This window comes from Aulonocara stuartgranti, assembly GCF_965226115.1.
Source record: "Aulonocara stuartgranti genome assembly, chromosome: 16".
Taxonomy (NCBI): domain Eukaryota; kingdom Metazoa; phylum Chordata; class Actinopteri; order Cichliformes; family Cichlidae; genus Aulonocara; species Aulonocara stuartgranti.
The window spans coordinates 9,807,273-10,046,806 of record NC_138952.1 but is presented as its reverse complement, the minus strand read 5'-3'; the positions used below and the strand labels follow the sequence as shown (position 1 = coordinate 10,046,806).

The window sequence follows — 239,534 nt, the reverse complement described above, 5'->3', positions numbered from 1 at the left end:
CTCATCATTAATATGGGAAGGCCACATGATAGATCAAAGCATGGTTCAGTGGAGCATCCCTGGGCCAGAGCCGGCCTTGAATCGTACATCACGCCATCCCTGTGGGGACTTTACGAGGGTCCGGGGAGAAAGGACGATCTCGAGGCTGTCATATTTGTTTTACTTCTTTTGATAATGGCTCCCTTTTAAAAGATGACACGAAGGAATTTCTCATTAAAATGTTGCTGTGATTTTAACTGTGATGACATCCTCTAATGCAGATAAAACAGGATTGTCACAGAGTGGTTCTGACAATCTGTTTCGTGCTTGTGTTGGTTCAGTTTGGGTCAGGCTTTAGTCTGTTATTAGAATACTATAAGAAACGACTCTTGGAAGTCGCAGCAGAAATACAAATAAGAGGCAAAAGTGAGCTGATGCAGCTAAATGGTTTCCAAGGACCTTGTTCAGAGCATGAATAAGACATTTCAACACTGCTCAGCTGTTGGCTGTGTGAACGCAAACATTAGTGTAAAATGTTAATTTTCATTTGCCAGTATAGATATGCAAAATACATTTAGGAAAGATCAAAGAAACAAAAGGGATGATGCAACCAATTAAAAACCGTAGATTTATTATATATTTGGCAGTTGACACTATGAAAGAATTTGTTTTCACATTCAAAGACCACCTTTGCAAAAAAAAGAAAATTATACACTTTAAAGACCCCTAGGTTACCTGAGCACAAGGTGTCTTTGTTTTTGTTTGGCCATGCTGTGTTTTGTCCTGCAGGAGCTGACTGGAGGGTAATTGGCTGGTTGAGATACATTTTGGCCCAGTGTGCTAACTGATAAATGCTCCATCCTCCCTGCGGTCTGTCTCAGAATCTGACTAGCTGTGCTACGGCACGCTCCTTGGGTTTTTTTCTTTCACTTCCCACATATACCGCAACCTATTCCTACATGCTTTACACTACCGACTTGCTGATAAATGCAAGTTATTGTAGGTTAATCGTGTTTTCATACATACCGTCAAGTTTTCTCAATCGCCACCTGGTATTGTTTCCTCATTCCTTGTCACAGTCTACGAGGCAGGCTGTGACAAAATATAAACACCTTTCATACCTGCTAATTGTACGTGCGCACGTGTGTGTGTGTGCGTGCGTGTGTGTGTGTGTGTGTGAGAGAGAGAGAGAGAGAGAGAGAGAGAGACAGAGAGAGAGAGATAACGTCGTAAACAGATGCACTCAAAGGCTTAGACTGATAATATAAAAAAGGCACTTGTGTGTGCCGGGATAAGGTTTCCTAGAAAATGCTACCTATTTAATATCAGTAAATAATTTAATGTGAAACAGTTGTGCAGGCAGATTAATGAGTGACCCACAGTCAGAGGGGCTAAAAGAAGGTTAACTATAGTCTCTTATTTTATACTAATGTGAAAGGTACATACTAATTTAAGTCAAGCTTTCAATCATTTAGAAACTATTCCTTGTTATTATGGAGTCTCCTCTGACAGACAGTTATCCTGAGTGAACAAAGTCTCATTTATGAGGCTGTTTAACTTTGTTGGTACCATATTGTTTGCTATGGTCCAATAAGCACAGCTAAATATATATATATATACAGTGAAATGCCTAATGGAGTTTCCATGACAATGTACTTTTCCTCAAACTACCTTTGAAATCTATTGCAGAAGTCATCCAGGACTTCCTCTCATTGACCAGCAGGACTTAATGTTTTGTTAAAGTCCAGTGAGCCATATCCCTCAGGTTGCTTTTCACCTACAATCATGGGGACAGTTTCTTTCAGCTCAGAGAGACATAGCTCAACTCCTACAGGTAGCAGCTGACATGACTATTAGTCTTTCTTCTGGTACTTGCAGGTGTCAGACTCGCCAGTGCTCACTTGTCAGTGCTGCTCTGTGTGCTGTCTGAGGTGATTCATCTTCTTGCCAGCATCATTAACTTCCTTGTGAAAGGACTGGCAGAAGGAGACTCAAAGCAGGGCTCCAAAGAGTTTATGTGCCTTGTCAGGAGCTACTTTCCCTCCTTTGTAATCAGATTGAAACTTCTTTCCCTTCTATATAGTTTTTTCGTAATTATTCTTTTTAATTGTTTTTCTTCGTTTTCGCTTTCTCAGATTGGAAGACAGCGTCCTGAAAGTCCTTCATTCAAATGTATAAATGCAATATTTGGATGACTGAAATTCTCAGAAATGAATTATCTCATCTTGACACCATTCAATAAAAGAGCAAATGCTTGAGTTGTGATTACAAAGTTAAAGAACAAAGAGAAAAATGTGGTCATATTATTAATGCAGGCACATTTATCATGAGCCAAAACAAACAAATGGACAATGGCATAAAAGCACCCTCGGCACTATTCTATTTTGTTATTTTCCCATTAAACTAATGAGTTTCTGTTGTTTGCCATTAATTGCTTCATTTCATTTCTTCTGCAGATATTTATTTCTGCAATAGCATATATTCACTGACTGTTTGCTTTATTTAGGCTCCTAAATGAAACAAGTTAATTAGTGATCGAAATACAAAGACCTGTCAAATTAACCCTTTTTTTCCAGTACATTACACTTCTGAATTAAACCAAAATGAATTCTTACAAGGTTGGCGCAAGATATCACCATATAGGTCACAGTTGAAAAAATGATATGTCTGGGCTTGATGAGGCTCTCAAAACGAATGTTTAAAGATGTCATCATGTGCTCCTGTGAATGAGAGCAATGGCCTGCAGCATCAATAATATATTCAAAGCATATCTCCTGCTTTATTAAATGTAGCAGAACACTCAGGAGTTTATGAGAATTACTGAACCTGAATAAAAATGATATTACTCATGTAGAAATGGTATCGATGGGTGCACAGTTTATTTCTATTGCTTGTTTTTTCTGTCCTTGCTTCTAAAAACATCTCTTAAACATTTTTCTTTAAGTTAACAGCAAATTAGACGGTTAGCTCTCCCAGAGTGTTTTCTTCTGGAAGAAAATAAGCAGAAGATCACCCCATGACCTTTTCTCCCAAACAAACCTCTTTTTCAGCTGCTCGATAACAAGTTATTATCCAATATGGATTCTAAAAGCTGGTGAAAAGTGGCAGAGGGTCTGTACAGGGGAATTATTAAGCTGGAGTATGGACTCTTAAGGAGTGCTATAGAGTGTCCTTCAACCTCCAAGTGTTTTATTGTGAAACCACACAGCTTCAAATTCAGCTTAGGTCTCGTCTTCTGTGCTTATTATTTAAAAAAAAAGGGAAATATTTCGCTGGTCTGCTTCTGAAGCTAGCTGAGAGGTGATGTAGATCAAAATTCTGAAAATGTATTACTGTCAAACACTCATTTCGTTTTTATCAGCGCTGCCAATGCCTTTATTTGTGTCATTGGAATTTAATAACAAAGGGGAATGTACCTGCCTTCTTTTAATCTGATGGAAATACTGGTTGTTGCAGAAATAAATACACTTGGCTTTAATGGAGCTGTCACCCCTAATAGCTGTAAGTACATTCTGTGTATAAAGGTATTACACAGTACCGTGTGCCTGGTGCAGAGGATGATGGGGTAATGTCCCCTATAAGCACTGCAGAGCAGCAACACTCCCAAGATGATTCGCACTCTTTTTTCAATAATGCAGCTTATAGAGAATGCACAAGCCATTTGTTTGGGATCATTGTTTGCTCTATATGTGTTGCAGACAATTGAGCCAGCAAACCTCCTCCTCAGATTTACAGTGTTTGTTAATAGGGTTATAGAAAGGGAGCAAAGGGAGAGAGAGACGGGGAGCGTGCTAATAGGAAAAACACCAAATACAGGGGGAGTTTCATCTCTTGTGTCTCCACTTGATTAGTTTAACAGCTCCTTTGATCTTTTGCTGTGATTGAAGTGTTTAAGTGGAACATGGGGGGCAATGGCAGAGCCAGAGAGCAGGCGCCAAGTAATGCGCCACCAAATGCCTATGAGGCACAACATCTTAATGTCAGGGGGAAATTAAAACACTTTTCCATTACCAAGGCCCTTGAATCTTAATTCATTTGTCCACACACAATATAAAGTAGGTGACAAGGTCAGTAAATACTCATTGAATAAGATGTGAATGTTGACCTTTGAGCGCAGGTAGAAATGAGAATAATTTCAATATATATATATGAGAGGGAGAGTTCACCTGCAGTTTAAAAGCAAATGGACTAACCCTGTGCACTGAGCAGCAGGGTCCACATTGATCGCTGCAGCATTCAGCAACTTTGCACGAGTGACTTTTTAACTTTTGAAATTACAACCTCAGATTTTATAAATTGTGCAAATATCAGTGACATCACACTTGGGTTTATCAATCTGGAGGCTCACATTTAATGCCAAATTATTAGGCCTTTTTCAGTTAAATGCATTTTAAACCAACGCTGTGTCTAAGTATGGCCCACTGTATGTTTACAGGCTCACCATGGACATCTCTAAAATGAATTGCATGGACGGTTAATTTAAACAGTATCATTTATCTCCTGGTCAGTACCTTGCTACTGTATTTTGAAGGCACGAGTCCCTGCGTTTCTGTTCTATGGCTTGCATTTGTTTTCTATGTTAAGTGGCTGTGGTCCTTCAGACACTTTACTGGTTATTCTGCTTTGCAATATGGTGTATGCCAAGGCCAGCCAGCTGGGTTGACATAGTAATCTTTCAGTTTGGCTTGTAATACCATAGATGATGCTAACAAAATATGTGTTTTTTATTGCTAGCTTTTTCCTTTTTTTAATGGTCCTTGTAGTGGTTATTTTCTCAAAGTTAAACCAATCACTGAGTGTCAGCCAGCAGTTTTTCAGAACCAACTCAGAAGCATCTGGAGTAAGTACTCTTTTCACCCCGGAAACAGCCCTGAAAGAAGTCCTTCAGGGGTGCTTCCTGTGATGGGAACATAAGCACAGGTGCAGGCAGTCTTAAAACAGATAGCTCCTGCAGTGGACAGTAGACAGGATTTTTTTTATGCCCTTCACATGTTGGAATGCTTATTAACTAAATGTGTGTAAGTTTTGTCTGTTAAAATAAAAATATTCCTGACAAACATTTGGCTCTAGTAGTAAGTCCTACTATTATAGGAAGAAAATAATATGTAAATATGATTAGATATATTGTTGTATGTGTCGCTGCTTATACACTGGGAGAGTTAAACAGAGGTTTTTGCTGATTAGTGTGCTCCACTTTTAAAGCTGCAAAGGAAAGGGATTTTAGGAGGACAACGAACCAGTAATTGTAATGCTGTCACAGAAAACAGTTTTGGCTGGGGTTAGTGGAGTGTAAACTGCCCCTAAATCCAATCCAAAGAGCACACCACAGCTGGCACTCTAACTCTAAGGGCCCACTTTGGAAAAGTGGGGAAATATTATGCTCTGACGTTCAAGGCTGCGCTCCAATATTTTTACATAACAATATTGCAGTGGCTATGTCAAACCAGTGAAATACCAGAACAAGTATTGCTGAGGACAGCTTATTTAATGAATTCAATCAAAACCAGTTATGTCATTACATATTTGTCTAGCAGCCAGCGATCAGCCATCATCTCCTATAAAACCCTGTCACCGTCTGGAGCTTTAAAAGTCATAAGCTTGAGGTATCTCCGGGACACACTTCACAACACAAACAATTTGGTACCTGTAATGTTATGTCAATACCACTGGACACAAGACAGATGTTGTTATTATTTTGTCATTTCAACTTTTTTGCACCAGTTGGAGAATGTCAGAGATCCCGCTGCCCTGCGCCACAATGTCAACTAATGACCGGACATTCAGAAAAGAGCAGCAAATTTGTTACCACTGACAGAAAGCAGTGATGGATTTGAGAGTGAACATCCACAGCTCGCCGCAGACAGTCTTAAAGGTGTAGTGACACTGTGAGCACAAAGCATTACTGCTGATATAAACGCAAGAAGAAAACTGGAAATGAAATGAATTTTTATTCATGTTAAACTTTACCTAATTGTAATAAAAATATTATACTGCACTGTTTACTGATATTTCCTCAGTCTATTGTGGTTCAATTAAAGGGGTAAAAGCAAAAGTTACTCTTTTATTATTTTGTAATGTTGTGAAACTTTGTCCTTGTCCTGTTGACTCACAGATAGTACGAAGACAGCAAACATTGTATTCCCTGAATGAATGGATGCAGTTTGATTTTGTCTCCTGGCTACTTACTGCATGGCTTTCAGCTTTTGCTCCTAAGCAGACCTCATACTGTACAGTTTCAAAGTTTCCAATCACATAATTAATAATGCTTCTCTTATTATTATCTGTCGTAGGTTATATTAGACAAATGTCCTCATAATATTATTAAGAGGAATTATGTTTCTTATAGTGCGTGATTCACACAGAGCATTAAAAGAAACTATTATTTATTGGCTTAAAATATATATATGAACTTTAGCGGTGTAAGAATTTATAAATAATGATAAAACTTAAAAAAAAGTAAAATGAGTAAAATTAAAAGTGGCTACATTTGTTGTTCTTTTAGTTTAATGCTAACCTCAATCTAAAGCATTTGGTAAAACAGACCTCATGTAGTAAAGTGATATTTGTCTCAAAGGAGCTTTTTAGGATTAAAGCAAATACACATCCATTAAACTCTGGAATAGTGTGAGAACCATGGTTAAAATTGCACTTTCACGCTCCAGTACAGATGCATAATATTAGATGCCAGGATGTTGTATATGAACCGAGAACATGTTAGATTTTATGGGGAGCAGACTCAGTTGTAATTCATTGTAACTATTTGAATATTAATGTGTTCTCCCTTTTGTGTTGGTTTGACATTGATACTGAAGATAGAGGCATATATGGAGCATGCTACAGACTTTGCCATTTACATTTGACATACCTCATGTTTTTTATCTGAAGAAACTCACATCACTTAATACAAAAATACAAGAAGAGGAAAATACATATTAATGATACGTGGTCTTAGGTTCATAATACATCTATAAAAGTACTTTTGGTGAACATACTTGGGCCCCTCTCTTGGACATCTAGATGAAATCATCTCAGCTCCATACTGTATATGGCATAACAGTGCCAACCTCTGACTTTTGAGGTTTTTGTTGTTGTTGTTTTTCACATTTTGAAGTTCTCATTAAGCACATTGTCTGCATTAGCGCAAGCATCAACTCAGGAGAGATAATCCACTGATTCTTGTTAGAAGTCCAATCACTCCAATTACATGTGCTCCAAAGTGACTTTTCCCAGTCATCCGGCCAGGGATTTCTTTAGCCATCAATTAGAAACGTCGCTTCTAATCTGAGCCGGCTTCCCAGACACTGGTCATTTCCCATTAGAGTCATTTTCCCCAGGATCCCATGGAGCGATAGACATCTCCGCAGCTCAATAGAGGAGACGTGGAGGAGACCATAATTAAAGAGGTGGCATTTACTCTCAGTCAGGCCCTCTCAGAGATCTGAATCTGCAATTACCTTCCAGAAAATAGCATTGTCAGGACAGGACCCACGTTAATAATGGCCCCCATCTCTGGGGCAGGGTACAGAATGCAATCATTTCCACTGAAGCCGCGCTTTGATTGTTTATCGCTTTACCCAGGGTTATCAGCCACTCTACTGTAGCGAATGTACACAGAAGGAAATAATCCTGTGGGCCACAAGAAGGGCTATTCAAGTATTTTGCTGAGTGGTGACAGGACTCATAAAGGGTAACTTTACCACCATACTCATAAAGGTTGTACTATCATGGATAGTATTAGCCATCCAGCTGTCTCGCTAAGTCTCACTATCTGTGAACATGCATCACCCCCTCTATTTTCACCCACACTTTCTGTCTCATTCACACATGCTGCAAGTGCATAGGCTCCCTCTACCAGTCCGTGCCTGACTTTCCAGATACTTTGTCAAGTGCATAAGGACCATTTGCACAGAAGGCAATTAAAAGCTTTACTGGTTTCTGCAGGCAGAAGGGTAGTTTGGGGGCCCCAGTCTACACATGAGCCAGCACCTTATTAGAGGGGGCTGGCTTTGTGCAGCAAAATGGCTCCAGTAATTTATACCAAATAGACTGCAGGTAGGGTATGAGAGCCAAGAGGAACGCATCTGCATTAATCAATATGAAATTATCCTGGACGTAATTTGTGGAGGGCAGCCATGCACCTGCCTAGAAATGTGATTGGGGAAGCCTGCAGACAAATAAGTGACTAAACACTGCTGAAAATCTTGTGGCTAGAACAAGAAAAGAGATCCAAATTTCAGTCCAATTGTCTGTCAATTCCCAAGAAAAGAGAAAACTGAAGAGTAAAACTAATGAATGTATAACCCGTTTGAAAACAATGGGTTTTTGAAGAATGCTGGATGCTTCCGACAGTAAGTCTTAAAGCTTTATAAGAGTTTAATAACACCTGTAGAATATTTGATGTAAACCTCCAAGCTCACTAAATGTGACTTCTAGATGATGAGCATCCCCGAACAAATGCAAATACAGGGGAGATGATTGTCAAGGGTTGTAAGGAAATAAATCTATTAGCATGGTTCCAGAGATAAGCGCGTCCTTAAAATGACCATATGCAAAGGTAGTGATAATGAGGATGTCCAGCGGATTTTCACATTTGCATATCTTCTAATCAATCCACTTCCCATCTGCTGCTTCGTGTAAAGGCCAAGATCACTGTGTCAAGATTTTTGATTCAATCTTTTGTTTACTCGATTTCTGTTTTTTAAGTAAGTCAGGCAGCTAACTTAGTGCGCCTGCACCTTTCTTTGTCCTTAACGTACTTGTGGTTTTTTCTGATATGCTTCTCCATGACAGTTTCCCAATGTCATTAGTGTCAGTAAATAGAGGAAAAGCTGAGAACAATCTGGAGCTGGTCTAGCCCGTCTTTGGCAGCTGGTGACCTTCCTGGTCTGTATGCTCCATGACTCTCCAGCCTCGTTTTTTTTTTTTGTTTTTCAGTTTGCAGACAGCCCGACTCTCTTTATCACTCTCCAGGATCAGCAATTGCTCACCGACAGTCTCTCAGTAATGCATCCATGCTGGGTATCTCTTCAGAGCACAGCTATGTGCTTTGCAAATGCAACATACAAGGAGTGAATACAAGTGAGAGAAAGCTGGGGGAGGGGTGGGGCAGAGATGGTTGGAGGGAGTTCGTAGCATTTCAAGTACCAGCCTGAAGAGGAGTATTTTAAGCTTTACAGGAAGGCAAGATTTTAAAAAATTGCCTTCTTTTAATTGTTATCAGAGAAGCATATCAGCATATTTCCCTGATATGCTGTTTCCTGTGGACTGTACAGTATTAGGTTTGCAGGCATCCTAGATTGCTGCACCACCATGATGCTAGCATTTTAGTAACAATGATAGATGATCAAAAAAATTCAGGTCCTTTCACTAAAATTAAAAGCTCAGAAGCAAAGAAGAATTAAAGATAATCTCCTAGACAGTTGTGCATAAGCTCTTATACTGGACATGATAATACAAACTACGGTATAACCTCGAGAAACAAGATCTATATTTTCATATAACAACACAACAGGATGTGTTGAATTTCACTATTTTTCATTGACTCGAATAAGGCTTACCAATTATGCAGAGTGAAATACTGAAAACGTTTAGAGCCCTTCCTGTGATGCATGGTTCATAAGCATAGTACCACAGGCTTAATTGGTTGAATTCCTCTCTTGGCAGACAAGGAACTGTACCCCCAAGCATAGATAAAAGGCTTCTAAACTCTCTTTTGTGGAGCGAAGAGATGAAAGGGCAAAGAAGACAGGAGCTTGTCAGAAAGAAGCCGGTTCCAGCAGCCTGTTAGTGTGTAGGTGTAGCAGACCAGAAGAGCGACAGGTTATCATCAGCTCCCTGCTTGAGGAATGAGACGCCTCGTCATCAAATCATGATGTCTTATTTCCCCCTCGACTCTCGCACCCAGTCATCTTCACTTCTGACATGACAGACGGCAGTGTTGTTTACAAATATGAGATGCTCACTGTACAGAGGTGCCTGCTCAAATTTAACTGCCTCATTTTGTCACGGTTACTGTAGCTCCAAATCTGAAGTGGAAAAAAAGAAAAATTTCCCTATGAAAGCCTATGACCTTTTCCTTATGTTGCTTAGTAGTTAGAAAATAAATGATAGATACTAAACTCTAAATAAACTTTTTCACATGATGTTTTCCACATTCGGGGATATTAAAATAGTTTGCATTGCTTGAGATGCTTAAATAAAAGGTTGCTTTACGTTTACATGATCCTAAAATACTATGGACTGTACAGCCAAGGCAAGCTAGGATCAACATTTACAAAGAAGAGAGAGAGAAGGAGAAGAAAAGTATAAAATGCTCTCAGCTGACCTAACCCATTACCTGCTTCCGCCTATCTAAGGAGAAATTCTGCTGTTTTTAGTCTTTTAGTCTTACCTCTTTTCTTCCTTTTTTTTCATCCCACTTAAAATTGGGTAACTTGAGGCCACCAACAGTGTTCCTCTGATATTGTAAAACTGAGGCTGAGGCTGAACATTATTGTCATTCCATTTAAAACGAGTACACTACGCTGCCAAAATGTGTTCCAATTCTCATGATCAATTTCTGGGACTCCTTCATATGTTTTTATCTTGCTATATTAAGACATATTGAATATAAACCTTATCTGCACATTATTTTTTATTACATTATGTTATCTAAAGGATTTAAAATGTTAATTGAGAATTTTTTTATTATTTTTATTTTCAAATGTTACCATTTAGATCTGTTAGTTAACCATCGTTCCACTTTCCTACCAAAGCTACCGCCTTTTGAGTGTTTCTGGAGCTAAAGTGTGGCAAAACTAAGCTTTCAATTTGCACTACTTCATCCATGCCCTGTATAAGAATGGCTAATCAGATGAAATTGTGTTCCTCTATTTGAGAAGCGCTCGCACACGCGCACATGCACAAACAAGCAAACACGCTCAACTAGTGCTATACAAAATCAGCTTGTCAAGTTGGACGTTAGATTTTTTTCTCCCTAATCAAGTGTAAAGATGAAAGAATGTGGCTGAAAAGTGTTAATATCACATCTAATAACTGTAATACTTTTTCATGAATGTCTTAGTTCATTTGATAATCAAACTAGAATAAAAAAGATGCATTTTGGTTAAATTAGTGCCTCATTTCCATATCAAGCGGGGCTATTAATAACATGGAGCCAGTGTGCAATTTCTCTCAGTGCTCCATGGGAAATGAGCTATGAAGAATAGCAATAATTGTCAATGGACATCTTTGCAACAAAGCATCTGCTTCATGCAACATAATCAGCCCTGTCAAAATTCTGAAAGGCCTCAAACACTGAGACAGAAAACATGGAAAGCACTTAATTAAGAAGAACGAAAATGGAAACAAGTGTAATTTAATCTTGTTTGGAGTTTCATTACACTCACACTCTTGCACTCCCCTCACAGTTAATTTTCTGCCAACTCTGGTGTTAGACTCCAGTGTTATAACGCTACAGATACTTGGCTCATCAAAATTTTTGTAAATGGGGTTTTGAATCTACTAAAAAAAAATCATTTTCTTTTATGAATAATTCTTTGCTGAAAAATAAATCCTACTATCTCTCAACTAAACAACTCAGGTATCAAATGTTACCAACCTAATAAAACCAAAAACAGGTTTTCAGAGCTATTAGTAATGCTTTAATAATCATAATTAAGTAACTGTAAATAGTTAATTAAACTTTAGTTAACTGTTACTTCATTGCTAACAAATATTGAGATGGCCAGATGTAACGTTTTCTAATCATTGTGGATAATATCATTTGTGGTACAGTGTTACAAGTTTCTGTAATATAAAATGATAAGTGTATTGTATAATTTCAATTCATAGCTTACAGCCGATAAGAACTGTACCATGCTGTATGCATACTTCATATTGTATCTACACTATTATTTTTTTCATGATTAAAGATCCTATCTACACTTCCAGAGTGGCATATATCGCCAGTTTGTCAAATATGCTGGAGTCTCAGAATTTCATACAAACTGACCAAAACCTGCCACAAAAAGAAAGAAAGAAAGAAAGAAAGAAAGAAAGAAGGAAAGAAAGAAAGAAAGAAAGAAAGAAAGAAAGAAAGAAACCCTTATCACTGTCTCCAGATTTGAATTTAATCACCACCTGCCTACTGAACTTAAAGGTATTAAAAACATCAGATGCAACCTTACAATAACCATGCAGATAATGTTCATAAATCCTTGTTTTATTATAAACCACTTATTAGTATCAAATTAGTTCATTCTTCATTCTTTTACAGTAATCAAATGCTGCAACAGAGGTCTGTGAACCCTTGCCAGAAATTCTGCTTTAATTACTTATTAAATGTAGTCTAGTCTTCATCTTGTTGACAGTTATAGACAAATACAGTCTAACACACACAAAGCATGCTTGTACTTTCATACTTCTGTTGAGCACACTCAGTAATCATTTGCATTCCAGGCTGGAAATAGTAAGCGAACTTGCGTGCTAATGAATTCTTCGGATGTTACTGTACTTAGTCGGGTGTGATCTTAAAGAATGTTGGATGTCAAATTTTCACTATAGAGATCCCGTCCTACAGTTTGAGGAATTTAAGGATTGTTACTTTTCTTCCTACGAGTGGTTGCCCTTTAAACGTTATATTAAGAGCACAACATATGCAAGGACTGCTTTGTTACCTCTGGCCCTGGAGGTCTTGTGATCATCGGGTGAACAAATAATGTCAAACTGTATCAAGATTATTTACATAAGGCTTTCAAGGAAGCAGTGTCTTACATGAAACCCAAAGCACACAGGAGGCAAAATGGCTCACATGAACAGAAGTTAGCTAATTAATCTAGAGAATAAAGTTTTTTGCAATTCACATCCAAGTGTTCAATAACGACATCAAAGTGCGGCATCTGTGTTATTAACTTAGGCTATGTTTGTGTATGATTGCTACTTATATGAAGATCATACCCATTTTATGAGCGACCAATTTAAAAGTCCTGGCTTTGTATAGCAGATGAATTTAATGCTCAGCTTCAACAAAAATGCACAAGTTAGATAAGTTGAGCATAAAGTAAAATGGTTTTGTGTGTTTCAGTTTTTCAGATCTCAGTCAAATTTACAAATTTACACACAGACAGACGACATGCTGCAGGATTTAATGAATGTTATATATTAACTGAATGTATGGTGACCTTCAGTCACAGAGCGAGTTCTACATTTATTAGAAATATATTTAAAATTAATGCTTGCAGGGATGGATTACTAAAATCTACAGTCTATGCTGCGGAGACATCCTTGTGACATTGCGTTGAGCATTCAGTGCAGTGTTACTGAGATTAAAAGAGCTATGTGTACCGTTGGTGGGAAAAAATGGATTACAGTGGCTCAAGCTTATAATGAATGAAGATACTAAGAAATGTGTGCATGGATTAAACAGGCAGCCCATGTATGAAATCTGCTGCAGGCTACTACAAGACACAAGTGTCAACTTGGACTTCAACTGCCTTACTATTATTCATTTTACAAAAAAAGATTAGAACATTTTTATGGTGGATGCCAGGACTCTATTAGTCATTGTGACATCATCAGTTTCTTTTTAATTTGCCACAAACAATAAGACTGAGCAGGAATTAAATGCCACAGTAGAAAAAATTCAGACTGGAATTCATAATTAATTACATGGAGTTGTAGTACACAAACAATACAGAAATGAGTGTTTAGCGGCTAAAAGCATCACAGAGTTGGTCTCCTTCAACTGTCATGCAGAATGTTACAGCTGGAAGATATTAATATACCACATGCATTTCAGTGTCGTAAATATGGGCAATAGATGTGATATCCCACCTACATAAAATTTTGATGCACTTGGAAATTAAATATGGGACATCTTTGGCAAAAATTATGTTCTTGGGGTACGAGAAGACAAATTTTCCACCTTACATATTTTTCATGAAATAATCCATCAGTTCTCTGTCAGCCAGTAAGATTATTTTAAGAAGGTGACTTGAGGTTATACAGTAAACAAAGTAAAGGAGAGTGTAAAGAATTGCTGGATTATTTCACTGAGCTAGGATTAGATGATTATTCCATGTTCAATTTTTTTATTTTAATCTAGCCTTTAATCAACCTACAGTTTTGAAGCTCAGAACTTTTTTGGGTTGTTAATAATAATTCTAGTCCTCTCAAAAATAATTTTACATATACGCTACAACACCATTAAGAAGTTTGGAAGTATCAGTCCCTTAGACACCAACATCAAATGCTTTTCTAATATCAGAATTTTGGGCCAAAATTCATTGATTAACCACAATGGAAACAATTTCCAACAAGACAAAAGCATAAATTTCTCTAATGACAGCATATTTCAAGTTATGTGACAAAGTAAGTGCATTTAGGCATGTAAGTATATATATATATATATATATATATATATATATATATATATATATATATATATATATAAGTTCATATCCACAAAAATGTGACATTTTGTATTTTTTCTTCTAATTTCACTCAAATCAAAAAAGGAAACTAAAACCTAATCAAGTTATGTGGCCGTGGGCAAAGCTATCCAGGAGCAACAGGTGTAACCTGTCGTATTTAAACCTCTGTCAAGTTGATGCTAGAGAAGTGGGTGGTGTCAACCTCCCAAGATCTTAAGCCCTTAAGGAATATGTAGTGAATACTTGAAAGTCTGGCAGATGATTTAAGATCTCCAAATTAATTGAATTGATCCTGTAAGCAAAATGATCTACAGGTCACATATTTGTTTAATTTTTACCTGACACAAGCCACTCCAGCTACTTGAGCTCAAGAGGAGAAAAGGAAAGGAAAAGAAGTCTCAAAGAAACTCAAAAGTCAGTGAAGTGAGTTTTTTTTTTCCATATGAAAAAGTAAGTAATTTCTAACTTGGGATAAATAAATTATTCTGTAGTCTTTTTTTTTTTTAGTATAATGACTATAAAACAAAATACAAAACATCCTCACAGAATATTTGTTTAGCAGAAGGTGGAAGAGTTGAAAACTACTACACAAGTAAGTTTCTCAAGGTCTAATGATCTGTTTGATCAACTACTAGATTTCACTTTCCATCCAATGATTATTTGAATTTTTATTACATAGATTAAAATCAAATTAGAAGAAACGCTGGATTCTCGGGCTTTTCTACAATCTCCATTGTTCAGTATTATGACTATTTCCAAAGCAGTCTGGAAAAAAAGTATGTGACTAATGTCAAAATCAATTTTTCTCTCGCCGCCATGTTCTGATAAGGTCACTGGGACTCATCTTGGCACTGTAGCCCTTTTTTCTCCTGCTCATAAGTTCTGTCTATATCAGTCTCCATCACTCAAAGCACTGAATACTTGTCAGTAATAATATCAGTGATAACTTGAATTTTTTTTTAATTAGAAAAGTACTTGAGATTGGCAGTAGAGGACTGCTACAGTCATTGTTCAAGGGTACATTATTGCAGAGGCCTATTCATACATGATCAATACAGCAGATATGACAGAGATTAAACAGAGATTCATCTCAACGAGCCAAGAATATGATCGATATTACTTATTTTCTTTATTTAAACAAGCAAAAATACTGAAAACAACCTAATTTACAATTTACATGATATATCTTTTGCAGAATGTCTATAGAATAGGAATCATCCTGTTCTAACTTTGAGTCAGAGCGCACAACGGCTTTGGAGCTAGCATTAGCAGGTGGATAGTACCTTGGGTGAGTTTCAACAAATGCCATACATAAACTACTAAGCGACACATAGAAAATATGAAAAGCAATCTGAAGAAATAAGCTTTTATTTATTTATTTACTTGTAAATGAAAATTTTAATGCACCAAGTGTATGTACTGTGCACCATACACACTAATGAAAAGCCGGGGCTGTTACAAGTCTAACAGACTAATACAATGAAATGATTATTCTTGAGCCGTCCTATTCTTGAATTGTTAGATTATGTTGCCTGTGGTCACGTTCAGTAAAGCCTGTTTCCCTGCCCTTAAATTAAACTGATTTAAATGCTCGATAAGCATCGCCTCTTCAGCTGTGATCTTATCATCCATCCCTTCCACTTCAAAATGGGTCAGTGTATCATCGCTGTGATATTAAAGGCATTTGATGTGGGCTGCAAAATGTGACATTTCACTGCTGTGTTTACAGTATATTTGACTAAAACCCAACCGGCTCAGATATTTGGGTGTTTTTGTCATTATATGGTGCAAACATTCAAAAACTGTAACATATTTACTTGTGAATCGAGACTAGTGCAAGAAGGCCACTTATTGCTCATTCTGTACAATAGTGTCCATCCATCTGAAAGGGAATTAGTTATCACGGGCCTGCAGGGAGCCTTAACAGAGTTTTGTTTCAGAGAATGGCATACCAGAAGCTGCTTTGTGTTTGCTAAATGAGCAACATCAGAAGTAGAAAGAAGAAACAATGAGAAGACGCAGTGGGAAGTTTCATCTGTAGTGTAAATACATTAGATTTCTTTATTTGAATGGGTTTTTCCCCCCAGTTTTTTCTCCAGCCTGTGATGTTATAGCCTAACACACACGTTGTTTGCAGGTGGTCTCGTGTTTCATGTGATTTAATACATTAATTCTCCTCCTTCGGAATACAGTTCTTAAAGAAAAAAAATCCGACATGGACCTAACTTATACCATGAATCTGAATACATCCCTGTGTAAAATCAGTAAAATGCTGAAATAAAAACTTCCACATCAGTGTGGTAGTTAGTACAGTATTATACAGAAATCTGTTTACTCTCACGACAGAAGTAAAAGTGATTACACATGTTATTTCTCCTTAAGACTAACCATATGAACAGCCAGCCTTTTTAATTTTAGTTTGTGATGCTCATTTTGCACATTTTTGATAACTGACTGACAGTGTTGGGGAGTAACGGAATACATGTATTTAAAATACAAAATATGAGTAACTCTATTCCGTTACAGTTACCGTTTAAAAGGTGGTATTTAGAATACAGTTACTTTGTTGAAATAAATGGATTACACAGAGGTATTTTCCTGTTTCATATTGTGGCGGGTCAGGACTGTTTGGGTTTTGTTTGACAGCTACGTTCTGTTGTTCCAGGCTGCAGGTTACGGTTGGTTACAGGGTGACGCCCTCACTCTGCAATAGTGTGTTTCATGCGGGAGAGAGCGCCTTGTTGTTGTTGTTGTTGTTGTTGTGCTAAGCTAATAGGCAGAATGCTACAGGGGTAGCTCTAAAGAATGTAGCATCATGGTCAGTGTAGTCTGTGCTGCAGGGAGAATGGACTACACGTGTCGATCGTGGATCAAGAGTTGGGAGTTGCCTTGTTATCGGAAGGTTGCTGGTTTGAGCCCTGGCTTGGACAGTCTCGGTCGTTGTGTCCTTGTGCAAGACACTTCACCCGTTGTCTACTGGTGGAGGTCAGAGGGCCCGGTGGCGCCAGTCAATGGCGTGTCCAGCGGGGTGGCCTGGGGGGGCACAGGCCACCCCCCAAACCAGACTGGCCACCCCAGGTGCCACCCCAAAGGCAAAACAATAAAATTCAATCAAATATCAAATGTCCGATTATGTTTTCACGGTGACGCTCAGATATCCGAGTGTAAGTGAATGCAGCATCGCTTCTGCGCTATGCGCATCACGTTAGCAAAGGTAGGAGAGCCAAGCGCGAAAGATGGCCAAGATGGCACTGCAGGAAACAATTTTTCGGTGAAAGAAAATGAGGACAGAATAAATGTCCCGGTAAGTAATATCAAGTTTGTTGAGTTTAGTAAACTTCGGTGAAATTAGAATACCAAGGAAAAAAATAACACTTAAAGAATTATTGCAGCTGTGGAATATTTCAGACAGTATGCTACTGAGGGCAGCTAACATAAGAGTTATGCGTTATAAGATATAATCTAAGTCGTAACATTGCTGTATGGAGCTGCAGATTTGGTTGCAGGTTAACATAGCTGGACTGGCCATCGGGCATACCGGGCATATCCCCAGTGACTTATTTTTTATTTTTTTTGTAATGGCATGAACAATGAGAGGTGGTGGATTGGCCAGATGCAGGTCGATGTGTAGAAATAACTCCGTTGTTTGGTGGTGGCTATGACGGGGCTTCCACAGAGGCAACAGGTGGATGACGGAAGGGGAGGCAGGAGGAGAGACCCGAAGCAGCCACCAGTCCGAGTGTCAGGTGAACTGAACTTCAGGTAAGAAGTTATGACCTGCAGTCTATCTGGGTCATATATAAACCAAGTTTAGGTGGAGTTTATTTTCATGTTGCTGACTTTTTACTGTCAGTTGCAATAACTCATACTGCGTTCTAGCCAGTTTGACGGAGTTTTTATACAGCTGGGTGGGTGCTATGATGTTACTGATAGTGAACTTTATTTTATTCATAAGGTTAGTAGAGTTGCCAACGGCTCCTTAAAAAAATGGAATGGTCCCTCATTCAGAGAAAATATTACGCGTTTCGTATTGAGCTGAGAAGAGACGCAGTTTGTCCCGGACTTTAGCTAGAATGGAAAAAAGACACAAAGCTGGATTTATTCTGTCGTTACGCTGCACAGCTGCCTCTTCTTCTCTCATTCTCTCCCCCTGCCTCTCCTGTTGCTACTTCAATCATGAAACTGATCAATGATCAGCTGATCGGCTTTTCTCTCTTGTTTGTTTATCGCCCACTTTGTGCCAGAAAGAGGAAACCAGCAGATGTTGCGCTAAACAACAGCAGCACGTTTAAGCTTGATCAGCTGTTGTTAGAATGTATTTAATATTAATTTCTAGTATCAGCTGATGTTTGCTGGAGCCACAGCTGTAAAGCTGCTGGTCATGATGTCTGTTTAGATATGTGGTGAGAGGGAAACATGAAGATGAAACCAGGAGATGTCCTTACTGAACCATCAGAGCTGAACAGGTGATGGAGAAACAGGTTTACCTTTTAGGTGACATGAATGAGTTGAAGGGAAGTTATGAACTGTTTCTGAGAGACAAATAACACCAGGATCCTTTTTTATGTAGCAGACAGCTGGTAACTGTGCAGGGGCGGGTCTAGCAAAGTTTTGCCAGGGGGCCAGGTAGGGCATTAACAGGGAAAGGTGGGCACAAAGAAATACTTTTCTTTCTTATTCTCATTTAAAATACCTAGTTTTTATTAAATAATTATCTAAATCTTACAACCAAAGTTTTTATCTGACGTAAAATGTATAGAAATCATACATATACCAACAAGACTGTACATCACTGTCACAACAGGGTTTGTTTTCAGTCAAAGTCTTTATGGCTTTACTACCTGGTGGGTCGGTCTGTAGTAAAAATGCCCAATTTTTTTGTCCCAGTCCAGGCCCTGCAGGTTAATACTGGCAGTGTCACCATGCCAGCTGACTGTATTTTATCATCAGCCAGTGTTGTTCTTTATCAATATTACCAAAGTTTACGATAAGGCAGCATAGAAAGTATTTACTTGCTTTCAGGTTTCATTCAAATGTTAGTCTTTTCAGTTGTTTCCCCACTTTTTTCCTGTTTCAAAATCAAACACCAGTTTGTGAGAAGATTATCTTCTTTTTTTAACAGGCAGATAAAGTTTTGCATTGGCATTGGCTAATTTGTCAATTGTTTGCTACAAATGTTCGTATTTTAATATTCAAAAATGTTTTTGCCCAAAACATATGTGCACTATATGTCAGTAAAAATACTATGCAAATATTGTTGTCCTTGACTGCTGAGTAAACACTGACAAAGCACTGATTGTATCTCTTGTACTTTATCAACGCAGTATCTAAAAACTTTGCACCGTAGTGGTTAAAATCTCATTCTAATAAGAGTTAAAAGTGCATTTGGTTATTAGGTTTATAGGATTATTGAATTATGGTTAAGGGTTGGTAGAATTTTTTTTTAAAACATTATCTGCCAATTAAATCTGCCACCCTTCTCCAAATCTGTGCCCCTACCTGGCCCCCCCAACAAAAATTTTCTAGACACGCCACTGGCGCCAGTGTCCGGCAGCCTCGCCTCTGTCAGTGCGCCCCAGGGTGGCTGTGGCTACAATGTAGCTTGCCATCACCAGTGTGTGAATGGATGGCTGGTTGTGTCAAGCGCTTTGGGGTCCTTAGGGACTAGTAAAGCGCTATCCGGTTGTTCAGTGATGACGCGACGAATCCTACTTCCGGGTCTAAAGTAGTCTGCGTTTAATATGGCTTTTGTGTTGTTAACATGTTTAATGTTATGTATTTTCTTCTATTTGATCTCAAAAAGCTCCTAAAACAGTCAGTGATCCCTGTTGACCTCCCTCGGCTTTTATTACCGCTAATCATTTATTTAAGCTCAGTTTTTAAAACCTTAGGATGTAACTACAGCCCAGCCCATGCAGCAGCCCATGAATGACTAACCTCGTATTGTGGATGGATTATCTCAGTTGTTCTCCTGGCTGAAGTTTGGTCCTTTTACAGCATCCTGCCATGCGATTACATTTGTTCCTGACCACCGAGAACACTCACGTTAACTTTTATCGAGTGGAAAAAAAGTTAGCTTGTTTATATTATGCTAACATAGCTGTGTCGCTAGCGGTCACGTAGCACATCATTATATACCAGCTAGCCCAACTTCAGTAACCCTACAAACTTCACTGCTTTTTAGTTTTCTGTCTTCATTTATGCTGGAAGTGATAACAGAGCTGTACGTTCCAAAACCCCGCACTCAGGACATGCTATATTGTATTTAGATAGAAGCTAGCGAGCTAACTCCCTGCTAACTTCTAACTCCATTAAATGTCATAAATTCCGTTTTCATGGATGCCTGGATGTTAAACTCAATTGTTACACCTGGTAGAGCAGAACGCTGATCATTTTATTAAAGATGAAAGACTTAGACAGTTTTTCAACTCTCAGTAATGCCATAGTGATGGTTTGATATATGGACCTGCAGCGGAGTTTAGGTCCAGACACGGCTAGTGACGTCCGACTGAACAATCGGTCATTTACCATGTGTCCGTGAGCGCGAGGAGGGAGTTGTCACCCTGCAGAAACAGGAGCTGGAAGCATGTAAATATAATAATAACCACTGCAGCCAAAAAGAGTGCCTGACAAGCCCAGTTGTAAGTAAGCTATTAATACTCGACTGTACACTGTGTTCGTGTTTTCCTCTAAAACAATAAGCTCCGTTGGAGCAGCCTTTCAACTGCTAGCAAAGTTGACCCAGACAACAAAGTAAAGCTAGTTTTCAGCTACAAACCGGACATATTAGCCAGAGGTCCCTTTACTACGGTTCGGAGCCGCAGACCTTCAGTAACAGTAATCACACAGCAATAGTACATTTATGTAGTTGTAAAAAGCATGATAATATATTAAGTAATCCAAAGTATTCAGAATACATTACTTTCATTGAGTAACGTAACGGAATACGTTACAAAACAATACATTTTGGCGCATGTAATCTGTAGTGGAATACATTTTAAAAGTAACCTTCCCAACACTGCTGGCTGAGCATTATGCTGCTGAACTTTAGCTGACACATCATTAGAATAGTAGCTTGGGGGTATAAGAGAAACCATATTACTTGCAGGGCCATACTTCTTGTATTGCTCTTGGTCAGGACCATTACCACCTGGGAAGGACCACTACAGTGCTGATTGAATAGTGATAGCAATCTCATTAAGAGCTGGCGTTATCAATGCAAGTTAAAATATCAGCTAAGTTTCTTCTTAGCTTCTTCAGACTGGATCTCATGAGATCTAAAGCTAAGAAGAAACTTTCCAACACAGAGTCACAGAGGTGCTTTTAAAGGGGAAAAGAGAGAGATAGGGGGGGGGGGGGGGGGGGGGGGTGTTTAAGTTTAAACTACTCATTTATTTGTACTGCAATGTACTTAATTTTGTTGTAAGGCAATGTGTATATTCTCACCAGCAAAAATGAAATAACCCTAAAAAGATGTGAGAACCTGTAGGTAAATGTATAAATATATGAGTGCACAATCCTTTCCCAAAGTTACCAAGTCAAGTCAATTGATTCATGTAAAAAAAAATTTAAACAACACTTGCTGGCTAATAGGGTTTTACAGGCACACACACTTGTAATCCAGGTCTCAAGAACCCAATTACAAACATGGAACTTACAAGTTACTTGATCTAAAATAAGTATTATAAGTCCACGTGGATGCTGATGAGGTACTATACTATCCAGTGTCTCAAAATGGCAAAGATTCACACTTATGTGTGTGTGTATTTGTGTATGTTTGTAATCCTATTGCCTGAATAGCCTAATCAATAGGTCTATCTAGTCTCCAGAGTAACCACTGCTATTTTCAGTTTTTAAGATCAAAGTTTAGCTGAAAGGGGAACATTATTATTATTATTATTATTATTAGCAGTAGTAGTAGTATTATTATTAGTATTATTATAGTTGAGATGGAGGAAGACATGATCAGTTTGTGGACATTATCCAAATTTCGCGCCTGCGCAGTAGCTATATTTTCTAGCCATTCAAGCTACCCCAGCCAGCTAGACAAATGTAAGCTAGCAGAGATATAAATTAGACAAAGAAACCTTGTAAAGAGACTGAATGAAAAAGAGTTCAAAGTGACGGACCGTGAAAGGAGCAGGTGTAATACAAAGCTTTATGCGTTATTCGATATATGTGGGAGTATGAAATTGAGAGGTACGCAGTCACCACGTCTTTTTAAACTTTTTTGCCAGCAGCCAGTGTAGAGATTAGCTAGCTAGCCGCTAGTTAGCCGATGTTGTTTTCCCACCAGCAGGCTGAACCAAAGCGCTTCGTTAGGTAGCATCCTGTCTCAGCGAAGGCCCTTTTGTTTCACGCCGGCTAATGCGGGGTCTAAACAACACGGCACGGAATCAACTTGAGGTATCTTTAGTTATTTTGTGTCGCAGATGAGAAGTAATACAACTGATCTAAGTGTGCTGGGAAACATGCGAACAGATTTATTGCTAACATGTTGTGTGCTAGCTGATGACTATTCGCCGTATTTGCGGTCTGCTAAAGTGAAGTTAAGCTTGCTAATGAAAAGGTTAGCTACATACATATTGAACATAAAATCGATAAATATCTAAAATATGATGCTTCCCCTTTTATTACTGTTCTTATTTGAGCAAGTTTGTTGTTAAATGACGACATATGGTGAAGCGGCGTAAATGATGGTCTGGAAATTTGTATTGATACTTTAGCTAACATTGAGCTGTTGCTTTATTTGCTATTTATTTTTTTAATGTTTTTCATACTAACTTACTGTTAGTCACACTTGTTTACATCTGGAAAACCGTATTGGGTAATGTAAGTTGTGAGGCTCAATACAACTCCTGCGGTGTAACTTTTAGCTAATGCAATCCAGCTAGTTGAATGTTAGTCCGCATAGCATCATCTGTGTTGTGTTACAGGCGAGGTAGCACAACTCCAGCTAATGTGTTGGCCAAAGAAAGTTGCAGGTGAATCTTAAGTTTAACACACAGACCTATCAGCCGAGCAGCCACCTAAAGGATGTGGCGAGCGATAAATTGTCCTAAATTATCGTTAACGTTTAGCAAAATACTACAAACCTAAATTACTCATCCGGATAACCAGTATGTTGTCGTGAGTGCTGCACTCAGTTTTTAATAACGTGGCATTCACGACTGATTTTTATTTATTTATTTAAGCAATCACTTTCCTGTGGTTCAATTTGACTTTTTGGGGGGGATAAATGTGACGGGTTTGTTATGAGCATTTTCTTCATTTCTAGATGCTTCTGTAGCATGGGGGCTCTGCAGTTACTACTAGATAGGTTGAACAGCTCTATATTCAAGGCCTAATATTTGTTTCCTTTTTTTTTCTAGTATGTAACATCAGGATAAGGTCATGAAGGATCCAGTGATAACCTAAAAACATCCATCTGTGTACATTTCAACCATTCAAGAGGTGATTATAAGGAGTTGGTTCTTGCTCTTTAGGGCACTAGGCTCAGATGTGTGCAGACTTGATTGTGTAGATTCAGTTTGACTACTCAAAGCACTGATACAAGGCTTTATACTGGAAACCGCACATACACATTAGCATGAGTGAGCGCTATAGCTTGCAAATTATATCACAATATTTCTAGGAAATTTGCCATAGCGATAATTCTGACATTACAGAGAAGGTAAAAAAATACTGAAAGATGTTTAAATGATGCTTGCAGGCAGCAGCATTTATAAGTGCAAGTAAATGATGAGCATTTTCCATTCTGCTTTTCCAGTGAGCTACTGTCACTGATGACATACTTCCTAATTTAAAACAATGCAGCGTTTATAGTGCAATAGTAGTGACAGTATGATTTAGCTGTAAGCAAACAAGTTGCTCGGTAGTGTTTTTCCTGAAAATTTTAACAATAACTACAGTGACATAAACTCATAGCTGTACAATACTGTACAGAATAAAGGAGAAAATCTTCCACCTAGGATGTTGCATCTTGGGTCCAGCTTTTATTTATTTCTTTATTACATGGTTCCACCATGTAAGCGCGTCAGTGATTTCCATCCACCGTTTGCCCTTGCTGTCATATGGAGCACACGCAGAAAGTCTTCCTGTGATGCTTGGTGGAGTCATTTGTTTTCTTTTGAGTCGGAAATCGTCAGCGCCTGCTGTCTCGTCCTTCTTAGCCTGGTTGTACTTGCAGTGTGGTTTTTTTTTTTTTTGGTTTTTTTTGTTTGTTTTTTTTGTTTTTTTTTATCTCAGAAGGTAAAATATGTTTGCTATTTCCACCTGTAGCAGGAACAGTTTTCTTGGAAATTTTTAAAAGTTCTGTTCTTATTTGGAAATTGTGGAAGTAGCTCCATTTTTTAGGTACCAAAGTAACAGAGTAGGGAGTGTAAATGTATAGCATTGATATAGCAATCATATCACGATATATTTTTATAGAGACATAGAAAGAAGTCTCATCGGAGTCTACAATAATCCAAAACAGTTTCAGTCATACTGTGTCTACAGCAAATTCACTGACCGCTGGTTTTTATTTAACGAAATGTTTTCTTTAGGTGATAAAACTACATAATGTATGATCGTGTGCTATGGTTAAGCAAAGTCATAACACACACAGAGGAGTACAAGAACATTTTTAGGTAAAACATTTATGCATTTAAGATTAAGTTTACATTATTAGTATAATGTATTATAAAACATGGAAATGGCGACATCAGCTTGCCCTTTGACACTGGATATTGTCTCAGAATTGGAACACTTTTGGGCTCAAATTAAATATTGGAAATTAAAGAAATTTTACTTAATTTTTTTATGTAGCACATGGTAGGAGGGAGGTACAAAAGATGATTAATGCTAGGGATGTTTGCCAATTGTCTAAAAACATGACCAGTTTCATCATTTTTAATAGAAATTTACTCCAAGAAAGTGTGATAAGGATCACAGGGCTTTAGAGACTTTTGAACTTACTGCAAGAAAATATGAACTTAAATGATCTTACGTTAGGAGAAAAATAAAAATAAAACTGTGTGATCCAGCTCTGATAAATATGAGCAGTTATATGTAGGTTTTGGTATATTGCTGTCATAAACATGCACTGAATAAGTGAAATAAAAATGGCATTTGTATCTTGCCATTGTTATAAAAATAGTATGGAGCACTTGATTTTTTTTTAAAATTTTATTTTATTTTTTTCAGAAATTTGTGGAGAGGCATGTCTTGTAGGTGTCCAAACATTAGACATACAGTTCGGACGAACTATAAATCCTGCTTCAATTCCTGTTCTGAACAGCCAACATTGTTTTGACCCTTTTTTTGCCAGCCACAACTGCTGAAAGATAACCTTTTGATTTATTTAGTTATGTAATATTGGCTGTTTTCATTGAAGCTTTTCTTTTTTTTCTTGCTGTAATCATATTTGTAATAAATCACGCTGACTATAGCTTTACTCAAACTTTGGAGATGTGCTTTTAGGGTGACTGGCTGTCAAGTTATGGTACTTTTTACATAAAGGAAAAGTACAGAGAATACAGTTAACTGTACATGAGGATGGTTTCATTTTCATTTTGTTTACTCATGTTTCAAATGTGTTTCCAGGCTGATTCATGAAAGCTAAACTTTATGCTGTTTAATTCTCGAGAAATACTCGTTGTTTATTGTTTTCTTGTAATGTTAGTGCTTTAAGGACGCAAGTGAGTGGTACCACAGAGCCAGCGATGTCACGGGTTCCCACTCCTCCTCCTCCTGGGGAGATGTCAAGTGGACCTGTGGCAGAGAGCTGGTGTTACACACAGGTATGGTCACAACAGTACTCTTTTTGTTCTTTTCTGCACCTATTAATGATAGAACTATTTTTATTTTTTATATAATTGTATTTAAAGTGGCAATCTCATACACATGTAATTACTGGTAGTAATGAAAAATAAAGGTAAATATAATACTACAGGTCACCAAATTCTGGGGGCAATAAAGAAAAATATTGACTCCCCCCCCCTTCCTAAATGCTGCACATAGCTGAGTCTGAATAGCAGGGCTGTAGCCTGACACCTGCAGCTCCTCATCTAACTGGCTACACCCACTTTTTGCATTTGATAATAAAAGTCAATTCATCTCTTGCACACAGTGTGAAGCTGTAGCAGTAAGAACGGCTTATTTTACATTTGGGGTAACTTAATACAGCGTTTTACTCCCAAGTATGTTGTCAGAGACACAGTATTTCTAATATTATAAACATATGCATATAAATATTTTGGTACTTTAATAAGCAAATTGCAGAGTAAATCATTATCAGGTTATCTCATTATAAATAGGCAGTGACCCTACAGGCATTAGAAAAATGAAAGCTTCTTGGTTGCCACTTTAAATGCAGATTTTTTTTTAATGTTAGTTTTAAAATCATATTTTCCTGTATTTTATTCTCCTAAGAATATTATTACTGAGGTCGGGGGTGGCACAGCTGTTAAATATCAACAGTAATCCAGCATACAAAAGATTACACCATACAACAGCAGCTAAATTGAATTTGGTCTTCATTAATGTTACAATTTTACATCTTTTGGGATTTTTTTTTCTCTCTCCCCATAGTGACACTTTCCAAGTGATCAGAATTTACTGTGGGAGTATGTTAAGTTTCACATTAGGGGTCTGATGGGTCTGTATGTGTCTTATTCTTGTTCAAGGTCAAAGTTGTGAAGTTTTCCTACATGTGGACCATAAACAACTTTAGCTTTTGCAGAGAGGAAATGGGAGAAGTGTTGAAGAGCTCAACTTTCTCTTCTGGTCCTAATGACAAAATGAAATGGTTAGTACTCAAGATAAACCTTTTACTGCTGCTAGATGTTTGTTGTTTTTTCTTCTTCCCTTTAGTTTCTGTGGCCATGAAAATCACTGATGTGTTGAATAGCTTTTAGAGTTTTGGAAATGTAAACATGGTTTAGCTTTTTACTATTTATATCAAATTTTTTGCCTGATTGAGTTCCTAGAATTTTCTAGAACAAACCAGCATGTCAATAAAAAGTATATTTGTTTTCAGTATGTGAACTCTGCACATAGGTGATAATTACACACAGCTGCTCAGAAACATGAAAATTGCGCCTAAGGGCGCGTCGCAGTACTGTTTTAAGTTTGTATGATAACTGACGTGCAGTGTTATCTGTTCGCTTGGCAGGTGTCTGCGAGTCAATCCAAAGGGACTTGATGATGAAAGCAAAGATTATTTGTCATTGTATTTACTTCTTGTTAGCTGTCCAAAAAGTGAAGTCAGAGCAAAGTTCAAATTTTCTTTGTTGAATGCTAAACGAGAGGAGACAAAAGCAATGGGTGAGTGCAGGATTTTGAGTGTTTTTTGGGTTCCTTTTCATTCCCTACTTGTAAAAGCTATAACAAGACTGCAATTTTGTTTTTTTTTCCTCTTGGTTGCAGAAAGCCAAAGAGCATATAGATTTGTCCAAGGCAAAGACTGGGGCTTCAAAAAATTTATACGGAGAGATTTCCTCCTTGATGAAGCCAATGGACTTTTACCAGATGACAAGCTCACCCTGTTCTGTGAGGTAATCTTTCCTTTTATTCTTCAAATTAAAGTGCTACCATTTTGTCTTTTTTGGTCATTATATTTAGCAACATTACAAATGACATGAACCACAATTTCTCTACTCGATTGCAGTCAAAAGTTCTATCGATTGTAAAAATTGTAAGCGATTAAATTCATATTGGGTTCTTTCCACTAACATTTGGCTAGTGGAAAGAACCTGGTTGTCTTCTCTTTTTTTTTTTCTCTTTTTTTTTTTGTACCAGTTGTTGTGTTATATATGGCTTTATAAAGTATTCATTTGTTATGTTAAATTTTAAATGAAGTCTTCAACATTAGACCACTCTTATATGAACTTAATTACACCCATGTTGCGACCTTTTAATGGATTAGAGCTCTTGACATGACCACATTACACCTGAGTGCATGCTGTGGTGCAACTTATTGTTAGGATTTGCTTCAAATGACATTGAACTGTTGGCAAAAGAAATGCTTCCCCCATCACACATCATTTGTGTTGGATCTTGTTTTCTGAAATAATTGAATTTGGTGTGTCAAGAAGAATGAACATCTACTGAAATCTTCTTTCAAGGGACAAGTTAAGTGAGGTGGCAGTGAATTTTCATGTACGTGCAATTGAGTTAGTATTGCTAGGATTACAATTTGCCAGCCGGCGTTTCCAGAAGGATTAAACAGTTTCAGAGAAATTGCCACTTTGATAAATAAATTGCATTCAAATTAAAGACAAACTGTCTCTTCCCATCAATTAGGGATGTCAGCAAAGTTAATTAATTTTGGATTTAAGTGGTTGTATGTTTTCAAGCATTTTGCCATCCTAATTGTAGGTTCCCTAGTCTGGATAATACACACTAAAAAAGAAAGAAATCAAACACATATTGGCTGCTAAATGTTTGCTACATATTTGCTGCTGGATTTGTTAGCATGTTTTGACTTGATACAACAGCTTTAGTTTGTTTGTTTTTTGTTTTTTGTTTTTCTCTCTGCTATACAGGTTAGTGTTGTCCAGGATTCTGTTAACATTTCAGGCCAGTCTAACATGAACATGCTGAAGGTACCAGAGTGTCAGCTGTCTGATGACCTCGGGAACCTGTGGGAGTGTTCACGCTTCACAGACTGCAGCCTCTATGTGGGAGGGCAGGAGTTCAAAGCCCACAAATCCATCCTTGCAGGTAAGACCTCCCTGGCCTCCACAACTTAAGTTTGTAACAACTCAGAGAAAAGCCCTCAAAATGGGCCAAGACAGACACATCTGTGCCGCCTCTGAACAGCTTCTGTGGAGAGCTATAAGTACCTCGAAAGACTACGAGCAGTCTGTGTTCATGGCTTGATTTGTAGCGGCCTACTTCTGCAGTGGGTGCTAATCCACACCACTACCCCTGCTTGGCCCTGCTTGACCCAGATGACTGTAAGATTCAGGAGATTGAGAGGCTGGCTCTGCTCCCTAGTTCATCTTCATTAGACATGGTGGAAGCCTCAGTGCTCAAAGAGGAAGTGCTAACAAAGTGGCAGCAATATAAATTTTGCAGCATTTTATTTTAATAGTATAGATATTTGTGGACTTTTTACATCTGTCTTCTAAGATCTTAGTAATTTATGTGCTGTTTCCTTATGTGACATTGATGCTTATATGCCTGGATGAATTAAGACATTTTTATTTGCTTTGCTAATGTGCTCAATATTGTTGACGAGTCATTGGTAAATGTCAAAAGTGTATATTTTTTAATATATATTTTTATGCATTTTTTTTTTTTTTTTTTTTTTGCAGCGAGGTCACCAGTTTTTAATGCTATGTTTGAACATGAAATGGAGGAGAGTAAAAAGGTAGGAGTAAAACTTTAATTGTCACATCCTCAGCAAATCCTTTCAGTACTGTTATTGCTTTTGTGTATATATACATACTAGGTTCTGTGCACTAAAGAAAGCCGTCTAAATTTGCAGAACCGTGTTGACATCAGTGATGTGGATCCTGATGTCTTTAAGGAAATGATGGGCTTCATCTATACAGGCAAAGCGCCAAATTTGGAGAAAATGGCAGACAATTTGCTGGCAGCTGCAGATAAAGTAAGTGCCCAGTGAGATTATGCTTTTATTTGACCAGACATCTACTGCCAGTTTCTCTTGTAAAAGTAGAAAATTAACCTTATAGTCTTATGGTCTTGCTTTGCATTGTATTCAGTTACTAACTCACTAGTAACTTAAAGAGTGAAACTGTAAAGCTGAAATGGTAATTGTATGCAGTATTGTCATGGACAGTAGTGTACCTTGTGAGCGTTTGAAGCCTCCAGCTGTTCAGTGAATGGAATATGCAACACTATATGTAAGTCAATGAGGCTTAAGGGCTAATGCGGTCAGTTCTGTAATTATGTAGCTGTTAGCCGTCGTAGTCTGTATTTTTTACCTTTATTTATTTATGGGGGGGATGTGCTCATCCACAGTGTGTGCTTCCAAACACATACTTGTAGGCAGCTTTTCAAACTTTAAAGGGCTGATTTAACTAAGGTTGCTGATATGGTGATGTGGTTTCTCTTCTGTGTTGAGACTGATTTGTCTAATATTTTCGTCTAGGGCTGTTATTGTGTAGCTGGAAAAGGATAAACTGTTAGAAGAATCAAAACTGTACTGAGTGAGCTTTCTGTCATTCCCGTAAACATCCGTTCTCAACATGTTTAATGGTTCCTTTATTGTAATCACCTCTAATGGTAAAGCATCTCCAAGTATGAGGACATAGAGTTTTTGCACACTTGTACTGTAAACACAACACAAATTTCTTCATTCTCCCTTACATAACTCATAAGTTTAAACTGGATGTAAACTGCAACTCTACTGGTCGACAGAGGCATAGAACTGCAAGGTAGTGCTTTTAGTTTTCTTTAAAATGCTTATTAGAGAGCCTTCTGCTTCAGCATTTTGGATCCTCGTCATTTTTTCTCCATTTCTATTAGGATTGCTGAGTCATCCATTCCAGTAAATGATTGCATCCGTAGCCTTAATGTGCATTTGCACTAACTGTGATAAAACCGTAAGTCACCGGCATTTATTTAACGTGTAGACTATAATCGCTGCTCTCTGTGTTCCCCCCCTCGTTCCATCACCTCCACCCCAGTATGCTCTTGAGCGTTTAAAGGTTATGTGTGAAGAGGCCTTGTGCAACAGCCTTTCAGTGGAGAATGTGGCCGACACCCTCATCCTGGCTGACTTGCACAGTGCCGAGCAGCTCAAAGCACAAGCCATAGATTTTATCAACAGGCAAGTATCGCAAAAAAGAAAAAAAAAACTCCAGTGATAAATTCCTGCTGCCATTTCTGTTTACCAGCCCTGAATGCTTACCTTTTTATCTCCTTGCCATAGGTGCAGTGTCCTGAGACAGCTGGGCTGTAAAGATGGAAAGAACTGGAATAGCAAGTATGTAATTAGCTGATATATGTGACACAAGATTAATACCACACTCTTATCTCTTTCCCCAACCAGATGCATTAGAATTCATTGTTTTAGCCCAGGTAGACAGAGTGCTATTTGCCTTTTCAGTTTGAAGCTCCATATCTTTGTATCCAAGTTATTAATAGACTCATTCCTGGATAAACCCTGGAAATGGAATATTTGTAGAATTTTAAAAAGAATGCAGGTGGTTGCCGTGGGAAGATTTTTTTTTCTTACTTCTCTTCCAGATGATGTAGTGCAGTGTTACAGGACACCTTGAAATATTAAGCTTATTTCTCTCTGTTGTATTCACAGCGCGACGCATTCCACCGCTCTATTAATTTTAGTTTATGCATGTGTGCGGAAAGCACTAATGGCCCTTTTTCAAGTTTAGCATACAACTCACAAATCAAATCCCACTTATTTGCTTTGTCATTACAATCTCATTTATGTTTATTGGTTTTTAATGTGCAGATTATCATGTCTGAGTATCTGACTTCATTTTTGCATGTGCTTACAGTCATGCTACAGATATAATGGAGACTGCAGGCTGGAAGTCAATGATCCAGTCCCATCCTCACTTGGTAGCCGAAGCCTTTCGTGCCCTGGCTTCAGCACAGTGCCCACCCTTCGGTCTTCCCAGGAAGCGCCTAAAACAGTCTTGACTGCCCGACTGTGTCCCAGGACTTTACTGGAGGTGTGAAGCATGGGTTTACAAAAAAGAAGGACTAGCAAGGATACCACTCTTTATTTCCACCAAAACTGAACACACTTGAATAAAGAAGAGTGGGGCTTTCTGGCCAGGGATGTGGGGGAGGCTGGCACGTGGAAGACTGACATCAATTGACTGGGGGGAGGAAAAAAAAATTGGTTCACTCGGTGTTGCTTGCTTGCTTTGCTGCCCGAACTGAATTCTGTTCAGACTGGGTAGCAAGTCAAGCTCTCTGCTACAGTTTTATTTTTCCTGTAATTTTCAAAATGGCCTTAATATATCTGCCATTGCTCTGGAGCTGCTCTGGAGTACTTTGTCTATTTTACTCTGTGCCTGCCTTGTCACAAAGACCAGGCCTCCTCCAGGTTGCACTAGTTCCCATGAATAGTCATTTTGATATGGAGTTCTATAGGAACGTAACAAAGGTTTAACTAAATGGGAAATATTATATATTTGTAATGTTTAGCCCGTTTTGTGACTAGACATTAAAAAGCATGAACACTTTCAGTGCAAGGTCAGTTCTTTACACTTTTTAAAAGATGTGTATGCCCCATATTGATGGCACCATTTCTATGTAAATGACAGTTGAACCATCTTCAAAAGACCAATGTACAAGAAAGTGTGTCCTATTGCGTATTTGTGGGGGGAAATAGTGATCTGCCATTATGAAGACAGTGTCGATCCTTGTGAAACATGTAAGACAAAAGTGTCTGTACTTTGGCCCTAATATATTAAAACATTGGAAGTATATGGACATATTTACTCAGTCTCCCATTTGAATGACTTTTTCCAGATCATACGTCTGTGAACTGTTATAGATTCAATTTTGAGAATTTGTTTCTTTAGTATTGCCAACATGCAAATATTATATATTCTCAATATATTGTGGTTAACTAAAAGTGGAGAGACTAATGCATGGTCATGTTATTGTCAAAAGAAAGTGTCCAAGTACCAATTTTGTTTTAACCATTTTTTTTTCTGCAATTATCTGACATATTTGTGCAGAATAAAATTAATTGAGTATGTGCAAAATCTTCCTCTAACATGCTTGGATATCTGTAGGATGCTGAGCATCACTTCTACTGGCAATGTTGTTCTGTGTTTGAATGAGGGGTTGTCATTTTTTATTCGGTCCGTCTTGTATGTTGTGGCGTGACAGACACTTCAGAGGATTTTGTAAATTACGAGTAGCATCATTTTTACATGATATTACTCATCATTCAGCGTCATGTTGAGATGTTGAAATGTTGGAAGCAAAAAAAAAGAAAAAAACAAAAAGATGAAGTTGTTGTCTGCAAGAATGCCTGCATTAACCCATTAAAACATTTTCCAGCAGTCTGAAGTGGCCTAGGGTTTTTTTTTTTTGTTTGTTTGTTTTTTTTTAATATGTTTTTAACTGGAGAATGTTGAGCTCATGAAGAGATTTCAGTCTAAGGAAGGATGGTTATTATCCACACCGTTTCTTTTAATGGTTGTACTAATGGGTGCAGGTATCAGGCTGGGGTGATTTTCTTTTTGAGGGGTTCTCGTTTGGGAAAAAAATAATAATTAGACAACAACACCACTGTGATAATCAAAAGAAAATGTGCTTTAACTGCATTAGCATAGTGCCATGTTAAATGTTGAACCTTTGTTCAGCACATAAAAGACGTGCTCCCCCCCCCCTATTTTATGTGTGAATGCTTGGCACAAGCCCTAATTAAAGTGAATGTGAGGCCGCTCTTTTCTGCTGGAAGAGAAGTCTTCATCAGCAGCTCGCTGATCCTCATCCGCCCCTCTCAGCACAGATCCCAGGAAAAGACCTGATACCATCTCTGCTTTAGGACGCCTCTCCAACCTTTTATCTTCCTCCTTCGCGTTCCTCTACTAACTTTAAAGCTTGAAAGAGAGAGATGCCTGCAGTGTCAAAATTGAATTTTTCCCTTATATTGATTGTCGGAAATAAGCGTTGAATGCTGAGAAGTGAAACGTATGTTAACATTCCTTGTAGTTTTCCAGGGGATTTGGGTGCATGCAGCAGGAAAGCGTAGTGTGACTTGATGCCTATAAGGAGTAGGTGCCTCACCCTGATCAGATAAGAGTAATGGAAGCGAATGAAAAGACCCCTGTCCCTGATGGCCACGGCAAAATGGATGTGCTCCCTGAGGTGTACCTCTGGTATCATCCACGCCTGTGGACACAGATTTATTGCCCATTAAAAAGCTACCCTGAAATGTACCTCTTAAAATTGTGTGTTTATCCTGTTGAGAAGTCCTTTCAGGAATGAAACGAGACAACTACGAGCACCAACAGACTAGACCTGACTCTGTGTGACAGCATGCTTTGAGCCAAGTTCAAATAAGGTTTAATGCCATAAAAACCTAAATTGATCTTTACAGTTACATTTTAACAAAATCTGAAATCAAATATTCCAAAATGAAAAGTGTAATTACACTATACACAGAAGAGCTTTTACTCCTATTTTACAAGGGAAACTATTGAAACAATTTTGAGCAAGCAGAAATCAAACTGGGTACAATCTGCAGTTGCAAAAAATGAAATCAAAGCAATCTAACCATCAGCTGAAATATGACATTTATCTACATGATATTTCTTAACAAACACCAAAAAATAAGGTACAGTATACTTGATAGAGTTCTCTGGAAAAATTAGGATAATCTGACATCATATACTTTGAAACCATAATCAATAAACACGTTTAGTTTTACACATTAACACACAGCATTTGCACAAAGGAGCAGAACCAAAACATCAACATAGATCAACTCCGAGTTAAGTTCCTTATCGTACACCTCACCTCATGTATAAGGTGATGGAATCATTTACAGCTGAAGTGGAAAGACATGAGATACATCCAATAAAATGACGCTAACAGAAATGTATTCTTTGTCTTTAGTGGCACATGCCCTAACCTAAAAACCCTGGGTATCTCCAGATAACAAAACTCATGCCGTTTAAAATCCGAATGGTTTTTAACAAAAGCTTTAAAAAAAAATTTGAGTGATTTCTGAGTCGAACACATTACACCATGTACTACAAGACTGAATGTTATCCACTTTTACACAAAGTCAGCCAACTTAAGCCTGCTGTACTATTGGGAAATGTCTTATATTTCAAATTTAGTCCCTCTTCTCATTAAAATTGCAGATGGATTTTGTACTTTTGCCTTTACCCCCACCTTTTTGTTTCTCCACTCTTGGTAAATGAAATTTCCCAGGCTAATTAAAGCCTATTAAAGACAGGTAATGTCAGGGCTGGTGGCAGAACCATGACAAAGTGCTGATAATTGTCTGCCAGACTCACTAAATCCACCTGTCCTGCAATTATTGCTTCCCCCTCCCCACCTCTCCTGACACATTAATCCACTGTGGGGCTCACTAGGCAGGCTGATGCCTCAAAGTGCATCCTGCAAACACAGATGTTGGATCTCAGACTAGTTTAGCATACACATGCCTTATGATAATTGTAGCAGAAAACCAACACATTTTAAGGCGCAAACAAGGCTGCAGCCATGTTAAGCTAGGATATGTGCCTACATACAGTTTGTTAGTAATGTATGATCATGCTCTAAAGTTTCTTATGCATTAGATTAGTTGGATGGACTTATTTTGTCATGAGCACTTTAGGAATTGGTTTGAATCAGTCAAGTCACTTGCTTTTAGTCCCCACAAAAGAACGATAACAGATCAGTTTTAAGACCATATTAATTATTCATTCCTTAATGAAATAATTCCATTGATCAAAATAATTTGAAGTAATAGAGACTGTCCTGTCTGTGTTCTGTTAACAGGTATAAATGGATGTTAGCGCCACTTCAAAGGCAATGATCATTTTGACTAATCATTCTTAATGCAGTGATCTTCCAAATGGGATTTCTTTTTTTCATTTTATGCCCTGTTGAATAGCTTTATTAATGTTTAGGTATTGTAATTGTTAACATTATTTAAAGTCCTGTCATATTTTGTCACATTACTATTTAAACAAGGTTCGAAAATTGTTTGAAAATGTTGGCAGGAGTGCAGCTCTTCCAGAAGCCAGCTACACGCTTCCAACTCAGCAGGGCTCCATGCCTATAGTCTAGCCTTGAAGGAAACATCTGGACAACATACTAATTATACCCGTGGTTTACAGAGAACATGTGCTGTTGTGATGTGGTGGATTCTTCCAGGGTTGGTAACTACCTTTTGAATCCCAAGCCAACCCCTAAAGCCAAGTCCCTGTACACCTAACTATCTGAAGTGTTAAACTTGTGTATTTGTGTAGTATATACAAAAGTTTCACCAAATCCCTCCAGTGTGCGTCCCTTCATAAGTCGCACTTCCTGCAACATGTCTCAGGTATTTAGGTATTTTGGGATAAGGAGTTTAGAGCTTGACATTTACATTATTTGAAGATAAAACAAAAGGCTGATGCAGACTAACAACTACTAGGTCACCCTGTTGAGGAGTAAGGTGTGTCACTGTGGTAGTTGTAGTCAGGGCATACCTTCTGGACCAGTTTATAGTCTACACTGTAAAAGGCTATATAGATGCATATGACTTTGAAGGGTTTTGAGCATAACCATGACACATGGCTCTGCGTCTGCTCCTGATAGCACACCTTGGATGGATCAAAGCTGCACAAGGCAGTCTTCTTGTTGCGATCCGTCTTCTCATATTCAATGCGACAGTTGAAAGATTTGGTGTCTTTGGTCTCCAGTGTGGACTGCTGGGCGATCTCAAACTCCACCACCTTGGAAGGTGGCACCAGGCTCACCGACACATTCCCCAGACCTGTGGAGTTGTGGCGGAAGTAAACGCTAAAGGTGCCGTTCCCATGGTCCACAATCTTTCCTGTGATCAGCAAGTTGAGTTTGACAGTCTTGATATTGGAGTGGAAGTCTCCCCAACCAAACATCTTTTTGAATTTGCCAGTCTTGACGATGGGTCTGCGTTTAGTTCTGGCCTGTGCGCCCTGAACATCTGTCTGGTTAGATAACCAGTCCCAAAAGTCCTCCATGCTGTGTAAATATGTCATTTCCCTTATGTTACTCTTGAACTCGGGGGAGCCCCTGGCAAACAAACGCAGGGGGTTGAGGATCCGTGGACTGGCCCCGGTGGGAGATATCTTCTGTTCATTATCGCTGTCCCTCCACTCAATGAGTTCTGTGACTCCTCCATGCACTTTCCTGCACGAGACCTTGATAGGAAACAGAACAGAGATAGATAGAAAAAACAATTAACCAACGTGAAAACCTTTGTGAAATGCATTTTCATTCATTCAAATTCATTGCTTGTTAACGTGACGTGTATAAGAAAGTTTTGACAAAACTCTGTGCAGTCATGTGAAAAGGGTAGATAGCAGCCAAGTGCTGCTAATAATAACTGATCGTTAGCAAGTGTGATCACCTCTATAAATACATTTTAGCAGTTTGTTGGTCTGGAGCATTCAGGTGTATCATAACACAATGCCACGATCTTCCCAGGAGTGCCAAATTCACCCCAAGGCCATCAAAACAGCCACAGCATCAGCTAAAGGTTGGTCCACTGTTTATGTTCACTTCTTAAGAGAACTGCATAAATGAATGCTCACAAAGCTCAATGAACTGAAGCAACACTGTAAATAAGAGTGGACCCACAATGCTGGGAGAGACTGATAAAGTTACACAGAAAACAATTACTTCAAGTTATTGTCCCTAAAGATGCTCATGAATCATGGGGTGTACTTAGTTTTTCTGATATGTTCTTTTTAAGATGGCAGTAGTGTTTTTATACACTTTCATTTAAAAGTGGCAGCCTCAAAGCCAGAAAGTTCTGGGTTTTAACTTCCTGTTCAGCTCAGGGACTTTCTTTGTGGAATTTGACTGTTCTCCTTGTGCTTGCATAGGTTTTTTCTGTGTGCTCTGGTTTCCTCAAAAAAATTTATGCATGCTAGGTTAATTTGTGATTCTAAATTGCCCATAGGTGGGAATTTGACTGAGAATGGTTGTGTGTCTTTTGGTCTTATCCCTGTGATGGACTGATAGCCTGTCCAAGGTGTTCTACCTGTCACTCACTGTCAGCTAAGAGGCTTCCTCTACTACCCTAGTTGGTTAAGGGTTTAAGAAAATGGATTGATGGGTGTTCTTTAAAAACTTTCTATTTGGTAATTCTACATAGATGAATTCACATTCATTATACTTTGCTACTCTGCTTTGCATTTGTCTGTTTCACTGACATGTAGCAGAGCAGAGAAAGAGAAAGGTACATACACAAATAATGAAAAAAGCACAGAAAAGCAGCAAAGCTGCGGCTGTAGAGAGCTAAAATGATAGCGTGCATATAGACAACATGAGCCTATGAATAACTAATATGGTTAATGTTAGATAAACCGTACGCACGATTGCCAGTTCTGAAGAGCAACTTCCACCTCACAAGTTAACAGTAATAGGTTCTTGGGTTTGGTATGTATGAAGTTTCTGTGTTTTTGAGAATTGCCATTGGTATAAAGCAGATGGTAAAAACATTTACCCATAGAGTAAATATAAATAAATAATATTCACAAGGCGTCACCACAGAAGGTAGCTCCACATGTTTCATTTGGCAGATTTTTACACCTCCAAAAGGTTTGGGGCTCTTCCTGGAATCGGTTGCCAGCTAAAACTACTGCTCTAGGGGCAGTATGGACAATTTTCACATTCATCTTCTAGCATATCCTAAAATCCTTTGTTATAGATATTTATGAAATGATTCATTATGGGTTCATTAATAAAGAAAAGGGAAACAAACAGATATTCACAAATGAAATAAAGATTAAATACAGAAAATTCAACAGCAGCATCTCGTAGTATTGTAAACTCAGTAATAGAATACTGAAGATTATTACAGGTCTGTGCAAGAAGCTAAATAGCATTCACTGGACATCACTTAACAACAACCAAATAAATAAATAAATAGAAAATAATCATTAATATAAATATAGCATTAAAAAGTGCATGCACATGCAAATAAATAGCATGTAATACACTACTGCTAGATAGCAGGGGCACCACAGAAGGGAGGAAACAAGAAGTTTGTATTAAACTGAACACATGATGCACTGATGAACTCAAGCAGATTCTGATATTTAGAGTGCACAGATATTCCCATGGACTTCAGGGAAAGGTGAATCTAAACTTTAGCTCGCATCCACCTATAAACACTCTTCCACGGTAGTGTCATGAAGTACGTACGTATAAAGTGTATACGTATATAAAGTATAGTGCTAAGTGCTAATCCAGACGCAGCAATGAACCGTGATCCCTCCTTGTACCTCAAAGCCGTTTAGCTTTAGGAACGATTCCTGGTCCACTTCAGATAAAGCTTTAATAATTCACAGCAATAAGCTTAGCTAGTTTTATTAGTAATTAGTAGTGCTGGGTTTTCCCCGGGCCCAGTTATAGGGATCACTGAGAGAAGCAGATGTTGAAAGTACAGAGCAGCGGCTGCTTGAATTCTCACAGAGATGCTGCATACTATTTCCAGACTAATTATATTTTTGCTGTAAGCTGAACGGAGGCATATGTGTATAAAGCTAACAAACTAGGTCTGTCTAGCACAATTTGTTTTGTCACATATACCCAAACCTTTCCATCTGAAATGTAACAGGGCTACATTCACCTTAAGCTGTGCTGCTGTGTCTTATAATTACAGCTTTGCTTTACTGTGCTGCTTATGTCCGAGACTGCGGTAACACTTTAATGCCTAAAGCGGAAGGTAATGGCTCGCCTATCTGGATATGTAATGTGAAATCAATGGGTCTCCCACGGACAGTGAGCCCGGCCCATTTATCACCTCTCACAATGCTTAATTAAGACAGTTGCTCCCTGTAAACATGGATGAATGAGGCAACACTGTAATAATGCCCCTATGTGTAGTTCATCACATCCAAAGTCATTTAATCAACCAATTCCAGTGGCGTTATTCCCCACTGATACAGCCACTTAGTAATACCTTATGTGAGCTCAGCTGTTAATTTGATTTGACTCTTATAACATCACAACAGCAGATGATGCTAAGCATAAAATCTGCAGGCTCTCAATAGGAACATTTTTCCTCTGCTGTGAACAAGGAAGATTCGGCACTTGTCTTCCCGCCAGCTCAAACTGTTATATCTTTAACACGTTGGGTGTCATGCTGCGCGGCTTCAGAGGTGAAACCAAATTGTCTTTCTGCGTAAATCTCAGGTGTGCTTTGTATAGGATGATTATAATGGAAAAGAGAGAGGAGTTTAAGTATGATGAGCAACTGGGGAAATTGCTGTGACAACAAGGGGATCAGCAGAGGGATATCTAATACTTAAATGCCCCAAGAGAGATGAAGCACTAGGAACTTGAAAGCTGGCACTGACACATAGGCTTTGGTTTCTTTCTCTCTCGCTGCCTCCCTGCACAACCACAGCACCAACACACACTCGAGCACACCTTGTTCATTTAGGCAGCAGCGATGTCTCTTAAAACCGACTAAAGGATTCTGAGGTTTTGTACAAAAAAAAGGGGAAAAAAAGGCAAGGTCTGATGAAGGAGAATCTACAAAAGCTTAATTAAGATTTCTTAATCTGTGCTGCCGTGCTAGAGGCGTTTCAGGGCAACTTGAAACAAGACATTATTATGATAATAACTGTAGACTTATAGAGCTGAAAACACCAGACCTCATTTCAACAGCACAAGGCGCAGTGACTCGTGGCAAACATTACGGATATCTGCTAGTGTGGTTTAGCTTCTTCCTTTTCCTGCATGTCCTACATTAAAACACAAAGACATGCGTGAACTTCAGACACCCCGGCACAGATATCGCGCTTTTACACCACAGCAGTCAGTGTTCTATCTGCCCTATAAAGGACTATGTTTAGTGATACAGCATTAAAGATAAAGGCCTATGCACCAAACAGTTTCCTGGTAATTTTAATGTACATCCACCAAGATGAGCAAAAACAGTAAGGTATCACACAAGGTGCTAATAGCTGATATTTCCAGTTCACTATCAAATGTCATGCATAAAACACACGGTTCCTCTCTGAAAGAGCACCTTAATCACTCTCATTAGCTGAGCTAAGCCTTCTTTTTTAATAGACACTCCATCTTTAACGTTATAGTGACTAGAATTCTAAATTCAAATAAATAAAACACATTTGGACTGGTAAAAAATGTATATGTATATACATATATAATGTCAGGAGTAAAATGTTTATGCTTGTATATGTTTGCATTCAAAACAGCTTTTTTTTAGGAAATTATGGGGCCATATATAGTTTACAACCCACAATTAAATTTAAACGGTAAAAGACTGTTTAAGTAATGCATTCTTATACATAAAAAAGAATCAGCTACTTAGAGATCTATCAGTATTATCTACTTTATTCTATTTTGTTTTGAAAATGCTTAAATATCTCCAAAGAATACAGAAAAATACATTTTTAACTGAAAAACATTGCACATCCTGACTAAACATTTTTTTGTAACCGACTTTTAAGGACTCGTATTTTTGTCACAGGCTTACATTAAACTGTTAATATTGGCTGACAAGTGGCGATCACATTTTTCATATGTGCGCATTAATTTCCTGCATAAATGAACGGAAAAAAGGTTTTCAAAAATTAATCTTCAACCACATCCTCAAAGTACACACCCTAGTGTAGCTGTTGAAGACAGAGTGGAAAATACACATTTGTGCCTAAGTCAGAGTTGGGTGAATAGTCTATGAACCTCCAGCTTTTACGCTGCTTTGCATGCAGGACTACCTGTTTTTACTGTGTGTAAAAGTGCATTGTTATTATTACAGACATGAACATCTGTGGCTTTTATTTTTCACCTGTCATTTCTACACCTCGGGGGCCTTTTCTTACAGAACCATGCATAAATAGGCAATTCAATCTAATGTTGTGGCAATCAGTACAATCAAGAGCTTTTCATGAAACTTACATCCTGACAGTAGCTTGAGCAGCAGCGAACCACACAGCGAGTCAGGATGAATCAGCCTCGACATTCATCTGTAACGAGCATTATGGAGCTGGCTGCCTGCTTGTCCCGTGGGTAGACATATCTTTTAGAGGCTTGACATAAAGGTAATTGCCATAGTGACCAGAACTAGCCTCTAGAAAGTTATTAAGAAACCAGTGACATCTGGCTTCTGGATCATCTAAAGAGATGCCGTTAAAATGCATTTGGAGAGAGAAGCTGGTGGCAGTGTGTTTGGTTGTGATGGGTTCTGGTCCACGGGCAGGTCTACAGCTTTTGTACTTTGATGGTGACCAAATCTTTCACAGCCTTTCACAACTGACAATGTGGCCAACTCATGATCTGAAGTCTGCTTTTCTGTTTCTGTTTTGGTTTTTAAATCACATTTTTGCTCAGGAAATGAAGTTGATACAGAGGCAAGCTAAACTAATCTGTTTTTGGGTTTTCCATAGCTGATTTTTTTTTTCCCAGTGCATAAGGCTGAGATATGCGTCTGGGGAAAATTGGTTTCAGGCATCTTTCTCACAATAAACAAAATGGGCAATTAACCTGCTCATCAGTGCAAACCGAGCAGTTCCAATGATGCACTCGACTGTTCTTCATGGATTTATCTGTGCAAATTGACCTCACTTTGGTGGTGAAATTCATTTCTCTGTTAATTTTCTGTGTCTGAAGCTTCATTAACTTGATGCGCTTCCACATAGTAAAAATCTGGACACCCCACAAAAATTGCACCGCCTTCGCCACTGCCTTTCGTAATACTTACCCAGCTCTATTGCGACGAAACACCTGTCATATTAGGAGCTGCTCAGCCAGTGCTGCTAGCATTAGACCAAAAAAAAAATGTAGCAGAGCTGGATGGACTGCAGACTCTTGCTTTCAAACATTCAACATGACAAGTAGCATCTTTCAGATTAAAACTATTCTCAGCCTGCAATCGTCTGCGCAAAGTCCTTCCTTAGCCATCTTCCTCCTGATGTTACAGGGCATATCATTTGTAATGATTTACACCCAGAGCCGGTTCCATGAGAGGAGGCCCTGGAGGCGCTAAAGCAGCCCACAGAGAGAGTCTACATTCTGCTGAAGAATAGATTGGTGCTCAGATCGCTGGGACAGCCTCACGCTCCAAACCCATCACTTTTAATCAGAGGCCGTCCGGGGAATCACATGGCAGGTGCTTCAGCACTGTGGTGGATCGTAACAGCAAATCGACACACCGGGGGCAGCTTACCAATCACAGGAGGCTACAGTTAGTGAGTGAGTGTGCATGTAGCATATCTGCTACCCCCCAGTATAATCCTTTAGGCCATTACCACCTGACCTCTGTGAAAATGAGACAGACTACAGCCTCTAGTGTCATGACATTCCTGCAAAAGATGTTATAGATCTCAATTTTAATTCATCTTCAGCGTACACAGCTCACATTATTTGTGGTGAAAATATATTGGTACAATTGGTGCCGAGTAGAAATTCAGTGCATTTCTTTAGTGGTTACATTTCTGTGTAGTATATGATTTTCATACTGACTGTAAAGACACTCCTTTAACCACTGCCGTGTATTTACAGAAGGCCAGTCTGTGGCTGTCTACACATTCTGTACAAGTGTTGACGATGAGGAGAGGGCAGGAAGACAAGCTCAAAAAGACGTGATGCTGATGTTTTCATTTCTATAATCCCAGCTGTATCGCTAGCTCTGTATCTACACACTCATCGCTTCTCCTTCTTACTGTTGACAGATTTGCCCGAAACATAGAGGATCATCGCATCGCTATCATAATATGTAACAAGTCCGCTGGCGCTATCAGGATATTCGGTGGATGGGCGAAGAGGCATATCTATGAGTAAAATAAAATCCAACTTTGGTGCTTGAGCACAGAGATAATAATAAGTATGAATATTGGATTTCTTGCTTCGCACGAAATATGTATTGAAACCTTGTTGATTTAATTGCAAGAAAAAAATCCGATGTGTGTGACTTTGCAGATTGTTATGGTGCGTTTCTCCATGTTGGCTTGAAGCAAAGAGAAAAGGCAAACGCAGGCACCCAGCCACATAGAAATCCTTGTTAGTTTTAGGTTGGATCTTTTCTAGCCGTGCAATATTTAATGGAGCGTAACTAAAGCCTAAAATTTGAGAGGCATGTGAAAAGAGAAAAATTGTTACAAATTGAGAGCTTTGTGTGCAAAAAGCAGCAGAAAGAAACATAATATATCTGATTGCTTTTCCCAAAAGTTGGATGCATATTTTCATCTATTAAAAATATTACACTTAGTTTTCAGGCTCGCCCCTCCGCCCACCTTTTTTAGGAAGTTAGGAAGAATTGCAGCTGTTGCTTAGACCTTCTGTTGTGTGTTACATCACTGAATATTAACTACTTGAAGCCATTTTTCAGAAATTATCTATGAAGACAGCAGAGGATGAGGGTTAATGTCTTAGAGCCGACATCAGCGAGCATTCATCTCAGTGAGAGACACTCTTATTTCCACTACTTGCAATGCTGTTGATCTAAAGCTGACCATGACCCTAAACCTCTTTTGATGAAAAAAAGAAAGGGTAATATGTCTCAAAAGAGAGCAACTCCAACACCTGCCCACATTCATCTTCAAAAAAAATTCCAAGTATGCCGAATTTAAAGCAGTAGAGTTTGTCTCCAGTCAAGTCCTATTTTGCTTTCACACAAATACAGTGCAACAAATCTGGCCTTGTTGAGTTATTATAGCATCTAAAGCATATTGAACCCAAATTTATTATTTGTGCCTGTTTGCATGCACACGTTGTGGCAAAACATTATCTGACAGCTCATGATGTCACTCGGGGCTGCTTGCAACCTATGATTAGCATAAATTATAGCACGTAATATAACCCTCCTTTGGCTAGCATAAATCATACGATGTGAGCCATTAGTCATGTTAATAGTGTCAGCGTTGTTCTTGTCTGGCTCGATCACACAATCCTCTCTTTTTCCTCTGCATCTGAAATGACAATGACCGAAACGTCGCCTCGCCTCAACTCTTTTGGACATTTACTATTGCCACCTATTGCCCTGCAGGAGACAATGTACCAGGCAGTCCAAATAATACACAATTGCTTCTCCCGCCGTGTCGTTGTGGAAACATGCTTCAGCGACTCCTGTTAAACTGAACAAATTACAGGAAATTACACCACCGTTAGCTCGGGCCTGTTATACTTTGATTGCGATGAGAGGCAGAGCCTGTCCTGTTAGAGCCTGCCATGCCAAGAGACGCATTATGTCTGCTCACTTGTCTGACCTTTTGCTTGCAGCCACTGTAAAGCCGTATTTAAGGCTATGAATTATCTGTTATCTGTCAATGCATTTGACAAGAGAAATCACAAAATATCTGTTCAATATAATGCAGGGCGTGTCATTCATGTGGGGGGGGAAAGGTCATCTTGCTATGAAGTGTATTTCATGTGTAAGTCAGTTTCAGTAAGAGTTCATTTAACTTCCTACCAGATCCAATATATTTGTTTTCTTTGGGTAAAATTGTTCTTAAGACTTCTTTATTTAAAAAATTACATTTTTGGGAGGAGCCTGTGTGTGTGTGTGCATGTGGGGGGGGGGGGGGGGGGGGGGCATCACAACCTTCAAATCTTCAAATTAACTTAAAACTGGATTGAGCAAAAAATGCTTTAAAATACTTAAAATATGACATTTGATTACCTTTTACAGATGTTTGCAGCTGTAAAAATGTGGAAACCCACATGATAAGTTTAGGATGAAATAGACGTTTACATGCAGTGACTTTAGCAGAATAATAACACATAAACTTTGACTCTGTAGTTCAAAAGACAATGAAAATCATCATCATCTTGCTATAAAATACTCAGTATCAATTAAAATGCATTCTGACAGTTTGTTAATTAACTGCATGAGACACGGGGGTGAAAATGGGATGTTAGTGAGCATGGCTCGGTGTGGAAACTTTGAATTCAGCGATGATGTCAGGTGTTTCCAAAGTGTTAACAAAGATCCCACCAAGAGAGAAGAGAGAGAGAGTGACGGGAGGCTCTGGGAAGAGAGCCTCCAGGTAATCTGGATACTAGTGTTATCTCGCCACCTGCCACATATGACAGCTGCAAAGCCCTGAACACTTCACTTTTAGGCAGACGTTACCTTTCAACGCATCATCAGTTTCATAATCCCCTTACATGGTCAGAGCGCCAACTTCTGTGCTGGCTCCTGACACCTGCCACGCACCTCCGTATGCCTGATAGCTGATAGGGATTGAGAAGGATAATACCACAAAGCACATTGGACTCAGTGTAATTACCATTCTCTTGACTGGTTTTAACACCTTATACTTCGTACGACAATGGTAGCTGTGCTTGTAAAACTGCTCAGCTTAAGGAGGCATGGCGTGTTGTTGTTAAATTAATACTTCAAAGTTCTACTTTTAGGTTTTTTTCTGCTTTCATCTCAGGAAGACGTAATCTAAATGTTTCTCTCTCTGAGCTCCTTTTCTGTGAGCGTGCGACAACCCCAGTTTTACATTTTCTCCTCTTCAAATCCGCGCCGTGAATGATAGGAGTGTTTTATTCCAAAATGTTTTTGCTTGATTTGCTCAAAAGCACGTCCGCTAAATTTGACAGAGCAAAATGTTTCTGTTCTCCGAGCAGATTGCGCCGTGGCTGATTTCACAGAAACAGGGCTCTTTGAAGAAGAAACAAGAGTTGGAAAGACGTTGCTTCCTTTTTCCTCTGAGTAGCTGTGAAGGCAGGTACTTCACAAGAAATATACAAAGACAGAGGGGAGCTGACAGTGCTTTGTTATGGCTGAAAATGACATGCTTAAAAAGAAAAGGGGGCTCAAAGCTTGGAGGCAGAGGAGGAAATGCAAAACTGAGAATAATCAGAAGGGAGATTTATTGTACTTATTCTATAGCTGTCACACTTTTCCTTTAACAGAAAGGCAATACAGTTTTAATTAAAGAGGTCAATCATTTCTCAGAGCTTTGACATGAAATGTGATTGCCTTCTCCAAGAACCACACAGACGGTAATTAACAACTTCTTATGTCAGAGTTTTCAGGAAATTTGAAAATATTTAAAGAAGAAACATCGCCTGTTAAGTCACGATTTCGTGTGATTGCAGTGTGGTAGCTGGTAGACGTAGTGTTAATGTAAATATTTGACTAATTAAAAGAAAAAGTGGCACCGTGGCATCATACTCCATCCCCTCTCTGGATGCGGGCAAAATTTCTTCTTCTCTCCATAAACTGATTGCGACATTTAGTTTTGTTGCAGCACGGCAGTAAAGAGCAATACAGACAACAGTCTTCAAAACACTGGCGCTGTGCATCAGTGAGTGCTGGATGCTTCTGACACTGCAGAGAGGTAATGACAATGCTATAAGGTAGCAGAGCCTCTAGATCTAACACCGCCTCGGGCTGCACATCGCCCATAAAAATTCATAGCTGTGGACCAAGATCAGGAAACTCAACATCATATTAAACATAATGTTTCCTGCACCACTAGAGAGGCTCTGCACTTCATCCTAAACAGTTCACATCCCACGAGCAGCAGGAAAATAGCCGTGCAGCTTATAATTGTTTGACTAAAGTCTTTAATGGGCCATACCGTGGCGTGATTAGGCTTATTGTCAAAGCAAAGGGCAATTGTGTCATAGCTATCAATCATTTGGAGCTTCTTTCTCTTCATTTCAAGACCTTTATCATGGATTTATTGCCGGTACAAACACAATTATGACTGATGATTGGGAAAGGAGCAGGCTGTGGGGCTCAATACAGTCAGAAGAACCTGTAGTGGCTGCGAGCTACATTTGAGGGATTTCATTCGGAGAAGCGACAACCTTTTCTTCAGAGGTCTGAGACAACATACAAGTTGAGGACTGAAAATGCCACGGACAGTATTGTTTATGAGGGATTATCTAGTCAGGCCTCCTGGCTAGAAAGATTGTGACCCCAATATGAGCACAGATACAGATCAGCTCCATGTAAGCTCCAAAATGATTCCTGGAAGGCAGCGCATGCATACAAGGCCCCTTCACTCTGTCAATCCAATGTTTAATCACTTCCACAGAAATTTCTACTGGTCTGCCAGACGTGTTCTCTCATATTTTTTTTTCTCTCTCCACCCAATTTCTCTGGTGGGGTTTTGAAGACTTAAGTTCCACTCTTTTTTTTCTCCCTTTCTTACAAGGCAAATCCTGGGAGAGGTTGATGTGAAGACCAGGCAGAGCAGGGATGTGAAGAATATAAACACATTTTTTTTTTTTTATTGTCCAGAGGGAAAGGGAGGTGCAGGGGGTTGGGCGGTGGGGTCTGTAAAAGAGACGAGGACCTTATCACAGCCCAGCAGCTCTGTAATTCGCCGCCATGATAAAGTGGCAGCGCGGAAAACCTTACAAGGCTGGCACAATCCAAAGACGGATTAGGTTTTTCTGACATAAGCTTCCTGAAAAACTAATCAATCAGCCCATGCAGTATTATCAGAAGCGTGAGATTAAAGAGCTGCTCCTAATCCCCCCACTGTACATTTTATTACACTTCCCAGTGTTAGTTGCCTTTAAATATACAATAAATAAATAATAAAACCAAACCTAATTGAGCATGGGGAAGGGGAAAAGGGTTAAAGAGCCCTTAGAGATGGATTTTATGTAGAATTTGTGTTTTGTTATGAAGACAGGGATAAAACTGTTGTCCTTGCCAGAACCCTTTCTGCCTTTGAATAGAGCATCACTGTCTCACTCTACCACTGCAGAGAGGGGGGGGGGGGGACACAACTAGGGGGAAAATCCTCTGGCAGAATTTTACAGCAATATCTGTGTCTAAAATATCTGATTGTTTGTAACAAAGACTTTTTTAAATATTCGCCTGACCAAATAAGTAAACACATGTTTTTAAATAAATTATTAACTGTAGAAAATTAAGGCTAAATCCTTTGGGAAATGACTCGTAATCCCTTAAATCACTGCACATCAAAGTTGCAGGGATGAACTCCAAGCCTGGCGTGATCTGGAGTACAAGACGCATTCAGCTTACTAGTAACCAGCTAAGCTTCGTCTCGCTAGTGCGTCACACCCATCTTTTAAGACGTTCTTGTCTTCCGCGCTCAGTTCAACCCTGGGTGGTGTTTTCGGTAACGGAAAAGGCAGCAATACATCTAACGCTGCGACTGATCCTCTTGGCATGGGCCATATAGATGCTGTGTTGTGACATAATATTGCCAGAGGAGCTCTCACCCTGGCAAAAAGACATAAAGGCGTAATAGACTTTGTCAACGTCTCCTAACACTTAATCCCAAGCAGAGTTGAAAACCCCACTTTCCCTGCGTGCAGTCTCTGGTATAGACGTAGGGCAGGACGGGCTGAGATGGCAGAGAGCATGGCTCTCAAATATGTTTCATCTTCATCTACATTGTTCTGCTGTCATTGCACAGAGGATAACTGCAGCAGATGTCAGGGGGAAGAATGGATTCTCCCAGGATGGCTTTGACCCTCTTATTTGTCCCTGGGGCATGGCACAGATGCTGGGTCCAGGGTTACATTTTCACCGTTTGATTCATGTTCTAAGCGCTTTTTAATTGAATGTGCATGTGACGAGCGATGGGAAAAAAAGTGTGATTTTATCTGGGGGTCTTTGAGGATTTGGACCACTTTTTCAAACTCTGGATTTTTACTTAAAACAAGAAGCTTAAAAATTTCATATAGAGGGGTTTAAGTGTCCTGCGTGCAATCCTCTATCACAGAATGCTTCTCGGGTTCAAAATCTGGCCTTGCGCTGATGGGCGTTATCCTTGTGCATCTTTTCAGTGGTTCATACACTAACAAAAAAGAAATCTTATTCATACATCATGATATATTGCAGCACTTATTCCATTCCTTTGCTGAGGGTCAGATATTTGGGATTTTTTTGAACCTAAGAAGGTAGGGTAATATTGATAACGGCCACTACATCCCCAGTCAGACATTGGTGAATCTGTTGGGAGGGAAGCTACTGAGGCATACAAAGAGAGCCTCTCCAGGGAGGCAGTCTGTCTCTCTCTGGAGGCACAGCTCCCAGAAGGCACAGGGCTGATTACAACCGCAGCCAAAGCAGACAGCACTTTGCTGCTGCAGCTGCACAGTTGAAGGCTATCTTTAAAGAGGTCCTCTTTGAGGATGGCACAGATGTGAAGAACTTCTTCGATCCCATGGCATTTTCGGTGCAAGTTTGATCATGGCAAGAATCCATAAAGCAAGGATGAAAACGCTAATACCCTCGCTGTATTCAACTATCTATAGGGGACAACATCACGATATGATGGGGGTGGGGAAAGGGCAGGAAAGGCCTTTATACTCCCCAAAAGCTCATGAACTTTCTTCCGAGTGCTTGCTGCATTAAAACCTGAACTAGACTACAGAAAGATTACGTCTAGAAGCTTAACACAATCATTCTCTGGTAAATCCTAAATAATTTTCTTTGGATTAACAGGGACATCACCGTTATCATCAAGCTTTTAAAATCCCTGGGTTTTTCAATTTCCATCTATTGTTCTCAGTTGTCTTGAAAGGGGAAAAAGTAATAATAAAAAAAGAACTCTGGCCCCAATTTGAGAGCAAAGACACTTAAAACAGGTTAGGGGTTCAACACAGACGTCTAATGATTCCAGTGATCACCAAAGGTGCACCTGAAGGGATGAAGAGGCAGGTTGCACTTTCAGATGAGCTGTGATTGAGAGAAGCAACACACCCAAGGACATAATACTGAATATAAACACTGAAAGAAAAGAATATTTAAACTTTGCAAACCAGCACAAAAATTAATAGCATATTTTATAAAATATCTTCAGTAGATTTTTTTTTTACCTCGGTAATTCTGTGTCTCTATTTAGAATATTACCTAATTGTTAATTCTAACCTATTACCTTTTGCAACACTCTGCTTGTAATGTAAAATTTCCATAGCTGAGAAAGCTGATGGTCTTACAAAAAGCCACAATATCAAATAGAAATAATAAACTCAGATGCTTTTATGGTAATTAACTGCATATTGTAGAATACATGATGCGCATTAAAGCAAAGCTGGAGTCTTTCCAGGATTACTAAATGCATTATGTTTGCATTATGTTATTCATTGTGTTTGTTTTTACCATATTTTTCAGTGGCTACAGAAAAGAAAGAAATGATGCCATTTCTAAGGGTATTAAATTATTTACTATTTTATGGATTTAAAAAAAAACACATGAAAAGTATTTCACTGAATAGTGTGCGAGCCCTGATAACATAAAACAATTAAGCTTATCCCTGTAAGACTGAATGAGGAGTTCTGCTCGGCAAATGAATTTGCGCCTGATGACTGTGCCAAATAAAATTTCATGCCAGGAAATTATTCAGTTTGGCACAATGTGGAGATAGACAAGTCTTGCACAGCTGCGTGATAAGGATCCACATAAAAGACAGGCCAACAAAACAAATATAAGCAAAAGAAGTTTAAACCATTACCTAGAGTGAAGAAATAATTATCTCGTAAGAGTCCTACAGCATAATAAAAATGCTTCATCTCTACTTTTTCGCAGTCGGAGACACGCTTCTGCATAATTAGCCTCTTTTCATTCACTCATCTCACTCCTCACCTGGTGCAGGAGGAAAAACAACAAGAATGTTTGCAGAGGACTCATCTTCAACGACTTGTCGACTTATTCAAGATGAGCGGGGATTAAATCCTCTCTGGAAGATTTGGAGAGGTGAAGACGCTCATGGCACTGAAACATCGCTATGATCACCTGCAAGAAAGAGAGGGGGGGGGGGGGGGAGAGAAAAGTGGAAATATTTACGTCGTTAAATCATTTAAAAGGTCTCTTTTTAATTTGGAAATACATCAAAGATGGAGGCAGTGAATTATTCAAGAAATATACTAAACTTTTCCTTACCGTTTCGTAAAGGCAATACCTCACTTATTTCGGTAAGGCGGCTGGGATCATCCTCTCTCAGTCCACGTTCAGCAAAGAGACCTAAAATCCTCTCAAAACGTCTCTCAGGATGTCGAGGTACTTTCCCCCGAGCAGCTGGGACTCTTTGGCTCGTCTGTAGTAGTGAAGCGCCTACATTAAGCAGTTCAGATGTAACAACGCTCCTCTAAGTTTAGAATCCAGGCAAAGCGAAATAAACTGTGGACTATATTTTCCCTTACTCAATCCGGAGCAATGTTGGTCTTAAGTTGTCAGTATGCGCAGTAAAACACAGCCAAGCGTGCCCGTATCCCAGTGCCAGGACTGCAGTCAGACAGACAATAGTCAGCTCGCTGTCTTCGCTTTTAGGCTCTGCTTGATTTCAGTGCGCAAAATCCTCTTCTGCGCGTCTGGAGACTCCAAGGTTGGCGCGCATCCGTTCAGAGACTCAGACCTAAAGATGTACCTTAGAAGTCTTACTCTCTCCATCTAAGAGACAAGTAAAAGCTTGATGTCACCGTTGTCCGGTTTTGTTCATCATAGCGCGCACGTGTTTAACCCCTTAACGTTTAGATGCTTCATCGCAGAGAACAGTTATGCCGTGATTTTCGTTGGAAGTTTTGTGTGATGACTCGAATGCGTACATGTCCAGTTATATAAGAGTGCATGCAAGCCGTGTTTAGCAGAATGTATAGAAAAGCCTTTAAAATCGTTGCATGTATTAAACCCATCTTGCAAACGCAAGATGTGTGGACATTCCTGTTTGCATCGTGCAGCTAAAAGCACAGCAACCAGAGACACTTATTCTTCTGGAAACTCAGCTGATGCTGCAATCCTGACCACAAAGTGCAGGCAACAAAAGGTCAACCGCTGTGCAAGTACAGAGGGGTGATAAATGAAAACACACAACAAAAAGTTTCTTAGGCGTTGAGCCATCACATGATGCCAAAACATCTTTGGCACTGAATGTGCACATCTCCAAAAACTCCAGTGGAGGGATGAAACAACCTTTTTCTAAAAGATGTTTTAAAGATGGCGGTGGAGTGGAAAGGAGCGTTAGGTGTGTTTCGATCGGTCGATTTTAAAGTCCACAGCTTACACATTGCAGATCATTTTCATATCAATCTAACCGCTTGTTGACCCTCATCTGGAAGAGACCACTCTCACCAGAGTAGAGATCTTTCATTAGAGAATAAAAAGGTAATCGCTCATGATAACTTTGTATTGATTAACAGTGATTTTCTGTAAAAGCACAAATGGAACCAGACCGCAGAGCAAAATCCTTCAACTGTTAAATAGAGCTGCGGAGTGTCCTCCTCACTGCTGGGGCCCCGTGGCTGTGCAAGCAGATTTTCTACAGTGACTAGTATTGGTTTAGCGATTCTTTTGAATTTGGCGCCATCATGTGGTTAAAGCGAAAAATGTCGCTTTACAGAAAAGGCTGCAGCAGCAGAGTAGAGGTGAAATTAGTTTGTACTAAAAGCATCAGTTTGTATCTTTTCATTTCAACTAGCGAATATTTGAATTTATTAAAATTTCTATGTAAACATGAATGCGTGACAATTATTTTGGCAAGAGAAGGTTTGTGCTTGAGAAGTTAAAGTCCAAATATGAAGGTGAAAGAATGAAACCCAGTAAGAGCAGATCAGCACAATATGTTGCTGAGTAAGCCATCAAGGCAGTATCAGATCAGTGTGATTGTATCCCCTTATATTACTTTCTTTTCTATCCCACAAACAGACTTTATGCATGCATACACACTCACACTATGTTTTAGTCGTGCTATAGGCTAAATCTTATTTAGCCGTATACAAATGAGCTGGATTTTTGTCAAGAAAAATTCTTACATTAAAATGAAACATGTACTTCTAAATTGTACACTGAATACCTGGTGTCAGGTGTATTACAAATAATTAAATCATAGAGTTAAGTGACCTCTTCATATGACAACACATCCTTTTACTGGCTCTCATTGAAGGGAGAAACTGAAAGAGATAAACCAAAGGAAAACAATTAAGAACAGTGATTTAATACTGTTCCTATATCAAACTTTGCACTTTAGAGCCACCAGCATTTGATTTGAAATGTTTCAATACAGGCAATCCTCTCTTTTTCAGGAAAACAGTGTAAACAGTGCCCCCTCAATCTTTACTTCACATGTACCACAAATACTTTTAATGGTGTGCTGGCTGCGCACGTGCAGGTTTAACTGCCATGAGGTGGATCAAATGTCACTCTCCTGAACATTAAACTCATATCAGTTTTCCTGCTACCTTTCATAACACCTGGATTTCAGCCATCGGGACTCTAAAACTTCTAAAAGTTCCCTCATAAGAATTTGTAACTAATTAAGTCTTTCACTCAGTGGCAATGTTGCAACCACACTGTCTAATCAACAAGGGTGTAAAGCAGGTCAATATGTTTGAGTCAATGTTAAAAAGTTATCAACAAAATGATAACACACGAAAGGGCAAGCTTATACTTTAAATTCTGAGGTTAGTAAGGGAATCGTTTTGAACAGACACCTGTTTATATTAGTAGCATTCACCTGTTAAATGAACATTTCCAGAGCTTTCAGCTTCCAGGCTCCTCCTCTGTGGAACCTGCTCCCAGTTTAGATTCAGGAGACAGACTCCCTCTCTAAGTTTGAGACCAGGCTTAAACGCTCCTTTTTAAGTTTATTGTCAGGGCTGGTGACCCTAAATCCTCCCTTAGTTATGCTGCAATGGGTCTAGGCTGAGTGTTTCTTCTTCACTCACATTGTTTCATTCACTATGTGTTTGTACACCACTCTGCATTTAATCATTAGTTATTATTAATCTCTGGCTCTCTTCCACAACGTGTCTTTGTCCTAATCAGAGGATGGTGCTTTGGTAAAGAGGCAGCAAACCAACAGAAAACTTCAACTTGGAGGGTGTTTCAATGATTTGGCACCATGCCATCTAGGTGAACAGCAGAATCAACTTCACAGTTTTGTCAGTCAGCATGATATCAGCACAGCCTTTTTGTTTTTTCAGTTTGTTTGTTTGTTGATTGTTATGCATGTGTCTTATTTGCTAAAATGCCACATGGCATAATGTGGTCAAGGTCAGGAACTATAATATAGTCCCGTTTGTATGATGTTTTATTACACTGTCACAATTGTTTATTGTTTTATGATTGTTTATCTGTGAGCACGGAGAGTGTGTTGCGTGCCGAGGCTTTCTTGTCGCAATAGCATCTAGCCTTTTTAGATTTTCAAAAACAACAACCCTTTCACACATTAAACAGACTTTACTCTGCCGGCTCCTCAGTATAGCCATTGTATTTCCAATTATATAAAAGTACTCAGGTTACTGCTCAGTAAATCCACACATGCAAGGAAATGGATGTCATGTGTCTTGCATCCTGGATGCTCTATGCAGGTTCTATACTCACATAAAAAGTATTTCCAGTAGTGAAAATACATCTGGCACAGACAATGTCCCCTTTTTTTTGCTACTAGTGAGAAAGTGAATCTTTCCAACTTTGGTTCTTTTGTGAAAATGTCTCTGTCAGTCCATTCCCAGTGTCAAAGGGCCGGTGTTCTGTATCAGGGTGACAATTCCTCACCCTGTTTTCAGAAAACAAAAAGTCTTTGGATAAGAGAAAATATGTGAGACCACAGTGGCAGACTTCCCAACAGTTTACAAAAATATTCTAGTTCCAGTTACAATAGGGCTGGTAATTAATAGTCATTCAAGTTCAAGGAAGGTGAGGAGAGTAGTCACGCCTCAAGAGTCCTTTACAAGTATAAATATCTGCTCTTCAAGTGTCAGTAATCTTGAAACTGCCAGGTTTCTGCATTTTGTCTTCTAACCACGTCTGAAGGCTAAAACATATTTTTTCTTTAGAGCCACAGAGGACTATGGAATGAAAAGCCTGCTGTCTAAGTTTCAGTAGAGATAACAGATAATGCCACAAAAATGTCATTTTATGAAAAACTGAAGATTTGTCTGCCAATGATGAGAGTTGATTTTTGTTTTTTGTTGCTTTTTTCTTGCACAGTAATTTTACACTTCACTTCAGTGGCTGCTAACTTGTAATTGTTTCAGCATGTCCTATTGCAAAAGAGTTGAAATGCAGTTCATGTGAAAGGTCAATGACATCATTATTCAGACTTTAGGACAATAAGGCTTGTTCACTATAGTGTAAGTCAAACATTCCCACTGTTAAGTTGGCTGTTGTGCAGAGAAAATGTCTAAAGTGTTTTGACTGTCGATGGATGGATGGATGGATGGATAGGGTGCCATTGTTGTTTTTACTGAATCTACAATCCTGATTAGTTAGTTACTTACAGAAATTTATTTTTTAAGACAAAGCGATGTTTACACAAAGGTAAAATTCCACATAACTGTTCTAGTATGTGTGGGTTTACGTGCCACCACTCTCACTTGTAGGTTATAGGTAAACTGGAATAAAGGGCAGGCTCTCATTATATAGATAGTTTTCTGTTATTTAAAGAACATAAAGCACACACAAAGCAAATAAGGACCTTTGCCCTTATTGATAATCAGTATATGCTTTGCCACCATGACTTGCAACTCCTACTGACTGCTAGAGTTTGACATTTAACCCATTAGTGTTCAACAGTGAAATTTCATGGATTAATTTAAAGTGACTAAAACGCTTGCTCGGCTGAACAAATACGTAGAGGCTAGACTGAAGTAGTTTTTTTTACAACATCCTTTTTGTTACTTATCATTAAAACAAACACAGGTGCAAACAGACACATGCATGCATGCAAACAGTCAGGAACAAAGTATTGTTCAGTTTTTCTTGTTCACTCAGGAATAAAGTAAACCAGGCTTTATGGACCACAAAGAACACAACCACAATTATTTGATGTCTTATTATAGCTGGATAATCATGGGAGCCTGCACCTCTTGTAACTAACAACTAAAATGAGATACAATACAAAAAAGGCTGCAAATCGAACTGCAGTTATATCACGAGCAAGGATTTCACTGGATTTAACAGATTTGGATTTAAGGCGTGCAATGAAATGAATACCACATATAGTCTTGTATTTTTATCAGTCAAACACAAATACATGATTTTGTCACATAGTGCAGCCACATGTTGTGTCAGTACCCACTGGAAATTTTGTGTTTAAACCCCTAACAAGAAAACAAAAACACACAGAAACAGTTTTCAGTCATTTAGGATCGAACAAACAATAATCATTTTTAAAAAGCCTTCAGACTAAATGACTGCAACTTAAGACTTCTCCAAACAGGGTGCCTACATTCTGGATTGGAACTTGTTTCTACTGAAGAAATTATTTATTTAAAGATGGTCAACAATGTGGCCAGTAGGGAACCCCTCCAACCCACTAAGACCTCCTCCCTTTCCCTTTAACCCCTTCTTTTTTATGTAATAACAAAATCACTGCACTGAAAGTTATAAAAGTATGTGTGTAACCCTGAATCGATTCATAATTTCCTTGTGAAAACTGCAGACACAGCGAGCCACAGCACATTCCAGGACATGGGAATTTGTTGCTGTGACTTTATTCCAGATATTGTACTCTTGTTCTCTATAAATCTTACCGCTCTAACAAATATTTAGCACTATGGTTATTCAAATCAGCCTCAAGCAAGTTGTAACCAAAGGTAAAATTCCTTACATATGTTGTTTCTTTGATAATATCAAACCCCTCCAAGAAGAAGGGTGTTGGTGTCCTATTACACTTGGCTTCGCACGCCATCAGTCTCATTACAATGGCTCAAGGTTTGCGTGTCTGGAGGAGAGAGAAAAAAAGAACTCCCTTTAGCCCACATGTGCCGGGGGGTTTTTTTTTTCAGGGGGAGGGGAGAAGGAACATCCAAAGTAAATAAAGATGACTCCGCTCAAACTGGCAGGCATTACATGCAGTGTGTGACTTTCTGATCTTACTAGAGTTTGGCGGTGGATACGATTATAATTGCTGTTAAATCACCTGCCATACAGGTTAGCATGATAAATGTGTTGAGTGTAAGCGGGCTTCACAGGACACAAAAGAATGATTAACAGGAGATGGAACTGTGCATGCTAGACTTCCCCCACTTCCCTCCCATAGGAATCCCTTCCCCGCCTGTCTTCCTGTTGTGTAATAGGCCAAGCCCAAATGCAGCCTGAACTTCCTGCAGAATTTAAGCACACACACACCCCCTCCACTTGCCCAAATACATAAAGCCTCCACTACGTCTCACACCAAACCAGCTTGCAGTACAGAGAGGAGGCAATGAGCAATGGGGTGTGGTTTCCTACTCTGGGGCTGCTGGCCATGCTATGCTGCTTCAGCATGGGGCCGGTTCAAGGGGGGAAGGTGCTGGTTGTGCCTGTGGATGGAAGCCACTGGCTCAGCATGAAGATATTGGTGAAGGAACTCATCCGCAGGGGCCATGAAGTCGTAGTGCTGGTGCCAGAAAGCAGCCTGTTGATCCAAGGCTCAGAGAGCTTCAGGACAGAGATTTACAAAGTGCCTTACACCAAAGCTGAACTGGATGGATCTTTCAACATCTTCCAGAATGAAGTCTTCCTCAAACCCGCAGAATTTGAAGATTTGATAGTGAATTTGAGGCGACTGGTCAACTTTACTTCACTCCAGGTGAAAGGTTGTGAGAGTTTGCTGGACAATAAGCCTTTGATGAATCGACTGAGGGAGCAGGGTTTTGATCTTGTGCTTACAGACCCCTTCCTTCCTTGCGGGTCTGTCCTGGCTCATATGTTTTCCATTCCAGCTGTTTATTTCCTTCGTGGGCTTCCATGTGAGCTGGATATGAAGGCTAACAAGTGTCCTTCTCCTCCTTCCTATGTTCCAGTGTTTTTCTCTGGAAATAGAAACTCGATGACTTTCCCAGAGAGAGTAAAAAACTTTGTAATGTATGGTGTGCAGTCCTACATTTGCACAATACTCTATCCTCACTTTGATGATCTAGTCAGCAGGTATATAGGAGAGATTTCAACTTATCAAGAACTTGTCAGCCACGGGGCTATCTGGCTTCTCAGATATGACTTTACCTTTGAATGGCCCAGACCTCTCATGCCAAACATGGTGTTAATTGGAGGGATCAACTGTGCAAAGAGGGCTCCCCTGCCAGCGGTGAGTATGTGAATATATGAACGCAAGTGTAAACAAGCACATGTCACGTCTGGATGTAATCAAGCCAAATCACATATGCTCAGAGCTTACTGAAAAGCAGAGAATCAGCAGTCATTAGTTTTATATGGAAGAGGAGGTCAGAAACTTTTCTAACAACAACTAACATGAACTGCTTAGTGAAGTGATCATTCACATTAATGCTTGCTAAAGGGTTCTGGGACTACAAGAGATCTGTTAGTTTCAGAAATAGAGATGCAAATTATTTTTGACAGTTTTACCAAGAAATGAGTTATGATACTAAGGCACAACTGGTTTTTCTGCTCTTCTGGAAAACAAAGAAAATAAATGCAGATTCCCGAACAGTGGCCAGAATAGTCTAGGAAGAGAAGTGAGAGGCAGTGTTATGTCAACAGAGATCAAAAGCTGTACAGAACCAAACGGTTTGTTTATACACAAACAAGGAGGCTACAATACACAAACTGGTAATCAAATGAATTCTTTTTAGTATATTTTAAAATAATGCATAAAAGCTGTTGGAAAAATGTCTTTGTTTTAGATTTTTTGTCTGTTTTTTTCCTCCCCTCTCTGCAGGACTTGGAAGACTTTGTGAATGGTTCAGGAGATGACGGCTTCATTGTGTTTAGCATGGGTTCAGTGGTGTCCACCATGCCTGAAGAGAAAGCAAAGCACTTCTTAGACGCTTTTCGAAAAATACCTCAAAGGGTAATGATAACCTGAGTAGCTCACTGTACATCAATGGAATCGATTCACTTTTTTATACTTCTGTTTAGGATAAAGCTGGTTAATACACAAGATTCAGCCACACGAGCCACACAAACATTTACACAATACCCAGAGATTTTCACACTGTGCAATGAGGCCAAATGTCTAATCGGATTAAAGTGCAGGACTTTGTCCTCTGCCTTGCCTTGCTCTAAACATACAAAACCCTCCATTTATTACTTATGTACTCTGCACAATGAACAGAGATGGTTTTATTTGTGTTTCAGGTTGTGTGGAGATACACTGGTGCACTACCTGATGATATACCCAAGAATGTCAGAGTTATGAAGTGGTTACCTCAAAATGATCTCCTAGGTATGCATAGTTAAGTGAGAAAATTATGGTGTGCTGCTGTAATATCACACCTTACAAGCTAAAAACATATGACACTGAGATGAAATTATCTACATGTGATTCATGGTTGATTTGACCTGTAACCGAGTTTGTGTCTGTGCTCCCTAGCCCATGCCAAGGCTAAAGTCTTCATCACTCATGGAGGCTCCCATGGTATCTATGAAGGTATCTGTAATGGTGTGCCCATGTTGATGTTTCCACTTTTTGGAGACCAGGGAGACAACGTGAATCGCTTGTTGGACCGTGGCGCTGCTTTGAAACTCAGTATATACGACGTGACAACTGAACAGCTACTGGGTGCGCTAAAGAAACTTATCTATGACAAAAGGTGAGGAAACTGGTTATTGAATTGAAATGCACTGAAGAATGCAAAAAAAAATGGTGTTGAAATACTGTGATTAACATATTTATTGGACCCACATCATAAAAACAAGACTAAAATGACTAAATTTATATTTTTTATCGAGTTGGCACACTGGAAATTAATCAAGCATAACCTTCGACCACTAAAACTACTTTTCCTGTTAAGGAACGCAAGTTAATAACTTTAAACCTACATGGACGTGCTTGGTGAATCAGTAACTGGAAAACATTAAACCTTTAACAAAATATTACCTGTCCTCAGGTACAAAGCAAAGATGATGGAGCTTTCAGCGATACACCTAGACCGTCCCACTGAGCCTGTGGACCTAGCTGCGTTTTGGACCGAGTTTGTCATGAGACACAAAGGAGCTTCGCATCTCAGAGTGGGCGCTCATGATTTGAACTGGTTCCAGTACCACAGCTTGGATGTGCTGTCGTTTTTCGCCGTCATTCTCATAACAGTTGTGTGGATGACAGTGAAATGCTGCCGATTTTGTATCCGCAAGTGTTGCAGGAAAGGAACTGCAAAAAGAAAATGTGAATAGCGTTTATATTCATTTGCATTCTTTAATTTTTACATATTCAGTGACAAAGCTAATGGTTGAAACACTGCACTGAACTTTCAGCTGGATGTACTGTACGAGTGTTTTATGTGTGAAATCTCAGCCAAAGTGCTATTACCAGTGTTGGGTAAGTTACTTTAAAATAGTAACTTAGTTACATTACTAGTTACTGCTATCAAAAGTAACTCAGTTATTTCAAGTTACTTGTTACTTTCAAAGTAACTAGTTACTAGGGAAAGTAACTTTGCTTTTACTCAGAATTCTCTTGTTAATGTGTTGCTTCCGTAACTGGATACCCAGCAAGAGTGCCAGTCTTCTAGCTTGCTTACTTGCCACAAGTGCACTGTGCCACCTACCAATAGAAAGGAAAAAAATAATGTGTATATTTCCACGAGAGAAATCCCACGCCTGGACCGTCGTTGACCGCCGCCATGATTCTAGCCTACGTCACAGCGTCATGTGCGCTTTTTACATCCAACACGAAAACTGCAGTCGTGGTGCTTTCGATTGTACTATGAACTCGGAAATTCTGCCTTCTGAATAGGAAGATGTAGGTAACACCAGACTGCAGATGAGCTGCATACAGGGCTGGACTGGGACAAAAAATCGGCCCGGGCGTTTTGACTGACCGGCCCGCCATTATTGGAAAAATCATAAAGCCTTTGAATGAAAACAAACGCTGTTGTGACAGTGATGTACACTGTTTTGATCTATCAATCGTTTGTTGTAAGATTCAGATAATTATTTTTTAAAAGCTAGACATTTTAAATGAGAATAAGAAAGAAAAGTATTTCTTTGTGCCCCCCTTTCCCTGTTAATGCCCTACCTGGACCCCTGGCAACACTTTGCTAGATCCACACCTGCACAGTTACCAGCTGTCAGCTACATAAAAAAGGATCCTGGTGTTATTTGTCTCTCAGAAACAGTTCATAACTTCCCTTCAACTTATTCATGTCACCTAAAAGGTAAACCTGTTTCTCCATCACCTGTTCAGCTCTGATGATTCAGTAAGGACATCTCCTGGTTTCATCTTCATGTTTCCCTCTCACCACATATCCAAAACCGATATCATGACCAGCAGCTTTTACAGCTGTGGCTCCTGCAAACATCAGCTGATACTAGAAATTAATATTAGATAAATTCTAACAACAGCTGATCAAGCTTAAACGTGCTGCTGTTGTTTAGCGCGACATCCACTGGTTTCTTCTTTCTGGCACGAAGTGGGCGATAAACAAACAAGAGAGAAAAGCCGATCAGCTGATCATTGATCAGTTTCATGATTGAAGTAGAAACGGGAGAGGGAGGGGGAGAGAATGAGAGAAGAGGCAGCTGTGCAGCGTAAAGACACAGAATAACTCCAGCTTTGTGTGTTTTTCATGCTAGCTGAAGTACGGGGCAAACTGTTCCTTTTCACCTCAATACCAAACGAAAATATTACGAAACGCTCTCTGAATATGGAACAATTCGGGATGGTTGGCAACTCTAATAACTAACCTTATGAACAAAATAAAGTTTAACATCAGTAACATCATAGCACCCACCCAGCATGCTAGCTAGTACGCAGCTTAATGTAACTGACTGTAAAAAGTCAGCACAACGAAAATAAACTCCACCTAAACTTGGTTTATATCTGACCCAGATAGACTGCAGGTCACAACTTCTTACCTGAAGTTCAGTTCACCTGACACTCGGACACTCCTCCTGCCTCCCCTTTCCTTCATCCACCTGCTGGCCTCCACCACTTGCTAATATTACTGAATCTGTGGAAGCTCCGCGATAGCCTCCACACGAAGTAACAAATAACGAGCCTATCTAAATCCCAGTAACGTGTTCCTGATTTTGGCATAATAACTAGTTACCGTGCTCGTTACCACAATAATAACGTAGTTACTGTAACGCATTACTTAATAACGCGTTAGTCCCAACACTGGTTATTACTGACTTTAAGAAGTGAAATATAATGATGAATGACATAATTCCAGGCAAATAAATGATGCTTTTAAACAACTTATGTGTGGATTTAATTGTAATATTTCTGAAAATTTGAGAATGTTGTACATGGAACAATACTTTGAAGACTGAGGGACCCTTCATCAGTCATCAGTCATTCATCGGGATTGTTGAGTGATTGGATTACTAGTGCACTAAATGGCTGAAATTCTGTTCCTTGTTAGTAAGCAGAATCCCAACAACTAACAAGACAACATTTCTAGTGTTATTTACACTATGTATTTGTTAACTGGCATCTCTCCCAGAGAAATAACTCATATAAAAACTGAACTTATCCACTTGTTTAACAGAACAGCTGACTGAAAGAGCCTTTTTTACTCTCCATATCAACATCTTGTAAGATTATTTCAAAAATAAACCATAAAACCTGGAGTTTTTACCTTTGAAAGGCAAACATATACTTTAGTTTTCAAGAATGTACCAAAGAGGCTGTGGCCACAAGTGGTCGCTGAGTGTTGCTCACTGTTAGGTGCAAAACAGTGTGACAGTAACCTCATCTTTAAACCACGATAATGAGAGTGCCCGCTGTTTTCACTCTGACTCCATCTCTTTGATTATAACTCAGGAGCCAAAAGATGTGTTAAGAATGCAACACTGGCTCTACAGCGCAGTCCTGCCAAGAAGTTTTCAGGTGTGTGAACGAGGAAGAGAATGTAAAACCTTAGAAACTAATTGTTAGGTATTTTAGTACCATGGGAGCATTTACTGGATATTGTTTTATAGTGACATTATACAGGAAAACTCTGTCATTCAATAAGGCCCCTTTGTTTTAGTTATTTTTCTCTTTGACCCAAGAATTGATGTGTGAGAATCACAGGCTGGTACAAGGTTGAAATACCACAGAGATCACTCCCTCAGCTACATTAGTTTCTAAATCTCTTAGGAGACGCCTGTTGAAGGCCAGATGGTTTGTTTCAGAATTCACTAATGAAAGAACTCTTTATTTCGTGCCTTGAAAATATGTCGCTGAGATAATCATAATTGTAGCTGAACTGATAAACTATACAAAGGGTGCTTCTTCACCCAAGGTGATCTTGGTCTGTACTGGTTTAAACTGAGAATCTGCTGACTCATGAATTTTTCCCTCTATATAAACTGTTGTACTTGAGAATAAAGTTGAGTCGATTTGGGAAGACAACCTGAAGCAGTCTCTGTTTTCTTGTTCTCCCAAGCTGCTCCCGAGCTGCTCGTACTAACACGCTGAATGGCATGCTTGAATGTTACTTGAGAATATATTTGACTGTGTTACAGATTAAGGGACAATCTCTGTTGATAGGTGAAGGTACAATCTCTGCTGATAGACGCCCACGCCTCGGAGGAAGCCGATCCACGGATTAGGCCCTGGAAGCCGTTTCCTTCACTAATCATGACACAAATATCAATAATAATGAGGACATTCAGGCTTGTTGGGACATGTGCTTTTGACAAGTCAAATTATTCAGTTTCTGTTTATCTGAGAAAAAATGTATGGCTTTACCACCTGTGTAATTGGTGTATGACTTAATTTCTTTACTTGTACAGACAAATCTGAATGAACACAGAGCGATGTAGTTTAGTAAGTGAAACTAGTATTTTAGTAATTCCCCTGTGATTAACTGGAATTTCAATGTGATTATATTTACCTACATGTATTTAAAGGTGGGTAGACTAGAATAAAGGTTGTAACAAGTCAGTTTTTTTGACAGGAAACAAAGAAACTATACTAGAAATTTAAAAAATGTTTTAAAAGAATATTCAAAATTCAACTGGTGTGTAACTAATTTTAAACACAGCATAAGGTTTTCTTTTACATAACCTAAGGACTAATTTTAAGTATTGCATAAATTCAGGTATTTTACAGGAAAGGAAACAGATGATCAAATGATGCTGTAATTTTAAGCAGTGCATTATTTCATGTTAATTTGGAAGAAAAACAAACTATATTTTCCCATCTTGCATTTTGAGTAAGCTGCACTTTTTGTTGTATCAGGTCCTGCATGTGCAACAAAGTTTTTAACACCCTGACACCAAAGTTTCCGTTGTGGCACTTGGAAGCCTGACGGCAAAAACAGTTAAGGGGCTTTGCAAGCCAAACTTTTCAGCTTTTGCTTCAGTGCCATCATGATCTACTGCATCACATGCATCTTTCTACAAGTCTCCCTCACAGGTAAGATAAGGTCATTTTTGAAAGACAAGTGAATAAAGCATATTCCTTTACTTTATATAATTATAAGGTCATGAGCAAGAAATGGGCATGATTTTGATATAATCAGTATATTGATTCTGCATTCTTTTCTTATGTAAGGGGCTGCTGAGAGCAGTATAATTGGTGGCAGAGAAGCAAAGCCCCATTCCAGACCTTACATGGCATCACTCCAGTATCAAGAACACCATTCATGTGGTGGGATGTTAATCCGAGAGGACTTTGTTCATTGCATTCATGGCTTCTCAATCATATGCAAACATTTGAGGTCAGTTTTCCCCTGTGAAACCAGTCATCTGCATAGAACGTCTGAAAAAGATCCCCTTAATCTCAACTTAATCTCAACTTAATTCATATATTTAAAAGATACTTCCATTTAGCAAAATAATTATAACACTGTGATACGCGTACATACCAAGAACGAAACAAATGTGTTCTAAGAAGACTAGCAGATACACATTCATTTGAACAGGCAGGGTATTTGGGTTTATGCAGTTCTGGGAAAAAGAGTAGCACTTCAGGCACAAATCAAAGGTGTTTAATCAGGTCTGACAGTTTCATGTATGGAACGCGAAAGTGAAAACAACACAAGGATCCTAACAAATGTGTGCTTTTTACTATGTTTTAGTTTATACTACCACTAGATGTTGCCAAAGTCACCAATTTTTAAACGTATACCAATGGGCCACAAACTGTGGAGTGGCCTCCTCTGGTGGAGCAAAGAGCTACTGCTGGGATGTTCGTTACCAATACATTCATTGAGTTATATTAGGAAATTAATGAAAAACTGCAGTAAATATATTTTAGAATTGAAAGCATCAATTTGATTAAAGAGCTCCCAAACACTGTGGATTAACCAGTTTATAGAAACATAAACCTTACACTTTGTGGTGGTCTAATGAAAGTAGTAAACTAGTTAAAGAGCATATTTTTAAATCTGCAACATCTGTCTCTCAGTCACTGCATGGTCCAACCACACTCTCTTATGCTGGTTGGTTAGGCCTCTTTTCTGGCCAATGTGGACAAGTACACTGTGTGCTTGGCTGAATACTCTGCTGTTCTCTGTACTGTATTGTAGAGGTTTCCTGTGGATATGTTTTGTACTCAGGATCAGATCTGTTTCAGTTCTCAAGAAAACTGAGACACTGTTTAGACAAGTGAGTGTTGCTCACAAATCAACACTTACCTCATCCTTAAACTATGAGGTGAGAGTGCCCACTGGTTTCACTCTAACTCCGCCCTTTTGATTATGAGTCAGAAGGTGTGTTAAAAAGCAAACCTGGATCTACAGTCAGTGACATTTACACTTGTAGGACCATGTGCTGTTAAAAAGATAAACAGTTCTGTTTCTGTTTTGTTTGTTTTTTTCAGGAAAACCTTTGTGGCTAACTGGTGCATGGCTTTTTACCCATACAGACAAATCTGTATTTATACATACAGCTATTTAGTTTAAAAAATAAAACTAATGTTTTAAGTAGTGCTCTTAGTTTTCGGTTTATCCAACTTACTCTTTGCAAATATTAGTTTGAATGAAATGTTATCAGTGTCAGCGTTTTCATTGCCTATCATCTTTGTTATTGTGGTGATCACACAGCAACTATAATCACATTTCACTCTGTGGTAGCCTCTGCTTGCTGCGATCATGTGGCTTTTGCTAGGTTGGTTAGCCCATCTGACTGCTTTCTATATATTGGGATCATGTAAAACCCCTTAACCGCTGTAGTATTATATCCTGTTCTTCAGGAAGCAGCTTGAAAGTGTAAACAAAGTTTCTGTATTTTACAGCATGTGCAGTAAAAAAAACAAGTGTAGATCGAGCCGTGCTAGATTTCCCACTAATTCCCTGATGTTACAACAAGTAATATTTGGCATAATGTCTAATTAAATGTGAGTTATTGGCTTTGTTAGATCATTTTGAACTCGTGTATTTAAAATAAAACATAGGTGTTTTGTACTAGAGCAAGAGTGTTTTGAAGCTTTTACGAGTTAATGAAATGAGGACGGGCTGCCAGAGGGGATCATCTGCTGTGATTATTAAATTTATGTTTCTGTGAAATTTGTCAGTGACACCCTCAATTATGATGAGAGATTGAACACATCTGAGAGAACATAGAGAGTAAATCAAACATCAAAATTTGTTCAGCTGCACAGATTCAAAGGCAAAATGAGAACGTAAACTTCTAACCTTTTGTTGTGTAAGGCAATGAATGTACTGTTCAACTACGTTTACAGCATTTAGTCAACAAGTTCATGTCCTTATAGAGAATGCTGTAAAGACACCCACCAAACTGGGCTTTAAATAATAAGTTATTATTAAATAATAAGTTCAGAAAAACATGTGCACTGTATGTGCACATGTGATGAAACAAAAGAAAAAGAAAGAAAGAAAAAAGGAAGTAATGTGTGTATAGGGTTCATAGTGAGAGGTGTGAATATCTTTGTACACACCGTGGTTACTATGACGATAATACACGCTTTCCATTTCACGATTTACCACCAACCTTCACCATCTTCCTTTAAAATAAATGTGATCGACAGAAAAAAAAGGAACTTTCATCAGAGCAAAAATTGGAATTATCCTCTCATAGAGGTGTGTGATTTTTAGAGAGGACAACCACAAAACGTAGGATTTTGAATTGAATTAATCTGAATTGCATAAAACCACATGAAGGTGCAAACACACATACAGTATAGAAAAACAAAGCATTGACAATTTAACAACGTTTGATGCTATCTTGCTTGAGAAGATGGCTACAGACGATCTTTTTTTAATATGTTTTTTCACAGTTGTGTTTCACATGTAAAGCAGTGAGCAGGGTGTGATAGCAACTCCTGCCCGTGCAACAACGTTTTTGACACCTGCCCACAGCGTTTCCGTTGTGGCAGTTGGAAGGCAGACAGCAAAAAGGGTTAGGGGGGCTTTGAAAGCCAAACTTTTCAGCTTTTGCTTCAGTGCCATCATGATCTGCTGCATCATATTCATCTTTCTACAAGTCTCCCTCACAGGTAAGATTTTTGGAAGAGATATAATTAAAGCATCTCACTTTTCCTTTTTAAGGTCATAAACAAGAAATGGGCATGACTTTGATATAATCAGTGTATTGATTTTACCTTCTTTTCTCTTGTGAGGGGCTGCTGAGAGCGGTATAGTTGGTGGCAGGGAGGCAAAACCGCATTCCAGACCTTACATGGCATCAATCCAGTATCAAGCCCAACATTCATGTGGTGGGATACTAATCCGGGAGGACTTTGTTCTAACGGCAGCACACTGCAAGTGAGTGCAGGGGCATTTCTTTTGTTTTGGGTTTCTTTGTAAATCAAGAACTAAAGAAAAAAAGTCCTAAAAATTGGTATTTATGTAACAATTACCCCCCAAAAAGTTAAGGATTTTATCTATTCAAAATATATCACTACTGAGTTATGTTATAAACACAGTTTAACACACATGTTGTAGGTCTCCACTAAGATCCAGCGGCACATCACTTTCAGACTCACCTATCTATTCAGCAACACATTGTGTCCTATGACACAGGCATTTTAACCCCAGAAAATAAAAACCACACACACACAGATGTCGGTCTAACTATTTCATAATACTGCAAAGATGATTTCTCAGCCCAAATTTGTAGAGTCGTGAGCTTTGTAAGACAAATGGATGCAAACTACACTGATCAAATATCCACCACAGCATAACAGTCAAGAACTCGGGTTTTTCCTTGAATTTGTCACCTGTTCAGTATTTAAGCATATTGTAACCTGGCTGAAGAAAATTTGCTGTTATGAGTGTTTCATGGCTGTACTTTATAAACCTTTATTTTTATGTATAATCAGTGTAACTGTATGAGATTTCAGGACATAAAAATGTTAGCTTTTTTCAGATATGACAACAGCGGTCCTTGCACAGTGGTGCTTGGAGCACATGACATTAGCAAGAAAGAGAAAAGTCAACAACGCATCAAAGTGGCCAAGTACTACCGTCATCCAAAATTCAACGGGAAATACGATTATGACATCATGTTGCTTAAGGTAAAGCTAATAGGCCATCAAATTTCATTTTAAAGCATTTTTGTGCAGTGTACCTATTCACAGTTAAAGCTTTGTTATGCAATTTCACACTTGTGCTAGGTAGCAGGTGTGAGTGTGTGTTAATTGCTGACCTTTATATATAGAAGAAACTCCCCTTTCAATAACACGTTGATGTCTTTCACAGTTAGAAAAGAATGCCACACTGAATAAGTATGTGAAGACCACCGGACTACCTAAGAAGAATGGGAAAATACCTGCCAATATTAAATGTTATGTGGCTGGCTGGGGTCGGACTGGAAAAAATAGGCCCACCTCAAATGTTCTAAAGGAAGCCACAGAGAAGATGCAATTCAGCAATGAGTGCAAAAGTATTTGGCAAGCATATTTTAATTCTAATCAAATGATATGCACCAAGTTTACCAAGAAGGATGGAGGAGTTTGCCAGGTAATCAAATGTTAAAGGCAACCAGTACACCATTATTAATATTCAGAAAAACTAGTTTTTGTTTTTTATTCATAACAAGAAAAATGCAATGTTTTCAAAGACGACTTAATCAAGTCTCTCTGCTCTTTTTTTTTATAGGGCGATTCTGGTGGACCACTTATTTGCAACAAGATGTCTCAAGGTTTAACAGCTTTTACTTTGGCAGATGATTGTAATAATCCAAAATATCCTCATGTCTACACTAAAATTAATTTCTTCATTCCCTGGATCAAGGAAAAAATGAAAGAATAGAGGAATGTTGCATGAGCCACTAGTGAGTGGAGAAGTGGGCTTTTTTCATTTACTGATTAAACAATTTGGTTGAATGGTCTTTGTATTAAAAAGGAATTCAAAAGTTGAAATGTGTATGTTAAGCATTTGGATAAACACACCTGATTACACGCAGATATTGTGTAATAAACTTTAAACTGTACCTTTTCATTTTCTGAACTTTTCTTTATTTGCCTTTTCAATTTTGATTTCTAACTTTTAGGAACTTTTTATTTACTTTCATTACTTAATGTTTAAGCCAATGGAGCATGAGGCTATAGTCCAGTGAAAACCTTTGAAGCTGAACAGTTTTCCTTCTGTGAAACTAGTCTTCAACACAGAAGTTCTAAAACGTTGCCCTTAAACATTCTGTTCCTCTGTTTGATTCTGTTACATGTATTACATGTTTAAAAGATCATTTTTATTTAGCAAAGGTAAGACAAAAAATAAAGACTAAGAAAAACTAACTGGACTTGGATCTCTTTGTCACATAATTATTTCTCTATTACCTATTACAGAACAGACATGTGCATACCTAAAACATTAGAAATTTGTTCTACGAAGACTAGTTTTAGTCTGTTTCACACCATGTTTTACAGCACTTGATGTGTCTGCAGCAAAGTACCTTGGGTTCATGCAGTTCTGGGAAAACAAATTACCGCCACAGCCACAAACCAGGCATAAACCAAGGGTGTTTTGTTAACAATCTCACGTGGAATGTGAAAGTGAAAGAATGGATGTTGTGAACATGTGCTGTATGACATGTTTTAGTCTACCACGAGGTGTCACCAAAGTCAGTGTCTGTTTTAAATCATACCAGTGAACCAAAGACTGTGAAGGGGGCTCCTAGTTTGGACAACCAGGAAAAAAGCTGTGCATCAATCCATCCATGGAATGTCATTTATCTCAATCTGGGTGGTGGAGGCACGAGTCTAAGCAGAGGCACCCAGCCCTCCCTCTCCCTCCACCTCTCCTTGGGGAACACCAGTATGTTCTCAAGCCAGCTGAGATATGTAAAGCTTCCAGTATGTCCATCAGAGTGTGCATGTTACATATAAAGTGCTTGTATGAATGTGTGTGAGTTGTCTTTGTGTGTCACTGGTTTTGTTTAGTTTGCACTCTTAGCTTCTTCAAATGCACAGGAAGCACGGCAGCATATAAATTTAAAGTCACATATTTAGGGGTTTTTTTTCTGAGTGTCTGACACTGTGCCCACTGTGTGTGCAGATGATGGTTGAAGCTGAAGTGATTTACCTGCTCAGCTTTTAGAAGAAAAAAAAAAACACAGAAGCAGAATTTGCCCTTTCCAAGAACCACCACTAAACACCTGAACTTCCAGGCAAGTTTGTGCAATTGTATCATGAGTGTTCATACAGGAAGCTGCACAAACGCACTACAGTCGCTGAGGGAGAGAGAGAGAGCGATGTGTCATTAACACTGATTTCAATATCAATTTATTTATTCATTGCCAAATCACAACAATAGTCACCACAAGGCACTGCAGCCCTCTGCTTACTCAGAGAGAGGTTTAAATCAGAGCTAGAATAAGTGACAGTATGGGCTAGATGTACTAACACATTGCAAACTTTGTGAAACAAAAAAACACAAAAAAGTAATGTCAGTATTTACTAAAAATCAACAAAACTCAAAATGAATCAACAAAATGTCTTCAACATACCGTGGCTTCAGTTGCAAGAATTGCTCAGTCCATGTAATGGAGTTCACAGCTCTGACAGTGTGTGAGATATAGATCACAAAAACGCATACGTGCATATGTTGTGCCCTCAAACTGGAGATGAATGAAGATACTTACATGCAGCTCTCGACTTCTGTATAGAGTGTCAGCTACAATAGACACAACCAAACCCGTATTCTCTCTGCAATGATAAACTCTGTCTCAGAACCACAGTTTCCAAACAAAGTTACTGTTATTTTCTGCATTAGCTGATGAGAAGACTTCAGGCAGTGCACAACATGAACTGTGACATAAGATAAATACATCTAATTAACTCACATATTTTAGCTGACACTGCCTTTCCACAGTAATTAAATAATACTTTAGTTCTGTATGTCTTTCAGTAGTTAACTTAAATATACAGACAGTGGCAGAAAAAACATCATTCAACATGGTGGGACAGTATTAAAAGCTAGCTTACACAGCTGAAACAGTCCACCATTCACCTCTTCCCTTACAATGAACAATGATGATGGAGTAAAAAAGTTTGTAGAGTTTTGTGCATGGCAGTTACCTTAAACAGGGGAAATAGTGAGGGGAGATGAATGACTACATTCCTGTGTACTGTAGTCCCAACCAAAGACAGTACCAATGGATCTAAACACAGTCAACCCAGGCACAATTCTCACCACTCCCTTTTCATTCCTACTGCATATTCCATACAGCAACACATTCAAAACAACAATTAAGTCAATCAAAAAATATAAGGAATAAAAATGTACAACCCTGAAAGGAATCAAATTTCGGATCCACCACACGCCAAACATTCCCCCACGAAATCAGCAAACCCATTTTTTTTCAATCACACATTTCCCATCATCAAAACATGATGTCCAATTGTTACTTCTTACAGTCCTACATTGGACTCTGTCAGTTACTGAAGTTTGTCTCCATTATAATGATTCTCTGCTAGACTGCCACTGTAGGCCTATATTTAACGTACACGTTCCATATTAATTTACTTCATTTTCTGTTTACAATTACAATGCTGCACCTGTCCTGCTAGAAAATTATCTTAAATTACCATCTCTTATTTTTTGACTGTGCTTGAAATTGCATTGCCTTTGGCAGACTGAGTATGTCATATTGAATTGACTGCATCTGTGTTTAGAAAACCAACGACCGAACTAACCACACCTGTAAGCAGTAATTTGTGGATTTTGCTCCCATTTTTGCCTCAATTAATAACTCTTGCAGAAAAAATTCAAAAACGTTTAACACTAGAATGCTAAAATAATCGAATCAGGCCCCAAAACTACAGAAAAACACACACCGGTACCAGAATTTAATGATATCTAAAGATTCAAAGCGTTGCATTTTTAGAATAATGAAACCAAAACTGAGCATCCCAGTATCGATCAAGGCCCGTCTGCAGTGTACTCTAAACCTGATTGTGCTGATGGTGGTGGAGGCTTTGCTACAGGTGGTACCGGACTCCTCATCAGTGTTTATTCACTCATAGCTGGATGTTTGATCTCTTTTATTTAACATTAAGCTGTGTTTTTTTCTTCTTTTGGGTGGTTTGTGCAGCTGTGGCTTAATGCTGCTTCTGTTTCTTAATGTGAATATATAGTGTGAGTGAAGATGAGACTAAAATGACTTTAAGCTTTTAAAACTCAACTAAATATATTTTTAAATTATGTTTTTAAAGCAGCTACAGGTACTCTGATTGCAATCTGATTACACTGCACATTAAGCCTGATTGCTGACATATTGTTGCTGACATACTCAAATCAGTCTCCGTGGGTTGACCGACAACCTGATCCACCAAAAGGTATCATAGGCTCTACTATAAACTGTGTCTGGATTGGAGTCTGCTTGCACAGAACCAGAAGTGTATTGCTATGTGTTTAATTAGCGCATCCATCACGCACACACATGGCCGTGCACGTTTGAGGTGTGATTTCCGCCTCTCTTTAACTTTGATGCCATCTCTCTCCTTCACCTGCTCTCTGGTGAATGTTGCGTATATGGGGTAAGACTGTCAATCTAATGCACTTGATCTTTCTGAGTCCCACTAATAGCAGCCTCTTTGAAAGAGACTTGCATACAACCAATCTGCGAAAAAAAGAAACCGCGCAAAAGTGATCTGTGATGTTGCAGAGCTGTCACTCGCTCCCTCACAGTCTCTCACTGTGTGCTTATTTCTGAGCCGCTAATCCACTCAAGTCAGGTAATCATTAAGATGTACTGACTGCATCTTTGCATGGAAATCAGTGCACCGTTAATAGATCAACAAAATAATTTTCCACTTGCATGGGTGCAATTTTGCAAATGCATCGTAACACTGACATCTCGGCCTAATCTGGCCCTTGATATCATGATGACAGCTTTGATCGCTTGTTATTACGTTTCTTGCAGGAAATACTCTAACAGTAGAAACTGAATTTCAACCAGTTCAACTAACTGAATATTTTATTTCCTCTCCTAATTTTCCAGCTCATCCTACCCAGATCGGTTTATAACGTCACAATATTTTGAATCATCATCTGTGTACATCCTCCCAAAACTATACTGAAATATTTAAAATCTATAAAAAAACAAGACATTTGCCTTTACTGATAAAGCTTTACATTCTTTAAAGACTTGGAAAGCTGCCCTGCATTCTTTGAGTTATACGTGAAATTGCTCTGAAACGTCTCTGTTGTGGCTGTAAGAGATCCATCATCTGTGAGTAAAAGTGGGATTGGCTCATATTAGAAATGATTAAACTGGGAGACATTAAAGCAAATCTAAGGATATGTATCCACTAACGGTAGAAATAACAAAACCCTCTCTTTAAAGAAAAAAGGTTTGTAACATTTAATTGAGACATTTAAATTTTACTAAATACTCATTAAAACAACGTAATGTTCATAAACTGCTACAAAAACAGTTTTTATTTAATACACTGTATTCAGGGCAGATCCACCTTGGGGTCTGATGCTATCTGGGTAACTAATATCTCGATCCATCAGTAAACTGCGTGTGATCTATTTCTTCAAATTTTGAACTTTAGTTTCCGTGTCCTACATTTTATTCCTGTTTTGTTACAGCTAAATAATTTAGATGTAAACATCAAATGTAAAATTTAGATTTCAGCCTATGTATTTACATTCTGCCCGACACCGATTGTGAAAAATGAAGGGGCCCTGCAGTGAAATGTAGAGTTGATCCTCCGAGTGTGCGCCTGTAGACTCAGCCTATAACCACCTGTTGAAGGTAACATGCTAACATATGGAGCACCACAAGAGCCACGTGCATCAAGTAAGGACTTTTTTTGCTTAAATAATGAATTGTACAATAAGTTATGCATTTGTAAATTCATTTACAGATTCATTTATTTATTATTTTACTTATTCAAACGTTAATAAAGTTATTTATTATTTAATAATTGAATTTAAAATAAAAACACTATTTTTCGGTGTGTGTGGCTCTGTGGTCCTCCATAGATGAGGTCTTTATTTCAGAAACATGAGTTCCTGCTATGTCTTCTATTTAGTGTTTTCCCTTTATTTAGCTACATCATCAACTACAACAGCTGCAGGATCAGGAGTGCTGTCTTCCAATGGTGCAGGTTCATTGGCGCTCAGTTGTTGTAGGCTTTGTCCTGAACAGTCTCTCCCTGCAAGAAAAATGATTCATGTATTAACTTTCAACAGAGCAGCTGTGTACGGCATATGTGTGGATCTTTTTCCAATGGATCTCAACAGCGTAAAGGGTTGACACAGAGCAGAGACATCTGTGCCTGTGCTTAATTTCGTGTTCTGAGTTCCAATGGAGGAAAAGTGGTCTTCATGAAGTTATAGTTTGAGGTTATTTTACACCCTGAAATGTTTCTCTCTCACAAACTTTGTGTTGTAGCTTTCATTGGTAACTGCTTCAGAAGGTGAGCTAAAATTAAGAGATTGATACTAATTTTCCACAGCGGTTTAAACCTGGTGCATTCTCTCAAAGAGGTTGCAAATTAAAGGAAGAAAAAAGCAAAATAAGTATGTACTCAGTTGTCCAGTTGTTGCTGCCAGTCACTAGTGTCAAATCGGTTGCAAAGAAATATACGGTGCCACACAAAAAAAATCCTTGTGATTGCATGAAAAACACCAACTTGTCTGCAAGCATTGCAAATGTGTTTTTTTTTACTTTAAATGGAAACTGTCAGTTTCCAGTTTGTGTCAAACGTTACACACTTTCATTAAAACTCGAAGAGTATTTGGGTAGTATTTGCAGATAAGTGGACGTCTTTCTTGCAAACTACAGGCAAGTGCAGCAACCTTATGGTGTAGCACTCTCTTTTTCATAGCAAATGCAAGCAACCACTCACCAGCCAATCAAGTAATAACACATTTTTACCCAGCAACCAGAGTTTGCTAAGGGGTCAGAGTCACTTTGTCATTTTCTAATGATGTATATAGTCATACATTTTACTCAGTACTGCTGTTACTGATCCTCCGCACAGTATTTGATGTAACCAATTTTTAAACATTTAATTACATAATTAATAATTACAAAGGAAAAGGAGCAAAATTCAAAAGTTTACAGACTTTTCCTTTTTCGGCAGCCAATGGTGGCTCCTGCTCCGAGTATTACTGCAAGTATTACCGGTACTCCAAGAACAGCTCCCAAAGGCAGACTCCAGCCTTCATCTGTAAATCAGGAACAAGACACAGTTACAACAGTCAGTTGTGTTACTTTACCTACAACTTCAACACAAAAGTAATCCTTAGTGCAAAAATCATCTAAATCTAAACAGCACTGTAAACTGAACTTTAGGTTAACTGCTCATGGGAATCTGTATGAATGAAACACAGAAAGCTTCCACGAACTGATGGGAATTGATGTGCATCTTGAATTCTCTTGCATGAAAATGGTAACGTTGTAAGCTACTGTAATTCAAATCAGGATTGTTGGGGGCCACACTTTTTTCAAAAAGTTACTTTAAGAACTTCTCTGGTTTGAAGAGATTAGTGTTAATATAATTATGAATTCATTCACTCAAATTGTATCTATAAAAGATTTGCTACTACTAAGTCTGCAATGGAGAATTAGGTTATTTTCTAGGCTTGTCAAGGCTTTTGGCTCGATGACATGAAATTACAGGGAAACAGACCTACAATTGATGTTATTCTGGGATGAGATGTATGTAATTCCGGCAGTTTCAAATTTCACAGTGCGTTTTTAAATTTACAGCAAAATTACATATATATATATAAAAAAATTTTTGTCTGTGTTTAAGATGAACTGTGACTTAAGACTTAGAGTTCTGCCTCAGGAGTTGAACCTCAAGTTATTCTATGTTTTTGTCATTGTTGGTTGATTAATAAACACAGTGGTTTACATATCTATTTCAAACCTATGGATATGGATTCTGAATTTATTTGAAAAGTCAACTTCAGGCTGAAAAGCAAAAATGATCCTTGGAGTACCTGTAATTACGTCTTTAATTACACTCAATGTCTCCTTTGAAGTCGGGTTGTAAACGCTGCATGTAACTTTCTGTGATCCTCTGATGTTGGCAGTACTGGTAACTCTGTAGGTGCCGTCATCTTCCTTGTAGATCTCAAGGGTCTGGACATCAGGTGGTTCAAGTGTACGTTCATGTCCCTCGTGGTCCACGGAGATCCATGATAGCTCTGGTTCAGGAAAGCCCCCCTTTGTTGCACACATAGCCATCATATCTATGGTGTTGACCACGATATTTGGCATCTCAAAACGAGCTGGAAATGAGTCAGAGATTTTTCACATGTATAAATGTTAGAATTTTCATACAAATTTTAAGAAATCAGAGATCATTATTGTACAAATTAACAAAAACATAAACTAGTCACTAGTTTTATCCCTCAATCATCACTCAACTCAGTGAATAAATACATGCAGCACTCGAAATGATCATCACGAGCCACCTGTTTTATTATTCTTAAGATATGTGCCTGAACACTGCCTGAAGGGTTTCATCTTTTCAATCCCATTGGACATACAGTTTGCATTTCACATATTTAACAAATACTGATATTTGCATCCATGTTAATTAAGGTGAACTATACCTGCTACATGAACAGTGGTTTGGCAGAGCGTCCTGCTTTCTGGTATGTAAGCAACTTCGATGCTGAGCTGATCGTCTTTCAGCATCAGCGGATTGATGACAAGGGAGAAGTTGCCAGAGGCCAGTTGATCGCGGAAAATTGCAGTCCTGTTTTTAAATGACTCACTTTGGTGTTGAAATTCCTCTTGTCCTTTTGAAAAAACATGAAGAACGCTGGAATTACTTTGCCAGTATATGGAGGTTTGCTCAGGAATGAACTTTTCGCTGAGGTTGTGATGGCACTGAAGGACCAGCGGTGCCCCTCTGGTTCCATTTGTTTCTGATGAAACTGGCACCAAGAACCAGAACAGCAGACCTGCAGGGAAACAGAGAAACATCCAGCTAAAAAAAAAAAAATCAACATTCCAGACAGTAGAGCTCTGAATCTCGTAAAATACTTTCTGACCTGTGGAACGTAGTACTTTATTGTACTTTATACAGTAAATTGAGACTAAAAGAAGTCCATTTAGATTCACTCAATTCAGACGTCATAACCTGAAGACTTGTTTAAGCCTAACTAATCAGCTGGTAAAATGGAAAAAAAATGCAAGTTATAATGCAATAAAAGTTACGTCCAAATGGGACTGGTGGACTGGAGCTGCTCCGTTTACTGCTCGGTATGTAAGTACAAGTATTTTAAAATTAGTCTTAAAATACATCAGGAGCCTGTGTAAAGAGTTCAAAATAGGAGATAAGTTCGGCGTGTAGAGCAAGGGTTCCCCACAGAGAGCCTGCACGAAGCCGTTTTTTTCTTGGACTCAGGCAGGGCAAGGTAATCTGCCAGTAGCCCTTGGTCAAATCCAACATCAAGAAAAAGTGAGCAGTGCCTAACTGGTCAGGGAGCTTGTTGACCCAGGGCATGGAATAAGTGTCAAACTGTGAAACTTGATTCACCTTAGGGGAGTCAACACAAAACTATATAGAGCCATCTTTCTTCACAAAAAGAACTATGGGGCTACACCACGTTGCTTTACTCCCATTTTTAGCATTTCAGCCAATTCCCTCTGAACAATTTGCCACTTATGCTCAAGTAACCAATAGGGTGTGTATCAAAATAGTGCTCATAAGACTATCATTATACTCGCAGATATCGGAGTCATTATTTGGTCATGAGACTAGTATAGCTGAGCAGGGTGGAGAACAAATCTGCAAAACACCGCTACTCTGCTACTCTGCTCTCTGGGGCTGTGTGAGATGGTTGCCACAATGGCGGGAGGCAGGAATCGTGGAATTATGCACCGCCAGCCCCAACTCATCTCTCACCGTCACCAGGCTCACCAGAGAAGCGGTTTCAGCCTCTCTTCATGCTTTTAAGAGTTTGAGGTGATATATTTGTGTGGCTCCTCCCCTGTCTGACAGTATGATGTTATAGTCAACGCCACCACGTGACCACAACGAGACCTTACCAATTGGCAAGTAACTTTGAGCTAAAAGAAAGGAATAATACAAGCACTTTGTGGCGATCCCAACTGCATTTATCCTCGTGAATGAACTTATGAATCATGGGCTTTTAAGTCTTGTTCAGTGTCTACCACCCGTCAGTCTGAGGGTGGTAGACACTGGTCCAAACAGATTTAATGCCCAATAATTCATACAGCTCCTTTAGTGTGCAAGACATGAACCATGTACCCTGGTCAGTCAGTATATCTTTCAGGATGAAGAATGGGAGATGACCTGAAACAGTGCTTGTGCAACACTCTTTGCAGAAACGGTGCGCAGCCTCACTGCTTTGGGATATCAGATTACGTGATCCACCAGAACTAATACAAAGCGATATCTTTGTGAGGACTCTGGTAAAATGGCCTGATGAGGTCAACACCAAAGACTTTAAATGGGACCTACATTAATGGTAATAGGCACAAAGAAGCTTTTTCAATCACAGGCTGGTTAACCAGCTGGTAGCGGAGTGGGCCTACTTGTATACCCACTCTATGAACGGTTTGAGCACGATGTGGTTGAGCAGCCGAGCCTCACCCTACGCAGCTGCCAACTGTGCAGTTTTCCAGCTCCCCTGCTCTGCCCTTCAGCCAGTTTATTTTAAGCTTTAATTCAACCAGATTATTCTTTTCCTCAGTAGGAAAACAGCTCCAGTGAGCTAAACTGCACAATACCTTAGACTTCACACAATGGAGCTAACTGCTAGACCACGTCACCTTTTGTTTTTTTAACCCTCCACATGCACACACAGTTAGATGCATAGAGCAACCTTCAGGTTCAGGATCTCACTTCCAAGGCAACACTTCAACTTTTAGGCTGACAAACGACAGCCACTATTTTGTTGGCTTACGTGGTCATCAGACAAAAAGAGTTCTCCCACGACACTCGAACTACTTTCACGTCTCACGCAACATTTTTATCGCTGAATGTAACAACTAACAAGACAGCTGATGAGATTAGTAAATAATGATATTATAAACTGGATTAATAGAAAGAGCAGATTTCATAAGCACAAAGGTCACCATGCTAAAAGAAGTACATATATGCACACTTTGCTTCACATACATTTTTGCAGTGTCTTGAAGGCATATAACAAATTTTCAGACATACCAAACAAGATAAGATAAGATAAGATAAGATAGAACTTTATTAATCCCTCGGGTGGGTTCCTCTGGGAAATTCGACTACGTGGAGAAACAACTCATTTCCATTTATAGTAAAAGGAACGTCCTTTTGTCAGCAGCAGGATGATATGTACAGAATGACGAAACAGGAAGGAAGCGTTTGAGCATGTGCAAATGTAGTTTCAACTACATAAGGGAAAAAAATGTTAAAAAACAGAAAAACATTTTCTTTTATTAATTAATTACTTATTAATTAATTTTATTTTTTGGCTCTCATTCTCGTTATGACTGAAGGATACTGTAAATGATACCTGTATGTGTTAATAATGTAGATGATTTTCTCCATACTGCTCCACAGGTCACTCAAAATAAAATATTAAAGCAGATAAATCAAAACATGCTTCAATTCTGGGCTCATGTCTTATTTTGACTTTTTTGTTTCACTGACAGTAGCCTGAAAAGCAGACAATAAATACCTGAATTAAAAAATAAATAAATAAATGCTCTTATGATTAACACAGTATAAAGAATAAAAGTATCCCAATTAGATGAATATTATATATTTTTTATATATGGTTTATAGATAGAAAAAATTAAGGTTTTAGGAAGAGAATCAAGCTCACTTCTTATGGAGAAAAAAAATGAAACTATGTGGTTCAAATGACCAACATAAATGCAATAAAAATATTTTTAAAGGATACCCAGGACCAGAATGACCCCCCCCCACCCCCACCCCCCTACCTGATGATTGGAGTTTGAAGCCGAAAAAATTAGATGAAATATTCCTTGAAGACCCTGACAAGAGAATAGATAGCTCCCGTGCAGACTTCTGAATATGTGTGAATATGTTTCTTTCTGTAAGAAAGAATCAGACCCACACTGCGTAAACAACCGCAGCCCTCGCTGTCTGAAAGGCAGAGCCGCAGACTGCGCAAGAGGGGCGTCTGCAGCTTCGTGATGTAAATCTGGACCCAATCCAAAGTGCATTAATACTCTGCAGCATTTAGGTCTACATTACAGAATACAAAACGTTAGTCTTGTGTCTTCTGCTTGTTATTTAGCTTCACTTCCTTTTGAGTTATGTTACATCGCTTTTGTACCCACTGCTACCTTTCGCCTCATTATCTTCAAAGCCTAAATTGTCTGACAAAGCCTGTCCCGTGAGGATTTTATGCTGAGAAGACTGAAATTTGGCTCACATTATGCACCACTATGTAGTGCAACTTGGTCCCTCAATAGCAAACAAATCAGGACCTACTTACTGTAGCTTGCAGTGGCAGATATCATGTAGTCCAGGGCTGGAAAAGTACAAAAACCTAGCCTAGCACCCAGTCTATCTAAGGTGGAGCTGTGGCTCTATATGCTCATTCATGAATTGAAAAGGAAGCTCATAAATGATTAAAAACAAAAAGCTTTACAAGAATGCTTCATTTAACAGACCCACTGCTCTGCATTTGGATAGACTGTTGTGTTGTGACATTGTTTGTGTTTCTGTTCTCTAAACTGTGTAATACTTCTTCAATTCAAAGTAAAACATAACCAGTGGGTCACATCAGGGGGACAGCAATCAAAACTTTAATCAGTTCCCCAATTTATTTTATTTTTTTTACTGTTTAAAAAGAGTTTGGTGGTTTTTCTGAGTAAAAGCCTCTACACACAAGAAACATAAAATCTGTGCAAATATATCGTCCACTAAAAATATTTTATGACTCACCTATTCTTGATGCAACCCAACACGAAATTACGTAGGAGGAATTTGCAACGTTAATTTTTTGAAGTTAAGCTAAATTTTTCCAGTGTTTCGGTTGCATGCAAACACATCTAACCAATCACATCATTGTCTGGTGGTGACACAGTCAAAGTGTTGAACATGGTGTTACATTTGATTGTTGTTGTGTCACAATCGGCTCTTGAAATTATTTCTCTGCCTCCTCAAGTATGGTCTCATTTCTCTGCTAACAAGAGTTCAACTGGCCCCACTGACATCCAGAAATATGCGCAAAAGCAATCGCAATAAAGCTTCAGCTCCTGGATCCCAACATGAAGTTCTGCATGCTGCTCCTTTCTCTTGAGAATGAGAGGAACAAAGAATTTCTGTTTGTTCCTTTTTTGGTTTAGTAAAATCAGGACTAGCTCATCATTGCTTGATGTCAACTCCTTTTTTTCATAGTGTGTTATTTGAGGATGAATTTTCTGCAAACACGTTCAGTGTGTATTTAGGTTACACAGCATGTTTGGATCCGTAAAATTCGGAATTACGTGACATTTTTATGAAACGCTTCTGGTGTGTAAAGCCTTAGCAGGACAAAAACAGCTGTTTAGTAAATTCTGAAATTAGCTGCATTCTGCTTACATTATTAGAAAACTACTTAAATCAAGCTGTCTGACTGGTTCTTAATTACTTCTGAGATATCATCAGTTACAAAGTTTTCCTTTTTGATGACTATGCCTGAGGAAACAAAGAGGAAAAAATTGAACTGCTTTCACTTCAACAAACTGAGTCTGCTTTATGTCCCAGACAGAAAGTCAGCAAGAATACATCTGTGGCAGAAAACAAAAACAAAAAAGGATCCATGGACCACAAACCTACTGTGCTTCACCAATATTTCTGGTAACTAACAACTGCAGCCAGCAGACAGTTGCAAAAAGGAGAATATATGTGCTGACGGTGATTCGTTCTTGTAATACAGGCTTGAGAAATAAAGTTTACATTTTGGCATCATCATAAAGCAACACTGCTGACTTTCTTTGCTTTGCTGCCATGGTTTCTGGCTGCAAAACAAAGACAACTGAAGTACAAGTGCATTGTGGGTAAAATATAAAGGCTCCTATCCCCCTAAATACTCTGATGGCTGCTCAGAAACAATCAATTTAACACAAGGATCTTGCCGCGATTGCTAACCTGCCAATGTGCTTCCAAGGCCCTAATATGACCTAAAATAGTATTATATAACATACTATATATTAATATTAGTAGTTTCCATAACAGTAGTATACTATTTCACTTTGATTTTTATCATGATTAGTTATGATGATGGTGCAGGATGAAGATGTTCATATCTGACTGAAACACAAACAACAAACCAAAAACATCCCGTGAAGCTGACACTGACGCGTGGTTGTAAGCCAATCAAGTGCCAGCAGCTAAATCCATTTCGTCATATAGACATGATCAAAACAACCTGCTGATGTTCAAACTGAGCATTAGAATGGGGAGAAAAGGTGATTTATGTTAATTTTATGAACATGTCATGGTTGTTGCCAGGCAGAAACTGACAATCTACTATCATTTTCCAACACAAACATCTCTTGGGTTGTAAGAGAGCAAATATTCAATGAGTGGCAACAGTAACTCAAATGACCAACCACGATTACAACCAAGGGAATGCAGAAGAGTATGTCCAAATGCAAATGCAGAATCTTGATGCTGATGGGATACAGCAGCAGGCGATAAAGCCAGGTGACACTCCTGTCAGCTAAGAACGGGAAACTGAGAGTACAGTTCACACAGGTTCAGTAAAACTAAACAACAGATGACTGGAAAAACAATATCTGGTCTGATGAGTTTCAATTTGTGCTGCAACATTCAGATGGTCAAGTCAGACTTTGATGTAGACAACATAAAAACGCAGACCCATTCTGCCTTTATCAGCGGTTCCTGCTAGTGGTGGACTAGTAATGGGGTGGGGAATATTTTCTTGGCACACCTTCAGCCCATTAGCACCAAATGAGCTTTAAACACTCCGCCTACCCTGAGTATTGTTGCTGATCATGTCCATCCCTTTCCATGGCTGCCCCAAACAAGATAACACCGCGAGTTAACGAACAAAAGATTCACATCATGGATGCAGTGCACACATTTGGTGCAATTGTGTGATGCTATCATGTATAATATCATATGAACTGAAATCTTTGACGAATATTTCCAGTATTTTGTTTAATGAAGAATTAAATTCTTAATGAAAAATGAGGTTCACACCGGACCTAGCAAGGTGTACCTAATAAAGTGGGCAGTGTGTGTACGGTGATTGAAGATACAAAAACAATGGAAACCAAAGATACTACCACAGAAAGCAGTGTAAATTAAACTGCCTGTATCAGATCAACAAGAAGATTACTGAACACAGAGCAAGCGAACAGACTGAGAAGAAGGCAAAAAATGATCAAAGTGAAGATCAAAGGAGCTAAACGTAAGAGAGACAAAACAACTTCAAAATCAATGAAGAAAAAAAGAGCAAATAGAGCAACAGGAAGTTGTGTGATTTTTTTTGATGCAACAGTTTTTCTATTTTGTCTAACCATGAGATATCCATTTGAGAATCTTACCTTTCGGCCCCTGTTGGTTTTCACACACACTGTTTCTATGTTAGGCGGGCAATGGAAAAACTGTCAGGTATCATGGTTGGATCTGTAAACACACGTGAGTCATGTTCTTCCTTTTCTATCATATTAAACTGATTTCATATCTGCATCTAATGGCAGGTGGTTCTCAATATTAAGGAAGTCATCTGAACGTCTTTGTCTGACAGAGAGTGGAAGCTTGTCGTGCAGAGCTGAACAGAGAATATCAGCTCACTCTTCTGTTTTATTTTCTAGCTCTCGATGTCGGAAAGGCTCAGATTATTGAGTCTCCTTAGAGTACACTTGGTTTAATATTCTGCTTTAATACTCTGACACGTTACCCAACTCTCACTTCCTCTTCAATGGCAACCAAAGCACGTAGGTTTTATGTAGTCACAGGGCACTGATAATGCAGATATTAGCTGCTCTCCGCAGCCGAGCTTTACTTCGGTATTATGAAGACTTTATTACTAGTCATTCTGGGGGGAAAGGCCCGATGAAGACTGTCGAGTCAAAAGAAGGCATCTTGTTAGTCTCCATTGCACATGACCTCATTTTTAGTGTCCGTGCTCACTAACACGTGTTTTACTCGCTGCTCTTTGACAAAAGGCTCACAAAAATGTTGATCCTATTTGTACTTTTTTTCAGTCTCACGATCGGTAAGCTATCACCTTTTTATAAGACCATTTTCATTCAAAGCTGTGTGCGTGTTTGTGTACATGATGGAACTGTACCGTTTGGCTTATCTGAGAAGAAATTCATTTTAAAGATAAGAGTACTTGGTATTAGACTGTCACAGGATTTGAGGAAGTAGCAATCATTAACAGTTGTCTATTTTATTTTATTTTTTCCAGTTTCAGTGGGTAATGCAACACTGGTGTATGTTAACACCACTATCACCGACTCAGCAGTCCTCGAATGTAGTATACAAAATAAAAATATCACGGACTGGAGTAATGTTCGTTTTTATTGGCAAGATAACAGGGATTTTGTGTTGTATTCCTATAATGAAGGAAGAAAGATGGCTGAGCATGTAAATGACTACTATAAACACAGAGTCACAGCCTTCCCTCAGGACATAATTAGAGGAAATATCAGCATCATAATCAAAAACCTGACTCTTGAAGATAACGAAAGGACTTTCTGGGCTTTTGCGGCAGTCTTGGACGGCAGCGTGATGAAGAAATACCACCTGGAACACACACAGATCTGCCAAGTAACTTTACAGATCGGTGGTAAGAAAGGTTTTCAGTCTTTTTCACAAAAATAAGAAAGAGAAGTTATATTGTCATATAAATAAGCACCTACAGTCAGTGGAGATGACATTGATTTTATGCTATTGTGGTTAATGTAGAATGTGTAGTTTCCTCCTTTCAGGCACTGCCAACAGTGACAATGCTAATATTTGCATTTAGTGATTGTAATGATTATTTATCGGTAATCAAGTGACAGCTAGGTTCAAATCATTTTGGACAAAGACACAGTTTGTGTATTTTTGCTCTGTGCACAACCACAGTGGGTTTTAAATCAAACAGTCAAGATGTGCTTGAAGTGCACAAGCTATTCAGGAATTATACATATTCACCTCATCCAGTCGAAGGACTGATGAGGTTATGCCATTCTGAAGAATCTGGCATGAAGAATCGCTACTCCTGTTAGAGTAATATTCACTTTCTTTATTCAAAAAATTTTAGAAAGATGGAAATGGTCTTCTGTCCCCTTCTCTCCTCAGTTCCTTATCAGAATCCCAGGCTAGATGTTAATATGAAAACAATGACTGCAGTGTGCACTACCCAAGGAGGATTTCCTGCCCCTGAGATACAATGGGTCCTCCTCTATACCAGCTCTCATCAATCAGTAGAGTCGAGGAACATCCAAACTACAACGATGCAGAATTATCACGACCGCCTTTACAGCTCCCGCAGCACTCTACTAATCCCTGCAGGTCCTCACGAGGCCGTGAGCTGTCTCATCCACAACCCGACTTTGAACACGACAAAGAGGGCCACCGACACTTTCAGCAAAGGTATGTTTGGCGCCATCCAGTGGACTGAGAAAAGTTAAACTGGAGATAGAGGGGATCTCACTAATTTCACATGTAATCTACATGCCAGTACAGTCACTCGAGGTTGCACAACATAATATTTGTGGTAGTGGTTTTTATTTTATAGAATTTAATAAAATGGACAGTAAAAACCATATATCAATTTTTTTAGCGGTCAGATATTTTGTATTTTCCAACTCTGATCACTTTTTCTGTTTAATAATTAAATGCAAAAGAATTTGATGAATGAAAGAATGAATAATTATCACATCAATGTCAAAACACTTTTCTTCCAGTGGAAGTAGCGGAGGTGCTTTGAAGCCAGAACTATGAGTCCACTTGTTGTAGCTCATTATTCTCTTCCAGTGTTAAAGCTTGGCCATCTTTCAACTTGCATGACAATGACTGTTCATTTAAAAGTATTTGAGGTGTATCAAAAAGAATAATTTTAATTCAAAAGGCTATATTTTTTGCATCCCAAACGTATAAATGTGTCCCCCTTCACAGACACAGAAAACCTGTCCCCTTGATGTTACACCCTGTGTAACGCCCATTTTAATCTATTTGGTGCTGAAAACAAATTACAAACAAACTATTAAGAGAGGAGGGAGTTTGCAGCTGTTATGAAGCTGAGCGGTTTCATAATCACCACTTTTGTTTTTGCAAACTAGACATGGTGAGCTCATATGCAGAAAGCTGTTAGCCACAAATAAGAACAAAAACAGCAGTTATTTCAACATCTCTGTCATCAGGATGTGAAACAGTAGGACCTCAAAACACTGAGTAACCTTTAAAGTTTCTGAGCTCTACTATGTAGCTGTCATGGCAAGAATACTTATCATGATAAAATAAATGCATTTGTAGTTGCTGTTTGCCCAAAATTATAACTCATAATCAAAACAACGCTGGTATGAATCAGTCCAGAAAAATTACTAGCGCAAATCAAAGCATCTAAAGCGCATTTTTAACAAGTTTGAATTATTAAATTATTAAAATTTGGAAACCACAAAAGGGTCCTCCAATATTCACTCACAAATTCAGGATATCAACCATTTTCTGCAGTTTTGCATTATCAGTGTTGCTTTTTGTCATATTTATTTTGTATTCTTTTTGTATCTGTTCACTTCATCTCCGGTCTCAGACTGAAGTAGAACAACAATGATCTGTTCTCGTGCAGAGGAAATGTCAAATTACGTGTCAAACGCCCTCCCCACAGCTCAGAGCTTGAAGCAGAAAGTCACATTCAGTTTGAGACAGATTTCATCTTCAATTTACGAGCAGTCCCACCGACTGAGACTCATTTACTCAGTCCTGTAATACTGACTTAAACTCTCATGTGACAGTTTTACCTCCTGTAGTTTATTCCTGGAAAAAGAGGCTTTTAAAGCTGATGTGGCTATTTCTGTTCTGACTCAGGTCACGAACATTTTAAAACCAGTATAGAGGTATGTGCAGCGATAAGAATCAGTCTAAGGCACAGGTGTCAAAAGATCTAGTCCCCAGGCATGAATTGGCCTGGCAAAGGTTCCAAAACTGTCCTGCAGAATGGCTTTGGAAAATGTGAAGGAAGGGAAAAAAATTTAACTGTAGTTTTATAGGTTTTACAGTTTTCCCTGCAGATAAAGACCCCCTCACAGCCATTCAAGTACTTAACAAGTAGTTATATGACAGAAAGGTTCCTGTTTTTCATTGTCTTCTGTAGAAATTTCAGTTAAGTTAATAAAAATTCCATGTTTTATAAATACAGGAAAGTATAGGAGGTGAACTACCAGAATTTTCTCTGTAATTTACACATTTATCATGTAGAAAGACTGAGATGTGCTGTTGAAATTGCAAGGTTTTATCTTATATTAGGCTCCCACTCTCACGTGACTTAAAACCAATAGAAAAATATTTGAACTTTTTTTTTGTCCATTCAACGCTGCCAGGTTGCCCCTCAGACTGACCAGGAGCTCAGTGATACCCTGGTCCAAATCTGGGAAGCAATCCCCCAGGATATACAGTAAACCATCATCCAGTTATGAGCATGCCCTGATGTTGTCAAGCAAGCACGTTGGCCACGCCCACACAAGCTACTAATTGCCATTTTGAGTTGCTGTAATTAAATTTAAGGAAAATGTAAATATAGCACTTTTCTACTCTTCTGAGCACTCAAAGCGCTTTATACAACTTGTGCATTCACCCATGCACACTTTTTAAGTGCTTTCTTCCTAACATTCATATTCCAATGGATGCATCGGAGAGCAATTTGGGGTTAGTATCTTGCCCAATATTTGGCATGCAGACTAGCCAGGAATCGAACCACCAACCTTCCGATCTGCTCTACCGCCTGAGCTACAGTCACCCCAATCAAGCCTGTCGTATAATTTTGTTTTCACGCTGGTTTTTGTGGTGTTCTTAAATTCAGCCCTCTGTAGGTACCCAGTCACATCAGTAAAGAATGTGTGTTTTCAAAGTGTTCCTAATTTTTACAGCAGTGCAGAATAGCTTACATGTTGGTGTGTCTCTGTCTGCAGGTGCTGGAGTGACGAGCTCCCCTGAATGTCTGATATCTGCTGCTGTGTTTCTTCTAACAGCTCTACACTGGCTGTGATTCACAGCAAAGGTTTTTTCTCTTTAGGATCTATCATGTTAAACAGGTGATGTTTTAGGCTATTTACAGCATTTTCGATACAGAAACATAGATGAAGGACATTCCCACATCTTTGCATATGTAACAGCCTAAAGGAAACAACTACTGTGCTTTATTGCTTTTCCAATTTTCATACAAGACTTACAGCTACATTAATCTGTCTGTTTCAGCCACCTGACATAGACTGATCCACCCATCCATGTTCTGCTGTTGGTACCAGGGTCTGGTTTTGGTAATGGACTACTCCAGAGGAGTGATTTTACCTCATGCTGAAAATACTTCGTGCCATGGAGACACTTCTACTATCCATAATTCAAACTTACTAGTTTAATTCTTTTGCATGTTTCACCCTACCTTTGCATCATTATAATCTCCTCCTGGCTGTCTCTTCAGCAGTAAGTAGAGAAAAAGAAGGGCAATCACAGGGCAAACCACTGTGGCAATTTTTAAATGTTAATACTCTTTGTAATTTATTTTTCTTGACTTACTTGTTTTGTACTTCATTTGGTAGTGAAAGGTGTTCAGAGTTGGTTGGTTGGTGCTAGTGTGGGTTTCATAGAGTCCTCCTGTGTGCCAACAATCTTTTTTTATACTTTAGTCTTATTATTTATTCTTTTAGTCTATTGAAAGACAGTTAAAAGGAAATTATATTTCTAGTAAAATCAGGAAAGTGCTTTCCAGAAAGTTTGTTTTAAAACTCAGAAGAAGTTCCAGACAGTGTTAAAGTGGGATTGCCAGGTGGGAAATGACTCATTCAACATTTAGTCAAAAAATTATGTGTACTGTGAATTACAGTTGTCTTTCTGGACAGGCTGAGAACTGTGCTCTAGCTACATTTAGCTAAGAAGATGTTACGAGGGCTATTGGGGCCGCTTTCCAACCCCCAGCCTGCATGACACCAGTAAAGAAATACAGAATAACAGTAATATCGAATACATTAGCTTACCTTTAAACTGACGACTGAAACCTTTGAAACCAACTGTGAGCATCTGCTTCGTATCAGTCCAACATCCATCACTGTGAACTTTGATTTGCTGAAAGACACTTGACAACAAATTAAACAAACAAATCAATAAACATAAACATAGATTATGAACCTCAAATGTTCTGGAAATAAACATTTATAAAACACATCTACAGTCATTTGTCCCTTTTTTAATACCAATCCTTGTTATAAAACAAACACAAGCATATCAGTGGATAGTTTGACACAGAAATATAGCAAAGGTTAATCTCACACATACACTGTATGTGTTTCCTATGATTAAAGTATATCCCGTATGTGTGGTATATATTCTGGGGACATGCATTTCTGTGCCAGCCACCAAGCCAGTGTTTAGCTTAGCTAACTGTACGGTGCACCAGTTAGCACTGAAAACTGAAAGAAAGCTTAAAAAGATTTCCAAACTTCAGTTAGCATGTTTAGAAAATACAAGCAACACAGTTCCCCACATAATAGTTCATAGTACAGCTGTACAAATTCTCTCTTCATACCTGAAAAGAGGATAAATGAGAGAAAATGGTGGGATAGCTTTCCTTTCAACATCTTCAGTATGGTGGCAAGAGCTCCCCCTAAAGACCTCTACAGGCATAACTAATCAATCACAAACACCATTTCTCAAAATGGGCAAAAGTAGATCATTGTGCCAGGTTGTATCCCAGCAAACAAGGAAATTTTCCCAAAACATTTAATGTACCACTCGAGGTGACAATCTGCAGCCCTGGCGTAGGAGTGTCAGGGAAATTCGTTTTTAGTAAAAATAACAGTTCAGAGGATGATGTTCTGCAACCCTCAGTTTAACTTTAGGCCATCCTCAGTGGAGGCTGCTCCCCTTTTCCCTCTCACAGCAGCAGCGCCCACTGTCACTGCTCCTATGGGAAGTTTTAACTGGGAGTACTACAAGTTTACCAAGACTACTATTAGACACTCACACCTTAAAACGTGGTTTCACAAGTCTCTGAATGCTGTACAAGCAGTTTCCAATGTCTTATCAACAATTTCTTAGCTTTATTTACCCACCCTCTATTGCAGTGGCAACAGACATGGCTTCCCAGCAGAAGCAACTTGTCAACAGTGATCCCATCGTCACTGTCCACTTCCATACGTCTAATTATTAATAATATCACAAAGCATTTGAGATTGATAATAGAAATTATTAAAAGTGACTGTCTCTATGTGCTATCTCTGTGACAGACTGGTGACCTGTCCAGGGTGTACCCCACCTTTCGCCCTATGTTACCTGGGATAGGCTCCAACCCTCCCACAACCCTGAGAAATCTAAAAGTCAAGTTTAAGAGAATCAACATGTAGATATTTTCTTTTCATTGAAGATTTGTATATTTTAGAGAACTGAATAATATTATTAATCATGATAATTGCTGCAGAGGTAAAGAGATGTTTTTATTACTCTTACAGGAGACAATTCTTACAGAACCAAAAGTTTTGTTTGAGTGGAAATTGGAGTTAAAGGAATTAAACAAACATAAAATCCTGAAGTATGAAAATCTACGCAAATAAAGAAACAAACACACATGCGCGTTTGTGAAGCCACCGTGTGTCCACCAGATGTCGCCAGAGGTTGTGTTATGTGTTGCACACCGTCGGGGATTTTTGTTTTTTTCAGCATTGCCATGCGACAGACTTCCAAGTGCCAACATCATCCCTGCATCTACTGCGCCTGCGCACGACGATCCCATTCTTGTCCTGCAGGCAGCATTCCGGGTGGAGAGAGTGAGAGAAAGAGAGGCGGACACAGGAGAGATTTAAGGCCGAAGTGAGGATATTTACCCGGGGAGACACGGGCTGGCTGTGAGGACGAGCTGCGGAGGTTATGGTGAGTAGAAGAAAGGGTGATGAAGCTGCTCCGTTTCGGCTCCTGCTCAGGTTTTCTCTTTGTGCCGCCCCGGCTGTGGACTGACGTTTCATTGAAAGGTTGCTAGGAGGGCTAGCTGCAGCTTTTATTCCTATACACACCCCTGTCTGGCTCTCAGACCGAGGCCGGCCTGCTGTTTTATGGGGGGGAAGAAGGAAAAAGAGGTTCACGGTTAGCTGGGGCGGAGGAACACGGGCTCGGGGAAGGGGCGGGGGAGCGGGCTTTGGCTGGGAGCTGTCAGGGCTGCAAGGCTAGCAGGGGCTCAGCTAACGTTTGCACAAAAGCAAAGCTGTGTGTGTGTGTGTGTGTGTGTGTGTGTGTGTGTGTGTGAGAGAGTGAGTGAGTGTGTGTGTGTGTGTGTGAGTGAGAGTGAAATGAGTGGCCTGTTAAAAGTGGTAAATAGTCATGTTAGCATTGAAACAGTAAACAGGTGCGAAGACAGACGAATGAGCTTGTTCTATTGAATGGATGGATTATTAATAACAGCCCCCACCTGACCCCCTCATTGTCAGCAGTTTTTATAAAAAATAACTTTGGTGTATTTGTATAATTCTACCTTAATACTGTGACAAATCTATCCAAATTAAAAGGCTTTTAATTATTTTTCCAGCATTTCTGAGCCCCCATAATTTCATAGGTACAGGAGATACTCAGAATAAACATTTGTACCTCCTTCAAGTGTCAAAATCAAATTTTTTCATCAGTATGATTCCTTCTGATTCCTTCAGCGGGATCTCTGTGATATCCAGGAACAGTAACGAACATTGGTAACCTGGATGTTTGATCTGTTTACTGATAGTTCAGTGGAGGAAATTCCCCCAAAAAGTGTGAGCTGGGGGTCTTACAATCACCAAGTAAAACTAGGTGTTTTCTTCTCACTGCCCATTGTTTTGAGCAGCACTAGATATGTTCTAATTTAAAAACTTGACATAACGATGATGAGTTAGATTTTAATCTCACTTATAAAAACAAATAATAAGGAAAAATATTTTTTTGCTTTCATTTTCACTCTGAGGCTCTTGTTTTTTCTTGTGTTGTAACTCAAGCCTACCTTTTTCTTTTACAGCGGTGCATTTCGGCCCTTCCCTGAAAGCTCAAACTCACTTGCTGTTTAGTTCTGCTCGAGCTAAGATGAAGCTGAGAGCCACTTTCTTTAGATGAACCTGTAGAGTGACTGTCTGCAGCTGCCTTTGTCTCTCAGGCCTCGGTTATGGCTAACGTGTTGGTCATCGCTCAGCTGAACTGTGATGCCGATGCAGCTCCTCATTTATACTTGTGCTTGAGGCACGCTCATCACACTGCTGTCTGCTTCTTAAAACTAGTCTGCTGCAGTAGTTGGCAAATTGATTTAACACATTATTTACGTTTTAATACCACAGCTCACTTTCATTATTTGGCTCTGAGATGTTACAGTGCCACCTGTCAAAATCTGCAGCTCACCTGTGTGTGTGTGTGTGTGTGTGTGTGTGTGTGTGACATAACGTTGTAAATAGACAAGGATGAAAGTGAGCAGATGACAGCCATGCTAACCTACACGTTTCAGTACTCGAATGCAGGAAGGAAAACTGGTTGTAAATCAGCAGGGTCAAATGTCATATAGCCATGTGACCAGAGCGATGAGTAACGGTGTCCTTCGCTGGCAGTGAGGTCGCTAACCTGCAGGAAAAGAGGGGCTTTTGTGTCAGCTTATCACTTCCCAGTGTGGTCAAATTGAGTGCTCACAGCAGGCCGGGATGACCCTCAGGTCAACTGATCATCTGTAACTGCCTGCAGCACACAGGCAGAGGTGAGAGTTTGGAAATGATGGCGTTCCAGTATCTTTTTTTTTAAATCCATGCTTTGTGGAAAAAACAGACCATGGACTCAAACTGACAGGCCAATTTTAGCTGGTAGTGCTGAGCTGCACACACACGTACATATGCTTACACACAGCCTGATTGTCTCATCCTGTCATTTGTTTTAGCTATTTTATCTTCACTTTAAAAGCTGTGAAACAGGCAGATAACCTGCTCTGTGTCCCCACACTGTTTACCGCTGGTCCAATAAACAGAAAGTACTCAACATATTTACGGCACCGTGACGGTCATAGTCCAGCGAGTCTGGCTCGTATCTCTATTCTTGAGGACATGCAGGTTAAATTTTCACCTGATAGAGGCTATGCAGGAATTCCTTCAAGTTTTATAAAGAGGAGGAGTGGTGTGATAGAGCCGATTGGGAGTGTAGCTCCTGTGTTTGTGTTTTAATGATGGGGGCAGATGTGTGGTTGAGAGCAGATTAGTGTAAGGTACACGCAGGTGACTGATTCAAAATTTTATATATATATATATATATATATATATATATATATATATATATATATATATATATATATATATATATATATATATATATATCAATTTATGAATAAATATGTTAAAAGCATTATTGCTTTATTTTTTTACCTCCACGCGTGTATGGAGGGTTAAAAACACTACAGAGGATGTAATGCACTTTTCTCCTGCGTATCTAAGGCCTCACTAAATCGGCTCCAAGCGGTTCAAAATGCTGCAGCAAGGCTTTTAACCCACAGCAATAAATTTTCCCATATCACTCCTATACTAAAATCCCTGCATTGGCTTCCGGTTGAGTATAGATATAAGTTTAAAATCCTCACCTTTACGTTTATGTCTCTACAAGGTGAGGCCCCCATCTATATCTCGGAGCTTCTCCAGCCCTATTCTCCAAAGCGGACTCTTAGATCCACTGATAGCGGTCGTCTATCTATTCCACGGACTCGTCTGAAAACAAAGGGGGATCACGCTTTTCAAACCCTGGCTCCAATACTGTGGAACGGTTTACCCTCCTCACTACGCACCATCGACACGGTGGCCTCTTTTAAAAAACAGCTTAAAACTCATCTGTTTAGACAGGCATTTGGGTAATGTTAATGCGTAATATGTTGTTTTATTTTATATTTATATTGTACTATTGCTTGTTTGATATGCTTTTATACTTCCTTTATGTTGCTATATTGTTTGTTTGACATGTCTTCTTGTGAAGCACTTTGTAACAGCGTTTTTGTCTTAAAAAGTGCTATATAAATAAATTTTACTTACTTACTTACTTACATTTGAAGTAAAAATACTGTTTGGCATTCACTGGGAAGTATTTGGTTGTTACCACCCGGCCTTTGAGGCATAGCATAAAATGGAGGGTGACAACAAAATAAATGTCCCTGTAAAGCCAAGTTAGGAGTATATTCATGGCAGAGAAATACTGCTGGCTGCATGAAGCCGGAACTGTTACTTTGAAACCAGCTAAGCCACAAGATATGATCCTTCACGTGGGAATCCATCCACTGGCTGTTAGAGGCAGCAAGCTACAAGGGGAAGGTCATTATCTTAATAATCTGGTCTTATTTTGGAAAAGCTAAACATTGTGTGCTTACAGTGTTTTGTTTTTTTGCAGTGGGAGATGTTTCTTTTTTTGTTGTTGGACAAATATGTAAATAAATATGTGATCAATAATGGCCTGAAATAACCTTCCTTCGTTCTGTGTTTCCTTGCTCTTGCAGGGCAGCCCCGTTCAGTTTTGGGGACAGGTCATGGAGCTCTAAGCTAGCACTCTCCATCCATCTCCATCTGCTGCCAGAAGCGCCGTTTCCAGCCTGCTGCTGTGGTTTGGCTCCGACTCCTCTAAGAGAAGAAGAGGGAGGAGTAAACTTCCCCCAGCTGCTGTGCAGACACACACATGCTGCATTGCTGCCATTCCCCAAGCCCTACTCCATCTATCCCGGGGGCACAGCCATTAGCTTGCTAGCAGGCTAGCACTTGGCACAGAAAGGCGGCCTGTCCCGAGGGACCAAACACAAGCAGACTGTACTGTGGCCTCCTCCTTTTGTCCTCACTTTTCAGGTCATACCCACCAAGTGGAACTCCTTTTGTCCAGCTGTCACTCCCACTGCTCTGAGCAGTGGAGGATTGCTAGCGATCAGTCAATCAAACAGCCGGGCAGACTGAGGAAGCCAGAGGGCGTGTTTACCAGACAGCAGAATGATGGAGCCTAGCATGGAAAACTGTCTGGCCCTGGTCCTGCAGAAGGACATGGGCCGAAGGCTGCAGGTTGGCCAGGAGATCATTGATTACATTCTGGACAAGGAAAAGTCCCATGACTTGGAGCAGGACCAGACAGCGCTGGACAAGATGGTCGATGGCATCGCCAGCTCCTGGGTCAACTCCAGCAACTTCAAGGTAAACTAGACTGATGTTTCAGGATGTGTCTGATGTGTCTTCCAGACACCCCTCAGAGGATCAAGTAGCTTTGTAATTCCTCACAGGTGGCGTGGTTTATTGGTGTAGTAGTGGTTAGTGTTACGGCCCTAGCAAGAAGCCTGTCTGCTTGTTCTTCATGCATGTCTGTAGATTTTCTTGCTGGGTTTCCTGCTTCTGTCTGAAGATACTTATGTGTAGATAATGGGAGATTCTCAGTTGGCTGTAGGTGTGGATATAAGTGCAAGAGGTCTTCCTTTTTTCTTTTTTAGCCCAAGATGGAAAATCTGTGAAGAGTGTGGATAGATGGATGGAATGAATTAATTCCCATTCGTTTTTTGTTTCAAGACCTTTTCACACTTAAAAGTCCAACCAGAATATAGGGTAATATATTTGTTTTTAATTCCTCTAAATCATTCTCATCTTTGTTGTTTATTTCACTTTAAATAGGAGCAGAAATTCTAAAAATGAGCTCCATGTTTTATTCAGTAAGTCATGAAACCAAGAAGAGAGACCATGATCTCTCCAGCCAAGTGTTTACTGAGCTCAGAGATCAGGTGTGCTGAAGATGAGAAGTTTTCTCATATATTTCAATACAATAAGAATTTTATCTTCATTTTCACCCCCTGCTGGTCATTAGAAAGAGAGAAGATTTGGTTTAGCAGAAGCTACATCCCTCTTTAATAAGCAGTCTGTGGGATTAAAGTGAAAAGTGTGAGGACCTGTGAACGTGCCTGCAGACAGACGTTTATCACAGCACTCATGTTTCTCTGCAAAAGAGCTTTTTTCCCCACAATTAACAGCCCATTTTCCACCCACTCAAACGCTCCTCCTAGAGCCTGTTGTGTTTAACAGCGTGCTCAAGGTGTTTTTATTAGGAAATGTCTGCCATAGCTCACAATCAAAGCTGCTCATGTTTGAGATGAAGCAACTTTATGGTTTTATGTAAAAGCTGAGTCATGTAGAAGAAGAAGAAGAAGAAAGTGTGTACATTATTGTACTTTATTGAGCCCCGTGGGGAAATTGCTCTCTGCATTTAACCCATTCACTCAGTGAAGCAGTGGGCAGCCATTGGGCGCCCGGGGAGCAGTGTGTAGGGACGGTACCTTGCTCAGGGGTACCTCAGGGTAGCTGTTAAGGGGAATCGAACCCCCGACCTTCCGATCATGGGGCAACCACTCTACCTACTGAGCTATCCCTGCCCTAGGGCCGAATGATAACAGTTTACCTTCCATGAATAACAGATTCCAATCAAAACTATTCCTTTTGTGTAGGAGGTGCACTTCCTTGTTATTGTGAACTCATAGAATGAGCTTTTGTAGTTTGTTTGAGCAGGAATTTTCAGTATTCATCACTGCAGCGCTGCAAGGCAAACTGTTCCTCAGACTAGCATTATTGTTTCCCTTGCCCTGTAGTTGGATGGCATTCTTCTCTGATTGATTGGACTTTATTCTGGGAGTTCAATCCAGGGCACAGTTTTATCTGACCTGAAAAGCGATTCCATCAGCAGCTCATTCCGTGCCCAAACACTGATTGCTTTTCTCTGCCGTGGCTGTAAGAAGACATTGTTTACCAAAGCTCGGGTTTCACGTTGCGATATGCTGCTTTGGCTCTCTGCAGGCCTGAAAATGTCAGAGATATGTGCCTGAACAAAGCCAAGCCTGCCCTCGATGCCCTACATACTGCAGCTCTGCGAGGATGGGGAAGGACTTCACTTGTATTGCTTTTTCTGCAGTCTCATTGGTCCAGCGGAGCCTGATGGTGGTTTTTGTGTGCTTCAAATGACCACATCTGGCACTGCGATGGTTGTGCTGGGAGATGTCTGGTGCATGCCTGAGAGAAAGAGTTTGCAGTTTGGGGTTAGGAGTGTTTAATTCGCTGGTTGTAGCTCAGATGGAGGGGCAGATATGAGGAGGCTGCTGCCAAACTAAATTTTTTTGTCCTGTCATGGGTCCAATTTCAGTGTTTCTCATTGCATACTCTGTACTTGAGCAAGCTGCACATGTATTGTGTGATTTGTTTTCATTTTGTCATTAACATTTTACTATTATTTGCACTTGGTTCAAGTTGCTTTTATTGAAAGATGTGCTGAAGGGCAAAATAAGACTCGCAAAACCAAAAGTCAGCACAGTAATGGTTTTTATCTCAATTATCTTGTTTTAATAATTACAGACACCCAAAATTATAACTGAAGTTAAAAGCTGGTTAATTGCACAGCCCTGATTGAGTGTCTCACACTGACTTTTGGTCCATGTTGGGCTGCAGCTGGTGATGGTGGTGCTAGTTCTATTCTGGAAATCCTCTGTTAGCTGGAGGATAACTCTATCCAGAGACTGCAGCAGGTGGAGAACCAGGACTACCAGCTGCAGAGCAACATGGAGGAGATGGAGTCTGTTTGAGGGAGGCGGAGCTCTGTTATTTATTGTCACAAAGCATATAGAGTAGATGTGCTGTGGCCACATTCAGAATCTAATTCTGCAGTAAACACTGTGAAGCTCCTCAGGAGGCACATAACTTTGCCTGAGAAGTGTATTATGGATAACATTTAGTTGTTGACTTCCAATTTAACTGCACACAGTTCAGGTAGCTGCCTCACATTTAGCAGAGGGAAATGGTTTTCTTGTGTTAATCAGCCACGTTAACTGCTGATACATCATATCCCCTGCAGGGGAATAGAAGCTGTATATTAACTTCAAAGTGAAGTGTCATTCAGCTACATCCTCTCTGCTAATCGCCTGTCCCGTCTTTGATGATGTCAGCTGGTGGGTTTTCACTTCAGACACAAACAAAAGCCGACGACTTTTCTGTCCAGTCTCGTTTCTATGCATTTGTTTGTGTCTTTGTAAAACTGTGATTTAGTTTCAACTAAAGGCTGAAAGCCTGAAGCATCTTCACCACAAAACACCCACCTGTGTTTGCTTTATGCTGAGGAAGAACTAATAGGAGCTTCTATACGAGGACATAAAGGCAGATCCTGCTCTCAGAAACTGACAAAACATAAGCTTAGACACATTTCACCAACACTTAAAGCTAAGCTGACTGAAACCCCAGAGCAGGGGAGGCAGGGGAGCCATGTGATGGTGCAGACACAACATAAATGGCTGTATCCGTGGATCATCTAAACCACAAGGGAATTTACTTTGGGGAAAAGGAACAAAGTAAATTTTCTGCTTATTTTTTGTACTTACACAAACTTGAGAAATGGCAAAAATGAGAAAAACGTAAAAAATGTCATTGGTGCCTCACTGCCGGCCTGTAAGACAAAGCTGCACAAGAGCTGATCCTGCAAAAGTGTCTCCTGCACGGTTGAGCAGCATCACAGGTGACACCAGGCTGTCGGAGCGATGACTTCGAGCCTCATCAACCCAGAAACCGTCACTGCCGTCAGCGTCAGTCCCACTCCCACCTCTGCATGGCAGAACGGAGAGCGAGGCACAGGAACGGAGGCATGATGGACGGTTACAAACAGGACACCAGCTCGTCTCCTTGAAGCAGGAAGTGTGAAAAAGGAATGGTGGGTGGAGGCTGTAGCGCAAATCCCATCCTTATTTATGGTTTGTTTTCCCCACAGTTTTATGTTTCTGCTTGTGGCACAAAATCCATCAACAGTAAAAGTGCAGAAAATTCATCCTAATGCACAACCTAGACAGGCGGTGGACTTGAATTCATAAATGACATTAATTTGCCTCTTTTTTTTATTATAATTTACTAATTTGGTTTTCATCGGAATTCTATTCAAAAATGATTGCAGTCCCCTGAAAAAATATCTTTGAAGCATGATAGCTGCTTGAAGTTTTCCAAAAATCATGGTTTTTGTTTGTATTTTTGTTTTTGATATTGTTTTTGTTTTGTTTTGCTTTGTTTTTGTTTTTTTAAGAGCCAGGTGCACTTCCTTTATCGCACAAGGCAGTGGAAACGAAAACAAACACACCGTAAATGTGAAAGAAATAAACTGACGTGCTGATTGATCACAGGGGAACTCTGAGGATTAGTCTGAATCTTCAGGTGACTGTGACACAGCCACCACATTAAGCATAAATCTATCCGGAGCATGAGGACAGGCCTCCTTGTGATGTCATATCTCTGCCTCCACGCTTCTGTTGAGATGATTCGGCAGCTGAAACCACAGCTGGAAGGATCCTGTTGACCTGGCACACCCGGACACAAAGAAAAGACACACACACGCACACAAGTAGGATATTTTCTTCAGAAGGTGTCTGTCATCTGCCAGCATGACTGTTCTTGTTTGAAATTGCAAGTGCATGAATCACAAAGTCACTCAAAGAGTCAGAAAGGCCTGATGTTCATGCATCCTGCACATCACAGTCTGTTATATCCAACAAGAATATACTGGATAGGCTGTCAGATAAGATATGATAAATACTGTACAGGCTGAAAGTCCCCCCGTGAGATTAGGATAAGGAGCGCACACTAGTCCTCTGTCTGTGAACTTGTTCGAGTCTTTTGTTTGGTTTGAAAAACAGAGCAGAGTTGCTTTAGAAACAGTTTAATTTTGCTCTAAGAATATTTGTTGAGCCGCCTCGTGCTGTATGCTGTTGGTGACTTTAGCACAGACAGAGAGAGACACTGAACTATAAATCTCTGGGAGAATTCAGCTGCAGCAAAGATGATGGAAAAAGTGAAACTTGCAGGACCAAAAAAGCTGTTTAAAATCTTGTGTTTTGTGCAAATACAGGAAACTTTTAAAGAAGAATTTATTCGATTGCCTGATGATTCTGAGCATGCATCGAGCCGATCGGGATCCCTAGCCTTAAGTTACTTTTTGCTAAATGTGTGCAGTATATTGGAATTAAGGCATTTTGAAACCAGGGAAAACCAGCTTTGGCCCAGCTAGACCTTTAATCATAATGTTGATGATCACGCAAGCTGAAAATTCAGCACTTCCTTTGTGTTTCCAGTAATGCATTTTGGTCTTCTGATGATTTACCTGTTTGTCTGAAGAGTCTCTTTCAACACTTTTGCTTTTCAAATTAAGGTGTTTCCAAATAATGATGAGCCATAATAAGAATTCAGGATCAAAATTCAGTCTGAAAATTAAGATTAATTATAACTAAACTGCAAAACTTGAGAGATAAGTTGTTAATGTAAAAATCTGTTCAAAGGACTGTATCAGGCTGTATCACATGCAGAGTCATGTGATTCAGCCTCAACGTGCATCTTATCCTGACAGTTAATCCTGCAGAAGTCATATAAAAGATATTCTTATCTACTTTGTAATTTTGCAAGAAATAACAATTTAACTCTAAATGACCTTTTGTGGATCAGCTTCAGTATCATCAGGGAGCGGATCTTGTTTAATTCCACAACACATTCTGGGAATTGATTAGAAATCTCTGTTATATTCCCGACTAATATCCTGCCCCTCCACACGGAGTGTTTTCCCCTGACCTTGACCTCACAGCTAACCCGTATCTCATGTTTACTGTCTAAACAAAAGATAAGCGCAGAATAAAAGCACACCAAGTGAGTGAAAGCTGACATTTAGTTAAGACGACTATAAAAGACTGTAAAGCTCTTTCTTGAAACAGCTGCCTGGTATCAGAGGCATCCCCACCAAACCTCCATTTATGGCAAATGAATCCATCACCCTCTCCCCCTTCTACCCCTCTCTCTTTCTCTAACTAAATAGTTTCCACATTAGCTGCTAAGTGATCGGGACACTGCCTGTGTTCAGCTGACATCATGAGTAAAAGCCACAGGATCACAGGAAAACCTGATCTGTGGTTTCAAGAGGACACATTCTCTTCTCTTTGGTTGTTATTGTTGTTGTGTTGTTTAAACAGAGTCAAAGCAAATGCATTTTACTTCCTCGTGATCGAATAATGGAGGTAGGATCAAAGCAGCACTGACAGGGAAGATGATTTGATGTATGACGTGTATTGTATTTGCTGCGTCGTGAGAAGAAAGGATTTAATTGTTATTTAAAACAGAAACTTGGAGCTTTGTGTTTTCCGAGGAACAAAAATTATTTAAATCAAAGAAGTGTTCCTCTTAAAATACCTTTTTCTTGTGTCACAAAGTACTTGGCAAATGAAACATTTGAACAAGTTCAAGGAAGAAAGTTCTTTAATAATTACTTTGTGAGAGCGCTGGGCTGGGTGATTAAATAAACTAGAATTTCAGGTATGCGTTTGGCTTCCAGAAAAAAACAAGATAATTTGGATTAAAAACAAATACTCTTTTGCATTTGTTTTGCTGTTCTTTTTCTCCAAAAATCAGATCCCTCCCAAATACTGTGAACACTTACGTTCCTGTGCATGAACTTACTCGATCAATAACACATCTCTATGACATCGTTATTTGTGTTTCTGTTTGAATGACAGCAAAGAGTTCACTCACTCACTTTTTGTACACACACCAACGCACTTTTGGATTCGTGGCTAAATCTCTTTATGGAAAACTGACCAGGATTATTGAGTGTGTTTTCCGGGAAAACTTTCTGACTGAACCGGTTTCAGCTCTGCGGAGAACTTTGGATCCTTCGTTAAATGTTAATCTCAGTTTAATTTGTCAAGATGTGTGCAGAGAGAGCTCAGAGGGGGAAACTGCAACGCAAAAAAGAGACAAAAATGAAGGAAAACAAAACAAAATCCTACATTTCTTAAGTGTGAAAGCAAAGGGCAGGTGTTCCTTTATAAGAGCTTTCTGAAATAGCCTTTTCATATTTTCATTGATGTTTCTCTGTGGTAAACAGACTTTACCACCATTAAGTACTGTTACAGTGTCACGCTGACCCGTCTTAAATTTTGAGGCTTAACCCAATTACGGCCACACCACCACTGCAGCAAACATCACATAAAGGACTAATTCTGTCGTTAATCCCAGACTTAAACCGTGTCCTCAGGAACGCTGAACAGAAGACTGACGGGCAACACAACACAGCTTTTATTAATAAAAAGAATAATAATAATAATAAAGGGACCGCAGTTTGAAAAAGTAAGAAATCAGGTATTTAAACTCAAAAAACATCAGCAGGGTAACTGTGAATAACAAAATGATTCTAATAAATCCATGTACAGAATCCACATAATTGTCCCTTTACCTTGATGAACCCTAATAACCCAAACCAGGAATATTCACCATTAATGCCGTCAGGATTAAGGTTACCATTCAACGGTATTAAAGCTGAATCCAGTGCGGTATCCGCTTAATAAACCCAAATCCTTCAGACTGTGTGGAGTTTGGCTTAGAAGCTCTCCAGGTTTTTGTTTGGACAATTCTGAGTAAAAAGAGTTTATCTTCATATGATTTTTTTTTTTTTTTTTTTTTTTTTTTTTAGATATTTTCCATAAACTACAGAAGGGACAAAACAAAGTTAATGACAACAAGTGCTTAGAGCACCAGTTGAACCCCTCTCCGACATCCTGAGCCTATCCGGTCTTTAAGTGATGATGTGATGAATCCTGCTTCCGGGCCCAAAGTACTCTGCATTTAATAAGGCTGTTGTGTTTTTAACATGTTTTAATGCTTTGTATCTTGTTCTATTTAATCTCAACAAGCCGCTAAAAACAGTCAGTGATCCCTGACGGCTTCTCTCGGTTTTAATTACCACCTTCCTGTCCTTTAGTAGATTATAGAGGCTTTTTTTCTGTAAAAGTTTTGGTAATTTTGTAATTTCATGGATGACATGAATTTTTCTAATGATGCTTAAATGTTAAACAGATTAGCTACTGTGAATAAATAGGCTTATTCTAATGGGGTCAGGTGTCAGGCTAGTAGATGGAGGGATGGACCTAATGTTCTGAAGCACTAAGCATCCTTTTCATGTGTTCGTTACTCATCAGTTTAGTTATCATGTCTGCAGTCCTGTTTTTAGCCCTGTGAAACCCGCCTCCCCTCTTATCTAAACGAATCGCAGTGTTGGAGACGTTCCTTTTGTTCACCACTGTACCGTCCCCAGCAGCAGCTGTAAATGCCCTTCTCCTGGTTCCCACCCCTCTGCCAGTAAAACTCTGTCCTGTGGGGGGGAACCCTCTGTAGCCCAGACGTAATCTGCTCTCTTCTTTAATCTGCTCAGCTTGAGGATTTTTTTCCCCCTTTTTTCTCACATAAGCCAACAAGCCATGTGTGATTCAATCCCCCAGTTTGTGAAAGACAGTCTGATTTCACCCTGCTGCTGTCTTGCTGAATCCTCCCCGATGTAAATTGAATTTGAAATTTTGTCCAGTAAACAATTAGTTGGCAGTTGATGAGCACGACAGTCTGGCAGATAGACATAGAAGAGACTACTGAGTCAGCTCAGCCTGGTTTGGTTTGCCTTTGTCATTATAACATACACAGAGTCTTATCAGCAGCACAGCAGCCTGAGGATTCATCCGTCAGAGTTCGTCCCTGCCAGTGTGTTTAAGTTGCTCAGTTGTATTGTTGTTAGGACTGCCACAAACAATTATTTTGATAGTCGACTAGTCCTTCATTTCATTATTTTTGTGATTAGTCGACTAATCAGATCATGCATCCATTGAACGTAAAACATACATCTTATTGCACCAGCATGCATCTCCTCTTATATAACTATCATTAGCACATACCTTTCTTCAAGCTGTAAGCTAACTAAAAATAAAGACAAGATGATAGTTTATTAAACTTTTAATGAAATTTGCGGATTGTCTCAGTGGAGTTTAATAAACTCAGCCGTCTGCTCCTTGCTATCTAAAATACAACAAGACATTGGAGTAAATTCTACCATCTCACACTTCTGTTTAATCAGTTTTCTGTTTGACATTTATTCAGCCAGTTGAAAACTATAACTTAATCTCAGCCAAACTGATTTACTCTGGAACAAATAAAATACTGAAAAAAGCCAAACAAGAAATTTTTTAATTTATCTAAGTGACTACTAGATCATGTTTGTCGGCCGTATTTAGAGCAGTCTACGAATTTGGACAGCCTTCGCCGCGTCGCTGTAACGTAATCGGCCTACAAGTGCGGCCTCCGAAGGCCCATGAATTTGGACACAGCTGGAGACTGCTTCTTCTTCTTTGGCGTTTAATAGCAGCTGGCATCCTTGTAGATGCATTGCTGCCATCTTCTGTTTCACTCCGTTATTACACTCTTAAATCCTAGTACTTATTCCTGCGTCTTTTGGGATCTTACAAAGCTTCAAACGATGCGTCGACTATTAAATTAGTCATCGACGATTTTGATAGTCGATGGAATCGTGACTAGTCGACTAATCGTGGCAGCCCTACTCGGCACAGCACGCCTCAACTCGTTTTCTACCAGGTACCAGTTACCTTTTTCTAGTACCTACTTTGCAGCTGTTCCAAACGATCTGAGGTGATCTGAGCCACCAACTGGTGTCACTCATCACTCGATGAGTCATGAAAGTGCCTGCCATTTTTGAAAGCCAGCAATGGGGAAACTGGCTACACAAAAGACAGCACAGTGGCCACGAGTCTGACAAATAGCCATACACAGCAGCAGGTATACCATCGTCTCAAGTCCTCCTTTGTTGTGACATTTGCGTCGCATGCAAATGATTTTGGCTGTGTTTGGCTGTGTTGCTATAACGACTCCATGTGCCCAAGTGGTACTTAATTGAAATGGAAAAAAACAAAAACCAAGTTGAGCCAAGTAGGTACTAGAGGAAAAGGCTTATTATCTGACTACAGCTCTGAACCTGAACTGTGGTCAACTGTGGCTTGAGTAGCAACATTCAGGCCCTTAAGGCTGCCTCCTCCCACGCTCCACCTTCACATGTTATTTCATAAAGCGGCCAGCGGGTGTGGACTGTGATGTTGTGCCTGCAGTTTGCTGTCCATTGTAACGTTGTGACTCTAGTGTTGCAGTGCAGCACGTGGCAGAAAATATCTCAGCCTCTGCTTCAGGACTTGCATCATGATCAGTGCAGCAGTCAGTCAGAGGAGACGCCCTTCAGTAAGGTGAAAGTCAGCTCTTTGATCTGTGTATTACCTGCTAGACTGGGCTGAAGTATTTGGAAGTGGAACAACATACCAGAGCTTGATCTGTGAGTTTGAAAGTTCATCAGGCAAAGCATCACCTTAAAGAAAACTTGAGCAGCACAGATCTGCTGTACAGTCCTGAGTCGTCTCAACGCAGCGTCTGATTGCCCAGCAGCATTTTCAGAGGGTGTTTCTGAGTTCTTCATGCACTGAAACATTTTTGGAACCAGCATAAAAAAGTCTGAATAAATTAACGAACACTGCCTCATTGCCTTTAGTATATGCTAATAAAATGTGCTTCAGTGTAAACTTATCCCCACCAGAGGCTCATTTAGAGTCATAAAACGCTGAACTCTATCACGGAACTCCTTTTTTTGACAATTTTTCCTAACTGAACCCACGAAACCGTAGGTGAGGGCCTGTGTCCACAAAGGTTGATTGATTAGTTAACTCAATTTCGAGGTTAACTTCTACGCTAATGTAACTCACTGTTAATGTTGGGAAGGTGAAGAGGGGTACTGAAACACTGAGAGCATCTGTGGTACTTGGAAAGAATCCAGATATTTGTTGAATTGATGTAAAAGCAGTAATTTGTGCTACATGTAAATACAAAGTTTCGGCTGCTGTGCTGCTTTCAACGGCCTAGTTTTAACAGTGTTTGCTTCCTTCGATCTGCTCGACTCTGTCCAACATCTGTATCTGGTTATCAGTTAGGCCATTTGTTCTGCTGAGTCAGCCTAGCCTAGGAAGGAAGCCACAGACTAATGTGCTTCGTCATGCTGTGATATGGACAGAAAACCCAGAAAAACCTCTACAGCTGAGGGAGAGGAAAGCCAGAGAAATGCTTTTAATGAAATGATGCATCAAATCTTAAATAAAGTCATTGTATGGTCAAGTTATGTCAGCTTGCCACCCTGTTTTTCTGTGTTATGATGACGTTGCACACATTTTACAGGATTGCAGAGCAGGTCAGCTTAATAACAGACTTTTAATGTCACTGAAATTTTTCCCTCAGTAGGTCATCAAATTTTCACTGTGGATCTTTTCCTACTTTCTCTAGTGTTTAACTGTTTGGACCATACTGTTGTGATGTGAGGACCATAGGGGTGCTTGTAATAATCTTGCTCGATGCTGTCAGACATCAGGAAACGGATGAGGAGGGTTATTTTGAGGGGTTATACACAGCCCAGGCAGTGGCAGACGCCACCTTCTGGCAGGATTTGAGATGTCTGTATAGATCTGGTCCCGCTTTATGATGTCGTCTATGTGCTACTGTTAAGCTAGTCGCTAAAGGTGTTGTTTGCTCGTAGTCTGAATTCTAAGTTAAAACTTTTTTCTCAAATTTTTGGGAACATTTTTTTTCCAACCAAACTTTTAATGCAGCCACTGTTTTTTTGTTTTTTTTTTAAGTTTTTGATGGTATTTTACCTATAGTGCCCTTCTTTGTACCTACCTTCGGCTGGCCTCAGTCCAGAGAGCAGCAGAAATGTAGAGATATACCATGCTAGGTCACGTGAAGATTGAAGCAGTCGAGTTCACCTTCAGGTGAGTGGATCACTCAGATTAGCATTTGTTGCCTCGGGTAATTCCCTGGAAACCTGCATGTACCAAATACACTCGCTTACAGCAAACATTGTTTCTTATTTTTCTTAAATTTCCTGCACAGTGATCTACCTGTCGATGGACTAACGTGGAGAAGCAGCACCATCATCAGCTGCTTTGGCTCCAGAAGAAGAAATGTCGCACTCTGAGAGAACAATAAAGTGGAATACACATAATCAGTTTAACTGAATTATTCATTAGTAACATTTCTCTGCTCTCCTTGTCTCTGAATGCGGTTCAATAATACATGGAGCTATATTTGGGGCTTGGCAGTCCTGTTAAAGTCAATGTCATAGTACTGCCATGGATATAATCTGCATTTACATTAATATAAAAGTACTGCACTGCTGTGAAGGTGATTTGGTTTGTGCTGAATGATTAATATGAACAACACACATCTGCTCTGTTGGATTTCACTGTTGTGCATCTTCTTTATATTCATGTAACAGAATCCATGATGTTCATATGAGTGCTCAGGTGAATGCTCTCACCATCCATAATAAGACTGCTTGTTCATAATGTTGCTAAACACCGTTCTTTAAGACTCTATGAATAATGACCTGAAGATATAAGTATTGATTGTGTTTATCACCAATATTGGTAAATTTCTATGTTACAGCAGCCAAAACTTCTAAGAAAATATCTTCAGTAAAGTAGAATAAATGTGTAACTCATTAAGGTAAAATTCAAAACTACAACTACACGTTAAATGAGCTGAGAAAGTAAAAAGCTAAATAAAATACATACAATAAAGTGGATTCATAAGGTAAAATATTTAATATCTATGTCTTTAGTAGAGCACACAAAAGAAATAAAATCATTATGAATAAGTAACTGCAGCCTGCGAATAAGCACCATAACACTGGAGAACGAAAACAATTACACTTTTTGAAGATTAAAAAAAAAAAAAATGTTGTGTTTAATTTATGGATGTGCCGATCCAAACTTTCAGTTCCAGTGCAAGAGCTCCAATTAATAAACTTTAATGTAGTTCCATCTGATGATTGTATTAAATGTAGACAGATGTGTGCAGATGCTGTTGGCCTGTTGTCCCTCTGTTTCCACAGTGGGCCTTTGTGGTTGTAATTTAACTTTGATCAGTCCAAACTGCAGCCCCGTGTTGTTGTGTGCCTGCAGCCCCACGGCGACACACTGAGTCAGCTCTTTGAGTTTGTTCGTCCTGACAGTTCGCTGCCTCTGCTGGTAGAGTGATGTCCTCCTCTGTCCTGCCTGGCAGGTGTCACAGCATTTTATGGATGACACTAACTTTGTGTTAGAGGTTTAAATATTTCATTTCAGGCCCAGAATACACAGCAAAGTGCAACCAAAACTAATCTGTTATTTATCCAGTTTGTAGATTTATTCAGCTATTATGTAAATGTGAAATTAGCAGTTTCATATTAAAGCATTTCTTTTATTTTCTGTCATATATATCTGCTGTTTCCTAACTCATATGTCATAGGGGTCATAGAGAGGGGATCACCCTTTTTGTGGTCATCTCTCATCCACCCACTTGCTACATAGGATAGACTGAGGCCAAGTATCAGATAAAGAAGGATTATTGTGAACTGCGAATTATGCAAAGCTACTCTTGTGGAGTCCAAGAATCGAAATTGATCTCGTCTCTAAACAAGTTGGAGTTAGCAGGAAAAATATCTCCGCCCACACCCAACCAAGTTAGTGTGTCTGTCTGCTCGTATTCCAGCCCTTCAAGGAGGAAATTGAACTCCTTTTCACACAGCCTTCCATCAAGTGTCGTTAAAACTAGCGCAGTAAATGAGCTAGAAACGTTTTGATGCTGATTAACGCCGTGTGCCAGGACATCAGCTCATTTTCCACCTGATGAGTTTTCTTCTGTTTGGCCTCCAGCTCGCTCCTCTCTTTCTTCTGAGAAACAGCGCCGAGCTGCAGCTCCACTGTTTGTTTATTCCTGATATCACATGCAGCCAATCGGAGAGCCGTGATTGGCTGAGGTGTGTGTCAAACTGGGTTTCTTTTTTGGAGTCTGGTGTGCTTAGGCAAAACTCCGCTCTGTCTCTACTCGTGTTTGACGTCTGTTTTGGTATTTGACTATGTGTGTATTAAACACGTTTAAAAGAGTATAGCACAAGTAGATTGTGTGAAATTTTCAAACACTCCATTGTCCAAACACTTTAAAACTAGAAAAACTTGCAATGGAGTAACTTTGTACTAACAGACGGTCCAAGAAGGCTAAGCTCCAGTTTTAGTGAGTGAAATTAAAGGATTTTATTTTTTTATTTTATTTAATTAAGGTTAGCTTATAAATTCTAATTCTAAGAGATAAAATATGTGCCTTATCTGTGTGTGTTTAGTCCCATCCTTCTTTCAATTTACTTCCTGCTGTATTTTGGATGTTGTTTTTATTGCCCTTTTTCCTTCAAAGTTGGTTATTAAAATCTCGAGATCTGTTTTCTATGTATGGATGAATAGAGCCAGTCATTAGTGGAGGAATTATGTTATATTGAACAGTGTTGTGGAGCCTTCAGGGGCTGCAGCATTCAGTAAACATTTATTGTAACAACACCATCAAAATTATTTAACCTAACGTTAGCAGTGAATTTGCAGTCTGTGAAATGTTGGCTTCAAAAACAAGGACACAGGTGCTCAACCTTGCTTTTATAAAGGAATCTATGCAGGACATAACCAGCTGTCAGAGACAGATCTCACAATGTAAGAGACAGCATCGCATGTGAGTTGCATTCTTTGGTGCAAATAAATTAGATGATTCTTATTTGCAAAGCTTCACCAATCTAGCAGAGAGCGTTTGCAGTGCAAATCGAGCAACAATTGTTTGGCGACAGGTTGCCTCCCACCTAGCAACATGTGCAATCAAACCCTCTGGACAACCAGTTTTTCACTAAAACTACTTGCAGTTGTTCACCAAATGCAAGACAATTCAGTGCAATCACTGGCAAACCAATGTTTTTCCTATTTGCAAAGAAGTTGCTGTTTTATTTTTACTTTAATGTGTCTAATCTATAACCTTGAGTTTTGTCTGCGGCTGATTTTTAGCATTTACAAATGATAAAACTGTTTTCAATTTTCATTTGATTGCTATTATACTTAAATAAGGTTCAGGCATTTTGGCCTTATAACCCCATTAAAGAAATAAAGGACACAGATTTCTGTTCTCAGTGTCTATTACATAAATTTGCTGATCATGATTTAAGGAGATTTAAACAGACGTGATCATTTGTAACAAAAAGCTCTGACACTTCTTTGGAGGCCAAACACTATTACTGCTGTTTCTGTTGTTATTTTCCCCTGTAATTAGTGGCTCCACTCTTTCACGTAAAGCATAAAGCATGTTTGAACTTGAGCGAAGCATGTATTAGTGTCAGTGGCAGTATGTCCGGAGGAGGATGCTCCCATTTCAGTGTTTTCACTGCAGCAATTCGAGTATGAAGCGCCATCTCAGGAGGAAGTGAACCGTGAAAGAGCGTTGTGTCTGTGCGTCTTTAAATGTGCTCTGTATTACAAGTGCTGTTGGCTCTCGGCTGTAATAAGAGTTTACTGCACAGCTCCATCATCCAGTTGCCACCCTGCCCGGAGTCCTGAGCTCTGCTGAGTGCTGCTGAGTCACTGCTGGCTAATCACCGCAAACTCCAAATGGTGGCATAGCATCACAATTAATCACTCCCACTCTGTTACTGTATCTGGTGCATGTTGGAAATTGTTTAGATGAGTCTGGCCCCGCCTGTATGAGCCTGTGGTTGAACTGGGACACTCCCAGTCTGCATGTGTGGAATAATATGCAGGCGACCTATTGTCCTCATTTCCATCTAAATATTTTTTATTCTTGGAGTCCTCTAGAGCAGCTTTGCATGATTTTTGAACTTTGCATAGTTCAAAATGATTATTCATGTGGGTGGGGCTTTTCCCCAGTGACATCATACAGATCCAAGAGTAGAAAAAAATTCACGGTCCTTTATGACTTCAATGAAAACAGTCTCTAGAATATCCTATTTTATTCAGTGAGACCTGAAACTAGCGACTGAGTCAGGAAGGTGTTTCCTAAGATCAGAAATGTTAGCAGTGAATTTCCAAACTTTTGCAACAAAGAAATTGCCCCCTGTTGGACATTAGGAGGAATGCAGGTTTAAAGCTTAATCTTAATCTGGGGGCAGGGATAGCTTAGTAGGTAGAGTGGTGGCCGGGGTCGGGGATTCAAATCCACTGAACAGCTACCCTGAGGTACCCCTGAGCAAGGTACCGTCCCTACACACTGCTCCCCGGGCGCCCAGTGGCTGCCCACTGCTTCACTAAGTATACATTATTATTATTGTTATTATTATTTTAAGCCTATTCGCTACTTCCATCTTTTATATCACAGACTGTCATTACTAATTAAACCCTCTGTTAAACAGTTAGTAACTATAAACTCTGAAGAGGTCAAATAGCAGCTTTTATTAAAGCTGCATTTTATTTTAGAAAAGACTCTTCTTCTTTTCTGACTCTAACAAACCAAAATCTTCTTCTTTGGTCTTGGTGCGACTGGTGTTTATTTTGCAGTGTCCTAAAGGTAGAGCTGAGGTCTATCAGACGCTAACCACGGGACAGGCAGTGACGCGGGCTGAGGTGCTCATGAGTCCCTTTTGCCACAGGCGAATTACTAAAAGCAGCAGCAGCAACAACTGAGCGCACTCAAAGAAACACACTGGCAACAGTTGAGACTCTGTGAAAGCCATTAAAAGGTGAAACAGCCATGTTTAAACCCACTTCTGGTGGGTCCACAGTTCATCATGATTTCAGCATTCTTGGATTTTTCCATTCTCTTTGACTTTATGTAAACTTGTGCATTTAAATATGACTTCCTCATATTACAATATTTCCACTTGAGGCTCCAGCAGTGAGTCAGTCCCCACAGACTGACATTTTAAAATGCCCAACTTTACTGCAGAAATAAACATGCTTACAGCTTAATACAAAAACCAGGTTTGGTCTCTGTAGCTGATACCCTCCTTTATAACAACTCATCATCCAGATGGAGGCTTTGATATTGATGCGTATTAATAAAACTATTTTAATGCTGCATAACAATAAAGGTCTCTTGAATCAAACAGAATTTTATTTGTTGTGTTGTTCCTTGATAGCTCGATGCATTATCTGCCTTGTGGAGGGCAGCCGGTTATTAATGGATCAGCTGAACCAGCAAATAGACTATTTGTTAAAATGCACTTAATAACAATTTACAATTGAATTAATTTCAGCATACAGAGCATCAAATCATCTCCTTTCAAACTGTTGGAGAGATTATATTATTATATCATTATGAAATCAGACGGAATTAGAAGAGATGCATATCTGCCAGAGGAGTAAACTTGTGCAATAGCTGTAACGAGAAATATAGACAGAGTAGTTCAAAGTTAATGTAATTTAATTTGTTAATTCTGGTTGATTCAGTCTTCACTCTCATGTCTTGATTTTTATGGGCTTTTTTTTTTTTTTTTTGGTTGTATTGTTTTTTTGCAATCCATCAATTTTCTTCCGCTTATGTAGTGCCTGGAGCCTATCCCAGCTACCATAGGATGATAGGTGGGGTACACCCTGGACAGGTGTCCTGTCTGTCATACAGAAAACAGGGTGTTGTTTTTGAAAAACTTTAAATAATGACTGATTTAAATTGAGCACCATCTTCCCTGTGCAGCTTGCCTGTTCCCTGCAAACCTCAACAGAGAGGCTATTTGCATGCCGGGAATCAGAACTTCTCATTCTGCGCTGTGTTTGCATGCAGCACTGTCTGTCGTTGTTCTTCAGCCTGCAGCACAGATACAGCTTTGATAAACAAACTATCAAAAGGACTCAAATGTTAATGCTCATCAGCAGCTTAAAAATGAAGCCATAAATGTCAGCTGCGCTCATCTCTGACCTGCAGCTGCATCCAGAAAACAGACCTGTAAGCTACAGTTAGAGTTTAAGCTGAAAGGTAGACCAAGTAAAGACAAAAGTTCTTGATTTATGGCACTGTGAGAGACATGAGAATGTGGTGATTACAGAGCAGGAGGCTGGGAGGGAGGGACAGGTATGCTGTATATAATTACAAAGCTGGAAAATGATCTGGCTTTCCGTGTGTGAGGGACACGGCTCATTTTTGAGGAGTTTGATCGATGTCTGAGTTTTGCTTGTCTTTACAGGTTGCTGCATGTGTGTGTGTGTGTGTGTGTGTCCGTGTGTAGTGTTTCCACTGGTAATGAGATGGCGAGTTGAGAGAAATTCTTGATTTAATTTAAAGGCTTCTCCACATCAGAGTGGCCAGTTGTGGGTTGCCGGGTTTTTCCAGCCACTCGGATGACGATGAAGAGGCACTCGTGTTCCTCTGAACGAGGCTTGATGCTAGTGGGTTAGTTTGATCACAGCCTGATCCAAGAGTCCTTTCTGAACTTTTTCTTTTACATGATCAGGAAACAAACTGACTGGACTTCTAAAGTTTACTGCCCCTCGCTAGTTTTCTAACCTAAATATGCATCCCGTGTTTTGTTTTACTTTACTTACCACATTTCCACATGATTTATTTACTATAATAATTTTTTTCCGCATTTTTATCATGTACAAAACCACCCAGCCCGCCAGATGTATCAGACAGCACATGGATTGAGTATCCAGACCTTAGTGATCAATAAAATCTTCATACTCACGGGTTGCCCCTGAAATCATGTAAACATTGGGAGATTTGCTGTCTTTGCTTCATGAAGCAGCATCTCAGTGAATGGAAAGCTAAACCAACACGTGCATGTTGACAGAGTAAATATCGAGCGAGGCTGAAGCTGCTTTCAGTGACGGCAGGGTGCATATTTGAGCTGAGGTAAACACGCGTCACGGTCTGACCACTAACTGCCACAAATGCTTCAAGTCTGAACCTTCATTGTGAGCTCAGATTTTGAAAGAAGCCACTCGTCTTGCAGCTGTGTGAACTGAGCTGACATTCAGCTCCAGCTGGGTAGCTTTACTGCTCAGAGACCTTTGCCTGTGCTGAAAATCTTTAGAAACTCAGTTGTTTTTTTTGTTTGTTTTTTTTAAGTGGCCTACAGGGGTGGGCGATATAGATGATGATGATGATCTTCTGAAACTATGTGCCAGCAGCACTATAGCGACACAGTATTATAAAAGTATAAAATAACTGATTAACACTTTAACTGAACAATAACTAAATTAGTTGAACCTTGTAATCCTTTCAATGGTTGCACAATATTGTCATAGAATAAAGCTGGAACATATTTTCTACCTGGGATCTTGTATGCTGGATTGAGCTTTTTAACCAGATGTTTAAAGTCCTGCTTTTTCTCCCTGTGACCGAATCATTAATTTCCATCCACCATTTGCTTTGGAGTCATATGGAGTGTCACTAGCGAGTACTCCAGCGACGCGCGGAGGGTTGCTCATCATCATCTCCTCCTTTGTAGCCCGGCTGTACTCAGCTGTGCGTTTTTGTCTCAAGTGGTAAAACACATTTATTGTTTCCACCTCTAGCAGTTGTTATGCACACTAGGGAATGTAAATGGATGTCGCTGCTATGGTAACAATATTACGATATGACACTTTCCTATCACATAAAAATGTATGTGGTTATTATGACAGACCAAGTGTTATGGCACAGCCCTTGTTGCCTTTAAGATTATTGAATTTCAGATCAATTCCATTTCAATTTAGTGCAGTTCAGCTTCATTTGTCATTCAATCTCACAACAGTCACTTCAACGTGCTTTATACTATAAGGTAAAAGAGAGAAAACCCCAACAACCTGACAACCAGGTATGACCACACCCTTGGCGACTCTGGGAAAGAAAAACATTCTTTTTACAGGAAGAAAAACCTGTGGTACAATCTCAGGAAGGGAAAATAGTCTGGTGCTACATAGGGTTAGGCATAGAGACAAAAAACATATTTTTGTATCCAGCTGTAAGCATGTTTATTTGTAATGTAAAGTCTGTGAGAACTGCTGGAGCACCTGGTGGACGTTAGAGGAACTGCAGCTTGTAGTGCTTGTGATGACATCATTCTGTTTAGGGTTGCTGTTTTGTTATGTGGAGTATTACTTTGGTTAGGGTTTGAAAGTTATTGGTTATTTATCGCATGGTTTATGTTGCTTATTGTAATTTTTCTGCTGGTCTTTAGTTTTTTCTTTTCTTTTCTTACCTGTTAGTGAGGTGGTTGTTTCTTTCTTTGTGATATTAATAAAGTTTAGCCTGTGCAAATCCCTGTTATCCCGCACTGTTGTGCAATAGTGTGACCTGGACTGTGCGTGAAAAGTAGGCCACAGTTTTGTGCCCTTGATGCATGGACACATTTTTTTAAAACTGCTGCTTTTACATTGTAAATTAGGAAAAATCAGCTCTTTTCTTTTACTGTCAGACTAAATAAATTAAATCCACAAACTCAAAACATATTAAAACTCAACATGAGGGGACGTGCAACGCTGATGCCCTGCGCCAGTTTCAGCTATCTTATTTTACAGTGTCAGCATGTAAAAATTATGCTGTCCCCATGCAGCTGTGCTGCTGTTGCCTTTGGTGGTTTCTTAGAAAACAGTAAACCAAGTGGCCCAGCCTTGTGCTTTAAGGGGGTCGGATTACTTTACGTTACTTTACGTTTCTAGTTTTCTCACTGTGTGACCTTATTTTTCACCCCAACAGAGTTTCTTTTAACTGTGTTTTAAGGTTAGCAAAGGGACACTCAGATGAGAATTTTTCTTACAGTGTGGACATTTGCTGACACACTGTCAGGATTGAAATGCAGCAGATAAGAGGAGGGGAAGAAACTAGAGCCGAGCATGTCGGATTGGAGGATTTGGGAATTTGGAAGGGATGATGTCTGAGAGATTTGGGTCCAGAGCCTTCAGGGTGGGGGTGAAATAGAGATATACATGCGTGCGTGTGTGTGTGTGTGTGTGTGTGTGTGTGTGTGTATGTTTTGGGGGCTCTGGATGTGGGTGGCAGCAGAAAGAGAGTTAGCCATCTGTCTGCAAAGAGGCGGAGCCTGTCTGTCCTGGACTGGACCACGTTCTTCTTTGGCGTTCCTTGTGTAATTCAATTTTCCAGAAAAGACTCTTTACCTCCAGCTATGACTCCAAGAAAGAGCTCAAGTGAACCTGTTTTGCGTTCCTGTGCAGGGTTTCTCTCTTCGTGTGGGGCCTGTCGTCAGTCTAATTACCGTCATTCTCTCCAGCTGCAGAACAAAGAGTCTGATCTGAGGATTAGAGCTGCAGATAACCAGGACTTCTGCCTGCAGCAGGGGAGAGGCATCCATTGGAGACACTGAGGAAAATATAAAGGGAAGAGCACTTTGTAGTTCGGTGGTTTTAAGGGTAGGATTCCTGCAGGTCTTTAAAACAGCCCTAAATTAAAGACAATTAAATTAAGGTGTTAAAATTCTCTTATGTTCCCAGTAAATTTGCTGGTAGAAAAATCACAACAGCAGTTGGCTCTAAGCACTTTATTATGTAAGGTAAAGACCCTGCAATAATACAAGAAAACAGACAAAACCCCAACAATCAAATTACCCCTTATGAGCAACCGGTTTGACGACAATGGCAAGGAGAAACTCCCTTTATAAAGGAAGAAACCTCCAGCCAAACCAGGCTCATGGAGGTGTGGAAATCTGCCGTCCAGTTGGGGGTGAATGAGGTTGTTCAGTTAGTGGAGGTCCCCGCCCCCTCTGCAACACCTCTCACTCATGGTTGGGATTATGTTATAAAATGTAACTTACATTTGAATTAAAATAGAGGAAATACAAAAAATTTAATAGAGGCCATTCCGGTAGAAGAGGGAAAGACCATCTCGGAACTGAGGAGTATATACTTCACCATCTTACAGTGACGGGATTGCAGCCATTTCCCAGCTTTCTGTAAATGGTGCGCATAGCCACTGATGAAGGTTCATTACAATTTGCATATTAATGATCAAGAAACTAATTGTTAGTCAGTGGTGCTGGTTATGCAAATGTACTGTTTATACTGTTGAGGAAACCTGCAGTCAGCTGAAACTGTAAAAGTAAACTGGATGAGTGAAGAAACATTTGTCCCAGTGAAACAGTAACATCCAGAGGAACAGAATCAATTCTCCAGGGTTAATGTGTGGATCACAAGCCTTTTCTTCATATTTATAAAATTAAACAGCACTTTTTATGCAGTTTCATTAAAATAATTCATCTGTACTGACATGCTGAGACAAAAAAAGGTTCTCTGTACAGATTAAACTTCATCCTGAGATGAATAATATTGAAGTTTCCCCAGTAGGATCTTTGCTCCCAGCAGATTGCAGCAGCCATTGTTGCTTTGCTGTTTTACTCGTTGTTTTATTATTGTTGCACACAGTAATTGGGTTTCCAAAAAGTGCACCAAACCCTGGACATTCGCCAGGCGATGCGTGTGTGTTGTTGTTGTTACGGTGTCAGCTGGACTGCTCTCACTAAGCGTTCCTTGAGCAGTTCTCTCACCCCATGACAAGGAAAGTTGCAAGAGGCAGGGCCTGTGTTACAGGTCAGTGTTGTGAGTGTGTACCCTGAGTCATGGTGCACACAGTTTGTTGTTTTAACCTCACCCCTTTTCACACTCAGGCCTGTGTCGAGTGTTTCTTTGTTGATAAATTCCTCATTCTGATTTCATTTTTTCTATTAAATGTAAAAGAAATATTTACATGTAATTGTATATGTTTAAGATTTCTGTGATGATTTTTGTTTTTGTTTTATTTTTTACATTAAATTGTATTTAATGTGTGCATTTCATTTTGTCTCCACCAGGTGGCGCTGCTCGGCCTGGACCTCTTATCTGCCTTAGTGACAAGGTTACAGGAGCGATTTAGAGCCCAGGTGGGAACAGGTAAGACTCAAATTTCAATCTTTGATGCGAATTTAATGTTTTATTTAATGTTGGATTTTTAAAGTGGTAATCTGATCGAGTTGAAGTGAAGTCAGAGCTTTTCTCTATATTATTTCAAATGCTTGAATTAAAAAAAAAAAAAACCCTGACCAGTGAAACTCAGTCTATTCATTTGTCATTATCTTTATAAATTAAAGTTAGTTTGCATTATCTAATTAAAAATTGTTAAGTTTACTTTCAGTTTTTAGTTTTTATGTATTTTAATGTTAATATTGCATACTGATTGATATTGAGGGAAGTTGACTCTCAGTGTCTCTCATTATTTGCCCCAGTCCCCTCAGGATGAATCTTCATCCACATTTAAACACATCGACAAATATCAAACAAAACATATTTTGTATTTTTGTATTTTGTATTTTATTTTTTTCAGGCTCTTTGAAACATGTCGAGTAACACAAAAGTACAAAGTTGCAAAAGCGAGTGAGAATTAAAGAATTTGAAGAAAAGCTATCTGGAGCATGTACAAACTGATATTAATCTTTAATAGGGCTGTCAAAATTGAGAGCAAACAAAACTGCTGTATAATGCCCTCTGCTATCTTAGTTTAATTGGTCACATGACTGCATCACATGACTAAAATGTGTCATCGTTTTTGAAAAGGCTCACTGTCCGCACTGGGACGCGAAAACTGCATTTTCAAATGTATTTGCTTTGGAGGGCGTTTTCAAAACGCTGCGTTTTCCTTGACCAAAAACGCCGTCTCAGTGTGGACAGAAGGCCAAAGCCTCCGCTTTCCAGAAAAAGAAAAAGATGCGTTTTCAAACGAAAACGTATTAGTGTGGACATGACCTAAGTTTCTCAGTGCATCCTCCCCTGAATTTAAATGTGTGAAAAATCAAAAGCTTTTGTTTCAGAGTTTCAAACTACTGTTCTCACCTCTTCTCACCAAGTTTCTGTTGAGTGCTGTTGATCACTTCATCTGCTCTTACTTTGCATGAGAATAACTTGACAAAACGTCCTGTACAACTGAGCCATTTCACCATCGTTAAGTACCAATAAATAACTCATATTTTATTTTCTCACTCAGTTCTGCCCAGCCTTATTGATCGATTGGGAGATGCCAAAGATCAGGTGCGAGAAACAGACCAAACGTTGCTGCTAAAGATCATGGAACAAACCGCCAATCCGCAGGTAACACGCTCACTTTTTCTAAGACAGTTCAGGCGGTCATGCATTAGCTCAAATTCAGATGGATGTCGGCTTTAGTTCTCACTTGTTTACTCTGTGGTGAGCTTGGGGGTCTCACTGGGTGTGAAAGTCTGCTGCCACACCCGTCTGCACCCGCAGACTTCCTGCAGTGGAAGCTGGGGGCTGGCAGGTGGCCGGCAGGATGCCAGTGATTGACCTTGTTAGACAGGTGTTACACCCAGGGTCTCCAGCACAGACAGCATAAAAGAAAGAAGTTACCATGGTGACATCCACCACTGGTTGTCCAAGTCCTGCTCTGAAGCTTCAAATTGATCATCTGGGTGAACTGCATCAATAGAGCCAGCTATAAACCTGAGGACGCAGCACACTCATTGACTAACGACTTATCAATCACATGTCGTTAGCCAATGAACATAACATTGATAATCCTCCCTTTTAACATTTAAACCAGGCACAATTAAGATATACATAAATGGGAAAGTGTTTACTGAGGTCAGGGCAATCTACCCGTAGACTCCTCTATAAACAGATGATTTTTTTGCAGCCACAGCTGTTGGCCCCTTGTAGTCAAAAGCTTGAAAAAGTCCTGTTTCATTGTGTACATGATGTTGTGTATTTTTGCAGTACGTGTGGGACCGAATGCTGGGAGGCTTCAAGCATAAAAACAACCGGACCAGAGAAGGAGTGTGCCTTTGTCTCATCGCCACGCTGAACACGTGAGTTTCCCTCCTTCGCTCGTTCTGCTCGAGCAGGCCGATTGGGCTGTCACGTGACCTCATTTTTAAAAATCTGTGTCCTCCCGTCTCCTCGTTTTTTTCCCGCTGCTCATTACTCTGATCTGTTTGTCTTACAGATATGGAGCCCAAGGCCTGACTCTCAATAAAATTGTTCCTCATATATGTAACCTCCTGGGGGACCCCACTAGTCAGGTAAAGCCTACCATGACATCTCTCTTCTTTTCGTTTTTTCTTTTTAGAAGATTTTGTGTAATTTATGACCAAAACATTGAAGAGACACCAGGTGAAGTTTAAATTAAGCCAGCCGGCACCACCTTGTACCACCAGGTGGTGCAGTGAGTTAACTAGGGATGTCATATAGAGTACCTGATTAAATGCTGCCATCTGGAGGTGAAAGTTGTAATTTTTTTCACCCCATTGGTTTGTCTGATGACATCATTTTATTCATGGTGACTCTGCTGTGGAACATCTGAATAGAAACGTCTGTTTGTTTGACTCCTCTCTGATGTTGTTGTGTGATGCTGGTCACCAGGTCCGTGATGGAGCCATGAGCTCCCTGGTGGAGATCTACAGACATGTGGGTGAGAGGGTGAGGCTGGATCTCAGCAAGAAGGGCCTGCCACAGTCACGGTAAGAGAACAGGCCGCTGCCGTTTAACAATTTTTCTCTTTGATAGCCTTCATTGATTAACGGTAGAGCGATGGTTAATGAACAGAGAGCCCTTTATTAGTTCCCTGTTCCAACCACAGCTTGATTTTCACGCGCTGTTTGGTTCAAGTGGGTAAAATGTAAAAGTCATTAAACATTTTATAGCAACCCTACTTTCAAGAGTCTCTTTTTAATTAGAATTATATAAAATTTTATTTAGCCTTTTTCACATATTGAGTTTCTACAGATTTGGCTGATGTACTGCAGGAATTTCCCATTTTTAATGCTAAATAAATTAGATGATTTTTCTTTATATTACCACGGTTTTAAATTGCTATCGAATTATCCATATATAAGGATTATACCTTCCTAAAACATGATTCTGCAGCTCATCGGAGCACCTGTGAACCTGTGATTTAGCATCAGAAATCAGCACAGAGTGTAAAATAAATGGTTGTTTAAACATAAAATATATATTCTGTTATGATTCATTATTTATGAAGTTGGCTGCAGATTTAAAGTTGAGCTGAACTGCAGTAGAGCTGCTGTGCGTGCACTTTTTGGTCTAAATCCACACTGCAGAGGTTACTTTCTGGCTCATGACTGAACACCCCAGATGATTTATTTTTTCCTAAATCGGATTTATGGTCATCGCTCTTGTAATCAGCCATGAACAAGCTCTTTGAAACGGCGCCAGAATTTTGTAGCTCGGGCTCAAAACGTGATTTCACGTTTAATATCAGATACCAGCGAACATTCAGATGCGGCATCTTCTTTGTTCCCTTTGTGTCCTCTTCGTTCCTCCTTCACACTGGGCCATATGTCTCTGCACCCCTCCATCACCCCTCTCGCTCGCTCTCTCTCTGGCCCCGTTGCCTGTTAGTCATCTGTGTGGTGGTTTCGGTCTATTTTGGTCCCTGCAGCAGAAAGCCGAGGGAGGGCTTCTCACCTCGGAGGTGATGGATAGTGCAGTAAACAGGTCTTTAGTTACTTTCTGCTGCCCATCTGCTTTGTTTTATGTGCCATCTGCATAATTATCTTCACATTCTTGTCTTTCTCTCTGTCCCTCTGTTACAGCTTGAATGTAATCTTCAGCAAATTCGATGAAGTCCAAAGATCCGGGAACATGATCTCATCTTCTGGTTCAGGTGAGTGCTCCTCCCTTTGCTTCAGGCTTCTTTCTGCTGGTATGCAGAGCACATTAGAGGCTGGCTGATGTGGAAATTCAAATCACATCTCTGTAGTTTTAGGCTGGATAAATTATATGTACCTCAGTGTCTTCTATCAAAAAGCAACAGGTGGGACGTCTCAAACACATTTATTAAAGATTGTAGTTTTTCCCCGTTGTCTGACTGGCTGACTCCCGCTTGGTCGGTCAGGCTGACCAAACAGCTGGTCTCTGAGGGCCTGTTGTCCTGAAAGTGAATCTGCAAAGGTTCCGATTTCCTGCACCTTTGTTTTTGAGTCAGCTGCAAAATCAGCTGAAACTTGCAGAGCTGGTTTCAGTGAACCTGGTGGCTGCAGAGGTTTTAGCTGAATATTACTGCGCTATATAAATACAGGCCATTTTACTGCTCCTGTTTTTTTGACCAGAGACTGTGACTTCCTCTGAGGTGTTAGGCTTCATCTGTGTTGTAGTTTATACATTTGTTGTTGTAGTTGTTGTTTTTGGTGGGCGTTTTGTATCAGACTGCTTCTCACAAGGACATATGAACTCATGGTTCAGTGAGTGTGTCCTTAGAGCTGCCCTCTTTGTAATCTGTTCAGGGGATGTCTGAGATTTTTAGCTACAAATACATGGGTTAAGGTTTCTCAGTTGCAGCCCTGGAGCATAAACAATTCTCTTTCTGGTGGTTTAAGTCGTTTTTGTTTCGAGGGGATGGGACAGCTTGGTGTGTCTGTCATATGGTGCAGGGTGAAATTTAGGAGTTATTTGACAGCAGAGCTTGAAGACAACATCTTCCTTGTGGCAGATTTTTCTCTCCTGTGTCATCACTCTCTTTTTCTGGCGTGTCAGCTTCTGAGTCTACCCTCCATGTTGAATGTGTACATGAATGTGGAGAAAGGAGGAGGGTGGGGGAGGGTTTCAGGCCCAATGGACAGCCTGGGGCGAGAGTCAGAGATTTCAGTTGTCCCTCTGTGGAACTAAAAAAAGACTAGCAGACTCTGTTAATATATCAGAAACACAAAAAAATAAAACTGCAGTTGGGTGGATGTTAGAAATTCTTCGCATTTGGAGCTGCTGACTCTGTCTAATTGCAGCTAACGCCGCATTTACAGCAAGAACAGCTGATCCGAGGAGACCACGGTGAGACGGGGATCAGTGTTTCAAAACAGTCTCCACCTCCCGTCTCAGCTGCCGCTCTGAGTTTCTTTGAGTGTCATGTGAAGTTTAACTTTCAGTAAGACTTGATCAATCATGATGAGGCACGATTTTCTGTCAGATTTAAGCTGTATTCACCAGCCTGCTGAGTCACAGTCGCAATGTTAAGATGATGACACAGCATTTCAGTCGGCACTGAAGTTCTTTCATCTCTTTCCTGCTATTTTTATCGGTTATTTTTGCACCATATTTTCATCTTCTTTGTTCTGTTTATTCGACTCCTTAAATTGATCTGTATAAAATCCATCAAAGTGGAGAAAAAAATCCCACCTGACACCCCCCCCCCCCCCCTAAGTTAATCCTTGTTTTTTACTTATAGCCAGTCCAGAAAAAATGTTCTCATCAGTCAGTTTCTTTGTAATCTCCTTTAATTTCAGACACTGAGGATAAATAATATTGCTCAGCTCCGTAGGACATATGAAGCAACTCCTGAGCGTGAGTCCTAATAATAAATAAAGGTGGACACTTTAGCCAGTGTTCATGTTGCTGTGTGAAAGTTAACTTGGAGGACTGAGAGGAGCATGTACACATGACTCATTTCAGCGCTTATTAGATATTGAGCCTTTATATCCATCACGATCAGCTGCTTGGCTCGACTCGTCTCTTTCACAGCTCAACTGAAATTGACTCTGTGACTTGTTTTAATTGAAATCTGTCAGTCTTAGAGAGAGGGGAATGTCTGGTGTTAATGTGGATGGGCAGTGAGTGCCGTGACAGCAAAATAAGAATAGAATAGAATAGAATAGAATAATCCTTTAATTGTCCCACAAGGGGAAATTTGGTTGTAACAGCAGCTAGAAGACACATATACAACAAACAGGACACAGAACAGAAACATACACAGTTTTTCTTACATATTTACATCAAGGACAATGGTTACTATAATAAGCTCTAAGCATTGAGGAAATGGGTTGTTATACTGCACTGAGTTATTATAGGCCTTTTTATTTTTATTTTGTTTTACATTTTTTTCTTGTACTTCAGTTGTAATTGTGTTAAACTGTAGTTTGAAGCGCAACTTTGATGTTTCATTGAGTTTATATTGTTTGAAAATGCTCAGTTAATGTTATTATGCAATGAGCACATTTGTCAGGGGCTAAATTTAACAGTCATTTAGAGTTTCAACGAACACATACATGGATGCCTGAGGATGGTAGTGTGACCAAACTGAGAGAGAGTATAGATGTTTCATCTATATATTTAAAAAAAATATACAGTGGAACCCCGACTTACGAAATTAATTAGTTCCCGAGGGTCTTTCTTAAGTCGAAATTTTTAGTAAGTCGAAGCACCCATTGCGCCTTTTGAGTCGTTCAAGTGGAACAACGAAGCGCAAATACGAAAGCCAAGGGGGTTGTCACATGATTCGGAAGGCATTGTGGGCGTTCTGGGCATTCTGGGCTCAGCCAATCAGAGCCAGTGGATTTCGTTACACGGGCATCGTAACACGGGCAGAGATATTGCCGTTAAGTGCCTTCGTAACTTGAATTTTTCGTTAAATGGGGTCTTCGTAAGTCAGGTTTTTTTTTTTTAAAGTATAGTTTTAAATTTTATTTTGATTAACCTAACAGTTTCATTAAACTTTAAGTTTTGACTTTAGTTGTAGTTCACTTTCATAATAACTCAGGCACTGCAAAGGTTTTTTGTGCTTTTGTACCAAAACTAAGCAAAAAGCTAAGAGCGAACACTGAACTGAAGATGTGCACACATGAAACTGAAATGAGAAAGAATTACAGTAAATGTCTTTAGTTTTATTTATTTTTTTGTAAGGTTGGTCAAATTTGTTTACACAACTGGCCCGATGAAGCATTGCTGCATCTGATTATTGAGTCTGGTATTTCTACATGACTGTGAGTAAAAAAAACCCGCATAAAGCTTTCTGTTGAATTTTGGTTCTATTCTATTCTGCTCTGTCCCCAAATCTTCCCCCTGAAAACCCTTCACATTACAGTAATTATGATTCAGTCTAAAACTGAAAGTAATTACACTGATTAAATAACACAGTAAAAATGAAAGTGAACTAAGAGAAAAAATATTCCTAAATTAATAAAAGTGGAAAACTGTAATAAATCCAGTTGGGGTTTTTTCTTCTTTTTTGCAAAGGGCAGAAGTTTAAACTGTTCCAAAGTTAACTGAAGGACAAGAGATTGAAAAAAGCAGCTTTGAATTCATGTCTAAAGGATGCGTAGTGTTGGAGGGATGTCAGCTAAAGCTCAACTATGTATTATCACTTTTTACCACAAGAGGAAGCAGTGAGTCAGTGCACCTTTTATTTAACCGTTGTGGTCGGCATCCGGGGGAAAAGACAAAGCCTCGGAAGGAATAGGGAGTAGGACTTAAAAGAAATGTCAGAAATTAAATTAAGGGCAGCACACATCCCAAAACATCTCAATACTCCCACTGGTAAAATGCTGCCCCCTGGTGGTAATAGATATAGTTGCAGAGGGTAATTACGAAACGTAGCTTTACCTCTCACAAAATTGAGCTATTTCAGCAACTAAAGTGCTATATGTTACACAAGTATCGTGTTTTTACAGCTCTCTTGGTGTATCCCATCCATTTAGTGTTTCATTTATCTGTTACAGATCAGCTAAAATGACTAATTTTATGATTAAAAATATCTCAAAAGTGCAAAAATATACAATTGCTCACTCTCTAGATGGTTGACTACAGACAGATGGAAAGAGACAGGCTGTTTTTTCAGGGAAGGAGACAAGGGAGGAGGGAGCAGAGTGAGAGACTGTGGAGGGATAAATCGACAAGAGCGAGGGAGGGAGCAAAACAAAGCAGCCATTTCTGTGGCAGTACTGTGAGGTAAACAGAGAGAGAGGTGGCAGAGACTTCGGTTAGAGCTGACCGATCGGTGGAGCGATCAGCTGTGGATCTGCATTCCTGTTCTGCTCAGCAGCTTTGCACCATGACAGCTGGAGAAGGTAAGACTGGAAATGCGAGGAGCTCTCAGACCACACGCTTTGAAACACCCAAAATATTATCATCGTCTCTTTTGCTCTGTGTTTGAGTTTTTATCTTTTTATGTAATCTTTTTTTTTCTGCTGCAAACTGAGCTCTGAGCCACTTCTGTACTTTTTTGATAGCTCTGGCAATCGAGGAGGGAGTCTCCGGTTGTTTCTGCAGCAGCGTGGCGTTATAATTATAAGTGTGACTGCTGTGACGAAGCTTCAGCAGCTTTCAGCGGTCACACTGTGATTTCTCCATGCAGTGCACATGGTAGTGTCACATTTTTTGCCTCTTGTTTGGAGAATGCCTGCTGGTGCCTGAAGCCACGAGGGACAATTTGATTTTCCTTATCCTGGAAATGGTTACACATTTCTCTATATCATTTAGATAATTTGTTACATAATCCCTTCAATTATATATTTTTGTGCGTATAATTTTTGATAAGCACACCTTCGGTTTATGGTAGGAGTATACAAGGACAAAAAAATCTTGCTTCTGCTGACGTTTCGTTATAAAAGCAGCCAGCCCCGACATGAATTTTGTTTTGCAGTTTTACATCAGCGGTTCAGTCACTGGCAGAGCAGCAGGCAGCAGCAGCTCTTTTAAGAACCAAAGTGGAACTAAAGTTATTGCAGCACTTGAATTGTATGAAGAAAGCAGGTCATCCTCACAGTGGGAGTGGTGCGTTTTTAAATAGGCGGATGCTCCAAGAAACCTGATGAAGTGGGCGAAACAGGCTTTAGGAAACATGAAGTCAGAGATTTATTTTGCTGCAGTATTTTCCACTACTGATACAGCACATGTAGAAATAAACAAGAGTCCTTTCCACTCGCTTAGTTTCTATAAATATGTTGCGCGTGTGATATGTTGGTGAATTTCTGATTAAGCAGGAACCAAATAAACATTCTGCAGGTCAACGTAAAATCAGAAACAGACCGTCAGCGCTCCTCTGACAGGAGAGATGACATCGTGTGGGGCGGTGTGAGGGCGATCCTGGTCGTGTTCCAGACCTGCTGCGATCGCTTCATGCTTCATTTCTGCTGTTGTGCTCGGCTTTCACACGGCCACAGGGGTGAGGCGAAGGTAATCTCGAGCTGCTCAGGGGTGATTTTACCTGGAAGCAGAGTAGTATGGGCCACAAAAATTAGCCAAATAAATCCAGTGCAGTTTGTTTCAAAGCTTCATTAATGCTAGCAAGCCAAATGTTGACTTTAAGACCAGCTGCAAAAAAAGGAGCGGTTCTGTGACTAATATTTAGGTTTTCATAACAGTGTGTGGGAGTAGTCTGTTTATTGTTTTGGTTCCATTTTCTTTACATTTCCTTTCTTATGTATGATATACATTTCATGCATATAAAATGTTTTATTTTCTATAAACTACAGAGAGGAGAAAGAACTACTGAAACACAAAGGCTCACTTATGCACAGATATTAAACCTCCAAGCATCTGTGTGTTTGCTCTCAACACAAAATAAGCTGTAAGTTTGCTAATAAAAGCTGCATTTAAAACTTTAAATTGTCCCGTATCATAAATACAGCTCCATCTTTGTAACAAGCCAAATCTATTTAAAATCACTCGTAAAATCAGTGAGTTCTGACGATTTCTAATCATGTATAAACTGTTTGGAGGTCTGGTTTACCGTGGTGCATCGTTCAGATGGATAGCTTGTGTGGATATCTCGGATGTGAGCTAGAAGTTTGTATTATTTCTCCAGATCTGCGCACACTGAGGCTTCAGATCCAGGCTGTATTTATAACCACAGAGGAGAGCTGTGGGTGGGTGGGTGGGACGCCATGTCAGCTGCTCACTTCTCAGTTTCTTGAACACAATCACAGTGTTTTTGTGACTGGCTGAATTCCCAAGGCATTTTGTGTGTGTGTGTGTGTGTGTGTGTGTTTGTGTGTGTGTGTGTGTGTGTGTGTGTGTGTGTGTGTGTGTGTGTGTGTGTGTAAGTGAGCTCTCACAAGCCCCTTTCTGTGCTCTGCTGCTCTTACATAAACCCTGCAGACTCTGCAGGTTTTTGTTTCCCTCAGTGTTCAGCTGTGATGAGCAGATCTGCATCCTCAGCCTCATCATGACAGCCAGTTTAAGCATCTATTTCTTGACTGGAAAATAAACAAAATATGTTAATTCAGGTTGTAAGAGTCACAGAGTTTCTTCACTCATGTGACATCATGTCGGGGACTGTCTGTAAAATGAGAAATGACATGATTCTCTGAGCTGTGAAACCTGATTTCAAGTATAACTCCAGTGTGTGAACGAGGAGAAAGGAGAGCGCTTCATTCTAAGGAAGCTCTTTGATCGTGACATACACAGTGAAAGTGGTGCTTTGCAGAGAGCTTAACAAGCTCATTAATGTGTGTGTGTGGGTGTGTGCATGCTGTGTATTTGCTGCCATTGGCTGCTTTACTGTGTGGAGGAGGATTTGGCTTTAAAGCACCAAAGAAGTACCTTTTCTTTAAATGTCTTTGATTCGAAGAGGCCATACTGATAAAAATAGAAGGTTCAAACATACATTTTGCATGTCGACAGCTGGGAGCAAATGAGTTCACTCTTCATTGCCAACTGAGTTTATTAGCAAAATGTACAAATTTCCAGCTGTTTGCAAAAACTAGATCACAGCAGGACAGTTAAATGTTACAAGAGACGTCAACATCATCTGTTTTTAATGTTTTCGGTTGCAAAATCATTCAGCACCCCCCCTGCCAGAGGGAATTCACTGTCAGTTCACACATTTATAAATGACTGTGCAGACTTTTATAACTCCTCTGTAAATAAACTTTCACCAGAGTTTCAGCGTCTGTTGATTAAGGCCTACATTTATTATACATCTGATTATATATCAGCAAAATGACAAAGCAACTCATCACAAAGTTAAGAGATAGCTATCAAACAAGAGCCACACATACCAGTGTGTTTGCTATAGTTAGACCACTGCTGACCCAAAAGAACCAGACAACTATTCTCAGAACTATCTGAATGAAAGATGCCTTCTATTTTAGCTGAATGAGGTATTTAAACCCCTCTTGTGTAATTTTAATATTACGCACAAATAAATAATTTTGTAATAATTGTTCATCAGTACACAGCTGATGCGAGCGAGACTGTGTAAGGGGGTGGGGGTGGGGGGGGGGGTGTTGGAGGACTTTATATAAAACAAAGGGAGATGCACAGAAATGAAGAGATGAGTATAAACCTCTTGAATGATGCTTTTGTCTTACTGTTGCTCTCTGCCAAGTGAATCGTGCAGACAGCCCTTCTAGTCCTGTGATTCTGGGGTTTAAACAGCGTCTTTGATGGGCACAATAAGAGGCCGGTACAGCAGTGGCCCCTCTGCTCGGGAAACAGACTCTGCTGCACTCACAATCTGTGCAAATAGTTTGTGAACAGGCTCATTTGGGGGAGCACAGACCTGAATGTGAAGCAAATCCCAAACAGTAACAAGCAAACACTGTCACTGGAAACACTGAGAGAATGTTAATTAATGCTAAATAGAAATCTATGGGAGACTTCAATATTAGCAAATTCAAAGTATAACTTCCATTTCAACCCTTGTTTTTGGAATAAAGTCAACAAACCTTTTAAGGAGTTTCTTGCAATGCCAGTAATTGCTGTCCTCTGAGAAGGATTTTAATCTCAGAGAATGTATTTGTTAGAAAAATCCAATGTAATCTGTTTGCAGGATTCAGCTGTAGATGCAGTTTGCTCTCATTTGGTGATTCTTTTTCTGTTACTCTTAAAAATAGATATTCATTTTCTATTATCTATTTTCTTCTGCTTGTCCAAATTTGGGTTACCAAGTCAGCAGGATAAGCTGGTATTCCAGGCGAATAGTGCATTTAAGTGGTAATTCTGTCTGAGTGTCAGAGTCAAACATCAAAGGTACCCATTAGGGCTGGGCCATATCATACCGTTCACAGTAATACCGGTATAATGTTAGGCAATGATAAGAAAATGAAATATCGTGATAGAATATGGGTCAAACGCGCATGCGCAGTGCCTTTGTTTTCATACGCACATGGCAGAAAAAGCATGGCGGCGACGGAGAACGAGAAGGGCGAAAGCGGATCGTTGAATGAAGGGATGAACCAGAATTGGTTTGTAAAAATGGTGCAACTTCAGTGGTGTGGAACTGGTTTGGCTTTCGTCAAATACACACCAAAGTACAATTTTTGGTAGAGCATGCAAGCGGACCATCGTTATTACCGTGTTTTTCGGAAAATAAGTCGCTCTTAAAATCCTTTTATTTTCTGAAAAATTGACAGTGCGCCTTATGTATGAATTCTGGTTGTGCTTACTGACCTCAAACTTTTTATGTCTTACACAGCGCTCAAAAATCTGTAAAAAAATGTTTTAGCACGACTTTGATAAGCTACAAAGCCGCACCGCTTGATGGATTGTCAAAGCATTACGGCTACCGTAGTCAGGAGCCTCGCCGAGTGATACGTACTGTTCTTCAACATAGTATTACCGTATTGTGTGTGTATAACCTCTTTTTAAGTTTTGTAGATATATTACACATGGTTATAGTTCAGGATATGTCGGCCAGTTTCCACTGGAAATGCCTTTTGGTTAAACTGGCAGCAAGGAATTTGCATAGAAAACAGCTGTTTGTTTAAGTGAAAATACATTGATGGGTTTTTTGTTTGTTTTTGTTTTTTTTGCACTAATAAAGTTGTGGAGTTGTAAAGTATTTTGTCTCACGTCAGTTATATCGTCAGTTATATCATTATCACAAATTTTCAAATATATATCGTGATAAATATTTTTGGCCATATTGCCCTGCCCTAGTACCCATCGGTGGTCATGGATGTCCATAAAACATATGACCAAATTTGCTTCTGCACATTAAACTGTAGTGCTGGTAGTCCGAATCAGGTCATGAAACCTGCTCCGTTTCTGCTGATTCTACCTGCCAGTCATCATTTAAGTATTTGCTCATTGATTGTGTGAGGTCGCCGCCATGTGCAGATGTTTGAGAGCCAATCCTGTGTCATGTGTCAAAGCCCAAGGTGCTGAGCAGCTTCCTACAGGTGCACACTTACTGGAATGACGTGGTTCAGGCTCTGACCTGGTTTATCTGCCTGAACAACTTCACCTAGCTCTGGCTTCTTGTTAGTCTGACTCTCTGTTGGCCTCTCTTTCCTCATTTGGCTACATGTCTGTATGTAATGTATGGATTTAGCTTCTTAATCCTGCTTTCTCATTTAAAAAAAAAAAACGTGATAATGCAAAAAATGAAGTTAAGTGCTATCAAAAGCAAATCAGAAACCCGAGGAAAAAGTTATTAGGGAAACAAAGACTGCACAAAGTGAGTCTTAACACTGGGACAGACAGTGAGGTGGATCTTTTTCTCATCACCACAGTGGATTATAAAAGTAGGTGTTCGTTGCTCATTGGACTTGTGATCGATAATTCTCTTTGTGCTTTTTGTCTACCCTGAAAGCAGGGTGACACCAGGGGAAACAGTTTTAGTGAAACAGAGACAGACATGTGTAGCCACAGGCTCACTGAAGTAATGAGACCACTGTGTCAGACTGCCCACACCATCCTGTTGGACAGGAAGTGATAAAAAATGACAGATTTTCATTAAATAGCGCCAAAAAAAAAAAAAACTGAACACCACAAAAGGAGTGTATGTGAGTGGCCTTTTTGGGTGTGTTTTTTTTTTTTTGGGGGGGGGGGGGTTGTTTTTTTTTTTTGCTGGCAGTATTTAAAAAATAAAGAGAAATAAATCAGCTGTTAATGTGAACCAAAACAATTAATTTAATGCTGATAATTGTCTTAATTTACTTCAGTATTTATTCACCTTAAAAAAGGGGGGGGTCAAATGTTTTAGGATTTTTTTTTTTCCTGTAATTATAATTTCATTTACTAATTATTTTTATTTAGATTATCGTCTTATGTTCATTTTTTACCTCAAATTAATTTATTCCGTGTTTATTTTTATAATTCTTAATCTGGTTTTGTTTTATATTTCCATAACTTTTCTTTCAGTCATACAAAGACAAGAACAAACAGATTTATAGGTGAGCTGATCACATGTTGATTGTTGTCAGCTAAGAAATTCACAGGGACGTGAGCTCCTTCCTGCTCGGTGGTTCTAAGAAGCTCAGTTTTCTGTTCGAAATTTGACGGATCAAATCCCGTCTGTAACAAACGGGTATGAACAGAAGTCATGAGGTCTAAAATAAAATGGGACACTGTGCAAATCTCAGGAGATGGTAAACATCAGATTTCATCAGCACATAATTTGCAGGCAGAAGGTGATTTTTTTTTTTAAATAAAAAATAAAAAATCCTCCTCTGTTGTTTTAGGAAAACATAGGAAGTCTTTATTATGATATAACACTGATCACCAGTCAGCTGTCTTATATAACACCAGCTAAACTGCTGCAGTGAGTGATGGAGACACCGCCTTGGGCCTCATGAAGATCCCTGATGGACTCTTCTGGGCTCCCTTAGGGGGTACCAAGGGACAAAAAGGTGAAGAAGAAAACCGAGCGAGCTGGTGGGATAGCAAGAGGCCCTCCCTCTGTCCTCGATTTAGAGAATTTTCCTGAGCTAAACTTTCAGTTAATCCCCCGTTCCCCTGAGCTTTTCTTCTGTTTGTATAAAAAGATCCTCGCTGTTATATAAATCTGGGCTTCATGCAGATTACTATTGCCAGCTCTGACAGCTCCACTGTACACTGCACCCACAGTGTATCCTGACACCTAGTGGACAGAAAAGGCAGCACACCTCTCAGTCCTCAAACAACAGGATTTGCACCTTTATTTTCAGAGGGGGTTAAACAACACTAACGAGTTAATACAGTGAAATAAGAAATAAAAACTGAAATGAGAATATGTGTCTACAAAATTAAAAAAAAAAAAAAATGCAGTTAATTTGGTTAAAACACACCCATTCAGAAGGAGGTGATGTAATCGCGTTGTTACTCGCGCTGGATGTGGGGTATACCAAGTGTCCCTTTTCTTATGTGGGAGTGCACAGCATTTTTTATCCCATTGAGAAAATATCCCCTATTTTAATTATCAACATTCAACAGTCCACACTGCAGTGTTTAGCTTTTATCCAAAGAAACTGTATCACTGTGGGTCGTAGAGTGGACATTATAAGACTAGAAAATTAGAAAGATGCACTCATTACAGTTCTTCCTTTCAGGCTTATTGCATTTAGTGAGTTCAGATAAAATGCAGTATTCCTCTCCTTGACATGATTACTGCCAAACCTGCAGAATTCAAATGTGTCTGTTTTTAAGTTCTGCAAAGCAAAATTCCCGACCTGTCCCACACAAACCTGCTCTCTGTCCCTGCTTTCATTTCTTCTCTTACCCACGCTGGAAACTAACTGATACTTAAGTGAATTTAAGATGAAATAAAAACGTAATATGGATGCAGATCTTGGTCCCCTTTTAAAGTCACATGATTAGTATTTTTGCTGTTTCTCCCCTGCAGATAAACTGTTGTTGTTTTCTCATGAAATGTATTTCTCACGTGTGTGGTTGCGTCTTTGCTTTGCTGTGATGATAAAACACAGTGTTAAACCTGCTTTACTTTCACAGCTACAGCAGATACTTTTGATACATTTCCAGAGTACTTGTAACCAGTGTTGTGTTTTATCACAGTTGTGTAAAGATCGATGAGAAACTGAACAAACAGTTTTAGTCTGACAAAAAAACCCAAAACATTAAACTGCTGACGTCTCTCACGACCTCCGCCTGTTACAAGTGATGAAACCTTTACAGGAAGATGGAGGTGATGTCCAGAGGCTTGTGGGCTGATTGCTGCTGTCACCACTCACTTACCTTCAGATGCTCTAATGACCCGCCTCAGGCTGTGGCACACACTCTTCTGTGTGTGTGTGTGTGTGTGTGTGTGTGTGTGTGTGTGTGTGTGTGTGTGTGAGAGAGAGAGAACTGCTCATCTCATGTTGCATGCCGCTTTAATTGCTCCCTGGATAAATCACACACACAATCCAGCCGTTGTGTCAGCGTTGCTGGCAGCAGCTGCTCTGACAGCTGTGATCAATACTCTCATCTGTGTGGTCGGGCGCTGTGCTTTCTGCTTAGGTGTGCGAGCTGTTAGCCTTTACGAAGAGGCGAGGGGGCGAGTGTTTAGGTGATTGGCTATTGGTTTTGCTGGCCTACGGATGACGTCTGATAACTGATTACTTCCTTTAACATGGAAAAAAAATAGATGCGCTGATGAGCAGCTTGGCCACTTAATCAGACTTTCTAACAGTGGTGTGATGGATTGCAAGGATCATACCTAAAAGAGCTGTTCTAGAAACAAAAATAAATCCAAACAGATGAAAGGAGTCAGTTAGGGTGGTTCAGGCAACTGATTAGGGGGCTTTTGTCTCATGGTCTCAAGGAAAGAAAGTCCATATGGGGCCATATTTACTAACAACCCTTTTGATATTAAATTGGCCTAAAAGGTGTGTACACAGGTGTCTTTGTAGTGTCCAACATTTTGGAAAGAAAATAATGAATTTAATCACAAAGTTTAAATTCATGAATGTCTACAGCAGACACTTTACTGCAGATTTAATACGTTATGTTATGTTGTGTCTGATATGGCTGTATTGGCCTCTCTTGGGTGTGTTAATGTTATTTGGAGCAAGTGGGGCATAAGTTATCAGAGTAAGTGTATAATTGTCACGTGTAGGTCGTTGCAAAGCTCAGAGCTTTGAGCCACAGCATCACACTTTGAATCTTCCCTGTGGGTCTGCAGCCCCACGTGTTTCTGGGCCTCAATAATACAAAACGGAACTCAACCTGCAGCATTTGTGGGACGGAGAATCCCAATATCAGGTGCACGTGGGGGTGCGTCTTTTTTTTTTACAGGCAGCAAAGTAAGGGTTTACAGTAAGCTAATGGCTTTTCATTGTTTGAGAGGTTTAGCCACATAGAGATCGATCGATAGAGAATAGAGAGCGAATAGCATCTGCACGTCTTTTCTCAGCACCCACCGAGCTTCTTTGGTTGCACCTCGTGTGTGGATTGTACTGGTTATTTTACTCTAAAGTGCACACTTCCATGGACCCAGGATCACATCTTGGCTCTTTGAGATGTTGTGTTCATCATCTGTGTTCTGGGTGACGTGTCAGTTCAACTTCCAGCTCACATTGTGTTGTTTTTTTGTTTTGTTTTTCAGTCAAGTATAAAGCGGCTGGGATGAGAATTGGCTGAGCTAAGTCACAGAGCTAAGGCTGTGTTTCTCAGGGGTCTTGATCATGAGTGGGTTGAGAGTCGAGTAAGCAATTGAGAGACGGTCTGCAGTGATGAGGATGCTGTGCTGGTCTATTGTGGTGAAGAGAGAGCAGAGGGCCACAGAGAAGCTATTGATTTACTGGTGATCTACATTCCGACCCTCACCTATGGACGCGAGGTGTGGGCAGTGACAAAGGATGAGATCACCGATACAAGCAGTAGAAAGGAGCTTCCTCTGGAGAGTGTCTCTTAGAGAGGGTGAAGAACGTGGGCATACAGGAGGGGTTTGTCCTCCACATCAAAAAGCGAGGTGCTTTGGGCTACTGGCCAGGATGCCTCCAACCTCCCAGGGAAAGAAATATCTATCGGCTGGCTTATGAACACTTCAGACGAGCTGGAGGACGAGGCTGGATAAAGAAGGTCTGAGCATCTCTGATTCCCCCGAGACCTGCATTTCGATAAGCAACAGATAAAGCTTCATCATTATTGACTTCTTTTTGAGAAACTGCATTTAAACACGACAGTGTGGTCATTGTACAGGAACTGTGCTCAGTAAATACAAAATGCTTCATAACCTCAGACCCCTCCCTGTTTTTAGAGCCTTTAGTCCAACAGCATCAGCAGTGATGTTACTGTGACACATACACACACACACACACCTCAGGGAGAGGGCTGGTTTGTCTGGGAGTGTGCCGGAGCCACACACAATCCATTCGACAGAGATGCCTGAAGAAAGCGAGAGTGTGTGTTAGAGGCTGCTGCCGAGACATGCTGAGGAAGCTGATGTGCAAGAAAATCTGCCCTCGTAAGAACGATGCATTTATCTGTCCTCATTTTCATCCTCGCCGCGCTCGTCTCGCCCTGCACAGCTTCCTGTCTGTCTGTTATTGCTCTGCTCTCTCTGGCTCTGTGCGTCTCATGTCTGCCAACCTGTTGCCTTTTTGTCCCTGTCATGTTTTGTATTTCTTGGTCATGATGATGATTTTCATGCAGGGAGCAGCTTGTGCGGATGAAGCTTCTATTTTATGTATCAGTTTATTATACGTGGCTCCACAAATAAAAGACAAGGCACAAACCTGATTCCTAAACAGCAAGTTAATGTCTCTAAATGTCCTCAGACAGCGGTCATGATCATGGCTGCAAACACCGCCTTTATCTCCGTGCCTCAGCTGGCGGATATCACCACCGGCTAATCCCTCGTGTGAGTGGTCACGTTGGGCAGGTGACGCCGGGGGCCATGTGTGCACTGCTGCCAAACCAGATTAGAGTCAGATGGATGGAATGATTAAAACGTGCACAGATACATACACCACCTGACAGATTGCCCGTGTTGCACTCTCCCCCCTGAGAGGTTATCCAACGCAGCAATGACTCAGGGCTGTTTAACACTTAAGAGAATGATTTCAGCCTCTGAACGATGACTGAACGGTGCTTTATTGATCCTTACGGGAAATAATTCTCACAGTCAGCCAGCCTATATTGAAAGCCTAAGTCACCTACACCCTTTCTCATTTCTTCTTCTTCTTTTTTGCAGATAAGAACTTTGAGGATGAGGACTCTGTGGACGGAGGCCGGTCCTCCTCCTCCTCCTCCAAAGCACCACCCAGTGGCAGGAGGACTGCAGTGAGCTCTGTCAGAAGACCCAGCTCAGCCACCACGCCAAAGCCCACGGGTGAGGGAGAGGTTCAAGCTCAGCTCAGTGCTGGGAATAAATAATCTGCCGCTGAAAGTCACTATTTGTTCTGATTTAATGAACAGTTATTCACATTTTAGTTTAACCCTGGGTCATAACAGTTTACCCTCAGGCAGCCGAGCTCTGTTGGCTGGCGATTCGTTATGTTTTAGAAAGAAATCTTTGTTTGACGGCAGTTTTTCGTTTGTCATAGATGTGCTTGCATTGAGAGCAGGTTGTTAATGACTGAACCAAGGCTTCTGTTCTTTGGTCAAATTCGTAGTTTAAAAGATGCTGTTGAATACCATTTAAAATGCCTTATGTATATTTTTCAAAGGTAAAGAAGCTGCTGCTGGTGCTGTTGATGAAGAGGATTTCATTAAAGCCTTTGAAGACGTGCCCTCGGTCCAGGTGAGCTGGCCACATTCTCCATATGAAACCTTGCTTTAGTATGATGGTAGTTAGATTTCCCAGAGGGTGTGGCTTTAGGAGTGTTAGAGGTAATTGGTCCACACCTGTGTGATGGTCCAAAATACTTGGTCCATCTCATGATGATAGCACAGGTTGCTATCATCATGTGGTTGGGATTCTTGGCTTTATTGAAAATACCTGAACAGCTGAATCATGAAGTGCCTTAAAACTACTTCCACATGACTTAAAGGCGTTCATGATTTCTGGATGTCATGTCAGATTGACTTTAATGAATCCACGATGTTTCATCTCACACCACCTGGATGTTTAATCAAAACAGACAGCATTTAAAAAACTGATATAATTCTAGCTTTATTGCTCTTGGCTGCACTGAGACAAAAGGGTGGGGTAGGAAGGCAGTTAATGCTAGCTAATTGGTTATCTGGTTATCTAGAGTAATCAGATTATTGCTTTAAAAATGTTTCAAAAGGCTCCAACAGCACAAACACCTTGCAGAGCTCCAGTTCAGGGACTCCAATTAACTGAGGTAAAGCCTCACAGGCAGTTAGCAGCTACAGCCACGCCCCCGACAATGCAAACTTTAAGCCTTGATTAAAACATTGCACCAAAACAGTCTTTGTATCAGTCTGTAAACATGTTTATTTCTGCTGTAAAGTTGGACATTTTAATAACGTGGGGACTGATTCACTGCCTGAGCCTCTAGTGGACATTAGAGGAACTGCACAGTCTGGTGATTTGGGGTCAGTCACTTTGGTGCACCATATTGAAATAAGTCCTGCTAATATTGTGGCTTCCCTTCCTGTCCCGTTGTGCACAGATCTACTCTAACAGAGAGCTCGAGGACCAGCTGACCAAGATCAGAGAAGTGCTGTCTGATGACAAACATGACTGGGAGCACCGAGTGGTTGCGGTGAGATTCTGGAAGCACATGTGTCCTCTTTAAAACACACACACACTTACATATAAAGATGATAGGTAATATATATTTGATCATGACATTTTTTTTCTCTTTTCTCATTCCTCTGTAGCTGAAGAAGGTCCGTTCCCTCATGTTGGCGGGGGCCACTGATTATGAAGGTTTCCCTCAGCAGCTTCGACTTCTTGAGGCTTCCTTCAAGCTGTCAGCTAAAGACCTGCGCTCCCAGGTGGTCCGAGAGGCCTGCATCACGCTGGGGTAAGACAAGAAGACTTTACTGACTGAGATTTTAGAAGCCTTGCAACACCCTTAACCACCTGCAACATCAACATATGTCTGGGAACAATTTTATAGAATAATTTAACATTTAAAAAAACAGATGATGAACAGATGAAATGACATGTATTCAGACAAATAAGTGAGATTTCAACAACATCTCAGTTTTTCCACATAAATCGAGTCTGTTGTTGTTATAATATGCACATGAAGATTTATTTCATGCTGTGTAAACCCATCCAGTGGGCTGACTCAGACCCTTTGGCAAGCTGGCACCTATGTAAATTGTCAACTGGCCATTCGGTATAAGTACCTGCTGTAATCAGTCACCTGCAAATTGTTTTCTGAAACGTTCACCACCAGGAAGCAGAATTATACCAGTGAGTGAGCTGCTGTTTTTCTTTTTCTTTTCCCATTTCTTTCAGAGACCTCCTTTTTGAATTCTTCTTATTATTTCCCTGGTTGACTCACTGCAGCTGTTGTTTCTTCAAATTCTGTTAAAGCTGTAGTTAATTGAAGACTTTTTAAAAACAGTATTAATAATATGTACCTTAAAAAATTAAACATAGTTGTCCTTAAACCCTGGATGGCAAGAAAAAGAACTCTAAGTAAATGACAGAAAAACTGAATTAGCTTTTTTTCTTTCTCTTCTTTGAGTTGATTGGTTTTCCTGTCATAGCAGATTTTTTAAATGATCTTTTTATAATCTAAATGTGTAACAATTAATTTATTTTAATAATAAAATAATAAGTTAAATAAAATGAAAGCCTGAGGGTAATTAACAATGCTTTTATGCGTGAACATCCCTGGTTTAAGAGCGGGAGGAGACCCAGTCCCAGCTTCAGGAATCATATGTGCTCTGAGTGTCAGCCCCAGGCCCAAACAAACAAGGTTGTGTCAGGAAGTGCATCCAGCAACACAAACATCTCCCAAGTTAAACATGCGACTCCATCTGCATTGGCGACTGCATCTGAATGAGCATCTGAAAGGGTTTTTCAAAAACTTTATAAACAATTAATGCTTATTAATTTTTACAGTGTTTATTGTTATTTATGCTTTTGTATTTATTCGAGTCTTGTTTTATTGTTGTAAAACTGGTGTTTTGATCTGTTTGCCTCGATTGGAAAACACTTTGAGTTTGTAAACATGATTTGACTTTCTGGTATAACGCTGCCACCTTGTGGTAAATGATAAATGGTAAATGGCCTGTATTTGTATAGCGCTTTACTTAGTCCCTATGGACCCCAAAGTGCTTTACACTACATTCAGTCATCCACCCATTCACACACTGGTGATGGCAAGCTACATTGTAGCCACAGCTGCCCTGGGGCGCACTGACAGAGGCGAGGCTGCCGGACACTGGCGCCACCGGTAATGACCACCAGTAGGCAACGGGTGAAGTGTCTTGCCCAAGGACACAACGACCGAGACTGTCCGAGCTGGGGCTCGAACCGGCAAGCTTCCGATTACAAGACGAGCTGCCAACTCTTGAGTCACGATCGCCTCAGTGGTGACAGCTTTTATTAATGTTTGCAGAGGGGTTTTTACAAAAAACCTTAAGATCAGAATCTTTCTGCATGAGACACTGCTTAGATTTCTCTGCCTGGCTGGGCTCAATTGGTCTGATTATGTTTATGACCGCCCTGTCAGTATACCTGATAGTGAAGTGCATAGTCTAATCTTCAGATAGTTTTTTTTTTCAGCTGTGAAACTGTCAGTATGACAAAACAAGAGGTTTAAGTGTCTAATTGAAACCTTTGCCTATAAAGGCTCACTTTTAGTTCATCTTTACTGAATATTTTGTCATCAGGGTGTGACCAGATGAGCAGAGTACATGTCAGGATGATTCATTAAATCACAAGTGATTGCATTTCATGTCATTTTCATGGGTTTCTCTCTGGATTAGGGCTCCGTAATGAGAGTCATTCAGTTTTTACTCATTGATCAACGTGCTTCTAATGGCTTTGATTAGCAGCGCTGACATTAACATGGATCCGTAACTGATGAGGTTATACAGTGAAAAGCTTAAGCTAATGAAAACCAGTCTTGCAGCATCACTCTGGACTTACAAACATCCATCATCCCGAGTTTAATCCGGCCCTGATGAGGTGGAACAGAGCAGAGAGGCACTGAAAGAGCAGGAGGCTGATGAATAGATGAGACCTACATGTATCCTATCATCCCTCTTAATGCCAACACAACGCAGACGTTTCCCATCATCCCTCACTCACTTCTCTGTATTTCTGCCAATCTGTCAGTTTGTCTTTGAAAGCTTTTTGCATTGTAACCATTTCTTTCTTTCTGCCAGATATTTGTCATCGATTCTCGGTAACAAGTTTGACCACGCGGCCGAGAGCGTCATGCCAACCCTGCTGAATCTCGTGCCCAACAGTGCCAAAGTCATGGCCACGTCCGGGATGGCCGTCATCCGTCTCATCCTCAGGGTGAGTGATCTCAGAGCATTACTGCATGCAAATAACTGATCCTCGCAGAGCTGTCAGAAGAAATAATCCCTCCTGACATTTTCTTCTCTCCCAGCACACACATTACCCACGGCTCATCCCCATCATCACCAGTAACTGCACCTCCAAATCAGTCGCAGTCAGACGGTAAGAATGCCTTTCAAAATAAAACACACCAGCTGCAAGTTAAAAATAAAAGACAAGAATTTCAGTTTTCTTATTTGTTTTCCAATAAACTTGATTTTCATTTAGGGAAAAATAAATCAAGATTAAAAAGAAAGAAAAATTTAGGAAAAAAAGAGAAAATGTAAAAACTCAAGAACGGGGAGTAATCAGATAAAAACAAAATAGATATCAAAAAGCCACTTTACGTATGTGTGTGTAAATATACAAACACATATACACATCCAAACTGTGAGCTGGTTTCACTGAAGAGGAGCCTGAAAGCTGAAGGCTCTGCCTCCTATCCTACTTTTAAATGCTCTAGGAACCACAAGTAAGCCAGCAGTCTGAGGGCGAAGTGCTTTAAAAGAAAAAGAAAAGAGTTGCTTGCTAGTAGGCTAGTACTTAAATTGTTAATGTTAAAATGTATAATAATATGTCAATAGTAAAATTTCATTATATATCTTTTCTTTTAACTTTTAGTCATTAAAATGAATTTACTTTCAGAGGCATTAATATATATATATATATATATATATATATATATATATATATATATATTTATTTATTAGGGGTGCAACGATACACAAAATTCACGGTTCGGTTCGATACTTTGGTGTCACGGTTCGATATTTTTTCGATACAAAAAAATGTTCATGCATTTTTAATTTGTCATTTATTAAAATTATAAATATATATTTTAACTCAAAAGTACAGTTTTTAAATTTAACCCTAACCCTTGTGCGTGTTTTTTATTTTGACAGCGAATGCGCACCTGCGGACCACTTATGTGCAGCCCTGGTTATTTAGCTCGTCATATTGCAGCCACAGAAATTCTTTTGTCCATGAAACCATAAAGCTGCACTTTCTTTTTGCCTTATAGTCTGATTTGTCATAACTTCTCCGTTTTGTGGTAAGCTTTTCTTTGGCTGTCACTTCTTCACCCTGACCTGTCTTATTTGGCTCAGCAGAACTAAAATATATATCTGTCTGTGAAGGTTCTCAGTCATCCAGGTCATCGTAGTCAAATATAAATCCTGCTGCTTTTACACACTCACTCACATAAGCTCAGCGATTCTCTGCGCGATCAACCTCTCACATGTTTAAGCTTGCTGCGGGAGATTTCACTTGTCATGTTTGCATAGTAAGCTAACGATTAATAAGACGATGTCAGAGGAATTGGTGCACAAATTATCATCACTCACAGATCAGTGCTGTCGCTCTCTATACACAGTTCACAGGATTGCAAAGTGAAAGCAAAAAAACAAGCGCAAATTCAAACGCGATTTCAATATGTCACATATTGACAGTGGCTCACCGATGCCAATGACATAATTACCCAGCTACATTTCTGAAAGAATGCAAAAGCATTGACATATATTTTTCCTACAATAGCCCGACGGGCAGGGCAGAGATAGATTTTGGTAGCCCGACTGAAAAAATCGCCAGCTCCGGGACGTCGGGCTAGCGATATTGCGAGCCCTGTATCTGATTGAGGAATCACTCATCTTTGGAAAAGAGAGTTTATTACAGAGAAATGGCTCTTTCCAAAATAAAAGCTATACTATACGCTTCTTCTGGGCTATATTCTCAGCAGCATAAGGAGAATCATGTGCTAACAGCTGTCTAAATGACTCGGCTAAAGTTAGTAGCATGCTTGTTGTTTTTGTCTTTGCACTAGGATGATGTCGGCGTAAATGTGCAGTCATATTCGTTGTGTTCCCACTAGTGCTTTCAGGTTAATCTCGTTGAAATGACCTTAACGCCACAACACGGCAAATCTCCGTTAACGAGCTACCGCCGATCGCTCTGTGCATGGGGCTAGACGGCCAACACGTTAACGAGCTAACTGTGCTAGCACACTAGTTCACACCAATGTAATTGAGCATTGCATGGCACATCCAACATACTGTTTTACTTTAGTCCATGACTCGCTTACCTTCAGGGTCATACGTCACATGAAAACCAAAATAATTCCAAACGCCAGAACTGAATGAGGGTGGGGGAGGTGCCCTGCGCTCTTCCTTCTGACGATGCTGTCTGTGTTGAGCGCTCAGTGGATCTGCGCTCGACAGTGCAGCCTAGGCGGAGTAGTCGAACACAGATTCACTGAGCGCTCAACACAGACAGCATCGTCAGAAGGAAAATTGATAAAAGAAATTACAAATGTTGTATTGTTCGATACATATGCGTACCGAACCGAAAGCACTGTATCGAACGGTTCAATATCGATACGAATATCGTTGCACCCCTAATATGTATGTATATGTATGTGTGTGTGTGTGTATATATATATATATATATATATATATATATATATATACACACACACACACACACACACACACACACACACACACACACACACACACACACACACACACACACATAATGCAGTCATTAATGCCGCTGGGTTTTTTTTAGATAATTTTTGAGGGCATGAGAGTTCATGTTTAAGTCGGAGCTTCAGCCACAGAAAGGTTATTGTTTACTTTAAATCCAGTGAAATGAATAATGAATGAATAAATACTCTGAATTACTTTGCAGTTATACATTTTACTCCTCAGCCCTAAAGGGCTGTCGGGGTATTGTTGTTACCCCTCCGGGTGGGTGGCATGGACACCTAACTTTGTGAATGTATTAACTCGAGAACGGGGTGATGTAGAATTTACAAATAAATACCATAGGTGCATTTACTAAAAATGTCAGACAGGTTCGAATCTCAGTGACCAAAGGTGTAAAAAAGTATAAGGTGTAAAAGGTTAAAGACGTATTCATATAAACTTTAATTTCTTTCCAGACGCTGTTACGAGTTTCTCGACCTCATGCTGCAGGAGTGGCACACCAATACACTGGAAAGGTGAGCTAGTCTGCTGTTTCCTCCTGGAAGCATACTATATAGGAGAGTGTGTTTGTGTGTGTGTGTGTGCGTGCATGCATTCTGCTGAGGCGCAGACGTGCATGCAGCTTCTTCTTCTACTCTCTCATGATGACATTTAGGTTGTTGAGCATTTGCAGTTAGCTGAGCTGGCTCGCTGAGCCACTGATGAGGCCCGTTAAATTGATGACTCCTGAGCGAGCCATCATCATCATCATCATCAAGGGGCCCGCTTGCCCTATATGTAACCATGGCAACCGCAGCGGGGACTTTAAAAAGCGAGTGAAAAGCCCCACGGGTGGCTACATTCCCTGTGGATCAGCAGAGGATTCAAACTCTAGGAGAGAGGAGAGGAACGAGGAACTCCCCTGAGAGCTGTTTGTGCTCCACATCATCAGTACTGCTCGTTTCTGTCTTAACCGTTTCTCCTTGCAATGTTTCCTTACTATCCCAGGCACGTGGCAGTTCTCACTGAGACCATCAAGAAAGGAATCCACGATGCTGACTCTGAAGCCAGATCCATCGCTAGAAAGTAAGTGTCCTGTCTTAAAATTCAATGAGAAAGTTTAGTTTGTTTTTTTGTTTTTCACTACACTGCCTCTTCTCTTTTTTTCCACCCTGTAGGTGCTACTGGGGCTTTCACGGCCACTACAGCCGGGAGGCAGAACATCTTTTCCAGGCGCTGGAGGCCACCTATCAGAAGGCCCTCCAGTCTCACCTGAAGAGCTCAGACAGCATCGTGTCTCTGCCCCAGTCAGACCGGTCCTCGTCGTCTTCGCAGGAGAGTCTGAAGTAAGAACCGCGCTGCTCTTTGGCTCCTACTCTCCTCCTCCTGCTGGAAGCACTCGTGTCCCTGCATCCTCAAAGCTTGAGCACACATATTGGATTTCACTGAGTGATATGAAACCACTAATGCATCTGCTGTTTTGAATATGGTGATAAAGATGTTGGTAATTACTGTCAGATGTGCAGCGGGTGGGTGAATCAATCGCCATCATTAATCCCGTTTGTAGACTCCCTGTGGAGCGCACTTGGGTAATGACCTCATGCTCGGCCCATCAGACCTGCAGCTGCAGTGGTCTCCAGTCTGAACTCATTTGTCCTTTGGGGTTATCCCAGTTTAGATGCTGATGAGTCAAAGCTTTTACTAGAACCTGAATTTGATAGCGCCAAAGTGGAGTCCACGCATTTTAATTTTATAAATCATGAGTCTTGGGTTGTGATACACATAAATTCTAAAAAGTGTCTTTTTTTCTTCCCCCAGCCGGCCACTGTCTGTGAAGAGCGTGATTGGAGGAAGCATGACGAGAAGTAAGTATCTTTTTATTTGATTCGTCAGCGTGGAAAGGATATAAAGTTTGTATAAAGGCTTCAGACAAATCGAAAGCTTCACAAAAAGCACAGATTCCTGAGGTCACAGGTTAAAGAGCTGGAATTATTTATTGATTCAATATTTTGAGTGGTGAACAAGCAGTATTCTGCAGCGGAAATCCACGTCTTCAGCTTTACTCTCTCTCTCTATGGTAACAAAGGAGTGGTTGGTGAAGCAGCAGTAAATAAACTTCTCTTAACCTTTAAACTCATCAATCAGGTGCTCTGATAAAAGGACTCTGATTGGAGGATTGAGGTGTATCCAGCGAGCAGGATTTCTGCATCAGAGACGAAGGTCCTCCAGAAATCAACCTTTTTGTAGCGGCTGAATATTAAATACTTTGACTGCAGTCTGAATGCATCTGTTTTTAGTCACAAATATAAATAAAGCACTCACAATGATGTCTTGCAGCAACGATTTCCTTCAAAATGAAAGCAGGCCAATGATAACTTAAAAAACGTTCTATTATTGAGGTGAAAAGACCACTGAAGTAGACAAGCCAGCAGTTGGCCATTCAACCTGCCCAACCTGTTTACTGGCCGTGGCCCATTGGAGCATTGGTTATGATGAACCCTGGCTCTTAACAGATTTATTTTTAGATCAGTGAGACTGATCATCTTTGGGTTTCAGTAGTGATGCATACACTGAACATTTCCATTTTGAGTCGCATGCACTGTGTCACTTCACGTTATCATTTCCCCTGGACCAAGCTGATTAAGAACTCCTGAGATTTAAAATCGGGGAGCTTGATGGTGGAGAGATGATGGGGTGTTAGAGGATCAATACAAGATGCCTCAGACTGAAAGATTGCACAAGTTGAGAGAAAAACATCTAAATTACGGAGCTGTGTTAAGTGTGTTAAATTCACCTCAATTTATGGTGGAAGTCACGTTGCAGCAGTAAAATAAACAGTTGAAAACTGTCACCACAAGGTGGCAGTATTTCAGCAGAAGGGTTTATTGTAGATGCCCACCCCAACCAACATTACATTTACATTGTTCTGCCTTGAAAGTCGACTTATAGTCTGGTTTTTTATGTTTCTGTACTGATTAGTAACTGTCTGTTCTGTCCTCCTCTACTACATAACCAGCTTAAATTAAAATTAAAGTTATTTAGGTGCAACGTGCATGTAGTGCTGTAAAAACATATGCGTGCAGAATCTGGCAGTTGGCATGGAGTGGAAATTAAACCTAAAGAAAGCAAGAAGAACATTTAGTTCACAGTTGGTTGCAGAGTGTTTTACAACAGCTAGTACAGAGCTTTTTGCACAAGAATTAAAACGGATTTAAAAGGAGTACAAGAATTCAACTAAGATGTCAGAATCTGGCTTTTAAACTCAGTTTAAGTGCTTTCGAAGTTCAGCCATGCTTCCATCTGAGTGTAGAAAATGGATCCTGAAACTGGAAAATGTAAAAGCATCATAAGGTAGCCATGATACAGTAACATCTCTGTGTTGCCACAGGTAAGCTTGTGGGATCCAGGGTGCCGTCCACTCCAGGATCCCTCCAACGCTCCCGCAGTGACATCGACGTAAACGCCGCCTCCAGCGCCAAGTCTCGTCTGTCCACTGTTCCCGCCTCCTCGCCGTTCAGCTCTGCAGCTGCTCTTCCACCAGGGTCCTACGCCTCTTTAGGTAACTGATCACTCTCCTCCTTCTAACCCGCTCAAACCAAAAAGGAAGACCACTTTCTGGTATTCAGCACATGTTGCTCACACTCTTATTTCTCAAAATGAAACATTTCGCTCTCCGTAAACGTGCACGAGGACAGATAGCTCCCCAGTAACAAACCATAGGATTCACCCAGTGAACAAACAACACAGAGTAAACAGAGGAAGTCTTGCAGATCCTTCGTTTAAGTTTGCAGAGTGAAGGAGTCTTATCAGTACACAGTGCCTTTCATTATTTTATTCAATATCGTACAATCGAGATGCATTGATTACAATTAGGTCTGGTTTTTCATTACAGGAGTTCAGTTTCATCATATGATTATTTTTGTCATGTGTTACAGAGCTTCACCACATTTCAGAAGCCTCTGTCTTTGAACATAGATTTCTTGTACTAATAAAAATGATCTGCCTCGTATCACTCACTCTGACTCTATAATTACACATTGAAAAACCACTAGATATTTTATAAAAAATCCTGAACTACAGTCATTTTTAAATTTAATGTACAGTTAATGCCATTCCCCTGACCGGTACTTAGATTTCTGGACAGATGAGCAGCAAGGCTATAGGTTTTTCTGAGGGTGATCAATCAGTTCATCTCTATTTTACAGTTAGAAGGGTTAAATGAGGAGAACACTGTTTTCCCTAGAAGAAGGTGACCCCTCTGACCCCATAATTTCCACCCGCCGTTGGGTGAATATGACACTAGTCGCATTTCCTGGGCGCCATGATGTTTAGAAGAGCAGCTCAAGTAGCTGAGGGGCAAACTGAGCCTCTTCCATGTTACAGTAAGAACTACTAAAGCAGCAGTTTAGCAAAAGTCCCAAATAAACAGATTAGTCTCCTGTCATCTTGAGCTATTGAAGCATTTCTCCTGTAATCAGTGGCTTTTATGGAGCTGCCCGGGAATATTAATAACTGCTGATGTTGCCATTAGACTGTTCTGTCAACAGGAACTGTTTAAGTCCTCCACTGACACTTTACACAAATTGATTGGTTGAGGCTGAGTGGCCCCCTGCTGTGATGGCCGCCTGTTTAAGCTAATGCGAGAAGTTTAAGCCACTCCCTCCCAATAGATGAGATATTTTGTGTAATCTTTTCCCCATGCACAAACTTCTCTCCCTGCTTTGTTCTCCTCCAATGAGTCCCTATGGCTCCATAATGACCCTAACTAATTACGATGAGGCCCCTTGCTCACCCACTCATGCCTGTTGCTGCTTCAATTGCTACTAATGACTTCCTCTGTGCCTCTCCTCCCACTCTTTGCTGCACCGCCTTTCTTAAATGCCCCATAGATGGCACTCCTGGTAAAAGTGATGGTAAGAACTGTGTGTATGAGTGTTTCTCTTTTGTCAGATGTCACAATGTTTACATTTCCTCTTCATCTGTGCTCTCTTTTCCTCTCTTTATCCCTTCTAAGTAGTCTTTCTAGTTTTGTGGACCTCTGCATGGACTGTCTGCATGGATTTCCTCCTTCTGACTGTAACCCTAACAAACGGGTCACTGCATGAAAAATCAATCAGCGGCTACCACCTGACTCCCTCACATTTTTCTACAATAACTTCACCACGCTAAATTTTACCTCCATACTTTGAATATTCTCAGCGTTACAGACCATCAGAGTACATAAGTAAAGTTGGAGCTTACTCATGTGGAAAATCTTATATTTGTGAAGTTATGAGGAATCAAAAATGCACTTTGAGGGTCAGTAACTGAGAAAATAGTCATAGTATGAAGGCTTCACTCAATATACTGAAGTTAATGTACAAAAAAAAAAATCTGTTGATTTTGAGGCTTCAGGTCTTTTCTGATGTGGTTGATTTTCTTTTTTTATGGAATGACCCAAATGTATCCATCAGCTGTCTAATTTGAACAGCAGTTGAATCCACTGTTACTGTATCATACTCTACAGAAAAGGTTCTCATGGTGTGCTGCAGGGTGGCATGCACTAAATGGGTCCACAGTTTGATTTCCTGTCACGGTGTTGCTACCTCCAGTGCCACTCATAGGTTTGGGGTCTCTTTGAAGTGTCCTCGTGTTGTTTAACGCTAATGAAAAAAGACACAAACTAAAAACTAACTTAGATTCTGATGACTTCAAAAAATAGATCACAGGAAAAAAACACATCGAATGAAAGGATGGAAGGAAAAGGAGGGAAGTAAAAGCAACCTTCAGGCAGTAAACTGAAAGACAGACCAAGGACAAACGTCCACAGTAATGGGAATAAGACACAAGGCACACATCTGATCACGCTTGAACTTTTCAGGTAACTTTATCAAGACGCATCTGCAGACTGTATACAAGTGTAACACAGACACAAACTGGTGCTCAATAATATCCAGATAAAGTCCTAGAATTTTCATATGTCTTGTTTTAGTCAGACACTTCCATTTAAAAAAATCAGGCACACCCCTAATAATGCAAACATTAAGCCTTAATACAGTTTAAGCAGGCACGTTTTTTAAAAAGGTGTCATTAAAGGGAACTGCAGTTTAATTCTAATACTAGCGGACCTAGTTTTCGAGTTAAGGAAACGCATTATCAACAGGCAGTAGCTTCAGCTAGTCAGTCAGTGTTACACCCATTTAAATTGTGTCAGAGCTGTAATGATAAAAACCAAAACGTGGCTGTAAACAACGGCTGCTCTGTAATGTCGTGCCAAGTGTGAGACGTAATGAGAGCTGCAGTCAGCCTCTGCAGCCCTCGCTCTGCAGGTAGGAGAGCGAGTGAAGTTCTGTTACTGAGCCTGCAGCCGCAGGTGGACGTGCACTGATGCTCACTGTACCAGCAGCGGTCTAGTACAATGCCTGAAACTGTGTAATAAAGAAGCTCAGCCTTCTTCCATGGATCAAGAAATGCAAACTGTGAGAGGAAGGAACAGTCAGAAAAATCCAATCCACTCTGTGATTTTCCACAGAAAACCTGAGTGGTGTCATTAGTGTAGATGAGTTTGAATGGCCGATCAGATAAGGTTTTTTATGATCTGCTGTAAGTCTCGATGAATATATGAAGAGATAACGCACACAGTCTAATCACTTCCTATACGCCTCAAGGGGATTTATTTTTAGCATGTTGTATAATCCCTGTTATCATTGTCGCCAGTTTTCAAGTGCTATTCTTGACGTGTTGCATAAGAGCACACTTTAGATGTTCTTGCTGAGTTGGCTTTTGCCCATAACTTATCGTACAATCGTTCAGTGAACCTGCAGACTGGGCGGTTGCCGCTGTCTTCACTTTTATTGCACCTCGCACTTTATAACAGGGCTGTAGAGGTGAGAGGATGAAAACCTTTATCGCAGAAATACATTTGTATCAAAAGCAAAAAGATCTGCAGAAAATAAAACGTTAGGATAGAAAGATATTTTAGCTTTTCTTCCACAAATGCCCTGCAGGATGGATTTTCAGTTACCCTTTTAGCTTTCAGCAATGCAAATAATTTTTGTTGCATATAAGTTTGAATGTTTGTTTTGTCCCCAATTCCCAAGACCGTAGAGAGCATGTGGGAAAATCCAAAGGTGGCAGTTAGGGTTACTTATCATTGCTGAGGACTTAGACCTGAGAAGGTTATGATAATTAAAGCCGAACTGATTGTAACCTTTTTGCCTCCAGTTTATCAGTTCTTCTTGGTTGGAATTATGAAGGTTTATGATGTTGTCTAAAAGTGCAGAATGCATTTTAATTATTGTGTAGAATATGTGATGTAACAAGGTGTACATGTTTAAAATATCAGAGTACTCTTTACAGTTATACAATCTTCTTCAGCCACAGAGCAGCTCTGAAAGATGTTCAGTGTTTGTTTATCTTTAAGTCTCGGTCAAAAAGTCTGAAGATATTTCTTGTGGTTTCTGTTAGGGTAAAAAGGAAGTGGTTAGCTTTGCTTGCATAAGTTAATCCGAGACTTCATGTCAGGTAGGGATTTTCAGCCTTGAGCCTAGCTTAGTGTTTTGGTCAAGGGGTGGATCTGACTGAGACACTCCATGCTGGGACAAGAGGAACATGTCAATCACAAGGTAGTCCTGCCTTAAAACATCTCATACTTTAAGGTCCTTTTTGACTCTAATGGGACAATAATTTCCAAAATGAACATCAGGTTTGATTCATTAAGACTTGAAATCAAAGACCGAGACCATAAACAACCATAGAAGAGAATCCATGTTCAATGGACTCTAGAAACTTGAGAAAATACAACACGCACATTAAATTAAAACACCAGTTATTGATTACCATACTCTGTCAAAGCTGCTTTGTAGCTCGGTTGGCCTGCCTGGACAGATGACAGTGACAGCACTTCTTACCATGAATAAAGGAAGCTTATTGTAATTACACAGAATTGTTTTGAATCCAAACTCTAGAACTGAAAAGTAATGCAAGGAATTACTAAACAGGCAAAGCAAATAACCTTTGACGATCACCACAATACACTCCAGTGACATGCGGCCATGCACTAAACTGCTGAACACGTCATTTCCAAACCCAAGACACCCTTTTTCAGAGCAAAAATCAAAGCAACATAGATACCCTACAATATTATAGAAATAAACCCAATAATCCATTGATTTCCTATGAGAACCACGAGGCAACTCTAAGACAGCAGGTAGACATTCAGCAGAATGAGGCTCATGGATGATGACTATCTACTGATTGGGTGGGCGAGGGAACTTAGAGATCTTTCTTATTTCCCTTCTTTACATATGAACACAGAGTTTACCTTAAAAAAAATTACTTTTTAAGTTAATTTTTAATGAAACATTGGAATTATCTCAATGTATGGTCTTTAAAAAGTCCTTTTCTGAATAGCACGAGTTACAGATTCAGGAATGCCTTTCCTGTCTGGCGGGTCACAAGAAACACTGAGAACTATTTGTGAACACTAACAAAGCCAGGTGTGTCTGTTTCCCCTTCATGTTTTCAGAGCAGCTCTGTCTCCTCATCCAGGTCTGCTTCATTCTGTTTCCTCAAACTTCTTCTTCTCCAGCGTCTCTGTCCAGGGCTGGGTTGAACCGCAGTCACTCCCATCTATTAAACCTTCTACCCCCCCTCTTGCTCTTTCTCCCTTTTTCTTTTCATCCAGGTCGCGTTCGCACAAGGAGACAGAGCTCGGGCAGCGTTGGCGGAGCCAGCTCTTCTTCAGTGGTGGACAGCAGGGGGCGAAGTCGGGCCAAAGTGGTCTCACAGTCCCAGCGTATGTATAGACACCTCATGCACGTGCTTAAATAGCGATGTTAGAGTGAAATGTGAGCGTGAAGCTGTTTAACCAGCTTTTGCACATCCGGCTTTACAAAGCTGCAAAGCCTGCGCTGAACGTTCATTGTTGTGTGCTGCTTTAACATCCCCTCGACATGTGTTTCTTCTGTGCAGTCTTGTGTTTTTGTTTATGTGTGCCTCCATACATGCACGCTTTGTTGCTTTTGTGTGTGTTGTGTTATCTTTGTACGTTGCTTAGATCTGTGAGCTCACAGCTAACATGTCCACAGCCACCCAGAGTGCATGCTGGGAACAAATCAATGAACATAACCCCTTCTGTCTCATTCTGACTGATCTCGATCTCCACCCTGTCCTGCCTATCGCTTCCATCACCCAGGATCAAGATCAGCCAATCCCATCAGTGGTAAGGCCTCAGCTTCAACCAATCACAAGACAGATGCCTCACCTTTCATACCTGACTTATAGCATTGCGTTAAATCTTCATTGTATCCTCACTGTTTAGTCAGTAACATCAGTCAACCACCGTCTTTGCCCATCATAGTCTAAAACTGCACCAATTTAATTTTAGCGACTGGATGGATGGTTGGTTGGATAGATAGACTTTATTGAGCCCACAAGGAAAATGATTGTGTTACAGCATTAGCCAGATAACGAATAAAATAGTACAGTCTATACAACATTAATAAACAACATAGTTAATTGCATATTAAAGGCCTTATACTTTAAGAGACAATGCAAAAATGGTATATATACAACAGTGATTTAAAAAAACAAACAAATTTAAATTGAAGTTAGGTGAAGAAAAGTAAAACTCATCTGGTGCAAGAGAGTAGTGCAAATTGCATTAATAATTGATACATTATAAATCTAAGAAACAGCTGCAAGACAGTAAATTTGATAGGTTAAATTGGTAAATTTTGGTAAATAAGCATTACCCACAATGCACTTTTCTCCAGTGAATGATCAGAAAACGACCATACTTGTGTCATCTCCTCTATGTCGCAGACATTAAACTGCTGCAGTTTATTCAAACTATGACATTTCAAATACGAATGCAAACGGTGACATCGCCAACGACAGCAGTGATTCAACGCAGTTCTATAAATGAAGTCCACTCTAAAGCTTTGCACGTAGTCTCGTTGTGTCACCCTACAGTATCTGCATGTTTCTCACACTTTCCAGCTATTAGTAATTTTGTGAGGTTTTGTTGGGGTTATTTTTCCACTGTGGAAGGCATTGTCTGTTCCCATTTACTTTGAACAAGTGTCCTCCTTCCTTCACCCCACATGTCCAAGCTGTAGATTTTGTTTTTGATTGTTTAACCTTCAAGTGACCAAGTTACATGTTTCTGTGTGCCACATGTTTCCTTCCTACATGGTTTCTGTGAGGAAAGCTGTGTGAATTTTTTTAAATTCATTAATTTGTTGGTAATTATTTTATAGTTAGGCTTTTCATTTTCAGATATTTTTAGTGTTTCTCTAGAAAATCTGTGAAATCTTTCACATCTAAAAAACAAAAAAAACCCAGACATGTGGTAGTAACAAACTAACAGCCTGATATTTCTGTAATTGTGCACATTTACTAAGCATTATCTACAGCAGTGTTTCCCCACGTTTTGGAGCCACAGCATATATTTTACATTAGAAAAATCACATCGCACCACCAAACAAAAATGTCACAAAAAGCATATATTAAGATATCTCAGAGAGGAGAGTTTCACTGGTCTGGCCCACAGATTTTCAATGTTGATGCCACCATGTAAAACTGGTGGGCCACATAACCGTGGAGTTTAGCGTCCCTGTTTTAGATGGCCTGTCATGTAACAAACAAAACAGTGAATGGGTGGGACAGACAGACAGATCCATTACAAGAATAAAATAAAAGCAAAGAAAGAAAGTCTAAAATCTGATGGTCCCACTTGGCCGTTTTAGTGGCTACCACAGCTCGGTCACTTGATGGTTTACGACTGTAATTTACCTGTCTTTGAAGCTCTGTGTTGTCACTGTGATTCACCTTTAAAGATGGGATGGGTTTGTGCCTAAAATAGAAGAACACATCATAATCTGTCAGATTTATGGGCTGCAGTGTCCTTACAGGACTATCTCAGCCACTTTTTTCCTGTTTGTCCTTTTTAATTTTTTATTTTTTTGTCCTAACAGCCGGTAGTCGCTCCAGCTCTCCGGGTAAGCTACTCAGTCACAGCAGCTACGGACGGATCCCTCGAGCCACGGCATCAGCCTCCACCACTCCGGCAGACAAGCGCAGCAGGATCCCTCGCAGCCAGGGCTGCAGCCGGGAAACCAGCCCCAGCCGATTAGGCCTTGGTAAGGACCTGACTCTGGAGCGGCACACTCACTGCATTTACTATCTGTATACGACAATAACATAGAATTAAACTTAAAGCACCTTCAGAAACAGGAAAAGTTCACAGAAAGTGCCTTCTAGTTAAGGCAAACAGTAAAAGTGTACAAAAATATGGAATATAAAACATCAATTATGATGGCATTTAGAACAATTAAAAGTCAAATGTGATAGCAATGCAATAAAAAGCACAGCAAAAATTAACAAACCTGCATAAATAACAGTAAAAATGTAAATTAGACCCCAGTTATGATAAAAGTAGAATAAACAAATAAGAGAATCTACACATTAGAGAGAATGCTGTATGAAAAAGTGACAGTGGACATAAACAACGGGGAGTCTGTGCACTGAGACATACTGATGCACGTCTCCACCAGGCATTGCAAACTGAGGGAATCCACGTTTCAGTAAATAATAATAATTAATTACTGTTATACTATTCATTTAGTTAGCATTTTTAAAATGCCGAGGCAGAGTTCTATATAGAATTCAATAAAAGAGCTCACCATCAGTAATAACGATACAATAAGGATAAACAGCTATTTAAAATGAGGCATAAAGCTTCCATCAAAACATAGAACAATCAGAATAATATGACCTGTAAGTATGAATAAAATAAATAAAAAATATAAGTGAGGAAGAAAGTGGTAGAGGAGAAATAAAAACATATGAAAAATATGTTTAAAAAAAGTCTTAAGGAGAGATTTAAGGGTAGATGTTCAGTCACAGGCACGTTGAAACTGGAACTAATGCCTGAAAAACGTGTTAATGATGCGCGGCTTGTTTATAAAACCCTGAATATAAAGATTCTTATTAATTGAATTCTTACAAGTGATGATTTTTGAAATGGCTCCTGAAGCCAGCAGCAGTCTGTATTTATTCCATTAAACACACTTTAGTCCTGACTTGTTTCTGCAGTTTTCTGATATTTGATGCATAAATAGGAATTGTAATTGTGCAGGGAATGAATTGCTTATTTAGTGTCACTATTAATATGACATAACTGTGCAGAAGAAAAACAAGAAGCTGGCCCAGATCTCACAGTGTTCCTTTGACTGGCTGCACGGCATTGACCCCTCAGGTGTGCTGATCACCATGTGTCACAGGAACACATGTACAGATAGCTGAAACTGGACTTTCCTATCTTTCTGATAAAAACATTAAGTCCTGTTTGTTTTGTGTGCTGTACATTTCCATGAGCGAGTTTATTACGCAGATCATAAATCAGTAATACAGTAAATTGCGATATGATTCCCGCCCTTAAATATTTACTCCTCACAGGTATATTCTGACCTACGATATCTCACAACAGGGCCAAAAAAATTTTTTTTTGTTTTTTATTGAAATTGTTTGGTTTGAACTTGTATTTGTTAAACTTTTGAGAAAAATTACAAAAGATGCTGCAGCCTGTGTGCAGATTACTTGGTGGTGTTAACAAACGACCTCCTCTGTAAAAGAAAGATGGAAACCAAAACTGAGAGCACCACTACAAAACAAACCCAAAGAAATCTGTTTCTCAGTTATGTTGGCAGCCACGTGCACTTCTGGACTTCTGCACTTTTTTTGGGGGGGTGTTTTTTTTAGATAACTCTGTACAAGTTCTGTTTTTAATCCAGGTCCGATGGTTTCCTCTGAATATTCCTTCTCAGACGTTAGTTAAAGTTTACAGTCTGACCTTGGGAGACAAATTCAACCCAAAGAATATTTGGGGATGCAAGCATGCTCCTGGTCTCACATTTCACCTGCTGTCTTTTGGTCTGGAGACTGTGGATGAAAATCCAGAATAAAAATCTAAAATCTGATCAGTCCTACCCGCAGACACAGCGCTCATCACCAGAAACATGTTCTCTGTGAAGTTTAGGTCACTTTAAAACGTCAGTTCTTGACTGAGCAGTGCAAGTGTTCAGAACAGAAATCTAAAGATAGCAGAGATGCTGTTAGTATTGTGGACGTTCCCAAGAAGATGATCTTTAATGATCTTGCTGTTTTATTTTTATTGATTTCGTGGTCCAGTACCTTAAGAATTCCTGTGCACCACACCTCTCCTCTCTGGCTGCCCTGCTATAGGGCCAGGCGCAGTCATGACTTTTCAGACTTACAGGTCCAAACTCTTATTGGTCTTTTTTTCATGAAGCTCTTCAACCCTCGATCGGTTGCTTGTTACCTGATGAAAGACTATAAGTCAAAAACTGTTTGGTTTTTCTGATAAATTTGGTTTCTTGTCAAGTGTTTCTTTGTGTTTGTTTATAGATTTGATTTGAGATGGGAAAGAGGTCTTTATTTTCTTCACTTGCTCATTTGTATTTTTTCTTCTTTACAAATCCTGCTGTTTTGATCTGTTTCTCACAAGTTAACAGTTTGAAGCCTGAGCTCGTGTTTGGATCTAATCTTTCCTGGCCATGTGCTGTATCACTGACTCTCACTCACCCCTACTGCTGTTTGTCATTTTCTTTACTCTCACCATTTTCCTTCTGTATCTGCTTTTTTTTTTTTTATCTCTCGTAGTCTCTCTGTATTAGCCGACTCAATGACAGAGGTCAGGAGTTTGACTCTATTGATTGGTTTATGAATCAGTTGATTTTCTGTGCTATCCTTTACACTGTTCTGCCAAAACTCATAAACATGGGCTGCGCAGAAATCTCCTGTCTCCAATGACCATACACATTGTTGTAATCTCTTCATGGAAAACCAGAGTTACTCACTTATTGTTCAACCACTTAAAACAGTTTATATTGTTGGCTATTACATGCTCCAGGACCCTCATCCGAGGCTTCATGCTTCCAGTATTCTTCTCTCTCTGTCTTCCTCTCTCCGAGCCTCATTCCCACCTTTTCTCCTATGGATGCACACTGACACTCCCACCTAACTTGTTGTCCTAACAGCCAGCCTGTGTGGTAAACCTCTTCTTCCTGCTGCTCTCCCCTACCGCACGCTAGCCCGGAGCCGCATTCCCCGTCCCAGCATGAGTCAAGGTTGCAGTCGCGACACCAGTCGTGAGAGCAGCCGTGACACCAGCCCCGCTCGGGGCTTCACTCCTCTGGGTGAGTATCTCCGAGCTCACGGCTGTCTGGACTCTCTCCTAGTGAGCTTACCAACTGAACAAAATGTACCTGATGCTTAAACGAGCTTCCTGCTCCAGTCTTCTGTCTGGTCTCTGTGTTCTCTGTAGCATCTGAAATCTCTGCATGCCTTCCTCTGTGCATGAACTGTGTCTGCTCTGTTTTTCCTCTTCTTAATTTAATTGTTTTCCTATATAAGAGATTTACCTCAGTGTTTCTGTGCTGGGCTTTTTTTAAGAGGGATTCCTGTAATTGAAATAGTTGTAAGTGAAATCATGTGCAGATGAAGGGCTTTTTAATCTCTCTGCAGAATTTTTGAAATCGTAAGCATAAACAAAGTAGTAAAAATTACTTCTCGGAGCAGCAGTAACCAATCGTTGTCTAGACCCTCCTCCAGTTCTTCCTGGATAAGGACAGCAAGATTTTCCTAATCCAAACTAAAGACATATCTCTCTAGCACATCCTGGGTCTTCTTTGCAGGAGCAGCAGATCTACTCTGATCTTCTCCAGAATGACTGACCTTGTCATCCTATTCTTAAGGCCACCAGTACACCCACTACATTGGTCACATTGCACACAACCAGTGACGTAACCACACAGCCACATGTATCCTTGCTGTTACGGCACAGGTCGCTGCTGCATTATTCTCCTGAACAATCAGTTTTTTCCACAAACTTCATTTTTTCAAACTTAATCTCTGAACTTCTGTAGTGATACATCATTAAAACAGTCATGAACACTAACATGTTCGTAGACTCGTGTCTTCAACCCAGCTGCAGTGGCACAATGCGTAGGATTACAGAAATCGAGGCGTGACGTCAAGTTTGTTGTAAAGAGGCATTCACCAGATGGTGGTAAAATGGTGCACAGAGGGCTCAGCCACCATATGAAGCTCATTCTCAACACTTGTATGCATGATCTTATTCACTGAGTTATTACCCCTAATTCACGGTCACAGATTAGGGTATGAACATAGCTTGACCAGCTTCACCTTCATGCTCAGCTGTCTCTTCAACACAACAGCCGGACACAGCATCCACATCCTCTCAGATGTTTCATCAATCCAGCTGTCAATCTGTCTTCCCTAACATGTGAAAAAGACCTGGAGATGTTTGAACACTTGCATAAGTGGGCAAACCACTCACCTCAGATTCAGAGTGTTTTCTTGATAAACACAAAGGGAGATGCATGGATTGGCTCTCCTGTGGGTCCACCACCTGCAGGAGGAGGGGTCCAGTGTTTTGTGGAGCAGGTAGTGGTCAAATGTAGAGGCCTCTATGGACTTGATACCCAATCTCACTAGTTCCAGTAAACTGGATTTGGATTTATTCAAACATCATAGACATGTTTGCCAATTAAATGGTGAGAAATGCCTTTGCCTCTACCGTATGCAGACTGGTCCCGCTTACTGTCATCACACCATTCTCTGCCAGGAAAATCTCTCTAAATTTCTTTGGACCCAAACCCAAAAACTCTAAACTGTGAGAGTAACAGCATCTTTTTCTGTTCTCTGTTAAAGAATTTTTTGCTTTATGTTGCTCTGCCAGCAGACACAGTTCAGTTATTCATTTTGGTGCCTTTTCACAGTTAATATTTTGATTTATCACGGTAGAAAAAAAATAAGTGAATGAATATCGGTTGATTCCATTTTTTTCAAGTATTAGAAACATAAGTGTTTTTCTTAATTTGAAAAATCAAAATGTGTGCTGGGAAAAAGGCTACATGTTTTCACCGACGTTTAATGTTAAAAAATTCTTTGTTATTATGACGGGCAACACCTCCTGTTATCCTGTACACGTGACCTGTTTTTACTCTGCTGAACTGATCTGAACGATCTGTGTTTGCACAGGTTAAGAGCAAGAAATGGAGCTAAAGCAGGTTTTCTTCAGTTTTATGTCAAATCATAACACTTAAAAGTGTAATATGCAGAATGGTTGGATAATGCAAAAAGGCAGATTTATGTTTCAGTTTGGCTAGAAAGGGTAACATTATGTTGCCAGAGTGGCTTAAACCTGCAAGTCTGATTGCATATTGTTGTCTATGAGAAAATAAACACTTCCCTGATGAGTTTCAGTCTCAGTCACTAGTTTCAGGTATTACTGAATAAAATGTGTCGTTCATTTCTGACATTTTTATCACATTAAACTCAGAAAGGACAAAATTACTATTGTAAGAACAAGAGTAGCGTTGTTTACTAGCCAAATATTTTTGACACTGCTCCCAATCCATTAAGCTCTGCCAAGATGCAGCCTCAGGGTGAAAAATCAGTCAATCAAACAAAAAGCAGTTCATCTAATGTCCACTAGAGGCTCCAGCAGCGCACGTGTCCACATAGACTCCCATATAGACTTAGACACCAACATTAAAATGTCCAACTTTACAGCAGAAATCAACATGTTTACAGATAAACAAAGAACTGGTTTGGTCTCCATGTAATAATTGTAACATTGTTTTGTTTTGTTTTTTCTTTTTTTAAAGTTGGACATTTTAATATGATAGCAATTAATTCACTTTTGGCTTCAAGTGGACTTGAGAGGAACTGTCGTTTTCAGGACTGCCTGGGAGCCCATTGAGCCCAGGAGGAGGTGCTGAAGCCAGTGTTGCATGAAGCTCAGCCCAGCAGAGTAAAAATGGCTTCTGTCTGTGTGTTTGCACCACTAACCCTTTGGTCCGGATGTTGCCCACCTTTCGTTTCCCTCGCAGCCTCCCGACGTCACTCCCGTTCAACCAGCGCTCTCTCCACAGCCGACCCCCACGGCCAGTCAGGTGACCTGCATGATCAGATTCCCCAACTAGCCAAGCCGCTTTCAGTTTCCTCCCATTTTTTAAAATATTACACACAAATCATGCCGGCCAGCATGCTTCTGTGGATGTGTACAGTGACGTGACTACAGGCAACATTTATAGTTGGTTTTATGTTCCCTGCTCAGTATTTTATTCAGTACTTTTGTAATTAAGCATGTAAAGGGAAAATTTTATTTTATTTATTTTATGTTCTTGATACAGTGTTCACTCTTTTGCATTCCCGGTGCCTTATTTTTCTTATATTTTTTCTGGTTAGCTGTGATTTATTTATTTATTTATTTATTTTGTTTAATTCAGTGGCCTCTAGTGTGTTTATAGCTGCGGTTACATTTTTTTGTGCTAATGTGAAATTTGTTTCGTGGCATTAAATATCTTTCTTTTAAATATATTTTTTGTTTGTTTTTCCATGGTTTTTGTTGTTGTTGTTGTTTTTTTAACATACACGTTTGTTTTTTCCTATTTGGTGAATTGCTGGTTTCTTAAATCCTTCTTCTTCCAAGGGATAAGTATACAGCCGCTGTGATGCATGTCTGTGCTTAGTGGCCGAGGGCCTGGTCACCTGCTGTTTGGGTTTTTCTTCTATAAGATGTTGCTTTTCTTTTTGCTTTTGGTGGTTGGAGCCTTAAATATATTTTCAGCTGTTAATTCACAGCATTTTTCTTTTTGATTGAAGAGACCAGTAAGTAAGAGAAGCAGGTAAGTAACTGTGCATTTGTGCTTTTATTCACCTTCACTTTACTGTCCTCTGTTCCCGTTTCTGTTTGCAGACCGGTACGGTTTGGTGCATCAAGCAAGAATTTCTGCGTCCGTTAATGCCATGAGGGTCCTAAACACCGGCACAGAGGTGGAGGCAGCAGTCGCTGATGCTCTGGTAAGTTGATGGTTTTTGAGAGAAAAGACGCATAATTTAAAATTTGTGATTAACATTAAAAAATTTTTTATATTAAATTAACACGACTGAATGTTGCATAGCAAACAAAAAGACTTGTCTCTACTGGCAACACTTTTAAGAAGTTTATCAGTGTGGAGATATATTGTGTAAACTTTTATCATCAAGTATGAGATATCTTATCTTTTTGGCTTGTGTTTATGTCTGTCCCATTCTTGTGACCTTGTCACCTACACAACTAGAGAATTAATTGTCCCCCAGTGTTAGAAAATGGATGTAGAAACTATTAGATTTAAAGTCTGTCTGATAAGATAAAATGTTAAAATGAGCAAGTGAGGTCCGGGCAGTTGGTCATCTACCTGCATTAATGGTTGCATGTCCTTATTCAAATCCACACTGCATATTTTCATGTATTAAGTCTTAAATTAGTGCACAATTTTTTTCCAATCAAAGAGATAGATTGGAAAATTGTTTATTACTGCTTTAGCATTCCCATTTTGTGGGCACTTATCAAACCTCTGACCGCGTGTAAGGTTTAATTTTTCTACTGCGAGGATGAAGGTTTGACATACATAAACACCAGTCAGTGGCAGGAGTCGTCTCAATATTACCAGATGAAAAAAAGAATAAATAAATAAATCTACTGTTGTGGGGTAGCTAGCTAGCATAAACTGCTGGTCTCTCTATGTTTTCCCCTTTTGTCCTTATGCCCAATCAGTCAGGCAGATGGCCGCTCCCCTTGTCCTGTTTGTATTAGAGGTTTCTTCCTGTTAAAAGGGAGTTCGTCTTCCCCACCATCAGCAAGTGCTGCTTACAGAAGATTGTCTGTTTTGGGGGATTTTTGTTTTCTCCAACATTGTTCGCGGTTTACCTTACAGTATAACACACCTTGAGATGATTGTTGTTGTGAATTGGCACTAAATAAATAAAATAAAATAAAATTTAATTGGCTATAAATTGTATTTACCAAGAGGGCTCTCATGAGATGGTCCACAATGAGTAAGAGTGAATTTGGAAGGAGGGCCGTATTTTAGTTTTTAAAAAGTACAGTATTGTATTGACTCCATTTTTGATGTAGCTGGTAGTACTGCATGTTGATTGGTTAGTTAGCACACATGTTCATATAAGCACCTGTTTGCATCCCCTCCAACAGACATTTGAAGTGAAATTAAATCTTTGATGGTTCTTTGTTAAACATTAAATTAAACCCTTCTCTCACCCCAACCGGTTGTGGCAAATGGCCGTCCTTCCTTGAGCCTGGGAGTTTTTTCTTCCCACTGTTGCCAAAGTGCTTGCTCATATGGGGTCATATGATTGTTGGGTTTTTCTCTGTATGTATTATTGTAGGGTCTACCTTACAATATAAAGCTCATTGAGGCGACTCTTGTTGTGATTTGGTGCTGTATAATTATCCAGGTACTTGTACTCCATGAAGCCTTACGTGTCACTTGTGCAATCTTAATTAGTAAGTGTTAAGGATGGATGCTCAGGCCACTGTGAAGACTTCCTTTACTGCTAAAACAGTAGATGTCACCAAACTTAACAATCATTCTGACCTTTTTTCAGGAATACGGAGCTCCATGAAAAAGTTTTACGTTTACTAAGATCAGATATATTTCTAACACGTCTCGTCACATGTGTGTTGCACGCAGAAAAATGGACTGCACTCTTTCTTTGATCCTCCTTTAAACGTTCCCTTTCTCCTCTTTTCCTCTTGGTTGTTTGTTACCATTTCAGCTTTTAGGAGACTCCAGGAATAAGGTAGTTGGTCATTTTGCATTTCTGTCCATGTATCCATGCCATCATACACTAACCAAGTAAAGAAAACAATAATGCAGCTTGCCTCATCATAATCGCTCCTCCACCCCAAAGCCTTCTTATTTCTTTATTTTTCTTTATTTTTTTGTTTCACTTTGAATGTTTGTCCATCGCATCCCTGATGTGAGCATCTGTGGTACCAGAGCAGAGACATGTCTTTGTGGTATAAATGTGTTGAACGTCATTGTTTTGGCACATTGCTCATTTTTTGAGATAAGATTAAATATGCTCTTCTGTTTGACGTGTCCCCCACTGCAAGGCCTTTGCTTACTTGTGGCACTGCTTGACTGGCTTTTTATAGGAAGAATGAAAGAAAATGCTTTAAAATGTATTAGAAGAATTTCATATCATCTACGTACAAATTTGGACTTTTAATTTTCTTAAAGTGTTGAGAAAACCGCATGGCTACCAGATGCAACAGGCAAGCTTTTATCAAGATTGTTACCTCACAGCCGGTCAGTATTTCGGTATCAAATCCTCAGTGTCCGTCTTCCCTTCTCAGAGGAAGACATTGAGACGGAGGTACGAATCCCCGGGGATGTACTCTGATGACGATGCCAACAGTGACGCATCTAGCGCATGCTCGGAGCGCTCGTACGGGTCACGAAATGGAGGAATCCCACATTACTTGCGCCAGACGGAGGATGTGGCTGAGGTCCTGAACCACTGTGCCAGTTCCAACTGGTCTGAGAGGAAGGAGGGCCTGCTGGGCCTGCAGAACCTCCTCAAGAGCCAAAGAATACTGAGGTGGGGGCGTGCTGTCTGTGGGGTATAAAAATACATATGCAAGAAATATGTGCTTTAGTATTTGGGGACTAGTTATTGTTATTATTGTCTTTCTTCCGAGTGGTTCAAAGGTGCACACAAATCACTTTTAGAGGTGATTTCGGATTTGTTGGTTATCTTGAGTAATGCAAATCCCAATGTGTTTGGATACATGCACAACAAAAAGGAGTTATTAAAAAAATCTGTGGTTTCCCTGCGCTTTTCTTCAAGTTACAGGTGAATTTCTTCCTCAGTTGGAACAGTCTGTATGTCTGTCTGTTCTATAACCCTTACTAAACAAATCAACCATCCGATTGGTGGCGAACCAGAACAATAACTGTGTACAACCTGCTAGCCAGAGTGAGATAGACTGTAAGGAAATCTGAAAACAGGTAGTTAGCTGAACCCATGGAAGCACATGGTAGATCACCACAGGTGCATTTAAACTCAAGGATAAACAGGTACACAATGATCATTTGCTTTCCCCAAATGCGCTGGCAATGACCTGATGGATTTTATATTTGGCCTTTTGCTTAAAGCTGAGTCATTGATGATTGATTGGTGATGGCTGATTGGTTGTCTGGTTCTGTTGGTTGGCTGCAGTCGCGTGGAGCTGAAGAGACTTTGTGAGATCTTCACACGGATGTTTGCAGATCCTCACAGCAAGGTAATGAATCAGAACTTTACCAACTAAATCAATCCATTTGGATGAACACTGACATCAATATGAATGCATGGTACATTACATGTGTATGCTGTGACTTTTTGGTACTAATGAGGCGTCCCTTGTTGCATGTTCTGCCTTGCTGTGGACTTAACAACAGAGAGTAAGTTTGTTTTTGAATTCATATTCTGCAAATAAATATGAGATTTTAAAAAAACTGCAAGTTTTTTTTTTCCTCCTTAACAAATGTTTTGCATTTTAAATGTATGATCTGTGTGCATATTTGCAGGTCTTCAGCATGTTCCTTGAAACTCTCGTGGACTTCGTCACAGTACACAGGGAGGACCTGCAGGACTGGCTCTTTGTCCTGCTCACCCAGCTGCTGAAGAAGATGGGCGCAGACCTGCTTGGCTCAGTCCAGGCCAAAGTCCAGAAAGCCCTGGATGTCACAAGGTCTGAAAGTCACACCAGTCATGGCTGCTTCCTATTGCATTGCTGGTCGATAAGGAGTAGGCATGCAGGATCAAATGTTATATAATTCAGTCAGATGGAATCACATTATATACAGATCATTATTTTTCAATAAAAGCAACGAGATAGACGGATCCATAAAAACAGACCGTTAGCTTCTCAGTCGGAAGCTGCTGCAGTTTTGAAGAAAGTCTGTGTTTAAAATGAAAACTATTTTACTGGGTAAACTGTTTTCTCATATTTCTGATCCACAGTCAGTGTGTTACCTGCAGCAGGTGGTAGTAGACACCCCCCCCCCCCCCCCCCCCCCCCCCAAGTACACACATAATCTAAAGCCATGTGCTGCTGTGGACACAAATGGAACATTGTCACTGCTTTACCTGCCATCAGACAGGAAGTGAAGCCTCTCTCCACCAGGCTATTTCCACAAAAACTCACTTTGGTGTTTTAAAGGATCAATTCAGGTCTGAGTTAACATCTTGAAATGCAAAAGTCACAAAAAAGTAGTCGAGCAAGCCGTGCTTGCAGGGTAAAAGTTCTTGCTTTCATTCTCTGTTAGCGTATTCTTTTCACAAATGAACAAACCTTTTGGGTTTTACATGCACAGCTGTGGCTTTAATATAAATGTGGACATTTAAAACTTTGATTTATTGTTTGCAGTTTGACCCCCGTTGCTGCACGGCAATTTTGAGAGCAAATTTAAAGCAAAGGCCACATCAAATTATACTGATATAAACACTGCTGTCCAATCATTTGCAAATATATTGATATTTAGAACAAGCATTACACCCCGTCACCTGGACTTCTTCTACAGAGTGATACTAAAATTTCCATTTATCTCATTCTGGGCTAACGGTCCTTGAGTGGTGCAGTGATGGTAGTCTGCAGGAGCTACGCTGAGCTCTGCAGACCTTCATCTACATTTTGCAGCTGTGTGCTGTTTCTTTTTTGACACTGACTGAGGCCTAACTGAAACAGAGTGATTTACATGATCTTAAAAAATAAAAAAATACCACAGATGCTTGTTGGAGGTACTTGCTACTCTTTGAGATGCAGTAGTTGTCATAAAGCTGCGGTATTTCTATCTGCACCTTTGAAAAGAAACCCTTCAACAGATGTGAGTGTGACTTCATACAGAGTTGTACTTGTCTCCAGTTTTGGGATCTAACATTACTGCAGTAACATGGACGCTTCACGTAAAATGAAACTCGAAACCTATTTCAGCTTTTCCTTAGACCCGCTTAAAAGCCACATGAAGGAAAGAATTGAATTCTGTTCTCGTTCTCTGTGTTAGGGAGTCCTTCCCATTTGACCAGCAGTTCAACATTCTGATGAGGTTTATTGTGGATCAGACTCAGACTCCAAACCTCAAGGTAAAGTAGAAGTAAAGTTGATTTTTGGTCGGCAGATATAATTTCAGCAAGACTAAAGGTTTCTTGTCTCTTCAGGTGAAAGTGGCCATTTTAAAGTACATCGAGTCCCTGGCACGGCAGATGGATCCCACAGACTTTGTCAACTCCAGCGAGACTCGGCTCGCGGTGTCTCGCATCATCACCTGGACCACTGAACCAAAAAGTTCAGATGTGCGGAAGGTAGGCCAAAATATGTCCTAAGGCTCTCACACTTAGTATTCTAGTTATTATTTCCTTCTAGTATTATCAAAGAGTACAGTGTGGCCCCATTTCATCTTCAGTTGATATCTCTACAACACAATACAAAGATGTCTTACTTAATCTCTGCACTTTCTTTACATTCTATTGATATTTTTAGAACGTTTTATTTATTTATTTATTGTACCGAAAGCACCTTTAAAGAGGCACGGTGGACCTAAAACGGCTTGAACCAAGAAACAGTATAAAATACAGAAGGATCGTATTGAAGGATGTGTTTGAATCATGTAAAGCTGTCTGTGAAGTGTCCAAAAACAAAAATGTGGGGTTGGAATTTACAGAAAATTGCTGACTGCAGAACTGTTATATTGTATTCCTCTGCTCCTTTATTTCATTTGGGTTCCTTGGCCTGTTGTGTTTGTCCAGCAGCAGTTGTAAACTTTGATAATAGGCACTCTCCCTGTGGATGGCCTTGGGTCAATGGCCCATTATCTTTCCCTTGTCTGATGCGCGTCATATGTTCTCCCTCTGTGTTCCTCACTGTTTGTTTTTCCACTGCCGCTCTTCCAAATGAAATCCTCACCCAGCCCAAATCTTTAGATATGCTGTAAATAGACCAACAAGAATACAATAGGTGCATCTATTATCAGGGGACACTGATCCACATGCACAGATCTTCTCAAATATTGCTTCTGTGATGATGGTTGGGGTCCTGTGCCATTCTGTAATGCCCCTTCTGCCTTGCCACTGTTGCCCCAGACCCTTCATAACTGGGTGAGCGAGGAGCTAGCAGGCAGGTCCAGCACTGCAGCCTTACTGCAGTCAACTGAGGGCAACCAGGAAGAAAGGTGTAAGCAGGTAGAGCCCTCTTCAGCAGCCAATTACATCACAACAAGCACGCAATGCCCCGCCTGCCCGGTACCTAACCAGCCACCAAACCTGCGAAAAAGAAAAAAGCCAACTGCGGCATCCTGTCACTCACCATTTACACTCCAGCTGTTCTGCTGAACAAATAAAGTCAGTGTGTGCCTGGCAAAGTGATCACTCACCAAATAAACTGAGCTTGTTGTGCAACCTGGAAAGACTTTTGTTTAACATTCGTAGTTCTCCAGGAAAGCTTGTGGTTTTGAATGCATTTGGATGGATTTTAATTTTGCAGTGCAACATTAATAGGAATGCTCGTTTTTTTTGTTTTAATAGTTTGTGCCTAACACTGTTTGACTCACCCTAACAACCTGCCGTCCACCTGCATATCTGCATGCTAACATGAAGATTTTAGATATGTGTGTCGGGAATAGTGGCACCAAGAGCTGGATGTCACCCCTTTATCACCCAAGTGTCATACAGGCCGGCTGGATTTACGTTGTAATTTTAGCTGTAAAAATACAAAATAATTCTCATTTAATAACCATTTTAATTTTCTATCTAGCCCTAAGTATTTGAGGAATTATGGTAAAGTGAAGCACATGGTCAAATCTGATTTTTGTGTCTGACAGCAGTACCTTGTAAGTGCTTTGTGCTACTGTGATACACTAAATATCCCCAGTAAAGCTCATAAATCACTCATCCTTTTAGTTCAGCCATTGCACAAATGAAGAGAACTGCCTAAAATCTTTTTTTATGAATCAGCTTAATAGTTAGACCTCAAGTAGAAATGAGCTCATTTGCATTTGCTCATTTTGCAAAATTAAAAAGCAACCCAGTTTTTAAGACATCAAAACTAAACCAATCCTAACCAACAGCCTCTTTTTGTTTTTCCACACCAGTATTAATACACTGTATTACCCTGAAAGAGTCATTTCTGTTAAAGAATTCAGGCTTAAATTAACAGTCGACAAAGAAATACATTTGAGTTAATTATGTAATTATTTTGCTTACATCTCATTTAAGCTCAGGTTAGTCTCCTGTCTTCCCGTGCTCTCTGTTTCACTGTATATATTCACACACAGAGCAGAGCAGCTAAAGCAAAGATAACATTAATTGAGTTGATGATACCTTGTTATCACTTTTATTGCACTAAGCGCAATAAAAGCTATTCATGAACTGTTAATCCCAACAAAGTGAAAGACAGAAGAGAGGGCCAACAGGGTGATTTAAATGTTTGTTTTTTGTGTGTTTTTACTAAGTTAAACAACTGCAAAGAAACGCACAACACTGGTTGGGATAGTTGGTTCCTTCAATGCTATATTAGCCGACCTTCAAGCACAATGTGCAGGCATAGCTTCACTGCTGCCCCAGGTTAGAGTTTTGTGTAGTCCCATCCTAAATGAACAAATTATCAGCAACTAGAAGATGTCTCCCCGGACATTTTGTCCTCACAGTTTATCAGTTTAAAGATTTTTACTGTGGGTTTTGTAGTTCTATAAAATTAGAATCCCTAGTAGTTTATTTTGTATGATGCTATTCCTGGTGAATATTAGGTATAATCTATAGTGAGTTTATAAATGGAAATTATAAAGGTAAAGAAGAGATGGGCAGCTTCGATGCGTTTGGAGCCGCAAATACATCAATCAGCTCATCTGAACTCTTAACACACAAAAAATCATCCGATGTATCAGGATGTTATATTTTATGTTTTAGACCCTATGTTGGTTAAGCTCAAATAAAGTGTGAAAATTCTTTAAAGAGATATTTACAGTAATCAAACTGGGCTGTGCACATACTGGAAGGCAAGTTTTTTTCCTCCTGAAAACAACCTGTTGGATGTTTAATCGATCATCGTTTTGTCATAAATATGCAATCGGGTCATTGAAATCAGAATTATAGCCGATATAAACTGTGATTGGTGCATCCCTAAGTAAAACTGGTGTGTGGTTGTCATTTCTCTATCGCTTCTTACTAGAAACCTGCACAAGAATCAAACATGACATATTTGACAACTTATTCCCAATAATAGACCAAACATTGTTCTGTTAAACATCAACTTCTATTCTCCTGCAGCAGCAGCAGCACACCAGTACTTTCTCCTTTATCTTTGCTCACTTGCATGTTGCAGCACTGATTTTCCTGAAAAGATTCTTCTTCCTTTAGTTTTCTACTGAATGCATCTTTGAATTCTCACCTTTCAAAAAATGTTTTTCTACAGGCTAAAACCTTCATTACTGCACCAAGAAGCCCGTCTTGGAGCCAGAAAGTGAAAGAATGTCTTCCATGGTTTCAGAAGTGCATTGGCAACAACCTGTGTATCAAATTCTGTAAAATATTGTAAAACATTACTGTTATTCTAACTTGATAAGTCATAATGTCCACTGTATGTGCTTGATATTGGAATACACATGTTAAGCATTAACTAGTTCCTCGTTAGTGTGCATATTAGCCTATTGGCTCTAGGGTTAGCCATAAAGCACTCAGTGATGCCTTATTCTACACGAGCATGTTCTGCAGTTTTTAGGGTACAACAATGAGTCTTTGGTCAGTACCCTCATAATTACTGCTTATTGGATAAATAAAGAAGATCTTGTACATAAATTATGACTTTAATATGCTTTACTCATGGCCTCATAAGAACTGAACCTTGAGAACTGAACTGTAAGAACTGAACCTGGACCTTTTTAGTATCATTAACTGCTTTTTAGAATAAGATGCACTGAAGTGTAGGAGAATGTCAGTGTTAGGAACTCACCTGTTTCTTGCTTCCTGGTACAGTTCAGCATTTATAACCCTTTCCCTGCTTCCTGTAAATTCTGTAGAATTCCCTCATTTTTGACCTGTGACTCTTCACTTTGGAATAGCATCATTTAACTGCGATAGTTGGGAGCCGTGGTTGAAGAAGAGCCAGTGGTTAGAGTAGGGAATCTTTTGTAGATTCATATTTATCAAAGTAAATGTGAGTTAACTGTGAGTGAACCTCAGGAATTAGAATGGGTAGCTCGTTCATATTCAGTCAAACATGATTTAGAGTGGAGGTATAGCCTCCTCTGAAGATCATAATTCAGATAGAGCTGCTTCCTTACGTTTGGTCTAAAAGCAGCAACCAGATTGAAAACTCTTCAGTTAATAGTCCAGTATTGGGAGAATATCGTCAGGAAGAATAGGGTGTTAACGAGAGCTTTAAAATGGCTAATTTAAAGACACTAGGTTGCTAATGTGCATTATAATGAGCAGGTAGCTACCTGGCCGAGGTGCTTCTGAAACCATGAAAGCCTGAAGGTATCTGAAGGTTCTCTGCAGTTCTGCTTTCTTTCCTAACACGTTGTGCTCGCTGCCTGCAGGCGGCACAGGTGGTGCTGATTGCTTTGTTTGAGCTCAACACCCCAGAGTTCACCATGCTGCTGGGAGCACTGCCCAAAACTTTCCAGGACGGCGCCACCAAGCTGCTGCACAACCACCTGAAGAACACGAGTAACACCAGCAGCAATGTGGTCAGTAAGATTTCTATGTCACTGAGGGGAAAAATTTTACAGTCACCCAGGTTGCGGTATTCTAAGATGAGTTGAACTGATTGAACTTGAGGTGGACTTCTGTTTCCAATGTTACGTTGTATGTAATTTCATGTCGTTGATATTCAGGGCTCTCCGAGTAACACTATTGGCCGAATGCCGGCTCGTCACACACCCAGCAGGACCAGCCCTCTCACCTCACCGACAAACTGCTCCCATGGAGGACTCTCTCCAAGGTAGGCAGCCGCCTTTGATGACACTGTCCTTAATAACACACTCACTGTGTTGACGCATGGCTGTGTTTTAACTGTTGGGATACTGGTGCTGTCATCACGTGTCACCTGTAGACAAAGTAACGCGCAGCCAGGTGGGTCTGTAGTAGCTCGAGACTGAGTGAGCTGTTCTAGAGATTACAGCCCATAATTCATTCACACATATGTGAAAACAAAGAAGCAATTATTTACAAAGACAAAAGAAATCTTACAAAACTCCTCCTGCCAATTGTCTGATTGCTAAAAGTTTCGCTGCATAGCGACTGATAAATGAGCCTTTCAAGTTGTCATACACGATCATGTTGTAAAAGTAAACCAGAGGAGGGTGATTGCTGCATTAATCTGCTGTTTTTACAGCATAATGCAGCCCAATTACCTAAAATCCAGTTTCATTCTTCCATGCTGAGCAGCTCATTCAGTTCACACACACTGTGCCTGGATTGTCCTTTTATCTGCCAGCAGAAACCCATAAACATTGATAAGTTATTTAAGTTATTGTTACTTCACCTGAACCTGCAGTGCACCTTGTATGGAGAGCATTAGCAGCACAAAAATGCTTTTTCAAGGTTATCTTTCAAGATAAAATCACAGTCACACAATTAACTAATTTACCCAGCTTAACCCATAAATATCACAAACCATACTGAATTGAAATGTGGGCAAAAAAACATTTCTTTTGGGCAGCGTTGCAACACTTTCAGCCCAGCTGCCATGATCAGATTGCTTCCTCAAAGTCCTGTTCTGATCACTTGCATTTGTGTATCTGAGATTTATCTGAAATGGTGAAGAAGTCAGGAGTCAAGGAGTCAGACCTGGCAAGAAGATGCTAGCTAGCAACGACAGGCCATATGGGTGCATCACACAGATACAGATTAATTATTGCTGTGTAGCATTTAATAAAAGTCCTAGAATTGTATTCACTGAAATACAATGAATACATTAAAATGCTACAGAATGCTCCTACAGAACAAACAGGGTGGGTAACAGCTATTTTGTATTTTGGTGCCTCTGGTTGACGTTAGAGGAACTGCACTTGATTTTTCCATCCTGGAAGCTGATACATGTTTCTTTTTATGTAAATAGGGACAAAATGTGCTTTCTTTATGCTTTAATAAAATCCAAATGGATGAATTGTGTTTAAAAAAAATTACCTGCCATTAACTATAAAACAGAGAAGTTTGTTTTTGGCACCTTTATGGTCAGAACAGGACTTTCGGTGAGGTGAACAAGGAAACAACCTTGACATTGAGACTCTCCAACTTAAAATCAGTTAAAAGTTCTATTTACATGGATGAACTCGACATGCTCACTTTTTACGGGATTCTGCTTTCCTCTTTAATTAACACTTTCCCATAATCTTAAAGCTCAGACTAGTTTCTTTTTGTCTTTTCTCTTTCTCTTCCTGCGCACTTGCTGTTTCCTCTCTCTCCTCCCCTCTCTTGTCTCGTCCCGTGCTCTCTCCTCGTGTTGTCGGTTTCCATCCACCTTTCCCTGCTCTCTCACTCCTGTCTGTCCGTCCTTCCCTCCCGGCCGCGCTGTGACAACAGTCGGTTATGGGGTTGGGGTGTCGACGGACTATCAAAGCACCCGCCTGCCCCTCCTCCTCCTCCTCCTACGCCTCACTCCACCTCTGCTGCCCCCACCATAAGGGTCCTGCGCAGAGCGTATTCACCCAGGTAATGAGGCGGGCATGTTGGAGATTGTGGCCTAAGGAATCCACACTCTCATCCTTTTCTTTACCCAGTTCACCAAACCATCTGAGAATGCATGCATTAAACCATCATGTCTAATAAAGTGGAAGCATCCTTTTGAAAATCCATAATTTTTAAGGGTTATGTCAGTCCTGACCTTTCATGCTCTAAAGCAGTCTGCTTTTCTGTCAAGAGCACAGCTTCGTCGCATGCATATGTCTGCAGATTCATGTGGCTGTATTTTGCTTTTGCTGCATATTTTATATAAAAGTGCATGCATGCGTTTCTTTTTATGTCTGTGTGTCTGGCAGCATGATGGAGTACGACACGGAGAACATGAACTCAGATGAGATCTACAGCTCGCTGCGTGGCGTCACTGAAGCCATCCAGAGCTTCTCCTACCGGAGCCAAGAGGATCTGAACGAGCCTATTAGACGGGAGGCAAAGAGGGATGATGCAGTAAGCCACAAGCTTCATATCCAGAACCAGTTCTGAAAAATCTGGAATTTCATTTGACATTAAATGCTTAGAATGAATTCTGATCCTTTTTTAAGACACTGCTGCATTACATTTTTCATTTTTCAAGACATTTTTCAAACAGTTTTTAGGTTCTTAGACCTCAAAAGTGGTTTGGCTTTCTGGTTGTATGTTGACCATGAAATAACTGTGCTTTTAGTATCTCCTGCTGGTTTCTGTAACCCTTTTAAACATTTTAGTCGCCATTATTTCGGGTGGTGTTTAGAGCAGTTGTGACCATGTCTAGATGAGAGGGGGGTGCTCTAAGTTGTCAGCTAATGCTCGATAATTTGTTGCCAAGTTACGTCTATTGACTATATGAGAACATCACATCTAAGGGGCGACCGTGGCTCAGGGGGTTGGGAATCGCATCTGTAACCGGAAGGTCGCCGGTTCGATCCCTGGGCTCTCTGTCCTGGTCATTGTGTCCTTGGGCAAGACACTTTACCCTACTTGCCTACTGGTGTTGGCCAGAGGGGCCGATGGCGCGATATGGCAGCCTCGCTTCTGTCAGTCTGCCCCAGGGCAGCTGTGGCTACAACCGTAGCTTGCCTCCACCAGTGTGTGAATGCGAGAGTGAATGAATAGTGGTATTGTAAAGCGCTTTGGGTGCCTTGAAAAGCGCTATATAAATCCAATCCATTATTATTATTATTATTACTAATCAGTGCTGACTCAGCCTCTGTAGCCACTGCAGGCAGACTGTGTATGTAATGCACTGATTTGTCTTCGGATACTCTCTTTCTTTTTGTGAGGCATGTGTCATTTTTTGCTTATTGTTTGGTTTGCTTTCGTATTTTTATGGTTATTTGAAGCTAAAATGGCTCCAGATCTTCTTTATACCACTGCCTAATCCCTCTCCCATCTCGCAGGCAGGGAGAGAAGGAGTAGCTTCCTCTCCTGGGTCTGATGCCCGGCTCGGCTTAGACGTGGTGGAAGGCGGTCGCACTGCCTTGGACAACAAAACTTCGCTGCTCAACACGCCATCGCCGCGCTCCTTCTCTGGGCCGCGGACTCGAGAATTTGCCCCATACGGCTACGGAGAAACCATTTGCACGTACGACAAGAGCGCCCTGAAGGAGGCTGTGTTCGACGATGATGTGGAACAGTTCAGAGACTGTGAGTTTATGCCGATTTTATGTTTTTATGTTTACAGCTCTGAGCAAAGTACCTATGTACCCCAGTCACACGTGCATTAGCTGTTAGAATTTGTTATGTGGCTCAACAAACAACCAACATGCCTCTGAAAATGGTCAGGTACAAGGACTGGACTGAAAAAGTTAAAAAGTAGCCAGTGTAGTAAGAAACACTTCCAGAAAGACCTCCAGAAAGCCTGGATAATGTTACTAAAGAGCACTTTAAAAATTACTTGCTTGAAAGCAACATTTAAAAAAATGAAGGGTGACTGAAGACTATTGCACAGTACTGTATCTGCTTGTGGCATCGTGACAAGATCTAGTAATGTCAGCCAGCTGCGTTTTTCTTCTGGTTGGCGATGTAGTTCGATACAAAGAAAACATCTCAGGCAGTCTTTTTATGTGGTCCAAGCTCCATGAGATGAGCACCATTTAGTTTCTTTATACTGAAGAGAAGGCAGACTTATCCACAACTGATATATCCAAAACTGGAGTACCCATACCAAAACACTCCAGGTCACACATGGGCAAAACAAAGCCCGAGGGCCGCACCCCTGCACACCGAGTCAATCCGGCCCTCAACATCCTCAAGCAAAACAGGTTCCAAAACACGAATAAGAAGAAGCTTAAGGCTGGAACTGACCTACAGAGGAAAATGTAGACCGCTTTAAATGTTCATAGAGTCTTCATATTATTAACTTTTTACTTTTTCCCGAGAAATGTATCGGTTCAATTATTCAGTTTGTGGTCCTTTGCGTATTTAACCTTAGCAAAAATAATGTCACCCACTCCCCATCTATACAATAAGTCAGTTTGATATTGGAGCGAACTGTCACTTTAATTCTCTGATTATTATACATTGTCTGCAGTGTGACATTTAAACTGAAATCTATATTGAATAAGCCTCATGCTTATTCTGGTAGTAGAAAAACATGAAACGAGTTAAATAGCGACATCCACAGAATGAGTATAAAGAAAAAAACAGCTCTTACTGTCATATTGCATGTGAGCCTTTCTTGTCATTCAGCCAAACGTCAGGTCGTGCATTGTGAGCACGTGATGTCGTTGTGAAAACACAAAGGAGCAACAATGTTGAGGCAACAAATGACAGAATTTCCTCCATTTCACTCGGTTAGTTGTCAAACGTCATCCTGAACCAGCCGGTTCGTGTTTACAGCAGACAGAAGAAACCAGTGAGCGTCCAGCCCCTCTGCCGCAGCCGCTCTGTGCTTCACTTGTTGTTGTTGTTGTTGGTGTCATCACATCCTTTTCTCTGCCACTCTCCCCTCCCCTCCCCCACCCACCTCCACCTTCATCCCTCCTCCTCCTCCTCCTCCTCCTCTCCAGGCCGACGTCAGGAAAGCGGTGAAAACAAGATGGCACTCTCCAAGGTCTTTGCTCCTGGTAAACATGCCCACCCTGCACCTCCACTCCACTCACCCTCCACCTGTGTTTGCATTCTTCGCTCAGCTCCCCTCATCGTCTCTCCATCTTTTAACTCCGCCTCTGTGTTAACAAAGTCCAAGCGGTTCTGCTTACAGCTGTAATATTTGAATGTTTCTAATGTTTTCACTGCATCTAATTTGACTGTAGAGATCTATCGTATGAAAAAGTTACCTTTTATATTTTTAATATTAACTGCTCAAACTGTAGATATCTGCATCCTCCGAGGACACACATTTTGAATAACATGAGGCTGCTGACGGGAACGGAAGTTTTCTGTGGGTGATCTACTAACAACGCGTGAATTTGATTTATGAATGGAAATTCAGCCAGTTCATTCCAGTAATGGCCAGCACAGTCTACGAAAGGCAAAAAAAAAATGGTGGATTAAAATTGACCAGATCTGATAAGTGAGGGGAAAACAGTGAACAGAAACGTTCTGATCTAAAGACTTCAGTTAGAAATAGACAGGAACTGTGTGGGATCTTGGAGATCAGGGTGGCCTTTTTTTTTTTTTTTTTGTAATGAATACATTTGACAGCTGAGGTGGAGCACAGGATTGATGAGCTGTTTTCAAAAGTCCACCTTACAGGACTTACTGTTAATAATGTTAATAAAGCTACGTTCACACTGCAGGCAAAAGCTCATAAAATCCGATTTATTTTTTTTTTGACCCTGTGCGACCCATATCCGATCATGCTATGACAGTGTGAACGGCACAAATCCGATATTTTCAAATCCGATCTGGGTCACTTTCGTATGTGGTACTGAATCCGATACATATCCAATGTTTTAGAAAGCGACTGCTGTTTGAACGGTCATGTCACATTAAATCCGTCTTTTACGTCACTGACACAAGACAGACGCTAATTATCGGCGCCGGAGAAGCACCCGAGAAGACTTCGCGAACGCTTCCTGGCCATCCAGCGTAGATGTCAGTGAAACTGTTGGGAAGACAACGTGAACATTTTATTTGTACTATATAATCTGCAGATTCTGACAGAAATCTGCAACTATCCTTTGAAGCACCGCTCCTCTCTAAAACAGCAATAAGGATAATTTTTAGGTTATTTACATTATTATGTAAATATGTAATAACTTAAAGCAAAAATTGGGAAACGTAAAGTCCGAAGTCTTTATATTAAGGGCCATCAGTCAAACAATATTGTTTGCTCTGGGTCTAAACAGAGCGCGTTGTGTGTGACATCTTCTTTTGCGCATGCGGGCCGCTTTGAGCGTTCACACTAGAGCGCGTTTGCTGTCGCATTTTATTTGTAGTGTGAACAAGCAGACAAAAAAAATCGGACTTGATCAAAAAATCGGAATTGAGCATTAAGACCTGCAGTGTGAACGTAGCCTTAGTCACATCCTGAGTGATCCAGAGAAGTTCATGAAGACTGACACATGCATGAAAATGCCCGTTGTTCTCAGTTTCTTGCATGCCACCTGAGGCTGCAGATATTTATTAAAGTCAAAGGAAAGAATCTGACTCACAGCTACCCATGCAACATAAACTGTCACGGTGAATGGAGTGAGCTGTGAGGAGAAAATAAACGAGGATCCACGTGCAGGCACTCGCTGAGATGCAAAGGTGGTTTATTGTAGAACAGAGGTGGAAATGGCAAAACGGAACAAAACTAATCTCTACTGAGACAAACTAAACTATTGAACAGCAAACATGAACACGAACATGAAGGAGAGTCAGCAGAGGCATATGGAGGTTGATAGCAGGGAGAACACACAGATGAAACACGGTAGATTCACAGACAGTCCAGCAACTAGTACACGAGTAGACACGACTTAATACACACAGAAGAACACAGGGAGATTACAAATAGGTGGGGAACACAGCTGGAAGTAATTGACAAGACGAGACATGGGAAGCAAAACTGAATACACTGACATCAGACATAAACCTTCAAAGTAAAACAGGAAACAAGAGACAATTCACAAGACACAGACTAGACACTGAACTAAAAGGGAAACATGGAAAACTCAGGCCCAATACGGGCACAGAACCAAAACCTAGGAACAAACAAAGACATCAAGAAATCAAAGATTAACAATGCAAAACAGAAAACACTGGGTCACCAACCCAGGACCGTGACATAAAAAACTTTTAGAAAAACTCGAATTACATTTAGTGCTGACTACTAAACATATTAGCTGTTTCAAGACAGACATTTCTATATGTTATGTAAGAGATCCATAACAACAGCAGCATCACTCTGGAAGTAGAAAGGTAGAGTCTGTTTTGCCCATTTTATGAAAAAAATAATGTTCATTAAAAAAAGTTTAAAATAAGGTTTTATCACATTCCCTCAGTGCAAAAGCCAAAAGTCTTTGGTAGGCAACAGGAGGAGAAACTCGTTTAGAGAGACTTTCATGCTCTAGTTCAGTGACTTTTCTGTGAGTTTCTTTGTTGCCTGTAATATACTGATGGTTTTTATGCATCACCGCGCTCATAGCTTTGCGCAATTCACCTGTACCAATCACGTGTCCATCTTGACTCTCAGCAGCAATGGTCACAGCCACATCAGGCACAAATCAAGTTTCTACGTTCAGTTTAAGTACCCTCCTCCCAAAATGTGGTCCCTGGAAAGGGAAATACATGTGCAAAAATACCTGCACCTCATCACACCTCCCTAGTAAAGTCCAACAACCGCCAAAGGAGGAATTGCAGATCCAAAATCTGGATGTGTGATTTAAAAAAAAAAAAAGAAATTAGGTGTCTTTTAAAAACAAAAAAAAGGTTGATGGATGATTATTAGCCCATGGCAGTTCAATTAAATTCTTAACTCTTTCTTCCTGTCCCCTCTCGGTAAGCAGTCGGGCAGGATCACTCAGACCTGGTGGCCGATCTTTTGAAGGAACTGTCCAATCACAACGAGCGCTCAGAGGAGCGTAAAGGCGCCCTGGTGGAGCTGCTGAAGATCACACGGGAAGACAGCATGGCTGTGTGGGACGAACATTTCAAAACCATCCTCCTCCTCCTGCTGGAGACCCTGGGTGATAAAGATGTACGTAACCTGATAGTTTGTGTACATGTAAATCCCTTTTTTTGTCTCCTTTATTTGTGTTTTCATTGTCTTGATTCAGCGTAATCTGAAGAAACTGAAGGTAGTTTTGTGTGGATGATATTCTTTATGTTCCCATTTCCTGCAGCACACCATTCGAGCTCTGGCTCTGCGAGTGCTGAAGGAAATTCTGAGGAATCAGCCTGCCCGCTTTAAAAACTATGCCGAGCTGACCATCATGAAGACACTGGAGGCGCACAAAGACTCTCACAAGGAGGTACGCAGCTCCCACCACTCAGCTAAAGGCACCGAGCATGATTTTTGTTTCATAAAGTCGTCATCGATATCTGTTAATGTGGCCGTGCCGTGTTGAAAGTGATGCGGTTCTCATGTCTTTAATGACTGAGTAGCGTGTTCACTTAAACATGAAGTTAGTTTATATATGCAAAGGAGCACATGTGAGAAAGACGAATGCCAATCATGATACATAAACAAAAAGCCTGCAGTCAATGAGATTAATGATTATTGGTTTCTAATAATTTCTAATCCCTGTTGTAGCTCACAATAACCTCATAATTAATACTTTACAGAGTGGTTATCAATATGAGCACTAAAAAAAGTGAAGACAGTAAGTCCAACCTTCGACCCTTCACTCCAGCAGTTATTCAGGTTTACTTCTAGAGAAATTTCCCATTCATGTCGGTCAGGTGTGCAGCAGGGGTACAGAGTGTGTGTAAACACAGATCACGTGTTGATAGCAAATTGAACATAAAATACACAAAAATGCACTCAACCAACCTGAGATGAAACATGCAGATAACCAAAAAAAAACATATCGATCACAGAAATTTAGCATGAGGAATTTTTTTTTAAATGTTTTTCAGCATGAATGAATAATATCCTGCTGAAGAAGTGTAAAGTATGCTGAAGTAAAGCACTCTTTAAAGGGGTTCATAAATCCCAGAGGTTTTTATTCTTTATCTTTAAACTTTTTTTTTTGCTTTTTCTGTATTCAGTTTTTCAGTAATTGCGTTAATCTAAACGTGTGTCATTTTGCAGCCAACAAATTTTCACAAAATCTGTGAAACATGCAAAATTCAGTACAGTCCCGCACTGTACTTACCACACACCAGAAGACCATAAAAAGATGTTTTTAATCATAGACGAGTCATTTAAAAAAAGCTTTATAAAAGCCTAAAATACAGGCATAAAGGTGAGGATATATTGTGTTTAAAGCAAGAGCCATGATAGGTTCAAGTATAAAATCAGGACTGAAAGTGCAACAGTAAGAATACATTAGAATAAGTTTAAAATGTAAGCGTTTTCTGGGGAAGTTCTCAGATCGAAATCAGCCTGTAAACGTGTTTTTCCCATCATGCTCCTGGTGGAAATTTACAAGAAGATAAAGTGTTGAGTGGTGGAGGAGCAGCTGCCTCGTTTCTCTGTTTGTTCTAGAAAAGTAAGTCAAAAGAAAAAAAGGGAGACACTGACTGACAGAACGGAGCTCCTGTTGGTTGTTGGAAACATTTATGGGATTGAAGTTCTCTACTTGAGCACAAAATGCTAAACTGGACAGTGAAATTGTCTGAATTTGGGGGGGAAAAGAGACTTTGGCTTTGTCTGACTTAGTCTCATGCCTGTGATACAGAAATCCTGCTGTTGCCTCAATAACACACCAGCTGATTGGATTTACGATGTGTGATATAAAATTGTTAGCAGCCTAATCTGTTAAAAATAAAAAACATGTTTTTAGGTTGTGCGTGCAGCCGAGGAGGCGGCGGCGACGCTGGCCGGCTCCATTCACCCGGAGCAGTGCATCAAGGTGCTGTGCCCCATAGTGCAGACGGCCGACTACCCCATCAACCTGGCAGCCATCAAGATGCAAACCAAAGTAATTGAACGCATCGCCAAGGAATCACTGCTGCAGCTGCTGCCCGACATCATCCCCGGACTCCTGCAGGTCTGAGCCCAAAACAGAAGTGCAGATTTGAATGGAATGTGATTGTTTTAGTTTTGCAGGCTGAAAACTGATCAAACCTCCAAAACTGTGAAATAAAAACTCACATTTCAGAAACTTGAATAAACCGAGTTTTTATTTTTAAATGTGTTGCTGGTGTACTCAGCTTGAATAACACAGACAGAGCAGAAACATCCGTGTCAGTGCCACAGAGGCTTATTTGGACAATGTTCATATTTGGACAGTGGGAATTATTTGCCTTATTTGTCCCTGGAAATGTTTGCGTGTACTCTGCACTCTTGGCGACCCCTCCCACGTTCCTGCTGACCTCGTGTGGGTGTGTGTGCGTGTATGTGTGCGTGTACGCGCCTTTGATACCTGATGCTCCCCGGTCTCTCCGCAGGGCTATGACAACACAGAGAGCAGCGTTCGCAAGGCCAGTGTGTTCTGTCTGGTGGCTATCTACTCTGTGATTGGTGAGGAGCTCAAACCCCACCTGGCACAGCTTACGGGAAGCAAGGTACTGACCGTCGCCAGCAAGTCTTTCCATTTGCATGTCCTCACAACGAAAGCACTTGAACAGACGCTGCGCCTTATCATCTTCCCATGTTGTTATTTCTCAGCTGGCTCTCAAATTATAAAGCACAGGGTCATATTTGCCCTTCTAGAGTGTCCTTGAGTTATGTAATGGTTAAGGTCTGAGGGTCAGGTTCACCTGACTGCAACCCCCCCACCTCCACCACTCCCCTTTACTAACCACCACCTGGTCAGCTGGTTATTTAAACGGAGTCACCGCTGCAGTCTTCAGCTGCACTCTAAGATATCATCTTAGTGCTAAAATCACTTTGAGTGGATGCAGTTAATCATTAATAACAATCCTTCCTCTTATCAGCAGCTACATTTTAGGGAATATTTTAAAAAAGTGCCTGTGTCAATATTTTGTGTATGATTACTTTTGAGTTCTTTATCCTGTTTAAAGCAAATTGTCCCTGTGATGAGATTCTCCTGAGAAACAGTTTGTGGTTCTCCTACTACAGCATATTTTTGTATTTCCCTCTATAGTTAACTGATTGTTACATATATCAGTAAAGATGTGGACTGACAGCCATTAGAATAACTTTTGGGGGGATTTTTGTTTTTGTTTGTTTTCCCCCGAAGGGTATCCCCAGGAAGCCGGTCACCAGCACAAACAGTCCAGTCCAGGCCAGTTCAGTCCAGTTTAGGGACTTCAACTAGCTGCAGCTAGCAGCTCCAGCCACCTGTGTCGCTATCCACCTGTCAGTCAGGGGGGCCACGGCCCTAATTTTAAGTCTCGCTACCATACAATGGAGTGAGTTATAATTGCATTGACCACCTGTAGAGTTGTTTTGAAGTGGTAAACTACATAAAGACATTCTTGAGGCAGGCTGTAAACTTGTTTATTTCTGCTGGAGCGTGCAGGTGTTTGTGCTTTTCATGTTTCAGCCTCACTCTACCTCTGCTCGGTTTAATTGCATGACGAGATGTCATGAGTGCTTTCATCATTTTAAACGAACCAGCCAAATATTGTGTACTTTTTGCTTCCTATCGCCCTATCTGACTCATGAAGAAGTTTATTCCTCTTTAAGACAGTCCTGTGCTGATATAAAGAGTAATTTCTCAATTCTTTCCTTTTGCAGATGAAGTTACTGAACCTGTACATCAAGCGTGCTCAGACGACAAACAGCAATAGCAGCAGTTCCTCAGATGTCTCCTCTCACAGTTAATGGAGGTGGTTTCATCCATTCCAAGACTCCAGATCAGACTTGTCTGTCTCTGAGCATCACCCTCCTCATCACGGCTCTGCAGCTCATCCTCTCGACCCATTTTGTTCCTTCGTGTCATCTGCCTCCGCTCTAGAAATATCTGAACGGGACTGCTGTCCTGGTTTCAAGTTGGTGGGGAAGGATTGGACACATTTGGATTTTTGGATTTAGGATATGGCGCTTTCTCCTCCTCCTGTGGGTCCCACCATCTCCACATCAGCTCCAATCTGTTTCTCCTTCATCCCTTCTGCTTTTAGATTTGTTTCTATAAGTGGAAAATATTCACATCAAAGAAATGTTTCAGATCATCTTCAGTTTGGGATGAAATGTCATTTGGCTGGCCCAGTGATGGCAACAAGCCCATAAAGTGTGCAGTGAATTCTGTTTTAAGGGCATGAAGACCAAATATTGCAAGGCGGAAAAAAAATTAGATATGGACAGAAAGACAAAACGAGGAAGTCCTATGTGAGCATTTTAGTTCAAGGCTCATATTTGATTGTAATTTCTTTTTTTTTAATGCGCTCGTTTCTCTTTAGGAGTGGCTTAAAACCCAAACTGTCACGATTACAAAACAGATCTCATGTCTAAACAGAACTGACAATCCTTCACATTTCGTGCAGATCTTTTAACAGAGAACACAAACCACCGTCGCTACATGGAGTGGAAGCTAAGCCTGTTAAAAGCCGTGACGTTTGTGTCGTTTTTAACTTCCTGCTTCCATTTGTGTCTGAGCGCTTACTCTGTCTTACAGGAAGTCCTTTGTAAATACAGCAGATGAGGAGTTGGGGGAGAACAGGCCTTACATTTGTGGACTGCAGAGAGTGAACGGGATGTACGGCGCCGTCACTCTCGGCTCTTTAAAAAAAAAAGAAAGAAAAACAAACAAAAAAATGTGAATCTGCAGCAGAAGCCTCCACAGCACTCTCAGACATGTGACCGTGCAAACACAGTATTACTCGTTTCCTCTTTCACAGCTTCTGCAATAACCACATAGAAATCAAAGGTGTTTTGTACATACACTTTCTGACCGCTGCTTCACGGAAAAGCAGACTTTTTCTTTTTTTTGGCTTGCATGAACCTGCGGCACGCGTCAACTCAGTGCTGCGCGGAGAGCCCGGAGCTTCTTCGGCTGTTAAAGTGCACTTTTAACATCATGAGATCACTCGACTCTGAGGAGGCGCTCGTACGGAAAAGGTACACACTCTGTGTTTTAATTTATTCTGCTGTAAAGTTTTAAGTGGTGGATTCCTGCTGTGAAGCACTTCATCGATTCCCTGATTGGGAAGAAGTTTCTCAGTCTGATCAGCTTTTAATTATTGGACCTGATTTGGTTTTCATGGTCAGTTGATCTGCTGTAGTTTTTTCTTTATAATACTCTGAATAATGAATAATAATGCTGATTCCTGATTTGTTGAAATCCGCTGAGAATGGTCCAACTCTGCTTCTTTAAGGAAATGAATGTACAGAAACAACACAGTGAATTTGCTGGTACTCAAAAGGATTTAACTTTTTCTTTCTCATCGTCCTTCAGCACGCTCATTTAATCCGCTGAGTTTTTACCAGAAAAGCAAACCTGCAAACTGGTGAAAACCCACCAATCTTCTCGCATCTGTCGTCTCGTCGCTGGATCTAAAACAGACGTGACGGCGTTCCTTACAGACTGTTCACTATGCATGTTCAGCAGTCTTTCTTTGGCTTCACGCGCTCTGTAATATTCACACCTGTATTTATATATTTTATTTGATCTTATTGTATTTAGTTCTGTCATGATGAACTGTACAGAAGGTTTTTTGTTTAGTTTTTTTATGTTAACATCAATGTGTGATCAGTTTGCAGCGATGTAAAAAACTGTTTGCTGTAGAAATAAAAAGACCGAGAACTGATCTCAGCTCTTTCTGGCCTTTCACTCCACATTTCACAATTCCCCCCTCTTACTTCATCGTGTGTAACGTTCAGAGATTGGATCAAAGCTCGGATGGCGTCGTCTTTGTTTCCCTCGCAGGTTGGACCTGCATCCGAGCGCTGAGGTGTGCTTAGCGGCTCTGGATAAACATTAACCCGGGCAGACTTTGAGATGACCTGCTCTTAATCTGTCACTCCCTTGAGGAGCTATGAGGGGTGAGCTGCAGGGGTTTCTACTCAACCTGCTGAAACTAAACCTGCAATAAAGATTAATGTGCCTTTTTCAAATTTAAATATCATCATTTAATTGTCATTTAAGCTGCTGTGTTGGCTTTTAGAAATATCAGAGATGATAAATATGCTTACTGACATTCATTTGAGGGCTTTTCCTGTGTTTGTTTCCTGAAAGTCCCCTCTAAACATCCTCACCCACAGTGAGTGTTTTGTTGGCAGTGTCAACAACTGATCAACTGAAGCTGCTATTAATGCATCACCCGAGGTGGACATTGGTAGTGGGAGGTGTGCCGGCGCTCTCCGCCTCTCAAAGGTCATCCAAGGTATGCTAATAGCAGGCCTGATGACATCACTGGAGCCATATAAGGGGTGTGTGGCGAGGCTGGGCTGCAAACCTCTCTGAGCTGAAATCCGAGGAAGCCAGCAGGCACAACGCTCGCGCCCTCTGCCTCCACGCCTTCTCTGTGGTCCTGGAATACAAGACAACGCCGCCACACTGGAAAATATGCTGTTCTGCCATCCCCAGCCTGAGTCCTACCACCAGCACTCTGCTAGTTACATTAGGTAAAGCACTGCCATGTTGCCAAGCTCCAGAAATGTCAGGATTTCACACACAGGTGCAGCAATTTACCAGCTCCACAGGTGCTCGCGTGGCTTTGGTAAATGTGCTGATTCACAGTGATTGAGGAGCACATTTAATGTGTTATTGACATGAAATGAGTTTTAAAAATGCATTTCAGGCGTTCGTTCATTCAAAGAATTGCACTCAAAATCCACATTTCAGGTTAGTTCCACTTTATCATGTCAGTTTGTAAAAGTTTCCGTTTGATTTTTAGTTTTGGATATCATGATGTGTGTGGTGTTTTTCAAAGTGTACAATTTATGAAATTCAGAAGGGAACACTAACGGTACAGCAACAAAAACACACGACACAGTCATGCACTTACAAATCTGATCAACTGACACCAGATCTGAAATTAAAAGTTATTTTATCTTGTACTTAAGTTTATTTTTTAAACAAAGAAACATAGACAAAAAAGAAAATACCCAGTTTAGCCCACCTTTTTCTTTCTTTAATGATGTATTTAACCTGAACCGTGCTGCATGACAACAAACCTTTGGGCTTAAATGACTGAAGATCAGATGTGACAGCTGGCCATCTCCTCGTGATCTCCTCCAGAGAGGCGTTGGCGCCTTTCATAAAGAACGAAGAAGCTCGGCTCATGGCTGAAAATGGTGCCAAAAGAACCCCGTTCCAGTACATTCTGTGTGCAGCCACTTCACCGGCTGTGAAGCAGCAGGAGGAAGCGCTCACTTATCTCAACCAAGGTACTTACACTGTTAGTCTCCGTGACGACTGTACAGACCGAAGCTCATTTTGTCACACGCAGTCCCAGCTGAAGCATGGGAGATGCTCAGAGTTCAATCCATTCATTTAAATACACTAAGAGAAAAATTTGGTTTGTTCTGCAACAGAAATCAGGTTGAAGTTTTCTGATGTTTGTCCAGTCTAGGGAAGCAAAACCAAAAGTCATAATTGTTTAAATATCTTCACTTTGCTAGTTCTTCTGTTTGTAATACGCTTTAATTATTTCTGGATTGGACTTCCCTCTTTGAGGGTTTCTCAAAATATGGTCATTGAGGTTTCCAGTGGCTCACATGTCAAACATGATTGGTTCCAGTTTGGCTCATTTGACAAACTTATGATAATATTCCTTAAATTTAAATATTAGTTACTGGGAATTGGTCACATTTTTCTCTTTCATAGTAATGTAGACTGCAAATGAATTTTGGACTTTTTTAGCTTCCATAGCTTCTGTCTTTAGACCTGGATCTCAGAACATCCTGTTTACATAGTTGCACTCACACACTCAGTCTCTGTTATTGATGATTAAGATTTGACATGTTTAATATTTGAAGAATTCATTTATTTAAAAAATCAAGTATTCAGATTTATTGATTGATTTGTGCAAGATGAGCTTCTACGTGAGTGTTAATTTGTCTGACTTGGATCATCTAACCTCACTCATCAACCCCTCTCTCACTCATGTCTTTTGCTCTTTGCATTTCACACTCCCCTCCTCTTCGTCCTCGTCTTCGTTTTCTGCCTTCTGGAACCTTCTGATTTTTTCCGTCTGTCGTGTTTGTCAGTGACGTTTTTATTATCTGTGCTTTATCTTCCTCTGTGTTTCTACGAGTTTGCCCTGCTTATCTGCTCTACAGTAATTTGTTTGCAGTAAAAACACAATGAAAGTGAGCTTGCTGTTCCACGCAGCTTGTGGCCATTCAAAGAGGGCATGTATTGATTAGTAAAGTTAATTGCCATCAGGGTTTGTAGCTTAGTTTTAGAAGCACTGACAGTTAGTTTTAGCGTCCCTCATTGGCTGTGTTATTGACATGTTGTTGTGATAATGTATTATGTCTGATCAGGACGACTAAACGGAAACGTTTTCCAGTGTGTGGCCTTGATATCTACGCCTCTTTTCTGATTGATTGATTTCCTTTTATAAAAAATTTTTTAATCAGGATGTTTTTAATGTTTTAAAATGTAGGTCAGTCCTACGAAATCCGTATGCTTAACAGAAAACTAGTGGAGTATACAGATATAAGCAGCAAATATGTGAAGGTAGGTGTAAGGTATTGTGTATGTTTGTCTGTTTTATTTGTCTTTCATGTGACCTCTCCCTCTTTCTCCTCTCGTCTGTTCACTTCCCTGGTTCGTCGCCGGTCCCTTGACCTTCCCTTCCACTTTGGGGGTGCTGCATCGACCCTGAAGAGCTTGGTACTATCAGCCAAACTCACCGCTCCTCCTCCTTAAACTTCACATAAGCCCTTTACAGACGTGCAGCTCAGCTTCCTCTCACATTTCCAGCACACACACACACACACACACACACACACACACACACACACACACACACACTTACACTTTCTCTCTTTGGTATGTCTCACCAAGCTTTTCTGCTTCTGTCTGCTTTACCTGGATCTAAGTCACATGATCGTTGTGCTTGTAATTTTTCTGAAATGTTGTTTCCTGAAGTTGAAATGAGAAAAATCCCTCGGCCTTGTGAAAAACAAATAAAAAAAACAAAACAAAACTAGCAGCTCTCGGGTTCTCCAAGTTTCAGATGGCAGTCAAAGTTTCTACTTCCTCATTTAAGAAGAAGTTAGTCACACACTCACCTAAGAGTTACTTCATTATGGTGTGAGTGCATCCTCTTACGCGTCTCTGTCGTCAGGACACATCGTAATGTTCGCCGTAGCATCCTAGAGACGCAGGAATGGGACAGGTGGCGTCTGTGCAAACACATGACGTGGAGCATCCAGAGCTGTTTGAGCTCGGCTGCTCAGTCATGCACGAGCCTCCCCCATAAATAGCCCAATGATACATGTCTCTACAGGCTGCTCATTTCATCTGTGGATTTGTGTCTCGTCCACGCAGATTTTAAAAGGTGGCTGTTGCTAAAATTCCAACCTGATCGAGCTCAGTTTCTTACAGATGAGCATAAGCATGATGCGGTTCTATTAGCTGGTAGCTAAAGCTGTACGCAACAGTGTGAGGTGACTGAAAAGAGATCAGAGCTCCCACATGTCATAAGGTTTTAGGATTTGGATGAAAAAGGTTCTGTAAGTAAGTCTTCAAAAGTGGGGTTGAATGACGGAAGGCGTAAAAGTTGCTCCTTTTTTCCTGTTGACTAAATCACATCCATGCTATCAAAGGTCAGTGAAGAGGTCAGTCTTGACTTCACTAATTTGTATCATACATTTGGCATGTAAATGTTGTGGTTAGGGTTAATTAAACTATAAATGTCTAATGCCTTTAAGGTTAAGGTACATAGAGTTGAACGTACGTATTGATGTGTTAACATCAACACAGAATTGTGACAGCATACAAATTTCCAGGGTTATTGTCTTTCAGTTGCAAGGGTTTCAGTTTAGTTAATGTCCATCGCATTTTTGTGGATTTTCAGAGGTTTGAAATGCCCAAATTAAATTTGGCCACCATCTTGTACCTTCTGAAACTCAATTTAGCATGTCGCTAAAACAAAACCAGACCCTAGCCCCAGATGACCTGACCTGATGGATGCTCAGAGATGAAGCATAAACCGGTCCACTGAGAGGATCTTGTTTTGCAGAGACTGTGGGAGCTCTGTCACATAGAAGGAAAGTCACCAGCATTACTGCATGTCTCAGGTATTACATGTAGCCTGACTGACAGCAGGTCATTGGGCTTTTGTGACAACAGTTTTAACTCTGACTGCTTAAGAATTGGTAAGAAAGGAGCTGCAAGTACTCCCTCCACGCCCTGTTTCAGTGCGTGTATAAATAAAACAGGGGAACCTTTTCGCACTTTACCCAACATTCCTGCTGTTTAGCTTGGTGCGAGCTGCCCTGTGCTCAGCTCACAGCCGTACTCCTGTCTGAAGCCTGATCCTGCTTGTTCACAGAGTATTGTGCGCGTGGTTTTCCATGACCGTCGACTGCAGTACATGGAGCACCAGCAGCTGGAGGGATGGAAGTGGAACAGACCTGGAGACCGAATCCTGGACATAGGTGAGCTCACCATACCAACATACTCATGGATCACTGATACTCACAGATTTGTGGTGGTTCTTGGTCAAAGTCACTATTTGTGTGTCTGACTGCACAGAAAGTCCAGTAATGGCATGAATACCCAAGTACAGTGAGAGAAGTAATTTTGGAAACTCACTAATATTTGCTCACAACAAAATTAAATATGCTAAACACCAAAGATGAAGATAGTGCTGTGGTTTTCCTCATGTACAACAGTGTGCAGCAGAAGTGATGCCATTATTAATGGCGTGTGGTGAACTGTAGTGTCATACTTAAGTATGAATGATTATGGAGCTGTGCTGGACCAATGCATTGACAGTAATCAATGACCAATAGCCATTTGACGCGTCTCCCAAAAGGTCGTGGCAGATGTCTACCAGGAGGTTTCTTCCTGTTAAAAGGGAGTTTTCCCTTCCCACTGTCACCAAGCACTTTCTCAAAGGGGGTCTTATGATTGTTGGGATTTTCTCTGTATTATTGTGCGGTCTGTACCTTATGGTAAAAAGCACCTTGAGGTGACTGCTGCTGTGACTAAACGCTACATGAACTGAATTGAATCTTAGGTTCTTAGACTTCAGAAGGTTAAACTTTTAAAGTTAAACCTCTCCTCAGCTTCAGATGTTAACAGGTTAACCAAAACACAAATGTCTTCACGTGGGCTTTAAAATCAAAGCTGAAATAAGTGGCTGGCTCATTACTTGCAGATATCCCTCTGTCAGTGGGGATCCTGGAGCCTCGTTCAGACCCTCTGCACCTCAACACCATCGAATTCCTCTGGGATCCCCTGAAGAATGCTTCTGTTTTCATCCAGGTACACATCCAATTCCAGTCTCAGTTCCTTGGAGGTTGTGGTCTTTAGCTGAATTTATTTTTCAGCTCTTCTCTATTCTCTTGTCCTTTCAGGTCAACTGCATCAGCACCGAGTTCACCCCCCGGAAGCACGGCGGGGAGAAAGGGGTGCCCTTCCGAATCCAGGTGGACACTTACACCACCAATGAACACGGAGAATACGTCGAGCATGTCCACTCATCCAGCTGCCAGGTCAAAGTCTTTAAGGTACAATACTTTATTTACTCTTACCTCATGCTCATCTCTGATTTTTAACATCCTCAAATCTCATGATTTACACCACACGTCCTGTTTTTTTTTTTAAGCCTAAAGGAGCTGATCGCAAACTGAAGACAGATCGGGAAAAGATTGATAAAAAGACCCCTCAAGATAGAGAAAAGTATCAGCCATCCCATGACACTACCCTGCTGAAAGAGGTGAGGCCTGAGAGGACCCTTTGTTTGCCTTCTGCTTTGACTTTATTGAACCTAGCTGTAAATTCTTGGGTTACTTGGATGTTTCTGGAATTTGATCAGATCTGAATATTTCCCCCCTCCTTTTCGTTTTGCTTCTTTGCTCACCAAACCATGTAAACCACTATTACGTTACAGTTTGTTAATATGTCACTTTGCTTGTTGCATTGTTTGTTTTAAAAGTTTTCTTTCTTTGCTGCTGTCAGTGACTGAGGCTTTGTCAGTGCTAGTTTGTTATTCACCTGGAGGAAAAGAAAACCTGAGGAACCATTGTACTGGTCATGTTCATTACAAAAATCACACATGACACTGTAGCAATACTTACCATTACAAACCATTTATAGCACAGGAAGTCTTTATAGGAAGAAAATGAAAAGTGTTTGCTAAGTGTGACATAGATACTTGTTAACTAGTGCTAAATTGGTTAAATAAAATCCTACAATTTCACCTAATCAGGAGTTCAGACTTCTTGGACGGTCTGTTAGTACAGTTAACCGCACAGCAGCCACATTATTGGTCAAATAATCGCATTAAAAATGCTTCCAAAGGCTCCAGCAGCGCCTCTATCTGCGGTGAAGCCTAGCAGACAGCTAGCAGCTACAGCCACCATCCTCCTGTCAGTCAAAGAGGCCACGCCCATAATAATACAAGCTTTAAGTATATATCAAATTAAAAGCCGATTTTGTTACAAACATATACAGATATTATCAGGGGATAAATGAATTATAGAGACCAAAACAGTTTTTGTGTCAGGCTAAAATTCCTTTAATATGGGAGACCATTACAACTGACTCACTGCTGGACCCTCTAGTGGACATTAGAGGAACTGCAGGTTTGCTGTAGCTTTGTCTTTCAGCTCTGGAGTTTGCTAAAGTCGATTAAAGTTACCCGGATCTTTTCAGAATAAAGTTTTCTTCAGAGCTCTGTACTAGACAACCTGTGAAGCTGTATATTACGACACAAATGTCAGCCCGATGAGACATTAACAGACTTTATCCTGGCGCGTGTCTGGTACAAAGTCTGCATGATGTTCAGCTGAGGCCATGTGAGGTTAGAGCTCTCTGTTATTGTAGAGTCTTTACACCTGTCATTTAAAATAACTGAAATATTGGTGAATGGCACTGCCTCCTCTACCGCCTCTAAATCTCACATTAATGGAATGAAACAAAACTAGTGAGCTAAAGGAGATGAACTACCTAAAGTTGTTACTATGTAGACCATAGGTTTACACACATCTGTGATCACTCGCTGCACTTTGAATGTGATTTTGAACCCTTTAATCTTTGTGAAAAGCTTTCCACTTCATTGCACATCTTCTTCTCTTTCTCTCTTCTTCTCTGTGTGCAGTGCTCGCCGTGGCCCGATGCCTTAAATCTAACCAGCCACAGCACCAGCAGCACGCCATCACCAATTTACCACAGCTCACCAACCTCCTGCACTTTCACTGAGGGGTGAGTAAGCATTCACACCACACTTTAATACTTGTTTGGTGGTTTCCACCGACATAAAACGCATCTCTTCAGTCAAGGTCTGCAGGGGAACTGTGTTTTGTTTCAATTACGGGTTGAAAATTTGAAAATGTTTCTCTGGTGTGATTGTGCTTTACACTCTATGAGAGTACTTTCACAAGCACTAACTTCTGCAGCTATTAGCAGATGCAAAACAGAGAATTTTTAACAGCATATAAAGAGCAGACAGATGTGTCTCAGGGCAGTTAGAAGAAAATACTCAACCAATCATCCCAATGTGTTCTTTCCTCCTCATGTTTGCGTTTCTCTAGCAACTGTTCTCCAAACCAGCAGGGGGAGCTGTTCATGCCCGGCTGCTCTGATGTAAGTAACAGAGACCGGTGCAGTGTGAAAGTGTTAATGTTGCTCTCTTATTCCTTTTAGGCCATTATTTGGAGACAGTGGATGCTGTGCAGCTATACTCATTTCAAGGGCTCTTCTTCTTTTTGACATGTAGCACCTTCTGCCGTCGTCCTCGCCGCAGGACACTCAGCAGTGGCTGCACCGTCACAGGTTCTCGCCTTTCTCAAGGCTCTTCACCAGCTTCTCAGGTACCGCGTGTGAAAAACACACCACACACTTTAGTCTTGGAACTTTTGTCAGAAAGCGCAGGCATGCAGTGCAGGAAAGACAAACTGAGGAAGAACTGATTAGTGTTGATGTGTTCGTCTATCGCAGCGTCAGATCAGATCTGCTGTAGATCAGGGCAGCAAGCAGAACCAGATTTCTGCTGTTGTTGCAGGTGCTGATCTCCTGAGGATGACCAGAGAGGATCTGATCCAGATCTGTGGTCCAGCAGACGGCATCCGCCTCTTTAACACGATGAAGGGAAGGTGAGCCATTAAATTACACTGCCCAGCCACACCCAGAACCATTTGCATGATTTACTGGTTGGTGCATCTACAGACACAAGATCATGGAATATACAAAATAGGCATGGCTCCTGTTTCTGGATGTGAGGCCAGCTGAAGTGCCTCAACCCTGCATTTATGGCGACTGTGGCTCAGGGGGTTGGGAATCGCATCTGTAACCGGAAGGTCGCCGGTTCGATCCCTGGACTCTCTGTCCTGGTCGTTGTGTCTTTGGGCAAGACACTTAGCCCTACTTGCCTACTGGTGTTGGCCAGAGGGGCTGATGGCGCGATATGGCAGCCTCGCTTCTGTCAGTCTGCCCCAGGGCAGCTGTGGCTACAACTGGAGCTGCCTCCACCAGTGTATGAATGTGAGAGTGAATGAATAGTGGTATTGTAAAGTGCTTTGGGTGCCTTGAAAAGCGCTATATAAATCCAATCCATTATTATTATTATTATTATTATTCATTCTAATAACCAGAAGGGGGCGACTCCTTTGACTTTTAACACAAGTCAGGTCATATGGAAGTCCACACAATTCTAGTCCTTTGGGATGTTCCTAAAGTCTAGTCTAGTCTCTTCTCTCAACCATAAATTATATACAAAGATGGATTTGGACACTGATATGATCCATTGTTTCTCCATTACAGTAAATTTATGATATCGGCCTCTTGAGCAGACTGCATCTTAAGCTTTAGTGCTGCAGGTCCTTGAAATGCATTCAATTCAAGCTTTTGCTCACATTTTCAGGTGTGTACAGCCCCGTCTTACCATCTATGTGTGTCAGCAGCAGGCCAGAAATCAACCTCCCATCAAACCAGGCTGTGGAGAAAGTAAGTGTGCAACAAGAATTCGGTCTGAATGCTCATATTTTGTCCTTTTTTTTCAGTCCTCTGTCTGTAGTGTGACTGAATGGTTTTAAACAAGCAATTCCTACACACCAAACACAACTGCAGGTTTATTAAGCCCTAAATGAAATATTCAAAACTAAGATAGATGGCAGCCGGAGCTGGACCAAACAAGTCAGAGGACCTGAAGAAGACCTGTAGCCGATGTTAGAGTCAGTCCTTAAAATACAAACAAAATAAAACTCATGAAAAAGACTGAGTCCAATTAATAATACACATGGATGTGCCATACTCTTTCTTAAATATTGTGTTTGTAAGGCACAGCCAATCAGGAGAAAATAAAAGGAAGGAATAGAGGAGGAGCTAAAGATGCTTGTTTCAGACAGTCCATCAACTGAGGATCTGCACCGAGGCTCAGTATAAGATAAAAAAGGGTTATTTTGAACATTGAGTCATGCACTCTGTTCTACTAGTCCAAAAATAAATGTTTGCAGATGAAACCGGGCAGAGACAAAATCCTAAAATATCAGGGAATCATCACAGAAACTGGCAGAGAGTAACACTTCTGACCTGATGTGATCATTGTATGTCTGTCTTGCCTCTGCAGTCTACCACGCTCTGTACCTGGAAGAGCTGACACTGCTGGACCTGTCTGAAAAGATTGCTACACTGTACAACATCACTCCACAACAGATCACACAAATCTACAGACAGAAAACCACCGGGATCCACATCTTAGTCTCAGATGAGGTATCTGTCCAGCACTGATTAATATGAGTGCATATCTGCAAATGAGTATGTAGATTCTGTAGGCAAGGGGTAACGTTCAGGTATCGGAAGCTTCCTGACTTCCATCTGTAGTTAACTTCTATTAACTTCTACTAACACTAACACAGTCATCTTTGAGTTGAGTTTGATTAGATGCAGGTAAAAAAATCATTGAGAAGAGGAAGAGAGAGCTCCTGCTTTGCTCTAATCCAGTTTTAAAACAGGATGCTATTGTCTAATGACAATTTCGTTTTTTTTATTAGCCCCATAAAAATATATCTGCCTTCCAAACCCATGACAGACAGAACAGGAAGTCTCAGTTTTCCGTTAGTGATCATCAATAAAAGTTCCACCATGAGCTCCAGATTCCTTCCAAGTCCATGAAGTGCACTTTATACATGTTTCAGCTGTTTCAAGACCAAAGTGTGTGGTGTTCTTTGTTTCAGATGGTGCAGAACCTCAGGGAAGAAACCAGTTTCATCATCAGCACCATACGAGGTAACTGACCTTTATCCGTAGAGCCCTGTTTCAGGGAACGTTAAGAAGCTGTGGAAAAGGGAAAGAAAAGCACTCATTTCCAAACAGTCCAAGCACTTAATTAATGTCATTCTGCAACAAATGCAGCAAATCAAACGCTGAAACGAAGAACTCAACCAAAAAAAAATCAGTGGTCACTTTACATTTAATGCAACAAAAACATTTTAAATAAATAGAGCAGGGTCAAAAAGAAAAACCAAAAAACAACTCATTGCATTGAACAATGTAAGAAAAATATTCCACAGTGTAGAAATGCTACCAACAGTTTGGGGATTTTTTGCTCTACATAACATCATCAAAAGATTCAGAGAAGCTGGAAAGATCTCTGTACACAAGACTGAAAACCACTTTATCCCCTGAACCTTTTTGTGGAATTCATGCAGTGTAAGTCTTGGCATAGCCACGGTGTAATACACAAGACCTTCCCTGTAGAGGACTTCGTCTGGATGGCTGCCTGTTTTGCTCCGAGGCCTTTGTTGTTCAGCATTTTGGAGAGGAAAAAAAAGAAATTGGTTCAGGGGCAGCTAAAGGCTGAAAAGTTGTAATTATTAAAGTTATAATCCCAGAGCTGAAAATGAGTTCAGTAATCTGTAGGTAAACAGCATGAACAGAACTTTTCTCAATATAACACGCAAACATAGGATTTCTTCATCTGCTAAATAATATCAAGGAAAAAGCTGAAACAGTGAATGTTGGTGGAGCTCAGGCCTTCAGACACAGTGAACAGGAACATCCCTGCAGGATGGCATCTATATGTTTTGGAGTTGTCTGCTGCCATCTAGATGTTGTTTTACTGGGAAAGTCTTGTTTATTTCAGTGAGATGATCCCAAACCATGGCTGTGGCTGTATTCCTGCAGCATGGCTTCATAGTAAGAGTCCAGGCGCTAAACTGGCCTGACGCAGTCCAGAAACCAAATGATGCTGCTGAGCAGCTGGTTTCCTGCAGCAAGCATGTTTCCTTACTTCCAAAGAACAGATGAAGCAGTTTAGTGGGAAACAGCTTCTTAAAGCTGCCATCAAATTCAAAATGAATAAATCAAATTCTTTAGTTTCAGCGTTTGCAGCTGTTTTATTTTCAGTGCTTTTGCATTGTTTTTATTTAGAGTCACAGAGCACACCAGTTCTTTTGAAGAGCAGAAACAATTTATTGATATTAAGCTTCAAGCTTTCATCAGGATGTTTTTTTTATTTTGAATGATCTTTAACTGAATTTTTGTGTGTTAACAGATGAAAACACTGATGGTTACCACGTTGTGTTAAAATGATCTCCGGGACGTGCCTCAGTGGAGTTGTACAGATTGTAAATACGTTTTACTAGACACTGTAATGATAATAATATTAATACTACTAATAATGTGATGTTTAATAAGATTTCCATTAAAGTGAAAATGCTTGTCAGCTCTTCGCTTACTGTTGATTTTGAGCTTTAATGTTCTCTAGTTATTTTTTACATATTTGTTTAGTTACTGATTCTTGCTTTATGTTGCAATTAGTATTAACAAGCGCTGTACCATTCTTTAATATGTCAAATGCTGCAATGCTGTAAATGCAACTGAATGACTCTGATGATAATAAAGCAAAATAAATGGAACACATCATCATGCAGACAAAATGAAACGATGAACAAACAAAACTGTATGATGCTGTTTTAATGAGAAGTGTGATCTCCCGCTGCCTCGGCTCTCTTTGTTCTCCTGCTGGGTCGTGCCGCGTTGGGATGCTCTGAGGCTCTCTATTTTCTGGGTGAAGTGGAACATGCTGCTTTTAAAGATTCGATTTTGACTTGCTGTGAATAACTGTGCTGTGTTTGAGAGTAATTATTTGGCTGCTTTTAAGATATTAAACCTGCACTGGGGGGGAAGGAGAGTCAACAGTAATTACAAGCAAAGCAAAATCACCAGGCCAAGATGTCACTACTTACAGGTCCTTAAAGTTAAACTGTAAGTGGAGAGGCACTGTCATATGTCATACATAAATGTCTTAAATCTTGACAAATGCCCACACTGTAACAAAGGTAACAAAACTAATAAAAGACTGAAAGGAAATAAAATCGAATTTAAAACAAAAACTAAAGAAGAGTTTAAAAATAAACAGTAATAATTGCGGACCAGCTCAAGATCCAGGTATAAAATTTAAACCCCACCTCACTGTGATGTCCACCTTCTCTGTGCATCATCTAATCAGCTCTATAAGTAACTTAATTCATTTCATCAGTATTGTATATTTTGAGTTCAAGCTTCTGGACAAAATGACCTTGCTCCATGAAAATGCTGTCATGCTGTTATTTTAACGATTAAAAACTCAAAATGGTGCACCTAACAATATCAAAGTAGACTTACACAAACACAGAGAAACTTTTTTAATATCCTACATGCTTGTTAACTACACAACTGTGCACAATGATCCAAACTCCAGGAGTCTGGAAAGTTGTGGTTCTTAGATGTGGACTCTCTGATCCAAAGAGTTCAGTTGGGGGAAGAAGAGAAGAATAAAATCACTGAAAGTAGAAAAGGTGTGTGGTGGAGATCTTGGAAAACTTTGTGAGATCTCGCAACAGTTCATTTTCATTTTTTTTCTCCAATGTCCCTTACAGGGCTCAGTAAGATCCTACTTTCCTTCTGATTTTTGCAGTTACCAATGGTAATTCTTTTCAGTACATATGTAACACCCCCTCTGGCCACATTGTGGCAGTGTTCCCAGTCACACAGAAGCTTGTATGTAAATCTGGAAGTATCCAAAAGATGAAACAGAGAAAGTGTTTCACTTTGTCTCGTGGTTAACATGTTTACTGCACTCTCTTTTTTCCCACTATTATAGTATTGAGTGTCTCTGTCTCTCATGCACAAGACCATGGTTCGATTCCCTGATTGAGAGATACTCCTTGTCTTTCAACTTTTAGAAAAGCAAAGTGCACACTGTGAGTAGGTCTTGAGGGAGGTTAGTGTTTCAGGGAATAGATTGTCAGGAATAGATCATCTTTCTGTGCTTGGTTTTCTCTACAGTGAAAGAATATAAAAATGCAGTTGCAATACAATTGGTCTTATTTTTAAGCAAATCAAATCAAGTCAGCTTTATTTATATAGCACATTTAAAAGACATCAAGTGTCTGTCAAAGTGCTGAACAGAGGGATAATATAATCAAATAAAAAGAATTCAAATAAGATGAAAAAAAAACGTAAGACATCCATATACAGGCAGAATCTTATATGCACTTGTTTGTATATAAGATATGTAAGTATATAATGGATACTTTATTGATCCCCATATGTATGTACATGCACACATACAATGTGTGTGTGCATGGGGTTTGATAACCCCTTTGATTTGCTTCATCATATTTTCTAATCTTTGACTTGGAAGGAAGTTGGTTTGGAAACACATTTGGCAATGCTTCATCTTCTGCTTTGCGTTTGTGTAGGAGCCCCGTCAAAAACGTGTCCATTATACGAGCAGTGTCCAAGCATTCCTTTTTCTTTCTTTTAATTTATAGCGTGCCCCCCTGCATTGGCTCTGCGCTCACCCCACACTTTGGGAACCTCTGTTTTAACCAATGAAATTATAAGTGGGCGGTGTCTTTTTTGCGGGTTTCAGTGTTACACTGACACGTCAGCTCAAATCCCTCTCCAAAAGTGTGACACTCCTTCAGGCGGGAAATTTGTTTGACTCAATTTTTGTACAGTCGGAACAAGTGCTGCCAGGTGGTTCATCTTTTCTGCAGTCATTGATAGAAAAAAGCAGCAAGAGCTTCTTTCGTTTACTCCTCTCCAAAACCGCCACATTAAACTGATAGAGGAGCTCAGCTTTAAACCGAGAGGACTGAAGAGCGGACTGGATGAAATGTGAGTGTTCGTCAGTATTTGTTTTGAGCGTTTATTGTTATAAAAATCAATGGAAAACGGTAAATACGTAGTAAGGATGCAACCAGTTGTCCCAGCTCCTTTATGGTTTTTGTTGTCCTGACACTAAGGTTACTTACATTACGCTACATTACGTCAGCGGTCCCCAACCCCCGAGCCTCGGACCGGTACCGGTCCGTGAGTCGTTTGGTACCGGGCCGCGAGAGTTGAGGCTCAGGTCTGAAATATATAGTTTTCAGGGTTTTTATCGGTTTTCAGCGTTATTTTGTCATCGTTTTTATCGTTAACTCGGTTCTCCTGGGTCTTTTCACGTGTGTTATGAATAAATCTTATTTTTTTCGGTACCGGTACTAGTTTTACTTGGTTGTATTTATCCGCGACACCTTAAAGGCCGGTCCATGAAAATATTGTCGGGCATAAACCGGTCCGTGGCGCAAAAAAGGTTGGGGACCGCTGCATTACATGACATAATATACCTTCCTGTCTCCACTGATACCAATTGTATCACATCTAAAAAGAAAAAAAGTCGGTCGGCAGTTGTTGAATTATATACTGTTCTGTTGCCTTAAGTCTTCTGGATTTGTGGAAAAGACATTAAATGCTGATGCAACTTCCTGTTTTTATTCTAACCCTAGCTGTCATCATAGAGGACACTACTGAAATCACTTTTATTACTCAAAAGTACAAGAGGGTTAGAGCCATTGGGGAAAAAAATATAGGGTTAATTTGGATTTATTTATTTATTTTTGTAAATTTTGTAAATTCTAGTAGCCCTAATCCTCTTCCATACAGAGAAAACAGAGAAGGTTATGTTAAAAACACTTGAGCTTAGTAGCAAAACTACTGTTATTGTAGTTGTAATAATTGCTCTGAGCATAGAGCAATAAATTCAGATTTTTATTTAACTGATACTAAATTATGTTACAAATCTGACTCCAAAATTGATTATTGTATTGCAATAAAATAATCAAAAAGAATGCATACTACAACATACAGCTGACTTACAACATGTTACCATGTAATGCACATAATGCCATGTAGTGCACCTGAACCAAAGAGCAGAGCCTTTTGCCAATAAACCAGCTGCACTTGAAAATTAAACTTTTCTTTAAAACTCATCATTACTCCTCATTTTGAGATCAGTTCAGTGAACCTCCGTTTCCTCTGCCTTCACCAGCAGCAGTGCTCCTAAACCTGTACACAGGTTCAGCATCAATGGGGCCTTCTCACGTGTAGAACTTACCTATACAATGCATATTAATGTATAATCCTGTGTTATTAAACGTAATATCAAGGCTGCTGTCTCAATGTAATCAAGACAGCAATAGCTCAGTAGGTAGAGTGTTCACCCCATGATCCGAAAGTTGGGGGTTCGAATCCACTGAACGGCCACCCTGAGGTATCCTTGAGCAACGTACCGTCACTTCACATTGCTCACCAGGCACTGGATTGGTAGCTGCCCACTGCTTCACTGAGTGAATGGGTTAAATGCAGAGGACTACAAAATTCCCCACATGTGGGACTATAAGGGCTTAAAAAAATAAAAAAAAAGCTATTGAGGCTGCTGTCTCGATGAGATCTGACATCCTCTTTAGCCCGGAGGATAAGTAGTAATACCACAGATTAGTTTTCAGTAAGGAAGCAGTGTTTCTGTATCCTGCTTCTGTTTGTTCCTTGTATGGTAGCATGTGTGAATGCAACAAAGAGCTGTATCACCTGCCAACACTTTTCAGAAGTGTTTGTGAGGTCATGCAGTGATTTCCAATCAGGTCTGTCTCTAATGTAGTGCAGGCCTGAACACTATCAACATCTAAGCTCTGCGGCATTTTTAAATTGTTTCATAGAGTGATAAATTTCCTAATTTTACTATAGAAACATTCAGCCTGTCAGGGATTTTCTTTTAAAACACAGTCATATTATACAAATTTTATTCAAAATATTTTTTAGCATGTAGTGGTCGCAAGATAATGTGAGGGGGACCAGACGGATAAAAACAACCACACAAGCCTTCAGACATCTTTCAGAGCTCTGAATATATTTCTTATATAGATACAGAATTTTAACATTTTCAGCATTTCTTTTACTTCCCCTTTTTGCCTCTTCACCCTCTGTTTTAGGCACTTTTCCCCATGCAGTCACACAGACTGCCTCTCCTAACTTCTCCATTTGTTTAGTGACTGTCTTCCACCCATCTCCACTTCCTCTCTCGCCTTCACAGCCCATTGCCGCCTCCTCTCCTAGAATGTGACATGGTGCCTGTCACATTCTACTCCACACACACACACAGCTGCGGAGATCTACTATGCCAATCTAACCAGCTTCTTTTTCTCAACCCAGCTGCTATTAAACAACATAAAATAATTCACTCGCCTGTGGGACAACATATAGGACTCTTAAAGTCCTTTTAATTTAAACAGTCACAGTGAGTTTTACACTTCATGGCCAGCAGACATCAACCTGTAGTTCTTAGCAAAAATCTCTTTCTCTAGTGCCCAGACACTGGAAGCATTTCGCATGAGTATCGTTTAACTTAACGAACAGATAATTTAGACTTTGTCCAATATGTACACTTTGATATAACAGGTGTTGCTTACCTTTACATTCTGTTGGACCGGTTCTCTGTTCGCCTCGTTCCACGACCCCCATTCCTCTATTGCTAAATATTCTCTTTAAATTATTTTGTAGCATCACTAACCTACATTTGTGAAAAAGGAAGCAGTACTGTCATGGCAGATCAAGGTGAAATGAAGGTAAGTAAAAATTGGAAAATGCTTTCATTAAACTGCCAACTTTAATAAAACAAATGTTAAGAAATTAGCTTTTATAAATTAAAACATAGGGTTGATGTTTTTCACTAGATATATTCAGTAAATATTGAACTGTGTAACAATTCATTTAGAAATTAGGAATGTTAACTGGACTTTATATTTCACTGCCATGAGGATGATCTTTCATCAGACATACAAGATTGGAGTAAAGATCAGATTATACAATCAGCTAAACTTTATAGTGACTGCAAACTTATTTATGTAGTGACTTAAACTAAGAAAAAAAACTTTATTTTAGACTCAAGAGGAGAATCTGTCCCCTGACATCAAGAATTGGAGCAAACATCAAGTGAGACAATGGGCTCTCGAGTTGGATGGTGTGGATGACAAAGTTGCTGAAATATTGTTTAATCAAGACATCAATGGGCATAGTCTTCTTCTTTTAAATCCAACAGACTTGACTGCAACTGGTGTCACTTTAGGACCAGCTAAGCTTCTCATTCATGCCAGAGATGAAGTTGCGCAATTTAAAAAAGAAGAGCCATTAGGCTCTAGAAACCAGCCTGGAAAACTGTGCAAGCCATATCCATTTGATAAATACCACGATACATTAAGATATATTGAGAGCAGGATTCTTGATGTTACAGAATCAGGTGCCTCAGATTTGATTGAACCCTGCCATGAGTACAAAGCTTTCACCAGGACAACAGAAGAAACTAAAATGGAAAAGTTCACATCTGAGGTCATTCGCTTTGCAGCTGCCTGCATGAACAGCCGCACCAACGGCACCATACATTTTGGAATAGGAGACAAACCGGAGTTCACCCACGGTCAAGTGTTGGGAGTGGTTGTTGAGGACAGAGAGGCTTTTGCAAATGAACTAAAATCTGCCATTAATGGGTGTTTTGAACATAAACATAAACAAGCTGCTCAGACATGCGTCAGACATCCACGATTTGTTGAAGTTCTCAACAAGAACACGACATCATCTGACAAATGTGTCATAGAAGTCGACGTTGTTCCAGAGACTACGATCTGTGAAGAAAACGGCTACCACACAAAAACCATAAAAAATGGCAAGAAAAAAGGCAAAATGAAAGAAACTGAATCAGAACCATCAAAATGTTTCTTTATCCGTGATGGTGGTAGCAGCAGAGATCTTCTTGCGCGACCAAACAAGCGAGAGTACGAGCAGTTTCTAGAAAGTATGGCTCAGCGATCACAACGCCGGAAAAAGGCAGAAGAGAAGCACCCCAGTGTGAGAAAAAACAGCACTCAGGGCTCTAGACTCAGTCACATGATCACTGGTGGCTCTCTGTCTTTAGATAAATCAAATGTTGAGCGGTATGTGATAATAACTAACAAATCACACCCAAGCCAGTTAGATTCTTTAAACTTTCTTGTACATCTGAATCCAGCAGTGGTGTTGGACTTTGATCCAGAATCTGCTAAAGCGGGCTTAGAGCAATACTTTGACCAGCAGAGCCCAGTAAATGTTCATTCACCGGCACGATATAAAATCACAGAAGGAGTTGAAGACATTGCGAACAAGTTGAAATTAACTCAAAACACCAGCTGGGTGTTCTGCAATGGAGGCATTGAGCATGAGTCGCCCTCAGACATTGACCAGTGGTTAATGGATAAGGGACCCGCCGTCAGAGATGTGATTTCCTTCTGGTGTCGCAAAGATGTCCTTCCAAACAAGAGGTTCCTCGTCATTTTTTTAATTTTGTCAAGAGTAAGTGAGAAGATGGACCCCCTTGTGGAGACTTTCAGTACATTCTGGCAGGAACTCGGAGGCCCAGATCAGATCCTTTGCATATGTGACGATGACAAAGCATTCAACTCCTGGAGAGACTTAATTGAGGCTCGATGTGGAATCGACATCTCAAGTAGATGCATACATGATCTCAGCTTTGCAGAAGTCAATGGCACTATCCTTAGCCTTTGGTCAGAGAATCGCAGATCCAGTCGTTTCCTACCGTGTGGTGGGGGAAGCAAAGTGCTATTTGAGAAGAAAGTGGAGCGAAGTCTGAGTACCTTAGATGTCCTTTGTGTGAACCAATGTGAGGAAAAAATTCTGATAGAACGGAACTTCTACAAGGGTGGAAAGTTAACGTGGTGTTATTTCTATTTCTCAGAGCAGGCCGGATCCATGCCGTTTATCAAACGAGACCACTTTGACTACATCAAGGATACAAGCATACCTGATTTATGCTCCCAGAGAAAAGCCTGTGTGTTGTTTAACCTCAGGCATGTACCTAAATGTGGTGGGACAACTTTGGCCAAGTACATATTGTGGTCTCTCCGGAACACATTTCGTTGTGCTGTCCTCAGGAACAACAATGCTGACTTTGCTGAAGTAGCCAGTCAGGTGACCAAACTTCTCATGTATAAATATCAGGAGCAGCTGCCACGTGTCCCTGTTTTGGTGATGATAGATGACTTTGAAAATATGAAAAAGGTATGTGACCTGAAGCAGCTCATTGAAAAAGAATGCGAAGAGAAAAAAATTCAGTCTAAGTCTGCGCAGGTGGTTGTCTTGAACTGCATGAGAGCAGAGACTTTTGAAACGACTGGGCAAACTGCAGATACTGTATTCATTGAAAATAATCTCTTTGAGAGGGAACAGAAACAGTTTGAGGAAAAACTAGTCGAAATTGAGACAACTTACAAGAACGCTGTGCCTATGAAGGTTCTCAGTCATCCAGTTCATCGTAGTCAAAGGAGCTTGCAAAGACAAGCGTTCTGAAGAACCTGAAGAAGCTTCTCAGATGAGAGGTGAAACATCTTCAAGCAACTTAAAGAAGTCCAGACAATTACAAACGATGTAAGATGGCGCTGAATAATGGATAATGCACTTTTTAAAACTTCTGGAACCAGCTCCTTTATCTATTCGAGAGCGGAGCTGCTGGCACTGAGAACAAAGGAACAGACCAGCCTGCGACACAACATCCCGGCTGAGATAAAGAGGAGCTACAGAGGCTGCAAGGCTGGAGTGAGGAAAGCGGATCACTGGAGGTGATTCAAACCGACATCAATCCCGACAGTGATAATGGGCAACGTGAACTCGCTACAGAATAAAATGGATGAACTGTGTGCTCTGAACAACCACCGACTGTACCGTGAGTGCAGTTTGTTTATCTTCACGGAGACGTGGCTAACCGAACTAACGCCACAGGCTAACGTAGACCTATGCAGTTTCACATCCGTGAGACATATGTGGTTGGAGGATGAGGAGGAGGTCTCCATTTCTCCACCGGTTCCCTCTTCCAGAAGGAAACGTTGCCCTCGCCACCGCCACTCCTCTCCCCAGTCATCTGTTCTGCAACCTGGTCCTGCTGGAGGGTCCGAGGGGCCCGTCCGGCCTTCATCTGTTGTTCCCACTGGGGGTTCTGGAGAACCGCACCAGCCTTTGTTTGCCTCCGCTGGAGGGTCCGAGGGGCCTGTCCAGCCTTCTGTTCCTGCTGGTGATTCTGGAGAACCGCACCAGCCTTTGTTTGCCTCCGCTGGAGGGTCCGAGGGGCCCGTCCAGCTTTCTGCCTCCGCTGGAGGGTCCGAGGGGCCCGTCCAGCAACAGCAACCTGCCTCTGCTGGAGGGCCCGAGGGGCCTTCCAGCAACCTGCCTCCGCTGCAGCGCCACCACCTGCAGCGCCACCCTCCTCGTCTGGTCTAGCCTCCGAGTCTTCATCCTCGCCTGGTCCAGCTTCAGCTTCGCCTAGTCCCGTGGCAGCCACGCCACCGTCCGGACCACATCCTGTGCCTCAACATCGCCGGCCTCCTTCCAGGCCACGTCCATACCCTCCTCAGGCGGCCGGCCTCTGGGCCTGAACCGCCCAGATTTGGACTGTTGTGCAGTCAGCCTCCGGGCCGGCCTCCTGAACTTTTTCGGAACTGTTTTCTTGGCCGGCCTCTGGAGCCCCTTCGCCTGGGTCGCCGTCGTTGCCATGCACACGGTCGGCCCCCTGAACTGTTCCCACGTCACCGCCGTTGCCGTGCGCACGGTCGGCCCCCTGAACTGTTTCCACATCGCCGCCACTGCCTTCCGTGTGGTGCGGTTTTTGAGTTTATTATATTATTTATCATTTCTAGTCTTTGGTTTCTTTGTTAGAGTTTTCTCTTATGGTTCAGTCTCTGTGTAATCCTTAGTTGCTGTCTCCCCTGTCGGCTATATCTCCGTGTCTGTGTCTGCCCTGGTCCCACGTCTCTGTTCCCTCTGTAGTGCCTGCCTGTGAGTCTGTGTCTGTAAATTCAGTCTGTGTTATGTTTCCTGTTTTACTTTGAAAGTATGTGTCTCATGTAAATGCGTCTGGTTTTGCTTCCTTTGTCTCGTTAGGCCTGATTTGCCCCAGCTTTGTTTCCCTCCTGTTACCCATTCCCTGATTGCTCCCTCTGTGTATTTAAGCCCTTTGTTTCTCTGTGTCCGTGTCGTGATCTACCCTCATTTATGCTGTGTGTTCTGTCTGCCTGCTTATGCAAGTTTACTTGGATTTTTGTTACGTTTTGCCATCCAGTAATAAAAGCTGAGTTTGAAGTACACTTTTGCCTGCCGTGAGTCTGCACTTTGGGTCCACTACTCCCGCCTGCACACAGCGACACATGACACCTCGGGAATTCAGTCATGTGATCTGTGTGTGTGTTTCCATCCCCCCGAGGGCTGCCTGTGAGGAAATACACACAGTTACGGCATTTCTCCTACGGTGTTGCTATCAGTGTGTGAAGAGTGGGAGAAGAGGGTTGCATTGACAATCCAACACAATGGGCAGCACATTGAACACATTTTATAAGTGGTCAGAAACTTGTAAATAACTCATGAAAGAATAAAGTTATGTTGAAACCAAGCACACCATTGTTTTTCTTTTGACATTACCAATACGTTTGATGTGTCACATGGCCCTCTTCCTATTGAAAAAAACAAAAGTTGTATCCAAGATGGCCAACTTCTAAATGGCCACCATGGTCACCACCCATTTTGAGGAGTTTGCCCCCTCACATATACTAATGTGCCATAGAGCTGGGCGATATGAGATTTTTTCATATCACGATATGTTTTTTTCATTTCAGGTGATAACGATATCTATCACGATATAAGCCAAATAACTATATTTGTAAGATTTAAATGTGCCGTTGCTCACAAGTAAAATGTGAAATAATCAGCAGCTTGTTTTTATTTAAATATTTATTTCCCATAATAAGTTCAACAGGGTAGATGTACTTAAGTAAAATTAGACTTTTTCAGATAAATAAAGGCAAATATTGCAAACTACACAAAAGGCAGCCGCTAAAGCGTTTAAGTTTCAAACTAGAACAAACGAAACAGACTAAATTGTCAATTCCACTTAGAAACAAAATATTAATTCTAAAAATAAATCTTAGTTTGTTTTACAGAAGAACAGACAAAACTGACTAACTTTTGTCAATATCAAATAAACTGAGAACTAAAAGGAAATTCTCAATCTCTCCTTGTTGTATAGCTTAGCTTTTCAAACAGTTTTAACAGTTACTTTAGTCTGACAAAAGCCGAATGACGAATTAGCGCTTCCAGTCAGAGACTGAGGCTACGTCCACACGTACATGGGTGTTTTTGAAAACGGAGATTTTCCGTTTTCGTTTTAAAAAATAATCCCGTCCACACGTAAAGGCAGAAATGAAGGAAAACGCTGCTATGAACATGCCAAAGCAGCAGGTGGAGCTAGATTCCTAACCGTGCAGAAATGTTGGCCAATCAGAAGTCTAGAAGCCTCGGTGGGAAAAAGTAAACAAAGCTGGGGCATAGAAGCAGAACCGAGTCGTATGTGTGGACGGACAGTAACTGTGTGTATATGTAAGCATTTAAACACTGCAGAGAGTAGAATTAACAGTAACAGTATTGTAGAAATTCATTTCACCGAAACAATAACGTGGTGCACAGTGTGACGCATGCACCAGTTTATTGTATTTCCAGACTTGCTTTCGGCACAATTTACAGTGCACGCTACTCTGTTTTTATCAGACTTGAAATAGCCGAAATACCTTCACACTACGGAACTTCTATGGCTCTTCCGTTCGACAATCTCTCCGGCATTGGAACCATCATCTGTTTTCTCTTCGGTCACGCTCGGTTGATTTTTCTAGTCGGCACACTCATTTCCTCCATTACGCGCTGGCTCCATTACCCGCTGGCTGCTTCCCAAACAAACACACGTGCGGCTTGGCACTTGTGCTGTACGTAACAAGTCACGCGACGTGACGCTGCGGCTGTGATTGGTTCGGCTCTGCGCTACTTAATTTGGATTGGCTGACCTTTTTTTTTTTTTTTTTTAAGAGGACAAGAGCGGCGAGGTCTATCGCGATAGCTTAATTTCTCTATCGAGTAAAAGTTATATCGCGATACATATCGTTATCGTTCTCTCGCCCAGCTCTAATGTGCCACAAACAGGACTTTAATATCACCAACCATTCCCATTTTAATACGGTGTATCCATATAAATGGCCCACCCTGTATATTAACCTGTCTGGCGTTTGAAATTCTGACACTTGACGTTTTATCATTTTGTCTTATATTACTTATGCAGTTTGGTTTAAACAGCATGATTTGTGGACGTCATGGACGCACATGGACGTCAAGCTTTTCTACGCTTCGACAAGAATGATGGCAAATAGCTGCATGTCAGAGGCACAGCTGCATGTCAGAGGCACACGGTAAGTGACGGAAGTGACGAGTAAGGTAAGCGACCCATGTTGTAGGTGACGTCAGACGCCGGAGATTTGGCGGAATAAAAAAAAGCAAATGGTAGCATAGAGTTTAACAAAGGTTTTTCAAGCTTCAGTATTACCAAATATACTAATCGATTGTCATATAACTAACAACATCTGTTCTATCATCTCTAACACCCTGGAGGACAACGGGGAGAGTTTAGACGCTCTCCAAGATTACATCGACCGCTGTTTTCAAGATTTAGTAATGAAGAAGGCCCAGAGTACATCCTCTTTGGACTTTGGCCTTCGCGATGCATGGCGCTCCCTTCACCCCAACAGTAAGGAATATACTTTTTTCTCGCATGTTCATCACTCTTACTCTCGTCTGGATTATTTTTTGGTCAGCAGCTCACTGCTGAGTGACATTTCAGACACTGAGATTCATCCTATAACTGTCAGCGATCATGCTCCTGTATTTTTAAAACTAATGCACAAGAATAATACGACGCCAAGTAAAAACTGGAGATTTAGTACATCACTGCTTAAAGATGAAGATTTTATTAAATATTTTAAAAAGGAATGGACTTCATATTTAGACTTTAATGACACTCCCGGAATATCTGCTTCTGTGCTATGGGAAGCAGGGAAAGCTGTGATGAGAGGTAAAATAATTTCTTTCTCATCACACAAAAAGAAAGAAGAAAACAAAAATATTCAGGAATTAGAAAAAACCATCAAATCACTAGAAGAAGCCTACGCGTGCGACCAAGATCAGGAAACATTGAACAAAATATGCAAGACAAAACTAGAATTAAATGAAACTATTAATAAAAAAACACAATTCCTTATACAAAGACTTAGCTTGCAGAATTTTGAACACAGTAACAAATCAGGTCGATTTCTAGCTAACCAGTTAAAAATAAATAAAGAAAAAACAACTATATGTGCTGCTAAAGATTTATCGGGGAACACAATATATGACCCTGGAAGAATAAACAACATTTTTAGGGATTTCTATGAAACTTTATACTCACCACAAGTAAACCCATCTAAAAATGAAATTGATCTGTTTCTTGACAACGTAACTCTCCCAAAATTACTAGACAGTCAAGCAATGGAACTGGATTCGCCACTGACGCCAAGTGAATTCCAGGAAGCCCTGATAAGTATGCCCAATAATAAGGCTCCAGGTCCAGACGGCTTCCCTGCAGAATTCTACAAAGAATTCTGGACAATTCTGGCACCAGTATTCCACGGAATGTTGCAGGAAATCGAGGAAAATGGCAGACTACCACCAAATATGAATTCTGCCAACATTAGTCTCCTGCTAAAACCAGGCAAAGACCCTTTATTTCCCTCAAGCTATCGTCCAATTTCTCTTTTAAATGTAGACCTTAAAATAATCTGCAAAGCTCTCTCAAAGAGATTAGAGAAAATAACCCCCCTCTTAATTCATCCTGACCAAACTGGTTTCATAAAAGGTCGGCACTCCTCAACAAACACTCGTAGATTACTTAATTTAATAGACTACTCATACAATAAAAACATCGAAACCATAATATTATCTCTAGATGCAGAAAAAGCATTTGACAGAGTTAACTGGAAATTTTTATTCGCAACTTTACACCAATTTGGTTTCGGAAACTCTTTTATAAACTGGATAAGAATATTATACAATTCCCCAACAGCTCGTATCAGAACAAATGACCAGACATCCTCCAGCTTCTGTCTCCTGAGGGGCACCAGACAGGGATGCCCACTCTCCCCTTCACTTTTTGCAATTTTTATCGAACCTCTAGCAGCAGCATTTAGACAGGCTACAACAATTAAGGGCATAAAATGTAAGAACATAGAACATAAAATCAGTCTCTATGCGGATGATGTGTTGCTTTTTCTGCAAAACACACAAACCAACCTCTCTGAGGTAGTTACTCTAATAAACTGGTTTTCAAGAGTTTCAGATTATTCAATTAACTGGCCAAAATCTACAGTTCTCCCCATTAACTGCTCCTTCCATAATTCTTCCTCTGCCCCACTGCAATCCGGAAATATTAAATATTTAGGTATTAATGTTTCTCCTAAGCTCTCAGACTTAACTAAATTAAATCACATCCCACTTCTAAAGAAAGTAGAAGGCGATCTGACTAGATGGAAATCTTTACCCATATCACTCATGGGAAGGGTCGCCACTATAAAAATGATGATCTTGCCAAAAATAAATTACTTATTTTTGATGATCCCTAACAAACCATCACAAGACTGGTTCAGATCTCTGGATTCATATATTTCTAAATTCCTTTGGAAAGATAAACCCCCGCGTATCAGCCTAAAAACGCTACAAAGAACCAAGGATAGAGGAGGATTAGATCTGCCTAATTTTCACCAATACTTCTTAGCCAACAGGCTTCAGTTCATCTCAGAATGGTCAAAACATACCTTCCTAGATGAGCCCTGGCTAGATGTTGAACAGGCACTATGCAAGGATCTAGAGATTTCAGACCTACCATTTATTAGCTCAAACATCAAAAGACATGAATGCTTTAAAAGTATCAACATCAGCTTCTCTCTGACAGCAAGCATGGTGGGAGTTTCTAAAAATAACGGAGTCTTCACTAATCCCATGCAAACGTACACCTATCTGGAATAACCCTGACATATTACAAAACAATAATATGATTAATTTCCCAGAATGGAGTTGTAAAGGAATTAAATACTTAGAACATATATTAGAGGGAACAGAATTTATCCCATTTGACAGACTAGTTGCACAATATGGGATCAACAAGAAAAGATTTTTAGAATATCAACAAATTAAATCCATAATAAAAAAGAAATTTAACCTCAGTCAAGTTGAATTACAAACACCACCAAGTGCGGCACATTTCCTTACTCTTAAATCCCCCAAATTATTATCTAAAATATACAGAACACTTTCTAAATTAGATGAATCAATATCCCTTCCTATTGCAAAGTGGGAAGTAGATTTATCAGTCAGTTTAGACCAAAACTTCTGGTCTCAGGTATGCCAATCCCAGTCTGCAATTAATACAATACAAAATACTACATAGAGTGCACTATACAGGTCATCGGATGTTCAAGATGGGCTTTACATCTTCCAACAATTGCTCACACTGTCAAAGCAATACACCAGACAATTACATTCACGCTCTTTGGTTCTGTCCACCAGTGCAGAAGTTTTGGCGCGAGATATGTGAAGACTTATCAAAGTGTCTGAAATGTAACATTCCAACTTTCCCCTTAGTGTGTTTGTTGGGCAGCTTAGATAATGTCACTTCAGAAAAGAACATAGCCCATATGGTTTTCACTGCCCTATGCATAGCCAAGAAAACTGTCCTCATGAACTGGAAAAATAAAAACAATCTTAATTCTAACCAATATAGAAATTATCTATTAGATTACATTACTTTTGATACAGCCTCGGCCACCACATCAGATCAATTGCTCTGGGCTCCTTTGATCGGCTCCATCACCTAGTGGGGGTGGGGGGTCATAGTTTGGTCCCGCCTTCAATGTTGTGATTGGTGTGGGGGTAGGGACAGGCTTAGGACGTCGGGGGATTCCCTGGAGGCATCTTCCTTGGGGGGCTCAACCCGGGGTAGCGGTCTTGTCCGGTTGGGGGCTCTGTTTTGACTATTTCCTCGTGGCTGCGTGCAGCGGGGCTAGGGGAGGGTCTGTGCTGATGGACGTGGGTTACTGACCTGGTAGCCTGTCTGCCCCTGGGTGGGTCCGGGATGGGCGTGGGGGTCTGGGGGCGCTCCGTCTCTGGGCCGGGGCCCTGGCCGGGCCTCGGGGCCTTGGGTCCTGGTTTGTGTGTTGCCGGGGTTGTGGGCGGGTGGGTGCATGGGGGCCCATCCCTGGCGCGGGGTGCTGCTGGTGTGTCGAGCCGCCTGTGGGGCTCTTCAACCGGTGGGGGAGATTGTTAGACCTTGCAGGAGCTTTCCTCCCCTCAGGAACTCTCTGCAGGAGGGGGAGATACAGGAGAGGTGGAGGAAGATCTCAGCCTGGGCGTCTATTGTCTCATGTAGTCTGGAAGACGAGTGGATGGTGGGGTGGGTGCAGTTTTCTCTGTGGTGGGGTTGGGTGGACTGTCCCGGGCTCTGTGGGGCCGGGGGGCACTGCTGCGCTGGGCCCCGGTCTGGATGGGCCTGAGCCCCCTTTCCCTGGCGGGTCGTGGAGTATGGGAGTGCCTACTGGGGTCAGTGGGGGAGCTGGCCCCAGGGAGGCGTCACCTGCCCCTCCCTTCCTTCCCTCCCCATCTCCAGCTGCCTCCCTCTTCCTGCTCCACCACAACCACCCACACATGCAGGGCCTTGGAGTAGGAGTATGTCACCAGGGTGCAGAGGAGGCTACCCCCCCCCCCCCCCCCCGTCCCCTTCTGGCTACCTCTGCCTCAATTTTATCCCACAACTTAGACATTCACATTACTCACACCCTCATTACACATACTTATAGGATCTTGGGGATGGGCATGATACACGGAGTCCAAGTTACCATCAGGGTGTACACCTCACCCCTGGCATCGTTGCCCACCTCTCAATTTTAAATACACGTAGACATTGAGGGCTAGCAGGAGGGACTACGCGCTTACCTGCTGCTCTCTGGCAGGTAGCTCCATGCCCTCCTGGGTTTTAATTGCACCTTAGAACACACATGCATCAACACTACAATGAGCGGGTGGAGGGAGGTTTGGAGTCTTCTCTCACCCCCATTCTCTGCGGCCTGCTGGAGCGGGGGGGCTAGGAGGAGTTGGCCGTCCGGCTGCGGTCTGGGGTGTGGGGCCTCCCTGCTGCTGCGGAGTCGGGGTGGTCTGCCTCTCGCCATCGCAGGGAAAAGGGTAATACCACCTTGGTCAGGGTGCAGTTCCCCCCTCCAGGGGCAAGGGTACCTAGACCCAGTTTGTAGAGTACGCTTGGGGAGTGTGATCGTGTATACAGCGTCTCTTTATGTCTGTCTCCACGTCGGTTGAGTGTGAAGTGCACATGAGAGCATGAGGGTGGGAATGGATGTTTGTGTCTGTGTGTGCCTGTATGTCTGTGTCTATATGTCAGGTTGGGTATCAGACGCCACCTCTCTGGGGACATCTCGGGCCCTCCAAGGTTTGGAGGACTTTCTCCACCCACCACCACTTCCCCTGCCGGTGGCGGACTCCCTCAGGTGTCGGTGCGTTGGTGGTTCTTTGTATCTGGGGGTGGGCGTCCGGGTACACACCGGCTCACTCCTTGGCGGCCGCTTATTGGGGCTCGCTCGGGCCACTTCGGAGGTGGGGTGCCCCCGGCCTCTCGGCCTGGGGCTCGGTCACTCAGGCACAGCTGGCTGCCGGCGGAGCTCACACTGCAACTCCCCCTGGCTTCTGCTCCGCGGCTGCTGAATGAGCCCTCATCTGGGACTCTTATTAGCTCTTACTGGGACAGTGGCGCGGCTGCCCCTCTGTGGGTCTTCCTTGGTCTCTTGTGTTCTGGGGGCCTCTGGATGTCTGGAGTTTTGATCTCCTCCATGCCTGCTTGATGCCATAAAGGACGGGGCTGTGGCTCCCCACACTCCCTAGCAGATCATTACATGGAGAAACCTTTGGAATGCAAGCATGCTGATCCACACAGGTATGCACACAGGTGTACACACGGGTATTCACAGACGCGGACTACAGCTTTCTTGGCTGCTGCCTCAAAGCACACTGTACGCTGTCTATCTTGCGTGCTGCACAATATCGTTTATTATTTAGTAACTATTGATATCTATGGCTAGCTAGTTTATTGTGATGGTGCTTTTTTTTTCTTATTATGTTGCTCTTTGTTGTTTGCTTTCTCTTTTGTTTTTTTTTCTCCATACAGGTGACCCAGGAGTTTTGTTTTTTTGTTTGTTTGTTTTTTTCTCTCTTCCCCCCCTGCTCACCGTCTCTTCTCCCCTTTGGTTTTCTTTCTCTCCCTCTCTTTCTTTCGTTCTTTCCCCCTGTCCTATCCCACAGTCATGTCTGTCCCGTTTGTAGCAACTGAAAATAAAATAAATTCATAATTATAATAAAGGTCAATCAAATGGACCAATATGGCAAGGCCATGACGATCCACTTGGTAAAATAAATCCGCTTGGCATCTTTCTTGGCCTCAAGACAACAATTCTGATGGCTATAGATCCAAACGGGACACAAAAACAAACAAACAAAAAAAAACCAGCATGATTTTTTTTTTTTCCATGTAAAAGCTAGCACTGAGCTTTATATCCATAATCACATACTGTGTATGCTACCATTGTATGAAGTTTATTAACTTACTTATCAATCAATCAATTAATCAATCAATGATGGCTTTATTCGCCACGTGCAGGTTGCCCTGCAGTGAAATGGGACCCCCCCTTCGACCTTACACACACAACACAGACATCACATGGGGATACAGGTCGGAGATCGGTAGCGTTACAGAAAAAACACTGAAATAAACACTACAATGGGAAAGTACAAGAGGAAACAAAAGAGATGCTGGGCTCCTATGGGAGGACAGCATGAGAACAGGAAACAAAAAAACTCCTCTGCACAAAAAAGCACATAAATGTCCTGCTCATGCCTCATCAGTAACTAATAGGGATGGGTATTGATAAGATTTTCACGATTCCGATTCCATTTTCGATTCTGTTTAACGATTCGATTCTTTATCGATTCTCTTATCGATTCTTTTTAAAAAAGGAGAACACTAAGTTCGATTAGCTTAGAACTTCGTTTTATATCTTCTCTTTGAACAAGATAGAAATTTAGGAGTAACATGGCCTTACAAACCCAACTGTGAGATCTTAAGAGATCCACAGCCTACGTCTCTTCAATGGGGTGTCACAGGGTCCCCAGGAAAAAAATTGTAAATGTAAAATAATAAAATAAATATTCTTCTGTAGCAATAACAAAGTATAACATCAATTATTCAGTAGCAATTACACAAGAATATCCAGTAATGTCCCTGCCTACAATTAAACACATTCACTTACCAAAAATCGGGGGCATCTGCTGTGGCAAATGGGTTCAAGCCTGTTACCACAAACTTAGTCACTGCTCGGTGACATTCGTCTATCCTGGCCTGAAAGGAGACGCTACCGGTAGACTGCAGCGAGAACTGCCACCATCTGAGCCAGCCAGACTCTGTCTGTCTCTCTCATCATGGTCACCTAAATGCACAGTAATGGCAGGTTTTGTAATGAGGCAGATCGCGCTAACATAATATGCACTGTTAGTTGATTATTTACCTGCTGCATTAACGGGAGAGGACGTGCAAACATTACCGCTGCTGCTGGGTTGAGATTCACGAGTCCGGAGCGGAATTAAAAATACGACATTCATTTAAGGTCATCGCGTGTTTTGTGAGCAAATGCTTTTGCATATTCGTAGTGTTTCCTCCCTTAAATGAAGTATCTACTTTGCAAGTATTGCAAGTTGCCCTGTTGTCATCCGTTCTCGTAAAGTACAACCAAACTTCTGTGCGCTGTGTTTCCTGCCAGGTAAATGACGCTCCGCAACGTGGTGACGTCATTCGGGGCGACTGGAATCAATAAGGGAATCGTTAGCAAAAATGGCAAACAATTCCAAGGAATTGAAACAGTGGGAACCGGTTCTCAACAAGAACCGGTTTTCGATACCCATCCCTAGTAACTAATTACCGATTACTTCCCCCCAAAAGTAATCCCGTTACTTTACTGATTACTTATTTTCAAAAGTAATTAGTTACTTAGTTACTTTTTAAAAACATGATTTACAACCTGAGTAGGTGATAAAGTGATAGAGCTTTCAGCCCAATTCTACTTTTTCTGCATAATCCATCATACAAAATGTAATCGAACGGAAAAGTAACGCGTTACTGCCCATCTCTGTTCTTCAGTACTGAACAGCAGAAATTAGGCTTTCTTGTCCGAGGTCATTTAAGTGAAAATAAAAAAAAGACAGCAGCCGACAGCGCTTTAAACAATGGTAGACTGGTGGGTAATAAGCAAATGAATAATGCAGAAAACAGAGATTTGAGACGGGAAACTGTTCTTGAAGTACAGCGAGAGAGAGAGATGTGCAAGTGTGATTTTTATCGTGGTGGAAGCAAAACAGCAAAAGTCAGAGGGAATTCATGATGACATTTATCAAATGTGAAGCGTGGTTTGCTGCTTCTTTTGCTGCTGGCTCTGTGAATTTTGGTTAGAGAGAGACAAAACCTGCAGCTCAGAATCTAGCGCAAAAAGACGTAAACACAGCGTGGACGGTGGGCTTGGTGAGCTCCGACAGCGTGTCCGTCTACAGGCCGTTGGGTGAGAAAGTTGGGAAAGACAAAACTGATTCTGATGCGTCGGGTCCGCTCTGTGTTTACGTCTTTGTGTGGAATCCGTGTACCTGCTCTCATTTGCTGTTTGGTGATTGTTGAAATAATTTTGTGAGCTTTAATCTGAGAATCAGGCGTTTCTGGCAAAACACAGTTATATTTAAAAGTCAATTCAGGATTTAATGAATCGATATCACTTTATTCAAGCTACTCACCTCCCTCTCTCCACCTGCACTTTCAACTGAACCACAGCCAATCAGAGAGGTCCCATCCCTGACTATCTCTGATTGGTTTAGTCCACGATAGGGGCATAATGTGTGTCTGTTGTTGACCACACGGAGAGTTGCAGAGATTTTTTTTGTTTTCATCACCCAAACAGTTTGCCGCACTGGTGCGACCAAAGATTTTTTTTTAGTCGCACCTTTGAAAAATCTGGTCGCATTTCCGACCAATTTGGTCGCATTTCCGACCAAATTGGTCCCTGATCAAATCAAATCACTTTTGTCACATCACATGTGCAGGCACACTGGCACAGCACATGCGAGTGAAATTCTTGTGTGCGAGCCCCACAAGCAACAGAGATGTGCAAAACACAACAACACAAACGAGCAAAATACAAGAATGGCCAACCTGAAACTAATAAATATATGTACAATATATAATAGTGTATGCATTTCTGGATGTGTATACTAAATGTTTTTCTACGTGTGTGTGTGTGTGTGTGTGTGTGTGTATACACATTTTTACAAATTAAATAGTAAAAAATAATAAAATAAAATATATAAAAATATACAGATTTGAGACATGTGCAAAACAGTGGCATTACTGTACAGTGTGTAGTGCATAATGTTGAAGTTCCAGTAGTGAAGCTGAGGTGTCTATGACGTGTTCAGCAGTCTGATGGCCTGATGGAAAAAGCTGTCTCTCAGTCTGCTGGTTCGGGACCGGATGCTGCAGAACCTCCTTCCTGATGGAAGCAGTCTGAACAGTTTATGGCTGGGGTGACTGGAGTCCTTGATGATCCTCTCCGCTTTCCTCAGGCAGCGCTTCCTGTAGATGTCTTGGAGGGAGGGAAGCTCACCTCCAATTATCCGTTCAGAGCACCGCACTACTCGCTGGAGAGCTTTGCAGTTGTAGGCGGTGCTGTTGCCATACCAGGTGGTGATGCATCCAGTGAGGATACTCTCAATGGCACAGTGATAGAAGGTCCTGAGGATGCGGGGGCTCATGCCGAATCTTTTCAGTCTCCTGAGAAAGAAGAGGCGCTGCTGTGCCTTCTTCACAATGATGGATGCTGATACCTTGAGGACTGTGGGCATTCTCCTGGCTCTCGGCTTCAATCGACGGATTTAACTTACTTCTTAAAAAGTATGTGTCAATGGTGAGGCCTCTTTCTCAGCTTGCTGAGGCACTTCTTCCTGCGTTGGTGGATTTTAAGGCCCGTGTCGGATGATAGTTTTGACCAGCCACAAATGCAGTTCTGCAGCTTCTTTCCTACCATCATTGATGGTCCATTACTTGCAATGCTGGTTCATCATTGGTACCGATCGTGGCTCAAGAGTTGGCAGTTCGTCTTGTAATCGGAAGGTTGCCTTAACTGGTTGTTGCGTCCTTGGGCAAGACACTTCACCCGTTGCATACTGGTGGTGGTCAGAGGGTCTGGTGGCACCAGTGTCCGGCATCCTCGCCTCTGTCAGTGCGCCCCAGGGTGGCTGTGGCTACAATGTAGCTTGCCATCACCAGTGTGTGAATGTGTGTGTGAATGTGTGTGTGAATGGGTGGATGACTGAACGTGTAAAGCGCTTTGGGGTCCTTAGGGACCAAGTAAAGCGCTATACAAATACAGGCCATTTACCGTTCCGTGGTTCGTTGACATTAAATTCCTCCAGAAAGGATCTTCTTCCGCCCCATTGCTTTGCAGACCCTAGGGGTATCTTCTCCTTTGCAATTTCCCTAGCAATATTGGGTGTACCCAAGTATGCTAAAAAGCGCTGGGTCCTGCTGGTATGAGGGTCTATTCCCTCCTGTCAGCATTCTTTCCAGGCTGTCATCTGGTCTTTCCCTAATTGTCAGCTGCCCTTTTGCAGTTGCCACCAGATCACTCCAGAGCACTGATTCAGTAAAAGGACTAGATGTTACAATCCCTGATAATGCATTGCTTCAAATGGAGAAAATCTTGAGGGATGTCTGTTATGAGGAAAGGCAGCCCAGAAACTTTACCAGCGGCACACATCTTTGTGTGCCTCAACTTTCTGTCTTTTGCCCAAGCTAATCTGCCATTTTTACCTTTGTTAGGTTTAGGAATTAGAGATCTGATCTAGATTATCATATTAAAATTTAGGACACATCATCAGTAGTGGACCTTGGATTCATCAGGTGTTTCGACCATTATCACTAGACACCCTCATCCAAGAGGCCCTAGCAGTGTTGATCAGTCCCTGGAGTGTGTCACTGATTTATGTTATATTATTATTTCTTTTCCTTCTTCTGTTTAGTTTTCTACATTGTTTTTCTTTTATCTATTGACTGCAACTGAGAAATAATACTTACCTCTTTAACATTTATGGAGCCTCACTTCTTCAAAGGGATCGAAAAGGTGATAGAGAGAAGTACGATAAAAGGGACAAGATAAGGAGAGAGCAGAGAGGAGAGCTGGAAGGGGGGCGCTCGATCTGGCTTCCCACACCTCCCTGCCGGATCGGGCTGTACGCTCGACCTCCCCACTGCCCCTTAGAAAAGGGAAGGAGAGCAGAGGGGAAAAGAGCGGAACATTTTTCTTTTCTTTCATTCCTCCTTTTGGTTTCACTATCATGAGGTTAACTGCACAGTCCCCAGGAGGCCCTGAGACAGCTGTATCAGTCAACCAGCAAAATTTCTAATGTTATGTTTTACCCTTTTGATGCTGAGTCTATTAGACTCCATTCCCCAGATTTCACTCCATTAAAAGTTTCCGAGAGGAAAGAGGAAATGAGGGGGACTGGCAGTGTTTGTGAACGACAGATGGTGTAAACCTGGGCACATCACTGTGAAAGAACAACTCTGCAGCAGAGACATTGAGCTATTAGCCATTAGCACGCGTCCGTACTACCTCCCCAGGAAATTCTCGCATGTTATCATGTTAACAGTTGAAGAAATTGTTCAGCTCTTTGTCTGTCTGTCCTGTATAACTTCATCATTCAACTCAACACATCTTTCCTGCTGTTCCGTTCGAGCGTGTCCTCCAGCTTCCTCCTGTAGGAGTCCTAGCACCCTCAGGTCACGCTGTACTACTTTCCTGTTTCCACACCTGGAGGCTTTTTTCTTTTTACACATAAGGTCTTTCAGGTCACCAGTTATCCTAAGCTTGGATTAATGGGCAGATTAATGGATGATATTTAAACTGGATTATATTGTTACAGCTTAAAAAAATTATATAATGAAAATTACAGAAAACCCCAAAATTTAAAGAATACACAGTGGAAAGCTGTGAATAAAAGGAATATCAAAAAGCCTGTAAAAAGTATTTCTGAAGTTTGGAGTCAGCTTTACTCCTTAAAGAATTTAGGACATCATCTTCCTCACTGGTCACATCCAGAGCAAACAGGTTGGTTTTCATTTACTTCTCTTTCCCCTTTTATCCACTCTGTCTCCTCCTTTTTTCCTCTTTCTTTAAAAAAATGGTTTTAGGAATAGAGAGGAGGCAGAACTGGAAATATGTCCCATCTTGGCCTAAACAACACAGATTCAGTGCAGGAGTGTCTGTCCCTTTCAGTTTACCAGGACAACGGTGACCAATAGTTCACCTTTTCATTCATTTTACATCACTGTTGTCATTTTATCTCTAAAACAAATACAGTGGAGAACAGCTACTTGGACACAGGGTAAGTTTTATATCTGCTGCTTGTGCTGTCGCAGAAAGAGTTTGATTTCTTGATTAATTTGATTTTTATTGACATCAAGTCAGTAAGCAATTGAAAGGTGAGAGAATCGTATGTTTGAGCAGGAGTTTCTGACTTGTACTTCATAAAGATCACAGATAGCAGTGTGACTGGAGAAGAAAGTGACTTGGACAATGATGCATGTGAACGGTGCGTGTATGTGTGTGTGCTTAAAAAGCCACTTCTGTGTGATGTTTTGCCTTATAGGAGCTAAACTACCGTATTTCCCGGACTACAGAGCGCACCCAAATATTAGCCGCAAAAGCTAAAATCAGGGGAAAATCCTGTTTTGTACATACATTAGCCGCACCTGACTAAAAGCCGCAGGTGTTTCAATGTTGACTTATCATATGTAAGAGAATATGCACAAAGCGAATTGTCAGGAAAGAGATGGCTGCTTGGAGACACACCACTTTTATTAATATTTTGAAAAACAAGTTATGGGTACATATAGAGCTGGGCGATATGAGATTTTTTCATATCACGATATGTTTTTTTCATTTCAGACGATAACGATATCTATCACGATATAAGCCAAATAACTATATTTGTAAGATTTAAATGTGCCGTTGCTCACAAGTAAAATGTGAAATAATCAGCAGCTTGATTTTATTTAAATATTTATTTCCCATAATAAGTTCAACAGGGTAGATGTACTTCAGGAACATGAGACTTTTTCAGATAAATAAAGGCAAATATTGCAAACTACACAAAAGGCAGCCGCTAAAGCGTTTAAGTTTTAAAATAGAACAAACGAAACAGACTACTAAATTGTCAATTCCACTTAGAAACAAAATATTAATTCTAAAAATAAATCTTAGTTTGTTTTACAGAAGAACAGACAAAACTGACTAACTTTTGTCAATATCAAATAAACTGAGAACTAAAAGGAAATTCTCAATCTCTCCTTGTTGTATAGCTTAGCTTTTCAAACAGTTTTAACAGTTACTTTAGTCTGACAAAAGCCGAATGACGAATTAGCGCTTCCAGTCAGAGACTGAGGCTACGTCCACACGTACACTGGTGTTTTTGAAAACGGAGATTTTCCGTTTTCGTTTTAAAAAATAATCCCGTCCACACATAAAGGCAGAAATGAAGGAAAACGCTGCTATGAACATGCCAAAGCAGCAGGTGGAGCTAGATTCCTAACCGTGCAGAAATGTTGGCCAATCAGAAGTCTAGAAGCCTCGGTGGGACAAAGTAAACAAAGCTGCGGCATAGAAGCAGAACAGAGTCATATGTGTGGACGGTCAGTAACTGTGTGTATATGTAAGCATTTAAACACTGCAGAGGGTAGCATTAACAGTAACAGTATTGTAGAAATTCATTTCACCGAAACAATAACGTGGCGCACAGTGTGACGCATGCACCAGTTTATTGTATTTCCAGACTTGCTTTCGGCACAATTTACAGTGCAGCTACTCTGTTTTTGTCAGACTTGAAATAGCCGAAATACCTTCACACTACGGAACTTCTATGGCTCTTCCGTTCGACAATCTCTCCGGCATTGGAACCATCATCTGGTTTTTCTTCGGTCACGCTCGGTTGATTTTTCTAGTCGGCACACTCATTTCCTCCATTACGCACTGGCTCCATTACCCGCTGGCCGCTTCCCAAACAAACACACGTGCAGCTTGGCACTTGTGCTGTACGTAACAAGTCACGTGACGTGACGCTGCGGCTGTGATTGGTTCGGCTCTGCGCTACTTAATTTGGATTGGCTGACCTTTTTTTTTTTTTTTTTTTTTTTTAAGAGGACAAGAGCGGCAAGGTCTATCGCGATAGCTTAATTTCTCTATCGAGTAAAAGTTATATCGCGATACATATCGTTATCGTTCTGTCGCCCAGCTCTAGGTACATATTTGCATAACTTTTTAGGTATATGTACAAGTGCCGGTAATTACAAGTACAAAACATGTACTGTGCTTCATGAATGAGTAACAAATCTAGTACATAACAATAACCTACAGCACACCAGAAAAATAGATTCGGACTACCTTTTAGGCTCAGGTGCAGTGACACGGCTTTAACAAGAAGAAAAGTCAGTCATTCACCATCATCTTCCTGCGCAATAAAACCACCAAAGTCCTCTTCTCCAGTGTCTGAAACGAACAGGCTCAGGATGGCTTCGTCATCCACTCTCCGCTTCTCTCCTTCGTTGTCACTTTCAAAACCAACCAAACAAATCCTCGTTGTCAGTGTCGGAGTCGAACACCCTCAGAAGGGCCGTGGCGGTGTCCTCCTCTCCATCATGCAGCAGTCCAGCCCTTCGAAATCCGTTGGTAATCGTGGATGTTTTCACACTTTTCCACGCTGTCAGAATCCAATGGTGGAGTTGGGCATAACTTGCTTTTTGCAAGTTTATCGCCGCTCATCATCCACGCCTCGAGCTGAATGCGTAGCGCTACTTTGAAGTTTGTTTTTCGCGCTACTTCATACGGCACTACGTTGCCTGGCGGATGGACACGTGACCAACATACCACTCTTGAACCCCGATCCTTCCGCCAGGCAACGTAGTGCCGTACAACAGCGGAACAAACAAAACAAATCCGCTCATGGACAATCCATAGAAAAGCCGCACCTGACTAAAAGCCGCAGGGTTCAAAGCTTGTGCAAAAAGTAGCGGCTTATAGCCCGACAATTACGGTAATGTATGGTATAAAATTCCAGAAATGTAATTTATCTGACATGTTAAACATGTTAAACTAGTGTAGCATTCCTAAACATCCTATAAAACCTATAAAACCAGTTATGTTTGGAAGTAAACTTAGGAAAAAATAATTATTGTTCAAACAAGTGAAGTCACAAGCTCTGTGACACATGATTTCACTACCAGTGAGATATAACAAGATAACTTTGTATTCTAGGAAGACCATTTTTTCCATGAGATCAAATGGGGAATCTGCTGCTAAACAAATTTTTAGTAATTGCATGGATATAGATACAACAACAACAACAACAATCTTTATTTATAGAGCACATTTTAAAGCCTTGGGCATACCAAAGTGCTTTACATAAAACAATAAAAAGGTTCAAACATTAATAACGGACAAATAAAAATGACGGGTATGTTCACAGATAAAAGCCACCAATAAGAATGACTACAGCACATGGGTAATAGCAAGATAAAAGCTGTACCACCATAATAAAAGACACCAATAGAAAGATAGGAGGGAATTAAGACAAAAGGTCAATAGGTCACAGCAACCAAACAAACAAACAAACCAGCAATTAAAAGGTGGAGAAAGCAAGTTTAAAAAGATATGTTTTAAGCTGTGATTTAAAAGAATGAATAGAATCAGATGCCCGGATGCCAATCGGGAGATTGTTCCACAGCACAGGTGCGATAAGAGCAAACGATCGATCACCTCTAGTCTTAAGTCGAGATCTGGGCTGAGCCAGCAGTAACTGTGACAATGACCTTAAAACCCTAGAAGGAGCATAAGGGTTTAAAAGGTCCTTAAGGTAGCTGGGTGCAGTGTTGTTAGTAATTTTAAAAGTAAACAACAAAATTTTAAATTGAATACGATATTTGACAGGCAGCCAGTGCAGATCGGCAAGGACAGGAGTAATGTGGGCAAACTTGCTGGTTTTAGTTAAAATGCGAGCTGCAGCATTCTGAACTGTCTGTAATCTATGTAAAAGGGAAGAGTGGAGACCACAATAGAGTGAATTACAATAGTCTAGCCTCGACGTTACAAAGGCATGGATGAGCTTTTCTAGCTCTTTATACGGGATATAACGCCTAGCCTTAGAGATAAGGCGAAGCTGGTAAAAGCTAGATCTGACAACAGCAGACACTTGTTTGTCAAGTGAAAAAGAGCTGTCAAATAAGACACCCAGATTCCTGACAGTATCAGAAAGAGAACTACTAAGAAAACCAAAGGCAGGGCTCTAGACTAACTTTTTGACATGGGCGCACCGGTACGCCTAACTTTAAAAATTTAGGCGTACCGGCACAAAAGTTAGGCGCACTCAAATTTTTCAACCGCATCGCTTAACACCGCAGTTTTACATGTGCACTTTCTTTGGGGGGGGAAGTCCATACAGACAATATTAATTTCTAAATTATTAACTAACAAACTTGTGCTTAAAGTGCTTTGTCAATATTGTAGAAAATGTTAAAAACTTAATCATCATCTTGGCCTCCTCTGACGACCTGTTTGCTGCTGTCTGCTGCTGAAAGGCCGTGGGGAGAGGGGACACTTGGGCAGTGCATTTACTGCAGCATATAATGTGTTTTCTGGATACACTGTGCTTTTTCAGCATTCAAATATTGATGGCACCGTGTCAGAGCACTGGCTATGAATTTCAGACAGATCAGGCCTTAACTTAACAAAAAAGTTATCAATAGTTCTTTTCATCTTTTCTTATTACCCACAGCTACAGTACATCCACTTCTCTCAGGCCTAGGCTGCTCACTAGGGCTGAGTATCATCACTGATTTCTATAATCCATTCAATTCCGGTTCTCAAAGTCCTGATTTGATTCAATTTAGCCTCAGACAGTCAGAAATATTATAATTCTGATCATTTATCAGTACTGATACACATGAGACTTCATCAGAATTGTGAAAATCACAGCAGATGCCTTTGTGTGAAAGTAACTGAGAATAAAACACAGGAAAACATGAAGGAGATTTTCCTGGTCTGGCTTTTTATAGCAGATAACCTTAAAAATATTCTGCAATTTTGCATAATTTTAAGAAATTTAAATTTCTTCAGTATTGAACAGCAGAAATTAGGCTTTCTTGTCCGAGGTCATTTAAGTGAAAAAAGAAAAAGCGCTGTAAACAACGCTAGACTGGTGGGTAATAAGCGAATGAATAATGCAGAAAACAGATTTGAGACGGGAAACTGTTCCTGAAGTACAGAGAGAGAGAGAGCTGTGCAGGAAGTGTGATTTTTTTATTGTGGTGGAAGCAAAACAGCAAAAGTCAGAGGGAATTCATGACGACATTGATCAAATGTGAAGCGCAGTTTGCTGCTTCTTTTGCTGCAGGCTCGGTGAATTTTGGTTGGAGAGAGGCAAAACCTGCAGCTCAGAATCAGCGCAAAAAGACGTAAACACAGCGCGGACCCGAAGAATTGCTAAGCTCCGACAGCGTGTCCGTGTTCAGGCCGTCGGGTGAGAAAGCCGAGAAAGACGAAGCTGATTCTGATGTGTTGGGTCCGCTCCGTGTTTAGGTCTTTGTGTGGAATCCGTTAATGAATTGATATCGCTTTATTCAAGCTACTCACCTCTCTCTTCCACCTGCACTTTCAACTGGACCACGGCCAATCAGAGAGGTCCCGCCCCTGACTATCTCTGATTGGTTTAGTCCACGATAGGGGCATAATGTGTGTCTGTTGTTGACCACACGGAGAGTTACAGAGATTTTTTTTTTGTTACCGGAACAGTTGGTCGCACCTGTGCGACCAAATATTTATTTTTAGTCGCACCACTGAAAAATTTGGTCGCATTTGCGACCAAATTGGTCGCACTCTAGAGCCCTGAAAGGCATCCTGGAGTTCGGCACGAAGGGCATTACTACCAAAAATCATAATCTCGGTTTTCTTATCATTAAGGATAAGAGTATTCGCCAACAGCCACTTCTTGACCTCAGACATGCATTCTCGGAGGCTATTCAGAGACAGAGCAAGATCGTCGTTTAGCTCAAAATAGAGCTGGATATCATCAGCATAATAGTGATAAGCAATATGATATTTCTCGAAGATGGCACTTAAAGGAAGCATGTATAAAGAGAAAAGGGTAGGGCCCAGCACAGATCCCTGGGGGACACCACAGCAAACAGGAACAGCCGAAGAAGAGAATGTAGCCAGATGTACCGTAGAGAGCCGATTGGAAAGATAGGATTTAAACCAATCCAGGGCAGCGCCCTTGATGCCTACAGTGTGCTCTAGTCTCGCTAATAGGATATTATGGTCAACCATGTCAAATGCCGATGATAGATCCAAAAGCACTAAGACTGAGGGGCGTCCGTTGTCAGCCATTAGTAGGAGATCATTGAAAACACGAAGCAATGCTGATTCTGTGCTATGATGTTGTTTAAAGGCCGATTGAAATTTATCATTTATATTATTCTCATCAAGGTAGGTCTGCAATTGGAGCAGAACCACCTTCTCAAGTATTTTAGCCAGAAAGGGAAGCTTAGAAATTGGCCTAAAATTGGCAAAATCACTAAGCTCAAGGTTCCTTTTTTTTTAGAACAGGTTGGATTATGGCATGCTTGAGAGCTGAAGGTACATAGCCAGAGAGCAAGGAGAAGTTCAATATGGACAATAAACAAGGTCCAATTACACTGAAACAATCCTTAACAATACGGGATGGGAGAGCATCATGTACACAGTTAGTATTGTTCAATTTATCAATTAGACGCTTCAGGGTGGAGAGGGAAACGGGTTCAAATTGATAAAAAGTGGCCGAACATTCAGGAGTAGACATACAATCCATCACCAGAGGGAGAGTAGATCTAAGGGATAAAACTTTATCTAAAAAATAGTTAGAGAATTTTCCACAGAGACCCGGGGAAGACAGCAGTGGCAAAGAGGGACGGGGGTTCACCACAGAGTTAAAGATTTTAAATAGAATTCGTGGATTATCACCATTAGTGGTAATAATTTTAGAAAGAAAAGCCGCTTTAGCCGTTCTGGCAGCAGTTTGGAACTTCAAGCGGCTAATACGTAAAATATCATAAGAAGACTGAAGTCTATCACTCCTCCACTTCCTCTCATCACGCCGACATATACGTCGTAGAGCACGAACAGAATCATTTAACCAGCATTGTGAGTAAGTTCTAGGGCGTTTCATCTTGATGGGTGCAACAATGTTAAGAATCGAGGAACAGGTGGTTAAAAGAGTATTTGTAGAGTTCTCAAGTGTGTGTGGGGTAGAGCAATCCTGCATACTAAATGGGGAGTTAACAAAAGACGTAGTAAAGTTGACCACAGTATTGGCATTAATAGTACGCGTAGGATAAAGAGGAGAGTTTAGGTATTGTCCAGTATCACCCAGGTCTACATCAAAGATGACCGGGGAATGATCAAAGAGACCAGTATTCCTAATTTCCTTAATGCAAATGTCCACATTGAATGAAAAAACCAAATCAAGGGTGTGGCCTTGAACATGGGTAGGCTCATTCACCCACTGAATAAGATTAAAAGAATCAGTCAGCACAAGAAAATCTTTAGCCAATTGGTTATCCAAACAGCAGACATGAATGTTAAAGTCTCCAGAAATAATAACAGAATCATATTTAAAAAGAACGGATCCCAAAAAATCAGCAAATTCAGAGATAAACATCTTATGATATTTAGGCGGACGATAAACCACGACACACAAAGTGGTCCGAGAGCCAGTCAGTTCCAATAGCTGAACTTCAAAGCTGGAATAGGTTGGAGAGGATAGCAGCCGTGCATCATGTTTATTTTTGAAAACCGAGGCTAAGCCACCACCTCTACCAGTTAGCCTAGGTGAGCTAAAGAAGGCACAGTCAGGAGGTAGAAGTTCAGAGAAGGGGATGAACTCACCCGGAGAAGTCCGGGTCTCCGTTAGGAATAGGACATCCAGTCCCGAGGTGAGAAAAAAGTCATTTAGGAGGAAGGCCTTATTTGAAAGAGACCTAACATTAAATAAGGCCAACCGAATCCGGGGGGCCAGGACCTTAGTAGTAGCCCGTCGCAAGGAGCAAAGATTGTTATGTTGAACACCGCGGCCAGGCGGTGTTATCCAAAATCGGGCAGAGTGGTAAGCCACTGGACGAGCAGAGTAGGTTTGAAGGCCGACGGAGCAAATCCAACGGTGGGTTAGAAATCTAGCCGCAAAGCGGCTGCTGAGATAGTGGAAGAAACGGGATAGCTCACGGGAACTATCTGGCAATTAGTTCTAGCTAACAAACTAATAACTGTTGGAAAATACAATCACCAAAACTGTAGCACAGTCTTCTTGAATAGCACAGTCTTGTATAATTCGCCGCAAAGCAGACACATTATTGGTCAGATAATTGCATAACAAATGCTCAAATAACAGCACAAACAGGCCAGTTAGCTGAGTTGAAGCCTAGCAAAATGCTAGCTATCAATCAAAGAGGCCACACCCCTAATCTTGCGTAACTGCTTTTCAGCCTGCTTTTACTATGAAAACAAAGTTGACTTTTTTTTTTTCCACAGGTGTCTTTTAAGTTTTTTCTGGGACTCTCCTTAGCTCTTACTGGGACAGTGGCGCGGCTGCCCCTCTGTTGGTCTTCCTTGGTCTCTTGTGTTCTGGGGGCCTCTGGATGTCAGGAGTTTTGATCTCCTCCATACCTGCTTCATACCCTGGAGTACGGGGCTGTGGCTCCCCACACTCCCTAGCAGATCATTACATGGAGAAACCTTTGGAATGCAAGCATGCTGATCCACACAGGTATGCACACAGGTGTACACATGGGTATTCACAGACGAGGACTACAGCTTTCTTGGCTGCTGCCTCAAAGCACATTGTGCGCTGTCTATCTTGCGTGCTGCACAATATCGTTTATTATTTAGTATCTACTGATATCTACTGCTAGCTAGTTTATTGTGATGGTGCTTTTTTTTTTTATTATGTTGCTCTTTGTTGTTTGCTTTCTCTTCTGTTTTTTTTTCTCCATACAGGTGACCCAGGAGTTTTGTTTTTTTGTTTGTTTGTTTTTTTTTCTTTCTTCCCCCCCTTCTCACTGTCTCTTCTCCCCTTTGGTTTTCTTTCTCTCCCTCTCTTTCTTTCATTAAAAAAAAACAAAAAAAAAGAAAAGAAAGTTTTTCCTGAAGATGAAAAAGCATCAGTTGTTACCGTTGTGTACCCTTCTGGGTGTCGTGTTTGCAGGACTTCTTCCTAAGCTCAGTGCTCAGGAAGGTAAGTTCAGTCAAGTCAATCTCATTAAAGAAGCGGCAGAAGTCATTTTACAGATGTTAAGTTTTCATCAGCACTCAGTGGGATTTTTATTGTCTAAAATATTTAGTCTCTATTTACACCTGCTGGACTGGTTATTTTTATTATTGCAGTTATGTTTTGGACCTGAATTCAAAAGGTTCTTCTCAATATTGGGCAAAATCTTTAAAATAGACACATCAGAATATATGAAACTGTATGTTTATACTGTACTGTACTGTATAAAATATGTCTAAGGGACATACTCTAATGCCCACTTGAGACATCACACCATAACTGGGACCCAGTTTTTGTTTGGCTGTAGTTTTTATTATATATATTGTATCTTAAGAGCTATATATGTGCTGGGCCCTAAATTATTTATATTATATATAAATGACATATGTAGCATTTCCAAACTGTTAAAATGTGTATTGTTTGCTGATGATACCACTCTGTACTGCTCAGGTAAAAACCTAGAACAGCTTCTGACTACAGCGGAAAATGAGTTAAATATATTAAAAAACTGGTTTGATGTAAATAAGTTATCATTAAATATAAAGAAAACAAAATTGATTATTTTTGGCACTAGACAAATGAAAAATCTATCTAAAATAAGGGTTAATGGAATTGAAATTGAAAGAGTGTACAAAAATAAATTTCTTGGAGTGATAATTGATGATAAGCTGAGTTGGAAGTCTCATATAAACCATGTGAAAACAAAAATGTCAAAAACCATCGCTATTCTCTATAAAACAAAGCATGTCCTGAACAAAAAATCATTATACACACTTTATTGTACTCTGTTACTTCCATATATGACTTACTGTCTGGAGATATGGGGTAATGCATATAAAACGAACACTCTTCCTATTTTCAAGTTACAAAAAAGAGCTATAAGAATTATAAACCAATCAAACTATATAGAACCAACTAACATTTTGTTTATTAATCTGAATACCCTGAAATTTTATGATTTAGTTGAATATAAAATGACACAGATAATGTATAAAGCACAAAATAACTTGCTTTGCCCCAGTACTCAGAAGCTGTTCAAAGTCAGAGAGAGTCAATATGACTTAAGGGGAACAGATTTCTTTAAAAAAAAACAAGATAAGGACAAATATAAAGCAGAGATGTGTTTCTGTTAGAGGAGTTAACCTGTGGAATAGTTATGACAGTGGTTTAAAAACATGTTTAAAAATAGAGTATTAGAAAAATATATAAATCAAGAATGAAATAGCAAAAGAAAAAAAAACCCCTCTTGATTCTTTTGATTTGATGTAGTTACTTAACTAAGGTGGAAAGTTTTTTTTGTTTGTTTGGTTTTTGCTTTGTTTTATTATTTGCTTCAAGCCCTGTGTACAGGAGCTGCATGTGTAACCCAGTGTTAAAAACGGGATTAAAAGTATAAATATTCATACTCTCACGATGGGAATAAATATTGATAAAAACAAAATTAATTATAATAAATACTGATAAAAAGCATGTAAACATAAGTTTAATATGTACATATGTATATGTGGTATATAGATGGTGTGGGGGCAGGACTTAGTCCTTTAGAGTGTGTTTGTCAGATCCACTGAGCGACCAATCATTGGCCGGTCTGACCCTCCCCCAGTCTGTGCGCTGCTGAGACATCTGTGTGTGCCTTCGTGTGCCAGTCAGATACGCCAGAGACACAGACGGTGAAAGATCAGTTTACCCGTGCGGCGAAGAAGCTAGCTGGATAGTGAAAGTCCTTTTTTTCTGCGCGAATAATAAGAGTGATACTGTATTCCAGAGGCCGTGAGCCAACGTGAGCACTGTGAAGCCCCGTGTAGCATTTGTTGCTTTGCATGGTCAGGTTTTTTCCTTTGCTTATTTGGATTGGATTGGTTTTGAGGACCTGAGAAGAATCGAGGATCCCTTTTCCAGTACTGGATGGCGAGCCCAGCCCAAAGAGCCGGATGAACTGGTAGATTGTAACCCGACTGGTTACAAACACACTGAGTGACTATTGGACATTGAAAGACTGAAATTGACTTTAAAAAAAGACACAAAAGACAATATATCCTTAGGTCGACCATTTGTGGGGTTTATTTTATTTTGTTTTCAAGAAGCGCGCTCTACTTTTGTTAAATGTGCACAACTTTAATAATTGCTAATAAATGCAATTGTGTTTTCTACACCTACTGTGTACAAGTCCTCTGTTGTCATACACCCTTGGCTCCTACGAATCTAGAACCTGTCTGATCTGGTCCATATTTCCCTTCTGTCCGCGTACTGTGGTTAAAGGTAACTATACTGCCCGCACTACATGCAAAGAAGGCAAGAAGTAGCACTAACAGGTCTAGTATTGCACCACCAGTGTTACACATGCAAAAAGATATTTTGTGAAAAGGGTTGGCGTAATAAGCAAATGCTTCAGCCAATACCTTTTGATTAGCCTTGTCTCATGCTTTCTTGCTTTGTGGTAGATCTTTGTTCTGTTTTCGCTGAGATATTTGAATGCTAATCAATAAAAAAAAAATATATATATATATATATATATATATCTGAAAGCATCACATTGCTAAAAATCAGAAGCTGTAACTCTATGTTCTTCTATCCAAAATACCTAACCCTTTACCACATAATTTAATATAAAAATAAAATACTGCATAAATCTGATATTTGAATATCTTTTTTAAAAGATTTTTTGTGGCATTTTTGCCTTTTTTTACCTGGTAGAGGAGTTCAGCACCAAGCTGAACTGGTGTGCTGATATTAGAATGACACCTTTGATAGCCATAACTATTGATAGATATTGTTTGACTGACATAATTTTTTTTAACTCTTTTAGCTGCAGAAATTGAAAAATGAGACATAATTTTCCTGCTCAATAGTGCAATGGAAACAGCAGCCATCAAAAGTGCCTGTAAATTGATCAGGAGGTTTGTGGAAAGCACGCCAATCAGTCCAGTTGCAGTTTAAGTGGGTATCACCCAGTTTAGTGCTTTCCCGAGACTCCGGATAACTCTCAACACCCACGGTAACAGAGACACAATCATTTCTGCTTTGGGTAATTTCCAATCAAAACCACGACAGATAGTCAACATTGGAGCAGTACTAAACTTTGTGCAGGAAAATATGTTGTACTGCCTGAGAGGGGCAGCCATATTCAGCAGGGAGTACCCCAGCTTGTACTGTTGCTGAAATATGCAATGACCATGTGGAAGAATCTGCAACAGCTAATGGGTGTGTTGATTCAAGCTGCTGGCTCTAAGGCTGCTGACAAACAGGCTCAAGCAGATTGCTTTTCCAGACAGTATTGAATAGAATAGAATAGAATAGAATGCCTTTATTGTCACTATACAGTTGTACAATGAGATACAGAGCATCTCCTACTAAGTGTAAACATGCTGGGGGTGGGGGGTACAATTCTGCAGCACTATGTACATATGGACAGTATTAACAAAGGGAAAAAACATATATATATATATATATATATAAAATGTACAATATACAAGACGTAAAATGTACAATATACAAGACGTAAGTAATATGTAATAAATAGTGTTATGTATATACAGTTGAGTTATTGCACATAGAATTGGTATTGCACAGTGGTGGTCCATAGAGGAAGTGGGAAGTGGGGGGGGTTGTGTTATCTGTGCATGTGTGAGTTCAGGGTGGTTATCGCTTTGGGGAAGAAACTGTTTTTGAGTCTGTGGGTTTTTGTGTTGATGCATTGTGTTCATGACGAAGGACTTCCGACTACTACTTAGAAAACCACCGAAAATTCTTCATGCTCTGTCTTATTTAGCCCCATAATGCCAGGAACTGCTCTTTGTCTCTTATATTCGATACACATAACTTAAACTTCACATCACAGTGATGTTTAATTCATGCAGTACATAAAGAAAAGCATGAATAAATGGGTGGAAATACATCTCATTCAGACGCTTCTAAATTAATGAAAACCACTAAAATCCTGTTCTCGCACCAAATGAAACATGAAGTTGAAATGAACACTAAACACCAGGTTGTGCTGGTGATGCGAGAGATGTTTTTAAAAGGTTTCATTTGTAGGCACTTTGGAGTTTATGATTATAATTGCAGAAAGCAATTAATGAGTTCTTGTGCTTTTCCTTGGTGTTGGAGGTAACCACAGCGCAGCCAAGAATAGTGCTCAGAGACATTGTCTTGCTGGTGGATTGCTCAAACAGTATTGGCAGTAGTAACTTGCCCTGCGTGAGAGAATTCATGATCAGTGTTATCAACCACCTGCATGGACGTGTCTCGTGCAGTTTGCTGACCATCCAAAAGTAGAATTTTCCTTGAATACCTACCACACCAGACAAGAAGTTATAGACAAACTGCCTCAGCTGATGCTAACTGGAGGCTCAGTTGTGAATACAGGAGCTGCTATAAGTTATACCCTAAAAAACATGTTTTCTTCCACTAATTGTGGACCTAATACTGTGGCCACAAGATCTGCTGGATTCGGTGATAAATTATGTTTTCTTTTTAATAGTTACTTCAAGCTTGGGGATAAAGCCCACAGACAGACCATGAATCCTTTGAACCATAAAGAACCTGTAAATAATTTTACCTTATCTGGAAACTGCTTCTCCATGTAGCTCTGCACCGTGTAACAAACAGGTGTTTGATCAGACTTTTCTTTTTGGTCATTTTGATTCAGATGATGACATAACATTCACAGGACTGTTGCACTATAGAGCATATTAAACCTAGAAGTTTTACCTGTTTTACCTTTACCTTGGACACCCGACCCAAAATCCATAAAGTGAGTTTTGCGCTGCCAGCACTCCTGCTAAACAACCTTAAAAGGATGTGACTCACTATGTCTCTGTATGCTGAAAAAGTATGTAAACATAAGTTTAACTTCACTGGAGGAGGATCATTTTTTCCTTCTGATTTTTGCAGTTACCAGTGGTAATTCTTTTCAGTACATATGTAACACCCTATCTGGCCACAATGTGGCAGTGTTCCCAGTCAAATTTTACACACAGAAGCTTGTATGTAAATCTTGAAGTATCCAAAAGATGAAACAGAGAAAGTGTTTCATTTTGTCTCCTGGTTAACATGGTTACTGCACTTTTCTCTTTTTCCCACGGTTACAGTATTGAGTGTCCCTGCCTCTTTTGCACAAGACCAAGGTTCGATTCCCTGATTGAGAGATACTCCTTGTCTTTCTCAACCTTTAGAAAAGCAGAGTGCACACTGTGTGTAAGTCTTGAGGTAGGTTGGTGTTTCAGGGAATAGATTGTCAGGAATAGATCGTCTTTCTGTGCTTGGTTTTCTCTACAGTGTAAGAATATAAAAATACAGATGCAATAAAATTGGTCTTAATTTTAAGCACATGAAAACAGCACAAGCTGCATTTGTATGTCTTTGTCTTTTTACTATGCACTTTATTAACACAGGACACTCAACCCTCATTAGACTAAGCACATAACAGACATCTATTGAATAAAACACATTTATAGTTTGCTACTACTTCTACATACATGAGAGATTAAGGCCAACACCTGTAAATATCTTCCCCTTTTCAACTGCCAAATTCTTCTTTTCATTCTCATAAAAAAAAAACCAACTACATAACAGCTATATTTTCCTGCCACAGCTGGAACCCAGTATGAAAATGGTGTTTAGATTGAATTACGAAATATAGTAAATAATAGAGCAGGGTGATATGGCCAAAAATATTTATCACGATACATATTTGAAAATTTGCGATAACGATATAACCGACGATATAATTGATGCGAGACAAAATACAACTCCACAACATTACTAGCGCAAAAAGACAACCTTCCATTTATTTTCACTTAAACAAGAAGCTGGTTTTTATGTACATTAAAGCTTTATAAAAATTTAACAGTGCAAATGCAAATTCCTTGCTTAAAGTTTAACCAAAAGGCATTTCCAGTAGAAATGGGCTGACATATCCTGAGCATAACCATGTATAATATCCACTGAAGTTAAAAAGAGGTGCTTTGCAACATTAAACTGCAGTGTGCATTACGTATTTTTCTGACCATAAGGTGCACGGGATTATAAGGCACATTAAGCGAAACAAAGCAGTCAGATAAATCAAACTTTATTAAACTCATTCTTCTTGCTTCCTTCACTTCTGTACCATTGATTCATTAATGTTGAATTCTCTGGCAGCTGCATGTTGTTGCAGTATATTAATGACTAACCTCGTATTGTGGATGGATTATCTCAGTTGTTCTCCTGACTGAAGTTTGGTCCGTTTACAGCATCCTGCCATGCGATTGCATTTGTCTCTAACTATCAGGGACTTTAACGTTAACTTTTATAAGTGGAAAAGTGTTAGTGTTCGTCCTCCAGCTTCACTGTTTATGTTATGCTAACGTAGCTGTGTCGCTAGCGATCACGTAGCACATCATTATATAGCAGCTAGCCCAACTTCAGTAACCCTACAAACGTCACTGCTGTTTAGTTTCCTGTCTTCATTTATGTTGGAAGTGATAGCAGAGCTGTACGTTTGATTTTTTTCAGAAATCTCTGTCAGAACATGCTATATCATGCTTAGGTAACTAGCGAAACTAGCGAGCTAACTTCCGCTAGCTCCCTGCTAACTTCTAACTCCGTTAAATGTAATAACTTTTGTTTTCATGGATGTCTGGAAGTTAAACTTCATAGTTACACCTGGTAAAGCAGCAATGCTGATCGTTTAATTAAAGATGACAGAATTTAGACAGTTTTTAACTCTCAGTGATGCTGCAGTGTTGTTTGACCTGAAGCCTACAGAGTTTAGGACCCAGATTACTCCCAGATTTAAGAGCCTCTTAGTCCGACAAATACGACAATAACAACGGCCGCTTACATGTTCTGCAAAAAAATGTGCTTTGTCGTGTATCTGACGGACAAACACCAAACCAGTTCCACATCACTGAAGTTGCACCATTTTACAAACCAATTCTAGTTCATCTGATTCACTCAACAATCGGCCATGTGCGTATGAAAACAAAGGCACTGCGCATGCGCGTTTTACTCATATTCTATCGCGATATTTCATTTTCCTATCGTTGCCCAACATTATACCGGTATTACCGTGAACGGTATAATATGACCCAGCCCTAGTAAATAACTTTGGAAAAGTGCTGTTATGGAGTAGAAATTCAGAAGACTTCATGTCTGGGCTAAGCCCCTGATATTTGAAGGTCCAGATGATTTTCCCTACCTATATCTGTGAAAAATTGTTTCTAATATGTGCAGTATGGATCTTACAGTTTTCCAAGCTACTGCATTTGATCAATAAATCAACATTTCTATGAAGTGGTGCTTTTCCAACTGTCCAAATACGCAATTCTCCTGCTTCCGTATAACAACTCTTCTTCGAGCATGGTGTACGCTCTACAACTGCTGTTAATGTTTCTTCTGCAGTCTGAATATTTACTGTCATTTCACCTCCGTGCTCTCTGTAGTATTTATCATTACCTTCTTTACCTACATTAATCAATATAGGAGGTCACTAGACGTTATTGTATTATTGAGTAACTTTCATGTTTTAATTCCTGCTATTTCAGTCGATGTCGGTGGTAAATAATCTGTACATTTTGCATTTAGTGAAATACTATACCTACTGCTTTTGGCCTTAATAATACACATCAATTTTTTCTCATTAATGAAATGTTTGAACCACTGGTTCCCCACAGTGCTATATGTGGTGAACTTGCCCCACCATAATCATTTCCCTTGCAGACGTTCACCAGGAAAATATATTCCACTGTGGTGGCGAGAAGGCTCTGGCACCCTGCTGATCCCTGGATTCAGGAGTAATGTGAATTGGCCACAAAACAGTAAACCAGATCTTCACCCTTGTTTGACAATGGGTGATGGACCATCCAGGATTATGGATTATGTCCTTTTGGGTTCAATATTCCAGGCCATTAGGTCCTCATATAATTTGGGCGAGAGCTGCGTTTGCAATCTTCCATCAAAGTGGAGAAACACAGATTCATGTTGCTATGCTTGAATGCTTCATAGTTTGGTGTTAAGCAGCTTAATAAACAAAAAGATACAAACAAAAAACCCTTCTTATGGAAATGGTTTGCAGTGGAAACACTGACTGAATGGAAGGGACAGATTGCTTTCTTTTGTAGATTGTCTCATAAGAAGTCATTTAAAAGTCATCAGTGATCAGGGTGATTGCACTTGGCCCAGCTGTGATCATTTAACTGAAGAAAACGTGAAGTGTTATTCTACTTACTCGGTTATATACTTTGATTTTGTTTCCACTGTTGAGAACACACAGGGTGATTTTATACTACAAATGTACATGTGTTAGTCAAAGATGAACAGAAAAGTGCTGTTGCATTAGCACTATATATTTTATATGAATAAGGGCCATACCCCATTGAGTCCTTCCAGTTAAAAAAAAAACTGCGATTTAACAGTCGTTTTTAAATTCAGATCTCTTAACATCCAGCAAATGATAGGTGGGGTGTGTTTCGCTACTCCAAAGCAATGACGGTAGAAAATAGGTCCAAAGTCTCAACGTGGACATCTATGGGGACTTTGGAGCCTCAAGGGGACATAAGTGGAACCGCAACTTTTAGTACCTCGCTGTTGCTTCACGTTCAGCTGTGGCACCCGCTGCTGGGAGCCACGGCGGAGATAGATGCAGTGATGCGCAGTAGGAGGATGCTTTTAATCCCTCAGTTTTTAATTTTTCACAAATTTTTTCCCAGCTCAGTTAAATTTCAGCTCTTAGATATTATACATGTGTTTTAAAATTCAATTTAACTATTCAGTTGAGAAGGAGGGCGCTCTTTCAACCCTGGAACTGAATCTTTCCACTTTTCCACTCCCAGTGGAACATTTCAAGGACCTCATGGACTGACGCACTGACTCATTT

The 239,534-nt window shown here is 40.4% G+C and overlaps 9 protein-coding genes across 19 annotated transcripts; 7 read left to right on the top strand and 2 right to left on the bottom strand.

The window, feature by feature from the left end:
- The first annotated feature begins 20,941 nt into the window (after nt 1-20,941).
- Nucleotides 20,942-33,394, top strand: spopla (speckle type BTB/POZ protein like a). 5 transcript variants are annotated; one of them, XM_082508350.1, is made up of 13 exons: nt 22,361-22,589; nt 22,690-22,796; nt 23,762-23,843; nt 26,056-26,173; nt 27,059-27,180; nt 27,547-27,698; nt 27,801-27,928; nt 28,919-29,096; nt 29,693-29,748; nt 29,866-29,988; nt 31,031-31,173; nt 31,276-31,329; nt 31,865-33,394. In XM_082508350.1, exons 4-13 carry the CDS (start codon nt 26,096-26,098, stop codon nt 32,007-32,009), a joined length of 1,179 nt encoding a protein of 392 aa, XP_082364476.1. In that variant the 5' UTR covers nt 22,361-22,589; nt 22,690-22,796; nt 23,762-23,843; nt 26,056-26,095; the 3' UTR covers nt 32,010-33,394. The 5 variants fall into 5 exon arrangements, with proteins under 5 accessions (XP_082364478.1, XP_082364477.1, XP_082364476.1 ...); XM_082508351.1 differs by lacking the exons at nt 22,361-22,589; nt 22,690-22,796 and adding an exon at nt 20,943-21,031; XM_082508348.1 differs by lacking the exon at nt 22,690-22,796.
- Nucleotides 33,395-34,288: 894 nt separating this feature from the next.
- nxph2a (neurexophilin 2a) lies at nt 34,289-52,610 on the bottom strand. Of its 2 annotated transcripts, XM_082508730.1 has the most exons (4): nt 52,158-52,610; nt 51,898-52,068; nt 51,601-51,750; nt 34,289-37,234 (listed from the first exon to the last, which is right to left on the bottom strand). In XM_082508730.1, exons 3-4 carry the CDS (start codon nt 51,643-51,645, stop codon nt 36,488-36,490), a joined length of 792 nt encoding a protein of 263 aa, XP_082364856.1. In that variant the 5' UTR covers nt 51,646-51,750; nt 51,898-52,068; nt 52,158-52,610; the 3' UTR covers nt 34,289-36,487. The 2 variants fall into 2 exon arrangements, with proteins under 2 accessions (XP_082364856.1, XP_082364855.1); XM_082508729.1 differs by having other exon boundaries at nt 51,898-52,610.
- A 5,472-nt stretch (nt 52,611-58,082) lies between these two features.
- Nucleotides 58,083-64,237, top strand: LOC309690898 (UDP-glucuronosyltransferase-like). Its single transcript, XM_082508340.1, has 5 exons — nt 58,083-59,020; nt 59,612-59,743; nt 60,031-60,118; nt 60,266-60,485; nt 60,783-64,237. Exons 1-5 carry the CDS (start codon nt 58,160-58,162, stop codon nt 61,063-61,065), a joined length of 1,584 nt encoding a protein of 527 aa, XP_082364466.1. The 5' UTR covers nt 58,083-58,159; the 3' UTR covers nt 61,066-64,237.
- A 3,773-nt stretch (nt 64,238-68,010) lies between these two features.
- On the top strand, nt 68,011-70,522 carry gzm3.3 (granzyme 3, tandem duplicate 3). Its single transcript, XM_082508250.1, has 5 exons — nt 68,011-68,281; nt 68,405-68,549; nt 69,154-69,301; nt 69,486-69,746; nt 69,885-70,522. The coding sequence occupies exons 1-5, from the start codon at nt 68,236-68,238 to the stop codon at nt 70,035-70,037; spliced, it is 753 nt and encodes a 250-aa protein (XP_082364376.1). The 5' UTR covers nt 68,011-68,235; the 3' UTR covers nt 70,038-70,522.
- A 1,005-nt stretch (nt 70,523-71,527) lies between these two features.
- Nucleotides 71,528-91,607, bottom strand: LOC309690907 (CD276 antigen homolog). 5 transcript variants are annotated; one of them, XR_014271829.1, is made up of 7 exons: nt 90,921-91,033; nt 90,373-90,470; nt 77,811-78,164; nt 77,193-77,483; nt 76,311-76,412; nt 71,734-75,394; nt 71,528-71,640 (listed from the first exon to the last, which is right to left on the bottom strand). XR_014271829.1 is itself a non-coding variant. In XM_082508361.1 (6 exons), exons 1-6 carry the CDS (start codon nt 91,527-91,529, stop codon nt 75,282-75,284), a joined length of 1,041 nt encoding a protein of 346 aa, XP_082364487.1. In that variant the 5' UTR covers nt 91,530-91,607; the 3' UTR covers nt 71,528-75,281. The 5 variants fall into 5 exon arrangements, 4 of the variants coding, with proteins under 4 accessions (XP_082364487.1, XP_082364486.1, XP_082364488.1 ...); XM_082508361.1 differs by lacking the exon at nt 90,921-91,033 and adding an exon at nt 91,447-91,607 and having other exon boundaries at nt 71,528-75,394; XM_082508360.1 differs by having other exon boundaries at nt 71,528-75,394.
- Nucleotides 74,451-90,557, top strand: LOC309690910 (uncharacterized protein). The gene is made up of 6 exons (XM_082508366.1): nt 74,451-74,460; nt 84,780-84,829; nt 85,911-85,985; nt 86,483-86,776; nt 89,311-89,433; nt 89,597-90,557. The coding sequence occupies exons 2-5, from the start codon at nt 84,787-84,789 to the stop codon at nt 89,385-89,387; spliced, it is 489 nt and encodes a 162-aa protein (XP_082364492.1). The 5' UTR covers nt 74,451-74,460; nt 84,780-84,786; the 3' UTR covers nt 89,388-89,433; nt 89,597-90,557.
- Nucleotides 91,608-92,084: 477 nt separating the features above from the next.
- On the top strand, nt 92,085-185,615 carry clasp1a (cytoplasmic linker associated protein 1a). Its single transcript, XM_082508368.1, has 39 exons — nt 92,085-92,260; nt 95,853-96,528; nt 118,826-118,904; nt 119,992-120,095; nt 120,738-120,829; nt 120,967-121,042; nt 121,383-121,480; nt 122,576-122,646; nt 137,587-137,724; nt 138,062-138,135; nt 138,974-139,066; nt 139,185-139,330; nt 141,657-141,792; nt 141,887-141,957; nt 144,773-144,832; nt 145,305-145,382; nt 145,475-145,642; nt 146,115-146,161; nt 147,685-147,855; nt 152,962-153,072; nt 153,472-153,498; nt 155,255-155,419; nt 158,393-158,497; nt 162,088-162,191; nt 163,947-163,970; nt 164,530-164,774; nt 165,396-165,459; nt 165,746-165,909; nt 167,222-167,300; nt 167,376-167,519; nt 171,749-171,898; nt 172,046-172,152; nt 174,191-174,338; nt 175,268-175,514; nt 179,804-179,994; nt 180,140-180,268; nt 181,745-181,951; nt 182,352-182,468; nt 183,607-185,615. The coding sequence occupies exons 2-39, from the start codon at nt 96,331-96,333 to the stop codon at nt 183,691-183,693; spliced, it is 4,515 nt and encodes a 1,504-aa protein (XP_082364494.1). The 5' UTR covers nt 92,085-92,260; nt 95,853-96,330; the 3' UTR covers nt 183,694-185,615.
- Nucleotides 185,616-186,273: 658 nt separating this feature from the next.
- On the top strand, nt 186,274-198,303 carry tfcp2l1 (transcription factor CP2-like 1). 2 transcript variants are annotated; one of them, XM_082508345.1, is made up of 15 exons: nt 186,274-186,432; nt 187,049-187,197; nt 188,421-188,494; nt 190,317-190,422; nt 191,148-191,254; nt 191,347-191,499; nt 191,598-191,708; nt 193,092-193,195; nt 193,525-193,576; nt 193,710-193,803; nt 193,995-194,085; nt 194,853-194,935; nt 195,558-195,700; nt 196,165-196,216; nt 197,484-198,303. In XM_082508345.1, the coding sequence occupies exons 1-15, from the start codon at nt 186,374-186,376 to the stop codon at nt 197,519-197,521; spliced, it is 1,416 nt and encodes a 471-aa protein (XP_082364471.1). In that variant the 5' UTR covers nt 186,274-186,373; the 3' UTR covers nt 197,522-198,303. The 2 variants fall into 2 exon arrangements, with proteins under 2 accessions (XP_082364471.1, XP_082364470.1); XM_082508344.1 differs by having other exon boundaries at nt 187,007-187,197.
- Nucleotides 198,304-199,765: 1,462 nt separating this feature from the next.
- On the top strand, nt 199,766-205,633 carry LOC309690443 (sterile alpha motif domain-containing protein 9-like; the record flags this gene model as incomplete). The annotated part of the gene is made up of 3 exons (XM_082507475.1): nt 199,766-200,095; nt 202,799-202,863; nt 203,180-205,633. Exons 1-3 carry the CDS (start codon nt 200,089-200,091, stop codon nt 205,631-205,633), a joined length of 2,526 nt encoding a protein of 841 aa, XP_082363601.1. The 5' UTR covers nt 199,766-200,088.
- Between the last annotated feature and the right edge of the window lie 33,901 nt (nt 205,634-239,534).

What these genes read in the sequence shown, in the direction of transcription:
- spopla (XM_082508352.1), top strand. Translation starts at nt 26,096, where the DNA reads ATGTCACGGGTTCCCACTCCTCCTCCTCCTGGGGAGATGTCAAGTGGA. An exon ending in AGAGCTGGTGTTACACACAG is followed by an intron (nt 26,174 to 27,058) that starts GTATGGTCACAA and finishes TTCTTGTTCAAG; the next exon opens with GTCAAAGTTGTGAAGTTTTC. An exon ending in GGAAAGAACTGGAATAGCAA is followed by an intron (nt 31,330 to 31,864) that starts GTATGTAATTAG and finishes ATGTGCTTACAG; the next exon opens with TCATGCTACAGATATAATGG.
- tfcp2l1 (XM_082508344.1), top strand. Translation starts at nt 186,374, where the DNA reads ATGCTGTTCTGCCATCCCCAGCCTGAGTCCTACCACCAGCACTCTGCT. An exon ending in TCCTGCACTTTCACTGAGGG is followed by an intron (nt 193,196 to 193,524) that starts GTGAGTAAGCAT and finishes GCGTTTCTCTAG; the next exon opens with CAACTGTTCTCCAAACCAGC. An exon ending in ACATCTTAGTCTCAGATGAG is followed by an intron (nt 195,701 to 196,164) that starts GTATCTGTCCAG and finishes TCTTTGTTTCAG; the next exon opens with ATGGTGCAGAACCTCAGGGA.
- LOC309690907 (XM_082508360.1), bottom strand. Translation starts at nt 91,018, where the DNA reads ATGCCTGTAGAGGTCTTTAGGGGGAGCTCTTGCCACCATACTGAAGAT. An exon ending in CTCATTTATCCTCTTTTCAG is followed by an intron (nt 90,471 to 90,920) that starts GTATGAAGAGAG and finishes TTTGTTGTCAAG; the next exon opens with TGTCTTTCAGCAAATCAAAG. An exon ending in TTTCAGTCGTCAGTTTAAAG is followed by an intron (nt 78,165 to 90,372) that starts GTAAGCTAATGT and finishes GTTTCCCTGCAG; the next exon opens with GTCTGCTGTTCTGGTTCTTG.
- LOC309690898 (XM_082508340.1), top strand. Translation starts at nt 58,160, where the DNA reads ATGAGCAATGGGGTGTGGTTTCCTACTCTGGGGCTGCTGGCCATGCTA. An exon ending in TTCGAAAAATACCTCAAAGG is followed by an intron (nt 59,744 to 60,030) that starts GTAATGATAACC and finishes TTTGTGTTTCAG; the next exon opens with GTTGTGTGGAGATACACTGG. An exon ending in AAACTTATCTATGACAAAAG is followed by an intron (nt 60,486 to 60,782) that starts GTGAGGAAACTG and finishes ACCTGTCCTCAG; the next exon opens with GTACAAAGCAAAGATGATGG.
- nxph2a (XM_082508729.1), bottom strand. Translation starts at nt 51,645, where the DNA reads ATGAGTCCTCTGCAAACATTCTTGTTGTTTTTCCTCCTGCACCAG. An exon ending in TGTTTTTCCTCCTGCACCAG is followed by an intron (nt 37,235 to 51,600) that starts GTGAGGAGTGAG and finishes TTTCCTATCAAG; the next exon opens with GTCTCGTGCAGGAAAGTGCA.
- clasp1a (XM_082508368.1), top strand. Translation starts at nt 96,331, where the DNA reads ATGATGGAGCCTAGCATGGAAAACTGTCTGGCCCTGGTCCTGCAGAAG. An exon ending in AGTGGTCTCACAGTCCCAGC is followed by an intron (nt 153,073 to 153,471) that starts GTATGTATAGAC and finishes TCCATCACCCAG; the next exon opens with GATCAAGATCAGCCAATCCC. An exon ending in TAGGAGACTCCAGGAATAAG is followed by an intron (nt 163,971 to 164,529) that starts GTAGTTGGTCAT and finishes TTCCCTTCTCAG; the next exon opens with AGGAAGACATTGAGACGGAG.
- gzm3.3 (XM_082508250.1), top strand. Translation starts at nt 68,236, where the DNA reads ATGATCTGCTGCATCATATTCATCTTTCTACAAGTCTCCCTCACAG. An exon ending in CTAACGGCAGCACACTGCAA is followed by an intron (nt 68,550 to 69,153) that starts GTGAGTGCAGGG and finishes AGCTTTTTTCAG; the next exon opens with ATATGACAACAGCGGTCCTT. An exon ending in AGGATGGAGGAGTTTGCCAG is followed by an intron (nt 69,747 to 69,884) that starts GTAATCAAATGT and finishes TTTTTTTTATAG; the next exon opens with GGCGATTCTGGTGGACCACT.
- LOC309690910 (XM_082508366.1), top strand. Translation starts at nt 84,787, where the DNA reads ATGGAAAAACTGTCAGGTATCATGGTTGGATCTGTAAACACAC. An exon ending in GGTTGGATCTGTAAACACAC is followed by an intron (nt 84,830 to 85,910) that starts GTGAGTCATGTT and finishes CTTTTGCGGCAG; the next exon opens with TCTTGGACGGCAGCGTGATG. An exon ending in CACCGACACTTTCAGCAAAG is followed by an intron (nt 86,777 to 89,310) that starts GTATGTTTGGCG and finishes CTCTGTCTGCAG; the next exon opens with GTGCTGGAGTGACGAGCTCC.